The 288,358-nt window shown below is 42.7% G+C and overlaps 2 protein-coding genes across 13 annotated transcripts; both read left to right on the top strand.

The window, feature by feature from the left end:
- Positions 1-46,580: 46,580 nt before the first annotated feature.
- Positions 46,581-256,588, top strand: FNDC3A (fibronectin type III domain containing 3A). Of its 12 annotated transcripts, none has more exons than XM_073343811.1 (27): positions 46,581-46,665; positions 74,853-74,981; positions 99,894-100,025; positions 141,012-141,087; positions 189,050-189,126; positions 193,863-194,100; positions 198,771-199,043; positions 206,280-206,338; positions 210,251-210,408; positions 211,712-211,771; positions 213,299-213,437; positions 215,661-215,714; positions 216,540-216,664; positions 219,512-219,686; positions 221,735-221,821; positions 223,932-224,070; positions 227,819-227,887; positions 231,135-231,253; positions 232,500-232,605; positions 232,983-233,158; positions 234,248-234,361; positions 236,880-237,029; positions 243,175-243,458; positions 245,776-245,985; positions 247,308-247,474; positions 248,732-248,859; positions 254,217-256,588. In XM_073343811.1, exons 2-27 carry the CDS (start codon positions 74,880-74,882, stop codon positions 254,529-254,531), a joined length of 3,732 nt encoding a protein of 1,243 aa, XP_073199912.1. In that variant the 5' UTR covers positions 46,581-46,665; positions 74,853-74,879; the 3' UTR covers positions 254,532-256,588. The 12 variants fall into 12 exon arrangements, with proteins under 12 accessions (XP_073199912.1, XP_073199903.1, XP_073199921.1 ...); XM_073343802.1 differs by lacking the exon at positions 46,581-46,665 and adding an exon at positions 46,691-46,837; XM_073343849.1 differs by lacking the exons at positions 46,581-46,665; positions 74,853-74,981; positions 99,894-100,025 and adding exons at positions 100,059-101,954; positions 183,401-183,562; positions 184,952-185,110.
- Positions 256,589-257,637: 1,049 nt separating this feature from the next.
- On the top strand, positions 257,638-264,009 carry MLNR (motilin receptor). Its single transcript, XM_073343915.1, has 2 exons — positions 257,638-259,171; positions 262,270-264,009. The coding sequence occupies exons 1-2, from the start codon at positions 258,094-258,096 to the stop codon at positions 262,581-262,583; spliced, it is 1,392 nt and encodes a 463-aa protein (XP_073200016.1). The 5' UTR covers positions 257,638-258,093; the 3' UTR covers positions 262,584-264,009.
- Positions 264,010-288,358: the final 24,349 nt, after the last annotated feature.

The raw sequence follows: 288,358 nt of genomic DNA, 5'->3' as shown, positions 1-288,358 counted from the left end.
CCCAGCGGGAGCGGGACAAGACAAATATTTGTCTTATGCATAGAAGAGAATAACTGCTCCTCTTGTGACTCTCAGGCCTAATGAAGTAAGTCAATCTAAGTTATGTTAGTTAAGTTACATAACTTATGTAACTTAAATCGATCTAAGCTATGTCAACTTACAATAGTGTCTACCCCATGGTATGTCAACAGGAAATGCTCTCCCATCGACATAGCTTCCACCTCTCAGGGATGTGGAGTATTGAAGTCGATGGGAGAGCATTCTCCCATTGACTTATCGCATCTTCACCAGACCCACTAAATCAACGTCACTGCATTGATTGCAGCAGCACTGATTTAGCCGATAGTGAAGACAAGCCCTCAGATTCCAATGCCCATCCAAGTGGAACAATAGAATCAGGAACTATATAGTATAACACCAAGCTGGCCCCAATGGTGGCCAATCTGAGTTAAGTGCAGCCTGGAGGGATGAGAAGAACAAAGACGGTGTCTGTCACCTTTGTGCCTCCCAGATTCTGGAGAGAGCCAGGGACCAGAATAGTCTTGATTTAAACAAGTGTAACCCCAGGGCATGCTCTAACTTATGCTGCCTGCAGTGGCTCTTAGTAAATCCATCTAGTACCACAAAGTAGCTTGAGTGCAGTGTGCTCAAGCCATGCGACCTTCATTCCTTGGCCACACCCTCAACGTGCCCCTGTGCCAGAGGCTGTGAGGGAAGGCAACATATGGCTGTTCCACTGGCCATGCACCCCTGAGCAATCCCCCATACAGCAGGCGGTTTTCGCTGGTGAGAAGATCCATAGGCTTGGTGGCCACTATACATCCACAGAGCCAATGTACAAGGGTCACAGTGTGGGGCAGAATCTACTCTGCTACTTTATAAGCCAAGTTTTTGTTCTTTCTGTAACACAGAAATGAATGATATATAGGTTCTCTTTGTTGGAGGTGTTCTTTTATGTTTGAGAAATGAAGCTCCAGTATCACTGCTTCAGAATCTCCTGCCTTACCTGTGACTGTGATCCTAACTCATGTTTCTAAGGGAAGCAAGGTAACGGTTTCCACACAGTCCCCTGTTGAACTCCACATTGTCAATCATTGCACAGAATGTGAGGTAATTTTGGTATGATCAGCAACTTGCCCTAGAGATGCCTAGGGCTGAGCTATCAAGTAGAATGTAACAATATCTCCCTCCATAAGAAAATAATTGGATGACTTTTCTAGGTCATTGCTGCTGGCTGGACACTGCGGAGAATTTGCAGAATGAATATCTGTACCAGAGCTTGCCGATGGACATCTTTAAAACAAAGCGCCTGGCTCTCTGGTGGTGCTAAACCTTTCATGTTCAGTGGTATGAATGTCCAACAAAAATATTGTCAATATAAAATGTTAATCTGCTTTTGTTCCACAATGAAATGTGCATTGAGGAAAATCTCTGTTGAGAAGACGCATCCTATTGAGCAGATACTATATAGTGCAACAATATGGGACAGAAGGAAAGATCATACACTAGGTATGAGGTCCAATTCTCCCTCAAATACCCATGTACAACTCCCATTAAAGTAAATAGGACTTATAAGCACATTTCTGAGGGCAGAATATGGTCCACAGAAATAATGCACAATGTTCTGGGTGAACCTCAAAAATTTGGAGCTCTGCTTTCCTTAAGTACCCAAAAGCTTATTTGTTTTTCCAAATGACAGTACAGGGATCTCTTGCATGTATAAATCCCAGGTCTGAAATCTCACAATAATAAGACTCTCACAAGATTACCTATGTAAGCAGAAAGAAAAGGAGTACTTGTGGCACCTAACCAATTTATTTGAGCATAAGCTTTCATGAGCTACAGCTCACTTCATCGGATGCTGTAGATGTTAAAGAGCTTATTCCTTCACTCTCCCACTTCCCTGGTCCTTCTCGCATGAACAGAGAGCAACAATACCCGAAGTCCGAAGGTGAAAACAATTCGATGTTTATTGGGGTGAACTTCCAGCAAGCTTAAATACAAGTTCCTTTTTCCTTATTTTCAAATCCCAACTTACTTCCTGTTTGCCCCTAATTTATATAGTAATATTCTTAGCTATACCTTAACCAATCATTTTACTGAAATTTAACTAACCAATCCTAACATATTGTAACATGATTAGCTAACCAATTATATCCCACCACCTTAATTAGTTTACACCCAGCAAAATTAATTATACAGCAGACAGAAACAATCACAGAACCAGACAGAGACCATGCCAATAAACAATAGCAAAGTGGGAACTATAATGACAAAACAATACAGAAGTGAGGATTTCACATCCCAGCTATTGATAAGTGAGTTCTTGCCAGACAGGATGATATCAAACTAAGTTTCCTTTTACATTTTCTAGGCACTTCCCTTTCTCTGGTGGTGATAGGAATACAATCCTGTCCTGATAGTGCTTGACAGCCCAATAGCACCTTATTTCAATGTGACTAGTTTGGAATGTGAGGATGTGACTGTTCGCTTCCTAGCTTATGGCTGCCTCTGCTGCTTAGCCAAAGGCCTTAGTCTAAGAACAGGGCCTCAAACTGTCACAGTAAGAGAAGGCCCTTACACCAGCAGACAGTGATTTTGATTCTTTCTTTTATACCTCTAGAACTAGCCAAGTGATAAGAATACCCCTAAATTCTTAAAGTACAGGCCTTTGCAGACAGGCCTGAATATCTATATCCTAACACTCCACCCCCTTTTTTTTTTTCTTTTGGGATCCTCCTGCCTAGGTATCCCTGGAAAAGCATAGGACATATGGCGACACATTTCCTGATAGGGCCAGGCATCAAGGTGGAAGGTGTCGATATTCCATTTGTCCCACTGCCCCTTGTGTAGTCTAGTGCCCTGCACCTTCTCTCGTACGGTCATACTACACCTATTCCAATTAGCGTTCCAGACTTCCCAGTATAGTGGGCCCGACAAGGTTGGGTCCGGGTTGTCTAGTACACTTGGGCGGGGAGGGGGGCTTACTACATTACTTAGAGGTTATAATTAGTGGCTGTTCTCTAGGGGGTTGTGCCCCCCTTGATCATTTCCATATGCAATGTAACACACATAGTTAACAATATACCAGCTGCTATGATAATCCACAGCAACACCAAGAGTCCTGACCACTGCAGTATGGTCCAACATCCTGGCCACCACCAAAAACACTGCTTCTCCTCCTTTGATAAGGTTAAAATTTTGTCAGCGCCATCCTGTAGTGTGTATTGTAAGTGTGTCCAACTGTTGGCGCTTGCAGCAAGTTGCTCTTGTAATCTTTGTGTACTTTTGTCCATATTGTGTGTCCATTGAATATCCACAGTGAAATTTGGTATTGTCCAAACCAATTCAACTACTTGGTACGGTATGGGGTAGTAGGTGCTGGTTTGATTGTTTACAACGATTAAGTCCACTGATCCATTGGTGCACCATAGTCCAGGTGGCAGTGTATAGAAGTTCATAATTTTGTCATACACTGGAAGGATTTTGCCTCCTAGTGTTATATTGCAGGATTGCATACATTCCCAACAGAATACACCGTACCCCATATACATTACCCCTAAATGCCCCCCCTTTGCAATAGGCCATCGATCCTGCTCCTCCATAGTCATAGGAGAGGGGCACATCCATATTCCTCCTCTGGATATACAACTGCTTAATGTGATGACAGTCCAATTTACGCCATTCCATCCCCCGCACCTATTCCCTAGTGGCTCCCAACGTGCTCCCCCTTCCCTACTTACTCCCAGAGGGTTCAAGGGAACCACCTTATTTGCATTTCCTTCCCATGGTATCATAGTAACAATTACACAAGAACTGTCCCCACAGGTTGGAGATGTTATTTTTCAGGTAGATGGGTATGTTTTTGCAATTGTGGATAAATATGGGCTAGCCTCCTGATTTAATACTGAAGGCCATTGTTCTGACCAAGCATCTCTCATAATATCCATTAACATTATTAACTGAGCATTTTGAATACCTACGCACACTTCTTCCCATGTTAGTCTTCTGAAGCCCTCCTCTACCCATGTCACCAGGTCCCCTGCCCAATGAGTTAACTGCAGGTTTACCTCTAATGCTGTCTTCCACCCTGTGGCAACTGCTGATAGATGCTGTGCCATTAATTTGTTGTTGAAATTTCACATTTTGGCTTACTAATTGTTTAGTTACCCACTCGTCCCCCAGATTCCATGTACCCAGCATAGTGTTCCCAGATGCCCACAATCCCCTTTGCCGACGACGATTCCAGGTGTGTCCCCTCACCCATGCATTGAATTGTTGTTTCAATCCTTTTATGTACATACTACAATTAGGATGGATTTGGTCCACTCACCATTCCTTGGGGCATACCACCCATGTAATAGAGTAAAAGGACACGTTAAAAAGTGCTGGCTGCATCTGCTCCCACAATGGCTCCCAGACATTTGCTCGTCAGGGAATATTCTTGGCTCCAGGCTGTGGCCACTTTAAATTTGGATTCTTCCAACTTGGCATCCATATCACCTGTAGGGTTACATTCTGTAAAATGGTTAACTCACCGTACACCCAGCGTCCCAAAGGGGATTTTACGCCTAATGTAATATGTACATAACAATCACACCTTCGGGGATTATCTTCCATGGAAGTACCATTGTGGTTACATATGGTAACATTACACCCTAAATGTGGGGCCCTATTTTCACAAGAGGGTTCATTTGCTCCAGGAGACCAAAGGGTTATATTCTTTGGACCCTCTGTAACAAACCACATAGCTGGGTAACTGTGTTTTCCACTATCGTTAATCATGGCAGCACCCAGGGAGTACCATGCGATATTTCCTGATAAATTTGATATTCTCCACCTGGTTGGGATTCCCCCATCTAATCCATAAACCATATACCGACACTGCCAAATTCCTGTTGGAGTATTAGTGGTACATCTTTCTATGGGGAGATTCTCATAGTCTTCATTAGCTTTATTACCACAGGTTGCATGTGTAGCCGTCCATGTGTTTCCTCCTTTTGACACTTCACATCGTGGGATCTGAATAGAATTTGTAAATGTGACAATTGTGATTAGCACTAGTAATTGTTCCATCCAGGGCCAGGGAATTTTCATCCTTTTCTCCTTTTTGAATTAACCTGTAATACACACATAACAAAATTTACACGTCCCCTTTCCCAATCCCCCGTTTGTACCTTTTTATTTGCGTGCAGTGAACCCACTCCCGTCCTCCATTCTCTGTACCCAGTAATAGCAGACTGGGCCCTAATTGGTCAAGGACAAGATAGGGGCCCTTCCATTTAGGAGCTGGGAATGGATGGTGTTGACCTGGAATCTTGTACATCACTAGATCCACCATGGGTAGATTACGCTCCCCAGGCAGGTCATACCATGCTTTGACTCTTGCTGCTCTTTGCTCGTCTCACCAGGCCACCGCCTGCTGTACTTGTTTTACATGTTCGATTAAAGTTAAAATCCATTCTTGTGTTAAGCCGTGTGTAGTGACTTCCCCAGGTACTGGGGTAAGTAGATTTTCCCACCGTTCCATAGGCCTTCCCATGAGAGCTTCATATGGAGAAAATCCTGTGCCCTTTGATTCTCGGGCCCTTATTCTCATTAAGACAAAGGGCAGTAACTGTGACCAGTTTTTTCCTCCGATTTCCACTCACCTTTCTTAGCTCACTTTTAATGGTGCGGTTCATGCGTTCCCCCTGCCCCGCAGCCTGGGGGTGATCAGCAATAGGGAACAACTGTGTGATTCCAGTGAGGGCTGATATCTCCCCTAACAGATCTGACCGAAAAGCAGCTCCTTGGTCTGAGTCAATCACCTTTGGAACCCCCCAGCGAGTGAATACCTCATTTACCAGTATTGCAGCAGTTACCAGGACAGTTTGATACTTCATGGGGAAAGCTTCCACCCACCGTCTGAAAGCATCCACTACCACCAACATGAATCGGTTTTTCCTGTGATCTGGTGGTAGGGGTCCTGTGTAATCAATCTGTATTCTTTCCCATGGTCCCCTTGGGGCTTGTCTCATTAATTCTCCCCTTAGCACCTTGTGAGGTGGGCTGTGCCTGGCACAGTCCAAACAACATTCCAGATGTGATTTTAAATCAGCTGCCATTCTTGGCCACCAGCACAACCTTTTTAAAGTTCCCAGTGCCTCCTCAAACCCGGGGTGTCCCCCTGCCAAGCTTCCATGCACCCAGCTTAAGAAAGCCGTCCGAATTCCCTGAGGGCACAACATTACCGGTCCCTCAATTGTTAAGACTCACCAAATCCCTTCCATTAGTTCCACCTTTGGCACACTGTAGCTCACGAAAGCTTATGCTCAAATAAATTGGTTAGTCTCTAAGGTGCCACAAGTACTCCTTTTCTTTTTGCGAATACAGACTAACACGGCTGTTACTCTGAAACCTGTCATTATGTAAGCAGAGTCAGAATGAATTCTAACCTGACATCTGGTGGTAAGCTGTGGAAAAGGACTTCAGGAGCTGATCTTGTTTGCATGGGCACACCCACCCTCCCTAACATGATGGACTGCCTGCCCAAATGGTCACTTTGGCTGCTGTGGGATCCCCAGTCTCTTTGTTATTGGGGCAGGAGTAATAAAGGATTGTTATCCTGGTTATGTGAATCAAGGACAGTAGAACTGTCCTTGGCATTTTATGACGGCGGGATTCGCCCTCACCAGGCAAGGGACATGGGTTCCAACTCCCAGTGAATTGAGAGGCTGGGAACAGGTATGTGTACCTAGCAGTGTGAGTCTATTCTGAGGGTCTGAAACACTACTTTGACCACTTCTCTTTCCACTGTGTAATAACAGAGCTAGTTTTGGCTCCATTAGGAGTCTTGTTACATGCTGAAGAGCTGAAATTACTGATATAGGTATAAGTATTAGACCTACTGTGGGCTGGTGGTGCACCAGTACTGAGGCTCCCCTGCTACCAGCTAAAATTACTGAGAGCTGTGTTAAGTTGGGGGGGGGGTTAATTGCAGTATGGACATGCCCGCTTTTGCAGCTGTGAAGGGACATAAGGGTTAAGACACACACCACCATCCACTTCTTCTGCCTGGCCTTCTCAGATCACCACTCAAGTCATGGTGGGGATGAGGAGGTTCTCCATGGCTCCTTGTATTCCCTTCTTCTTGGAGGAAGTGATCACTGTGAGCAGAGCCTTAAGTCTAGCCCTTGAGTCTAATGTACCAGCTGGCAGGGTTAAGCCAGCCTGGGCAGGAAGTGAGCTGCACCTCGTAAGGGGCTCTAGCAGGTTGCTTCCTAGAGTGGAAACTGTGATTCTGAGTTATTACGATTTTTTTTTTACCTCTATGCAATATTTCAGAGTTGTAATGAAAAGTAAACAGAAATCCATACTATATTTTAATTCTGTGATTGCATAACCAATTTGTTGCTTCCGCAATATCTCTTTCATACAAGTGTTGGTAATTTACATTATTGAGAGATAATAGTAACCCATACCAATCAACCTGCGAATTTCCAAATGGGATTTGGTGTGTGACAAAGACCCAGTCTAAGGGACATCAAAAATATTTATTCAGGTAACAAACTGCTGTGAGATTCTTTCCTTGCATTCTTTCTATGAGCTCTATTTCAAGATTCTTTACTTCTGAGGTAAATAAATTTCAACCATATAAGTGAGGGGCACCAAATTTGTGTAGACTGTTGGTAAACTTTAAGCCTAAACTGAGGGACATCCCTTGAGATGAGGGACATCTGAGAAGTAATTATTAATGGAAAATTTGAACAGCACACAATATTATTATCTAAGGGGACAGCAGGAAGACCTTATATGGTCCTGGGACGATGATGACTACCACCACCAGGGAATGTCAAAAAGGAATAGCTGACCTTTCAGATGCCAACATAGTTGGGCTAAGAGAAATGTCCTTTTACAGTGAGAAGCCAGTCAAATGTCATTGTGAATCATGCATTCCAGAATCAGTCAGAACACAATGACAGGTTTCAGAGTAACAGCCGTGTTAGTCTGTATTCGCAAAAAGAAAAAGGAGTACTTGTGGCACCTTAGAGACTAACCAATTTATTTGAGCATGAGCTTTCGTGAGCTGTAGCTCACGAAAGCACATGCTCAAATAAATTGGTTAGTCTCTAAGGTGCCACAAGTACTCCTTTTTCTTTTTTCAGAACACAATGTAGAGCTGCAACATTTTGTCACATCAGGGCTTTGAAATAAGCTATTATCCTTTTCCCTCCCTGACTCAAAGTAGTAGATCTAGCATGATAAGTAGCAAATACTGCTGTAGCTGTTTTATTCAGCTTCCTAGATTTCACATATTGGTATGTTTAAGGTTTCCATAATGTAGAACATGTCTGTAGAAAGCATCTCTCAGCGACCTAGACAGCTGTCCATGCCATATCACGTTATTTCACATGATGATGAACACTGTAATCTAAATTCAGCGTCCTACAGCGGAAATTAACTCTTTCCTTGCAGTGGAGAAATAGTCATTTGTTATGCATACTTCTGTGTTTGACTCTTGCCTATTTTAACTTGGGGGGTATCCAGCTGAAGTGTGTCCTCTGATAATTCAGACAATGAAGCCAGCTGAATAGCTAGTCACAATGCATTCTCCTGCACCAGTGCAACTAATGTCCACTCCTAGACATTCAATATCCCAGGGCACTTTTAACAAATGTGGGGGTGTTAACGTGGGACCTGACCAAATTGCAGTTTGGGTAAGAGAATTTGTATGGACCTGATTCATCAAAGAATTTGCGTATGTGCCACAGTGTACAAGAGCCATAAAATCCCCTTAACTAGGTGAGGGAAAATTCCCTGGGTTCAGGCAATGAGGCCTGCCCCTCAGCTCCTGCAAACCTGGGCATAGGGGGCGGGGGAGAAAGAATTTGTTGGGAGCAGGAGAGGGCAGGGCTGTCATCACAGCACTGTGGCAATTATGGGCAGCTCCAGGTTGAAATGCTGCTCAGAAGCAGCCCATGCAGGACTTAAAGCAGTATTTCCCAAAGTGTGGGATTTGCCTCTTGGGGCTGGGGACAGGGATGCAGACAGATATCCCAATTGTTCTCCAAAGTCCCAGCTCTCATCTTTTGAAAGAAAGAATAAGGCCTTGTCTACGCTACAGAGTTTTGTTGACAAAAGTTATGTCGACACTCAAAAAGCACTATAATAAAAATCGGTATTGCATGTTCACACTCGCTCTCTCTGTCGACAGCGCGCATCCACAGTTGGGGCACTATCATCGACAGTGTGAGCAATGCACGGGGGGTACCTATCCCACAGTCCAGCTCAACACCTTCGGTCGCTAGGTCTTGTGGGAAGGTGGAGCGGATTGCGGCGCATCTTGAAACAAGGTTCAATGTCCCATGATGCATTGTTTTCTGTCCAGCTTCTTATAGAACCGGCTGGTCTTAGGTGCAGCAGCGGAGCGATGGTTCGCCTCCCGCACCCTATGGTATGCCTGCCTCAGCTCCTTTATCTTCGCTCTGCACTGCTGCATGTCCGGATCATAGCCCTTTTTGCACAAACCGCGAGAAATCCACCTATAGATATCCAAATTCCTACAGTTCAAGCGCAGCTGGGATTGCACAGCTTCCTCTCCCCAAATATGGAGCAGCTCCAGCAGCTCCACAGTGGTCCAAGCAGAAGAGTGTTTGCTGTGATAACCCTCCATGGTCACCTGGGAAGATGCAATGAGACCTCTCCATACCAAGCCAACAGGAAATGGAATTTCAAAAATTCCCGGGGCTTCTAAGCAGGAGGGGTGAATGTTTGTTTACCTGGCTGCAGGGCAGTGGAATTCAAACTGCTGACCAGAGTGGTCAGGATGGGCATTTTGGGACACCTCCTGGAGGCCAATTAAAGCAATAAAATCAATTGTGGTGTCTACGCTGGCACTCTGTCGACACAAATTTTGTACTAAAAGCCTTATGTCTCTCATCGGGCTGGTTTTATTTTGTCACCAAACCAGGGCCTTTTTGCCACCAAAAGTTGCAGCGTGGTGTTTACGCATTCACTGTTTTGTCAACAAAAGCTGCCTTTTGTCAACAAAACTCTGTAGTGTAGACAAGGCCTAAGTCTCTAGCAGTTATGGTGGTTGCAGAGAAAACCTTCAAAATATGAAGACAGTGTAACCAATTCAGATACATCTATCAGAGTTTGCAGAGAGCCTGAAAAAACAGTGCTTAGGTGTGAACTTACCCATTAATTTCAATGGGTGCTAACTTGGATACCAGTGATGATGCTTTAGATGTCAACATTGTTAACAATTTCACCACATATAGCATATAAGAAAGGAGACGTAATATTGTGAAGACCAACACCAGCATCCCCAAAATGTGTTTGTATGGGGCAGAGGTAGGAGGCGAGAGACATGAAGAACTAACTTAGTCGTCCCCAACCTCTGGGGTGTGCCCCTTCAAGGGGGCTCAGAGGAATGTTCAGGGGGCGCAGCAGGGCACAGGCCAGCCCCGGGGGGGCAGGGAGGAAGTGCCACTCAGCTCTGCTTTGCTCCTAGCCCTGCCCCCAGCCATGGCCCCAGCTCCTGGCCTGGCCCCAGCCCCAGCCCCGCTTTCAGCCCCAGCCACGGCTCTGCTCCCAGCCCCGACCCCAGCTACAGCCCCCCACTCCAGTTCTGCTTCTGACCCTGACCCCAACTTCGGGCCTTAGCTGCAGCTTCTCTCCCAGCCCTGCCTCCAGCTGATGCCCCAACCTCAACCCCTGTACCTCTATCCGCAATCCTCCACCCCCGAGGTGTGGCCCTACTTATGGCCCTGGCTCCAGGGCGGGGGAGGGCTGTGGACAGAGGTGGGGGGGGGCGTGACGTGAAAAGTTTACAGACCACTGGACTAGCTAGAGAAGATGTAGGAATTAAGCTATATAGGCTTTTAATACAGCATTGTGTATTGAGGGGTGGGGTATGTGATTGATTTAATTTTCTACAAGTGAGGGGCTCAACTTTCAAAATTTATGCTTCAAACTACCTTTACTTGCCACAAAATATCACCTTGAGTCTAAAAGTCTCAGAAGAAATTTTGAACCAACAATGTTAAAAGTGGAATTTGCAATTAGGCAAAATAAGTCTTCCTATCCTTTGAGCAGACACATTGTGCAGGTGCGAGTGAGTACTGTAGGTCCACCACAAGGGAACACAAATAGCCTAACAATTCTCTTTCCAAGAAATAATGACATAATATCCAGTTGTTAACACTGACATGCTGCTCACATTGTCTGTAAACATCATGGTCTAACTGATCCTTTATAAAGCCTTTTAAGAATGAATGAAAAAAGTATATGACTAAAAATAACATCCTTTTTGTTTTTTCATTTACATTTCCTATGGTGTAGATCTAGTTTATCAAGGATGCAGTTCTAAAGTCGGTGCTACTGAAATAGCCAGACCAACTCAATGTTGTCAGAAAATACAGACACCTCCAATTATTTTGCCACAGACTTACCAGCTGAAAATACCTCAATCTTAAAATTTCTTGAGAGAGGCCCTGAGGCTGTTCGCTTTTCATTTCTGTGGTGCTACTTGTTCCCTAAGGGTATGAGCAACAAATGCACAGAGATTTCTCATCAGAAAATAATTACTGTGACCTCGGTAGAATCATATACATACTAAATAAGAATGTTACTGTGAAAATGACCGTGCTAATACATGCATCTGACAAAGTGGGTATCACCCACGAAAGCTTATGCTCCAATACATCTGTTAGTCTATAAGGTGCCATAGGACTCTTTGCTGCTTTTACAGATCCAGACTAACACGGCTACCCCTCTGATACTTGACACCATGCTAATACAGATTCAGATGACAGTAATTATTGTATCCTGTATTTCAGTATTAGAAGACATAACACTGATGAAATGTAAACTCACTTATTTCTGTAACATGGATGTTATGAGATACTATCTTATATACAGGTTTCAGCATAAGCTTTCGTGAGCTACAGCTCACTTCATCGGATGCATTCAGTGGAAAATACAGTGGGGAGATTTATATACATAGAGAACATGAAACAATGGGTGTTACCATACAGACTGTAACCAGAGTGATCACTTAAGGTGAGCTATTACCAGCAGGAAAGCGGGTGTGTGAGGTGGGGGTGGGAAACCTTTTGTAGTAATAATCAAGGTGGGCCATTTCCAGCAGTTGACAAGAACGTCTGAGGAACAGTGGGGGGTGGGAGGGGAGAAATAAACGTGGGGAAATAGTTTTACTTTGTGTAATGACCCATCCACTCCCAGTCTCTATTCAAGCCTAAATTAATTGTATCCAGTTTGCAAATTAATTCCAATTCAGCAGTCTCTCCTTGGAGTCTGTTTTTGAAGTTTTTTTGTTGAAGAATTGCCACTTTTAGGTCTGTAATCAAGTGACCAAAGGGATTGAAGTGTTCTCCAACTGGTTTTTGAATGCTATAATTCTTGACGTCTGATTTGTGTCCATTTATTCTTTTACATAGAGACTGTCCGGTTTGACCAATGTACATGGCATTGCTGGCACATGATGGCATATATCACATTGGTAGATGTGCAGATGAACGAGCCTCTGATAGTCTGGCTGATGTGATTAGGCCCTATGATGGTGTCCCCTGAATAGATATGTGGACACAGCTGGCAACGGCTTTGTTGCAAGGATAGGTTCCTGGGTTAGTGGTTCTGTTGTGTGGTGTGTGGTTGCTGGTGAGTATTTGCTTCAGGTTGCGGGGCTGTCTGTAAGTAAGGACTGGCCTGTCTCCCAAGATCTGTGAGAGTGATGGGTCGTCCTTCAGGATAGGTTGTAGATCCTTGATGATGCGTTGGAGAGGTTTTAGTTGGGGGCTGACGGTGATGGCTACTGGTGTTCTGTTATTTTCTTTGTTGGGCCTGTCCTGTAGTAGGTGACTTCTGGGTACACTTCCGGCTCTGTCAATCTGTTTCTTCACTTCAGCAGGTGGGTATTGTAGTTGTAAGAACGCTTGATAGAGATCTTGTAAGTGTTTGTCTCTGTCTGAGGGGTTGGAGCAAATGCGGTTTTATCATAGAGCTTGGCTGTAGACAATGGATCGTGTGGTGTGGTCTGGATGAAAGCTGGAGGCATGTAGGTAGGCATAGTGGTCAGTAGGTTTCCGGTATAGGGTGGTGTATATGTGACCATCGCTTATTAGCACCGTAGTGTCCAGGAAGTGGATCTCTTGTTTGGACTGGTCCAGGCTGAGGTTGATGGTGGGATGGAAATTATTGAAATCATTGTGGAATTCCTCAAGGGCTTCTTTTCCAGGGTCCAGATGATGAAGATGTCATCAATATAGCTCAAGTAGAGTAGGGGCATTAGGGAACGAGAGCTGAGGAAGCGTTGTTCTAAGTCAGCCATAAAAATGTTGGCATACTGTGGGGCTATGCGCGTACCCATAGCAGTGCTGCTGATTTGAAGGTATATATTGTCCCCAAATGTGAAATAGTTATGGGTGAGGACAAAGTCACAAAGTTCAGCCACCAGGTTTGCCGTGACATTATTGGGGATACTGTTCTTGATGACTTGTAGTCCATCTTTGTGTGGAATGTTGGTGTAGAGGGTTTCTACATCAATAGTGGCTAGAATGGTGTTTTCAGGAAGGTCACCGATGGATTGCAGTTTCCTCAGGAAGTCAGTGGTGTCTCGAAGGTAGCTGGGAGTGCTGGTAGCGTAGGGCCTGAGGAGGGAGTCTACATAGCCAGACAATCCTGCTGTCAGGGTGCCAATGCCTGAGATGATGGGGCGCCCAGGATTTCCAGGTTTATGGATCTTGGGTAGCAGATAGAATACCCCAGGTCGGGGTTCCAGGGGTGTGTCTGTACGGATTTGTTCTTGTGCTTTTTCAGGAAGTTTCTTGAGCAAATGGTGTAGTTTCTTTTGGTAACCCTCCGTGGGATCAGTACTCCTTTTCTTTTTGCGAATACAGACTAACACAGCTGCTACTCTGAAACCTGACTCAAGTTATTGGGTTCAGTACAGGGATAACTGGGTGAAACTGGCCTGTGTTATACAGGGGGCCATACTAGATGATGTAATGGTCCCTTCTGGCCTTAAACTCTGTGAATCTAGCCTCCCTCACCTTAGCGTCTAAGCACCTCACAAGGATTTATGAATTTATCTTCACAAAACCCACCCAGGTAGGGAGGTACTGTTACCAAAGTGGAACAGCATCAACAGGAGTGATTGAGACAAAGACCCACATCAGACTATCCCATAGCCAAGTGGTGAAGGCACTCTCCTGAGAGGTGTGGGAGACCCCTGTCAAACCTTTCTGCTCCTGAGGCAGAAGAGGAAATTGAATCTGAGTAGCCCACATGCCAGGCGAGTGTCCTAATCATTGGGCTGAAAGTTATAAGGGGATAGGCAGTATCTCCTCCTCTGCCTGTTTTGCATGGAATAAGGCAGGTGACTAAACCATTCTGACAAGCAACAGCTAAGGTGCCTAAGCCACCTGACTTGAGAGGGATTTCTGATTGTGGATCACTAGCAGGGATAAATGCCTATCTCCATGAGAGGCTTAGCACACACCCCTCTTGTCAGCATCTCCCACTGGCTACTTTAGGCAGCTCCCCATCTAGCAGGCCGGCTTTCATAAATCCCATTCTTAGGGGCCAATCTCAGCATGGCAATGCCTAAATCCCTGTGTGAATCCATGCCAGAGAGACAAATTGCTCAAGGTCACACAAGAAGCTTGTGGCCAAGCAGGGCACTGAGCCCTGATCACTCAGTTTCAGTTCAGAGCCTTAATCACAAGGCACAGTCATTGCCCAAGTGGTTACATTGTAAATGTAAGATGTGGTAAAACAAATGTGGGTGACAAACAGTAAGCAGGCAATGGAGTACTGTGATACAGTGATTTTAGCTATGCCCACATATTGGCTAGTTTGATTAAGTGTATTTATATTCTTTAGCACCATTATATTATTTTTCTTTTGTGTGCACTCCTCTGTCAATTGATAGACTGCATCCATCACAGTGGTATCTGAACCCTCTACAACTCTTATGTAAAACAAATATCAGTCAATGTTGCACTTCCTCCCCAATAGCAATAATTGTTTTGATTTGATCTTTTAAAAATAATGATACTGTGAGTATTGTAGAAAAGGTGAGTCATTCATTAAATGAGTTCTGTAGTTTGTTCTGGAAGTTGTAAGGTTAGTTGTCCTCTGACCTCTCTCTTTAAACATTTGGCCTCCCGAGGCTTGATGGAAGCCTCTGGACCAAATTTTTTCTCCAATGTATCATACACTGGAAAAGGGCTAATCTTCTGAGCCATATGTTGACTGTGTTTGTTGTGTTTAACAGAGCTGTCCCCCCTCTCCAAAAAAGAGGGATTAGTCTGATCGAAAGGGAGTGGAATCATTAATGTACATTAAACCATATTAAATCATATGGAAAAATTAGATGAGAAAAAATGTATGTGTAAACTAACGCTGATCTTAGCTGGCATACTCTGCAATTTTCAGTATCTGCAACATTGTTCATATTACTTAAAGCGGTGCTCATACGCTTCAGAACAGCACTCTGAAATTTCAAAGGAAGGGAGCCATTATACATTCGCTGAGAGAATTTACAATTAAATTGGCATTATTTTTAACTCCATACTTTTAGAATATTAGAAAATGTCTTGAATTGTGTTACAACACTGTAAGTGAATATGGATACAGAATGGAAATGGATATATTTAGTAGCCTAATAATAGTTTATTTATTGCAATCTTCATACACCTGTACAAACAATTTAGCCTTTACTGTTGGTCTTATGTCTTTTCAAAAGCTAGTGAGAACCACCTGCAAAGGTTGCCAGTTAATGAGCCCTGATCCCTTCCTCCCACCCTAAGACTCCATCTGGCACCACCATCTTCTCAGTCTTGGCTAATCAATTTCCCCTGCCCCCTACTACTATGCTGGCATGTACCCTGTCACTGCCTGATAGATACCATCACATACTTCAACATAGGTTTCAGAGTAACAGCCGTGTTAGTCTGTATTCGCAAAAAGAAAAGGAGTACTTGTGGCACCTTAGAGACTAACCAATTTATTAGAGCATAAGCTTTCGTGAGCTACAGCTCACTTCATCAGATGCATATCGTGGAAACTGCTGCAGACTTTATATATACACAGAGAATATGAACCAATACCTCCTCCCACCCCACTGTCCTGCTGGTAATAGCTATCACCAGCAGGAGAGTGAATTTGTGTGGGGGGGTGGAGGGTGAGAAAACCTGGATTTGTGCTGGAAATGGCCCACCTGATGATCACTTTAGATAAGCTATTACCAGCAGGACAGTGAGGTGGGAGGAGGTATTGGTTCATATTCTCTGTGTATATATAAAGTCTGCAGCAGTTTCCACGATATGCAGCTGATGAAGTGAGCTGTAGCTCACGAAAGCTTATGCTCTAATAAATTGGTTAGTCTCTAAGGTGCCACAAGTCCTCCTTTTCTTTATACTTCAACATAGTTTATTTACAAATAAATTGGCATCAAGCTTTTGATAGAATAGAGTCCATGTCTCCCTTAATTTTGTTTTCTCTTTTCCCCTTTCTTTCTCTCTATACTTTTTATTCCGGTGTATCCTTTCCTTCTCCAACTTCTTTTTCAGTGTCTCTTTTCTGTTTAATATTTTACAAAATGTTCAGTTTATTTGATCTCCAAGAACTTTCTTCTTTAATCCTCTTTTTCTCTTCTGATTCTGCCTCTGTCTTTTTTGCCTCTGTCATTTTCTCCCTACAATCCTTTCTGTATGTGACCTTTACTCTGACTTTCTTCTCTTTTCCCTTAGTCAAAATTCTTCCCTTTCTCTCACAACCCTTTATCTCCTGTCTACATCCCCAATTTTCTAACCTGTGTCCTCTACCTCCCTCTCAATACTTTTTTAGTCTTTCGCTGTGTTCTCCACCTCTACCTCTAGCTCAATTTCGTTTGTCTCACTCTCCTCCCTCTGCTTTCCCCATTACTTCAAATGTCTCCCTCTATTTCCCCCCAACCACCACTTTCCCCATTGTCTAAATCTCTCCTTTCCCCTTTAACTCATTCTCCCTGATGTGCTCCACACCGTGAAATCACTAGTCAGAAGTTTGGAGTGGGTAGCTCTTTCTTCTTTCCTCCACAGTGTAAGGGAGATAGTACAGGTCTTCTCTTTAGCTCTACCCTCTAGAAAGAGTATTGGAGGTCTGACATTATTATTCACCCCACAAAAGATGTCCAGAATGTGTGTACATTGCTACCTTCCCAGGTAGCAATGCTGTCTCCCCCCTGCAACCCTTCCGTCCCTTGAATAAGGCCCACCATATTTTGATCTCGTGACATGACCTCAGAAGGTGGTGTCCCAGTGAGTCTCCATCTCCACAAAAGCTTTAGCAAAGCTTTTGACACGGTCTCTCATAGTATTCTTGTCAGCAAGTTAAGGAAGTATGGGCTGGATGAATGCACTATAAGGTGGGTAGAAAGCTGGCTAAATTGTCGGGCTCAACGGGTAGTGATCAATGGCTCCATGTCTAGTTGGCAGCCGGTATCAAGTGGAGTGCCCCAGGGGTCGGTCCTGGGGCCAGTTTTATTCAATATCTTCATAAATGATCTGGAGGATGGTGTGGATTGCACTCTCAGCAAATTTGCGGATGATACTAAACTGGGAGGAGTGGTAGATACGCTGGAGGGGAGGGATAGGATACAGAAGGACCTAGACCAATTGGAAGATTGGGCCAAAAGGAATCTGATGAGGTTCAATAAGGATAAGTGCAGGGTCCTGCACTTAGGACGGAAGAACCCAATGCACAGCTACAGACTAGGGACCGAATGGCTAGGCAGCAGTTCTGCAGAAAAGGACCTAGGGGTGACAGTGGACGAGAAGCTGGATATGAGTCAGCAGTGTGCCCTTGTTGCCAAGAAGGCCAATGGCATTTTGGGATGTATAAGTAGGGGCATAGCGAGCAGATCGAGGGACGTGATCGTTCCCCTCTATTCGACATTGGTGAGGCCTCATCTGGAGTACTGTGTCCAGTTTTGGGCCCCACACTTCAAGAAGGATGTGGATAAATTGGAGAGAGTCCAGCGAAGGGCAACAAAAATGATTAGGGGACTGGAACACATGAGTTATGAGGAGAGGCTGAGGGAGCTGGGATTGTTTAGCCTGCAGAAGAGAAGAATGAGGGGGGATTTGATAGCTGCTTTCAACTACCTGAAAGGGGGTTCCAAAGAGGATGGCTCTAGACTGTTCTCAATGGTAGCAGATGACAGAACGAGGAGTAATGGTCTCAAGTTGCAGTGGGGGAGGTTTAGATTGGATATTAGGAAAAACTTTTTCACTAAGAGGGTGGTGAAACACTGGAATGCGTTACCTAGGGAGGTGGTAGAATCTCCTTCCTTAGAGGTTTTTAAGGTCAGGCTTGACAAAGCCCTGGCTGGGATGATTTAACTGGGAATTGGTCCTGCTTTGAGCAGGGGGTTGGACTAGATGACCTTCTGGGGTCCCTTCCAACCCTGATATTCTATGATTCTATGATTCTATGATTCCAGGGGCCGTGTGATCCACACACTACAAGCAGCAGGAACTGGTTGCTGCTGCCAATGACTACCCTTAATTAATTTCACCCGTCAGACCCAAGGACCTGCAGTTGAGCCTTGGACAATCTAGCTCCAGCTACAGACAGACTAATGAAGACAGACGAGCAACAGCAGAACTGCCTGATTGGCTGGCCCACCTCGTAGGCTGATGGGAACCAGCAGGCACACTCTTAAGCCAGCAGCAACAGCAGGTTGCTGGCTGCTCACCACTTACATCCACAGCTGTGATCATTTCCGTGCCTGCCTTATTCCCAGCTGTGCTCCTTTGCCTGGCTTCTGACCCTTGGCTCTGATTCCTGGCTCCGGCTCTAATCACTAGGACAGATAGCCCACATCCCCTGCCTACATCACAGGAAGAACTTAGTGGGTGTCCTGTATAATCACTGACTCTGATTTTTGCTCATTGGCCAGTATGGGCCCACAGATGTTCCCAAACAGCCTTCAGTAAATCATGCAGACCAAATCATGCAGTCCAAGCAATGTGGTAATGGTATTCTGAGTTAGGTTTTTCCCAGTGAGAAAGTGGGGAGTATTCACTCATTTTCCCCTCTGGAATGAGGTCAAACAGCATATATTCCTTTGTATGCTTTCCTCTAGAAGATGGTCCTTCTTTTATAAAACTTATGTCAGATACTTCTTATAGTCTGTTAAATAAATCTATTTAAAGAAAGATGCTTAAGAACAAGAATTAATATATACAACAGGGAGGAAAAGGTACAAGAACGCCAAACAGCCATTAACAGTTGTTTTTCGTTTCCTTTTCATAGTTAATTTTTTGCCGTCTGAAAACACAGATGCATGACAGAAAAGACAAAATATTTAGAGAGTTTAATAATTTTACTTAAACCTCACTCACCCACGCAGTCCCTTTCTGCCGGCTCTCCCTGAGTCACACAATGCAACTTCCTGGAAGGAATTACTCTCACAAGTACACAGCAACCAACTGCCTTCACTTGTAAGAAGTATACATTCTCCTCTGATTTTACCCTTCTACACAACCTGAGGGAACAGGTCAAGATACAGACTTAGTATTGGATAAAGAGGTGTTCATCCAACAGCTAAGCACTCTAACTCAGGGCTTTTCGACGTGGCAAGTTACTGCATGGCAGAGCAGGCTGTGAAGCTATAGTGCACCAACTTACAGTGCAGGAACATCCCACGTAGATACTGCTACAGTTCAGTGAAAGGCCCGAAGTGAGGCTTTCGTATACTACTACTACTTCAACTCTGTTTGATGACATGTTATATAGTATACCCTCCTGACTTTCTTCTGTGTAACTTATTGTGCCAGCTATCTTCTCTTTCTTGCTCTGTGGTGACAGGAGTTCTAAGTGAGTGCCATCCCATCAACTGCAAATAGCTTAAGTGGTCAGCTAAATATGTTAAATATCTTCCCTTTTAGTTTCAGCAAAGTATCATATTGACTCAATACCACTGTCTATTGGATCTAATACTTTTTTTTACCCTAACTACTTAACTAGAAGATTTCAGCACAATCAAACCTCTTTGAGCCAAACTGCAAGTTTTCCTCATCCCAATTTTAAATTTCCAGTGAATGTTTTTATATGACCTCTGATTTAATAGATACAAATACAAAAGATTTCCAGGCACTGGTTAATTATATTTATTAAATTATATAGATAATTGTTTAATTATGCTATCTCAAATTCAATGTGAAATAGCATCTATAGAGATGGACTATAATATGAATCAAAGAGCCTTCATACGCTAATTTCTCTTTCTGGTAAGTGCACTGAAGTTTCCTGGATTTCATTAAGAGTCAGATAATTGCTTTCTCCCCTTCTTTCCCTTTTAAAATAAAGTGTAGGTTTCAAGTAAGAGCTGATCGTACTGACAGATACTTTTGTCATTTTCATGTCCAGATTGTTTACAATGTTTACTTCCCAATTATTTCTAGTAACTTGTGAGGCCAGACCATCCCTACCTTCTGCCCCCCTTTATGCTCCCCACCCAAGTTCTAGGGACAATAGCATTTAGGGTGACCAGATGTCCCGATTTTATAAGGACAATCCCGATCTTTGGATCTTTTCCTTATATAGGCTCATATTACACCCCACCCCCACCCCGATTTTTCACACTTGCTGTCTGATCACCCTAATAGCATTATCTGTGCTTGGGTTGGGGGTTAAGGTGGAACTGTGGACTGGAACCCTTCCCTCCTACTGGCTAAGAGCATTGTACGGAAAAGACTACAGCAGCCCAAGGGAAGATTATATGATGAGGTTGCCTATGACAGCAGGGAACTGAATTCAGAGACCCAGGAAGTCTCTTCCAGTTCCGTGCTCCTATGGAAAGGTAAATTTCATGCACTCCCTTCTCCATGGATGAAATCCTGACTCCACTGAATTCAATGGAAGCATTGTCGTGGACTTCAGTGAGGCCAGGATTTCATCCCAAAGCTCCCGCTGAAGCAGTATGGCTCTGGATCACCCCAGTGCTGGTGAGTAGCTGAATGCCACAATCTGGCCTGTAAATATTAAGCACAGTTGCACTATGACAAATATGTCAACTTGTTATTGTTCATCTTTTGTCAATCTGTTTCCCATTTATCAATATGACAAATCTTACACGGCCAAATGCACCGATACCCTGGAAAGTACCCAGCAACTTAAGTTTATTTCACTGCTCCAAGCCTGCAGGACTGTAAAATAATTTTTAAAAGACAACAATCACAATGGTTTATTTGACATAGTAGTTGGGATTTTATTTTCTTACTTAGAACAGGAAAAGCTATAGATACCATGTTAAATTTAATTTCCAACCCAATAATAAATGTTGATTTTTTTTTAAAAATAGGGCCACACGTACAGCATACAAACATTTTACACACACATTAACACACACTTTAAAAAAAAAACATTCCAGCTCACAAATCTTTAAAAACTGTTTTTTATGTCTTTGCTGCATCCCTCCTCGGCTATCTGCAGCATTAGCATGACATCCTTGGTTCGAGCCACAAATTAAAATATCTCCCTTTCTTGTTGATAGTGCCAACTGCAGAAAACTGAAGCGCATTAGCAGAATAGAAGCAGGCAGTCTGTGACTTTGATCGTCCCATTCTGTAGGGGCATTCAAATTTATCCCTCCTGGCTAACTATACAAGTAACAAAGCTGGAAGGGTTTCTGATACAAAAGCATGCCTTATATGGTTCAAAGTTATTTTAAACCAAAAATCACCTACATGAAGAAGAACGTTGTCCAGTAGATACTGACATGAGTAGCTGATCTAAATCAGCCTAATTCCTAGTGAGCAGATGTCCACATCACAACATTAATCATGGCAACACATGTCCTTGGTGCTAGTCCTAACAGGCAGTCCAGGGACTGAATGGACACAGATGGAACTACACTCTCAGCCTTATAGGCCCCTCCCAAACAGGATTGAAGTATCTTTGTGCTGAGGTGTGGAGAAGCCTGTATGGCTGCTGTCTGCATCGTATTGGTTTTTTGGGGAGTGAGGATTTGTCCACACTGCAGTTGGGACGTGTGATTGCAGCACATATAGACATACCGGAGCCAGCTTTAATCTAGCTAGCTCATGTACTGATAGGAGCAAAGCACAGCAATGTGCACGTCAGCGAGGACTCTACAAGCCCACCTGAGACCCTGGGTAATTATATGAGTGACTAACCACCCTGCATTAAAGTCCATGTGAATATACTAGTTTTCCAAAACTAAGATGTCCACACATAGACCCTGCAATGCCTTACAAGCTTCCTTAAATTTATGAACGGTGAGTAGTCTCAGTCACTTCAAAGGCACTGCTCACAGCCTGTACAATTAAGTACGTGAATAAATCTTTATAGGCTTGGGGCTGTAGTCTGGAAATTTCTTAAAGCCCATAGAAAAAAATCCTCAATCTAAAAAGGAAGAGAAAACACAATTTTCATGAACAAGTGGGAACATGAGCATTTGTTTACAATAGTTACAGACAAGTGGCTGTACCTCATGTCACATTACCAGTGAATTAATTCATTGAATAATTCAAATGAAACAACAGGCCTTCCTAACAATGAAATAGCTTTGAATGGAGAGCTTTGAAGAAGAGAAGAATAAGAATAAGTAATGAACGCCTCAGTATAACAAAGGCAGAGGTTTTCAATGCAGACATGTATGTGCTGGTCACTTAAATACACAGCAGAATGAATCTGACAGAAAATTAGTTTGCTGTTGTGCATTATAGAAATTACTCTCAAAACATCTAGACTGTAATAGATGATCCTTAAAGTCTATAAAGAATTATATAATTTCTACAGGATTTTTGAACTATCTTATAGAATTCAACAGGAGGGATACGCAGTAGTTCTCTATTAAACTCTATAGTATAGTCCAAGACACGTGTAAACATTTTTTTTCTGTTACATTCTATGAGACTTTTCTATGATGGTGAGAAATTAGAATCATAGACAGTATTTGTTTCCAACCCTTTTGTGGCAGTTGACATCAATGAGGGGGCTACCATCAATGAGCTGAGTGAATGAAATGTTACATTTGAATGGTTATACAGTATGAATGGATATCAGTTTGCATGGTGACAGTTTCTAGTTGAAAGCCAGAAGCTAGGATGCTGAATTTTGGGCTCTTTTAGACAACACAAAATACCTAATCTATTAACATGGAAGCCTTCTTCTAGCCCACAAAAATATTTGTCCTACAAATATTATCAAATCTAAGCACTGGGCATCTCTGATAGACCAACATCTCAGCACCAAATTTTGAGAAACAAGCAGACAGCATGCGGTATCAAATAGCACCCTAATATTTGGCTGTCGACCAAAATACATTAATTACATCTAAGTTCTCTCATAACTAATGTTGCATAGTAGATCTCAAGTGTTATGCTGGTCCAAAGTAGCGTGACAAAGTTCCTGCTCTACGTTGGTGGGTCTTGCGCTTATTGGTGGATTTGCTCACCTTGGACCTTCACAGCAGCCCTCAGCTTGGACATTTTTCTGAACCCACAGTCCAGGTCAACTCCTCCTGTGTCTAAACAGGAGTTGGGAGGATTTGGGGGGAACCCAGACCCACCCTCTACTCCGGGTTCCAGCCCAGGGCCCTGTGGAATGCAGCTGTCTAGAGTGCCTCCTGGAACAGCTGTGCGACAGCCACAACTCCCTGGGCTACTTCCCCATGGCCTCCTCCCAACACCTTCTTTATCCTCACTACAGGACCTTCCTCCTGGTGTCTGATAATGCTTGTACACCTCAGTCCTCTAACAGTCAGCGTTCTCACTCCTAGCATCTCTTACTCCCAGCTCCTCACACACACCACAAACTGAAGTGAGCTCCTTTTTAAACCCAGGTGCCCTGATTAGCCTGCCTTAATTGATTCTTCCAGCTTCTTGATTAGAACACCTGCAACCAATCAGCCTGTCTGTCTTAATTGTCTCCAGAAGGTTCCTCCATGTTCTAGAGCCTTCCCTGTTGGGAAACGGAACGTCCTTTGCTTGCTCCTCAGCTATTTGCTTTCTATTCTTTCCTAAAGCCCCCTGGCCTGGATTTTTCTTACTTTTTGCACCTGCCTTTAGTCCCCACACCCCCACCCCCACCCCCGACTGGGCCAGACGCTTTTTTGTTTTGTTTTGTTTTGTTTTGTTTTTTTGCCGTTTTTTTTGTTTTGCTGCCGTTGAGTGCTGGTCGGCTGCCAGCTTGCCACCAGCACCCCCCAACACCTGCTCTCGGGCGCAGCTATTTGCCTCAGCTGAACCCCCCCGAGGAGGGGGGGAAGATTGCCAACCCATTACCCGGAGGGGGGAGTGGAAGCCCCCAGACCCAGCCATTTTGCTGGCAGCTCGGAATTTACTTCTTATCTCTGCAACATTCTCGGCATACCAGAAGCCTTGGTACAAAGCCAACAGAGCTGGAGAAGAAGAAGATAGAAAACAGAAGAAATGACCCAGGGAAGCTACAAATCATCATGGAGGGGGCCGTAAGACTGAGTAACTTTTTGAATTATACTCTCGTGGGGGGGAGTCTGACTGTGGCTTAATTACGTTTGTGGCGGCACAGGGGGTGTGGCACGGAGCCACCCCGATCCATCGGTGCCCACCCCCCCACCATTACTACAACTGTCACGGCCCCCCCCCCCGCCACCTGTCCCTGCCGGCAACCTGCCATCTACCTTCGGATCCAGTTGTTCGCTTTGAACTTTGCCTTTCAGACCGGACATAACAGCCGACCAACCGAGACTCTTTGGACAAACGTGCTTGGGTCTGCACCTCCCCCCCCCGGATTGCTTATCCCACAGCTTGCCCCTATTACCGGACCCCAATTTTGTTTCTCCCACCCTCCCAGTCCAACCCCTTCGGCATTCCCCTCCCCCTGCCTGCAGCCCAGCAGGGAGGAACGGTTACTCTGCTTCCCCCTCCCTCCTTCCCCTTCCGGTGTCTCCCCGTCTCTCCCTGCTCACAATGGCAGGGAATAAGAGGGGCGAGGCCCCTCTAACAAAATCAGCTGTTCCTCCCCCACCTCCCCCCCTGCCCGACCCCCAAGGTCCCCCCACCACCACTATTGTCAAAATACTTGCCACCACCCCCCGCTGGGTCACCGGCAGCAGGAGGCACCGGGGGGATTACTGCTGCTGCTGCGCCCACCGCCCCCCCAGATTCTAGGAAACCCCCCCCCAGCTGGCCGGAAAGGCCAGGGTTGGAAGAAAGGAAAGGGCCCCGCTAAAACCACTAGGCCCTCCATGGCAGGGGCTGCCCCCACCGCTGTGGCCTCGTCATCTTCCGTGGAGCCCCTCCCTGCGTTTCCCTCCACCAGCTCTGCGAATGTCCCTCCCCCGGCCCCCAGGACGTATGCCCGAGCGGTGACGGGCTCCCCCCTGCCTGCCACTCGTCATCTCGCCCCCCCTCCCCGCCTCCGCTACCATCACCAGCTGCTGGGGCCCTTTCCCCACCTTGACCAGGAGGCATGGTGTCCGTTGCCTCCTGGTGCCCGCCTTGCCCCGCGTGGAGACATACGTGCAGGCGTTGGTGAAGGTGGTAGGACCCACGGCTATTGTAGCGGCCTCCAAGATATATGGGAAGGTCGTTTTTTTCTTAGCTTCGGAGGATGCCGCCCAGGAGGCGGTGGAGAGGGGCCTGGCGGTGGGGGGGGGTGTTTGTCCCCCTAGAGCCGCTAGAAGACCTGGGCGTTCGCCTTGTCCTCACCTCCGTTCCTCCCTTTTTACGCAATGCTGCCCTGTTACCCACTCTCTCCACCCTGGGGAAACTTGTCTCTGTCATCAGCCCTCTCCCGTTGGGCTGCAAGGACCCCACCCTCCGTCAAGTCCTTTTGTTCCGCTGGCAAGTGCAGCTTCTACCGCTGGCGGGGGCGCGTGAGGGAGAGGTGCTCGAGGGGTCTTGCCTAGTCCCCTACCAGGGAGCCCGCTATCGGGTCTTTTACCCCACCAGAGAGGCACGGTGCTACCTCTGCCGCTCAGCGGGGCATGTCTGCAGAGACTGCCCTTTGGCCCGGGGGGGGAGGGGCACCCGAGACCCCCGAGACCCGGCAGGACATCGGCCCCGTCATTGCCGACGCCCCTGGCTGCCCAGCACCTGAAACCAACCCTCCTCCTACTCGGCCCATCGCTGCTCCCGTCCGGGCCCAAGAGATACCTTCCCTACAATGCCCGGGCGAGCAAGGGAGTTCCACCCTTGCTGTTACCAATCCGGTAGAGCCTATGGAGGAGGGTGTGGCAAGGATATTACCGGGTACAGGAGAGGGCCCGCCCCAAGGAGAACCCCCCACCCCTCATGCTGCCTCACCGCTACCCCCCCGAACTCCTGAACCATCGCCTCCGCCCCCCGACATGACCCCTGCTAACCAATCCCCAGACGACGCTATGGAGGGCTGGACCCTAGTCCAGGGGAAGCGAGGCAGGCGGAAGACTCGAGCTCCACTGCATCCATCTGACGCGGAAGCCCCCCAGAAGACCAGGAAAGGAGGCACTGATATTGAGCCTCCCGCTACGGCCACGAGTGAGATCCATCCGCTGGTGTGGGAAGGGGAAGACAGACTGGCATTGGAGGGTAGAATCCCCCCTCCACGGGAGACCCTCCCCTCCGAGACTCCTGAGGACGCCCCTTCTGCCCGGGTACCACCCGAAGCCCCCGCGGACCCCGAGGCAACCGTTGAGGCGGGCCCTAGAGGAGAGGCCCCCGGGGTAGCAGGAGCTGGCCTCTCCTCCGTGTATGCGGAGATTGAGGCCCTAGATTTGATCCTGGTCACCCAGGGAGAGGATGACCTACTGCCGGCTGGCCTCGAGCTGGGCAACCTTACCCAAGCCCCCCTTTCCCCATGCTCCCTCCCCTAATTGCCTTCCCGGACGACCACCCTGCAGAAGGTGGTCCACCACCTGATGCCATGGCCGCCAAGACCACCACGGAGCCAGCGCCTAGCATTATTGGGAGCCCCCTCCCTTACCCCTTAACCCTTGACTCTGCTCAGGAGGCACTTTCCTTTAGCTGCTCGCCTCCTGAACCCCAGAGCCTTACCCCTGCCCCTGCCCCCACCCCTGTCCCTGCCCAATTCCCCTCCTCCTGCAATGCTAATGCCGCCCCTGGGGTTATTTCCTTCCCGCCTTTCGCAGATTCCCTCCAGGGAGCAGTCTTTGCATTTTCTAGTCGCGACCCATTAGGAGTTGCAATTTTTTCCCTGCCATCCCCCTCCACCCCAAGGCGTGAAATGAATTTAATAACCCCAGCCTGTCAGACGCCCTGTCGGCGGCCCGCACCTTGTCTACTTGCTTTAGCGGACCACGAGGCTGTATTAAGAGCCCCACCAGGGAATACCCCGGAAATTGTAACCCCACCCCCCCATGAGCTGCGGCAGGCACTACGGAAGTTCCTAGAACACACCCGTGGCGCCCGCAATAGGGTACAGCTGGCTCTTCAGCTATGGGGGGACTTTGACCAAATCCTCCAGGCCACAAGGGCCCTTATACAGGAGGGCAGGGGGCAAGGAAGGCGCGGTGCTGCGGCCTACAAGCGAGCCCACGGCTTCCGAAATGATCTACTCATCCATGGGATGGGTCACGGGTTGCTGCGCAACCCACCGGGGGCCCTGAACACCCCCACCAACAAGAAACCCCCACCCCCCCAGCCCTCTGCATGACGCCTCTTACTATTGCAACCCTGAATACCAGGGGCTGTAGGATGGCTCTCCGCAGGTCCCAGGTGCTCTCTTACCTTCGGGAAGGGGGGTACTCTGTAGTTTTCCTGCAGGAGATCCATACGGACCCGACCGCCGAGGACAGGTGGCGGCTGGAGTGGGGGGACGGGGTATACTTTAGCCACTCCACGACTTGGCAAGCTGGAGTGGCGACCCTGTTCTCCCCCAACCTACGGCCCAAGGTGCTAGGGGTCACTGCGGCCATGCCGGGCCACCTGCTGCACCTTCGAGTCCGTATGGAGGGGCTCGTGGTCAATCTTGTTAACATCTATGCCCCGCAAATGAGCTCAAAGCGGCCACAATTCTATCAGCGGGTGTCCGACTTTCTCGGCACCCTAGATTCACACGAGTGCCTGGTCCTGGGAGGGGACTTTAACACCACCCTTGAGGAACGGGACCGTTCAGGGGCCGAGCCGAGCCCGGCCGCCGCGAATATTCTCCGAGGAATAGTTGAGCATCACTCCCTAGTGGACATCTGGCATGACCATCACCCAGATGACACTTCCACGTTCACTTTTGTCCGGGTGGAGGCCCATCGGTCACACCACTCTCGGTTGGACCGTATTTACTTATCCCGTTTCCATCTTTCACAGGCCCACTCCTCCGCCATTCGGCCGGCCCCATTCTCCGACCATCATTTAGTCACCATAACGGTCTCCCTCCATGCAGAGAGACCGGGGCCGGCCTATTGGCACTTTAACAACAGCCTGTTGGAGGACGAGAGCTTCGTGACGTCCTTCCGGGAGTTCTGGCTGGCCTGGCGAGAGCAGTAGCGTGCCTTTCCCTCGGTGCGGCGATAGTGGGATCTCGGGAAGGTGCGCGCCAAGCTCTTCTGCCGTGATTACACTTGGGGCACCAGCCGACGGAGAAATGCGGCGATAGAGCAGTTGGAACGGGAGGTCTTAGAGATGGAGAGGCGTCTGACCGCCAGCCCCGAGGACCCGTCCCTCTGCGGAGCGTGCCGGGAGAAGCGGGAGGAGCTCCGGGCCCTCAAGGACCACCGGGCCCGAGGTGCCTTCGTTCGGTCCCGCATCCGCCTCCTTCGGGAGATGGATCGCGGCTCCCGCTTCTTCTATGCCCTGGAGAAAACGAGGGGGGCCAAGAAACACGTCACCTGCCTTCTAGCGGAAGACGGCACCCCCCTCACAGATCCGGTGGAGATGTGCGGGAGGGCCCAAGCCTTCTACACAAGTCTTTTGTCCCCAGATCCGACTGACCCTGGTGCTTGCAGAGTGCTCTGGGAGGAGCTCCCTACGGTCAGCGTGAGCAACCAAGACCGGCTAGAGTTGCCTCTCACTCTGACTGAGTTCTCGGAAGCCCTCCGTCCTATGTCCACTCATAAGTCTCCAGGCATGGACGGGCTGACCGTGGAGTTCTACCGCATGTTTTGGGACGTCCTTGGCCCAGACCTAGTCACCGTCTGGGCCGAGTCTCTGCAGAGCGGGGTCCTCCCTCTTTCGTGCAGGCGAGTTGTGCTCGCCTTACTGCCGAAGAAGGGGGACTTCCGCGATTTACGAAATTGGCGTCCCGTCTCGTTCCTCAGCACGGACTACAAAATAGTAGCGAAAGCAATCTCACTGCAGCTAGGGTCTGTGCTGGCAGACGTGATCCACCAAGACCAGACCTACACCGTCCCGGACCGCAGTATCTTTGATAACCTATTTCTGGTTCGGGACCTTTTGGAGCTCAGGCGTAGAAACAGTCTGTTGTTCGCCCACCTGTCCCTAGATCAGAAGAAGGCTTTCGATAGGGTGGACCACGGGTACCTCCTGAGCACTCTGCGGGCGTTTGGCTTCGGACCCCAGTTTGTGGGTTTTCTCCGGATGCTGTACGCTTCTGCAGAGTGTCTGGTTAAGCTCAACTGGACCCTGACCGAACCGGTCAACTTCGAGCGAGGAGTACAGCAGGGGTCCCTCCTCTCGGGCCAGCTGTATACTCTGGCGATCGAGCCCTTCCTCTGTCTCCTCCGCAGGAGGTTGACAGGGTTGGTGCTGGGGGAGCCGGAGCTGCGGCTGGTCCTGTCGACGTATGCCGATGACGTGCTCCTCGTGGTCCAGGACCCAGGCGACTTGGCATGGGTGGAGGCTTGCCAGGCCATCTATTCGGCAGCCTCCGCCCGGGTCAACTGGGACAAGAGGTCTGGCTTGGCAGTGGGGGATTGGCAGCAGGCGAGCTTCCTCCCACCCGCGCTTCAGGCCGTCCGGTGGAGCACGGGTCCACTGCTCTACCTCGGCGTTTACCTTTCTGCCACACATCCCTCTCTGCCGGAGAACTGGGAAAACTTAGAGGGCGGGGTGATAGAGCGGCTCTGGAAATGGACGGGACTACTCTGATGTCTCTCCCTCTGAGGGAGAGCGCTGGTGCTTAATCAACTAGTCTTGTCCACGCTCTGCTACCGGCTCAACACCCTGGTCCTGGCCCCGGATTTCCTGACCAACCTCCGGATATCGATTGTGGGGTTCTTTTGGTCAGGAATGCACTGGGCCCCTGTAGGGGTTCTTCATCTACCCCTGAAGGAAGGAGGACAGGGCCTGAAGTGTCTGCACACTCAGGTCCGTGTCTTCCGCCTCCAGGCCCTACAGAGGCTCCTTTATGGTGCAGGCAGTTCGGCGTGGAGCATACTGGCACACGCCATCCAGCGCCACATCCGAGGGCTCCGATATGAACGGCAGCTCTTTTATCTCTGTCCGGAAGGTCTTCCGCGAGACCTCTCTGGGCTGCCGGTTTTCTACCAGGACCTTCTCCGGACTTGGAAACTGTTTTTAATGACCAGGTCCGTGGCGGCCACTGAGGGGGCAGATCTCCTCGCGGAGCCCCTGCTACACAACCCCCAGCTCCGTGTGCAGGTGGCGGAGTCCCGCTCAGTGCACCAGAGCTTGATCCTGGCAGAAGTCACGAGAGTCGGAGACCTCCTGGACTACGACTGGGGAGACTGGCTGGATCCCCTGACGCTTGCTCGGCGCATGGGGCTCTCCAGACCTCGTACCCCCCGGCACGTACTTCAGGAGGTGAAGGCCGCTTTGCCGCCCGCTGCTAGAGCTTACCTCGATCAGGTCCTGCTCGAGGGCACGCCCCGTCCACCCTCTACACCAGGCCCCTTTTAATCAATCCCTCTCACCCCTTTACGGCAAGCCGGCTGCATGAACTGCAGCCGGTATGCATCCAAACTCCGCCAAGGAAACATCTATACATGCTCATGCTTCACACCCTTCACGCCCTCACCCTAGTGTCCCGCCCCAATACAAAGTGGCGAGACCTTCTGCCACCTTTGGAGGGTGAGCAGCCCCTGTGGGCCAGCCTATATTCCACCTTGGTTACGAGGCCCGTCGGGAACAGCAGTTGGCGGCTCCTTCACGGAGCTGTGAGCACAGGCACGTACTTGGCCCGGTTCAACCCCATCCCAGATACTTGTCTCTTTTACAGTGTGAGGGAAACCCTGGCGCATGTATATTTGGAGTGCGCCAGGCTGCAGCCCCTGTTCTGGCTCCTCACAAATCTTTTATTATGTTTTTGGTTGCATTTTTCCCCTCACCTTTTTATTTATGCACTCCCCATCACAAAGTCGCAGGATCTCCTAGTTAACCTCCTCCTGGCCCTGGCTAAAACGGCCATCTATAAAACCAGAGAGAGGAGGTTGGCCGATGGAGTTTCCTGTGACTGTGGGGCTGTTTTCTGATCCTCGGTCCATTCACGTATCCGGGCGGAGTTCCTCTAGGCGGCGTCCACCGACTCCCTTGATGCTTTTGAGGAGCGGTGGGCACTGTCCAAAGCTCTCTGCTTGGTGTCCCCATCCGGCTCCCTTTGTTTTGACCCTTTGATTGGGGGAGAGAGAGTAAGGGACCCCAGCCCCAGCCATTGCTGCTGCAGACACCACCACCTTAGAGGGGTCCTTTCACACGTGGGTGCACGTGCACCCCCCCCCCCGCGTTGTCTACCCCACAGCCTGCCCCTTTTGTTGGGTGGTTTCAGAGGAGAGAATTGTTGTTGACACGCGGGCGTGGCGCTAGGTAACTCGAGGGGGTGGAAGACCTTGAGAGTCAATGAAGCCCCCTTGCTCTGGACCACCAGGTAACTCGGAGGGGTGGAAGACCACGAGAATCGAGGAAGTCCCCCGCTCTGGGATCAGGCAAGCTTGAACACTTCCCTCCCCTGAAGCTAATGAGAAAACAATTGTGATTGGTTGCTATGTTACACGTTGCATATGCTGTTGTTTTGTTTTGTAAGTGTGTTATGCAAATAAAAAAATACGTCTTTTGCTTCAAAAAAGAAAAATTACTCTCCTATAGCCATCTGGCCTGTCCCTGTCACAGTAGATATCCATGATGAAAAGGATGGAAACCCCTGGCCTAGAGGCTTGAAAGAAAGAGAGAACATAGCCCCAGACAGAGAAAGTCAAGCCACAGATAACCATGGAGCTTAAGTTTTCTTAAGACCAGTGGTTAACAAAGAAAAGAAAAGAAAAGAATATGCCCAGTGAGAAGTGAAGGAGAGAGAGGAGAGAAAAGAAATGTGAAATGGATAAAAGATGCTAAGCTCCAAGGCTTTAGTGATGCATATTGATAAAAGGTGTTGCAGTTCAAGAACCCACCACACTTGCACTCTATTACTTGGTCACAAAGAGCTAGATTTGGACTATACAATCTGCTCTGAGTAAGGGGCAGCATCTTCTTGTGCTCCACAGCATCAGCCCCAATTTTCTCCACGGTTCTGGGTCAGGAATACGCTACGTCGGCTCAACATACACTGCCTGATACGCCAGCACAGCTGTGCTTCCAGGTGCATTAGTAGGGTGGAACCAAGTCTCTGTCCACTCCTTATGCCTATTTACCCTAATGGATAGGGGGTACTAGATCATGATCTGGCCCTAAATCACGTCTGGATTAGGGTGGGGAATTACACTGAGGCAGCAGATAAAAGAGGCATTAACTTTGAAAATGAATGAGACATTGAGAACAAAAAACTGGAGGAAGTAATTCCATGTCTGGATGAGGAACAGTGAGACTTTATCCAGCAATTAAGGTGATGGTGTAGCATGTACAGGTAACCACAACAGACTTAGTCAGACAGACACTGTACGAAAGTACCTTGATAATGGAAGAGTCCATCAGCCAGTAGCAGGCAGGTGAAAGAGTGTTCTCAACATTAAGAGAATCATGGACATGTGGTAAATGTTCATATCTATTGCTGTGAACACTCAGAGCATTTATAATTAGGGTTAAGATTTTGTCACAGTTATTGTTAATAAAAGTCACGGGCAAGTCACAGGCTTCCATGAATTTTTGTGTAGTGCCTGTAACCTGTCCCTGACTTTTACTCCCACAACTGACAAAATGGGAGGGGGGGATCCAGCACTCACCACAGGGTCCCCCAGGTGCCCACAACAGCTCAGAAATTCAGTGTCCCCCATGTCGCCCTCAGTGGCTCAGATCTGCAGGTGCCCACCATCACCCGTGGCAACGGGGAGCTCCAGGGCCTGTGGCTGGGAGCTGCAGGGTCCCCCTACATGCCCTCCTCTATTTCCGACAGATGAATGGCCACCTGTACTATCTGGTTGACTGGGAAGGCTATGGCCCCAAAGAGCACACTTAGGAGCCTTCCTCCCATGTCCTTGCCTCTGACTTGGTGGGGGAATTTCACAAGGCTCACCTGCACAAGCCGGGATTGGCACCATCCCAAAGGAGGACCTTAGGGGAGGGAGAAGTGCTGTAAGAACCTGCAGGAATAGAATCTGGGACCACGGGGTTCTGGGCTGCTGTTGCTTCTGCACCACTGGAAGTTTAGGCTGTGTTTCCACTGGAGGGCCTTGTGGAGCTAGGTGCTGCAGGAAATACTGCCTAGCAGGGCCTGAGTGGTGTTGGCCCCTTCACAGCCCACTGCTTAGTGTTTAAACCAGGAAGCCATCATGGGGAGCTGTGTGAGCAACGATACAGACTGCCTGCCTGCCTGCCTCCACTCCAGATCTTGTTTGCAGCAGATGCTATACTCTGACTCCTGACTCTGATTTGTCCTCAATTTTGTTATTTGCTTGCTGTCTATAACCTGGTGCCTGACCCAGACTTCCTGATCTCCTGATCTGGCTCAACCCCAACTCTGCTATTTGCTTGCAACCTGCAACTTGCTGCCTGACCCGGACCACCTTGTATCCTGACCCAGCTTGCTCCCAATCCTGCTATTCGTCTCCTGGCTGCAATTTAGCAGCTGACCAGTGCACACAGGCTGCCCATGGCCTGGCTCTGACACAAAGTCCCAGATAAATGTGAAGCTGTAACAGTAAGCTATTTTTTAGGTATTTGATTACATAAAAAACCATGGGGATATTTTTAAATGAATTTTACTTCTTCCAGTGCCATAATGGTTCAGCAGATATCATTTTAATGTTCCACACGAAAAATAAATTCACCATTACAGTGAGATGTAAGCATGGACAGGTTCGGCTCAGGATGATTTTTTTAAAATAAGTTTACTGTGTAAGGGAGTGTGATATATAGCTCCTGCAACTTAACAGTGGAATCATTGCTACAACCCAATAATTAATCTATCTAATAGAGAGCTAAAATCCCATATTCTTTTATCACTAACAGGTATGGCTATTCTGATCTATCAACGGCTTTTTCTGCATATAAAGCTATCATTATTTTCACAACTTAAACCTCATGATACAGCATAATACAACGTGTATGCCACTGGTAACACTTTGACTGCTAATAAAGACCATCTGGTATGGAAGGATCAAAGTAAGGAGGACACTTTCACTCTGAGCAAGAGTCTTGTTAAGCGACTTAAGGAGTGTGCATAATGCAGCCAACATATCTTTGTCCTTTTCACTAAATCAGAAATGAATGTCTGTTAAAATATATGGACATGTTTCACATTCTATAAAATTAACAAACACAATTCTGAATAATACAGTAACACTCCAATGGATTTTCTCATAGTTAGACAATTAATTGCATTTTTCAGTTTTGTTCACAGATCTCTGTTTGAGACTCTGATACATAGTTATCAGAGATATTTGCATATTTACCACCGCTTGTTGTGCCAATATTATATTCCTATCTTCTCTAGTCAAAGACTACAGTAATTAGTGACTCCCTGAGGAGTGACTGAGTTAAGTATAAAAACAAATGCATATTTTCAAGGAGCTAAAGTTAAATCGCTTAAAGCATTGCTGATAAAAAAGGAGGGAATGACACTTCAACAACAACTAGATCAACTTCTGCTGGTTGAAGTACCAAGCTCTTGCCATGATCACCTGCAACAGGAACCAAATGGCAGTTGCCCGACACCCTAAACATTTCTGAGATTTACATCTTTCCCTGTGCATAACTTTGGAAAACAAGGCCATTCTCTTTGCTCATCCTGGTTTGATGATTTTCAGTTGTTTCATTATTCTGAAGTAATGACAGCATGCTTTGTTTCTACTGTCATACACTGCTTTTAGCACAAACTACTTTTGACAAAATACGAGATGCCTGACTTTTTGTATCCAGGTTTGAAAATTTTTGGTCTAAATTCATTATTTTTTGTTGTAGAATTTGGAATATTTAAGGTCAGCTCTGTTAGAAGCAGAGTCTGCCACCCTTGCTCCTGTTGAGTAATATCTTATCACATGAGTATTCCTATTGAAATCATGGTACTCCTTGGAAAGTAACATAAGTAAGAGGTTTCAGAGTAGCAGCCGTGTTAGTCTGTATCCGCAAAAAGAACAAGAGGGACTCAAATCAAATGCCTATTGCCAACCTGTATGTTTAACAAGTTGCATTGTCCTATAAATAGGGCCCTACCAATTTCATAGCCATGAAAAACATGTAATGAACCCTGAAATCAGCCCTTCCCCATGAAATCTGATTTCCCCTGCTCCTGGGAGCCTGGGGCTCCTAGCTGCTAGTCCCCCCATGCTGAGGAGGGACAGTTGTTGTCCTTCCCCTGCATGGCAGTTCTTGGTGGGGAGATCAGACCCACCTCTATAGGCAACACAGAAATGGGGGTGGTATACCCTCACTTCAGTGCTGCAGCAGCCTGGGAAGTGGGCTCTGGACTTCTGTCTGTCCCCGCCCCCGCAGCTCCTGCCATGGCTCCTGGCGCTGAGCTTGGGGCTTCCTCCCCAGCAGCTCCTGTCAGGGTTGGGGTCTTCTGTTCGTGCCAGCTGCAGCCAGGGTAGCCCGGGCTCAGGGGCTTCTGCTCCTCCTTCCCCTCCCCCGCAGCTGAGGCAACCCAGGCTGTGGGCTTCTGCCCACTGCTGCTCCAGCCATTGCTCAGGGCACCCCACCACCACTCCAGCTGGGTCAGCCTGGGAATAGGGCTTCTCTCTCTCCCACCCTGAAAAAAGGCCCTAATGAAGCTCTGGGCTTCCTCCCCTAGCGGCTCCTGCTGTGGCTGCGGGCTTTCGCTCCTGCTGATTGCAGCCAAGGCAGCCTGGGCTCGGGGGTTCTATTTCCCCCCCTTCCTCACCAATCCAGCTGGAAATAGGGGCAGCCTGGGCTCAGGGCTTCCGCACCCCCCTCCCAGCTGGCGCAGCCTGGGCTTGGGGCTTGCACCCCTACAGTCAGGGCTGGGGGCAGTCTGGGCTTGAGGCTGCCCGGGCTCAGGCTTCAGCCCCGAGGTTTCAGCCGGGGCTCGGGGCACCCGGGCTCGGAACTTCTTCCTCCAGGGCTCCTGCTGGGGCTTGGGTGACCTGGGTGGGGCTTCCATCCTGGGGCTAGGGCACCCAGTTTTCCAGGGGCCCCCAGCAGCATGGGGGAGATCCTACCTACCTCCACCTCCGTGAACCTCCTCTAACTGCCGAAAGCTTGGCAGCACAGAAGTGAGGGTGGCAATCTTGGGACCACCCCTCACAACAAATTTGCAACCCCACCACCCATCCCATTTTGCATCAGGACCTCCACAGTTGCAACACTGTGAAATTTCAGATGTAAACAACTGAAATCGTGAAATTGACCAACATGGACTGTGAACTTGGTAGGGCTCTACCTATAAATTGTTGATACTGTATGAGACTATCTCTATCATCCAAATGTTGAACACTTGAAATTTGTTGTCTCTGAGTGGATTAGTGTCTTTTCCATTTAATCCTTCTATTCACCTTGGCACAATAGTTTTACACTTTCAGCTAGTATAAACTTCTCTGTCAGAGGATGGTTTACTTCATCATCCATGTTATGAATAGCAGGGGAAGAAGCCAGACTTGTGACTTGTTAAGGCCTCTGTTAACATTTTAATAAAAGTATGTAAATTAAATCTTATACAGCATTTACTCTTTTGCAATTCTTGTAAAGCAATTTTAGTACGTTTCACATTGCTTTTTAAGACTTCTGAAAGCATGCTCCACACCTCATCCCTCTCAGATTTTGGAAGGCACTTCAGATTCTTAAACCTTGGGTCAAGTGCTGTAGCTATCTTTAGGACTGTTATAGCATGTCTTCTGAAATGATGGTTGAAGCACAAAGGGACATATGACTCTTTAACGCATCTGACACACAAATATCTTGCGATGCTAGCTACAACAATGCCATGTGAACGAATGCCTGTTCTCACTTTCAGGTGACATTGTAAACAAGACGTGGACAGCAAATTGTAACCAAACTTGTTTGTCTGAGCGATTAGCTGAAGTAGGACTGAATAGACTTGTAGGTTCTAAAGTTTTACATTGTTTTATTTTTGAATGCAGGTTTTTTTGTACATAATTCTACATTTGTAAGTTCAACTTTCATGATAAAGATATTTCACTACAGTACTTGTATTAGGTGAATTGAAAAATACTATGGCAGAATGCAGGTAAAACACAGTCACAAATTTAATTAATGCATTTTTTTTAACGAGCGTCATCTGCATGAAATCACGTCCTCTGGAATGGTGGACGACGCATGAAGGGACATATGAATGTTTAGCATATCTGGCATGTAAATATCTTGCAATGCTGGCTACAAAAGTGCCATGCAAATGCCTGTTCTCACTTTCTGGTGACATTGTAAATGAGAAGAGGGCAGCATTATCTCCTGTAAATGTAAACAAACTTGTTTGTCTTAGTGATTTGAGTGCAGATATGTAACAAAAATAAATCTACATTTGTAAATTGCACTTTCACGACAAAGAGATTGCACTACAGTACTTGTATGAGGTGAACTGAAAAATAGTATTTCTTTTATCATTTTTACAGTGCAAATATTTATAATAAAAATAATATACACTTGGATTTCAATTACAACACAGAATACAAAATATATGAAAATGTAGAAAAACATCCAAAATATTTAATAAATTTTAATTGGTATTGTATTGTTTAACAGTGAGATTAAAAATCTTAATTTTTTAATCCCGATTAATTTTTTTGAGTTAATCATGTGAGTTAACTGCGATTAATCAACAGCCCTAATTATTTCCTATTTTTAAAGTAAATGCTTAGTGGGTATTATACATGAGTGATAAAGAGCATTATATTTGAAACTTACCAGGAGGAAATAATAGATGGGACTTTGAGTAATGAGTTACTGTTATAAGTATGGTATTTCCATTCAAATAGGTTTCAATGGTACTAACACATAATTCCTTACATGTGCAGGGAATCCCTTGTGACAGCAGAAGAGCTGCTACTACCATGACTGGCATCTTTCCCTGCTTATATGCACATGCACTACAGGCATCCTACCTAGCTATGTAAGGTCTGCAGAAGGGCAGGGCTCCTGCTATCAGCTGTTCTGCTGAGCATAGGAATGCCTGCAGAACCCTAAAACTCAAACCCTCTGCTGGGTTATATATTTTTTATTTTACCTTTCGAATTGGAGGTTGTCCCCATTCCCCATGGAGATGAAGAGAACAGGAGGGTAGGACTTGTTCCAGTATTCTATATTTTAAAGTTACCACAGGGAGCCCCAGTCCTGACTGGTGCTACAATATTACACATGTGAAATAACAATAATATTTTTGCATAGCTAAGGTTTCAGAATTCTCTGGAGAAAGTACCCTTTTGTTTACTAAAGGGAGGAGAGCCACAGAAGGGAGGCTTTACTGTAGCGATCAAGAATGCATCTGATGGGGAAAAACAATGAGTCATACCCTATTAATAGTTGATTAAGGTCCTTGTCCTTTTCTGGGCTCACCTATAATATTCAGTTCCCAACTGTTCACCATTAACACTTAGGTGCTCACTGAGAGCCTCCTAGAAACTAAAAACAGATTTCTTCCTCTGAGTTATTGGCTATGATATATAAGAGATTCTGCCTCTCAGGCCCCTTTTGGCAAGTCCCCTAATGGATGAAGGGAAGAACTCTTGGCCAGCCCTCTGACACCTGCTGAGACCTGGATAGGCTGGTTGTCTGGGTAAATGATCTCAACCTTACCTCATCTTTGTCTAATCCGCTGTTTTTGGAAAAATAAATCTATTAGTGTGTGCACAAAAAATAGATGACCATGGCCTTTGCATTGGTCCCTCAGGTTTTCCAGGCACTTACTATTGTCAGTTTGAGTGACTGTTCAGCTGAGTCTCTACTGTAGTTTGCCTTGTAGGAGAGGACAGAATTGTATATAATCCCAAAACACTATGCAAACTGCTTCACTTTACCCACAACTGGGGGACGAGGGAGCGGGGAAGTCAGCAGTTGTTTAATAGCACATAACATTATGCAAGGTAGGACAGTAGGTGAAGACTATATAGTATTCTTATAAAAATATACAATATTCTTCACCTACTGTCAGGGTTCCCTCCCCACTCTGAACTCTTGGGTACAGATGTGGGGACCCGCATGAAAGACCCCCTAAGCTTATTTCTACCAGCTTAGGTTAAAAATTTCCCCAAGGCACAAATCCTTCCTTGTCCTTGGATGGGTACTGCTGCCACCACCAAGTGAGTTAGACAAAGATTCAGGAAAAGGACCACTTGGAGTTCCTGTTTCCCTAAAATATCCCCCCAAGTCCCTTCATCCCCTTCCTTGGGGAGGCTTGAGAATAATCTACCAACCAAATAGGTAAACCAGATACTTAAAAAACAGAACTTTATTGTAAAGAAAAAAAAAGTAAAAGAAGCACCTCTGTAAAATCAGGATGGAAAGTAATTTTACAGGGTAATCAGATTCAAAACACAGAGGATTCCCCTCTTAGAAAAACTTTAAAGTTACAAAAAAAAAACAGGGATAAACCTCCCCTCTTAGCACAGGGAAAATTCACAAGCTAAAAACAAAAGATAATCTAACGCGCCTTGCCTTATTTACTTACTCTTTTTGCAATATTGAGACTCATTTTAGGATTATTTTAGGAGAAGGAGTTTTCTGACCTGATGCTTCTCTGCTTCCCCAGAGAACACACAAAACAAAGAGCACAAACAAAGCCCCCCCACACTCCATTTGAAAGTATCTTCTTTCCCCATTGGTCCTTTTGGTCAGGTGCCAACCAGGTTATTTGTGCTTCTTAACCCCTTACAGGTAAGGAGGAATTCTAGGCTACCCTTAGCTTTATGGTTATGACACCTACTATCTTGACTTGAATGGTGTTCTGTTCTGTTAAACAACTGATGTCCATTGAAACTGCATGGGGAATTTAGGGTGATCCAGGCTCCAAATGGGCTAGGACATGCTCTTAGGGATCTCTCAATAATATTGAGTGCGTGAAGACCTGATTTTTTTTGCCTCATCAAAAGACAGCACTTCCAGCAGTATAGTGTCACTAATATCATGCAAAGACATTTGTTCAGTACTGACTCAGAGGGATGAATACTGTCTAATGAATCACCAGCCGCACTTCCTGCAGTACCTGGGGAGGTGTCTCATCCAAGTACTGATTGGGCGCGACTTTGTTCAGTTTTGAGATCTGACAGATCACAGCCTGAGATACTTTGTCTGCAGGCAGAACATCAGCTAAATCATGAGTTTTAGGTGGCGTGTCCACAGGAAACAATCAGGAATTTACACGTAATATGGAAAAATGCATTCTCTTTCAGTATGCTCTTGTCTTTTGTACCCATACTACAAAGGGAGATATGAACTATGGGGTAATGCAAGCAAAGGGTCACTTTTTTAATTAATTAGATAGATATTGTTAAGACAGCTATCCTAGGCAATTCACTGCTGCAGGAAGTCATTAAGGCCTGGTCTACACTACAGAGTTAGGTTTACGCAAGGCAGCTTACCTCAACCTAACTCGGTAAGTGTCTACACTAAAATGTTACTCCCGCCAGTGTAACTTGCCCTCTATGCTGACTTAATAAATCCACCTGTGTGTCAGGTGTACTGCTTAGGTCAATGCAGTTAGGTTGACGCAGTGTCAGTGTAGACACTGAATTACTTTAGTGGCCTCCAGGAGGTGTCATACAATGCCCCACCGTGACCGCTCTGGTCACTGTTTTGAACTCCACTGCCCAACAACCAGCTACACAGGTATACTCCCCTCTAAAGCCCTGCAAATTTTTGAAATTCCATTTCCTGTTTGCTCGGCATGGAGAGCTCACCTAGGACCATGCTGGCTCCACGCCGCAGACGCGCTCATGCGTGGAGTACACAGGAGGTGGTGGATCTCCAGGGTCTGTCGGGAGAAGAGGCTGTGCAGGCACAACTCTGATCCAGCCATAGAAATGTTGACATCTACAAGCAGATCGCACGGGGCATGAGGGAGAAGGGCTACAAGAAGGACCCGCAGCAGGGCCATATGGAGGCTAAGCAGCTGCGGCAGGTGTACCAGATGGCAAGGCAGGCTAACAGTTGCTCTGGTGCAGAGCCACAGACATGCTGCTTTTACAAAGAGCTGCATGCCATCCTGGGCGGAGACCCCACCCACACCTCCACCCCCAGAAGCCCAGTGGGTACTTTGGAGGAGCCAGAGTCACAAGTCCCCGGAGTGAACAGTGAGGAAGAGGTGTTGGACAAGAGGAGGAGTATGGGGGACAGGCGACCAGGAGATCCAGTGGCTCGGCGAGCCAGGACCTGTTTTTGACTCCAGAGCGGTTAAGCTAGTCCCTACAATCCAGCATGGGTGAGCCTGATGCAGGGAAAGGAACCTCTGATAAGTATGTAGTTTCTTTTGGTATTGTGGGGACACATCTGCTCATTTACTCTTTTTTAATCATGCTAGAAGAGGTAGTGAAATAATCAGTAGAGGTACAGTAGCTATCTGCTTCTCATTCCCCTGTACAGTTAGGCAGGGTGGGCACTGCAGAACAATTTGTTTTGGTGCAATGGGATGTCCCGTTAATCCTCCATAGAGATCTCAAGGAAACTTTCCTGGAGGTAGTCTGCAATCCTTTGCCAAAGGTTTCTGGGGAGAGCTGCCTTATATCTTCTGCCGCAGAAGGAAACTTTCACGTGCCACTCGGCAGTTACTTCAGCAGGCACCTTTGCAGCACACAGGCTAGCAGCAGATGGCCCCAGCCTGTGGCTGGAAACGTACAGGAGTTGTTCCCTTTCAGCCTCTGTTACCCTAAGGAGTAAAGTAACAGCTAAAATCACCACCGTGGAAAACGGTGCCTGTGGAAAACGGTGCCAGTATTCAGTTCAATTGCTCTATCCGCATATACGCATACCAGTGAGCTATTCCCCGCTCTATCCGCATATACTCATACAGTGAGCTATTTGTTACCTGCACAAAATTCTCTGTTACTTGCACACTCTAGGGCACCCACCTCTACCTAGTTCCTAGGAATCAAGTCTTCCACCTCCACCTAGTTCCTAGGGCTGAAGGCATAACCTGGTTAATTTAGGCACCCCCCCACACACACACACATACACACTTTCCCAATTCCTAGGGCTCCAGATGAAAGACACCTAACTCTACCCCTCCGTGGGCTCTGGCTCTATTCCTTCAGGCTCAGGGCTCTACTCCTCCAGGCTCCGGGCAAACACCCATTCCCTGTGGCCTCAGGGCTTAATCTTTTGCGGGTTTATGGGGTCTTTTACCAGTGAAAGAGCCTTACACAGTAATATCCTACTTAACCTCTATTTATTAACAAGCACCAAAAGAGAATGCACACGCTACACATACAATGCTCACCACTCCCAATAAAACAGATGAACTTTTTTTGATGGCCAGTCAGGATTGGGGGACTCCAGTTTCTGCACAGTGTTATTGGCAGAGTGTTGAGGTTTGGCAGCTCTGATCTTGGGGTGTGTCCTGGAGTTGGTTCCCAAAGAACTTCATTTTGGACCCCAGTTTATGTAGTGAAACTTGAGTCCTGCTTAGCTGTAACCTTAACCAATCATTATACTAAAATTTTACTAACCAATCCTAACATATTATAAAAAAATTCTCTAACCTAATCATCTCACCACCTTAATTAATTTACACGTAGCAAAATTAAAAATGTAACAGACAGAAACAATCAAAGAAGCAGACAGAGATCATACAGACAAACAATAGAGAAGTGGGGAACATAAAGATAAAACAATAAAGAAATGAGGATTTCACAAGCACAACTATTGATAAGTGATTTCTTGCCAGACAGAACGCTATCAAATGAAGTTTTCTTTGACCATCTTAAGATGTTTATTTATCTGGTGATAGTGGGTGCTATTAGGACAGAATCTCCTTCTTAGCAGCCTGATATTACATTGTTTTAATGTCATTTAGATGGAATGTGAGGATGTGACTTCCAGCTTCTTAGCTAATGGCTGCTGCTCTCTTAATATGGCTTCACACAAAGGCTTTAGGTCTTACAATATGGCTACAGGAAAAGGCCTTATCCTTACAGCCTCTTTATTGTCCCAACTCATCCCCTCGCACTCCCCTGACCAAACTTACCACAGCTAGGACTGCTGCCGTGCTCTATGAATCCCATGGACAAGTGAGAATGTAGTGCTTGCAACTTGTGAGGATCAAGGAGAGTGAGTTCCGTATACCAAATTTCCATTTATCTTGTGAATACAGTCACAGTAGTACCTCTAAAAAGAAAAGGAGGACTTGTGGCACCTTAGAGACTAACAAATTTATTTGAGCATAAGCTTTCGTGAGCTACAGCTCACTTACTTTTTGCAGCTGGAAATGTGCCTTGAGGGTCTTTCCATTCACACCGGTGGAGCAGCTCAGTCAGCTAAGGAGGAGAAAGAAGGGGACACAGAATGACATGTTCCAAGAGATCCTGCAAGCCTCTGGTGCTTCGGATACTGAGCAGAGGGCTTGAAGGATCACCCTTGTGGACAGAATGGACAGCAATAGAGTGGAGAGGAGAAAACCACAGGAAAAGAAGAGAGATGTGCAGCAGGAGATGCTAGCCCTTCTCAAGCGGCAGACATGCTACAAGAAAAGGAGTACTTGTGGCACCTTAGAGACTAACCAATTTATTTGAGCATGAGCTTTCGTGAGCTACAGCTCACTTCATCGGATGCATCCGATATAAATATATATATTTATATAACCATTGGGATATTTTTTTCATGAGATCTAATCTCATGAGTAGACAGTGCCAGCAGCCTTTCAAATGGCCAAAGGCACATTCAACTGTCATTCTGCACCTGCAGAACCTGTAGCTGAAGTGCTCCCTGCTGCTGCTGAGGTGGCCAGCGTACAGCTTCATAAGTCCTGGGAGTAGGCTAGGTCTCGCATGATCACTATTGGCCTTTCAACATCGCCTATGGTCTGGAAAGAAAGTCCCTGCTTGCAGCTTTCTGAATGGGCTTGTGTTCTTAAAGATGCACACATCATGCACCTTCCCTGACCATCCCACACTGATGTCGGTAAAACATCCCCAGTGATCCACCAGCGCTTGCAATACCATGGAAAAGTAGCCCTTTCTGTTGATGTACTCTGTGAAAGGTGGTCTGATGCCAAAATAGGGATATGTGTGCCAACTATCACCCCACCGCAGTTTGGGAACCCCATTGCTGCAGAACTATCCACAATGTCCTGTACATTGCCCAGTGTCACAGTCCTTCATAGCAGGATGCGATTAATGGCCCTGCACACTTGCATCACAGCAACCCCCACAGTAGATTTTCCAACTCCAAATTGATTCCTGACTGATCAGTAGCAATCTGGCATTGCAAGCTCCCACACAGTGATCGTCACTCGCTTCTCCACCGTCAGTCCAGCTCTCATTTTGGTGTCACTGCACTGGAGGGCTGGGACAAGCTCTGCACACACATCCAGGAATGTAGCCTTGCCCATCCAAAATTTCTGCAGCCACTGCTTATCATCCCATACCTGCATAACAATGTGATCCTACCAGTCAGTGCTTGTTTCTCGGGCCCAGAACCGGCGCTCCACCATCTATAGCTGCTCTGTGAATACCAACAACAACCTTGAATTGTTTCTTTCTATGTCCCACAGTAAGCTAGCCTCCAAGGAATCATCATGCTCCCTGAGGCTCCTCTGGCGGCTCCGCAGATACTGAAAGATCAGGCGCCCCGTGCTCTCAATGCTCATAACAATAGTGCAGAGCTGTGCAGGATCCCTGCTTTTCATGGATGGCGGACGCGCTGGTTTGCAGGGCTTTTGAAAAGAGGCGTGAAAAATTATGGGATGGAGATAAAACTATGGAATGGAGAAAACTGCATCATGGGATGTTGAAATCATGTTCCCAGTCACCCCTGCATGACTCATTTGCCCCCATGAAGCATTGCAAACCTTTTCTCCTTATTTACTCCTTCTCATAACACAAGAACTAGGGGTCACCAAATGAAATTCACAGCAGCAGGTTTAAAACAAACAAAAGGAAGTATTTCTTCACACAATGCATAATCAACCTGTGGAACTCTTTACCAGAGGATGTTGTGAAGGCCAAGACAATAATAGGGTTCAAAAAAGAACGAGATAAGTTCATGGAGGATAGGTCCATCAATGGCTATTAGACATGATGGACACAGATTGTTTCCCTAGCCTCTGTTTGCCAGAAGCTGGGAATGGGTGACAGGAGATGGATCACTTGATGATTACCTGTTCTATTCATTCCTTCTGGGGCACCTGGCATTGGCCACTGATGGAAGACAGGATACTAAGCTAGATGGACCATTGGTTTGACCCAGTATGGCCGTTCTTATGTTCTCAAACCACCCTGCCCTAGATGGTGGCAAGTTGCACAGTGGGATAGCTACCCATGGTGCACTGCTCTCTGCATCAGTGCAAGTGCTGGTAGTGAAGACATGCACCACCCACACAAGGAGCGTAGTTTGGACATGCAAAAGTGATTTAATTACTGTGGTGGCTGTATGTTGACGTAATTTAGGTCGACTTTATTTTGTACTGTAGACTTGCCCTAAGTCAAATACTGTAGCTGGTTAAGTCTGACCCATAATAATGTCTAAAATGATAAACATTAAGCAAGGGACAATCATAGCTCATGATTCAGGCTGCCACTTAAAAACTGTGGGTATTAAGAAAGGATAGCACCTCCTTTCCTCGTGTACGCTACCGAATAACTGGAGATGCATAACTTTTACTCCTTTCCCTGAAGTGTCAGCTGCTAGTTACTGTGGCCAGGGAGAAGGAAGGGTAGCAGTGCTATAGTACTGGTACCTATAATAAGCATGTGCCTGCTGCTTGCTTCTGAGTGCCACAGAGAGCCATCAGTGTGCTCAAAGTAACATGAGCCCCGGCCCTCTCCTGATGTTCCAGGGAGACAGTAAGTGGCGTGAGAAGGCTGAACTAGGCCTCCCAGGACTTTGGCCCTACACCTGCTACCTTTTCCCATGACTACTAAAGAGGCCAGTGAAAGACACGCACCCGGCTATTTGTCCTCCCCTTCCACAGAGGAGCTGAGAGAGGGGCCGCTCGTGCATCCAGCCCTGCCTGGACACCCTGCCGCCCCCACCCGCTGAGCACCAGGGCCAACGAGAAGGGGCGGGGCTTTCTATGCCCAGCCCCGCCCCCTTTCCCACCCTGTGCTTCTCCGCTGGCAACCCCCCCGCTCCGCTCCCGCCGCGCAAGCGCACTGCGTGCTGGAACCGAGGCTCGCCTGGGTGAGCGTCTGCCCCTCCCCTGACCGAGGGCGGCCGCGGGAGGCGGCGATGCGCGGCTGGGGCAGGCCGGGGCGCCGCGCAGGTAGCTGAGGGGGCGGGGGCAGCCTGCCGGGCGCGGGGCGGGGAGAGGTGGGGAAAGCCGCTGGAACCGCCCCGCCCCTGCCTCCCGCTGCGCCATTGGGAGCTCCCTGCCCGCGGCGGCGGCTGCTGCTGCCGGTGCGGGGCGCCGAACCGTTAGCTGCGGAGCCCTGGCGGTGAGTCGCTGCGCTCCGCTCCCCCCCAGCAACGGGGTGGGGGCGGCCGGGCACCACCCTCCCGGCTGGGCGGCTCTGGGGAGCGGGATTTCGGCTGCCGGCTGCCTGGGCTCGTTCCCCGCCCAAACCCCTGGGCGTAAGCCTTGTCCCCCTTGCTCCGCGGCGCCGCCTGAGCCTGGGCTTCTCCGGCCGGGGTGCCCGTGTGCAGGGGCGCTGGGCCGGGCAGAGCGCGGGGCGGCGGCGGCGGCGGCGTAAAGTCCGTTGTCAGTGGACAAGTCTCTTGGTGAAAGTTAGGCAGTGAACGGGGTGCATCGTGCGATGGGAGTGCGGGGGGGAGCATGGCTGAAGCGTTACCAATACAGGTGGTGGGCTCGGCGGTCAAGGGGCAGGGACGTGGCTGGCTGCAGTACCTGTTCCGGAAGATGCTGTCTTCTTCCCCTGCAAACTAGAAAACGTGCTCTCGTAACTCGTCTTCCCCAACCATAAGAATTGATCAGGGTGGCTTGGTTTTCTATTGGAAATCGTATGGAACCTGCCAGTGTAGTTAGGATTTAAAGAGACGTTTCCAGCTAGACTGACCCTCCACATTCTTAAAATAGGTAAATTCAACCGGTAATATGAATGGAATTATTTTCATGGTTCTTTAACTTTTAAAAATCCAAAACCAACAACAACAAAAAAACCCCACGTAGGCATAGGGTGTGGAATGCAAACAAAAATATCTTGTTGCTTCCTGGCAATCAGAAAGTGAAACCAACTTGCAGTAAAAGTGAAACTGATGAGCCTATTTTTATTGTAGGAAATAGGTAACAAGTAAACATACGTGAACAATAAGTTGTTTTCATAACCTAAAAAAACCCCAGCACTTTGTGGACAATTTTTTATGCACATGTTAGTGACTTAATTTTAAATCTTGTTTTTTCAAGGTGGTTTCTGACCACATTGGAAAATTTCATTGTAGACTACCGCTTGGCATACAGTGTCTTAATTCACAAGTTCTTTTGCAAGTTTCAGAAATACCAGCTTTTTTTATTTTTAGAGCTTGCGGGTACTCGGTAGTTGTTTCTTTAATTTAGTACAATGTCTTAAAATGGCTTCTTAAAAATACATAATCTCAAATACTGTCAACTGCTATAATACAAGTCACAGCCCAGCAAAGACCATAGAAGTGCACTCATTGGAGCCAGTGACTTCTCCAAGGTCACCTGCTTATATGAAGTTAATTATCTGCACAAATATTTGCAAGATTTGGTCATTGTGTGTGTGTGTATATATATGTATATTCATATTAAGGGTGTCTGTTGGGAAAAAAAGGTGGCCCTGATTGAAGGTAGAGGCTGTCATAGCTCTGTGTTGAGGTTGGCTGTACATGGTAGGCAGCTGAGCAGGCAGTGTCCAAACTGTTACTCTGAAACTCTGCACTAGGTAATCAGATTGTTCACTGCTTAAGGTGCAAGAGCCAGCTTTTTAAAAGTATTTAGATGCCTAAATATGTAAGGATTCAGTTGGGGAAAGGCTAAAGGGTCTGGTCTGGAGATCTAAGTGGCTAATGTGCTCCTAGTAGTGGAGTAGTAATACCTAGCTCTTCTGCTTCACTTTTCATCAATAGATCCAAAATGATTTACAAAGGAGGTCAGTTTCAGTACCCCTATCTTGCAGGTGGGGAAACTGAGGCACAGAAAAGTGAAGTGACTGACACAAGTTCACCCAGCAGAGCTGGGAATAAAACCCAGGTCCCATGAGTCCCAGAATAGGGGCCAAGTTGTGATGGTTGGGTAGTGGGGTGTTATATACAAATTTGAACAGGATCATGGAACCCCAGAAGCTAATTGGCTACAAATATGCTTGTTGAGAAGACCCAGAAGATCAGGTTCAGTTCAGCAGTCAATTCTGGTCTGATCTTTCACTAAAGCACTCTCTAGAGCAGAATAGGTGAAGGAAGATGCTGAGGGCACCAGGTAAGGGACTAGCGCCTCTGTTTTCCCCAGTAGATGAAAAATGCGTCTGCTTCCTAGAAGAGGATTGGATTCAGTGCTTCAGTCCTCCTGTAGTTGGATCTTTGCAGTCATGAATTTTGTTGTCTGATTTGGTGTTCTGGCGTCTGATCTAAATCCCTGTTTAGTGCTTCTTTATGCTCTGTCTCATAGGTCAGTATGGAGCAGCCAGCTTCCCCCTTTCTTGCTCTGCATTTAGCCAAGACTAGAAACAATATATATATGAAACTAAATTTTAAAAAATATATACCCAGACTAGTGTCTGACAACAAAAAGTTTAAGGGTCTTTACTGATTCGAATTAATTTTTGGTAATACATTTTTACATGATTGTATAAAATCCTGATTAATGAATTTTTTTGGCAAACACTCTATTTGTCCCAACATGCATTTTTCAGTCAAATAACACTGTCAAGGTTCCTCCCCCACTCTGAACTCTAGGGTACAGATGTGGGGACCTGCATGAAAAACCTCCTAAGCTTATCTTTACCAGCTTAGGTCAAAACTTCCCCAAGGTACAAGATATTCCATCCGTTATCCTTGGACTGGCCGCTACCACCACCAAACTAATACTGGTTACTGGGGAAGAGCTGTTTGGACGCGTCCTTCCCCCCAAAATACTTCCCAAAACCTTGCACCCCACTTCCTGGACAAGGTTTGGTAAAAAGCCTCACCAATTTGCCTAGGTGACTACAGACCCAGACCCTTGAATCTTAAGAACAATGAACAATCCTCCCAACACTTGCACCCCCCCTTTCCTGGGAAATGTTGGATAAAAAGCCTCACCAATTTGCATAGGTGACCACAGACCCAAACCCTTGGATCTGAGAACAATGAAAAAGCATTCAGTTTTTTACAAGAAGACTTTTAATAAAAAATAGAAGTAAATAGAAATAAAGAAATCCCCCCTGTAAAATCAGGATGGTAGATATCTTACAGGGTAATTAGATTCAAAAACATAGAGAACCCCTCTAGGCAAAACCTTAAGTTACAAAAAAGATACACAGACAGAAATAGTTATTCTATTCAGCACAATTCTTTTCTCAGCCATTTAAAGAAATCATAATCTAACACATACCTAGCTAGATTACTTACTAAAAGTTCTAAGGCTCCATTCCTGGTCTATCCCTGGCAGAAACCAGTATACAGACAGACACAGACCCTTTGTTTCTCTCCCTCCTCCCAGCTTTTGAAAGTATCTTGTCTCCTCATTGGTCATTTTGGTCAGGTGCCAGCGAGGTTACCTTTAGCTTCTTAACCCTTTACAGGTGAGAGGAGCTTTCCCCTGGCCAGGAGGGATTTCAAAGGGGTTTACCCTTCCCTTTATATTTATGACAAACACTATTCAAGATTTTGGGATAAATTTGGCATATATTTTTGTCTGAATAAAAAAATAATCAAAAGTGTGACTTTCTTATTCTGATATTTTTTGAAAGTGTTCTGACTCTTCATTTTGAATTTTAGCTAGATTTGTTAAAAATTAGGGCTGTCAAGTGATTAAAAAATTGTGATTAATTGCGTGATTAAAAAGATTAATAGAATACCATTTATTTAACTTTTTGGATGTTTTCTACATTTTTGAATATATTGATTTCAATTACAACACAGAATACAAAGTGTACAGGGCTCACTTTATATTTTTGATTACAAAATATTTGCACTGTAAAAAACAAAAGAAATAATATTTTTCAGTTCACCTAATACAAGTACTGTAGTGTAATCTCTTTATCATGAAAGTTGAACTTACAAATGTAGAATTATGTACCGAAAAAAACTGCACTGAAAAATAAAACAATGTGAAACTTTAGAACCTACAAGTCTATTCAGTCCTACTTCAGCCAATCGCTCGGACAAACAAGTTTGGTTACAATTTGCTGTCCGTGCCTTGTTTACAGTGTCACCTGAAAGTGAGAACAGGCATTCGTTCACATGGCACTGTTGTAGCTAGCATTGCAAGATATTTGTGTGTCAGTTGTGTTAAAGATTCATATGTCCCTTCATGCTTCAACCACCATTCCAGTAGACATGCGTCCATGCTGATGATGGGTTCAGCCTGATAATGATCCAAGGCAGAGCGGACTGACACATGTTCATTTTCATCGTCTGAGTCAGATGCCACCAGCAGAAGATTGATTTTCTTTTTTGGTGGTTCGGGTTCTGTAGTTTCCACATTGGGGTGTTGCTCTTTTAAGACTTCTGAAAGTGGAAGGCACTTCAGATTCTTAAAACTTGGGTTGACTGCTATATCTATCCTTAGAAATCTCACATTGGTACTTCCTTTGCGTTTTGTCAAATCTGCCGTGAAAGTGTACTTAAAACGAACATGTGCTGAGTCATCATCAGAGACTGCCATAACATGAAATATATGGCAGAATCCAGGTAAAACAGAACAGGAGATATACAGTTCTCCCCCAAGGAGTTCAGTCACAAATTTAATTAACACATTATTTTTTTAACAAGCATCATCAGCATGGAAGCATGTTCTCTGGAATGGTGGCTGAAGCGTGAAGGGACATACGAATGTTTAGCATATCTGGCACGTAAATACCCTGCAACGCGGGCTACAAACGTGCCATGCGAACGCCTGTTCTCGCTTTCAGGTGACATTGTAAATAAGAAGCAGGCAGCAGTATCTCCCGTAAATGTAAACAAACTTGTTTGTCTCAGAAATAGGCTGAACAAGGAGGACAACTGAGTTGACTTGTAGGCTCTAAAATTTTACATTGTTTTGTTTTTGAGTGCATTAATGTAACAAAAATCTACATTTTAAAATTACACTTTCCCTATAGAGATTGCTCTACTGTACTTGTATGAGGAGAATTGAAAAATACTATTTCTTATGTTTATCATTTTTACAATGCAAATATTGGTAATCAAAAATATAAAGTGAACACTGTACACTTTGTATTTTGTGTTGTAATAGAAATCAATATATTTGAAAATGTAGAAAAACATCCAAAATATTTAATAAATTTCAATTAGTATTCTATTGTTTAACAGTGCGATTAACTAATTTTTTTCATCACAGTTAATTTTTTTTAAAGATTCCCTGAAATGGTTCCGGATACGCATTACATTGAAGTGCACGATGTGCAAGGTGGCAGTAGCCTATTTGTCGACATCTCCCTCCAGAAACCACAAGAAGTGACACAGCAGTAGCATTGTGTTTCTGAACTCTCTTCACCAACTTCATGGTGGGAATAAGGTTTCCAGAGCCATGTTAGCCAGAGACTTCCTCTGGGAATATCCCAGTACCTTCATGAGATGAGGATGGTCTTTAATGGAGCGTCAGTGCTTTTAAACAGGTATTGCAGCCTTGAAGGAGGTTGACTGGCCATGCGAGTGTTTAATGTTTGCACAATATAAGTCCCTCGCAGAAGGTGAAATCAGGTCTCTGAAGGTATAATTTTAGTCCACTAGGCATACTTCTGAGCCATATTTATATAGAGTTAAAAAAAAAAAAAAACCCTCATTCCATCATATCTGAGGCTCTTGTTGCGAAATAGAAGTATTTGGCTTTTTTTTTTTTTTTTTTAAAGTGGTTAGTTTGTTTGAACAACTTTTTTTCTTCGTTGGAGCTGCTTGATGCAGGAAATTAGTTAGGATTATTGGAAGAAAGATTAAAAGTTTTACCAAAAAACATTTAAACTACACTGTGTTTTGATTTATGATTTAAAGGCTTTTTTCTGACATTAGAAATCAAAATACTGTATGTTTAGAAAACTGTCTTTGGAAACTGTGAAGAGGACCCCTGGAATCTTAAATAGATGTAGTCAGTATAATGAACTAAAACAACTTAGTTAGACCTAATGGAGCTCTGCTGATCTGTGTATGTGGTGATGGTGTGTGTTTGTTTTTTTCTGTGGAGTAGGCGGCAAGAGGGTAGCTTTTAGTGCTCTAGAGTCTAGATAATCTTTCTCTTCGAAAGTTTTCACTTGTTCTGAAGTGGTCTAATTTTAGGTAGTGTCTAAAATACTTATATATCTGCTGCTAAATGCTATTTTGCAACTGCCTACAACAATAATCCTTAATATACTGCAACAGATTTTTCTGTTCCCTTCTGTAGCAGCAGTATACTATGAGCAAAAGCACATCTGCATTACCTAAGGCTGTGCAGCTCCAATACTCTTAGGCCATGATTCAGCAAGGTAAACGTGTATCTAACAAAAAGAGGAGTACTTGTGGCACCTTAGAGACTAACACATTTATTTGAGCAATAAGCTTTCATGAGCTACAGCTCACTTCATCGGATGCACAGTAAGTATGTGAGTAGTCCTATTGAAGTTAAAAGCTTCTCATGTGCTGAAAGTTAGGCACATAAGTACATTATTGAATGAGGACCTTAGATGGTGTGTGCACTATGAAAATCTGCTTTGTTGCAGATTCTGGTTACAACACATCAGTGTCCAGTATTATTAAAACTAGAGCTAGCTGAAATCTTTACAGCAAAGTTCTTTTGTCAAGAAATGTCCTTTTAAAAAACAAATTTTTATTAAAAGTTGTGGACGCTGTTAAAACTTGAATGTTCATGAAATTATACCAATTTTCAATATTTTCTCAATTTTTATATTGCAGTTGTAAATGCCTGGTACATTACTCCATTCCTGGAAGGAGAGGGAATGTTACAATAGAACCTCAGAGTTACAAACACCTCAGGAATGGAGGTTGTTCATAACTCTGTAATGTTCGTAAGTCCGAACAAAACGTTGTGGCTGTTCTTTCAAAAGTTTACAACTGAACGTTGACTTAATACAGCTTTGAAACTTCACTGTGCAGAAGAAAAGTTTTGCTTTTCCTTAATTTTTTTAGTCGTTTAACAGAGTACTGTATTTTCCTTTTTACCCCTCTGCTGCTGCCTGAATGTGTATTTCCGGTTCCAAATAAGGTGTGTGGTTGACTGGTCAGTTCGTAATTCTGAGGATCTACTGTAGTTTGACCTGATATGGCTTCAAAAAGGAAGTACCCTGTCAGAGTTATCTAACTCCATAGATTAGGAAGCCCAAACTACATAATGAGTAGGTGCTGGATGTCTAGTATGCAGCCTGATGGATGTTTAAATCCAGCCTTTGTCTATGCTGATTTAATATATAATCTGCCCTGGCACTCTTACTGGGATAATTGCCCCTAAGAACTGTTTCCGCTGGATGAAGTGAACCTAATGGGGAGGTGAGGAACCTGGGGAAAGGGCTTGAGACCAAAGATGCTGGGATGAAGAAGGGAAACTGTGGCTGAGAGTGAAATGCAAGGGAAGTATGAATTGGGTAACACACAAGCTTGAGACCAAATTTAGTTCTCTACCTCCATATCAGCAGGGACTAAAGATGCTGTGGAGACTGCAGACTCATCCTCCTAAGGGAAGAATATACCTGTAAATTGCTTAGCCACTTCTCCAGGAATGTTGCTAAAACACCAATGGGACCTTGGAAGAAGCATACCTCAGGCAGAAGTAGTGTTGCCATGATTTTTGTCCTCTTGGGGAGGGGAAAAATAAAAATGGGGGAAGAAAAATCCTGAACAATAGTTAATGCCTCTTAACTAAAGGTCAGCCCGTTCTCACAGCAGCATGACTGTGACTTTCTTATTGTAATCATTGTAGTAATACAAAATACTATATATGTAAAAGGAGGCAGTTTAAGATGTGGTAAGCAGACCAAACTGTTATAAACTGAGTGTGAGATCGCAGGCATAGTGTACTCTTCAGCTTGACCTTGCAGTTCTTGTGAGTGCTTGAGAGAAACTCTGTACAGTTGAGTTCTTGCTGAGCTGAGGCAGAGTTGTGCCCTGCTCAGATCTTTGCCAGTCAACTGCTTGGAGAAGGGAAGGGTCTTGAGACTCAACTTCCCTGTATTCCTCTCCATGGGGAAAGTGTGCAGCATGGTTGGCAGAGGATCCCTAGCTTTCTCTACTCAGATGAGAGGATAGTCTGCTTTCATTTTCTCTCCCTCCCCCCCTCCCCCCACTCCAAAGCCTGCTTTTGCCTAATGCTAGGGGGACTCCTGGCTTTGTGAGGAATAAGGTTCCTCTACTCCTTGAAAGGCAACTGGAGCTTCTCTGAATATGGTTGCCAGGGAGAAGGCAGAGAGCTCCTTTTACTTCTGAGGGCATTCTGCACCAAAAAAATTGAAAATTCTGTGCAAAATATTTTAAAATTCTGCAAGTTTTCTTTTTTAATAAATAGATTCATAGATATTTAGGTCAGAAGGGACCATTATGATCATCTAGTCTGACCTCCTGCACAATGCAGGCCACAGAATTTCACCCACCACTCCTAAAAAAGACCTCACACCTATATCTGTGCTATTGAAGTCCTCAAATTGTAGTTTGAAGACCTCAAGGAGCAGAGAATCCTCCAGCAAGTGACCCGTGCCCCATGCTACAGAGGAAGGCGAAAAACCTCCAGGGCCTTCCAATCTGCCCTGGAGGAAAATTCCTTCCCGACCCCAAATATGGCGATCAGCTAAACCCTGAGCATATGGGCAAGATTCATCAGCCAGATACTACAGAAAATTCTTTCCCGGGTAACTTGGATCTTACCCCATCTAAAAACCCATCACAGTCCATTGGGCCTATTTACCATGAATATTTAATTACCAAAACCATGTTATCCCATCATACCATCTCCTCCATAAACTTATCGAGTTTAATCTTAAAGCAAGATAGATCTTTTGCCCCCACTACTTCCCTCGGAAGGCTATTCCAAAACTTCACTCCTCTGATGGTTAGAAACCTTCGTCTAATTTCTAATCTAAATTTCCTAGTGGCCAGTTTATATCCATTTGTTCTTGTGTCCACATTGGTACTGAGTTTAAATAATTCCTCTCCCTCTCTGGTATTTATCCCTCTGATATATTTATAAAGAGCAATCATATCTCCCCTCAACCTTCTTTTAGTTAGGCTAAACAAGCCCAGCTCCCTGAGTCTCCTTTCATAAGACAAGTTTTCCATTCCTCGGATCATCCTAGTAGCCCTTCTCTGTACCTGTTCCAGTTTGAATTCATCCTTCTTAAACATGGGAGACCAGAACTGCAAATAAATGCAGAGGCTCCAGCATGGCAGTGGGGAGCACAGGCCACTGGCTGCACAAAGGCGGGAGCTCACCCTGCAGCTCCCCGTCACCCACCCCGGGACATGGACTCAGTGGTGAGGGCTGCACAAGGCCTGGACCTTCCCCAGAAACAGCCTGGGCCCTTGCCCCTCTGCACCAGGCACACCAGGGGTCAGTGGCATGTGAGGACTCAAGGTGGGGCTTGTCAGGATGGGGTTTGAGTGCAGGGAGCTCAGTGGGGGGTGGTCTGGGTGCAGGGGTGGGGGTCCAGAGGCAGGAGATCTGGGTGCAGGGGGACTCCAGATGCAGGGATTGAGGTTCAGTGGGGTGGGGTTCAGGTATGGAGTGCTAGGGGAGTTCTTGGTGTACGGGGTGAGGCTTGGAAGGGGTGTCTGGGTATGGGAGGTCCAGATGCACGGGTCTTAGGCGGATGGGGTGTGCTCCATACAGTGGCCCCTCCCCCCAGCTGAGGAGTGATGGGTGCAGGAAGCAGGGGAGGATGCTGAGCTTCCTGCAGCTGGGGGAGGTTTCTGGGGGTGGGTCTGACATAGCCCCAGCCACTCCTTGTAGGGGAAGAGGAAGTCCTGTTCCCTTCTGCCTCCAGCTCAGCCGGGACTAGCAGCTGATCCTGGCTCAGGTTAGGATTCACTGACTGGGGTGTCTCCAACCCCATGGTGATTTACCTTTCTGCCAGCTGCTAGGGAGTGGTGCGAGACTGCTCTTGCAGCTTCCTTTTGCTTCCCAGTCAGAAAGTCATTTTTCTGCGGGGAAGCAAAGAAATCTGTGGGGAACATTAATTCTGCACATGCACGGTGATGCAGAATTCCACTAGGAGTATCCTTTTCTGGAAACGGAAGAGGCTTATTTGTAGAACTGAATAGCAGCCCCCAACCTGTAACAGAGAACAAATGAGGAAGGGAAACAGACTTATTGCAGGGAGAGAAGTATTGTGAGTTTGAGAAGTGAGGAAGATATGAAATGTAGCAAGGAGGAAACAGGGTGGTTGTACTAAAAACACTGGCACATTGGGGCTGAATAAAACCAGGTCTTGGGAATCTTATTTGTGCATTTAACTTCAATTAAGATGTTTCATTAAGTGCCAATTCAAAGATTCACTTCTGTTCTGTTGGCTTCCTGAATTGTCATAGCTGAAAACTGGTGCGATCCACAATGTACAAAAACTATACCAAAATCTGAGGAAGTGTTGTCCATGAAGATTCCTTGTTTCGAAAGGACTCCTGCCAGGGCACTCTAGAGGCTTCCTTTCACTAGCTCTGCTGAAAAGAAATTTGTGGCCCAAAAACCTGTTTGCCTCTCAAGCTTTTCTCCTTATAAATTTGTTTTGTCTCCATAATATTTTCTGTTATCAATATTACTGCATTCTGTGTTTGGATAAATACTTCTAAATGTATTTAGCTTGATTAAATTCATATTTAGTCCTGCCACTTTCTGTTAATGATTCTCATTCCGTATTGTTATTGAGTATTTTGCAATGAACATTGATTTTTTTTATAGTTTAACAGTAAAGTTCTGGTTCTGTTAGTAGCACACGGTTGAAAATAGTTATGTCAGTCGTCTTGTTGCTTGCACACCAACTTTAATTGATTTAAAGAAAAGGTTCATATTCAAAATCATCCAGCTTTTCTTTTGTAAAGAGCTTAAATCCTGCTCAAAGTACACTATTCGCTGTTGCCAGTAAGCAAAACCAGGAGTCCTGTGTAGCACAGTCTTGTGTGTTAAGCAGGGCTGTTGCCAGGCCTTGTCTCATGTCCCCTCCCTAATCTAGTATACTAACTACTGTATCACTAGTTTGATATTAGATTGATATTAAAGTAAATCTTATGAGTCCCAACTTCAGTTTTTCAATGTGCTTTAAATTTTTGCACTGAAGTTAGCTATTCTCTACAATTTATCAGGAGGTAGCTTCATCTTTTCACAGCAAAGTAGGGAATAACTAGATTAGGTTTGTTTTTTGCTGCCTCGGAGGCAGATGTGGATTAAGTACTGGGGGAGAGAGAGATCTCTTTCAGATTAAGGAGATAAATACAAGTAGGCACATTGACAAAAACTGTAAATGTCTGTATACCACTGTAAGAAGATAATAAATACACTAGAATACCTACTGATGGAAAGAGGACTTTGGCAATAACTCTCCTTCCTCTATCTTTCCATAATGTCTGTCATTAATGCACTGTAATATCTGGCTGTAACTATGTAGACTCAGACTTTAAGGTCAGAAGGGACCATCGTGATTATTTAGTCTGACCTCCTGCACATTGAAAGCCACGGAACCTCACATACCCCGTCCTAAAATAGACCCCTAACCTCTGCCTCAGTTACCAATGTCCTCAAATCATGGTTTAAAGACTTCGTTACAGCGAATATACCATTTACACTACTTTAAACCTAAAAGTGACCTGTGCCCCATGCTGCAGAGGAAGGCAAAAGATGCAAGAGTAATACTGAACCTAAAAGATTCCATAAAATCTAATGAGAATTTCAGTGGTGAGGACTATGCCATGGAATACTATATTTCCATCTTATCCTCATCTTACTCAAGTCTAACACAATGAATAAAAAATGTACCTACAATACTGGCAGGATACCTTCTATTATTCTGAGCTCTTAGAGAGAAAACTTTCTCTTAGTTGCTTGTGAGAGGGATTCCTGAAAAGAAATGGTGAAAGAGGGCCAGGAGAGACAGAATTGAATAGTGTAATCTTTCGTCACTATTTATAGCTAGCAATTTCACTGTGCTACAAAATGAGGTGATCCCATACTTGGGGACTGGACTAGATAACCTCTCAAGGTTCCTCCCAGTCCTGTGATTCTATGACAGTGTGTGGGTGATGAAATCTGTTTCTTTAACTCACAAAACAATTCACACCTGGGTAGGTGTCATTTAAAAGCTGTCCAGTCTTCTTGATCAGCCCTCTCCCTCCTCCCAATCTCAGAGACTAAGGCATGGTCTATGCTACAGATCTGGGTTGATGTAAGTCGCCTTGCATTGACCTATTAGTGTGTGTCTACGCTCAAATCTCTCCCATTGATGTAAGTGCCTCATTATGGCAGTACAGTAAAACTACTTCATTGAATGGTGTAGAGTCATGTTTGGCTTACTGGAATTGATCTAGTGCAAGTGGGGATGCTGTGTGATCTGTGTTGAGCCTAACGGTCCTCCAACAGCTGTCCCACAATGCCACATTCCCCGATTCAATGATTGTTCTGGTCACAATTGTAGACTCCACTTCCCAGAGTTCAGAGACCAAAAGCTGCTCTTCCTCTGTCTTAACCCCTTCCTCCCATGTGTTTTTGAAATGTCTCTTCCTAACAAGCACACTTTGCACACAGCAAGAGAGAGTTGCTATTGCCCAAGTGACAATGCCAGCTCCATGCACTAGATGCATTCCTGCCTAGAGTAGACAGGAGGTGTTGGATCTCCTGGGCTTGTGAGAAGAAGAGGCTGTGCAATGCAGATAGCCATAGAAATTTGGACATCTACAAAAAGATTGCATGGGGGAGGCAGGCAAAGGGGTATGATAGAACAGGAGCAGTGCCATGTGAAAGCAAAGGAAATTCAGCAGGTGTATTGCAAGGCCAGGGAGCCAACAGTTGATCTAGTCTGAGCTGCACAACTGCCGCTTTTACTATAACCTGCATGCCATACTTGGCAGAGACCCCACGCACCCCACAAACCAGCATGGATACTTTGGAGGAGCCTGAGACAGAGATCTCTGCTGGGAACAGCAATGAGAAGGAGGAGATGCCTGGGGGAGAGGCGGAATCCAGCCATGCTGAGAGTCAGAACTTGTTCAGGGCTCCCACACACAGTCCAGCCAGTCCTGCCATCTGAGCACAGATGAGCCAGATGAAGGGGAAAGGACTTTAGGTAAGTGTGTGCATACATTTTTCCTTACAATGGTGAAATTCAAAGTTCCCCCGCACCATCCTCAAGGTATCCTGACACAAGTATTGAATTTTCATCGTTTCTCTTATACGAGAAGATGTAGGTTCAACAAACAAAGGTAGAGTTGGTACCTGCTTTTCATTCCCCTGTTGGATTAGGTGGGGGGAGGGCATGCAAGCTGGGGCCTGGGTCCCCCCAATAATCCTCAGGGACACAGAACTCCAGCCCTGTGACGCAATGGCGGGGAGAGTGAGCTCCTCCTGGCCCTCAGGCTGTGGGTAAAAGAGTGAGCACCTGCTGGAGCTGGGACTAGGGAGGGAGGGAAAAGTGAGCTTGAGCCAGCCAGGGAGAGAGGAAGGGAAAAGCGAGTTTGAGCCGGGATGGGGGGAGGACGAGAAGAGCGAGTTGCTGCCAGAGCCTAGGGGAGCACAGAATGTAAATTTCTGTGCCAATATACAATATCAATAAAACTATTCAATCAGTATTTAATAATTACATAGTAGTTCCATAAAAACAACGTGGAGTCCTTGTGGTACCTTAGAGACTAACAAATTTATTTGGGCATAAGCTTTCGTGGGCTAGAACCTACTTCATCAGATGCATGGAGTGGAAAATACAATAGCAGGTATATTTATACATAGTACCTGAAACGATGGGTGTTGCCTTACCAGGTGTGGGGTCAGTCTAATGAGACAATTCAATTAACAGTGGACTACCAAGGGAGGAAAAATCACTTTTGTAGTGATAATGAGGGTGGCCCATTTCAAAGAGTTAACAAGAAGGTGTGAGTAACAATAGGGGGAAATTAGTATGGTAAAATTAGGTTTTGTAATGACTCAGACTGTCCGGTTTGGCCAGTGTACATGGCAAAGGGGCATTGGTAGCACATGATGGCATATATCACATTGGTAGATGTGCCAAATTGGACAGTCTCTACGCAAAAGAATAAATGGACACACATCTGACATCAGGGATTACAACATTCAAAAACCAGTAGGAGAACACTTCAACCTCCCTGGTTATTCAGTAACAGACTTAAAAGCGGCAATTCTTCAACAAAAAAACTTCAAAAACAGACTCCAACGAGAAACTGCAGAACTGGAATTAATTTGCAAACTGGACACCATCAAATTAGGCCTGAATAAAGACTGGGATTGGACGAGTCATTACAAAAATAACTGCATTCAAAAATAAAACAATGTAAAACTTTAGAACCTACAAGTCCACTTGGTCCTACTTCAGCCACTTGCTTAGACAAACAACTTTGGTTGCAATTTGCAGGAGATAATGCTGCCCGCTTCTCGTTCAGTGTCACCTGAAAGTGAGAACAGGCATTTGCATGGCACAGTTGTAGCCGGCGTCGCAAGATATTTATGTGCCAGACGCGTTAAAGATTCATATGTCCCTTCATACTTCAACCACCCTGATGACGGATTCTACTTGATAACTATCCAAAGCAGAGCAGACCGACACATGTTCATTTTCATCATCTGAGTCAGATGCCACCAGCAGAAGGTTGATTTTCATTTTTGATAGTTCGGGTTCTGTATTTTCCACATCTGAGTGTTGCTCTTTTAAGACTTCTGAAAGCATGCTCCACACCTCATCCCTCTCAGATTTTGGAAGGCAATTTACAGTGCAAATATTTGTAATAAAAAATAAATGTAAAGTGAGCACTGTAGACTTTGTATTCTGTGTTGTAATAGAAATCAATATATTTGAAAATGTTAAAATCCAAAAATATTTAAATAAATGGTAGTCTGTTATTGTTTAACAGTATGATTAATCCTTGCAACAAAGCCCGTTGCCAACTGTGTCCACATATCTATTCAGGGGACACCATCATAGGGCCTAATCACAGCCACACTATCAAAGACTCGTTCGCCTGCACATCTACCAATGTGATATGTGCCAATAATGCCCTTCTGCCATGTACATTGGCCAAACCAGACAGCCTCTACTTAAAAGAATAAATGGACACATCAGATGTCAAGAATTATAACATTCAAAAACCAGTCGGAGAACTCTTTGGTCACTCGATTACAGACCTAAAAGTGGCAATTCTTCAACAAAAAAACTTCAGAAACAGACTCCAACGAGAGACTGCTGAATTGGAACTAATTTGCAAACTGGATACAATTAATTTAGGCTTGAATAAAGACTGGGAGTGGATGGGTCGTTACGCAAAGTAAAACTATTTCCCCATGTTTATTTCTCTCTCCCCCTCCCCCCCCCACTGTTCCTCAGACATTCTTGTCAACTGCTGGAAATGGCCCATCTTGAGTATCCCTACAAAAGGTTTCCCTCCCCGCCCCCCCGCCACGCTCTCCTGCTGGTAATAGCTCACCTTACCTGATCACTCTTGTTACAGTGTGTATGGTAACACCCATTGTTTCATGTTCTCTGTGTATATAAATCTCCCCACTGTATTTTCCGCTGCATGCATCCGATGAAGTGAGCTGTAGCTCACGAAAGCTTATGCTCAGATAAATTTGTTAGTCTCTAAGGTGCCACAAGTCCTCCTTTTCTTTTTAATCGTGCGATTAATCACAATTCTTTTAATCACTTGACAGCCCTAGTGTAAACATGTAAAAAGAATCTCTTTAGCATGCTTAATGATTCTGGTGGCCCATATACAGATCTTGTGGGTCAATGCCTAATTCTATATATTCTGATATCATCCTCATCACTGTAATGTGTGAGCTCCTTCCAGTAGTGCTTTAAGCAGTGAGAGTAACATCTGTCACATGTGATTCATTCTCTGTGAAGGAGGAAAATTATGTGTGGTCATTTTGTTTTGGTAGGATTCTGTTTTAGGGTTTTTGTTTGTTTTTTTTTAAATGTGCATGCTGTTTTCTGTGTGTTAGAGAAGTCACGATTGAAGAAGTGTGCCTCACACTTGAAGTGGAAGATGGCGAGGTTTGTGGTGGTGTATCAGCTCATTCTGCAGTCTTGGACCAGCCCCTGAGAAACCACCTTATCCTCCTGCACAGATGAGCTTTTATCTTTATGGTAGAAATTTCCATTGTGCCTGAGGAGTGGCGTTGCCTTTAGCTCCTGTGGGAGCCTAACCACAAAAGAACCCTACTGAAGAAAGTATGCGCACCAGCACAGCTCTCTGCTGAAGCCCATTGGAAGAATAGGCCTTCTGAGAATTTCTGATTCATGAGAGCTGGTAGCTGTAAGAGGATGCATGTACTGACTGCTCTACTGACCCAAGAAAAATTGGGAGATTCCCCTATCTTCAACATTTCCAATACATCACCATGCTATCTAGGCACAAAATAAAACATTATTTAGCATTGACTTCATTTTGAAGGTTCCTGTTGTTCCTTTTATGCCCTTTTATTTGTTTTTCCCCTCTTTGTAGTTTTATTATTTATCATAGTGGTAGAGCCCCAAGACTCCAATCAAAATCAGGGCCGCATTGTATTGGGAGTTGTGCGCAAACAGCTGTAATTTTTAACGCCTTTTTTAAGAGTGTGTCCGGAAAATGGTTAGGTGATAGCTTTGTCTGATCTTCAGTTCTGAAGTTTGAGGGGGGCAGACAGGGGAGGGGGCCTATCATGAACAGTGTTGTGGTTCCTGTTCTCAAGTCCTTGAATCTAGGCTCTGTCAATGTGAGTTTTGGTTCCCATTCAGTCCTGTTATCTTGAATTGTGGAATTAGAAAGGGTCTGTAAGATAGATAGGTCCTAATTTGTGGAGGGCCTTAAAGGCAAAGGCTAGAAGCAGTTTAGTTGTACAAATAACACTACACAGATTGTGAAGCTCAGTTAAGTGCTATGTTAAGAGTGACCAATGTGTCTTCTGCTTCTGTGATCCAGCTGATTTTATTGTTGGCATATCTCATAGAAGACTGTCATATGGATGTGTTGCTAGCGAGCCAGATATGGAAGTGTAGATTCTGGTATCCATCTGTACAAAGGAGATCCAGAACCCATGTGTTTGACCTTTAATATTTCATGAGGTGGCTGAGTAACTGACAGAGATGTGCATCCCCAGGAGTGCAAGCAGTGCCACAAGAATATGAAGTGACCAAAAAAACTCAGTGTTATAAGACCTGAGAAGACAATTGGTTCATTTAACTGGATTAAATCCTTCGGACTTGCTCCTCCACACAACCTGATGGCTTGATAGCATGCAAATTACTTCTGAGCTGGGTGGAGAAAGAGGAAAACAGAAACTCCATGAACCATAGGAACAAAGAATCAGACTGAGAGAAGTCCTATCCATTGCTAGCATTTCATGATCTCTTGGGGAAGACCTGTGCTGCTGACATGACAGCAAAAATAGTAGGTAAGCTGCTTCAGTGGGAAGAGAAGGTGTTAGACCGTCTAGGTATAGTAGGGCTCTACCATATTCACGGTCTACTTTGGTCAGTTTCATGCTCATAGGATTTCAAAAATTGTAAATGTCACGATTTCAACTAATTTAAATCTGAAATTTTCTGGTGTTGTAATTGGGGCGAGGGGGATTGCAGTACTGCTACCCTTCTGCACTGCTGCTGCTGGCGGCGGCGTTGCCTTCAGCGCTGGGCAGTTGGAGAGCGGTGGTTGCTGGCAGGGAGCGCAGCTCTGAAGGCAGATCCACCACCAGCACAGAAGGATGGCATGGTATGGTATTGCCACCTTTACTTCTGTGCTGCTGCTGGTGGGGCGCTGCCTTGAGAGCTGGGCACCTGGCCAATAGCCATCTCTCTCCAGCTGCCCAGCTCTGAAGGCAGCACAGAAGTAAGGGTGGCAACCCCCCAAAATAACCCCCTGCAACTCTCTCTTTTGGGTCAGGACCCCCAATTTGAGAAACGCTGGTCTCCCCTGTGAAATCTGTATAGTATAGGGAAAAAGCACACAAGACCAGATTTCACAGTCCGTGACATGTTTTTCATGGCCACGAATTTAGTAGGGCCCTAGGTATAGGGCTTGTTTACTTGGGGAGTTTAGTGCGGTGTAAGCTAGGATGTGAATTTAAAATGTACTAGCCACTCTGCATTAACTACTTACAGACCCCCCTATACTTTAATTTGCACTGAATATCATCGTGCACTAGCTACTCCACAGTTGCTGCTCTCAGCTTTTTTTCCCCAGAAGGGTTCTGTATGCTTACAGCTCTGTATTCTAACTTAAACCCAGAACAAATTTATAACAGAGTTTCAGCCCGGGAGGAGTAAATAAATTAAAATGGTCAGTTGTGTTGGTTTTTTTTGGACAACAAATCTATTTTTGAATTGTAGGTTGCATAACGTCTTTTCAGTTGGTCAAATAAGTATCTCCATTATTTAGCTGTAGAGGGTTGAGAGCCATTAAGTTGTCTCTGTCAATTCTCATGTTAAAGTAAGAGCTTTTCCCTTGTTTGATATTAACAAAAACAAACTTGAAGTGAACTGAAAGGAAATTGTATTAAATATGCTGTTAATAATGAAGATCAGTACTGTTGTACCTCACGATACAGAAGACATAGCCTGTGTTGGAAGAAGTTTAAACTAACATTGATAAAACAGGAAGGCTAAGTTAGCTGGATAACCTAGAAGCAGGAAAAAAAACCCAAATGAAACCATTCCTTGTTATGTTTCTCCTCAGATTATTAGAATCTACTGTCAGCACAATGGTAAGGATGATGGTTGCTTGCTTCTGAAAGTCTTTTGAGTCTTTCTGAGGTGCTCTTTGAGTAGATAGATATTGGAGAATAAGCATTGTTTGTCTACTTCCTATATAGCAGAAAGTATGAGTTAGTTGTGATGACCTCAAATATTGACACACTCTAATCAAGGCTTATTAGGAGGGAGGTGTGTGTTTTATTTTTATAAAATAAATCTTGAATAATTTTGTGCATTTCCTGCTCATTTAAAAATATGGTAACGTAGTATGGGTTTTTTAATTCAATTTAATTTTTGTATTGTGATGTTACGTTCCATATTCTTTATGGAAATGTGCTTATGATATGGATATGGCATAACTGAGAAATACTTTATGCAAGATGGCTCATGTGAGATATCATTGGAAAGGTTATAATTTACCAAATGTGATTATCCAATTTGTATGCCTGTATCATTTCTGTATCTGAAGTTAGAAATATTGACCATGTATTTGTATTTCAAATGTGCTACTTTGGGTGACTCCCGCAACTAGCCCTTCAGGTACAACAATGCAAAGCCCGACAGGGCTGATGGCCCATCAGCAAAAGACAATGGGCTGTGAAAGAGCTTAGTCTTCCTGTGGATGCTCCAGTCAGGCTACGAGTAATGGCGGCTATGACCCTGCTGAGACGTGTGACTGAGTCACCTGGTACTGGACCTCTCCCATCCCCCATTGGAATGCCAGTGTTTTTCCATGGGAAGACAAAGGGTTTTCGCCATACACAAATGCTATATAAGGTAGGGGAGTGACATCATCATGGTTCTCCTCTGCCTCCCCACCCAAAGAGACACTGAAAAACATCTAGAAGCAAGAACTGAAACTTGGGGGGGTCAGAGTTGAGCCCAGGCTGGAAGGGCATCTAGCTTTTGAGTAATAATACCCGAAGTTTCAAGCTGCAGACCAGTGCAGCTGACTTTCAAGACACTTTGTAATCTCCCTGTGACGATACTTAGGGTGAGAAATTGCTATTTGTAGCCAATTTCTTTAGTTAATCAAGCTTAGTTTGCGTGGTTTTTTTTGCTTAGTAATCTGCTTTGTTCTGTTTGCTATCCCTTTAACCACTTAAAATCTGCTTTTTATAGTTCATAAATTAGTTTTGTGTTTTATTAAATCCAGTTTATGCAATTTCTAACTGGGGCGGGGAGGGCAAGAAAGTGTGCATATCTCTCTTCACAATGAGGAAGAGGGCGAATTTTTATGAGCTTGTGCTATGCAGATTTTTCTGTACAGCACAAGACAATATCCCTTTGGGCTTATCTCCCAAAAGGGGTGTGCACGTGAGTGCTGGGTGAGTCCTCTGACACAGAGCTGACTTCAGTCTTTGTCTGCAGCTGGGTGTGGCCCTATCTGTGTGTGGTACAAGAGGCCGGAGAGCCTAATTCAGCAAAACAGGGAAAGGGAATCCAGGCTGGTGGAGCAGGAGGGGGTCAGTGAAACCCCAGTACAGTAGGTGGCATCCCGGATTGGGGGGGAGGTCCAACCCATCACATGTATATATTTGATTCCAAAGCTAGGTTAGTGTCGTTCAAAATTTTAAATAATTTTTGAAATACAGCGATACAATCTTAACAACAAGCTACATTAGTTTTAAAAATCAGGCCTAATAACACACAGTTCCAAGATGCAGTAGTCTTAAATTTCTAACTTTTCATTGCTGTAACACCTCTACTGTATAAATGTCAGAGTTTTCATGAAACATCAGATTATTATATACACACCAACATTACATTGATAAAATAAGTCACATATACAGGACTGCCCTGCATTGACATTATTCAGTATAAAACAAACATACAACTGAAGAAGAATTCTACACTCTACTCCACTGGTACTTGACACTCATAAGTTCTAGTTAAAATAATGGACCAAGGACTTTGGTGATAGCATTTTTTCTCCTTAATTAAGCATTCATCATGACTGTCACCTTTTATTTTTTGCCCTATCGTCAGACTTTTTGTGTATCGTTACCATAGCAAGCCACTAGCCTCAATGATATGGTTGATAATGGGTTGTAGGTTTCCTTTGTTGTGCCGGTATACTCTATCAGAGGATGGCTCTAGACTGTTCTCAATGGTAGCAGATGACAGAACGAGGAGTAATGGTCTCAAGTTGCAGTGGGGGAGGTTTAGATTGGATATTCGGAAAAACTTTTTCACTAAGAGGGTGGTGAAACACTGGAATGCGTTACCTAGGGAGGTGGTAGAATCTCCTTCCTTAGAGGTTTTTAAGGTCAGGCTTGACAAAGCCCTGGCTGGGATGATTTAACTGGGAATTGGTCCTGCTTCAAGCAGGGGGTTGGACTAGATGACCTTCTGGGGTCCCTTCCAACCCTGATATTCTATGATTCTATCAGTTGTCGTGGGATTTACGTGCTGTAAAGGAGCCATTAAAGGGTCACGACACCAGGGCTGACCATCTCCAAATTGAAAAGGAGTAGTTGTGGCACCTTAGAGACTAACCAATTTATTTGAGCATAAGCTTTCGTGAGCTACAGCTCACTTCATCGGATGCATACTGTGGAAAGTTTAGAAGCTCTTATTATATACACACAAAGCATGAAAAAATACGTCCTCCCACCCCACTCTCCTGCTGGTAATAGCTTATCTAAAGTGATCACTCTCCTTACATTGTGTATGATAATCAAGTTGGGCCATTTCCAGCACAAATCCAGGTTTTCTCACACACACCCCCCACACACACACACAAACTCACTCTCCTGCTGGTAATAGCTTATCCAAAGTGACCACTCTCCTTACATTGTGTATGATAATCAAGATGGGCCATTTCCAGCACAAATCCAGGGTTTAACAAGAATGTCTGGGGGGGTGTGGGGGGTAGGAAAAAACAAGGGGAAATAGGCTACCTTGCAATTAAGCCTACTCTGCAAATTACTTCCTTGCTTTAAGTATTTGAGACTCTATTTAGAAAATTTACATGCTCATCAATTTCAAGATTGAAACAAAGAAAAAATGTGTTTTTTTTTAGCAAAGAGAACCACCCACAACAATCTTTGGGTGCTTATTTATATTTGTAGGGATGTATGTGATATCCCTCTTGCCTGCCTGCCCTCATTGCAATGGGTAGTGACTTAAATGTATAAGACTATTACAAGAAAAATATCCTTGTGGTATTTCTGACCTAATTGAAACCACAGAGAAATCTTGTTCGAATTCTGCAAAATATAAATTAAGACCCAGCCCAATTTCTGAATAGGAACAGTGGTTTCAAAATTTAAAATAATCATCAATTACATAGAGGGGTGTGTCTCCAACAGAAGGGAAGGGGAGTGTCTTCTATTCTCCCTGGTAATTAGTAGGTGGTCAACACAAAAACATCTGCTCAGACCTGATTCTATCTTTATTATTACATGCATGAGTGATTGTTAGTGTTTAAACAAATACTTGATTCTTGCCCCTATCCTTTTTGTATTATTGTGTTCTTCTGTGAGGTGTTTCTTGTTAGGGGAGTTTATTTTGGGGGTTTTGAGAAGAGAAGGACTACCCTGACAAACTGCAGAAGGACGCTCTGATGTTTAGTGAGCTCTAAGGATTTGGTCAGGCAAGATCGCATGACATCTAAATAGACCATTAGCAGTTGAGCTGTAGGACTGTACCGAGCACCTGTTCTACTCTGTGCAGCTATCCCATCTACAGTACTAGGGAAGAGGCACAATGTATTTTATCATTGTGCTTGTTGTATGGTCACATTTCTAACAAGCATCATGGAAAGGGGCACCATTTTGTGGAAGTTTTTAAAATTTGCACTTAATTGAGGTTTAATTTTAAACATCTTAATTTAATTATTCTCTCTCAATCGTCAAAGTATTAAACTTTTAAACTTTTGCTTTGTTTCTGTGCCAGCTTGTTTTAAAGAATTGTTCTAATTGATTGCAAAAATTTTTACACATTAACTTACAAGTATGTTCAATATGCTCTGCTAATATTAAGAAAAATAAACTCTATAGTTTAAAGGATTACATTAATAATGCAGATTGGTGATCAAAGCTACCAGAGTCACTTCTCAAAAATCTCAAATTCCTTGCCTAACAGCATTTCTTCAGTTCCCCTTTTTTAAAAATTATATTAATCTGCCACTCACTCATGGTTCTCACCACTCCCGTCTTCATTACAGCATCCATTTTCCTCCTCCTTCATCCCCCCCCCCCAATGCCTGCATTTCCCTATCCTTGTTACTCACCCTTGCACAATTCCCACCAGCTGGTCCTTTTCCCTTCTCCAGCCCAGTTTCCCCCCTCCTCCCACCAGCATAAACCCAGTGCCTACATCCACACTCTTTTGTGCCACTATCTCTGCTGACATTTGCCCTAATCCTTGCCCTCCTTCTATCCTCTGCCTCCCACACACGTCCCTGCCATGACTTTCACCCCCTCATGCCACCATTTCTAACCTCAGGCCCATTCCCTTCCTTGCCCACTCTTTTTTCTCCTTCTCCTCCTATCTCTGGAATGCCCACGTCTTCTCTAAAAAGATGACCACTATCCACAACCTCTTCATATCTCAGTTCCTTCAGCTCCTAGTTCTGTGACTTGGATCCCATCATCTGACTGCCCCTGCAGCTGTCCTCTCTTACAGAGGACTCTCCTTCTACCACACTCCCAGCCCTTGAAGCCCAACACCCCAACCATGGTCCGATCTCCTGTCCCATTCCTGAAGCTTCCAACCCCTCATTTCTCCTTTTTCCACTCTTTTTTTCCTTTTTTAAATAAAAGTGACTCTGACTCTTCATCCCTCTCCCCCTCAATGTTGCTGTCATCAACCATCCACCCAGTTCATCCCATCCCTATCAGCCTTTCTCTTTGTTTTTGACCCCCCCCTCTCTCTTTTTCCTCTTCCTCATCCTTGCTGACTTCATTTTCCATGTTCATGATCCAGCTGACCCCTTAGCTGCATGTTTCCTTGTCCTCATCTCGCCATTCAACTTACAGCCTTGGTTCAACTGTCCCACTCGCCACCAAAAGGGCCATTCACTTGACATGGTCTTCACAAAGCACTGCGCTCTCTCTTGTCTCTCAGTTGTTGAGTTCCCCCACTCCAACCATCACCAGGTCGCTTTCAGCATCTCCCCCTGCATCCTCCTTTATGTCCTGTTACTCAGCCTTCCTGTGACTTCCAATCCACCAACATAGATAACTTCTCCTTTGCTCTTTTTTCCTTTCTTAAATTGTTATGGTTGTTGATTCACTCCAAGCTTTGCTCTTCTCCACTCTGATTTTTACCCCTCTCTCCCATCGCAAGGTCTGCCCTGCCAACCCCCAGCCTTGCTCCTGCTTTCACTCTGTGAAGAGTTTCTGGCAAAAATCCCATGACCAGGCTGATTTCCTCCACTACAGATTTGTTCTCTCCTGCTTCTCTTCTGCCATCTTCCTAGATAAACAACTCTACCTCTCCAACTTAACTGAATCACATGCCCTCCTTCCCAGCCACCTTTGACTACCTTCGCAAACCTTTTCCTCCATTTGCTTCTCTCCACATAGGATCTCACTGATTTCAAAAAGAAAACTGACAAAATACGATGCAACTTTCCCCCTCCTTTTCAGCCTGCCTTCCATTCCCCTTCCTACCATTCTTCCCTTCTCCTTGTCACAGACGCAGAAGTTCTGTTCTCCTCTGATCCCTCAACTTATCCCAGTGACCACAACCTGTCCCATCTCTTGATCTCCCTTGCACCCAGTCTCCTTCCTACCTTTCTCTTCTCATTAACCTCTCATTCTCTGCTGTCTTTCTCCTCACGATACAAACACACTTTATTTTCTCCCACTTTAAAAAAGCCCACCCTTGACCCCACTTGCCTCTTTAACTACTGCCTCATCTCCGTTTATCTCTAAGCTCATTGAACATTCTATCAGAAGTTGCTTTCCTTCAGTTTTATAAAGGACCCTCTCTAATCTGGTTTTTGCTCCTTGCTCTCCACTGAAACTGCTCTCATCAGTGACTTCTAATTAATTCTTCCTAGCCAAAGTTCAGAACCAATACTCCGTCTTTATTCTCCTTGACCTGTCAGCCACCTTCGAAGGCACTGAAAATGTTCTTTTCAAAAAAATTTTTCCTTTGGCTTCTGTGATTCTGTCCCTCTCTTGGTTCTTATCCTGCTTTTCAAATCATTCCTTCATCGTGTCCTTCAGAGGGTACTCCTCATCCCACCTCCAACTTTCTGTGGGTGTTCCATAGGGCGCTGTCCTTGGTCCTCTTTTCTTCTCCCTCTAAACTTTATCTCTGGGTAATCTCATCTCCAGACTCGAATTTAACTATCATCAACTGTGTGGACCTTCACTTCAGATAACTCCTGTTATCTTCTGTACAAATTAAAATCTTGGTCCAGCTCTCTGACATCTCCTCATGGATGTCTACCTGTCAACTCAAGATTAAACATGGATAAAATAGAGCTCTTAATGTGCCCCCTAGAACGCTTCCTGTTACCTTCTTTCTTGATTACTGTGGATACCACCACCATGCTGCCTGTCATTCTCTTTGACGTCCTCTCATCCAGGCTACATCTAAATCTTATAGATTCCTTTCTGGATAACGCCTCTAATATATGGCCTTTCCTGTCTATCCACTCATCTAAACCTCTTGTCTAGGCTCTTATCTTGTGTCTCAATTATTGCAACATCCTTTTTTCTGGCCTTGATAAGTGCACTGTTTCCCTACTCCTATATGTTCAGTATGCTGGTATAAAGATGATCTTTCTAGCCCACCAGTTTGACCATGCCACCTCTCTGCATCCCTCCAGTGGCCCCCACTATCCTGTCACATCAAATATAAGCTGTTCGTCTTCACTTTCAAACCCCTGGCCTGTCCCCCACCCTACCTATAATATCTCATTGGCGATCAAGATGTCAACTCTTGCATCCATGATGCCATCCTTTATTGCCCACTTGTTAAATTTTCAAACAAGCACCTTCAAATTTTCTCCTGTGCTGCCCCTCAGGCCTGAAAGGAGTTCCCTGTAAATATCTGCAAAGCTACCTCATTCAAACCCCTCCTTTTCTGTGATACCTAAAAAATATTGGCAACATTTAGGTGATGGGTATGCTGAGACCACTAAACAATGGAATCATGTTGACCAATATTGTCTTGTTTTCCTGCACTCCCCCATCTGACTGTATCCAGCTGTTGTCTTTTATTTTATATTTCGATTGTAAACTTGACCGTGGGCAGGAACCATCTTTTTGTTCTGTATTTATACAGCACCTAGGACAGCAGGGCCATGGTCCATAACTAGGGCACCTAGGTGCTACAGTAATAAAATAAATAATAATAATAATGAATTGACATTAGATCAAATTGTACCAGTGCATTTGTTCATAACAATGCTAGACATTTGTGCACTTTCAAGCCTTTCTAATGTAACACAGTTCCCTTAGATGAGTTGTGAACAGTGAGAATTAAATCTTGGACCTCTGGGTCTAAAACCATTTAGTCTCTACTGACTGACTTAAAAGGCTGACCATCTGTTGGCTCAGAGGCTGCAGTGAACTCATAAACCCCTGTGATTCAGCCACCAGAGGGGGCCAGAGACCTAAAGAGCAGAGACGGGCAAACTATGGCCTGCAGGCCCCATCCAGCCCGCGGGACTGTCCTGCCCGGCCCCTGAGCTCCCAGCCGGGGAGGCTAGCTGCAGTCACTCCCCCACTGTTCCCCCTCCCCTGGAGTTATGCCGCCACGCGGGCAGCGGTCTGGGCGGCGGGGATGCACACTCCTGCAGGGCAGCGTGGCGGTGTGTCTAGCTCTGGCTGGGCGGCGTGGCTGCCAGACATGCTGCTCTGAGTAGCATAGTAAGGGTGTCGGGGCTGGGGGGGGGGGTTGGATAAGAGGCAGGAGGTCCTGGGGGGCAGTCAGGGAGCAGGGGGTGGTTGGATGGGGCAGAGGTGCGGGGGCGGTCATGGGATGGGGAACAGGGGGCAGTTGGATAGGGTAGAGGTTCGGGGGGGGGAAACGGAGGAGGGTTAGATGGGGGGGAGTCTCATAGACTTTAAGGTCAGAAGGTTTCAGAGTAACAGCCGTGTTAGTCTGTATTCGCAAAAAGAAAAGGAGTACTTGTGGCACCTTAGAGACTAACCAATTTATTTGAGCATGAGCTTTCGTGAGCTACAGCTCACTTCATCGGATGCATACTGTGGAAACTGCAGAAGACATTATATACACACAGAGACCATGAAACAATACCTCCTCCCATGCCACTGTCCTGCTGGTAATAGAAGGGACCATTATGATCATCTAGTCTGACCTCCTGCACAACGCAGGCCACAGAATCTCACCCATCCACTCCTTTAACAAACCCCTGACCTATGTCTCAGCTATTGAAGTCCTCAACTCGTGGTTTAAAGACTTCAAGGTGCAGAGAATCCTTCTGCAGGTGACCCGTGCCCCACACTGCAGAGGAAGGCGAAAAACCCCGGGTCCCGGGGGGCGGTTAGGGGTGGGGGTCCCGGGATGTGGCGGTCAGGAGACAAGGAGCAGGCAAGGTGGGTTGGATTGGGGGTGGGGTTCTGAGGGGGGCAGTCGGGTGGGAAGTGGGAGGGGTTGGATAGGGGGCGGGGGCCAGGCTGTTTGGGGACATGTGCACAGCCTTCCCTACCGGCTCTCCATACAGTTTCGCATCCCAATGTGGCCCTCGGGCCAAAAAGTTTGCCCACCCCTACTATAGAGTATAATTGTGGGTTACACTAGCACAACGGTTTTCAACCTTTCCAGACTACTGTATCCCTTTCAGGAGTCTGATTTGTCTTGCCTACCCCAAGTTTCACCTCACATAAAACAGCTTACAAAATCAAACATAGAAACACAAAAGTGTCACAGCACACTATTACTGAAAAATTGCTTACTTCCTCATTTTTATCATATAATTATAAAATAAATGTATTGGAATATAAATGTTGTACTTACGTTTCAGTGTGATCCTTGAGACTGTTTTTTCACTTGTGGGACTTGTCTAAAGCTGAAGCCCTGCTACATGGGGCTGAAGCATGTAACTTAGCTTTGTGTGCCCCCGGTGGTGTGGGACTCTGTGCAATTGCCCTGCTTGCCACCCCCTAATGCCAACACTGCACTTGCAAGCCCCCCAAACCCATCCCATAACCCCTCCTCCCCATGGGCTGCAAGCCCTAGGTTGAGAAACTATTATCTAGATGAGTTGCATACCCCTTGGAAGACCTTTGAGTGCCCCCAGTGGTACATGTACCCCTGCTTGAGAGCCACTGTGCTAGCATTTCAAAATAACCTTAAAGTCATATTTATGGAAAGGTCCTTTGAGATGTGTTATGAAAAATATTTATACTGGTGCATTTAATTATCTTGTTAACTTTACTTTTTAACACTGAAGACTATTTTAAAGGATACTTACTATGAAATCAGTCTTCATGTATTAAAATATATAATATGTACATTATGTAATTTTGGTAGTTTTTCTTTACAGGTGATCCTGTGAATTAATGTACCATCAATGATGGCAGAACACCCGCCACTACTGGATACTACTCAGATTATAAGTAGTGAAATTCCTCTTCTACCTGCCCCTATTGTTAGCGGCGATGGAGCACAACAGGTAAAGAAACTTCAATACCTTTGCTTTCTTTTATGCCATATATACAAAAGAAATGTCATTATGTACCAGCTGAAGAGGTGGGATATTTGAAAAGCTCCAAATCCTGAAAAACGCCAAAATGCTCATTAGCAAAAGTCGTGAAAATAATAGTCACACCATTCTGATATCTCTTGAGAAGTCAGTGTAGATCTAGGCTCATTGTGTTTTGTTCACTTATTAGGCTGTGGAATAGAGAAACTACAGTCTGGGTGCTGCAGGTGCCAGATTTTGATCCTTTTCTTAAGACATTTACATTGCCTATAGAGATGGTAAATATTTCCAAAAACTTTTTGGTATTTAAGATGAGAGCCTGTTAGCTATTATCATAGAGTTTAAGGCCAAAGTGGACAACCAGATCATCTAGTTTGATCTCCTGTATATCACAGGTCACAAACACCACCCAGCACCCACACACTAAACCCAACAACTGAAATTAGACTGAAGTATTACAGCCCAGAAGAGACTAAACTGTTGTGTGCCACAGGTAGAGACTAGGCAGTACCGAGATGCACCAATGCCAGAGTCTCCTGAAATGGCAGGGAATTGATTAAGGGAGATATACCCAGATAATTCCTGCAAATAACCCACATCCCATGCTGCAGAGGAAGGCAAAAACCCTAGGTCACTGCAGGTCTGACCTGGGGGAAAATTCCTTTCCAACCCCACATATGATGATCAGTTATACCCTAAGCATGTGAGCAAGAACCAGCTAGCTAAGCCCATGAGAGAAAGAATCCTCAGTGCTACCTCAGAGTACTGGCCCACCCTGTCTTGTCCCCCATCTCCAGCCATGGCCATCTCTGATCTTTTAGAGGAAGGAGACAAAAAACAAAAAAAAAGAGAATACATTGATGGGTGAGGAGTGTGTGGAAATCCCTTCCTGATCCTTGCAATTGGCCAGTTGAAGCCCTGAAGCTTGAGATTTGAGGGGCATAAGACATAAATCAGAAGGGACCCTCAGAGCTGCCAAGCCCTGCCCCCACCATCACATGCAACCCTATCATATAATCCCATTCATAAATTTATCCATCTCTCTCTCTCTCTCTCTCTCAAAACTAAGGTGTTTGCACCCACAACTCCTATTGGGAGGCTGTTCCAGAATCTCACTCCTCTGAAGGTTTCTAACCTTCTTCTAGTTTCCAGCCTGAATTTGGTCACAAGCAGTTTATACCCATTTTGTTCTTGTGCCAACATTGTCCTTTAGCTTAAATAGCTCTTAATCCTCTGTGGTTCCCTTTTCAGCCTTCTTTTCATTAGGCTAAAACAAGCCAAGCTCTTCCAGTCCCCTCTCATAACACAGACCCTACATTCCCCGAATCATCCTTGTAGCTCTTCTCTGCACCTGTTCTAGAAAGATGAATTCAAACTGGAACATGGGCAACCAGAATTCTATGTCATATTCCAAATTAGTTCTTACCAGTGCCTTGTACAATGGTATTAATATGTCTGTATCTGTACTGAAGATGCCATGATCTATCTTAGGATCACATTTGCCTTTTTTTGCAGCTGCATCACATTGGTGACTCAGTCATTCTGTGATTGACCAACACACTCAGGTCACTTTTCTTATCTGTCACAACTGATGAGCCAACAGCTTTTTATAGAAATTCTTCTTACTAAAGCTTAAATGCATAACTTTGCACTTTGTACTATTGAGTTTCATTCCATTTCTGTGCACAGTCTTCCTCACTGAAACCATTTCTGTTGCCATCTTCCTGGTTTTATACTAGCCCAGGCAACACCTACTGAGCTAAGCGTCATCTTCCAGTCATGGGTTGCTTCTCCAGCCTCATCCTTGCATGTGCAGCATTTCACATTAATTGGCCCTTCTTTCTCAGCTTCCTTATCCCTTTCAGAACTGATGTGTGATAAACATCCCATCACACTGGCACAGTCTATACCCTGGTAAACCCATCTTGCATTACATCTCCTTTTCTGTTTACCTCCATACATTTAATTATTCTTTCCTTTGCAGTTTGTTCTAAAATCTTGCATATTACCGAGATCAGACTAACAGAGCTGTAAATGCCCATAAGCATAGGTATGACATTAGCTATTCTCCAGTCATGCAGTACTACCCCAAATAGATTTATTTAAAATCCTTGCTACTAGAGAATTTGCAATCGCATGTGCCATTTTTTTCAGTATTTTGGGGTGGAAATTGTCTGGTCCCCCCGATTTGAGAGCATTAAACTCTTCAAGTTTTTCTTCCACCTCTGTTGTGGTCATACCTATTTCTATGCACTCATTTCTATCAGCCATCCTGCCTTCGTACTCATGTTCCATATTATCATCCTTGTTGAAAACAGAGACATTGTATTAATTTAGTTTTGGGGCATACTTAGATTACCTTTAATCTTCTCCCTATCCACACTGCACACAGACCTCATCCTTCTTCATTCTATTTTTATGTATATAACGAAAAAACCTCTTACTACTTATATTCATTTCTTTGGCAAGAACTAATTCAGCCTGGCTTTTAGCAATTCTCACTTTATACAATTTCTAACCTCCAAGATATAGCTTTCTTCACTGATCAATCTTTTTCCATTTGCTATGGGCTTTCAGCTTACCCCTAGTAACCTTTTTGAGATAATTATTCATCCAGACAGCTCTGGAGACTTTTCCTACAAGATTTTTTCCCCCTTGCTTGGGATGCAAATTAAAGATAATTAGTGTATAGTTGATTTAAAAGAAATTCTAAGCCTCCTCCACATTGAAGCCCTTGACCTCTTTAGTCCAGGTGACTTCTTTAATTCCCTTAGTTTCCCAAAATCTGCCCTTTTGAAATAAAAAAATGTTCTTGATGACCTGGTTTTGATTATCCTTCCATTTAATTTAAACTGAATCATCTTGTGATCAGTCAATCCAAGGTTATTTCCTATGACCAGCTGTTCTATGATGCCCTCACTACTTAACAAAACCAAATCTAAAATTGCATCCCTTCTTGTTGGTTCAGTGATGATTTGATGAAGGAAACTGACTTATATCACATCCAGGAGTAAGTGGGCCCTACCAGTATTAGTAGTACTTGTTCTCCAATCTATGTCCAGGAAGTTAAAGTCTCACACACACAATGACACAATTCCTGATAGTATTTATCTCAGAATTCACAGATCCACTACTCCCAAAGAAATAGTACGCACCAGTTTACCAGTTTCACCTCAGGATCTTGGTTCCACTCAAATAGCACCATTTAGATTTGTTTATATTGAAAACAAGTACAAGTTTATTTAATAAAGAACAAAGATTTGAGAAGAGTGTCTCTGGATTAAGTTTAGAAGTGTGTGCAACAAGAGTGATGTGGTGGTGGGAGTCTGCTATAGACCACCAGACCAGGGGGATGAGGTAGATGAGGCTTTCTTCCGGCAACTCACGGAAGCTACTAGATCGCATGCCCTGATTCTCATGGGTGACTTTAATTTTCCTGATATCTGCTGGGAGAGCAATACAGCGGTGCATAGACAATCCAGGAAGTTTTTGGAAAGCGTAGGGGACAATTTCCTGGCGCAAGTGCGAGAGGAGCCAACTAGGGGGGGGCGCTTTTCTTGACCTGCTGCTCACAAACCGGGTAGAATTAGTGGGGGAAGCAAAAGTGGATGGGAATCTGGGAGGCAGTGACCATGAGTTGGTTGAGTTCAGGATCCTGACGCAGGGAAGAAAGGTAAGCAGCAGGATACGGACCCTGGACTTCAGGAAAGCAGACTTTGACTCCCTCAGGGAACGGATGGCCAGGATCCCCTGGGGGACTAACTTGAAGGGGAAAGGAGTCCAGGAGAGCTGGCTGTATTTCAAGGAATCCCTGTTGAGGTTACAGGGACAAACCATCCCGATGAGTCGAAAGAATAGTAAATATGGCAGGCGACCAGCTTGGCTTAATAGTGAAATCCTAGCGGATCTTAAACATAAAAAAGAAGCTTACAAGAAGTGTAAGGTTGGACATATGACCAGGGAAGAGTATAAAAATATTGCTCGGGCATGTAGGAATGATATCAGGAGGGCCAAATCGCACCTGGAGCTGCAGCTAGCAAGAGATGTCAAGAGTAACAAGAAGGGTTTCTTCAGGTATGTTGGCAACAAGAAGAAAGCCAAGGAAAGTGTGAGCCCCTTACTGAATGAGGGAGGTAACCTAGTGACAGAGGATGTGGAAAAAGCTAATGTACTCAATGCTTTTTTTGCCTCTGTCTTCACTAACAAGGTCAGCTCCCAGACTGCTGCGCTGGGCATCACAAAATGGGGAAGAGATGGCCAGCCCTCTGTGGAGATAGAGGTGGTTAGGGACTATTTAGAAAAGCTGGATGTGCACAAGTCCATGGGGCCGGATGAGTTGCATCCGAGAGTGCTGAAGGAATTGGCGGCTGTGATTGCAGAGCCATTGGCCATTATCTTTGAAAACTCGTGGCGAACCGGGGAAGTCCCGGATGACTGGAAAAAGACTAATGTAGTGCCAATCTTTAAAAAAGGGAAGAAGGAGGATCCTGGGAACTACAGGCCAGTCAGCCTCACCTCAGTCCCTGGAAAAATCATGGAGCAGGTCCTCAAAGAATCAATCCTGAAGCACTTGTATGAGAGGAAGGTGATCAGGAACAGCCAGCATGGATTCACCAAGGGAAGGTCATGCCTGACTAATCTAATCGCCTTTTATGATGAGATTACTGGTTCTGTGGATGAAGGGAAAGCAGTGGATGTATTGTTTCTTGACTTTAGCAAAGCTTTTGACACGGTCTCCCACAGTATTCTTGTCAGCAAGTTAAGGAAGTATGGGCTGGATGAATGCACTATAAGGTGGATAGAAAGCTGGCTAGATTGTCGGGCTCAACGGGTAGTGATCAATGGCTCCATGTCTAGTTGGCAGCCGGTATCAAGTGGAGTGCCCCAAGGGTCGGTCCTGGGGCCGGTTTTGTTCAATATCTTCATAAATGATCTGGAGGATGGTGTGGATTGCACTCTCAGCAAATTTGCGGATGATACTAAACTGGGAGGAGTGGTAGATACGCTGGAGGGCAGGGATAGGATACAGAAGGACCTAGACAAATTGGAGGATTGGGCCAAAAGAAATCTGATGAGGTTCAATAAGGATAAGTGCAGGGTCCTGCACTTAGGATGGAAGAATCCAATGCACCACTACAGACTAGGGACCGAATGGCTAGGCAGCAGTTCTGCGGAAAAGGACCTAGGGGTGACAGTGGACGAGAAGCTGGATATGAGTCAGCAGTGTGCCCTTGTTGCCAAGAAGGCCAATGGCATTTTGAGATGTATAAGTAGGGGCATAGCGAGCAGATCGAGGGACGTGATCGTTCCCCTCTATTCGACATTGGTGAGGCCTCATCTGGAGTACTGTGTCCAGTTTTGGGCCCCGCACTACAAGAAGGATGTGGATAAATTGGAGAGAGTCCAGCGAAGGGCAACAAAAATGATTAGGGGTCTAGAACACATGAGTTATGAGGAGAGGCTGAGGGAGCTGGGATTGTTTAGCCTGCAGAAGAGAAGAATGAGGGGGGATTTGATAGCTGCTTTCAACTACCTGAAAGGGGGTTCCAAAGAGGATGGCTCTAGACTGTTCTCAATGGTAGCAGATGACAGAACGAGGAGTAATGGTCTCAAGTTGCAGTGGGGGAGGTTTAGATTGGATATTCGGAAAAACTTTTTCACTAAGAGGGTGGTGAAACACTGGAATGCGTTACCTAGGGAGGTGGTAGAATCTCCTTCCTTAGAAGTTTTTAAGGTCAGGCTTGACAAAGCCCTGGCTGGGATGATTTAACTGGGAATTGGTCCTGCTTTGAGCAGGGGGTTGGACTAGATGACCTTCTGGGGTCCCTTCCAACCCTGATATTCTATGATTCTAAGAACCAAGTAGAGTTAATTGTATCAAATGGTTACATGTACAATAAAAGTTAACATGCTTTCTGGAGCCTAAACTTAACAAGACATTTCTTCTGTCTTACAAAGCATAGCCCATCCAAAAGTGTGTCTCCCATTGTTTAAAAGCCAGATGGTCTGTGATCCTGTGTTCATAAGACAAGCCAGCTGGCTACTTGCCCCTTAGCTGAAAGATACCTGGGTGTAATCTGCACCCCCAGATACTGTTCTAACCATCCACTGTCTTCACTTGTAAACAGGGTAACACCTGCTGTTTGTTTTTTTTGTTTGTTTTTTTTTTGCTATATAGAATCTCCCCTGGTGACTTTGCAATTACTGGATTAGCATTTTGTTCAGGCTGTCAATAGACATTCATTGTGAAGTATGCAATGCTCAATTTACATATAGCCAGACAGGTAGATAAGCATCTCCTGCCTCAAAGAAACTTGCTTATCGCTTTCTGGTGACCAGCCCCCCAGCTCACAGACCTTAAGACGGGGTGGGCAAACTTTCTGGCCCGAGGGCCACATCGGAGTTGCAAAACTATATAGAGGGCTGGGTAGGGAAGGCTGTGTCTCCCCAAACAGCCTGGTACCCACCTCCATCCGCCCCCTCCCACTTCCCGCTCAGAATCCCTGACCCATCCAACCCCCCTGCTCCTTGTCCCCTGATCGCCCCCCTCCCAGGATCCCCACCCCTTCCCCCTAACAGGCACCCCGGGACTCCGACGCCTATCCAGCCTCCCTGTTCCCTGACCGCCCCCCCCCACCCAACCTCCACCCCATCCAACCACTCCCTGTCCCCTGACTGCCCCCCGGGACCTCCCGCTCCCCCCCCCATCATGCCAGAGCCAGCCACGCTGCCACACTGTCCGGCAGGACTGGCGGGCCAGAGCACTGGCAGTGCAGCACATTGAGGCTGTGGGAGAGGGGGAATAGCGGGGGGGGGACTAGCCTCCCCAGCCGGGAGCTCAGGCGCCGGGCAGGACGGTCCCACGGGCCAGATGTGGCCAGCGAGCCGTAGTTTGCCCACCTCTGCCTTAAGAGCATAATTTTCAGTGTGTATATATATATAACTCCTTGCATATTATCTATCTATTTTGCAATGATTATTATGATCGGTGTGACACAGGCTTTCAGTAGAGACCTTACATGGCACTCTTTGACAAACTATAGAGACCAGACCCAGGGAATCCCTGTGACCCTATGTACCCCCATGCCCTCTGCCAGTAGATCCCAAGAGGTCCCTGGGTCACATCAAGTAATATTTAAAAAAAACCTGGTACCGATATAGAAGCCAATTTTGTTGCTTCAGGAAAGTACAGTATAAAACCTATTAATGGTTCCTCAAAACTAATAAAGAACATAATTCTTATCAGACCAGCAGAAAATGCGCACTATAGGGAGCAATATTCTGCCACAAGGGAGAGGAACTGCATGACCTATTGACAGTAGATCTTTGCTACAATAGACACTTTATATTCCGTTTTTTCTTCATTCTACATATGTATGTTTTTGCATTAATGAAAAACAAGATCCCTATATGTGTCCAAAACAGGGCCGTTTGGGGAATGCTTGTGACTGCTACTTCTAGGGGATCATGACAGGGACACAAAGGGATGCTGTCATGAGTGACCTGCATATGTTCCAAGAGTAACAAGAGAAATGGGAGTGGAAAGAAATTTTAGAAGAGAAGCCTGGTTGCTTGGTTTTAAGAGGAAATGGAGTGAACTAGCCAAACTGAGATCCAATATGAGGTCAAACTGGGATGAGAGCTGAATGAGACTTAAATGAAGAGGAGGAGGAAGAACTGTTAAGTGTTACGTGGTGGGTGTATGGGGAAGAAAATATGGTATTCCAGTTTGCTTTTTCTGAGAATGTCGTCTTCCTGGTATTAAATACATTTCAGAATTTTTACCTACATTGTTTTAAAGAGATGGCATTTATTATTATATAATACAGATAGAAATTATTCTGAAATTTTAAAACAGAGCTTTCTTTTAATAAAAATAGTTTTAACTACTTTTAACCAAAAGCAGAAGTAACCATCTCTGACTAAACTAAACAGCAACCCATTAAGCAAAAACTTGAATAAAAGATATAGACATATTAAAGCTTACGTTCTTACCTTTCTCTCTAGACATTCAATACTTCTGCTTAACTACTTTCCTCTTCTCATACCCTTTCTTCACCTATTTCTATCTCTCTTTTCTTCCCATTTCTATTCTTACTTTACCTTTAGGTACTCACGAAAATAACTTCTCTTTATCCCCTCCAAAAAATGAGGCTAGTCAATCTGCCCTTTCATACAGCTTGTTCAGTAATGACCTCCGGTGTTTGGAAGAGTTTTTATTTTTGAATGTCCTTTGGGGGAAGTTTTATTTAAAAAAAAATATATTCTGTTATCTTTCTACTAAGCAAGATTCAGACTAAAAGAAAATAATTTGAAGCAAGAATCACGCTAGAGACTAAATTATGCCTCTCATTAATTTTTTTAGGAGTAAAAAGTTTGTAGTTTATACAGTATCTATCCTTAGAGAGCAGCCATGCATACAAACTGGATATAACCCTCAGAGAACAGTTAACAGATTTATTTAAAATAATTCTACAAAATGTTAGCTAGGTTTTCAGATAACAGTTAAGGACAGCTAATACCACTTTTTTCATTTCATTATAGTTCCAAATTATATAACAGATCTGGCTACAATTTAGAATCTCACAAAAATTAGTAAAACTTTTATTATCAATTGATTTGACTTTGTTTTTCTTTTGTGTGTGTGATACATGAGCCTTAAATAATTTGAAAATGTATTTATTCAGTGTCAGAAACCTTTACTGGAAACATTTATTACTTTTCTTGTAGTGTTTAAGAAACCAGCATTAACTAAATACTTTTATGTTTGGAGCTTACAAAAGCCAGGACATTCAGAATTGTAGTTACAACTCTGTCATTAGCTCAGCCAATTAAGACCCATGGTACAAGAAATTCAGAGCAATGGGTGATTCTGCACATTTTGGAATACATCCTCATATTAGGTCACAAGAATTTATAAGCATCTCTTGTTTACATCAGTATAAGAATATACCTCTATATACAGTGTAGTCTTTTGCTGAGTTATGTATGAAGCATCACAGATTTAACTCTGAACTCCATTGCTGTTATGTGAAGGTATCTGTTTCAACCTAAATGTTGTTTCACTGTACTTTTAATCAGTTTCAGTGTTTGTTTTTTGAAGTTGTGGTATAACTTGCATTAATATTGGGTTTTGGTATTGTGAAAGATTTTCCTAGCTTTACCCTTGTAATGTGTTTTAGAGACTGCAGTGAGAATTTTTGCCATCATTATGCTGATAAACATGGAGCTATATACAATATCCTGAAAACTAGCTATTTCACATGCTTAGCTACTATTCAAACATTTTTCCCATTTCAAAAACACTTTTACTAAAATACTACAGAACTGCTCACCCACTCTACAACACAGTTATAACAGAATCAGGGGATCAAGTGATAACAATTGTAATTTCTAATTGGAACAGAATTTTACTGTGTCACTGCAACCAAGCTAAAGCCTTGGATTGCCCATATCGTAACTGGGTCCCCAGGCTCCATTATAGTGTGTGTGTATATATATATATTAAAAACTTTTTATGTTAGAAATTGACTATACAATGTTTACCAGTTCTTCATAGCAAATTGCCATGATTTGAAACATCTGAGATCCTAAACCCAGAAAACTAACATTACACAGGATACAATCTGAAAATGTATTAACAAAATCCATTTATTTAGTTACTGTTTTAATGAAATACTTTTTTTGTGATTTCAAGTTATATGTAGTTTATGCTCTTTCTAGTGAAATACAAAGTTGAGGTGCTGGATGGATCGAAATCATACAGTCATTTCCTGAAACTTTACAAATATTCCTTTCAAATCAATTAATTTCAAATATTTCAACAGAATATAAAATATTTTTCTCTAACTCTTAACTTTAGCTACACAAATATTCACAAGTAAATCTCAAAAGATGAAGGGAAAGGTGATTCAGACATTGAATGGCCTGAGCAAGCTAAGGTTGTGAGATCTTCTTCTGGGTAGGATGGTGGTTATTTTTTATTTATTTATTTATTTTTAAAGCAAAAATCCTGGGAAGGATACACAACTTGAACAATTCAAGTTTTTTACAGTCTTGTATTTACACTTACAGATTTACATTCTGGCCCATCGAAACTAAATTAGTAGTGTTTGCTACACATTGGGAGTCTTGTGTCCATTCATATGTTACTCTGATAGATATAAACTTGCATTGGACTGCTTTACCTGAATTTGTCCATAATACCCCTGTCCTCTCTTCAAATCCCTCTTCAGGACCCACTTTGACTGTGATGTCTATAGTCATTGCCAGCAAATAAAAATTGGAGAGGACCAGCTGGGTATAATTGACATTGTTTATAGGGGAAAAAAATCAAGTATAATATGTTTTTATCCCTTTCCTTCACCTGTAATACATTGCTTGTTTTCTTATTCTTAGACTGTGAACTCTTTAGAGCAAAGACTGTGTGACCAGCATATACTTTGACAGCAAATACAGAGTCTCTCATAGTATGTACGTGAGAGAGGAGGGTATCTCTTGTCATGTTATTTAGACCTCTATTGGGCACGTGAGTCAGAATTTTCTTCTGACCACTGACGCAAAGCTTGAGCCTATGCTCATCGAAGTCAGTGGTAAAGCTCCCATTGACTTTAATGGTGCAGGATCAGAGCCTCATTCTTTTGAGGCTTATTTACTTAGAATGCAAGACAATAATGAACTGTGAACCGGGATGAGGATCTGGACAGAACAACCCCATAATTGAAATTCATTTATTTTATCTTCTAGGAGGAATTTTTTTCTGTTTCTTAAATAAATAAATAAATAGTGAAGATTAATTTTCTAAAAAGATTAATAGCTTACCATTTTTATGTATTTTATTCCTGTGATTACTAATCTGTGGAATAAGACATGCATTTTTCCTAAGGATAGAATTAATACTTTGAGAGAGAGTCTTTCAAAATGTAAGATTTTTCACGTGGAAGTCAAGATTAAGATGCCTTTGTTTACTGAAAACGAAGAGTCTAAAGAACTTTGAAGAGTATCCGAAAAGTGAATAAACTTTCAAATGTAAAATGAAATCCAAGATGTTTAAGACTATTTGTTGAATTAACATGAAGCAGCTTTAATGCATTATAAATATGAAAATATAACTTTGTGGTCTAGCAAATTAATAAAAAATTACTCACATAGCATATTCAAATGAACAGTAGTAGTGTACTTACTTCAGTGTGGAATCATTTGATTGTCAAACCATACAGTGAAATGAGACCACTCATTAAAAATAGCCAAATAATTTAAATTTCCTAATTTCAGGCATTATATTAGGAGCCAGATTGTGATGCCTTGACACATGCTGAATTGTGCCGTATATGACAGATAGACCAATGAAAGTCAGTGGGACTACTTGTGCAGGAATATATTATTCAAAAGTGAGTAAGGGTATTACTGTCTGGCCATAAGTGATTTGTTTTTAAACAGGGCTTTACAGAACCTAACAGGAACAGAAATGCTGTTATGAAATTATTTTATATTTAAAATAAAATTGTTTTAAAAATGGAATAAAAAAGGCCTTGCAGAACAGCTGTATAATTTACCAGCTCAGCCACAAAATCTGTTTGCCTGTACTGTACAAATATGATTATAAAAAAACTGATACTTTACTTGGCCTGAGTTAGTGGGATAGTAGATATTTGTGATGCTGTTTATAAATATTCCTCTGCCGCCTCTTTGAACACAACAACCAAAAGGTAAACATTCATTTCCCATGTTAAACTGCACAAAATAGTAAACTAGGGTTAAGATTTTTGAAAATACAGTTTCTGTGAGGAGCTCTGGAAATTAGGCAGTAGCTGATTACATTGTTGCCGGTATGTGCATTGTGATCGCCTGCTCTTTCTCTCTGTTATCTGTTACCTCACGGTCAGACATGACAGGATTTTTGTCACGCATAAGATGCTGAAGTCATCAAAGGGTCAGCCAGTCCATTCTTCAGTGAGCCGCTCCTGCCTCGGTTGCTCTGTGGGATAGTCACACTTTCCCAAGAGGGATAGGAGCAGGGGTTAAAAAGTAACTTAATGGACTTACCGGTACGCAGGGTGGCTGGGGTCCTGGGCAAGGCGGGGGCGGCTCTGGGCCCCCGGAAGGGGCAGGGCCTCGGGCAGAAGGGGCAGGGCTGGGGCCAGATTCCCCCAGCCAGCCCTTCAGCGCTGCCCGGCCCGCACTGTCTGGGCCCCGTCGGCAATTTAAAGGGCCTGGGGCTCCGCCTGCTGATGCGGCAGCAGCGACTGGGAGCCTCAGGCCCTTTAAATCGGTGCCAGAGCCCTGCTTTAAATCGGGGTAGTGGCAGCGGCCAGCAGCCCTGGAGCTGTGGTGGTGATTTAATGGGCTTGGGGCTCCGGCTGCTGCTGGGAGCCCCGGACCCTTTTAAATCATCGTGCCCCAGGGCAGCTGCCCCTTTTGGCTCCTCCCCCTTCAGCAGCCCTGCTGGTGCGGTCGCCATACCTTCTTACCGGTACGCCATACTTTACCGTACTGGCTTACTTACGCCTCTGGATATGGGACCCCCAAAAGATGTAATCTCAGCATAAATAGACATTGGGTAGGCTATCCCGTTCCTTCTGCGATGTGCAAAGGCACACACCGGGAACAGAATAGTTAGATGGTAGAGACACAGTGCTCCCACTTTTTTCCCAACTAATCCCAGCTCTGATGGAATTCCTTAATGCTGTGTGTGAGGAATCTACATTGGTGAGGTTACCAGGCCTTCTCATCCCCCAATTCCAAGCTCTATCAAGATTCAACTCAGACTAGTGGAGCAGGGCTGGCAGCCTCTGGCTTTTCGTTGCCACACAGTTCTAGAAAGTTCTGAGAAGGATGAGTGCTGTTCAGAGAGTGGTGTTCTTCCCTTGCCTCAAGAGGAAGCAGAGGTCTTGGCTAAAAAGAACTTTAACACACTTGAAGCAATGCCCAAAGTAATGGATTTTGTCCTTTGCACAACAGTATTGCAGTGCACTCTTCATGGGTGCAAAGGTTCACCTTTACAGAGCTCAGTGAAGGAGTAGGATGTAAATTGTTAATTCTTTGTCTCCAAACTCTGGATAGGGATTTTTTAGCAGAGACCCAGATGCTCCAGTGGTAGATCTTCCACTGATCAGTTGTGCTTCACAGGGCCAGCCCACAACATTTTGGCACCTGAGTCGGGGAGCTCAAATGATGTCCCTTTCCCCCCTCGCTTGGCCCAAAACTTTGAAAGGTCTCAATTCTGCCGCCTTCTTGTTCTACTCCTCTCATGGTACTGCTCTGCTACCTACCCCAATAAAGAAGAACTAACAACTTAAAATGCCTTGTTCAAACATTTTAAGTAACACTTAACTTTCAAACACCTGAACAGCAAATGTAACTTTTCTTGTCTGCCTAGTAAGCACTGGCATTTTTATCTGTTTGAATAATTAAAGTGGTGCTTTCTGTGCCTTCTTGGTTGCAAAGATTTGAACTGCTTCCTGAAGGTCCACAGTCTGGGCCAGCTCATGCTCTATTGAGATGGTTGCAAGGCCGACCACCCTCTCCTGTGTCATTGTGGAGCATAGATGTGATTTTATTAACTTCAGCTTGGAGAAGCTGCGTTCTCCACTGGCAGCTGTTACAGGAAGTGTTAGAAGTATGTGCAAAGCAACAAAAGCATTTGGAAAGAGGGTGGTCATCTTATCTGTGCACATATATTCCAGAACAACCTTTGGAGTTGATCCTGCTGAAATGTATCTTGAAAGGGATTTCAGTTCATCACCTAATTCACTCGCATCTATATCACACAGTCATCACGTGTCAACACTGTCTCTAGTCCCTGCATTGCTGATGCAGGTCATCTTCAGGTATAGTGAGGAGTCTTGGAATATCATACAAGATCCCAAATATACTGCTGTGTTCCTTGAGCTGCATGAAACGTTCTTCAACTGATTGTATTGTACAATCTAGCACCTGGTTAAAGAATTCAACTTTGAATTGTTGTTTGGGGTCTCTTGTGGGATTATCCTGTGCCTCGTAATCAAAATGTCGTCTTCTTTGGTGACTCTTTTTTATTCTTGAATGGGTGGGAAAATAGCTTCAGTGTGAAGTTCCTCTGCCAACTTCTGTGCACACTTCAGAATGTTTTGAAATCCCTCATCTGACCTGTAAGACTGTAGGTATGACTTTGCTTTGTCCAATTGTTCCATTGCTCCAGATATATCAAGGTCAACACCTTGGAGTCTCTTGCTTACAACATTTATTTCAAACAGTATGTCACACCACAACACTAAGCCACACAGAAATTTGAAGTTATGTATGTTTCTGGTGATTTCATTTCCCTCTGCCACTGTTCTCCCACAAACAGTTTCCGTCATAGCATTATCCTCCATAATGGCAACTACGGCATCATCTATTTTCCCAATTTGGTGTTTGATAGGCTTTATCGCCTCCATTCGACTTTCCCATTGTGTGGCACTCAGTGGTTTCAGTGTCAGAGGGGATGTTCCTAGATGTTGCTTCAAAATTTGCCATCGATGAGTTAATGCAGAGAAGAATATATAGATGCTTTGAATTGCATTAAAAAATTCAGCAGCCTCACTAGAAGCTGATGCTGCATCACTGACCACTAAGTTCAATGAATGAGAACTGCATGGGACAAAAAAAGCTCGAGGGTTTAACTCTTGGATCCGTGTCTGCACTCCTCTGTTCTTTCTTCTCATGTTGGCACCATTATCATAGCCCTGACTTCTCATGTCAGATATCATGACTCCCTTAGGGAACTGATGAGCAAGATCCCCTGGGAGAATAACATGAGGGGGAAAGGAGTCCAGGAGAGCTGGTTGTATTTTAAAGAATCCTTATTGAAGTTACAGGGACAAACCATCCCGATGTGTAGAAAGAATAGTAAATATAGCAGGCAACAAGCTTGGCTTAACAGTGAAATCCTTGCTGATCTTAAATACAAAAAAGAAGCTTACAAGAAGTGGAAGATTGGACAAATGACCAGGGATGAGTATAAAAATATTGCTCGGGCATGCAGGAGTGAAATCAGGAAGGCCAAATCACACCTGGAGTTGCAGCTAGCAAGAGATGTTAAGAGTAACAAGAAAGGTTTCTTCAGGTATGTTAGCAACAAGAAGAAAGTCAAGGAAAGTGTGGGCCCCTTATTGAATGAGGGAGGCAACCTAGTGACAGAGGATGTGGAAAAAGCTAATGTACTCAATGCTTTTTTTGCCTCTGTCTTCATGAACAAGGTCAGCTCCCAGACTACTGCACTGGGCAGCACAGCATGAGGAGGAGATGACCAGCCCTCTGTGGAGAAAGAAGTGGTTCGGGACTATTTAGAAAAGCTGGAGGTGCACAAGTACATGGGGCCGGATACGTTGCATCTGAGAGTGTTAAAGGAGTTGGCGGATGTGATTGCAGAGCATTGGCCATTATCTTTGAAAACTCAGGGTGATCGGGGGAAGTCCCGGACGACTGGAAAAAGGCTAATGTAGTGCCCATCTTTTAAAAAGGGAAGAAGGAGGATCCTGGGAACTACAGGCCAGTCAGCCTCACCTCAGTCCCTGGAAAAATAATGGAGCAGGTCCTCAAGGAATCCATTCTGAAGCACTTGCATGAGAGGAAGGTGATCAGGAACAGCCAGCATGGATTCACCAAGGGCAAGTCATGCCTGACTAATCTAATTGCCTTCTATGATGAGATAACTGGTTCTGTGGATGAAGGGGAAGCAGTGGACGTGTTGTTCCTTGACTTTAGCAAAGCTTTTGACACTGTCTCCCACAGTATTCTTGCCAGCAAGTTAAAGAAGTATGGGCTGAATGAACGGACTATAAGGTGGATAGAAAGCTGGCTAGATTGTCAGGCCCATCGGGTAGTGATCAATGGCTCCATGTCTAGTTGGCAGCTGGTATCAAATGGAGTGCCCCAAGGGTCGGTCCTGGGGCCGGTTTTGTTCAATATCTTCATAAATTATCTGGAGGATGGTGTGGATTGCACTCTCAGCAAATTTGCAGATGACACTAAACTGGGAGGAGTGGTAGATACGCTGTAGGGTAGGGATAGGATGCAGAGGGACCTAGACAAATTGGAGGATTGGGCCAAAAGAAATTTGATGAGGTTCAACAAGGACAAGTGCAGAGCCCTGCACTTAGGACGGAAGAATCCCATGCACCACTGCAGACCAGGGACCGAGTGGCTTGGCAGCAGTTCTGCAGAAAAGGACCTAGGGGTTACAGTGTACGAGAAGCTGGATATGAGTCAACAGTGTGCCCTTGTTGCCAAGAAGGCCAATGGCATTTTGGGATGTATAAGTAGGGGCATTGCCAGCAGATCAAGGGTCGTGATCGTTCCCCTCTATTCGACATTGGTGAGGCCTCATCTGGAGTACTGTGTCCAGTTTTGGGCCCCACACTACAAGAAGGATGTGGAAAAATTGGAAAGAGTCCAGCGGAGGGCAACAAAAATGATTAGGGGACTGGAACATGTGACTTATGAGGAGAGGCTGAAGGAACTGGGGATGTTTAGTCTACGGAAGAGAAAAATGAGCTGATAGCTGCTTTCAACTACCTGAAAGGGGGTTCCAAAGAGGATGTCTCTAGACTGTTCTCAGTGGTAGCAGATGACAGAACAAGGAGCAATGGTGTCAAGTTGCAGTGGGGGAGATTTAGGTTGGATATTAGGAAAAACTTTTTCACTAGGAGGTTGGTGAAACACTGGAATGCGTTACCTAGGGAGGTGGTAGAATCTCCTTCCTTAGAAGTTTTTAAGGTCAGGCTTGACAAAGCCCTGGCTGGGGTGATTTAATTGGGGATCGGTCCTGCTTTGAGCAGGGGGTTGGACTAGATGACCTTCTGAGGTCCCTTCCAACCCTGATATTCTATGATTCTATGATCACAATTCCCATATCTTCCAGCTTTTTAAGAAACACATTTGTCATACCAGCTCCTGTAGTACCATCAATGTCAATAAATTCTAGAAAATGCTCTCTGACAGTCACCATTGCGGGGACATTTTCACGAGGTTCTGTTTTCGTTACAAAACGGACCATGAAAGTCATTTGTTCCATATGGCTGATGTCAGGTGTGCAGTCCAGAATAGCATAGTAATATCTTGCTGACTTCAGATCTGCCACAATCTTCTGTTTGACTTTTGTTGCCAGTAACTGTGTGATCTCATTTTGAATTGTTATTCCAAGGTAGTGGTGTGGGTACATTTCTTGGGTGGTGAGTCTTCTTAGATGTTCCTGGAGTACAGCATCAAACTCAGCCATCAGCTCCACAATTTTAAGGAAGTTTCCAGTTTGGCACATACAGCTGATCTGAAGTGCCGCGCAATGCTAGGTTTTGGGTAGCAAGCATTCTCACAATGGCAATGAGCCTTTTCAGAACATTTTACCAGTAAAGAGACTCTGATGCAATCTTCTCTTGATGCTGATCATCTATGATGGCCTTTAACCTTAGTCTCATCTCAAGCTCTTTCCACCGATGGAATGCTCTCTGGTGATTTGCTGCCTTCTCTTGGCATGACAGATTTTCCCAGTCCTTTGTTCCTGTAGAACCCAATGTGGCTGGAACATTAGACTGGAAGAGTTTGCAGCAAAAACAGTATGCAGCATTCCGAGTTTTTGAGTACATAAGCCATGGCCTCTCCACTTTGTCACCATTGGGGATTTCACGCCTGTAATGTGTTGGATGGAAACTTCTATTTTCATTGTCTTTGGGGAACATGGAGTTTTTCACTTTCTGCAGCCCATGCAGTACAAGGAAGTCCTTCAGGGTACTGCTCAAGTGGGTCCACAATCCTTGATCATCTAGACTTAAGGAACTAAACTCGGCAGCAGCTGTTTCTTGCGCTTCCATCACACTCTTCTCTGATCTATGCTTTTCTTCAGGAATGTGCGTGGTTACATCCATTTGAGATGGAGATATGGATGCTGCAGTAGCTGCCACGTCACCTGCACTCTAACTGGAATATCAGGCATCTCCTCACCACTCACGTCCTCACTGGGGCCAGAAGGCTCACCATGAACATTTGTGTCTATTTATCTCAGGAGAGCTCCTTCCTGCTTAGATAGAAAAGCTTCCTTTAGCTTTCTTTCTTTTTCTGAATGCTGCCCCAGAGGGGCGTTTCCTTCTTTCACTCATGACTGCTGTTCTGTGCCAACTATAGTGGCTCTCAACACTGAATTGAAGGGGACAAATAAGCAGGCTGGTAGCAGGGCCTGAGTGAGGGAAGATATCAGTGTCTTAAAGGGACTAACTGGCTCCTACTACTTCAGTTGACTGCCTATTCTCCTCAAGTGGGTTCAGGGAAGCAGCAGGAAACAGGAAGCTCCCTGAGAAGCTGGTGTTAATCAGTCCAGGCTAGAGAGGTACATAAAAGCAGGGCTTTGGAGCGGAGCCCGGAGCTGGAGCGTGGAGCAGTGGAGCTGCAGGTTTTTGCCTGGCAGCCGGAGCACAGAATATTTTGACTGCTCTACTGATCCAGTTTTTTTTTTCCATTTTCAATCCAAAACGAATGATATCTAGCAAGAAAGTCCTAAAGGTGCCAAAACTTTCAGATTATATAACAATTGATATTAATATCTACTTTACCACTTTACATAATATGTCAGTTATTCTCACTTTGGCTGAAATCAAGATTTAATGTACAGATACAAAATTACAAAGTTTTTTTGAGATATGTTTTATTAAAGAATCAGATAATTATCAGACATCCAGCAACACTGCAGACTGCTCCCACCCTTGTGCCAAGGTTAGGCAAGTATGTACTCGCGTAGATTAGTATATGTTGATACTTCTTTTGTAAGGGTTGATCAACGAGACGCGCGGAGTGCTGCGATTATGGAAAAGTGTGCCGCAAGACACAAGATTTAAGATATCACAAACAGGTATATTGCAAAAAAAAATGTTTTTGTTTATTGATATATTAAGATATCGCAAGAGATATTAACCACTTAAGCTCATTTCTCACACGGGCTCCCGTTACCGGTTCATTTGTACGTGCTCCCGTATCACTCTGGCGGACTTATTTTATAGGTCATCTGTTCAACGGTCTTTTGGTAGCATTGTTTGTAATTTTAAATTTAGTGAAAAAGTCACATGCAGCAGGCATATAAATATACAGTAAACATTTTTGCATAAATTAGGAGTGATTTTTGTGATATATCCAGAGTGATTGCAAAATGTCCAACACCTTTGGGGGTGAATCCTTCGATCATTTTAGGAAAAAACGTTTCTGTGAACACGTGTCCTAAAATTCTCCTAAGGGAGCTACAGTCCCTTCAAGGAGGTGATGAAAATTTAATTTCTGATTAATATCTCAAAAATGCTTTAATATAAAGTAATGAAATTTATGTCTGTGTCTTAGCGTTAGTATGTGATACAGTATTACATTTTCCAAAATTATTTAAATCATAGGGGTCCCGAACTGGCGGATGGTCATTTTTATTTCATATTTCAAGTAAGGCTTGTCGTCGACTGTCCCTGGCTACAATGGTAATATTATGTTCCATAATAAGTTAATAATTTTTGGTTATTATTTATTATTGCGTTTAAAATTTATGGTTCCAAAGTTGAAAAATAGGTAATAAGTAATAAGTAAAATTGTGTCATTCTAAGCATCTAAGCAGATTAAAATTTTTAAACTGTTTTCTCAGAAATGATTAATTATACAAAATAAATTAAGAGTACCATTTTAATGCATGTTTTAGCATTAAATCATATTCCAGGGTCGTATCTGTTAAATAGTCAAAGATTTTAAAAATATTAAATAAAATTGGCCTAGTCCCCCCAGTTCACGACACCTGTAGTTTTAAATAATTTTATTTGTATGATGTTGTATGATAGAACATTGGAAATAAACTTTAACAGGAAAGCGGATTCAAATTGCAAGCACAGTTCTTTTAGTAAAGAGAGCAAATTTTCGGAAATATGTTTTTCCTTTGTCAGGCTGGAAACATTATACAAAAGAGAACCTGTTATTTGCTCTATCTTATATAATCTATTCAGGCTGGTGAAGCAAAAACATATTTCCGAAAATTTGCTCTCTTTACTAAAAGGACTGTGCTTGCAATTTGAATCGGCTTTCCTGTTAAAGTTTATTTTCAACCTTGTAACATGTAGCCTTGTTACTTCCCAACAATTAATGTTGTAGAACAGCGATAGCACGTACTAACGCTATGACACATACCAAATTTCACTGATATATCTATATTAAATTGTTTTTGAGATATTAATTAAAAACTTGGAAAATATTTCGAATATTTTTACTGCAAAATTTCATAAGAAAAACTAACTTGCAATTTATAAACAAGTTGATATTAATTATGTATATTCAAATACTTCATTAAAACTGCAAGAAACATGTTAAAATGTTAAAATATTAAAATATACTTTAATAATTTTGTGTAAAAAGAAAATGCTATCATTTTTGTCCAGAAAATACAAAATAAATTCGAAGTACATTAAGTGGTTAAGATATCACAAGCAGATACATTATAAAAAAATGTAATGCTTTTGTTCATTGCTTTTCGACAAGAAACATTTGGATGCGATATCAGCACAAGAAGATTTGGCCATGGCTTCAACAAAAAAATCAGATCTGCCCCCCATGATTGATAGCCAATTTACGGAAAAGGATCTCAATGACGCCTTTACTTTTGAATTTGAAAAGCCCAAATTTGGGCTTTTGGGAAAAGCAAAGAAGAAATCGGCAACGTGCAAGGTGGAAAAGGAAGTGAATGGTGAGCTCAAACCATGTAGCTTCAAGACAAGTGAAGCAGGTGCTGTGAAAAGTTTCAACCTTTGGCGGCATGTAAAACGTAACCATCCTGAAAACTATGCAGTTCTGGTTACAAAAAAGGACCAGGAAGATGAGGCAAAACAGAAAGGTGACGTGGCTAAGCGACATTCATCTGGCTCTTTGAAAACTCCTGGAGAAAAGATTTTTTTGTAGAGCTTCATCTGAAAAGAAACCCAAAATTGAGCAAACAAAACTTGACTCATATTTGAAGTCCACAAAGGTTACAGTCCCCATGGATGCCAATACTTTCCGTGAAGGGCTGATGGAAATGGTTTGCTTGAGTTCAACACCCCTCACTCCCTTCAGGCTAAAGAACAAAGGATTCCAAAAAATTGCAGGTGAAATGGGTTGGCAGCTTGGCGTTTCAATGGGGCACAATGCGGTTCGTCATTTAGTTGTCAGCACAGCTGAGTCTGGTCACGAAGAGCTCAAGAAAGCTTTGGAGCAAAAATTGTGCTACCTGAAAATGGATGCGGTAACCCGTGGAAACAGAAATTTCCTTGCAATCAATGCTCAGTACTACGAAGAAGGAAAAAAGAAGGCTTTGGTAAAAACCTTGGACATAATCGACACTGAAGGGTGTCACAATTCTTCATATGTGAAAAGTCAAGTAAAAGCTATTTTAGAAAAATTTGGGATCAGTGAAATGCAAGTGCTGAGCATCTGCATTGACAATGCAGCAAACATGACGTGTGCCATCAAAAATTTCAGCGAGGACAATGAAACCATTTCTACCTCTGAGAACAGGAATGTGGACAGAACTGAAGCTATTTTGCCTGATGAAGGAACTAAAGGAATGGATGAAATCAAACTCAATGTGGGTGCTGCTGCGCAATGGGTTAATGACCCTAGCCTCATACTTCCAACATGGCTTCATGAGGACGACTCAAAAGTCCAACTGATGAGGTGTGGTATTCACACTCTTCAGTTGGCAATCTGGGATGAACTGAACAAAGAACATGCGAAGAAATTTCTGGCAAAAATTTGACAAGTCGTCGTCAAACTATGAACCCCAAGTATTCAAAGTGCTCTGTTTGATCTACATGGGGTAACTCAGTCATTGGATACTGTGACTTGCTGGGGTTCAACATTTGCGATGATTGATTGGCTTCTCATTTTTCAATCTTACTGTGAACAAATGGCTGCTGCTGGAACAAGAGAACTCAAGTTGTTAAAAGCTGAATGGGACGAAGTGAAGAACCTGCGGCAGGCTATGAAAGACTACTTGATTGCTGCAATAATTTTTTACAGAATGAATTATGAATGATTCTAGTTAGTATCATCATTGATATTTAAATTGTTTTAAAAGTCTGAATAAAAATGTTTTTTCAGAATTACAGTATGCACTTTTTTATTTAGTTAAAAAATTAATTTGAGGCAGAGCGGAGTCAGAGCGGAGCTGGAGCAGTCACTATTGGTGCCGGAGCGGAGCTGGAGCGAAGCAATTCAAAAATTTGATTGCTCCAAATCCCTGAGTAAGAGGCTCCTCCTCTTCCTCTCTCTCCCTGCAGCTCGTGCTGCTTTCAGTTATTCCCTCTCACCTTTTCTCCTGCCTGCCTGTTATGTCTCTTGAGCCCTCCTTCCTCCAGCACAGCACTCCACCACCTCTGTGCATCTAGAGCAGAGAGAATACATATGCACCATCAGAAGACACAATTTTCTACACTCTGGGTCCTAGTGCTGCCCCCCCACAGTCTGGCAATTGAGGCGGCCGCCTCAGTTCACCTCATGGTAATGCCAGCCCTGATGCATCATTAATATATCTTACACTAAATACACTATTGCTATTTAATATGGTTAAATATTTAGCATCTGGAAACATTCATGTTTGTTTGTTTATATAAATCATGCATCTGTCCAATTAGAAATACAGGGCCAGATTTTCAGCTGGTGTAAATCAACATACATTTATTGGCTTCAACAGCTAAGGATCTGGCTCATAGTATATTAATAACTTTCAAATCCGTACCAAACAAGGATAAATTCTGTACGCCAATTTGTAACTGAAATTACTTGTACATTAAATTAAAAACAGTTTAACAATGTTATTAAAAATGCATCCAGTACTTAAAGAAAATGGTAATTATTTTGCCTAATTAAGGATGTCAGATGAAAATCACAAATAGCTACATTTAAACCTAAAAGACATAACAAGATTAATACTGTTAATACAAACCTTCAATGAAGAAACAGCTTGTGAGATATTATAATAATAAATTACTATTCCAGGATTATTTGCCTAATTAAATATGTTGTACATTAATGCTTCTAAAATGTTAAAATTCATATCTGACAACTTGTATAAAAGATCTGTTGATTAAAATGTAATTATTCCATTGTCATAATCAGTAGATAGAATCGTGTAATTGTTTTCATTCCTGTTTATTTCTACCCATGGATCTAAGATTGTAGTAGAAAAAATGCACAGTATGCTGCTACTTAAATAATACAATGTACTGGGTTTTTTTCCTCCTCTGATCCTGCAACTGTCTCCATGTAAGGAAACCACTGAAGTCAGTGGTGTGCCACAAGGGCATAGGGCCTTTTCTCTGTGCAGGATCCAGTCTTTATTTTGCAAGTGGTCTCAGCTAATTTTAATATAGCATCAGTCATGTTATCAGTGTAATACAGAAACTTATTAATGCTAGAAAAATCATGTATTTAAGTGAAGAATGATCCTGTTAAATGATTCTGCTGTGGTTGAGATTTGCTTTTAAAACCATGTTGACTGGAAAACTTTTTTTCTCTCTCTCTCTTTCAAGTATGAGTTGAGGTGAAAACATTTGAATTGAAAGGGAGCCGTTAGTATTTCTGCAAGCAAATTGCTCTTTTAAGATTCATAAGTTTTAATATTAAAAGCTGTACCTGGGTGGTATTGGCCTGCACAAGTAGGAAAAATAATCTTTCTAATCAACAGAGCAACACAAGATAGATATAAAAATGACTGTAGTACTTCAAAGGATATCCACTTTATTACTCAGGCCTTTTGATTATTAAATGTAGTATTTTTAGTTATAAAGTATGAAATTCTTTGTTTCAACATGTAGAGTTAAGCAGAGATGCTAGTGAATATTTAAACTAGTTTACATCTCATTTGTGATGTAAATTCTAATTTTGACATTTTTCTTGCTGAAAAACATATGATAGATGAATGATACTCAGACCTTAGTGATCAGCATTACCCAAAAGAACCACAGTAGTCTGAATTCATTGTTTCATTTTCTGTTTTTATATATAATTCCCCCAGCGAAATGACTGACCAAGTATTCTACAATTGGTTAATAACATAATAAAAGCATCCTGATTAGTTAATAATAACTTTTAGTTTTGGTTAATAATTAAATCACACAGTGTCTTAATATCATGTGCTGCAAAGAGCCACTTGCAGCTCCCAAGCCTCAATCTGAGTATCACTGTGATAGATCATCATGCCGTAGTTTGGTTTGTCCTTTTCTTGCTGCTTAAAATCAAACGCAGTACTACATATGTTATTAGTCTCTCTTTTTTTCTTTTTTTTCTTTAAGAGAACAAAATCTGTATTTTTAAAAGTCAAATCTAGCAACCGGGGAAAATATATAATTTTAGCACAATAGAGACAGCATCTCCCCCGGTGGTGTTCTCCTCTCCACGTTTTGTGTTCTGCCTTCATGAAGGACAACTGCAGCTGTTTCCTTGTCTTTTATTTCATCACTGCTTCTATTATACATGATACTTTGTGTTTACCTTTATTTTCTGGGATTTGCTGGGGTAGATTTTAGTTGACAGAGGGGAAGGAGAAACTGTCTTCGTAATGTGGAAAAGATCTGGAATTATGGTGAATGGGACCTTTCACCATAATACCCTCCTAATACTGCCAATCATGTACTATAAAGAATACCCTGTTAGGGTACTGTGTATGGTGGGGAAATGCTCTCCTGGTAGAGGAGATTGTTATAGATGATATTTACACCACTGCTTTCCAATTGAACTCATATACTGGAGAAACTCTTGAAATATATTAAACTAAAAAAATCTAAGTGCGTGTACTTCACAGATTTTTTTCTGTATTTTAAGACCTTTTTCAAATCCACAAATGACTTGTTTCTTTACATGAGGATTTTTCTCTTTCAGCCAATTCTGTCCTCCTATATCAGTGGTCCACAAACTTTTCACATCACACCCCCGCAACCCCTGTCTGCGTCCCTCTCCCACTGGGAGCTGCGGCTGGGAGCGAGGCCATGGATCCGGGGGAAGGGGACAGAGGTAAAGGGGCTGGGGCCAGGGGAGGGGCTGGGGCCAGGAGTGGAGCCTCAGCCAGGCCGGGAGTCGGGCTGATGCTGTGGCCACAGTCGGAGCAGTGCTGGGGGCAGAGTGGGGCTGGGTGGCTGGTGCTCCCTCCCTGCCCCTGCAGTGCCTGGCTCCGGCCCTGTCGTTCCCCCCGAAACGTTCTTCCACTCTGCTGGGGGAAGGGGGGCACAGTTTGGGGACACTATCCTATATGATCCTGAGCAGATATCATAGTGAGCTCATATTGTCACAGTCAAGTCCATGGCCACAACAGTGTCACGAATCCACAATTTTGGCTTCCTTGCAGGATGTAAAAGCTGGACTGAGAAGGGAAAGATTTTACATATACCTGTGTTTGTGAATCCACATGTATAACCTTTTAGGCTTCCTTTTCCCATACAGTCAAATGTGCCGTTAGAAGGAGGGGTAGAGAATACAGGTCCCTCTGAATGGATCTTGCATGACTAATTCTGATACTGCGATGGTGTATACTGAACATAGTATAGGCAGCACAGGTAGCAATGCTTACACTTAATGGTGTCCACCATTTCCCATTGTAAGATCCTGGTTTCAGTTGCTTATAACTTTGCCAAATTTAAACTATTTGGGCTGAAATTTTCCAAGCTGGATGTTTGCCTCATGCTTATTATTTAAAAGCTTTAGCTAAAATGATTTGCCATTTCCAGAAATACATTAGGAAAAATATGTTGTTTTCCCCCATTAAAAAAAAAAATCTTAACTCTTTTATTAAGAAGCTCTAGTGCTACTTCCTTTGGAGCAGGAGCTTGAAATTTGGCAAGAACTGAGGAGCTTGGGGATGGGGCAGAAGGGTCTGTAACCACTAGAGAACACTCCCCTGTAGAACCTGGCATTGAGCCCATTATTCCTGAGTCTCAGCATTCCTTTGCTGTCAGCAAATAGCTGTGAAGCCCACAGACAGAGTGTCTCCATTCTCCTATCGTGGCAGGTTCACACAGAAGATAACAGCTTCTACTGTCATCATTTCCTCTGTTAGCTCTAGTAGAAGACTGCGATGGAAATAAAGATTCCAGCCCTCCTGGTGACACAAGAGGGGAGGTCAATATAATTCTACATAATGGAAGTTTTGTTTTCTAAATTTTTCAAAAAAAGAGAAGGAGGACTTGTGGCACCTTAGAGACTAACAAATTTATTTGAGCATAAGCTTTTGTGAGCTACAGCTCACTTCATCGGATGCATGAAGTGGAAAATACAGTAAGGGGGTTTTATATACACAGAGAACATGAAACAATGGGCGTTACCATACACACTGTAACGAGAGTGATCAGTTAAGGTGAGCTATTACCAGCAGGAGAGGAAAAAAAACCTTTTGTAGTGATAATCAAGGTGGGCCATTTCCAGCAGTTGACAAGAACGTGTGAGGAACAGTAGGGGGAAAAAATAAACATGGGGAAATAGTTTTACTTTGTGTGATGACACATCCACTCCCAGTCTTTATTCAAGCCTAATGTAATGGTGTCCAGTTTGCAAATTAATTCCAATTCAGCAGTATCTCGTTGAAGTCTGTTTTTGAAGTTTTTTTGTTGTAATATTGCCACTTTTAGGTCTGTAAAGGAGTGACCAGAGAGATTGAAGTGTTCTTCGACTGGTTTATGAATATTATAATTCTTGATGTCTGATTTGTGTCCATTTATTCTTTTACATAGAGACTGTCCAGTTTGACCAATGTACATGGCAGAGGGGCATTGCTGGCACATGATGGCATATATCACATTGGTAGATGTGCAGGTGAATGAGGCTCTGATACCGTGGCTGATGTGATTAGGCCCTATGATGGTGTCCCCTGAATAGATATGTGGACACAGTTGACAACAGGCTTTTTTGCAAGGATAGGTTCCTGTTTGTGTTTTTGTTGTGTGGTTGCTGGTGAGTATTTGCTTCAGGTTGGGGGGCTGTCTGTAAAGCGAGGAAAAAACTTAGGAAATTACATCCAAAATAACTATGTTAAAAGACTGTTAAGTTGCAAAGTCAAGCATTCCAAAATTAGAAAATGTCAGAATTAAGGTTGCCTGTGCAGCCTCAATTACATGATCGCATACTATTTTTTCCACAAGACAGCTGCCAGCTGACTCAGGCTATGGGGCTGTATAATTGTGGTATAGACATTCTGGCTCAGGCTGCAGCATCATCTTTGGGACTCTTCCACCTCACAGGGTCCTAGATGACATGAAAAACATCTTTATTCACATAAAATCACATTAAAAACTATGAATGTTATAAAATTACAATATGTGCACAAAAAGGTGAATAAAATGAAGCAAAACATGTCTTAAGTGAACATTAAAAATGAATCCCTAAAACATCATCAAGTTCACTCAAAATACTGGAGGTGGGGAGGGATAGCTCAGTGATTTGAGCATTGGCCTGCTAAACCCACAGTTGTGAGTTCAGTCCTTGAGGGGGCCATTTAGGGATCTGGGGCAAAAATTGGGGATTGGTCCTGCTTTGAACAGGGGGTTGCACTGGATGACCTCCTGAGGTCCCTTCCAACCCTGATATTCTATTGTTAACACACCAAGTCAACCAAAAAGTGTCTAGGTTGCAAGTCAATTTATAAAAAAGTGTTATCAGTCAACAGCCAGGCCACAATCAGTGTGCAGAATCTACCTCAGCCATTCTGTTCTGTTGAGATTTCAAAATGGCTAGTTTTGCCTGACCCAGCAAAAAGTTAGCAGGTAGGAAAGCAGCTGAATGTGAGCGCTGTATCTCACTCAGAGAAAAAATTAGGGGCTTGGGGAAAGTCAGTCCCAAACTGCTTGAAAAAAAACCCCGAAAGAGGGATTGGTTGGTATAAAAAAGGCCATTATAGAATGGAGGCAAATCTAGACTTGATAATCAGTCAGATGCCAACAAAAATAGGTGAGAGTCATGCCCATCCTGCGAGCACAACAGAAAGAAAGAAGGCCAGGGACTTCCAGGCCAGTGGGAAGTCAGAGTATAGCAACTGCTGAACAGACCAGAGGCGAAAGAAAGGCTGCCACCCTGCTGACTAAATCAGTGAACTGCTGGCCCCTTTCCTCTAATGTCAGGAACCGTTAACCAGGTTCAACAAGACCAATGGTGACCATTTTAAAAAATGGTTAATGTGCCTCTGAATCCAGTTCAAAAGGGAAGGATCCAGACCAGGGGTCTCAAACTCAGTTTACCTTAGGGCCAGGGCCAGTCCTCAAATCCTCCCAGCGGGCCAATAATGTCATTCATGCCACCCAGAACCCACCCCCCAAAACTCCACCCTCCACCTGTCTAAGGCTCTGGGAGGGAGTTTGGGTGCAGAAGGGGTGAGAGGTTGGGTTCTGGGAGGGAGTTTGGTTGGGGAGGGGGTCTGGGTTGCAGCCTCTGGAATGGAGTTTGGGTGCTGGGTGCAGACTCTGGGCTGGGGCAGGGGGTGGGAGTGCAGGCTCGGGGTGGGAGGAGGGGAAGGGGTGCAGGCTCTGGGAGGCAGTTTGGGGGCAGGAGGGGTTGTGTGGGAAAGGGGTGGGGTGCTGGCTCTGGGAGGGAGTTTGGGGGCAGGAGGAGGGGTGTGGGAACGGGAAGGGTGCAGGCTTGGGGAGGGAGTTTGCGGGCTGGAGTGTGTGAGGAGGGGGGTGCAAGCTCTGGGAGGGGGTCGGAGGGTGCGGTGCTTACCTGGGACTCCAAGGTGGGGCGGGCCGTGGGGCACTGCCCCCGCAGCTTCCCATTGGCCGCAGGGACACTTGGGGAGGGGGCAGTGTGTGGAGGCACAGCACCACCCCGGGGTCATAGGGAGGGGCCAGCAGACACGTGGAGCAAGCAGGCAGACACCGCTCAGCTCCGCTGCACTGCCGGAGCCCCAGGCCATTGTAAATCGCCTATGGTGGGAGCTCCTGGGGGCGGAAGGTGGGGTCAAGGGAGAGACCAGGCTCCAAAACTGCTGGAGCCCCACAGCCCACATTGGGGAGGTTTGTTGGCTGCACATGGCCCCATGGGCCGCAAGTGTGAGACCCACTGATCTGGACACACTAGCTGGTGCCACAACATTGAGGCCACAAGATAGTTGGCAATCAAAACCTGTCCATGAAAAGAAAGTCTAGGAAGGAGCCATGATCATTTCTGCAGGTGGTCTTGCATCTTCTTCTCAGCCCCTTCCCATTTCCTTAATGTATATTATACATTTGAAAAAGATTCCCAACACTTTAATCCCAGAGGTGCCCCATTACTGTTGTTGGGTCAATGAAGGGGAACCACTACACTGCCAAGAGCCCAGTAAGATCAAATTGCTCTTAGCCCGGTTAACGTTCAGACCCTTGTAAAAAAGCACAAAATGCTTAAATGTCACTGTCAGACGTGATAAAAACTGAGGTATCATCAGCATAGGCCAACAGATGAACAGGGAAAGCATCTGGCAACCTTGGCACAGAAAAGCCAGTCAGATGGCTTTGAGGGAAGTGCAGGAATGGCTCCAAACTAAGAGCATACAGAATCCCAGACAGACCCTGTTGCTTTCGACAAAAATGTTGGATGTGGCCCTAGGGCGACTTTGTCCTTGAAGAACTTCATATATGAGGGCTCTGTATTACAGCCTGCAGGAGACAGCAGGCACATACCGAACCCCATGCTTGTGGGTCATACAGCTAAATCCAGAGGAAGTTGACCTCATGGAGGAAAACAAAATACCCAAACCACCCACGGGGAAGGGGAGAGGAACCAACAACACCCCTAAAACAAAGAAAGAGCAAGTAACAAAATGAAAACAAAGACAGACTAACAGAAACCCAGCTAGTGCACACAGCACATAACAAACAGAGCCTCAGTCTCAGAAGCTCTCACAATTGAGGTGGTGGTGGGGGGGGGATAGAATTGCAGGGCTTATAACAATGCACTTTTAAAATACCATGTTGAAAGGAGGAGGAAGCCACTCCCAGCCCTCTGTACCTGCATTTGTTGGATATTTCTGTTTTACTGAACAGTGACAAAATAGTTAATATTGCCATGTAAACTGTAATGTAGCTTCAGCGTTAGTAGCCCTTTGGGATGAATGGGTAGCTCACACTATTTTGGTGGTGGTGTTTCAAGCTATCTGCGAGGTAGCCGATACTGCTTTCTTCTTCAAGTGGTTGCAGATGTGTAGCCAGCACACTGAAACTGGAGAATTTTGCCTTCCAGTACCCATAAGCTCTGGCCTCTCCTCTGGCTATTTAAGGGCAGTGCTGCCTCAGTTCCTTCTCACCACCCATGGATAGATTTGGAGCATTCTCTGTGGTGATTTATCTGGAACGTCCACAGGCACGGAGCCCCACAGCTTCCACTGGCCGCGGTTCACCATTCCCAGCCAATGGGAGCTGCAGGAAACGGCGCAGGTCGAGGGACGTGCTAGCCACTGCTTCCCGCAGCTCCCATTGCCTGGGAATGGTGAACTGCCGCCAGTGGGAGCTACAGGGCTCCGTGCCTGCAGACACTCCAGATAAACAAACTGTCTCAGCCTCCCAGCGGCTTTACATTGATGGGCCAGGTGCCAAAGATTGCCAACCCCTGATCTAGAAGATTATAAGGTAAAAAGGTAACAGGCAGCATGGATTTGTCAAGAACAAATCATGTCAAACCAACCTGATAGCTTTCTTTGACAAGGTAACAAGCTTTGTGGATGGGGGGTGGGAAGCAGTAGACGTGGTATATCTTAACTTTACTAAAGTTTTTGATACTATCTTGTATGACCTTCTTATAAACAAACTAGGGAAATACAACCTAGATGGAGCTACTATAAGGTGGGTGCACAAATGGTTGGAAAAACATTCCCAGAGAGTAGTTATCAGTGGTTTACAGTCATGCTATAAGGGCATAATGAGTGGGGGATCAGGGATGAGGTCTGGGTCTGGGTCTGTTCAGTATCTTCATCAGTGATTTAGATAATGGCATAGAGAGTGCATTTACAAAATGTGTGGATGAGACCAAGATGGGAGGGGTTGCAAGTGCTTTGGAGGATAGGATTATAATTCAAAATGATCTGGACAAACTGGAGAAATAGTCTGAAGTAAATAGGATGAAATTCAATAAGGACAAATGCAAAGTACTCCACTTAGGAAGGAACAATCAGTTACACACATACAAAATGGGAATGACTGCTTAGGAAGGAGTACTGCGGAAAGGGATCTGAGGGTCATAGTGGACCACAAGCTAAATATGAGTCAACAGTATAACGCTCTTGCAAAAAAGGTGAACATCATTCTGGGATGTATTAGCAGGAGTGTTGTAAGCAAGACATGAGAAGTAATTCTTCCATTCTACTTTGCACTGGTTAGGCTTCAATTGGAGTATTGCATCCAGTTCTGGGCGCCACATTTTGAGAAAGATGTGGACAAATTGGAGAAAGTCCAGAGAAGAGCAACAAAAATTATTAAAGGTCTAGAAAACATGCCTTATGAGGGAAGATTGAAAAAATGGGTTTGTTTAGTCTGGAAAAGAGAAGACTGAGAGGGGACGTGATAACAGTTTTCAAGTACATAAAAGGCCGTTACAAGGAGAAGGGAGAAAAATTGTTCTTCTTAACCTGAGGATAGGACAAGAAGCAATGGGCTTAAATTGCAGCCAGGGAGGTTTAGGTTGGACATTAGGAAAAAATTCCTGGGTTAAGCACTCGAATAAATTGCCTAGGGAGGTTGTGGAATCTCCATCATTGAAGATTTTTAAGGGCAGGTTAGCCAAACACCTGTCCGGGATGGTCTAGATAATACTTAGTCCTGCCATGAGTGCAGGGGACTGGACTAGATGACCTCTCGAGGTCCCTTCCAGTTCTATGATTAGCAGATTTTGTTGCATCAGACCTGCCAAGACAGGCCTTTCTGTTCCTGATTCCCCTATAGTTCAGAGGTTGGCAGCTGCTATGGCTTCTATATCATTGTCTTGTGCCATTGGCACTGTATGGTTGGGTTGCCGATATGTGTCGTTTGTCAGCACCACATCATTCATGGTTCACACTGCAGAGTCACAGCCAGTGTCCTTTGCTGTACTGAGGGTTTCACTGGCGCAGAGGCTGAATGAATATCCTTACTACAAACCCCTTCATCACAGTCGATAAGGACCATCATTTGCTCCAGTGTCAATTACAAGGGCAATGCCTCTTCTGGTACCCATGACATTGATTACTCATTCCTCCTCAGCACTGGTGCCTTCTTTGTATTGGATTTGCATGAGCCTGACCGATTCCTAGAGGTGGCTCCTTCGTTCCCACCGGATGACTTCCAAGGCTCCTTGAGATCTGGTTTGGGATCTTCTTCCTCTTCCCCCTCATCTTTGACGCACTGTTCTTGATCCTCAGATCACCATCGGTATTGGAATAAGAACCATTCCCGCAATAGGAGTCCCTGATCTAATACCTACTGGCCACCAATGCCTTACCTCTGTTCCCAGTGGCTTCCTGGGAATCTTTGTGTTGTGTTTCGGTCTGGAGATACTACTCTTGGACGCAGTCCAGGGAAAGATTGCTGATTCCAGGTGCAGTCTCTGTTCCTGAGCTTCCTCTATTACAGATGCTGTCTGAGGTCATTCTTCCTGAGCTGGTACAGAATGACCCTTTTCTGCAGGAACCTGCCCCCTGCAACAATCTCCATTCGCTCCACACACTTCTTCCTCTCTGCATGGCTGCAATACCAGACTCTTTCTCACCAGTGCCTGAGGACTTTAAGTCATACCAGGAATTTCTCAAGCTTATGGCTTCCACCTTGGGGAACCAAGCTGAGTTAATGCAGGAAAACATACATAAGTTGTTGGATATCCACCACTCCTAAGCTCCAGGAAGAGAGACTCTGTTGATAAATGGGGTGCTTAAATGAAGTCTTTTCCAAGAGCCTGTGGACTACCCCAGCTTCATAACCACCTGCAGCAAAGTGTTCTGAAAAGTGGTATTATGTCCATATGCAGGGGTTTAAATGTTTTTAATCCCATCCAGCTCCTAACTCTCTTGTGGTGACAGCAGTAAATGACAGGTCATGAAAGGGGAGATATAAGTACACTCCTAAGAATAAATAGTCCAAGAGACTGGACTTGATGGGGAGAAAAATTTATATGACTTCATCATTGCAGATGCACATTGCTAATCTGCAGGCACTATTATCTAAATATGACTTTGTTAATTGGGATGCTATGTCCAAGTTCACAGAGAAGTTGCCAGAAGCCTCCAGGGAGGAGTCTTAAGGCTTTCCTTGCAAGAATGTTGTCTGGTGGTCAGTACTTCATTGCAGTTGGCTCTGGATGTGGTGGACACTTTGTCCAGAATTATGGCATCAGCAATGACTATGGGGAGGGCCTCACTGTTGCAGGAATTCCAGCATAGCTCTTGATGTTTAGTGGAACATAAAGGACTATTTTGTGCTCCTTGCATGTTTATACCTCAGCCACAAAGAGGTGTCACTATGGGGAATCGACAGCAATACCGCTCATGGTGGTTTTTCCATCAGTCATCCTTTACTTTGAGATAGCAAGATTTTTAGATGAAGAGTCATAAATCACAGAGGAGGAGGTCTGATGGGTCCAATTTCAACCAGCCAGCTCACCTTCCTCCCAGTGTCCAGCTACCAGCCATTTGGACTTGAATGTCCAGGGCAGCATTCCAGTTGCGACCACCCCATCTGTGGGTCCTCAGTTCAGGGACAGGCTGTCTCACTTTTGCAGTGCTTGGTATACAGTCACTACAGACAAATGAGTCCTAAGCACCATGAGGTTTGATTATACCATACAATTTTTGTGCAGCCCCCTTCCAATCCCCCTACCCTGTCCCTCTTCCGAGACCCCTCTCACAAGACACTCCTCCTTCAGCAGGTCCAGACTCTGCTTGCACAGAGAGCTATAGAAGAGGTTCCCTTGCAATATCAGGGAAAGGGGTTCTGTTCTCAGTATTTCCTGGTCCACAAATCCAAAGGAGGGGTGGGACCTATCCTCAATCTCTGTGACCTCAACAGATACATCAGATATGTGAGGTTCTGTATGGTCATCCTAGCAACTATCCTTCCTGCGTTGAACCAGAATGACTGACTTGCTGCTCTGGACCTTCAAGATGCTTATTTCTACATGGTGATCCTCCCAAACCACAGGAAGCTTCTGAGATTTGTTGTGGTGGGTCCACGTTATCAGTACAGTGTGCTTCCTTTCAGTCTGACCTCAGCATCTTTGTACAACATGCATGGTGGTTGTTGCAGCTTACCTCAGAAAAAGAGCTAGTAATGTTTTCCTCTACCTAGACAATTCGTGAGCAAGAGTCAAGTCATCTCCCATGTTCAATTCACACTACATCTCTTTGATCATCTTGGTCTCATATTGAACAGAGAAAAGTTGACGTTAACTCCAACTCCAAAAACCCAAGTTCATTGGGGCCTCGCTAGATTCTACATGCTCAAGAGTGTTTCTTCCACCAGATGAATAATTTCAAGCACTTCAGAACCTATATCGGGCACTACAGTCTCAACCTTCAACTACACTCCATGCATGCCTAAAGTTCCTAGGCCACATCGTGTCATGTGGTTACGTTGTCCAGCATGCAAGACTATACCTTTGTCCTCTTCAAGCCTGGCTGAAGTTGGTCTAGTGCCTCAGTTGTCATTTGTTGTCTAAGTGCCTCTGGAGATCCTGGATTTCTTACAGTGGTGGGCATTTCAGAGCAACATATGCCAGGGTGTTTCTTTTGTGCATCCTCACCAGCCAGGACTGTAGTCACTTACACCATAGGCTGGGTACCATATCTAAGGGCATTGAAAATTCAGAGCTTGTGGTCAAAACAGGAAACTTCCCTCCATCTCAACCTCTTGGAGTATGAGCCATTTACTATTGCTGATGAACTTTTTAGGATCACACTGGGGTACAGCAGTTCATATACTCACTGACAATACCACCTTAGTGTATTACGTGAACAAGCAGGGAGGAGCCCATTCTAACCAGCTGCATCAGGAGGCAATAAAGTTATGGCAGTTCTGCATCAAGGAAAGAGCATCATTCCCACAGCTGCTCACTTACCTAGGCCAGAATCACTTGCCAGATCATCTCAGCAGGAATTTCTCCCAAAATTTATCTGTTTACAATGAGACAAACAAGAAGTGCCATCAATTTTTCTCTTAAGCGGGTGTCAGTGCAGGCTCATTAACTGATACCTTCCACCTCAATTGGGAATTGGTTCTAATGTGTGCCCAATCACCCCACAGGTCATCCTCAAGCTGAAGTTGGATCATGCCAAACTGATTCTCATTACTCCAGCTTGGCTGAGGAATTATTCCAGCCTACTCAGTCTCTCCATTAGGTCTTATCTGTCTCTTCCTCTTCATTATAACCTACTGACTCAGTACCACAATCAAGTTTGCATCCAGCACTCAGCACAATGCATTTCATGGTGTGGATACTGTATGGCTAGCTGAGGAGGAGGAACACTGTTTGGAAGCTGTGTGACAGGTGTTGTTTAAAAGCAGGAAGCCCTCCACTAAGGTGACTTATTTGGCCAAGTGGAAGCAATTTTCAGTTTGGTCACTTTCTCAGGGAATTCAGCCAATGCTAGCCTGTATTCAGGACATTATGGAGTACCTATTGCACTTTCAGTCTTCTGGTCTTGTGCTGAGCTCGTTGACGGATCACTTGGCAGTGATCTGGGCATTTCATCTGTCCATCCAAGGGAAGTCAAAGTTTTCTCAAACACCATGGTGATGAGGATTCTAAGGGAAATCATTCTTCTCCACCCGCATGTGAAAGTCCCGGTTCCCTTGAAGGACCTTAATACCATCCTGGCTGCTCTTATGGCTCCTCCATTTGAGTCCCTGTCAACTTGTTTTCTGTCCTTCCCGTGCCGGAAGACAGCCTTCCTTGTAAGTGTAAAATCTGAAAGGAGAGTATGCAAGCTGCAGATGACAGAGCCCTCATACATGAAGTTCTTCAAGGACAAAGTTGCCCTATGGCCACATCCAAAAGTTGTGTCGAAAACGGTTTAAGAGTTTCACTTTAACCAAATAAATTATTTACTATACTACTACTGTTTATTTACTTTCCTTAACCACACTTCAGTGCAGATAAACAGCAACACATTGGATAAGAGATGATGCTTGGTCTTCTACCTGGACAGAACTAAGCCTTTTCAAGCATCACCTTGTCTCCTGTGCGGCTTGGATGAGGGGTCAGGTGATCTCTGTGCAAACAATTTCCAGGTGGTAATCTTCTTGCATTACATCAGCATATGAAAGTAACTCAGACCATGCCTACACAGAGATTGCAGGCTCATTTGACAAGGGCTCAAGTGACATCAGTAACATTCCTCAGTGATGTTTCGGAATTAGACATTTGCAGGTCTGCTACATGGTCTTCTATGCATACTTTTACCAGGCACAATGCGATTACTGTGGCATCTAGGTCAGATAGAAACTTTGGGAAGGCAGTCCTGCCATCATTCTTTAAGTAGACTACAAGCCCCACCTGATACACAAGTACTACTTGTGAGTTACTCAAGTGGAATGGACGTCTGCAACCACTCAAAGAAGGAAAGAACTGTTACTTACCTGTATTGTAACTGTTGTTCTTTGAGATGTGGGTGCAGATGTATTCCAAGACCCACTTCCTATTCCCTCTGCAAAAGTCTCTACTATGAACATTCGGTGTGAAGGAACGTAGGGGGCTCAGGGTGGCACTGCTCTTAAATAGCCAGGTGAGGGGCTAAAGTCACAGAATGTGAGCACTGCCCTTACAGGTACTGCTAGGCAAAACTCTCTGGGTTCAGTGTGCTGGGTGCACACAAACCTGGAGAGGAGTACATGTCTGCCCCCACATCTTGAAGAACAATGGTTATAATACAGGTAAGTAACTGTCTTTTGGTTCACATTTGGAAAAATTCCTTCATAACAATAGAATTAGATATACGCATTTTGCTGATATTCTAAATTAAGATGTATATTCTGCATAATATCACAAAGATCACCTGCTCAGCATCCATATAGTAAAGTTGGATTAATTAGGAAACAGAAAAAATACAAAACCTTAGACTCCTGAGCCTTATATATTCTACAGCAGGGGTGGGCAGACTATGCCCGGGGGCCACATTTGGCCCGCCAGACATTTTAATTCAGCCCTCAGGCTCCCATCGGGGATCGGGGTCCAGGGCTTGCCCCACTCCTGCCAGGGATCAGGGAGTGGGGTCAGGGGCTTCCCCCACTCCGTGCGGCTCCCAGAAGCAGCAGCATGTCTCCGCTCCTGCTCCTATGCAAAGGGTCAGCCAGGGGGCTCCGCATGCTTCCTAACCTCAAGCGCTGCCCCCACAGCTCCCATTGGCCAGGAACCACAGCCAATGGGAGCTGCAGGGGTGGCGCCTGTGGATGCATCAGAGTGCAGAGCCACCTGGCTGTGCCTCCACGTAGGAGCCGGATGGGGGACATGCCGCTGCTTCTGGGAGCTGCTTGAGATAAGTGCCCCCCAGAGCCTGCACCCATGACCCCCTCCCATGCCCTGACCCCCTGCATCATCCCTGATCCCCCCTCCCACCCTCTGAACCCCTCGGTCCCAGCCTGGAGCACCCTCCTGCACCCCGAACCTCTCATCCTCAGCCCCACCCCAGAGCCTGCACCCCAGCTGGAGCCCTCTCCCCCCCCCCGCACCCAAGCCCAGAGCCCCCTCCCACATCCTGAACTCCTAATTTCTGGCCCCACCCCAGAGCCCTCACCCCCTCGCACACCCCAACTCCCAATTTCGTGAGCATTCATGGCCCACCATACAATTTCCATACCCAGATGTGGCCCTCAGGCCAAAAAGTTTGCCCACCCCTGCTCTACAGGTACAGCTATGTCAAAGGGTCTAGTTACAGCACTGATGAAGCAGTCAAATTGTCCTAAGTCTTAGCATATTTCAGGTATACACTTCCATCTACACTACAAAACAGAACAATGCTTCAGTGTAAGCACATCCCCCAATGTGGTTGTGCTTGCAGTACAGATGGGGCCTTAGGTGTCCAAAGAATAAAAGCTGGTGATGTGGTTCTTTTTTGTGTGTTACATGCTGATTAATAAAACTTGGATGCTTACCTAAATGAAGACTGCTTTGCCTAAATTGTGTCTGGCATCTCCTCTTAAAAAATATTTCATATATTTGGGAGGCATATTTGTTCACTGTGAGATATTTCTGGATAAGAATGAAGAGTTGCAAGGAAGAAGGGAATTTTGGAGCTAAAAGGATATGAAGTTCACAGAAAGGTACTTTGCTTTACAGCAGGAGAGTTTAATTTTAGCTAAGCAAAAGTTTGACAGCTGAGGTAAGAATTTTCTATTGTATATTGAATAAGGTGCAAATATATTGTTGATCTGTTTAAACTGATTGATAAAGGATTTGCCATTATTTCCAGTAAAGAGGGAGACTTGCTACTGTTTGGCTTCAGGAAAATTGAGAGGAGACTGAAGTTGTCTCCTAGCTACTGCAGTGATGGGGGCATATTAAACATGATGGGTAGACAGAAATTATTGCAACTTTTTTTTAAAGATTTTGATTTAGTGCATTTAAACTTTATTTTAATTCTGATGTAAAATGTGTGTGTCTTTACTGCATATCATCTGCAATACTTTTTTAAAAATTAATTAGAGTTACTTGTGCACTCTCAGTTTTGGAAAGACACAAGTTCTGTAAAACTAGCTTTACATATTGAAGTTTTGGTGATGGTAGTTCATATAAAAGGGAAAGCGGGAGCTATATTACCTTGGTCATAAAGTAATGAATTAATTGGTGGTAGTGAAGGCAAAGTAAAATACATAATTGGACATTAGGACCCTCTTTCTTTTCCCTTTAATCTGTCTGAAAGATACTGTATAGCAAATCTAAACAACCTCTAGTATATTATGAAACTTTTGTGTAGATGGAGGAAACATTTTGTGTATGCTCATAAATATATCCATAACTTACCTTGCTTTCATATTCATCTTTATTCTACATTAGGCTTCATATTCTCCTTCTTATTTGTAGAAACAAAGACCAGAGCGTTCAGATCTTCTGGGGCTTAGCACTGTCCCTGGAAACCCCATACCCCTAATTCTCTGTTTCCAAAGGGCCTCTCTCAAGCAAAATGAAGCATCCTTTAGTCCAAACCTTAATATTCCTCTTTCTGACTCAGTTTGGAACAAAAAGTCTTAAAACTTAGATCCTAAATTTTAGTGTTTTTACAGTATGTGTAAATTACTGGAATACTTGGCTGTACTTATTCTGTGTACAACACTAAATTTGCTGAGCAAATGCTGGCCCTGCCTGCAAATAGGAAGTATTGGGCTTGCATAATAAGTACAATTCAGGTAAAATTTTAAAAATGTGGTTTAGCCAATGGCCAGTTTAAATAATTTTAGGGGCTATTGGATTTTATGAGTGTTGCGGGAAAGGAAGATAGGGTAAAAACACTATATTGATAGTTTAGAGAGAACAGTTTAAATCAAGGTGATAGTTGATTTAAATCACTTGATTATTTTTAAGATTTAAATGAGGTTAAAACTTTGTCAAACTAATTTTAAAGTTTGTTTTAATTTTAGATTAAAATGTATAATGAACTCAGTTATAAATTATGACTTTTTAAGATGTCACTATTGGTAGGTAGGGTGTTTTACTTAAATTTTGCAAAACTGCTAGAGGAACAAATCAAAATATTGAAAATTAAGCCTTTGATCCTGAAAACATTTAAACACATGAACTGCTCATATGCTTAAATTCAAGCATGTGAATAAATGGTTGCCGCATATGGGACTAAAATTGTATTTTTATTAAAAACTCCTCTATTATCTAATATTTGTGACTTCAACGCAAACTGTTTCAATATTAATAATGAGAGATAATTCTACAGTGGTCCCTGTATGTATCTCACTCTGTGTGTGCGTGTGCTCCATGCACTCAGAGTCGGCGAATTCTTGCATCCTTGCTCTCCTCATGCCTCAAACTGAGGGTATAAAGGATAGAGCAAACAGGCTATCTCTCAAGTTCCTTCTTCCCACCGTATGGCCTGGGTCAGAACCTCCAGTGTCCAGAGCTGCTGCTTCATTGTTGTTCTTCGATCTGTAAATATTTCAGTTCTCTGTTAGTGCATTTTGTATATAGCTCTTAATAGTTTTAACAATTTTGGTAGGCTTGTAGTTTAACAAAGTTTTTCTAATTAAGTAGATTGCCCACCTTGGGGGCCACCCCTCCTGCCCCATGTTCTGTTATGGGTATCGGACTAAGCCCAGAATGCTGAGCTTCAAAAACTGTTTCCTGCCCTCCTGCCTTTACTGTTTCGGGGAGGCACACATTTTGGGTAGGTGCAATATCTGCTGCTCTTTCCCTCGCTGTACCACTGGGGCATGGGAACTGTGGCTTAGAAACTCCTCATAAAGAAGGCCACAAGGCTGTGGTTGGACCCAGACTGAGGGACTCTCCCTTCCCTCCCTCCCCCATACATCTGTCTGAATCAATATGGAGGACACCTTCTGTCGCGAGGTCTGACTTTGATGTGAGGGAATCCATACCCACAGACCCTCAATCAGGGTCTCATCAGGAGAGCAGGGAATGCTCTTACAAGCTTAAGAGCAGGTCTCCCTCTAAGTCTGCCTTGAAGGTGACTGAGGAGACCCTGCCTAAACCAAGCAAGCCTGTTTCCTCAGCCCCTAAGTACTTAGAATGTCCTAAGTCCCAGGGCCATGACACAGAAGCCCATGAAACCAGGAGTCTATTGGATCCCATATCGACTGCATCCCATATCGACAACATCAATTCCACTGATATGGTCCAAGCTGAAACACTGGGATCCTTTGGTTCCAACAAGGAACACCCAACAATAGTCTCAATCGCCGATGGTACTGTCGCTGTCTCAACTTAACATCAACACGGAACTTCCTTCCTCTGACCCCGTCAGCACAGGTGGATCAGACCTTTAATACTCTAGGGAGGACAGAGACACATACAGCACCAGAGGACCTTTTTGCTGTTCCTGAGCCTCAATTTCCCCCATCATCAGGACCTTCTCTCACTAGAAAGATCTTAGCTCCACTGGGAGATGTTGGCCATGACACAACTCTATCCCATCTTCCATTTAACAGCCTAGCTTTTCCTCCATCTGCACCATCAGTACCAACAATGGACCCAGGCCCAATTTTTTCTTCCTTGGGAGAATCCCACCACCAGAGGAACCATCATCTCTCCTCCAAGAAATTCTAGCCCAAACAAGTGATTCAGAGTCTCCCAGTACCAACCTGCACCTTGGCATTTACCTTGGGATCTAGAATGATTTACACACACACCCTCATGGTCCCTGCCTTGGGGACCTCCACAGCGCTCTCCTGACCCAGCTTACTGACCAGCTGGGGATCTTGGGACCCATATGCAAGAGAAGCAGATCATATACATTCTGCTAGGGAATCACTCCACTTTTCTCCTCTGAGGATACAGCCAGAGCTGGTTCTCAAACTTCTTTGATGGCACCCCCCTTATTTGTCGGTAGTAGTTTACGCCCCCCTCCCTCCTACCACACTAGTACATATACCAATATAAGCAGTGGCGGTGGAGCTTCACTTGAATTAGTTTCGGCTTCTTTGTTTTTCACTTGAGTAGGGTTTTTTTCTGTTTCATGAATGAGCCAACAATCCATTGTAATAAGAGGAAATGCAAAACTGTGATTGTGTTCCATGCTTACAATTAAATGTGCATACTGCATCATAGAAAATGGATTAACATATAGATGGCAACATAAGAATGGCCATACTGGGTCAGACCAATGGTCCATCTAGCCCAGTATGCTGTCTTCCAACAGCGTCCAATGCCAGGTGCTTCAGAGGGAATGAACAGAAAGGTAGGGTGACTAGACAGGAAATGTGAAAAATCGGGACGGGGTGGGGGATAATAGGAGCCTATATAAGAAAAAGACCCAAAAATCAGGACTGTCCCTATAAAATCGGGACATATGGTCACCCTACAGAAAGGTAATCATCAAGTGATCCATTCTTTTTCGCCCATTCCCAGGTTCTAGCAAACAGAGGTTAGGGACACTTCAGAGCATAGTTTGCATCCCTACCCATCCTGGCTTATAGCCACTGATGGACCTATCCTCCCTGAACTGATCTAGTTCTTTTCTGAAACCTGTTATAGTCTTGGGCTTCACAACATTCTCTGGCAAAGAGTTCCAGAAGTTGTCTGTTCATTGTGTGAAGAAACACTTCCTTTTGTTTGTTTCAAACTTCCTGCCTACTAATTTCATTTGGTGACCCCTAGTTCTTGTGTTATGAGAAGAAGTAAATAACACTTCATTATTTACTTTCTCCACACCAGTCAGGATTTTATAGACCTCTATCATATCCCCCCTTAGTCATCTCTTTTCCATGCTGAACGTCCAGTAGACTTCAATTCAGAATAGCAAACTATCAAGTGCTTTTGACTAAGTATGACTATCTGAACTATTCCAAGTTCACAGACTTTGTAGACAAGGTGCCACAGCAAGACAGAACTTAATTCCAAGCTTTATTCAAGAAGGTAAGCTGGTGGCCAGAACCTCACTTGAATCAGCTGTTGATGCAGCAGACACATCATCAAGGTCAGTGGTGACCGCCACTGTAACGTACCATGAGTCAGTGGCTACATGCTTTGGGATTTCCCAGGGAGGTCCAAAACACCATAGAGAACTTGCCGTTTGATGAAGCCCACCTTTTCAGTGAGAAGACAGATGAGTCCTTACATACTGTGAAGGACTTCAGGGCCATCCTCTGCTCCCTGGGGATATCACAGGCAGTCCTACAGACCATGATCAGTGACTCAACAGTTTTGTCATCTTATGATCCTCCTCCTAAGACACAAAGGGTGCAGGAGTCTCATTTTCCTGTGCTCCCATGTCTTCAGCACCATCTCAAGTCCATCTCCTGGCTGAAAGATATTTTTTGATGGGAGTTTGAGAGCTACAAACCATAAACGATGCCACCACTACCCAATCCCCATATATCCTTCAGAAATTGTTTAGGACTCTCTTTCCACAACTGGAGTGCTCTAACAACAGACAAATGGATATTAAACATCCCATCTATCTATGTGATAGTTTACTTCCCTGTCTCCTCCAAATGTCTCTCCTCGTCCCTCTTCAGGAACAATTCTCATGGTGGGATTCTCAGGCAGGAAGTGGATTCCCTCCTCTAGTGAGGAGCAATAGAATGGGTACCTCACCAATACTAGGGGGAAAAGGTTTTTACTTGACGTACATCCTAATACCCAAAAATAAGGGCAGTTGTAGACCCATTCTTGATCTCCACAATCTCAACTACTTTATTCACAAGTTGAAATTTCACATGGTCGCATTGTTATCCATAATCCCATTTCTGCAAAAGGACATTCAGTTTACAGTTCTCGATATGAAGGACACATACTTCCATGTGGACATTCACCAGTCCCAAAGGTGTTTCTCAGATTCATGGTGGGACTCGACCACTTCCAATACAGGGTGCTCCAGTTGGCCTTGCCACCCTCCTATCCCCCTGGGTCTTTACCAATGTTTTTCTGGTAGTAGCAGCTCATTTCAGACAAAACAGCCTCTCTGTCTTCCCTCATCTTAATGACTGTCTTCTCATTGCCAGGACATGTCAGAGGCATGCAAATAGTAACTTTATTAATGCTCCAGCTACTATCCTCTCTAGAGTCAGTGTAAACTTGGAAAAGTCTACCATCATTTTGACACAGACCATAGACTTCATAGGTCTGACCATGGACTCAGTCACAGCAAGAGCTTATTTACTAAGGGACATGTTTCAAGCCATGGACAACCTGATAAACCAGGTTATGTGCAACCCTCGAGCACCAGTCAGAGCTTGTCTTTCCCTTCTGTGACACATGGTTTCATGCACTTATGTTACCCCATCTGTCAGACTCCACTTACATTGCCTACAGGCATGACTCTAAATAGTGTATTCATCAACAAACAGAGCATGAATATCCTAGTGACAATTGGTTCCAAAGTAACATCCACTTTAATATAGTGGAAGGATCCCCATCAAATATGCATGGATATTCCAATCCTCACTGGAAAGAATGATCATTACAGATGCATCCCTCTTGGGCTGGGGGCCCACATGGGCAGCCATATGGGATGGCACTTGGACCCACCCAAGAAGCCTGAATGCACATCAATCTTCTGGAACTTCAAGAAATCCGAGAATCTTGCAAGGCCTTTCTGCATTTGTCTGGTTCCACTATATCCTCATAATGTCAGATAATATGACAACCATCTTTTACACTGACAGCCAAGAAGGACCAAGATCCATTCCCCTGTGCATAGAAGCAGTCAGGCTATGAAATTGTTGTATCACGAATAGAATCACCCTTTTGGCAGCTTACCTTCCAGGAACTTAGAAAGCATTGGCAGATACCGTCAGCAGGCATTTCACCATCAACCACCGGTGGCAGTTGCACAGTTCAGTAGTATCTTCACTCTGTGGGGATCTGGGATCTGTTTGCCTCCCAAATGAACAGGAAATGTAACATCTGCAGTTCAAGGGGAGCTCTAGCTCTGCACTCTCAGAGCAATGTTCTCCTTCTCTCCTGGACAGGACATCTGAGTTATGCCTTTCTTCCCTTATTGCTCCTACCTCAAGTCCTACAGAAAAATTGACAGGATAGGGCAAGGCAAGAGTCATCCTCATTATCCCCACTTGGCCCAAGCAGTTTTGGTTCCCAAATCTCCTTCTAGTGTCATATCTTGCTCACATCAGCATCTAATCCTTTCCCAATTCCTTGACCCTGGAGAAAGCCAAGATCAAGCATCCCAACCCCAAAGCACTTCAACTCATTGCTTGGTTTTGGATGGACATCAACCCTAGAATGTTCCTGCTCTGAAGCTATACAAACCATCCAGCATAAAAGAGCCCACTGTTCAGCCAATGGGAAGGGTTTTTCATCTGGATGCAGCTGAAACGTATCTCCTGAGTCAGCAAATATTCCCCATATTTTGGACTATCTTGTTTCCCTCAAAATAACTGTGCTGTCCCTCAGTTCTTGAGTCCACCTGGCAGCAGTCAGTGCCTGCCATCCACCAGCACACAGTTACTCAGTTTTCACTCACTCATTGACATACAAATTCTTGAAAGATCTAATAAGAACCTTCCTGCCAGTAAAGAAGCCTACCCTTCACTGGGGTGAACCTTGTATTTTGCCACTCACTAAAGCCTCCCTTTGAACTACAAACCATTAACCTAGTTTCTCAGACAGGCACATACAGCTACTCCTCGGGCCACTTCTATTTTTAGCATGCTAACTCAATGAGAGCTAATGTGAGTATCTCTGCCCAGCTTGAAGTGTAGATGTACCCCAAAACAATTTCTCATTCATTATTAAAAAAACACCTCACCCTCAACAAATTTACAAACATAGTGGGTAAACGATAACAATAAAACAATTGAACCACTGCAACATTGGTAGTAATTTAAAAACACCTCCAAAACTGGGAAGAAGTGAAATGAGCCAAATTTCAGGAAGTAACAAATTCCACACTTTCAGAGCTGGCACAGCAAAGGCTCAGTCATTTACTGACTCCAGATCTGATGGTGGAATCCATAAACACTGGGTGGTGTGCAAGCACAAAAACCATGAGGTGGAGGCTGATGGGGGAGGTCCACAATGGGGCTGTGAACTTGACTTTTCAAGCATAGATGAGCATTATAAGTGTGAAACTTCTTTGGAAAAAATCCTCCATGTAAAATCTGGGACTCTACTAACAATTAGGAAACTAATTAAAGAAACTAATGCAAAACATCCTCTCTAGCGATTTAAGACTGTAAAATGGGAAGAAAGTAAAGAGCTTGTAACATGGAAAGAAAGTAAAATGCTAGCTAGGGAAATATAACCTAGATGGACCTACTATAAGGTGGGTGCATAACTGGTTGGAAAACTGTTCCCAGAGAATCGTTAATAGTGGTTCACAGTCAAGCTGGAAGGAGGACATATCAGTTGGGTCTCGCATGGATCAGTTCTGGGTCTGGTTCTGTTCAATATCTTCATCAATGATTTAGATCATTGGTTCCCAGACTTGTTCCGCCGCTTGTACAGGGAAAGCCCCTGGCGGGCCACGCCGGTTTGTTTACCTGCTGCATCCGCAGGTTTGGCTGATCATGGCTCCCAGTGGCCGCGGTTCACTGCTCCAGGCCAATGGGAGCTGCTGGAAGCAGCGTGGGCTGAGGGACACACTGGCCGCCACTTCCAGCAGATCCATTTGGCCTGGAGCAGCGAACCGTGGCCACTGGGAGCCGTGATCAGCCGAACCTGTGGACGCAGCAGGTAAACAAACCGGCGCAGCCCGCCAGGGGCTTTCCCTGCACAAGCAGCAGAACAAGTTAGGGAACCACTGATTTAGATAATGGCATAGAGAGTACACTTATAAAGTTCACGGACGATACCAAGCTGGGAGGGGTTACAAATGCTTTGGAGGATAGGATTAAAATTCAAAATGATCTGGACAAACTGGAGAAATGGTCTGAAATAAATAGGATGAAATTCAATAAGGACAAATGCAAAATACTCCACTTAGGAAGGAACAATTAGTTGCACATATATAAAATGGGAAATGACTGCCTAGGAAAGAGTACTGCAAAAAAAGGGATCTGAGGGTTATAGAGGATCACAAGCTAAATATGAGTCAACAGTGAAACACTGTTGCGAAAAAAAGCAAACATCATTCTGGGATGTATTAGCGGGAGTGTTGTAAGCAAGACACGAGAAGAAATTCTTCCGCTCTACTCTGTGTTGATAAGGCTTCAGCTGGAGTAGTGTGTCCAGTTCTGCATGCTACGTTTCAGGAAAGATGTGGAACGTCCAGAGAACAGCAACAAAAATTATTAAAGGTCTAGAAAACATGACCTATCAAGGAAGATTGAAAAAATTGAGTTTGTTTAGTCTGGAGAAGAGCAGACTGAGAGGGGACATAACAGTTTTCAAGTACATAAAAGGTTGTTACAAGAAGGAGGGTGAAAAAATGTCTGAGGATAGAACGAGAAGCAATGGGCTTAAATTGCAGCCAGGGAGGTTTAGGTTAGACATTAGAAAAAACTTCCTAACTGTCAGGATAGTTAAGCATTGGAATAAATTGCCTAATAAATTGTGGAATCTGTGTCACTGGAGGTTTTTAAGAACAGTTTAGACAAACACCTGTCAGGAATGGTCTAGTTATTATCATTTCCTGCCTTGAGTACAGGGGACTGGGCTAGGTGACCTCTCAAGGTCCATTCCAGACCTACACTTCCATGATTCTATGTAAATACAAAAAAATCTGGTTTAAATTTTAAAAACTGCACCTTTTAAAAATATTGCTTCCACCACATTGATGATTTTTGTATGTATAAAAATAATGAGTAAATTGTGTTGGTAAAGTGTCATTTCAGCGATATGAAATAGAGCTCTTGAATTACCAGCAGTTTTAAAAATAACATTGCTTGGGTATTTTTCTTCCCCTAACTTGTCTTTCAAAGAAGTTAGAAATGGAAAAAAATCTACTAGGTCTCCTAAACCATTCTCCTGTCAGTGTAGGATTATGCCATAGTCTCCAGCTGGTAGGTGTGCAAGCATCCAAAGCAGGGACTGTTGCACTGGGGTGGAGGGGAAATTGGGCCCAGCTGGCGCACACTTCTTCCCAGCACCCACTGGACTCAGAACTGTGCAAGGAGGCACCCACACACACATGCACACATTCTGGGGGCCCTTGGACTCAAGCAGTGTCTCCCCGCAACCATGTGCATTAAAAAGAGGCAGGCAGAGTCTGCAGCCAATATGGGCAGGAACAGCCACAAGCATACCATTGGTTTGGAGAACATTCTGTCGTTTTGACTGGACTTTCTCTACGCTGTGCTAATTGGCTGTTTGATCCAACCCTACCTCACCGTCCTTTTATCTCATCTTCCACACCTGCCCACCTTACCCTCTTCTCACCTGCCCTGTCCCCCTCACCTTTTTCCCTTCCATTTTCTTTCCATTTAGCTGATCCCCTCCTAACTAAACTTTCTCCTTTATAAAAAAAAAAAAAAAGCCAGGGAACTAACATGACATTTGCCACCATCACATTGTTCACTTTGTGTGTTCTAAACATTTCCCCACCCTGTGTCTGCCTTGTCTGTTTAGATTGCAAGCTCTCTGGGGCAGGGAGTGTTTTTTTGTTCTGTTAGTACAGCACCTAGCACAATGGGGTCCTGGTCCATGACGAGGGCTCCTAGGCATTACAATAATACAAATAATTTGGCAAGGAAGGATGAGATTTTTATCAGCAAATGTCAGTTACCATTGATTTTGCCATACATAGACAAACCAATAAAAATATTTCCATTGATGATAATTGAAATTCACAATTGCATAATTTCACTGTAGCAACTACAAGTAAGGCTGCGAGTCTGTCATGGATGTCATGGAAGTCAAGGATTCCGTGACTTTCCGGGACCTCCAGGACTTCTGTGCTGGGGCGGTAATGGGCCACCATGCCCCTCCTGCCCCCCCCGCCCAGCAGCAGCAGGAGTTTGGGTGTCGGAGAGGGCTCAAGGCTGAAGCAAAGGGTTGGGCTTGGGGGTGAGGGCTCTGGGCAGCGCTTACCTCGGGGGGGGCTCCCTGGAAGCAGCAACATGCCCCTCCCTCGGCTTCTAGATGGAGGCGTGGCCAGGTAGCTCTGCGCACTGCCTCCGCCTGCAGGCACCGTCTCCCGCAGCTCCCATTGGCTGCAGTTCCTGGCCAATGGGAGCTATGGCACAGGTGCTCGGTGAAGGGGCAGAGTGCAGAGCCCCTCTGGCCGCACCTCCGAGTCTGCGTAGGGGACGTACCAGCCACTTCCGGGAGCCGCACAGAGCTGGGTAGGGAGCCTGCTTACCTGCCAGCCTCCCTCTCCCCCTCACCAGCAGCAGCAAGGGTCCCAGGCTGCGCGTCCCCGCCCCAGCACCCACAGTGCCCCTGCCCCAGAGCACCCAAGTTTTAGTCAGGGTATATAATACAAGTCATGGACAGGTCACGGGTCGTGAATTTTTGTTTACTGCCCGTGACCTGTCCATAACTTTTACTAAAAATACCCCTGACTAAAGTGTAGCCTAATACATCGAAAAGTAATGTTAGGAAAGTTTTTAGTTCATTTTAGCTTCTTAAAGTCTTATCGTTTTATGTAGTTTAACCTCCGATTGAAGTAATAGGCTGGCTCACCCTCATTTTCAGCTCCTTTTACAGATATTCCAGTTCCTATTTATTTATTTATTTGTTTGTTTGTTTTTCTGGAGTCTGTCCACAACTCTTAGATTTTTGAATTTTTAATATATTTATAATTTATCTGTATGAATTTTTCATTTAAATTTCTCTTTACACAAATTCCAAGTAGAGAATTTTTTTCACAAAAGTAAAATCCAAGACCCTCTATCCAACCATATCACAGGACCCCACAGAATCATCCTTTAGTCTCAACCCCTCCATCTGTGGAGCTTGTAACCTCAGAAAATGCTTGCAAGAAAAGATGGGCTGGGCAGTATACCCAGAAGGTTAACAAATCTGGGCTTTGGAGGGCCAAGATGGAATGTGTATTCTAGAGTCAAGGAACCGTCATGTGGAAAGCTCTGCTAGTCGCTCCTCTTGTTCAAATAGAGGGAACTCCAACTTGAGGAACTCAGCTGATTTAGACTGTGACATTATAGCCCTCAGAGAGATGACCCTTCCAGTGATCAGGTCCTGAACGGGGGACGAAGTTGAACTGTGTGGTATCCTGCAGGAGAGAGTTACTGAGGTGGCAGAACAATTGCTCAGAACCACTCTTCTGGAAAAGAATGAAGGGAACCTCCCAAGCGACCCCATACATTCCCACTAGTGACAGCAAGTATCCCAGTAATTTCCTTGCCATTGGTATCAAGGGCAGCTGACAGATCTAATAAAGTCAGTAAATGTTTTCTCTTCAACCACTGCGAGATCATCAGTCAGCACAAATGAATACAGTGAAAGGGATGGACACGTGTAGAAGCAGCTGGAAACAAGAGGTTGCAAATACAGTATGACTAGTCAGTTCAGTGGTTCCATTTGGGAACTGCTGCCGTATAATAAATTTTCAACTGCTTTTGTGTTAAGATTCGCTGTAAAGGTCTGAAGGATCTACCACTTCCTGGAAGAGACTATTCCACGATGTGATAAATCTTATTCCCTAATTTTTTACTAATATTGTTACTACGTTTTCCTTTTCCCTTTACCATACATCCTGAGTTTTAAAATACAGGATAATGCTTTTGGGGGAGAAAGATGGAGGAAAAGTTGAGGGCAAATGGAAGGAATAGAAGGTTTGAAGAATAGGAACTTAATTTTCTAAAAATAGAAAACGTTTTAAAGAGAATCTGACGCAGATAAGAATGTCAAAGTCGTTAATTAAAATCATTATTAGGATTTCTTAAGGGTTCTGTTCTACTATCAGTGTCCACGTGCAACTCCTACTTACATTAAAAGACAAGTTAAATGCATTTTTAATAAATCCATTCCTTCATTTCTTACAAACCTTAAATGATCAAAAGTGAACATTTAAAAAATTAATTTACTTTTTATTATTTTTGCTTTTTCTTTTTGCATTAATGTCTCAGTGCTTTGACTGTAGATACTGCAAAGGGAGAGTTACTTATTTAAAATATTTCTATTAGAATATTTTTTTAGATCATGGAAACACTTCTATTGGTCTTATGTTTATATTTTTTTCTGTTTTAAAAAAACTATGTTTTGGAACAGAAATAAGCCTCATGCTTCAAGGTGTAAGTCAGTCCCCTAACCATTTGGGGTTCATACACAGCTTTATTTAAGGGAGATTATCCTGTAACTGTGTTCTGCAGGATTTTTTGGAACTTCCTTTGAAATGTCCTGGCCTCTGGTCTTGCTGGATAATATGGACCACTAACATGATCTAGTATGGCAATTCCTGTGTTCCAAATAGATAATACTTAGGTTATATGTTGTGAGTTTATCAGTAGACTTCAGAAGACCAGAAATGCAAATATAATTATTTCAGTTTTATAGATAGGAAAATTGTGGCACAGACAGGTGAAGTGATATGCACAAAATCACACAGCATGTCAGTGGTAGAGATGGCAATAGAATTTTGGTCTCTTGACTCTCAGTCCAGGTTTGTAGTCATTGGACCACACAATAGTCCTTGTGTTTTTATTTTTTAAACCAAGATCTTTGGGCCAAATTTGACCTGATAATTTCCTTTTAAATAGAGGTCTGTGCACATGGATGGAAGGCCAGACCCTTTAAATCCTAAAACTGAACATTTAAAAAAAAAAAAAGTAGTCATAATGTACTGAAGCTTTTGGCTTGGACAACTTTTGCTTAAAAATAAATTGTGTGTGGTTCATACCATATTTCTAACTCTTGACATTATACAACTGCTAAGCTGTTTGTTTTGTTTTAGTTGATTGTAGGCTTGGTCTTCTCATACATAAATATGCATTACATATTTATCAGCTTTGAGGGTATTCATGATTAAAATAGTGCCTGAAATATAGAAAACTTAGAAATTATCAGAATGTCTGAATCTAATATTATCATGTCCCGGATATCTGGTGGTTATGACATCTTGTTGAAGACATTTTGTCCCCCGCAGTACTTACAGTCCTGGAGTTAAAAATCTTAAATCCAGCTTCATGTATATGTGCTATTAGGGTCAGTTTGTTCAAATATACTGCATCAGGATATCATCACAACCAAATGTCCATAAATAGATCAGAGAGACAGTGGACCCAAATTACCATAGAGATCAAAGGTGACAGAGACAGGATCTTGTTAGCAACCAGTAGTGGCCAATTTGAATTTAGCAGATCAAGACTTGAGTGGGAAGAAATACAGGGAGAGCTGCAGGAGGAAGAGGGACACAATCTTTTTCCTCCTGATTATATTTCTTAAATATGCAACTCTGTTTCTGTACATGATAGCATTTAAAATAAACATCTATAAATAGTAAACATTTTCAAGCAAAATTAGGAGATGGAGGAATAAAAAATGACAAAATATTTTATATGCATAATGTTAGGTATTTAATATTTTATAGAGTATATGAGAATAATGTGAGGAGCTCAGCAGCTGGATAGTGAATTATTTTCTGCTATGAAGCTCATCCTCTAATAAACTGCTTTATTTCTGTTCATTTGTTTGCAAACTGAAGCCACCCACTGAATCATATATCCAGATACAGAGCCAGAAGTTGGTGCATTCCCAGCTAGCAGAGTCTATCTTGGAATCAGAAGGCTAAATTAAAAATATGACTCTAAAATGGAATATATTTGGAAGGTTTGCTCCTTAAATCCTAACCTTCTGTTGACTGACGTTATATGATCCAGAAGCAGATGCTGCAGCAGCTATTTGTTGATTTAGTTGCTATGGTGACATGATACATTCGTGTACAGCAGGAAGCTCACTGTACATTGGCTAATTTGATAGGAAGCAAGGCTTGAGGTAGGTATTGCTGACTATACTGATAATTGGTCATACCTTTAACATCCTGCCTCTACATGTGTTATGGATGCACAGCTATAGAGAAAGATAAAGAGAGATACTGTAAGGAATGGAGTTTAGGCTAGGTTGCTCTGTTAAATAGAGGGAGGCCAGTGTCTGGCACGTCAATGAAGATAACCTCAGTTTTTAGTGAATGGAACAGAGTGGAACATCCGGAGTGGTGACTGTTGAATCTTCCTTCACCCTTTGTCAGTGTGGTAGCACCAGTTGAATGAGAGAAATAAAAGGATGCGAGCCACAGTAAGTGAAAGTGCTAAGGCTTTTGAATGGTTTACTAGATTAAGCATGTCAGTAACTAACATCTTGATTGGAGCTGTTAGCTGGTTTTCACAGTGGGAAAAAATTATTTGTTATGTGTACGTGCCCTGATAACAATGAGTGTAAACCATGGCTCTGCAAGGAGGTATGTTTGTATTATGTTTTTTCCCAAGATCAAACAAAGAAGCCAAATCTGAATGTATTTCATCTTATCATGGACAAGACTGCTAGAGATGCACTATGTGCATTTTATAGAGGACTTGGCTGTATCACCCGTTAAGCAAGATAAGTGGAGCATTTTAAAAATCTTTACAGTTGGAATCACTAAGCACATTAGCTGTAGCTTTGTTCTAATTTGTAAACTGTTTTAAAATTAATTTACATTTTCACTGTCTGCCTGAAATACTTCTGATTAATATTGCTGGGCTAATTACATTTGCAGCATTTTTAGACAAAGCTCTATAGAGTACCATTTTTATATTGCTGCAGTTTTACTAGTGTATTTAAAGATGATGCAATTTGAATACAAAATGTTTTCCATCATCTGTTCATTTCTGTTGACAACTGTTTGCCAGTTACTCAGCAGCTGTATTTATGAAATACTTAATGTAGAGGCTTTCATGTTAAAAAAATAATGTAGCCCTTATCTCTACTTTTGCAGTAAAACACCTAGGAGAGGAATGTTATTTCTGCTTTTGCAGACCTTGGTCATGACTGGTCTTTTTAAATTGTGGTTTCAGAGTGCTAGAGAAATATACTTTATCCATATTACCTTTAGCAGTTACAGCTAGTTAGCCTGTTTAAAAAAAAAAACGAGAGAGAGAGCTCTGCTTTTCAACAGCACGATGATTTTTTCCCATTTGTAATCAGTCCTATTAACAGTAGCTGTACCTCTTACCTTACTGTATCTTTTATTTGAATATCTCATACCACAGAGCTGGGTTACATCAGAATATATTTCTTCACAATATTGTCTGTGACTTCAGTCATAAGCAAAGTTAATGTAATAAAACGGAATATTTTCTGGTTTCTTCCCTTTAGTAAGAAATATTGTAATTTGTTATTGCCCTATACCTATTCCACCACATATTCCAATAATTTTAATAGTGATGCCAAAATTTGAGTTTACACATTCCTATTAAAGACCACATTGTTTTGTCTGTGCCATTTATGTTTCTAGTGATAGATGTATCAACTTTTCCATTACAGATTAATAACTTGCCTGTAAAAATTCATCCCAGGGTGTAACTTGATCCTAAAAACAAAAATTTAAAAATTTCTAAGAACGAATTTAGCCAGTTTTATAAGGGTATGTCATGTCTGAACATCCCAAAACTAGCTCATTCCCTCCCTCTCCCATATATAAATAATTTCTACTTCGAAAATACCTCTTCCACCAAAACTAAAGTACAACTCTTCATGATTTGCTGTTCTCATGATGACATAGGGTGCTAGTTTGTGGAGAGAACGGAGATTGCGCCAGCTATTCACATGTACAATTGTGTCATGAGCAAGACTGTAGGACATGAAATAAGGAGTAGTGATGTGTTTAATTTGCTCAGGCTTAGAGCCTGTATCCACAAACTATTAGTTTTCTCTTCAAAGGACTGATGATCCTTTGATTTTGGAGAGCTGTGTTAGATCAGGAATCTGACAAGCATGGTGATGTCCCCTTTCATTGATACAAGTTCAAAAATATTTCCTGTCTTTTGGGTTTTCATTTTGTCTTGTGCCTCAGTAAATATAAAGACATTATTTTTGAAAGTGAAATGTTGCTGGTTGGAAGTCAACAGTATAGACTAGCTTCAGAAGCCCAAGCTACTTTTAAAAATTGTTACTCTGTTCCACACTAACTACTTTATTACAGTTTTAACTGCAGATACTTGTGTCTATATATTCTTATCGTATAATCACTTTCCATCTGAGAGTTGTTGTATTTTAAATACATAGCCCATTGTACATTGTAAAAGATTTTGAAGATGTTGCTACGAGTACCAAACCTGTAAACAAAATTTGGCTAAATCATAATTGGGTACCTTGATATTTAAGTTTATGTTGGCTTAAGTTATTAGCCCTTAGTATGATCATCATATTTCAACTCTGCCAGTTTTAAAATAAACCTCTCACAAAATAAGAGTTACCTAATAAAAACAAAATTCAAATAATATTAAGACTCCAATTTAACCTCCCACTGTGCAAGGAACTCTCTCTTCAGTGCACCTTGTTGAGCCCATGAATTGCAGAGATCTCCTTAAATCAGGTGGATCTTCATACCACATGTGCTGTTCTGCTTTTGCACAATAGAAAGGGAGAAGGTTAGAGGTGTAGCCTTAACTGTGGGTCTGATTGCTTTTGACCATTTGAACATATATGAGTTTGTTGTGATACTTTTCCTGAGATAGTTGAATTCAAAGTGCTCAGAGCTAAACTCTCAGCAGAAAAGAGATCTGTTAATACACCACATTATGGCAGTAGTATTTCACTTTATGTAGATTCTTTTTCAAATATCTCTGCAACTGCAAAGGTGGTGGATATATATCTTCCTGCATGCTGATGGAGGGAAAAAATTGAGACATCACTTCCCCTTTAAAAAAAAGTGGGTGGCTTAATTGTTTTTCCAGAGTCCATCAGTTGTCTTCAGTTCCTTTGGCTGGCTAGACTCTTGTTTTGACCCTTTGGGCCTGATTCAGAGAACTCCCTCTGCACAGGATACTCTGGGGAGCAAAAGAGAGAAAATGTATATATTTTACTATGAAGTGTCCTATGCTAAATAGTTAATCCTGACAAAGGATTGGGGAGATATTTTACTGAAGTAAAAAGGATTGATTCACTATTGTCACTTTGGTTTTATCTCACTGGTAGATAGGGTCAGCATTTTTTTAAAATAACCCCAGAAAGAGGTTTAATCCCTGTTTTCAGTGCAGTCTGAACTATGGAATGATGCTGCCATAAAACTGGAGTGACATGGTGAATCAATCTGTTTTCCTCTTCTTCCCCTTCTCCTTCTCACTCACCAAAGCCTGGATTAGCAACTTTGGGTATTGCATGCTTCATAGTAAAGTCTATACATGTTATTCTTTTTTGCTCACTGAAGTGCCCTGTGAGTAGCAGGGGTTTTCACCTCTTTAACTGACAGACAGTACTTTGTACAAAGAAGACCTGTGATTGTGGTTTATCCTATATTTTCCTTAAATGGCCAGGAGGCCAAGAGCGTCTGAGAAAAAGTTGCCCCAGCTACTGAAGTGTACGTACTCCTCCTGTGGTTTCACCAATCTTATGTTGCTTTTAGGGCTGTTGAGCTATTTAAAAAATTAATTACAATTAATTTTTTAATCATGTGCTTAATCATGATTAATCACACAATAAAAAAATTAATTGTGATTAATCGCACTGTTAAACAATAATAGAATACCGTTTATTTAAATTTTTTAGGATTTCTACATTTTCAAATATATTGATTTCAATTACAACACAGAATACAAAGTGTATAGTGCTCACTTTATATTTATTTTTCATTACAAGTATTTGCACTGTAAAAAGCAACAGAAATAATATTTTTCAATTCACCTAATACAAGTACTGTAGTGCAAACTCTTTATCATGAAAGTTGAACTTACAAAATGTAGAAGTGTGTACAAAAATACTGCATTCAAAAATAAGACAATGTATAATTTTAGAGCCTGCAAGTCCACTCAGTCCTACTTCTTGTGAAACCAATCGCTTAGACAAACAAGTTTGTTTACATTTTCAGGAGATAATACTGCCCAGTTCTTGTTTATAATGTCACCTGACAGTGAGAACAGGCATTCGCATGACACTGGTGTAGGAATCGCAAGATATTTACGTGCCAGATGCACTAAAGATTCATATGACCCTTCATGCTTCAACCACCATTCCAGCGGACATACATCCATGCTGATGATGGGTTCTGCTCAATAACAATCCAAAGCAGTGCAGACTGACACATGTTCATTTTCATCATCTGAGTCAGATGCCACCAGCACAAGGGTGATTTTCTTTTTTGGTGGTTTGGGCTCTGTAGTTTCTGCATTGAAGTGTTGCTCTTTTAAGACTTCTGAAAGCATGCTCCACACCTCGTCCCACTCAGATTTTGGAAGGCACTTCAGATTCTTAAACCTTGGTTCGAGTGCTGTAGCTATCTTTAGAAATCTCACAATGGTACCTTCATTGCATTTTGTCAACTCTGCAGTGAAAGTGTTCTTAAAATGAATAACATGTGCTGGATCACCATCCAAGACTGCTATAACATGAAATATATGGCAGAATGTGGGTAAAACAGAGCTGGGGACATACAATTTTTCCCCGAGGAGTTCAGTCACAAATTTAATTAACGCATTATTTTTTTAACGAACATCATCAGCATGGAAGCATGTCCTCTGGAATGATGGCTGAAGCATGAAGGGGCATACGAATGTTTAGCATATCTGGCACGTAAATACTTTGCAATGCTGGCTACAAAAGTGCCTTGCAAATGCCTGTTCTCCATTTCTGGAGACATTGTAAATAAGAAGAGGGCAGCATTGTCTCCTGTAAATGTAAACAAACTTGTTTGTCTTAATGATTTGCTGAACAAGAAGGAGGACTGAGTGGACTTGTAGGCTCTGAAGTTTTACATTGTTTTATTTTTGAGTGCAGTTATGTAACAAAAAAAACCTACATCTGTAAGTTGCACTTTCATGACAAAGAGCTTGCACTACAGTACTTGTATGAGGTGAATTGAAAAATACTATTTCTTTTGTTTATCATTTTTACAATGCAAATATTTGTAATAAAAATAATATACACTTTCATTTCAATTACAATACAGAATACAATATATATGAAAATGTAGAAAAACATCCAAAATATTTAATAAATTTCAGTTGGTATTCTATTGTTTAACAGTGCAATTAAAACTGCGATTAATTGCGATTCATTTTTTAATCATGATTAATTTCTTTGAGTTAATCGCATGAGTTAACTGTGATTAATCAACAGCCCTAGTTGCTTTCTTTCCTTTTAAGTAGCTGATGGTGTTCTGAGCCTAGCAGCCTGTTAATGCATGTGTCCTGTTGTAGGTATGGTGGATACTGAGGTAAAATTAAAAAACAACAACAAAAAGAATAGAGTGAGTATGTTCTATGATTCCTTATTTGGACAGAACCTTTGTCTTGATCAATCTAGTTCAGACATTTGGGTCTGTCCAGATCCTGCTTTAAAACCCAAACAAAAAAACTCAGGGGGAACACAACAAAAAACACGACAGCACCACCACAGATCAAGGACATCTCAAAAGTCCCCATAGCATCCAATTCCTCCTTGTCCTGGTTGACTTTTTCTCCCAGGTGCCTTTTTTGTAATGGAGATCCTGTACTTAAACTCACTAAGCAATGTAGGAGAATTTTTAATGCTCTCTTAATCTGAAACGTGTCTTCCTGCGTATCTCCAATTGTCTGACTCATCCAAAATTTATCTGCCTTGTTTTGAATCAACTCTGGCTATTCAAGTCCCTTTCTGTATTTTAACTAAGTAAAACTCCCCAAATGGATGGAGTCTCTCTCCATTTGAACTATGATGGTAGGTTGATGTCAGTAAAATCAGAACTGAAAGTGAACTTGGCAGCATATTCTTGGAAATCTCATGGCTGAGAGATAAATTGAATCAAACTCTTTCCACATCTTAGGCATTAATCCATATTTGGGCACATCTTAGGCATTAATCCATATTTGGGCTAGTTTGATACACAGTATGAGTTAGTGATACTGTACATATCTTCTATCTAAGTATGCAATATGAATTGAGTAGCAAAGTGTCACTTTGTTCGTTTGATATACAGAGCTAAGCAGAGAATCTACTGAGGGGTGAGAGGAGGGAGTTGAGAAATGGGGCCAAACTGAGGGTACATTTACACCACAAATTAAGGTGTAATTGTAGCATGGTAGGCATATCTGGTATAGGCTACCAACCCGAGTATATTCCCTGGATCCCCAGTGGGCTTGTCCTGGAGGCAGATAGTCAGTGAAAGAAATCTTTCCTTCCACATCTTCACAGCTTTTGTTACCCATACTAGCTAAATTAAAAGTAGTGCAGTTATGCCTACACATGCTGCAAATACACCTTAATTTGAAGTGTAGAGGCACCCTTAGGAAGAGAAGACCAAGTTAAGAGGTTGCAAAGAATTCCTGACTAAAAGCATAGTCAGCTAAGATTGCATGTTATCAAATTACTAGATAAGTAATTTGCCATTATTTTGACTTCAAAATTATAGCTGAGGCACATTAACACAGTAGAGGGACAGACTTGTTGCATTGCTCTTCAACCTATGATCAGAGGTCTGACACAGAAGATCCAACTAAACCATGCATTTACACATACATTATAATTACTATGTAATTTACTGTGGTGAATGGTGATAGATAAAGAATTTGAATATTTGAATTTATAATTTTTAAAATCGATGTATTATGTGTGGGACACTGCTTAATATCAGATGGAGAGCAGTGAACCCCTGTTCATAGAACCTTGACATGGACGCTATTAAAGGGGCTGAGAGAGCCCTTCCCAACCAGGAGAGCACATGTATGTCCACTATCATCAATTTATTTGTGACAATATTGTGGTGAAATGTTGGTAGAGGACAAAAAATTAAAGACTAGTAAATTCAATAAATGCACTTTGTAGGCCTGAAATACTGCTTTATCTAGGATGGAACCCAGTATTTAACTTCAATACAGCATTCAGCTCACTGTTAGTTTAAAACTTCCTTTCACTTCAGGTCTCAATGTTCAATCCCATGTGTGTGGCTGGATCCCACTCTGATTAGATATCCTAACATGTGAGTCACCACAACCATGCAGCCCCTGTTGGAGCATAGAACTGATCTACTGAGGGTCAGGCAAGGAAGAAAGAGATGATCTTGAAGTTTAGATACATCAGGAGTCAGGAGGCCTGAGTTTCTATTCTAAATTCTGCTGTAAACTTCCTGTGTTACGTTGAGCACTGTATTCTCTTTGAGCACAAGTACAGTACTACCTTAATTTCCTTGTATGCAAAATAATACTTACCTATCTCATAGGAGTGTCATGAGTCTAAGTTGAGATCTTTTGTGGGAAGAGTAGGGGAGGGGGCGAGAATCTTAGATATCTATGTTGTCCTTGGGTCTTAATGTTAAGTACTATTTTACTTGCTTTGAACAGCTGCATGAGTCTGAACAGTGATTCTTCTTTGAGTGCTTGCTCATATCCATTCCCATGTAGTTGCACGTGCTGCGTGCATAGTCACCGTATGGTTTTTCCCTCAGCAGCATCTGTCAGGTCAGCTCTGGTGCTCCCTGGAGTTGTGTCCTCGTGCCGCAGTATATAAGGGCCTGCTGCCCCGCTGCCCCCTGATTTCCTTCTTTCCACCTCTAATGGTCGCTGGAACTGCTCGTCCTTGCTTTGCAAGTACTCTCACCAGTGGACTTTGGACTTTTGTCTTTTTCTCCTGTAAATAGTTAAAATTTTAGCTGTTAGTTGTTACAGACTAGTTAGTAGTAGTAGTAGAGTAGGACCCCACTTAATGAGGTTCTTCCCTGACACCGGGACATGCCTCGGTCTTTGGGGTATAAGCCGTGTGAGGCTTGTCACAAGCCTATGCCCATTAGCAACCCCCACTCGGCTTGCCTCAAGTGTTTGGGTGAATCCCATCTGCATGACTCTGCAGGATTTGTAAAAGTTTCGAACCCCAGACCCAGAAAGAAGGGGACCAGAGACTTAAGTTCTTTCTGATGGTGGCTCTTTGCCCTCCCTTGGAGCCAAGTCATGCCGACTCAGCATCAAGCACCTATGCCTCTGTAAGAAGCGCACCAGCTTCTTTAAGAGAGAGCCACCACAGCCTGGCCTCTCCGGCACCAAGGAGGGACTCCTCATCTGCGTCCTGGGACTCCCGGCTCCACCAAAGTTCGCCCATGCAGAGGAGGTCTGCTCACGTGGCACTGATCCCATTCACTGATGCCGCAAAAGAAACAACGCAAAACAGACAGGGTAAGCTCCCCTACTCCAAAGCCCGCCAGTCACAAGGAAACTGGCAAAGTGACATCCATGCAGGGCCACTCGGGTTCAACAGCTGCCAAATTTGGTACCGTCGACAACGGCCCCAGTGAGGGGGCCGTTGAATACAGTGCCATTGAACTCTCCTCCGAGGGAGAGCCACAGGAGTGCAGAACTGGAGCTTCCATCAATGCCATGAGGCGTTCTAGGCAGCGTTCTAGTTCAGGACTTAATATCCCTATCAGTACTGCCATCACCAACCAGGTGCTATCCAGCACTGGAGGCGAGAGCGGCTATGGCACCAAGACCACAGATGCCGTCGAAAGGTAAGCCAGCAATGATGCAACAATTACAAACTACATGACAACAATGTTCTGTATAAACAGACAGGGTGGAGCATGTTCCTCTCACCTATGTCAGGAAGCCTTCCACCTTTGGGAGTTCTGCATAACCCACTCGATCCATCTTAAGGCCTCTTACCTTCCCGAGGCCCAGAACATGTTAGCAGATCATCTCAGCTGTTTCTTCTCCATTCACAAGTGGTCCATTTGACCGGAGGTTGTGAGGCACATATTCTAGAGATGGAGAGCTCCCCAGATAGACCTGTTTGCGACAAAGTACAACAGGACATGTCTGCAGTACTGCTCCTTTCAGAGTCACATTCCAGGCTCGCTCACAGACACGTTCCTTCTCCCCTGGAAGGACCATCTTTTCTATGCATTCCTACCCATTCCGCTCATACACAAGGTCCTGCTGAAGGTCAAAAGGCACATAGTGAGCCCGATGCTGATATCGCTGGCCTGGCCATGTCAGCACTGGTTCACCACTCTCCTGGACCTCTTGGTGGAAATAGCAATCACGCTACCTGTGTTTCCAGATCTAATCTCTCAGGATTATGGATTTCTACATCATCCAAACCTCAGATCTCTCTATCTCACAGCTTGGAAGCTCCATGGCTGAATCTCTTTGGAGTTAATGTGGTTGGGGACGGTTCAAGAGGTTCTGTTAGGGAGCAGAAAGCCATCCACAAGGGCCACTTACATGGCAAAATGGAAAAGGGTCTCAATCTGGTCAGTACAGAAAGGGGTCTCACCCATCTGAGCACCAATACCATGTATTCTGGAATATTTACTACATCTGAAACAGTAAGGGATGTGGGTGTCTCCAATTAAAGTACACCTGATGGCTATCTTGCCTTTTCACCCAGGGTGAGCAGCAGGTCCATTTTCATTAATGCGCTCTGTAGCCATTTTCTTAAGGAACTGGACAGGCTGTACCCACGGCTGAGGCAGCTGATCCCACCTTGGTACCTTAACTTAGTACTATCAAGACTCATGGGAGCCCTGGTCAAGTACTTGGCAACATGCTCTTTGCTTTACTTGTCATGGAAGGTGGCCTTCCTCGTGGCCATCACCTTGGCCAGGAGTGTCTCGGCAATCAGGTCCCTTACTTTGGAACCACAATACATAGTTTCAGAGTGGTAGCAGTGTTAGTCTGTATCACCAAAAATAATGAGGAGTAATTGTGGCACCTTAGAGACTAACAAATTTATTTGGGACTTCATCAGATGCATGAAGTGGAAAATACAGTAGGCAGGTATATATACACAGTACATGAAAAGATGGGAGTTGCCTTACCAAGTTGGGGGTCAGTGCTAACAAGACAATTCAATTAAAGTGGAAGTGGGCTATTCTCAACAGTAGAATACCAAGGGAGGAAAAATCACTTTTGTAGCGGTAATCAGGCCAAAGTGATCAGGGTGGCCATTTCAAACAGTTGACAAGAAGGTGTGAGTAACAGTAGGGGGAAATTAGTTTTTGTAGTGACCAATCCACTCCCAGTCTTTATTCAGGCCTAATTTGATGGTGTCCCATTTGCAAATTAATTCCAGTTCTGCAGTTTCTTGTTGGAGTCTGGTTTTGAAGTTTTTTTGTTGAAGAATTGCCACTTTTATGTCTGTTATTGATGACCAGGGAGATTGAAGTGTTCTTCGACTGGTTTTTGAATGTTATAATTCTTGACGTTTGATTTGTGTCCATTTATTCTTTTGCGTAGAGACTGTCCAGTTTGGCCAATGTACATGGCAGAGGGGCATTGCTGGCACATGATGGCATATATCACATTGGTAGATGTGCAGGTGCCTATCCCTGCAACAAACCCCGTTGGCAACTCTGTCCGCATATCTATTCAAGGGACACCATCATAGGACCTAACCACATCAGCCACACCATCTGGGGCTCGTTCACCTCCCTCACTCAGAGCATATGGACACACAAAGGGGCAGAATTAAGGTTGCAGAGTCAACTGTAAATATGGCTTTTCCAAGCTTTTGAGTTCTTGACTTTGCAACCTCAATAACTTTCTTTTAACTTAGTTTTTGGTTTGTGCTTTTTATTGTAATCTGTATAGAGATGTAGTTAAATCCAAATGAGCAGATATTGTTATCTAATGATAAAGTGTAGAAGGAAAAAAGTATCCCAAGAACATAGTGCTTTGGTAATCCCTGTACACTGGAAGAGTGAGACAGAAAAGCAGTCATTGAAAGAGTGGTCACAGGGTTAGCAGGAGATTGGAGAACGAGGCAAAGATAGTATTATCACAAAAGCTAAGGGTGAATGGACTATACAAAGAATGAAAAGTAGGGTCAGAGGCAGCTGGAAAGGTTAAGGGGTGGGGGTGAGAATGGAGTAGAGACACTAAGACTTCACTAGGATGAAATAAAATAAACCATGGAATTCAAATGCTTTATAAACATATGTCTAGGTAGTTTTTTAAAAAAATCCCTGAAATTACAGTTTTAAAATCTATAAACTAACAATGCAAAAAACTTAGTGGAGAGTATAATTATTTACCCTGATTGTGTACGTCAGCGGTTTATAGATAACCATGAGCCCTTTAGTGGATTTCCTTCTACTTGTCACTTTTTTTTTCTTACAAGCGTAGCAACATACACAAGGTGTTCTATGCAATCGGCACTTAAATGCCTGACCTGTACACTCCAGGCCAAATTCTGCTCTGTTGAATATATATAAATTTGGAGTAATTCCATAAACTTAACTGAGAGCAGAATTTGGCCCTCCATCTCAAATATAAAATATGTCAGAGACATTCATGAAAAAAGTTCTAGAATATGGTGTGCTGTTTTCATTTGTATATTTTGTATAAAACATTCATAGATTTAATGTATCATACATTGATAAAAAGTGGCATTCACTTTTAAAAACAAACAAACATATAGCCATTTAGTTCCAGCAGTCTTGGAGTTTTTCAAAGGCAAGTAACACCGGTAACAAATGGAGAGTTGTAGAGTGTGTGAAAATATGAACTTGAATTTTTTTAAAAACAGATGTTTAAAGTTAAGCCAAATCTGTATTTAGGCACTGAAATAAGTGGCCGGATGTTGAGTGCTGAGTATCTAGTAACTCGCATTAAGTCACTATTAAATCAAGATTAAAAACTGTGATTTATATTTTTATTTTACTTTATTTTGTTTAATTTGTAAAGGTAATCAGCAAAACGGGGGAAAGGAAATGCTTTTGTCCCTCCCCACCCTCTTTCTTCTCAATGAGGTATTAAAAAGGTGGCCTGAATGGTTGTGTTTTCTTTTGGAGTTTTTGGGGAGAGGAGGATTATTAATTGTTTTTAAATACTTTTTTCTTACTTTAAGTTAGAAAGTCAGACTTTGTTTATTTTATTTGGAATACTCTGCACTGCTTCAGAACTGGCAGGATTATGACATTGTAAGTACCAAGAATGTGAGCATTTAGCAATTGTGCAGGGAAGGGTTTCAGTTTAATCACCTCTTAATTTAAATGCCCAGAAAACAGTAGTGAGGTAAGATCTTTGTGCAAGTTTCAGTACCATTGCCTCTTCAATGGAAAGCTGATAAAGTTCTTTCTTCAGTTTCTAGTCCTCCAAGGTGTCCTCCAGCAAAACAGGAAATTGTGGTTTATTATTCCTAAGGTGAATAAACAGGCAGGGGGGAAAAAAACACTTTAAATTTTTGTCCAGCCTTTATTTAATATACCATAAAAAATAAATAAAAAAGCACAAACCCAATTTATTTTCCTTAGCATGTTAATTTTTAATGTCCAGGACACTAGTCGATAGTATGTATTAAAATATATTGCATTGTGGTTTATGTGAGACAAAGGACAAATGCCATGTTTGGACAGACCCAAATGTTTGACTAGACTGAACAAGACAAACATTCTGTCCAAATAGGGAATCATGAAGTACACTCACTCTGTTCTTTTTTTGTTTGTTTTTAATTTTAATTAGGTTCTTTTAGTAATTATAAAGCCTTTCCCATAGAGAAAAGGCATTCTAATAATTAAAACGCAAAAGGCTGAAGAGGTTGCCGATTTCTGGTTTTGGTACAGATCAGTCTTCCTCTGTTTATTTCAGTTATCAAGTAATGTACAATTGATAGAAAAGCAAGATGGTTCTGCAACATTCGAATGGGTAAACAGATTTCCATGATTAAAAATATACATACAATGTTTGATGCTGCACATCTGAAGCTCTTACTCTGTCATTATTTATGTAATGCTTTATCTATTAACGAAAGTACAAACATACTAGCACTGTGAACGGAAAGAAATTGCACAATACTTTCCTCATGCTGAAAGCTGTTTGCCAAGCAGTTCATAGAATCATAGAATATCAGGGTTGGAAGGGACCTCAGGAGGTCATCTAGTCCAACCCCCTGTTCAAAGCAGGACAAATCCCCAGTTTTTGCCCCAGAACCCTAAATGGCCCCCTCAAGGATTGAACTCACAACTGTGGGTTTAGCAGGCCAGTGCTCAAACCATTGAGCTATAAGCCTTCTTTATGAAGCTATCAATAATGTTTTGATTAATGTCCGAGTTAATAGGTCATATTTATAGTTGGAATAATATAACATGAAATACCTCTTTAAATTTCACCAGCAATCCAGAAAGTAAATTATGTAAAGTTACTGCATCAACCATTTGTTGGTTTAATCTTTGAACTTTCAAAATGTTTTACATAAAGATTTATATTTAAGTCATGTGTGTACCTTTATGTTAACTTAATTCATTTCTTTCTGGGAAGAAGGTAGCAAGCAAGCAGCGTGCTATGGAAAGGAATGTATACATTAAATGGAAGAAAGATGGCCTGTTGGGTGCACTGGTTATGTGATGCATTCCTATGTAACAGTTTCAAACACCTTTTTATTTTTAAGGTTATTCTGGTGCAAGTTAATCCAGGGGAGGCTTTTACAATAAGAAGAGAAGATGGACAGTTTCAGTGCATTACAGGTAAAGATAATAATGTATTTCCTTGATATTCTCATTTTATTTTAGTATAAACAGAAGGTATTGCAAGAAATTCTTCCATTGTGTAAATGTGTGGTTTTTGAAGTTGTAGGAAGGGGGTTGATGAGGATATGATTTAAAAATAGTTTTAAGGAAGATTCCAGTTAATGCTAGTGTATAGCTTTTTTTTCTTTTTCACTATCATAACCATAACCAGTGCATTTTTACATGTATCATGAAATTAAATTCTGCAAAGGAAATTACTGTAAAGTCTACAGTGCAGATGAAGACGTACCATAGCAACAATTATGGTTTTGCTTATTTATTACATGCAAATCTCAGTTTTAGAATTTAAAGCTGTAATTTGGTTTTTGAAAGTTACTTACTGACTCTGGAAACCGTTTGTTTGGCAGTCATTTGAAGGTAACTGTAAAATTAATTCTGGGGATTTTTAAGGTAGAGAAGAAAATGTAGCAATGAACTGTTTTAAAAAAATGAAATCTTCATTCCGCTTGTGGAGAGTATTAAACGGTTCCTACTATAATAACAGCAGGACCAGGAAGCAGTGACTATCACAGCAGTCCATGAATGTACAGGGACCAGTTGTGAGAGTAGCAGTGCTTCTGGCATTAGACTGGCCTCTGTGCACCTGGTCTCCCTGTGCTCACCAATGCAGGTGTGGTATGGTACCATACTACTTAAAAAGTTGGCACTAACAGGACATTAATCTGTAAACTTCATGCATTCTTAGAGGCACTTACTCTTTACTTTCAGAGAACAACTGCTATCATGGTAGAAACATAGGCCTGGATGAACAAAAGTATTTAGGTGCCTAAGTCCCTGTTTTAGGCACATAAGTCCCAGTTTCAGGACCACTGTGAAGCACAAAACTCCCACTAAACCTTGTAGGCGCCTACGTTTTTGCAGTAAAAATTTCCCAGGCACCTATATTTCTGCCTCTGTGCATGCACACTGCTGCCTCCCTTAAGTCTCCTCCAGATGCCTATCTCCTGCCTAATCCCCAGAGTGATTTGCAACCCAGAGGAAGATAGGCATTCGGTTGCCTAAGAGCTTGTCTTCACTTAAAGCACTACAGTGGCGTTGCTGTAGCGCATCAGTGAAGACACTACCTACGCTGAAGGGAAGGGATCTCCCATCAATTTAGGTACTCCGCCTCCCTGAGAAGCGGTAGCTAGATTGATGGGAGAATTCTCCCATTGACCTTCTGCTGTCTCCGGGAGGGGGGGCAGATAGGTCGGTTTAACTGCGTCACTCAAGGATGTGGACTTTTCACGCCCCCTGAGCGACACAAGTATACCAACCTAGTTTCCTAGTGTAGACCAGGCCAGAGTTGCATGCAAATTCTGATCCAGTAGACAACCTCTGCCATGCCTACCAGATCACGTCCCACAGGTGAGTTCACACAAAATAGTTTGGGGGATGGCAGAGGAGGACTACCCTCAGAACTTTTACCCCAATGGTTAGGGTATACAAATGCCCCTCCTCCTGGAGGTGAGAAGAGATATGAGCAGGGATTTCTACCGTTGAGCTATGGGATACTCTAATGTGGGGCTCCCTCCGTCTCTCCTGTTGAAGCTTTTGCACTTCAGATAAATAATTAAAGAATAATTTGGGACAGAAAGAGAGCAAGCACAAGCATGAGAATGATTCTGTAGCTTTGTGGTTAGAGCACTCATCCAAGGTGTGGAAGACTCCAGATCCAGTGTTGCTACGCAGTGACTATCCAGAGTGCAACAGCTTCATCAGCATAGGCACATAACTCCAGAAACGTAGTCACAGTTGAGAATCGCAAGCAGAGATCGGCACTGTCCTTCACTAGATTTAGGTACCTATCTCCATGAGAGAGTAGAGTTCAGCAAATACCCCTCTCATCAGCATCTTCCATTGGCTAGAGTAGGTGGCTCCCTGTCCAGCATGCTGGTTTTTGTGAATCACGGTCTAAGACTACGTCTACACACAATTAGACACCCACACCTGGCCCATGCCAATTGATTCAGAATCGTGGGCCACAGGCTGAGGAGCTGTTTAATTGAAGTAGACTTCTGGGCTTAGGCTGGAGCCTGGGCTTTGGGATCCCGAGGTGGGAGGGTCCCAGAGCTTGGGTTCTAGCAATTAAACTGCCTGAGCCCCAGGAGCCTGAGTCAGCTGGCATGGGACAGCCCTAGGTTTTTATTTGCAGTGTAGACATACATTTAGGAATCTCTGTGTCCCTATTTATTATATTGGGGGCCTAAGTGCCTAACTCAGGCTTTGTGAATTGCAGTAATTTTTCTAGGTGCTTGAAAGTTGTGAGGCTGAATGTCACAACCCCTAACCCTTTCTGTGCATACAGGCCCATATTCTTTTCTTTACAAAAAAAAAATGTAGTCTCAAGCCCTACTATTAGCATGCTCTAACTTGTAGAATGTCACATTGGAGAAATGAAATCTTACTCACATTATAAAAACATAAGAATGGCCATAATGGGTCAGGCGACTGGTCCATCTAGCCAAGTATTCTGTCTTGCAACAGTGGCCAGTCCTAGATGCTTCAGAGGGAGTGAACAGAAAAGGGCAATTATTAAGCAATCCATACCCTGTTGACCAGTCCCAGCATCTGGCACCCAGAGGTTTAGGAGCACCCAGAGCATAGGGTTGCATCCCTGATCATCTTGGCTAACAGCCATTGCTGGATCTATCCTCTATGAACTTACCTAATCCTTTTTGAACGCAGTTATACTTTTGGCGTTCACCACATCTCCAGACAATGAGTTTGACAGATTGACTGTGCATTGTGTACTTCCTTATGTTTGTTGTAAACCTGCTACCTATTAATTTGATTTGGTGACCCCTAGATTTTGTGTTATGAAATGGGTAAATAACACTTCCTTATTCACTTTTTCTTCACACCATTCACAATGTTTAGACCTCTATCATATCCCCCCTTAGTTTTTTCTTTTCTAAGCTGAACAGTCCCCTTTGAAATCTCTCCTCCTATGGAAAATGTTCCATACCGCTAATCATTTTTGTTCCCCTTCTCTGCACCTTTTCCATTTCTAATCTATCTTCTTTGAGATGGAGTAACCAGCACTGTACATAGTATTCAAGGTGTGGACATACCATGGATTTGTTGGTATCATAGCATGATGATACTTTCTGTCTTATTATCAATCCCTTTTCTACTGGTTCCTAACATTCTGTTAGCTTTTTTGACTGATAACCACATTGAGCAGATGTTTTCAGATAACTATCCATGATGACGCCAAGATTTCTTTCTTTAGTGGTAACAGCTAATTTAGAACCCATCATTTTGTATATATAATTGGGATTATTTTTTTCAATGTGCATTACTTTGCATTTATCAACATTGAATTTCAGCTGCCATTTTGTTGTCGTCACCTAGTTTTATGAGATCCCTTTGTGACTTTTTGCAGCCTCAACTATCTTGAGAATTTTTGTATCATCTGCAAACTTTGCATCTCGCTGTTTACCACCTTTCCCAGATAGTTTATGAATATGTTGAAAAGCAAAGGTCCCAGTACCAATCCCTGGGGGACCCTGCTATTTACCTCTGACCATTTAAATAAACTGACCATTTATTTCTCTCCTTAATTTCTCATCTTTTAGCCAGTTACTGATCCATGAAAGAACCTTCCCTCTTATCCCATGACTATTTATTTTGCTTGAAAATGTTTGGTGTGGGACGTTGCTAAAGGCTTTCTGAAAGTCCAAGTACACTATATCAACTGGATCACCCTTGTCCATATGCTTGTTGACCCCCCTCAAACAATTCTAATAGATTGGTGATGCATGATTTCCCTTTACAAAAGCCATGTTGACTCTTCCCCAACATATCACGTTAATCTATATGTCTGATCATTTTGTTCTTTTCTATAGTTTTGACTTGTTTACCTGGTACTGAAGTCAGGCTTACCAGCCTATAATTGCCTGAATTCCCTCTGGAGCCTTTTTTAAAAATTGGTGTTACATTCGCTATCCTCCACTCATCTGGTACCGAGGTTGATTTATGCGATAGATTACATACCACACTTAGTAGTTCTGCAATTTCATATCTTAGTTCCTTCAGAATTTTTGGGTGAATGCCATCTAGTCCTGATGATTTATTACTGTTAATTTATTAATTTGTTCCAAAACCTCCTCTATTGACACCACAATCTGGGGCAGTTCCTCAGATTTGTCATCTAAAAAGAATGGCTGAGGTGTGGGAATCTCCCTGATATCCTCTGCAGTGAAGATGGATGCAAAGAACTCATTTAGTTTTTCTGAAATGGCCTTGTCTTCTTTGAGTGCTCCTTTAGCATCTTGATTGTTCAGTGGCCCCACTGATTGTTTGGCAGGCTTTCTACTTCTGATGTACTTTAAAAAAAAATGATGTTAATTTTTGTGTCTTTTTCTAGTTGCTCTTCTGATTCCTTTTTGGCCTGACTAATTTTACTTTTCCACTTGACTTCCAGAGTTTATGCTCCCTTCTATTTGCCTCAGAAGTATTTGACTTCCCGTTTTTAAAGGATGTCTTTTTTTCTCTAACTGCCTCTTTTACTCTGCTATTTAGCCATAATGGCACTTTTTGGTCCTCTTGCTGTTTTGTTTTGTTTTGAACTTGGGGTATAGATTTAGTTTGAGCCTCTATTATAGTTTCCATAGTACGGTTTAAATTAGGGGTGAACAAACTTTTTGGCCCAAGGGCCACATCTGGGAATAGAAATTGTATGGTGGGCCATGAATGCTCACAAAATTTGGGTTGGGGGAGAAGGGAGGAGGGGCTCTGGTTGGGGGGGTGGGCTCCAAGGTGGGGCCAGAAATGAGGAGTTCATGGTGCAGGAGGGGGCTATGGGCTGGGACCGAGAGGTTTGGAGGGCTGGAGGGGGATCAGGGCTGGGGTAGGGGGTTGGGGTACAGGAAGGGGTGCAGGCACCAGCAGAGGGTGCGGGCTCTGGGGTGGGGCTAGGGATGAGGCGTTTGGGGTGCAGAAGGGTGCTCCAGGCTGGGATCGCGGGGTTCGGAGGGTGAGAGGGTGATCAGGGCTGGAGCAGGGGGTTGGGACATGGTGGGAGGCTCAGGGGTGGAGGCTCCAGGCGACGCTTACCTTAAGCGACTCCTGAAAGCAGTGGCATGTCCCTTCTCTGGCTCCTATGTGGAGGCACAGCCAGGTGGCTCTGCACACTGACCCGTCCTCAGGCGCCACCCCTGAAGCTCCCGTTAGCTGTGGTTCCCAGCCAATGTGAGTTACAAGGGCGACACTTGAGGTGGGGGCAGAGTGCAGAGTGGAGCCCCCTGGCTGCCCCTACGAATAGGAGCCGTAGAGGGGACATGCCGCTGCTTCCGGGAGCTGCGTGGAGCGACCCCCTGACCCTGCTCCCTGGCTGGAGCGCCGGAGCTGCTGCTTCCGGGAGCCATGTGCAGCGTCCCCTGACCCTGCTCCTCAGCTGGAGCGCTGGAGCGGGGCAAGCCTCAGATCCTGCTCCCCAGTGGGTGCTCGATGGCCCGATTAAAATGGCTGACAGGCTGGATGCGGCCCAGGCCATAGTTTGGCCACCCCTTATTTAAATAGTTTCCACGCAGCTTACAGGTATTTCACTCTTGTGGTTGTTCCTTTTAATTTCCATTTAACTAGCTTCCTTATTTTTGTGTAGTTCCTCCTCTTGAGGTTAAATGCTATTGTGGTGGGTTTCCTTGCTATTTTCCCCTCTATAAGGATGTTAAAAAATTAATTTCATTATGGTTACTATTACCAAGAGGTTCAGCTTCATTCAGCCCTTGGACCAGATCCTGTACTTCACTTAGGACTAAATCTCCCCTTGAAGGTTTCAGGACTAGTACGCCAAGAAGCAGTCATTAATGGTGCCTAGAAATTTTATCTCTGCGTCCTGTCCTGAAGTGACATATAAATCCCCCATTATTATTGGGGTTTTTTATTTTTGTAGCTTCTCTGATCTTCTGGAACATTTCACAGTCACCATCAGCCACCTGGTCAGCTAGTCGGTATTATATTCCTACTGCTATACTATTATTGTTCAAGCATGGAATTTCTATCCATAGACATTCAATGGTACACTTTGATTCATTTATGATTTTTACTATATTTAACTATGCTTTCTTTCATATATAGTGCAGCTCCCCCATGAGCACAAACTGCTCTGTCATTCCTAATATCCTGTTATTACTGTGTCTCATTGCTTATCGTCGTTTCACCATGTTTCTCTGATCCCTATATCAATATCCTCATTTAATACCAGGCAGTCATTTCCACCCATCTTAATGTTTAGCCTTCTAGTATTTTGATGCAAACACTTAAAGAATTTGTCAATATTTAGTTATATAATTGAGTGGGACTCTTTTTCGTTTGACTGTTTCTCTTCAGCTCCAACCTGTACTTTATCAATTTCTGTCCTCTTCCCTTTACTAGAATACAGGGACTAAGGGATGTCTCTGTCCGAACTGTGTGGTCCTTGCACCTGTCAGCTTTCCGCCAGCCCTTAGTTTAAAAACTCATTACTGCCTTTTTAATTTTACATACCAGCAGTCGGGTTCCATTTTGGTTTAAGTGGAGCCCATTCTTCCCATATAGGCTCCTCTGTGGCTTCACAGTGATTGAAATATATTTCTGTCAGTTTCTGACTTCATATATCAAACATGATGTCCTCTCCATATCCCCTTTATTCCAGTTCTTCCTCTTACATAACAAGACCATGTTATGTTGTTATGGGGTCATAAGATGTACACCGTTCTGTAGGCAAATATTTGCCATAATTCTTTTTAATTACATGAAAACTTTTTTCTTTATTATTTTTATTTATTTTACACGCATAAATAAGTCTACAAATATTTGAAGTGTTTATACATGAAGAAGGGAGAAAATATTTGTCATAATAAATGGGGATGTAATTAGGACAGGAGTAGGAGTAATAGAATAACTAGAGTAAAAGTAATGGGATGAAATTTAAAAGGGAACATTTAGGCTCAGTGTCAGGGGGGAAACTTTCAGACAGTGTGATTTATGAGCCTATGGAATGATTTCCTAAGGGAAGTGGTGAAAACACCTTCACGTGACATGTTTAAAACGAGACTGGAGTAACACTACTAGATGTTCTATTGGGAACAATGTTGTGTTATTGGGGAATTCGACAAAATTACCTCACAGATCTTTTTTCTTTCTGACGTCTTGTAATGCCCCACATGCTTTGAGCCTGGGTTTTCCCAACCAACAAATGAATACAGAACAACTAAATATTTTAAAGACATCTTCCTTTGTATAAGGAAATTGCTGGCTCCCAGAATTTGGAGGTTTCTTTCTCCAGCAGGTAAGGGTACCCTTGCCAATTGAGAGAAGCCTGAAGAAAAGAGAATAGAGTAGGCTATGGGCTCTCAGCCTCAGTGAGCCACCTCTCATCAGAGTACAGCATGATTAAATCCTAGAAGAGCTCCAAGGCTGGGAAGTGCCCATGTTGCCAGGCTCTCTCAACCATATATGGCAAGTGCCTTCTGGATGAACAGAGGAAGAGCAGATTCTGAAGAAAGGAAGTGTTATGGGAATGCAGGAAGGATTACTATTCCCAGACCTCTTCCATCCTCAAGAAGGGAGACTGCCTCTGAGAAAAGCTCTTTTCTCTCCAAGGGTTTTTACATTTTCATTAATAGACCCATCAGGCACGCAGCCCAAATCCAACCTGCTCCAGCCAAATGGTAACAGCACTCACAACATGGCATGCAGATGTAAGCACAGCTCCATCCATGCCATCTCCCAAGTAAGACCCATCCTGTTCAGACCACAGCAGAAGCAAAAAGCTACCAGTACTCCTCCAGCTATCTCCCTGCTCCCCAGTAAAGCACCACAGGAAGCTCACCATACAGCATCATTGTGGCAGTCACATGCATGGTTCTCAGGTCACTCTAGCCTTCTCAGCAATACAGGGCAGTGTAGGTTGTCAAAAGGATTATTTTCTTCAGCATTTTCATTTGTTAGTCCAGTTTAGTCACCACGAGAGATACTTGTTATAGAACAGGTTTCAGAGCAGCAGCCGTGTTAGTCTGTATTCGCAAAAAGAAAAGGAGTACTTGTGGCACCTTAGAGACTAACAAATTTATTTGAGCATAAGCTTTTGTGAGCTACAGCTCACTTCATCAGATGCATTCAGTGGAAAATATAGTGGGGAGATTTATATACATAGAGAACATGAAACAATGGGTGTTACCATACACACTGTAACCAGAGTGATCACTTAAGATGAGCTATTACCAGCAGGAGAGCTGGGGGAACGCCTTTTGTAGTGATAATCAAGGTGGGCCATTTCCAGCAGTTGACAAGAACGTCTGAGGAACAGAGGGTGGTGGTGGTGGGGAAATAAACATGGGGAAATAGTTTTACTTTGTGTAATGACCCATCCACTCCCAGTCTCTATTCAAGCCTAAGTTAATTGTATCCAGTTTGCAAATTAATTCCAATTCAGCAGTCTCTCATTGGAATCTGTTTTTGAATTTTTTTTGTTGAAGAATTGCCACTTTTAGGTCTGTAATCGAGTGACCAAAGAGATTGAAGTGTTCTCCGACTGGTTTTTGAATGTTATAATTCTTGATGTCTGATTTGTGTCCATTTATTCTTTTACGTAGAGACTGTCCAGTTTGCCCAATGTACATGGCAGAGGGGCATTGCTGGCCCATGATGGTATATATCACTTTGGTAGATGCGCAGGTGAACTAGCCTCTGATAGTGTGGCTGATGTGATTAGGCCCTATGATGGTGTCCCCTGAATAGATATGTGGACACAGTTGGCAACGGGCTTTGTTGCAAGGATAGGTTCCTGGGTTAGTGGTTCTGTTGTGTGGTGTGTGGTTGCTGGTGAGTATTTGCTTCAGGTTGCGGGGCTGTCTGTAAGCAAGGACTGGTCTATCTCCCAAGATCTGTGAGAGTGATGGGTCGTCCTTCAGGATAGGTTGTAGATCCTTGATAATGCATTGGAGAGGTTTTAGTTGGGGGCTGAAGGTGTTGGCTAGTGGCGTTCTGTTATTTTCTTTGTTGGGCCTGTCCTGTAGTAGGTGACTTCTGGGTACTCTTCTGGCTCTGTCAATCTGTTTCTTCACTTCAGCAAGTGGGTATTGTAGTTGTAAGAATGCTTGATAGAGATCTTGTAGGTGTTTGTCTGTCTGAGGGGTTGGAGCAAATGCGGTTGTATCGTAGAGCTTGGCTGTAGACAATGGATCGTGTGGTGTGGTCTGGATGAAAGCTGGAGGCATGTAGGTAGGCATAGCGGTCAGTAGGTTTCCAGTATAGGGTGGTATATATGTGACCATCGCTTATTAGCACCGTAGTGTCCAGGAAATGGATCTCTTGTGTGGACTGGTCCAGGCTGAGGTTGATGGTGGGATGGAAATTGTTGAAATCATTGTGGAATTCCTCAAGGGCTTCTTTTCCATGGGTCCAGATGATGAAGATGTCATCAGTGTAGCACAAGTAGAGTAGGGACATTAGGGAACGAGAGCTGAGGAAGCGTTGTTCTAAGTCAGCCATAAAAACATTGACATAATGTGGGGCCATGCGGGAACCCATAGCAGTGCCGCTGATTTGAAGGTATACATTGTCACCAAATGTGAAATAGTTATGGGTGAGGACAAGTCACAAAGTTCAGCCACCGGGTATGCCGTGACATTATCGGGGATACTGTTCCTGACGGCTTGTAGTCCACCTTTGTGTGGAATGTTGGTGTAGAGGGCTTCTACATCCATAGTGGCCAGGATGGTGTTTTCAGGAAGATCACCGATGGATTGTAGTTTCCTCAGGAAGTCAGTGGTGTCTCAAAGATAGCTGGGAGTGCTGGTAGCATAGGGCCTGAGGAGGGAGTCTACATAGCAAGACAATCCTGCTGTCAGGGTGCCAATGCCTGAGATGATGGGGCGTCCAGGATTTCCAGGTTTATGGATCTTGGGTAGCAGATAGAATACCCCAGGTCAGGGTTCCAGGGGTGTGTCTGTGCGGATTTGTTCTTGTGCTTTTTCAGGGAGTTTCTTGAGCAAATGGTGTAGTTTCTTTTGGTAACCCTCAGTGCGATCAGAGGGTAATGGCTTGTAGAAAGTGGTGTTGGAGAGCTGCCTAGCAGCCTCTTGTTCATATTCCGACTTATTCACTAGTGTCCTAGAGAAGGGGAGTGGAGAGGGAGGGACCTGGGCCCTCCCTTTACTCCAGGTCCCAGCCCAGGGGCCCTAGAGATAGCGGTAAACCACTTGAACTAGCGGTTCCTTCCCCGGGGCTACTTCCCTCTTCTGCCCTTCAGCTTTTGGGGCTTCCTGCCCTACCTCTGCACAAACCAGGTGTCCCTTTACCTAGGGTCTTGGTCTTCTTAGCCCACCACAGCACTTCTCCAAACTCTCCTCTGCTTCCCTGCAAACTGCTGTCTGCTCTAACACCAATCCACTCTGCTTCAACTCCTCGTGTCTGATTGAAGCAGGGGGGTTTTATCATGTGACTGTCTTCGGGTGCTTCAATTGGCTTCAGGTGCTTTAATTAATCTCTAGCGAACTTTCTTCCCTCTACAGGGAATAAGGCTCCCTTCTAACACTCTCCTGCTGCCCTCTAGCCATGCTGTATCACATATTTCCACCTCCCCCCGCTCAACACCATGGGGTTGGGCTACTTGGGAAGAGAGGCAGTGCTGTCATTATAGGCCATCAGTGTTGCAGTGTTGGCTTCCGGCTCTACCCGGAAATGGAAGGGTGCAGGGATAGGAACCACCTAGTCACTCTTGCGTTCTTCTCCTTGTTTCTGTGCATCCACTGGAGTGGGGCATGGTCTGTCATGAGGGTAAACTGCCACCCCAGTAGGTAGTAGCAGACAGTGTCCATAGCCCATTTTACCACCAGACATTCCTTTTCAATGGTGGCGTACTTTTGTTCCCTGGGGAGGAGTTTCCAGCTGAGGTACAAGATCGGGTGTTTCTCCTCCCCTACCATCTGCGAAAGGACGGCTCCTAGCCCTACCTATGAGGCATCTGTTTGTAGGATGAATTTATTGAAGTCTGGGGCTATGAGTACTGGATGGCAGCAAAGGGCTGTCCTTAAATCTGCAAATGCTCCTTCTGCCGCATCAGTCCACTTTACTATCTCAGCCTTTATCAAATCCATCAGTACCCTTGCTCTTGTGGCAAAATGAGGGATGAATCTCCGATAGTATCCTCCTATCCCTAGGAATGCTCTTATCTGCTTTTTGCGGACTGGTCGAGGCCAACCTTGTATTGCCTCCACTTTGTTCCATTGGGGTTTCACCAAACCTCTCCCTAGTACATACCTGAGGTATCTGGCCTCAGCTATTCCTATCAAGCACTTGAGAGGGTTGGCAGTGAGGCTGGCCTTCCGCAGGGTGTCTAGCACCGCTTCTACTTTTCCTAGGTGTGTTTCCCAGTCAGGGCTATGGATGACTATATCGTCTAGTTTCAGAGTAACAGCCGTGTTAGTCTGTATTCGCAAAAAGAAAAGGAGTACTTGTGGCACCTTAGAGACTAACCAATTTATTTGAGCATGAGCTTTCGTGAGCTACAGCTCACTTCATCGTCTAGATAGGCATCATACTTGGCATGGGGTCGCAGCAATTTGTCCATAAGTCGTTGGAATGTTGCAGGGGCCCTATGGAGTCCGAAAGGGAGGACAGTGTATTGGAACAGGCCATCGGGTGTAGAGAAGGCAGTCTTTTCCTTGGCATTCTCGGCCAGGGAAATTTACCAATATCCTTTGGGCAGGTCCAGAATGGTTAGGTATTGGGCCTTGCCTAACTGATCAACTAGCTCGTCAATGCGTGGTATTGATAGGCATCGAATTGGGATACTTCATTCAACTTCCGGAAGTCGTTGCAAAACCTCAGGGTGCCATCAGGCTTGGGGACTAGGATGATAGGGCTGGACCACTAGCTGTGGGATTCTTCAATAACCCCGAGTTCCAGCATCTTCTTCACTTCTGTCCTAATTTCTTCCCTTTTAGCTTCCGGTATTCGGTACAGTCTTATCGTCACTCTTACTCCGGGACGGGTGACAATATGATGTTGGACCAGTGTCGTATAGCCCGGCTGTCTACAGAACACGTCCTGGTTCTGTTGGATCATATCAATGACCCCTGTTCGTTGTTCTGGAGTTAACTCGGGAGATATCTTCACCTGCCTCTGTGGGTCGTCTGTCTGGGGTGGAGCTCCCCGAATGACCAGGCACGTCTCTCTGTCACGCCAGGGCTTCAGTAAGTTGATGTGATAGATTTGCGCTGGCCTTCGGCGGTCTGGTTGTCTGACCTTCTAGTCCACCTCCCCAATGGCTTCCACTATCTCATATGGTCCATGCCATCTGGCTAGGAGTTTGCTTTCTGCTGTTGGCACTAACACCATCACCCGTTCCCCCGGCTGAAATCTCTGTACTTTCGCCCGACAGTTGTAATATGTCTGCTGAGCCTCTTGTGCTTTTTCCAAATGTTCTCGTACTATAGGGGTTACTTGAGTTATTCGCTCTCTCATCTGTGTCACGTGCTCATTGACATTCTTTCTTGGGTTGGGTGGTTGTTCCCAATCTTCCTCGGCAATATCTAATATTCCGCGTGGGTGGCGTCCGTATAGTAGTTCAAAGGGAGAAACCAGTGGACACCTAAGGGACTTCCCATATAGCAAATTTTAGATACGGTAGATGGGTATCCCAGTCTTTTCCGTCCTTTGCTACCACCTTCTGGATCATACTTTTAAGGGTACTGTTAAACCGCTCGACCAGTCCATCTGTTTGTGGTTGGTAGACTAAGGTCCATATGACCTGGATGCGGAGTATGGTACATAAGTCTTTCATTAATTTTGACATGAAAGGGGTTCCTTGGTCTGTCAGGATCTCCTTAGGGATGCCCACTCTGTCAGAAACCTGGAGTAGTTCTTTTTCTATTGCCTTGGATGTGGGGTTTCTTAAAGGAATGGCTTCTGGATACCGTGTGGTGTAGTCAAGGATGACTAGTACATTTCGGTGGCCCCGTGCCGATCTTTGCAGTGGGCCCACTATGTCCATGGCTATCCTCTCGAAAGGGACTTCAATAATAGGCAAAGGTACTAATGGGGCCCGCAAGTGAGGTCGGGGGCTATGCAACTGGCATTCAGGGCAGGAGGCACAATAGCGCTGGACCGCTGCACATATTCCTGGCCAATAAAACCTTCTTAGGACTCCATCCAGTGTCTTGTCTACTCCTAGATGTCCCCCAAATAGATGTGTGAGCTAACTCTAGTACTGCCCTTGTGTGTTTCCATGGGACTAAGAGTTGCTTTACTTCTTCCCCTCACATTTGCGCTATCCTGTACAACAGATCGTGTTTGAGCACATAGTATGGCCTTGGGCCTTTGGTCTTTCCTTCCATGGGTACACCATTTACTTCCATTACCTCCTCCTTCACATTCGCGTATAGTGGGTCATTGGCTTGATCCTGCCCGAAATTCTCATGTGTGGTACCAATCTGATCTAATTCCAGGGGGCCTGTTTCTACTCCGCCCCCTGGGTTGCCCCTACTTGGGCTAGGAACCGCCTCCAAGTCCTCACTGGCCTGAATTATCTCCTGACCGAGTTCGCCTACCAACAAGGGAGGTTTTCTGGTTCTCTGCTAGAATTCTGGTTTGCCGTGTCTCACCCCCTGGGGTCTGGAACAGTTTGTGGGCTGCCAGCTGTCTTTCCATGAGGGAGATCAACTCATCATAGGTGGAGGGGTCATTCTGGCCAACCTAAGTTCAGAGGCCTGGTGGTAGCCCCTTCATATACCGGTCCAGTACCAGGACCTCTATCATCTGCTCAGAGCTGAGGGCCTCAGGGCGCAGCCATTTCCGGATCAGGTGGATCAGGTCAAACAATTGTGATTGGGGTGTCTTGTCCTCTGAATACTGCCACTCATGGAACCTCTGGGCTCACAACACCATCGTTACTCCATATCTGGCCAGGATCTCTGCCTTCAGCTGGGGGTAATCTGCTGCAGTCTCCACGGCCATATTGTAGTAGACCTTCTGGGCCTCCCCACACAGGAACTGGGCGAGGATACCAGACCACTGATCTCGGGGCCAGGCTTCCCACAGGGCTGCTCTTTCAAAAGCCAGGAGATATGCCTCCACATCATCCTCCCATGTCATTTTCTGTAGGCAGTGGCTGGCCCATATGGTCCGGGTCCCGTCGCAGTTGCGGTTCAGCTCCATAAGGGCCTTTATCTGGTTCACCAGCTCTTGCAGCAGGGCTCGGTCCTGGGCAGCCTGACTCATCAACAGAGGATTAGTCTCCTGCTGCATCCGAGTCGCCTCCTGTTGGGCAGTTGCTTGGACCCAGGTAGCCTCCTGCTTGGCTGCAGTGGCTTGTATTAGGGCCTTGACCACGTCATCCATCTTAGGGACGGGAGGGATTTGGCTAACCCTGGTTTAAGTCCCCAGCTTGTAGATCCCACTTTTGACACCACGTATGGCAAATTGCCGGCACTACTATGATGGGTCTTACGCTTTCTCTTCTTGGGGGGGGGTTTCAGGGCACTGTTTCTTGCCCCTGAACTAGGGTATTAACTGCCCCACTAGTGTCCTAGAGGAGAGAGGGGAGGGAGGGAGGGACCCGGGCCCTCCCTCTACTCCGGGTCCCAGCCCAGAGGCCCTAGGGATAGCAGTAAACCACTTGAACTAACAGTTCCTTCCCTTGGGCTACTTCCCTCTCCTGCCCTTCAGCTTGTGGGGCTTCCTGCCCTCCCTCTGCACAAACCAGGTGTCTCTTTACCTAGGGTCTTGGTCGCCTTAGCCCACCACAGCACTTCTCCAAACTGCTCTCTGCTCCAACACCAATGCACTCTGCTTCAACTCCTCCTAACTGCTCTCTACTCCAACATCAATCCACTCTGCTTCAACTCCTCCTCCTGTCTGATTGAAGCAGGGGTTTTTTATCATGCTGTATCACAATAGGCAATTGTGTGTCTCACAGTGGATGCCTGTTTGTATACTGAGCCAAATGCTAATGAAGAGAGGACATTTACAGGAAGAAATAAACAGCAGGAAAGGATCCTGTTTACGAGTTAAGACAAATTATTGGGCTACATCTAGGGGTGCAGAGGCACACCTTGATCCTTCACAGAGGATGCAAGCTGCCAGCATTTGTCTTATGAACAGAGGCTCACAGCCAAGCCTGATGTAAAAGGCTGGAAGGACTTTGGGTGAGCATTGCTCTGTAAGACATGAGAGTATCTCGTGAACTAAGTCTAGGTTCTAGAATGCGTAATGATTTTATTCTATATGTATCCATTTGTTTCCAGTATTTCTAATTGCTATCACTTGCATCTCTATACTTTGTTCAATGAACTTTTACTTGTTTTCATTATAAACATATCTATGTGCTGTGTGTTAAGTGGGATGATGATCTGATGAGTAACTGGTAAACTGGGGTGTACTGCTTCTTTGGAAGCAGCAAATTTGTGAGTACTGAGAGTGTCCATTGGACAGTCCAGGGAGATGTTTGTGGGTTGCTATGTGCCTGTTGCTAACCTGGAGAGAGAAAGTGGGGCTTGCATAGGTCTAGTGGGGATTGTTTGTCTTACCTGTGGGGGCAGATAAGACTTCCACACGCTAAGGGCAGATGTCAGCAAGGTGCCTCACAACCTGAGGTACCTCTGGGAAGCGTCGCAGAGGCAATCCAGGGAATGGGCAGGATTTCAGATCCTCAATTGCATAAAAAGGATGGAGAAGGTTTTTCTGCTTTCCATATACTAAGAGTGGAGGGGTTAAAACCAGCAGAACTAGTTTTCTGAGATCTGTTACTTTCTATTTCTTACAAGGCTCTCTAAGCTCTTTCCATGCACCTATTACTCCTGAGGACATTCTGTGCCAACAAAAAAAAAATTCTGTGCACAATATTTTAACATTCTGCAAAATTCTGCAGATTTTTATTTGTCAAATAAATGGAGGCTCTAGCATGGCAGTGGGGAGCACAGGTCACTGGCTGCACAGAGGTAAAAGATCAATGTACAGCTCCCCCCACCCCGGGGACACAGACTCAGTGGTGAGGCCGCACCCAACCCTTGCACAGCGCAAGGACTGGGCCTGCCCCAAAAACACCCCAAGGCCCTTCCCCTCTGTGCCAGGTGCACCAGGTATCGGCAGGCAGGCTCAGCAAAGCAGGATGTAAGTGTGGAGGGGCTTAGTGTAGGGGGATCCAGATGTGGGTTGAGAGGGTTTTGTGTGGGGCAGTCTGGGTGCATGCGGCTCAGTGGGGAATCTGGATGCACAGTGGCTTGTTGGGGGGTTCTGGGTGCAATGGTAATGGGATTCTGCAGGGGAGTCCAGGTGAAGGTGGTTGGGGCTCAGTGGGAGCAGGTCTTGATGTTGGAGGGATAGATCTCAACAGGTGAGTCTGGGTTTGGCGTGCTCAGTGGGGGGTCCAGGTGCTGGGGGAGTGGGGCTTATCAAGGGGGGGTTCTGAGTGCAGGGGAATGAGGTTTGGCGGGAGGGTCTGGGTATGAAGGGGTCTGGATGCATGGGTGTTGGGTGGATGCAGGGAGCAGCTCCCTGTATATGGATAACTCCCCCTGCAGCTGAGAAGCGATGAGTGCAGGAAGCAGGGAGGGAGGGAGTTTGCAGAGCTTCCTGCAGTTGGGGGAGAAATCTGGAGGTGGGTCTGACCTGACCCCGGATGCCATGCAGGGGAAGAGGAAATCCCATCCTCCCCAGCCCACCTGGGACTAGTAGCTGGAAGCCACCAGCTGGGTCTTCCCCAGTCCTGCCCACTGCCCCATAGTGATTTACCTCTCGGCCAGCTGCCCTGGGCTCCCAAAACATACTGCTGGGGAGGGTTGCCTGACTGCTTTGTTGGCTTCCCCATCAGAAAATCATTTTTCTGCAGAGACGCAAAGAAATCTGCGGGAGACATAAATTCTGCACATGCGCAGTGGCACAGAATTCCCCCAGAAGTAACCAACCTGTGACTGATATAGTTGTTGGACAGTAATCTCTCTCTGAAAGAAAATTAGCACTACACATATTGCTAAAGTTGTTATATCTGCACCGGGGAGAAAATGCAGACATTTTCGTGGAGAATCCAAGAGGGGATACATCTTTCTGCAAAGTGGATAAGGGAACTAGCAGCTCCTTGAAACCTGAAGCACTATTCAAGGTCCTCTTACACAGGAAAATGCAAGCTTCTCTAAAGAGGATGTTCAGGTCTTCTCCACAGGCCATGGAGTCTAAGATCTATTAGATGACTGCAAGAATTGAGCAAATCTCTGGCTGCCAGAAATAAGGAGTCATATGTTGCCAAGACCTCATCCTATCTTAGTCTCTTTCTTTAGTGATGGCACATTCTATATTATCAGGATGTCTTTTTGCTCTATTGTCTCTTCTGTCTGAGCTCTAAAGCTTTGGGGGTATTAATTAGGTACCCCCTATTTAGATACTACTGTTCATCACTATATAAATTCTTGGATAGCTAGAAAGTTCTTTGGGCTTGAATCACCTTCTCTAAAAAAGGTTACTCTAAAGTCAGACTGGCAGCTGTCTCCCTTCAATGAAAATTCTTGTCTTGAAGGAATTAAAAAAGTTTAAGCAGTCACTAACTAATAAAAAAGACTCAGGGGCTTCTTGGGGAGGAGAGTAGATGCCTCTTGCTTTCCCCCTCCTTTCCAAATGCCATTCGTACAGTATATCTCTCAAACCTTCAGGAAGAGCCTGCAATACCTGAGCTTATTGCCCAGATGAGAGACCACTACTATTTGTTCATGTATACCTTGGCCAAGAACTAGATTTCTTGCTATCTGCAAACATAATTGGATGTAGCTTTTGTGGGTCATGCAGGCAACTGTAAAATACTAATCCATCCTGAATGTTGGATTTCTTGTACTACTATGGGAGGTCAAAAACATACAGACCGGTATAGAAGATTTAAGAGAGAAACGGAAAATTATCCTTAGCCGTTATTTTCCTTTCTTCAAGATGTATACAAGTCTAGAACTTGTCCCTGAAATAATTTGTTTAATGCTCTTGGTTTGTTTTGTAATTATTCCTAGATTTATGTTTTGCTAGTATGGCTTTTAAAGTTTCAACTGAGTTCTGTGGGCTGACAAATCCCTTACATAAGGGGAGGATGGTGTTGTCAAAAGTTAGTTATGTCTCCATCTGCTGGCTGGGGAAATTGTATCTTAGCTGTCTGGAGTGTTAAAAAATCTCAGAGGAAGTAAATTAACAGGCAGTGAAAACTATTTTCCCTTTCATTATTAGTTTCCCTGTTTCTGCAGAATGTTTGGAAACTAAACTATTTCAGAATAGTGTAATAATCAGATTTGTACTGAAGATTCTAACATGACCCTAAAGAGGATTCGAACATTTTCAGAAATGTGTTTGTTACAGTGTATTCATTTCCTCTTTTTGAACCGCAAATCAGTCAATCTTGCAACTAATGGTTTTGTGAGATCTATTTGAAACATGTCAGTGTAGTAATTACTTCATAATTTCTGTGGGGAACATAGTACTTTTATACCTTGACATTCAGGCAAAAGTGAATAAAACATAGTGAACATAAGACTAAATGTTCATTCTTTTTATTCAAGGTATTGAACTCATCAGTATAACAACTCAGTCTTTTTATTGTAATCGTAAATTAACAACAGACTAGATAGGAGATTGAATCAAAGATGAACAGATATTTCATTTTCATGCACAATAACCTTAAAAGTGTTACAGTTGTATGGTAAATTGTCATCTATCAAGCTTACATGCAAAAATATTACTATTGTCTCTGTATAAATACTACGGCAATCTGTGACAACAGTAGTTGTCAAATGAATTATTTAATCCTTGCCAATTTTCACAAGCTCCCCATCCCAATCTCTGGATGGATGCCAGTCTATTGTGATTGGATCCAACTGCTGATTCCCATGTGCTTCTAAACCCCCAAGTCTGGATAGTGACTGATCACTGTTCCTAGCTCTAGGCCTCATAGGTGCACTCCCAGATAAAGTTTTAAACCTATACTTTCAACAGTTAGGTGACATTAAAGTTAAAGGTATGACAGTACCACGCATGTTTGATTTGGGGAAACATGGATTCGCAGTGTAGATTATTGAAACAAGAATTTGGAATAAAGAAAGAAAAGAAAATCTAAACAACTGATCTGAACTTTTAATGCTGAGATGTCAGTAACATACCAATTTATTCTATCCATCATTCAAACTTTGAAAGAGTTGGCAGAAAGTTTCAAAAGTCAGATCTGGAATTTTTTCTTTGTCCCTCACTCAGGGCTTGTCTACATGGGGGAAAAGCCCACAGTAGCTAGTGCACACTAGCCACTCTGCACTAATTCCATGTGTGAACGCTCTTACTTAAGAATCTTTGTGCTTATTAGCTTAATGCACTTCGGAAGTGCATTCAGCTAAACCACCCAAGCACCCTCTTCATGCATGATAACATCCATATGGAGAGTGACTGCAGAGTCATTAATGTGCTTGCTACACGCTGACTTCCCCATGTAGACAAGCCCTTAAGAGCTACTGAGTCACTTCCTTTCTTTAGTCAATGGTTTATAGTAAACTCCACTCACCTTCCCTTTTCCTCATTAGTGCACCTTTTCTATCCTCTCCTCACTATCTAGTTCACCAGAATGCGTGCTATAACCTTTTCTGTTTACTAGTGTCAGTTTTCTTTTGTATTCTACTTCATTTTATGTACTCTTCTTTTTCTGCCTGCAATGAAAGCTGCTGAGTCAGCTCTGTAAAGTTTTCAGTTATCCTTTTGCTGTGAAGTTCTTTGTATAAAGGATGGAATGCTATCTATATTAATAAAAAGTGTGCATGCATGCAAGCACGCGCACGCATGCACATACAAACACATGCATCATATATTTGGAAGTAATAGCCACATGATAAATTGTGCGAGCATGTAATAAATATATTATATGCCCACGTAGTTTATCAAATGCTTATAACAGCAGCATCTGCACCAAATCTATCTCCTTGAGATTTATTCAGACATTCTAAATCCAACTGGAGGGAATTATGTGCTGACTGAGTACTTTCTTCCCTGCACTCAAGATGACCTTCCTAACAATATGCAGCAAGCTCTCCCCTTGTCCTTGTTAAAATTCCCCTCAAAACATGCTTTTGTGCAGCCTGTGTCTTCATTCATCACCCTATTTACTTAATTATGATAAATTCATCTGCCGATCACCCAGGGCTCTGTGTCTGTGTTGTCCTCTATCGTTTGTCTTAGATCAGAAGCTCATGAGTCAAGGAGATTTGTTGCTTCATCTTTTGTAGTGCTTTCAGCACACTACAAATAATATACCTAATTGCAAGGCCTGAGAAATAAAAGTAAATTTAAACATACAAAGGGGTTGCTTTAAGAAAAGGTTTAAGAACGCTTGAGCACTTTTAGTATTCCAAGCATACACACCAGATTTATACTTATCAGTGTGGTGGTTTGCTAGTATTTGTCATCACTGCTACTTGTCTTCCAGTAGTAAAGTCCTGTAAATGGAAAGGGTCGCCTAACATAAAGGAGAAAATTGTTGAGAGCTAAACAAAAAATTGCAAATCTTTGACAATGCATATGCAAGGGTAGAAAGATTCAATTGGACTTTGGTGCCAGCCAGGCTATTTTCATAAGACGTATAATTAAATTGAAATTGGGTAAAGCCAATTAAAAACGTAACTGTGAAAATTTATGGCTGCTGAACTACTGTTAGTCTAATAATTTGTAAAATATACACAATCAAACTTTAAACTTTTACTTATCGCAGTTCATAATTCTTTCTCATCAACAGTGTGGTCCAGCTAGACTAAGGGCCAGTCCACACTAGAAATGATACAGCAGTGCAGCTGCACCATTGTAGCACATCTGGTGAAAACACTCCCGTTGGCATAATAAAACCACCTCAAGCTCCATTTAAATACGAAGTCTTTAAGGAAAAAAGGGGACAAGTTCCATTCCAGTACACCACTTGGAGTTACGACTCAGTTCAGTGAGACTTTATTAGCATGACAAGCTATATAGTTGTTGCCAAAGTGTGTGCTAAGAAAAAAAAGACAAACCCCTCATCTTGTAGAGGAGGGTGTGACCATCTAGGAGAGTCGTTACATAGTATTTGGCCATTTATCATTACAAACCATTCCTGATCCAGTGGCAGGTTTCTACATAGCATGGTGCCAGTTTTCTCCTTTCTGTGTGTTAGGCAGGAGTTTTTTGTTGTCATGTTTTATGGAACATATTTTATGATTTCTGAGTTTGCGGAAATAGTCATAATATCAGGGTAACTGTCCCTTCAGCTCCCCTCTGTGGTCTGCTCAAGAAATGCGGTCTCAGGTCTCTCCGCTTCACCTGCCTGAGCAGAGACCTGCAGCCCTTTCCCTTCTGACTGAGGTTTTAGGCTGCAGCCTCCTTTTTTTTAGTGTGCTTATCCCAAGCAGGTCTGCAGTTCATGCTCCTTAGTTTCTCTCCAAGACAATGATACTGTCTTTACCAGTTGCCAGACAGCCTTCTTAAGCAGAATACATTTATTTAAGGACATAAGAATACAGAAAATAATACAAGAAAACAATGAACAGATCTACACACACATTAAACATACCAACAGTCGCCCATCAGTGCTGTGGGGCCTTCGCAAATCAAAGTCCTTCCAACTGTTCAGCAAGGGTGGGGGCCCGGCCCTCCCTTGGACAAAAGTCCATGTACATTTGCTGGATCAGAAGGAATGTCATGAGTCTATTTAAATTCAGCTTTTTATACCAAAAGCTCTTTCTCTGTTTCCTTGGGCCTCTGATACCTGCTTGAAACAGTATACGCTAACCACTGTAAGGGTGGTACTTTCTGAATCTATTTACAATCTTAGACTGCTATAATGAGCCGCCATCTTTTTTCTAGTTCCTGGAGGAGCTGAGCTTATGGAGTAGAAATAGAGATATTGTAGTATTGCATGGGGGATTTAGCAAATCACCACGTGTCAGTTGCTTGGGTTTCTTAATGCCTTGTCGATATTCCAGAGACCAGACTCTGGACTTCAAGGCACAAGTTTATCATCTGTACCACCCAGTGAAGTCACCATATGTTATATGTATATGTAATAATTAGAATATTAATTGCATTTTCTTGTGGTGTATCTAGAGACCATGGCAAGTTAAGAGATGGGGCACTTCATAAATCTTAGCTGTTGATTTTTATTTCAAATGAGTGCTTTCATGACTTGGGATGCTGTACTAGATGAGGGTAAAAAAAAATGTTAAACACTCTAATTAAATTTGAAAACAAATTTGAGTGAATCTCCTACCAGACGAAAGGGTGCGTCAAGGGAGATGTTTTTAGGAATATTCTTGAATTTACCCTGAAGCACTAGCTGATGAAAAATGTGCTGCCCATTTTCTGTGAGGGTAAGCTATTGCAAGTACATTTGTACTCAAATCTCTGTACTGACTTCCAGGTTATTTCCAAATGTAATTTAGGATGGTGATCTGGAAAGCCCTGAAAGATTGGATGAAAGGTCCTTGTGATCATTTCCTGGGTTTGAAATCTCCAGGGATGGCAGCAGAACAGTCTTAATTGAAGGGCCCTACCTTGGCAATTCAATCCCTTTGATGGTCCATCAGAGTACTAATGAGCTTCAAGACCAAATAAAATCTATTTATGTTAGATTTTCTGAAGGGTTTTTTATCTTCGTCTTTTTATTCCTAAAAAAGACAGCATGGCTGTTAACATTTCTGCAGATAACAGCCATGGGTTCTTAGTTGCAACCCGTTTTAGATAGTTTTATTTAAGAACACATATTTTAAAATGAGCACGTAGATACATTAGTGATCAGCTCTCTATACATTTATTAAAAAAAATTATTCACTTTGGCTACCAAACAGTCATCAGATAGTAATGGTCTCTGGTCACCACTGATCTGAGCTCAGTTTAAACCAGCAAACTATTGGGGAAACACCAACAATACCATCCCCTGAACATCTGCTTTCCAGAGACAACTTATTTTTTGTTTGTTTGTTAGGTAACAGTACTTCTATCTTAGTCTGTCAGTTTGCTATACTGAAATGTATATTTTTTTTAAAGGAAAGAGTTCTTGTAAATCTATATAGCCATTGTTGATAGTAGTAGTGTTTATGGGCTTATGTGAAACCTTCCTTAAGCCAAAATTTTCTTATTCTAAAGTGCAATTATCAGCTACATTAGATTGATTCATAAAACTGGGTTTAAAATGCATGAATGGGTTCTCTTTGTAGAAGTGAATTACAGCAGATCGTCCATTCATGAATTCTTTCCACTACAGAATATTTGAATGAAGATGACTCATCCTGAGCACATTTTGTAACAGTCACAAGTTGCAGCTAAGGGCTATTAAATGTTACTTGACATAATAAGAGAGACCATGTTATATATGGCTCTGCAAAAGGAAAATTGCCGTATTCATAAAATGAGAATGTGTACAAATTAGAACGGATCATAAATACTTCATGTTTTGAAATGAATAAAATATCAGTGTAAGGCAAGTCTCTGGAAAGAAAAATAATAAGCAACCTTGCTTTGGTTTAATTTAGTTTAAGGAATAAAATATGCATTAAAATGAGTTTTTAAGAGTTGAAAGGGAGAGGAAGTTTACATCCATTATGAAGCAGGGGTAATGTGATGCTATAGTTAGCAGTGTAACTTTCTTTCCATTGTTAGCTTAATTTTGAGTCCCCAGCCACAGCCCTGTCCAGTATCCAAAGAGTTAAATCAATAAAACAAACCTCTTTTCTGACTCCCATTTCACGAGTAGGCTCCTGCCAGTGGAGAATTTTGTAAAAAAAAGTTGTAAATTAATTAAACAAGGTATTTCTGAATTCTGAATGGTTTCAGAGTAGCAGCCATGTTAGTCTGTATTCGCAAAAAGAAAAGGAGTACTAGTGGCACCTTAAAGACTAACCAATTTATTTGAGTATAAGCTTTCATGAGCTACAGCTCACTTCATCGGATGTGATGAAGTGACCTGTAGCTCACGAAAGCTTACGCTCAAATAAATTGGTTAGTCTCTAAGGTGCCACTAGTACTCCTTTTCTTTTTGTGAATTCTGAATGTAACTGGTCAGAACTTCTGCATTTTTTTTTGAAAATCTTATGTCTTTTTCGAGTAGTGTCCCTATGGGTGCTCCGCTTCAGGTGCACATGTGCCTCTAAAGCCCTTGATCAGCAATTTGTAGATAGTCGTGTTTGTTTGGCCCATGCATGCATCCTATGCCTCCTCATGGCAGACACCAAGGCTATATAGGGGTCCTTGGGCAAACTGCCCTCAGTTCCTTCTCTACTGCCTTGCCCCGAGATGGAACATTAGCATATCTATCTAGAGCATACTCAACCTTTTCTCTTTTCTTTAATGTTAGTTTATGGTAGTAGGTTGTTGAGTGGTGTTTAGTATGGTTGATTAGTTTTGGGTGAGAGGACTGTTTTTCCACTCTCTTTTCCCCTAGGAGACTTGTCTTTTCCTGGCAAGGTATGCTTGGTTCGCCAGGCTTTAAATGCTGCCTCTCTTGCCAGGATGCTACACCAATAAGCGACAGGCATCCACATGTGTATATATAGCCTCGATGTCTGCCAAGAGGAGGCATAGGGTGCATGCATGGACTGAAGGGACATTGCTAGCTAGAAATTGCTGATCAAGAGGAGCATATGCATCTGAAGTGGAGCACCCATAGAGACTCATATCTTGAAAAACTACAGTTACTGCCAGAGGCAGATTATGGGTTTGTGGGGCTATGGGGCCCTGGGCCAGAGCATGTGGGGGGCCCTCCCCACCCCTTCTGCCTGAAGTTTCCCCTCTTTCCCCCCCCCCCCATGTTCCTACGGATGAAATGGGGTCAGGGTGTGGGACCTCCTGCCAGGGAGCTGGGTTGGGGCCCTGGGACTTCCCCTGCCCGCCTTGTGCTCCTGCCGGGGATCCGGGTTGGGGCACGGGGTCTTGCCCCACTTCACCCGGCACTCCTGCTGAGGAGCAGGGTTGGGGCGTGTGGGCTTCCCCCACTCCCCAGCAGGAGGGCCAGGCAAAGCAGGGCAAGCGCCCACACCCTGACCCCACTTCACAGCAGGAGCACCGGGCAGAGTGGGTAGGGGCACAGGGGTGCCCATTTTTATGGGGGCCCCCAATTGGCTGGGGCCCCTGGCACTAATCCGCCACTGCTACTGCACAGGGTAAACAATTCCTTCTTATGCCATTCCAGCGCCTTAAGAGTGAGAGTGTGTGCGTGTGTATATACAGACACACTACAAGTTTCCCTGTTGCATTCTAAATAGAAACTAAACAATTAAACTTTGGATAAAGGTTTTATAAAATACCTGTTTTATCCTTCTTTCCAGTAACAGCTTAAAATCAGATGGCTAAAAGAGGAAATGAAATATGTATTCCATCAAACCACTTTCTCACTAAAGGAATAATAAGTTGGCTATAGATTAATGTTGGTAGGAGAGATGAATGATTTTCCAATCACAGATTTCTGTTTAAAGCATGTGCTTAATTAACAGTATTACAGCATAAATGGACAGATCTAAAAGCTAAGAAATTAAACAGAATTCAGATTTCTTCATCTGAGCTGTAAAAATATTGTGGTGATTGGTGTTTTAGGAATCTGTGAAATAAAATAAAAATTAATATGAGATTATGATTCTCTGCATTTACTCAGTATAATATGAAGCAATCACCTCATGTTTTCTTTTTAGGTGTCTACAATGTACTCAGTTTTCATTAGCGTCTGTGGGTATGTCTACATAGCAAAGAAAAACCCGTGGCAGGCCCGTGCCAGCCACCTTGGGCTCACGGGCCTTGGGCTGCAGAGCTGTTTCATTGCTGGGTAGAATTCTGGGCACACCACAGTGTCCTATAGACCGGTTCCAGCCCAAGCCCAGAAGTCTATACAGCAGTGAAACAGCCCTGCAGCCTAAGCCCCGTGAGCCCAAGTCAACTCGCATGGGCCAGCCGCGAGTATTTCTTCACTGTTGTAGACATACCCTGTGTGTCTAGCTTTCCTCCCTCTACCTTCATCCAATCCTTTTCTGCCTTACTGTCCCATCCCATTCCCCCACTATACCATGAACTTTAGGGGCATTTGACTGAAATACCAGCATTGGGTCACATACATTTCATTAGTGTGTGCGTACTGTGCATGTGCACACTTTCGTGATCATGTCCATGACACGTGTCTTACAGTACTGATGCTTTTGATTGTGTGTCCAGCCATTTCATTCCTTGTTACGACCCCATTGCTGGAAAGGAAGTAGCCCAACACATTTCTCATTGCGGAGCTAAAGAGGCAAAAGTGAAACAGAAATTAAGAAATGAAATTGATACAAATAGGAGTGTGATTGGGATTTTTTATTAAATACCACACCAGTGGACTTGCACTTAACTGATTTAAATGTGCACACATGAAAAAAAAGTTGCAAGCAGATTTTTTTTTAATTCTTATTTGGTGTTTTCACTTAAGGTATGTTACACTGAGAACACTTTACTCTCATAGTATTTCCTATGGCATCCTATAATGAAATCTCATTGATACGAGATTCTTTTTAAACAAAGATAACATATTTTCCTGTTTACTGAACAGAAAAATACTTTTTTCCTCAGTTTAATCATCTGATGAGAATCCCTCCTGAGGGATTGTCTGAATAGGAGCTTTAGTCTGTATTAATTTGAGTTGGTCCAGTCTGAAAATCCTTGCATACACATGATGCAATTCCTTAGAATTTATTGCAAACTCTGTAGTCCTTTTTCAAAATGTACTAATTTCAGTATGAATTGACTTAGTGCAGTCTATTGTTCATTCACACACAATGCTGCTATGCACTACTTTGTACTCCAACTGCCATGCCACACTGCTTTGTGGATGTCTATTACTGACCTGTCTGTTTATTTGGGTGCCCGCCACTGCTCTGGGGTCAAGTTCACTGCATGTCCCCTTGTCTATTTGAAGACTGGCACGGTGCCAGGATCGGCACACTTGGTCCTGGGTTCCAATATATTGGCATTACAGCAATATGCCTTGAGCAGCCGCTTGGAGCCATGCTGAAACCCTGGATTTCATTCCCATCTGGGGAGAAGCATGAGTGCAGCATGCCCACAGGCCCAGCCACTGCTATAAAGATAAGGAGTACTTGTGGCACCTTAGAGACTAACCAATTTATTTGAGCATGAGCTTTCGTGAGCTACAGCTCACTTCATCGGATGCATACCGTGGAAACTGCAGCAGATATTATATACACACAGAGATCATGAAACAATACCTCCTCCCACCCCACTGTCCTGCTGGTAATAGCTTATCTAAAGTGATCATCAAGTTGGGCCATTTCCAGCACAAATCCAGGTTTTCTCACCCTCCACCCCCCTACACACAAACTCACTCTCCTGCTGGTAATAGCCCATCCAAAGTGACAACTCTCTTCACAATGTGCATGATAATCAAGGTGGGCCATTTCCTGCACAAATCCAGGTTCCCTCACCCCCCTCCAAAAACCACACACACAAACTCACTCTCCAGCTGGTAATGCACATTGTGAAGAGAGTTGTCACTTTGGATGGGCTATTACCAGCAGGAGAGTGAGTTTGTGTGTAGGGGGGTGGAGGATGAGAAAACCTGGATTTGTGCTGGAAATGGCCCAACTTGATGATCACTTTAGATAAGCTATTACCAGCAGGACAGTGGGGTGGGAGGAGGTTTCCACGGTATGCATCCGATGAAGTGAGCTGTAGCTCACGAAAGCTCATGCTCAAATAAATTGGTTAGTCTCTAAGGTGCCACAAGTACTCCTTTTCTTTTTGCGAATACAGACTAACACGTCTGTTACTCTGAAACCTGCTATAAAGATGTGGTTTTGGATATTGCTAGTCAGATATCCACGAGGGGTCATAACTGGGATGCTGACAAGTGCCAGATAAAGCGCAAACAGCTCAGGAGAACTTACATTAAAACCAGGGAGCCAGGAAACAGTCCAGCCATGGAAATGTAATCTGTCCAATTCTTGAGGAGCTGGGTCAAAATTTGAGCAATTACACCACTGCCAAATCCAAGGACATTGTGGACTCTGTGCCCCTCTTCCCAACCCCGGAGGACATGCAGCAAGGGTCAATGAAGGAGGAACATGAGGAGGGCAGTGAAGAGCTCTTCCCAGAAAGCCAAAATTTCCCCTGGACTCAGAACCTTGAGGGTGATCGTGTAGGAAGCAAGTCCTATTTCCACCCAGAAACCCAGCCCCAGATTCTGGAGGTATATCCTCCTTGACATGTAAGTATCTGTCTTCACAATTTATTGTTATACAGTAACTCCTCACTTAACGTTGTAGTTATGCTCCTGAAAAATGCTACTTTAAGCAAAACAATGTTAAGTGAAACCAATTTCCCCATAAGAATTAATTTAAATAGGGGGGTCAGGTTCCAGGGAAATTTTTTTCACCCGAAAAAAGATATATACATATACAGTATAAGTTTTAAATAATTTTAAATAAACAATTTAATACTGTACTCACCAATGATGATTGTGAAGCCTGGTTGAGGCAGGGGCATAGTGGGCTCGGGACATGGCGGCTTGCACCGCTTGCACCGCTCCGCCTGCCTAGCACTCCTGCCGGGGAGTAGGATTGGGGCGCAGGGGCTTGCCCCTTTCCACCCGCCTGGTACTCCTGATGGGGAGTGGGGTCAGGGAGCACTGCAGGGAGTCGGGAAGTACTGCAGGGGTTGGGGAGCATGGCAGGAACACTGGGTGGAGCAGGGCAAGTCATATAACGGAACATTTCACGACTTTAAACGAGTATGTTCTCTAATAGGTCAGCGACCTAATAACAAAACAATATTAACTAGGACAACTTTAAGTGAAGAGTTACTGTATTCACTTCCACTGTTTCTAATAAGCAGACAGACATACGGTGGAGGAGAGATAAGATAGAAAAGGTGGAGCAAATACAACATTTGTTGATATCTTTGGAACACTGGGTGGCTGGTCAATCACAAATGGATGCTTTGGCTGGCAGATCAACTATGGCACCTGCTGCTTGGATGCTGGTTTATATTCCAGTCAGGGACATCATCTGGTTGGGTTTGTTTTCCTTAGACAGAGCAGGTTTGGGTGGATGCAGTTTAGTTGATTTCAGAGTTCAACGGAAACCTGAGATAGAAGATAGTAGGAAAGAATTAGTGGGGAAGAAAGTAACAACAAGAAAGAGAGGCCAAACAGGATTTTACATGACTGCGATGCTGGCAATTGGGTATTCCCACTAATGACTGGGTATCATCATGATTTTCAGTACTCTCACATGAAAATAAAAGTTCCTTAAACAAGGTTAAGGCCGGTTGGCCGCCTTCCTAGAAAAAAATATTTTAGTCTGGTCTGCTTCTTTTATCTTGAGGTCAGAGAAGATGAGATGAGACTAAACAGGACAAGCTGGCATGCAAAGTGGGGTGGAGCAATGAATTTTTTATTTGGTTTCTTTTTAAAAAATTCAAAATGGGGAGATAGGGTGGTATTATAGTTCATCCCCCTCATTATTTTGTCTACCAATTAGGCCTAATATCCATCACACCAATTTTGGTCCATTAACTTCTGGTTTCACATCTTCTGTTTTTACCAAGCATGATTTCAACAGTTCTTGAATCTTCTCAGCAGGTCCTTTTTGTTGTTTTGACTAATTTAGTCTCTCTTTCTGGTTTTCTTACACTTGTTGTCAAGATTCCTTCCCCACTCTGAACTCTGGGGTACAGATGTGGGGACCTGCATGAAAAACCCCCTAAGCTTATTTTTACCAGCTTAGGTTAAAACTTCCCCAAGGTACAAACTATTTTACCTTTTGTCCTTGGACTTTATTGCTGCCACCATCAAGCGTCTAACAAATATATAACAGGGAAACAGCCCACTTAGAAATGTCTTTCCCCCCAAAATCCCACCAAGCACTACAGCCCCTTTCCTGGGGAAGGCTTGATAAAAATCCTCACCAGTTTGCATAGGTGAACACAGACCCAAACCCTTGGATCTTAAGAACAATGAAAAACCAATCAGGTTCTTAAAAGAAGAATTTTAATTGAAGAAAAAGTAAAAGAATCACCTCTGTAAAATCAGGATTGTAAATACCTTACAGGGTAGTCAGATTCAAAACATAGAGAATCCCTCTAGGCAAAACCTTAAGCTACAAAAAGACACAAAAACAGGAATATACATTCCATTCAGCAAAACTTATTTTATCAGCCATTAAAACAAAACGGAATTTAACGCATATCTAACTAGATTGCTTACTGACTCTTTACAGGAGTTCTGACCTGCATTCCTGCTCTGGTCCCAGCAAAAACAACACACACACAGAGAGAACCTTTGTTTCTCCCCCCCTTGACATGGTGGTAGCAGTGGGATTTAAAGGTGTTTACCCTTCCCTTTATATTTATGACATTTGTTTATAGCATTTATTATTATAAACAACTTTACCTACTTTCATTAATATTTGTTATAATGTGTTGTAACAGTTTATGAACTATCATACTTTTTATAGTCAATCTTACAATTACAGTAAATTCGTAGACCTTATTATTACTACAACAGTCTCCTCCCTTCCCCTCCCATGGTGTATTTGAATAGTGAAGACATTCAGCTGTGCTAAATTCAACAGTTTGAGACAATCATTACAGGAAAAAAAGTTTGGTCAGTATTCTCAGTTTACATGAAGTAGACATGGGCATTGCATGCCCCTAAAGGTACTAAGACTACTGCTTCCTGCTGAGTTCTGTATGCCCTGTAACAGTTATTTGTACAAGGAAAGAAGTTTACCTTAGTGATAGCATAGTTGTACAACTCCAAATGACTTTTCACAGGCTTATACAGAAAAGGACTAGGAGCAGTTAAGGCTTCAAACAATCAGTGCAGAACCCAGTCTGTTTTTCTCTGCACTTTCAGCGTGGCTGCAGGGGAGATAAAGCAGAAATTAAATTGAGACATTGCTCACTTTTGGTTTGGACATTATGGGGAATCACTCTATGGTTATTGCTCCCAGCATATCGCACAACTCCCTTCCACTCCTTCACTACTTCTGGAGGGACCATCTTAGTGAATAACTTTACAGTGTATCTTGCTGATCTGCCCTTTGCTTTTCTGAATAAGGCTGTTCTCTGCCTTCTACTCACCCACTTCAGTGTAACATCACTGAGAGTCAGGACAGCCTAAAAGGGATGTAGAGGGGTTTACTATCTAGCTTGCCCCCTGCTAATCCCTCCAACACCTGATAAGCACTTCCAAGGCACAACCTAAACTGCAAAGCCAAACCCCAAACATAATTCCCAACAGCCGCAGAGGCACAACTGCAAACTAAAACAGCATCTACGGCACACCCAAAAATCCTAATCTAGCCCTATGCACCCACCGTTTACCATCTGGAGTTCCCCCAGAGTGGGAAGAATCTCAGGAAGGGGAAATAAGAAATACATATTAGAAAAATACTATCATAGCCTCTCTGGAATATGAACCAGCACCACTTGGGTGTTTTCCCCTACTCCCACAGCCAGAGCACCTGCACTGGCCAGACTCTCAAGGACAGGGCCTTTATCAATGAATGAGCAGTTGGATAACTCTACGGGGAAGACACAGAGAACTTGGGATAAACTGTTTGTAGACCTCATTTCAGACTCCCCTACCCCCACTTCCCAAAAATGAAAATAATGGAGAGCCTGAGATTGTATTTGAGGGAGGGGGGACCAGGGAACTATCCAAAGAGCTTAGGGAGAGAGCATTGAAGTGGCCAGAGACAGCATTGCCATGGCAGAAGACACTGAGTGTGGCCTGCTGTAGCTTGCCTCAGTTTCCACCCTCAATGAGGTCAGAAACAGCCCAGTCGAGAAGAAGCCACTCTGCTTTACAGTAGTTTATCTCCCTTTAATAAAACCTTCTGAAATGAGCACTTATACAGTGATTTAAAGGCTCTTATCTAAGAGTCTAGATAAAACTTAAGTTCCAAAACAAAAGTCTCTAGGTGCCAGCAGCAGCTACTTCAGCTGTAAGGCATCAGGCATCTCCACTGCCTAGAGAGCGCTGAAGTCTTTCCCCTGCTTGTTCAGGAACTCTCCCAGGCCTTGCTGCCTAATTTGGGCTCCCTGGCAGTTCCTCTCCTCAAGAGCTTCCTTCCCTTTCTCCTTGTCTAACTGAAATCCTTAACCATGTTCAGATGCTTTCCTGTCTAATTAACTGTCTCCCAGTTACTCAGTGAATTAATTACTCCCATTCCCTTTAGGATTGCCACCTGTCTAATCACACAAACCCAAACACCCTTGTCCCGCCCCTTCCCCAAGCTTCTCTTATCTTGCTTCTTCCCCTACTGCCTCTTTTCTCCCAGAGACTCTAGCAGCTTTCCTTAGGAATCATAGAATCATAGAATATCAGGGTTGGAAGGGACCTCAGGAGGTCATCTAGTCCAACCCCATGCTCAAAGCAGGACCAATCCCCAATTAAATCATCCCAGCCAGGGCTTTGTCAAGCCTGACCTTAAAAACTTCTAAGGAAGGAGATTTTACCACCTCCCTAGGTAACGCATTCCAGTGTTTCACCACCCTCCTAGTGAAAAAGTTTTTCCTAATATCCAACCTAAACCTCCCCCACTGCAACTTGAGACCATTACTCCTTGTCCTGTCCTCTTCTACCACTGAGAATAGTCTAGAACCATCCTCTCTGGAACCACCTCTCAGGTAGTTGAAACCAGCTATCAAATCCCCCCTCATTCTTCTCTTCTGCAGACTAAACAATCCCAGTTCTCTCAGCCCCTCCTCATAAGTCATGTGTTCCAGACCCCTAATCATTTTTGTTGCCCTTCGCTGGACTCTCTCCAATTTATCCACATACTTCTTGTAGTGTGGGGCCCAAAACTGGACACAGTACTCCAGATGAGGCCTCACCAATGTCAAATAGAGGGGGACGATCACGTCCCTCGATCTGCTCGCTATGCCCCTATTTATACATCCCAAAATGCCATTGGCCTTCTTGGCAACAAGGGCACACTGCTGACTCATATCCAGCTTCTCGTCCACTGTCACCCCTAGGTCCTTTTCCGCAGAACTGCTGCCTAGCCATTCGGTCCCTAGTCTGCAGCTGTGCATTGGGTTCTTCCGCCCTAAGTGCAGGACCCTGCACTTATCCTTATTGAACCTCATCAGATTTCTTTTGGCCCAATCCTCCAATTTGTCTAGGTCCCTCTGTATCCTATCCCTGCCCTCCAGCATATCTACCACTCCTCCCAGTTTAGTATCATCCGCAAATTTGCTGAGAGTGCAATCCACACCATCCTCCAGATCATTTATGAAGATATTGAAAAAACCAGCCCCAGGACCGATCCCTGGGGCACTCCACTTGACACCGGCTGCCAACTAGACATGGAGCCATTGATCACTACCTGTTGAGCCCGACAATCTAGCCAACTTTCTACCCACCTTATAGTGCATTCATCCAGCCCATACTTCTTTAACTTGCTGACAAGAATACTGTGGGAGACCGAGTCAAAAGCTTTGCTAAAGTCAAGAAACAATACATCCACTGCTTTCCCTTCAGCCACAGAACCAGTAATCTCATCGATAATCTAATCGATAGAAGGCGATTAGATTAGTCAGGCATGACCTTCCCTTGGTGAATCCATGCTGACTGTTCCTGATCACTTTCCTCTCATGTAAGTGCTTCAGGATTGATTCTTTGAGGACCTGCTCCATGATTTTTCCAGGGACTGAGGTGAGGCTGACTGGCCTGTAGTTCCCAGGATCCTCCTCCTTCCCTTTTTTAAAAATTGGCACTACATTAGCCTTTTTGCAGTCATCCGGGACTTTCCCCGTTCGCCACGAGTTTTCAAAGATAATGGCCAATGGCTCTGCAATCACAGCCGCCAATTCCTTTAGCACTCTCGGATGCAACTCGTCCGGCCCCATGGACTTGTGCACGTCCAGCTTTTCTAAATAGTCCCTAACCACCTCTTTCTCCACAGAGGGCTGGCCATCTCTTCCCCATTTTGTGATGCCCAGCGCAGCAGTCTGGAAGCTGACCTTGTTCGTGAAGACAGAGGCAAAAAAAGCATTGAGTACATTAGCTTTTTCCACATCCTCTGTCACTATGTTGCCTCCCTCATTCATTAAGGGGCCCACACTTTCCTTGGCTTTCTTCTTGTTGCCAACATACCTGAAGAAACCCTTCTTGTTACTCTTGACATCTCTCGCTAGCTGCAGCTCCAGGTGCGATTTGGCCCTCCTGATTTCATTCCTACATGCCCGAGCAATATTTTTATACTCTTCCCTGGTCATATGTCCAACCTTCCACTTCTTGTAAGCTTCTTTTTTATGTTTAAGATCCGCTAGGGTTTCACTGTTAAGCCAAGCTGGTCGCCTGCCATATTTACTATTCTTTCGACACATCGGGATGGTTTGTCCCTGTAACCTCAACAGGGATTCCTTGAAATATAGCTAGCTCTCCTGGACTCCTTTCCCCTTCATGTTAGTCCCCCAGGGGATCCTACCCATCCGTTCCCTGAGGGAGTCAAAGTCTGCTTTCCTGAAGTCCAGGGTCCATATCCTGCTGCTTACCTTTCTTCCATGTGTCAGGATCCTGAACTCAACCAACTCATGGTCACTGCCTCCCAGATTCCCATCCACTTTTGCTTCCCCCGCTAATTCTTCCCAGTTTGTGAGCAGCAGGTCAAGAAAAGCTCCCCCCCTAGTTGGCTCCTCTAGCACTTGCACCAGGAAATTGTCCCCTACGCTTTCCAAAAACTTCCTGGATTGTCTATGCACCGCTGTATTGCTCTCCCAGCAGATATCAGGAAAATTAAAGTCACCCATGAGAACCAGGGTGTGCGAACTAGTAGCTTCTGCGAATCTCCCTGATCTTTGTAGGCCCTGTATTGGGGCTCCTCCACAGGACCCTACTCTGCCTTATGTGGGTTCTCCTACCTGACTTCCAACCCGTACAGGTACGTTTATGCTGAATAAAAGGTCGGCAGTAAAGCCGTAGCTGGCCCAGGTCAGCTGAGTCAGGCTTGTGGGTCTAAATATCGCTGTGTAGACATTCCGGCTCTGGGATCCTCACCCCTTGTGGGACCCCAATGCTCAGGCTCCAGCCTGAGCTCAAATGTCTACACTGCAGTTGTACAGCCCCACAGCCCAAGCCCGAGTCAGCGACCCAGGGCAGCCATGGGTGTTTAATTTCTGTGTGGACACACCCTATGAGCCCTGTCTCGGTGCTTTCCCCACCTTCATCCCCCAGGAGCCTATCCTGTGGGTTCTTCCTGCAGGAGAGTCCTATCTTCTCTAGAATCTTTTCCCCATAGACTGTTCCCAGCTCTATTTAAGTAGTCCTCTGATCCTGGAGTCAGTCACTACACCATTATGCCCAGCTGGCATCACTAATTGCCCCGAGTAGCTATCACGGGCAAGTCTGAGCCCACCTGCCTTAAAGGGCCAGCCTTTGGCAGCATCCTTGACAGTATTGTTCTGTCTGTTTCCATTTTCTCATGGGTTCCTTGCTGGCTGCTTAAACTGCTGAGGAAGTCTCTGCACCTCAGCCTCCCGGTCCTTGTTAAGACTTTCTCCCTTACTTTCACAAATATTATGCAAAATACAACATGCAGCTATAATTTTAAGCAAAAAACTCTGCAGCCTCCAACCTAGCCCATAAATAGTGCCACCTTCCTTTAAGGTAGCCAGCGCACACGCCACTGTCATTCTGCAGCTACTATAGTTATAGTTAAACAGCTCCTACGTTCTCTCCAAGTAGCCTGTGAATGGCTTCCTTAGCCAGGGAAGCAGAGGATAAGCCAGGTCTTTCAGGATAACTGGAGCAATTTCTCTACCATTAATGTCCATGGTGATCCTGGGGGTAAAGTCTCCTTTATTCATTAGGGCAAATAGAGGTGAGTTCCAAAAGATTGTGGACCTTTCCAGATCACTCTGCATTTATGTTTGTGAACCAGCTCTGGTGGTCAGCCAGCTCTTGGAGAACCATGGAGAAATATCCCTTTCTGTTGATATACTTAGAGGCCTGATATGGGAGATAAATGATAGGCACGTGGTCCCATCTACTACCCCAGTACAGTTTGGGAACCTCATGCATGCAAAGCCATCAAAAATCTGAACGTTAACAAGTTTTGTAACCTGATGCAACAGTACCTTATGCATGGTATCACATACCTGCATGACAGTGGTTCCAACGGTTGATCTTACGGCAAATTGGTTGTTTACAGACTGGCAACGTTCAGGGATGGCCAGATTCCAGAGAACAATGGTGACCCACTTCTCAGTGAGTATGGGGCACCACACATTGGTATGCTTTGCTGCAGCTCCACGGCCACTTCAGCACAGATCTCAAAAAAGGTTGCCTTTACCATATTGAAATTCTTTTGTCACTGATAATTACCCCAGGTCTGCAAAACAATCCTTTCCCACAAATTAACACTAGTTTCCCAAGCCCAGAAAGAGTGCTGCATTGTTTGAAGTGGCTCCAGGAAGAGCTCATGTAGTAGCAATTTCTCAGTGGGCTTCTGAGCTTCCTCATCCTTTCTCCGCTGTTGCAGGACTCACTGCTGAAAGTTGAAAATGGTGGTAGCCTGCCCAGAAAGAGAAGACTCATTGGACAAAGGGAGCAGAATCATGGGATTATTTTGATTTGACCCCAAGTCCAGAATTCGCCACTGGCTTCGGTTTACATTATGCATCTCTCAGTGCGCAGTGAGAAAAATCCCAGCATGCGCACAGCTCACCAGCAAAGCTAAGGACCATGGGATATCCTCCCACAATGCCACCTGCTTAGTTCACACAAAGTCCCTGCTGTATATTCACAATGATGCAAATTGAAAGAGGGCACAGCCATCCTGTGTGCACGTTATCACTATGGCTTATGTATTACGCACCAACTAGTGTGAGTCAACTCAGTGAGAACTAAACTCCCTGTGTAAACATGGTAAGAGTTACACTGCTTACATCTGCTGATTAAAAAGAATCTGTTGTAGAAAGGAAGAAAAGGAAATGTAATTGAGGGGGAAATTACTTAGTAATACTTTTGGTGGTAGTAATTAGGGCTGCAAAGTGTTTAAAAAAATTAATCAGAACTAAAAAAATTAATCGCACTGTTAAACGATAATAGAATACCACGTATTTAAATATTTTTGGATGTTTTCTACATTTTCAAATAAATTAATTTCAATTACAACACAGAATACAAAGTGTACAGTGCTCACTTTGTATTTATTTTTTATTACAAGCATTTGCACTGTAAAAAAACAGAAATAGTATTTTTCAGTTCACCTAATACAAGTACTGTAGTGCAAACTCTTTATCATGAAGGTTGAACTTACAAAATGTAGAATTATGTACAAAAAAACAGCATTCAAAAATAAAACAGTGTAAAATTTTAGAGCCTGCAAGTCCACTCAGTCCTACTTCTTGTTCAGCCAATTGCTAAGACAAACAAGCTTATTTACATTTCCGCCTGGTTCTTGTTTACAGTGTCACCTGACAGTGAAAACAGATGTTCTCATGGCACTGTTATAGCCAGAATTGCAAGATATTTATGTGCCAGATGCACTAAAGATTCATATGTCCCTTCATGCTTCAATCACCATTCCAGGGGACATGCATCCATGCTGATGACGGATGATGTTATCTGCTCGATAACAATCCAAAGCAGTGCGGACCTACGCATGTTCATTTTCATTATCTGAGTCAGGTGCCACCAGCACAAGGTTGATTTTCTTTTTTGGTGGCTCGGGTTCTGTAGTTTTTGCATTGGAGTGTTGCTCTTTTAAAGGCTTCTGAAAACATGCTGTACACCTCATCCCTCTCAGATTTTGGACAGCACTTCAGATTCTTAAACCTTGGTTCAAGTGCTGTAGCTATCTTTAGAAATCTCACATTGGTACCTTCATTGCGTTTTGTCAAATCTTCAGTGAAAGTGTTCTTAAAATGAACAACATGTGCTGGGTTATCATCCAAGACTGCTATAACATGAAATATATGGCAGAATGCAGGTAAAACACAGAGCAGGGCATATATAATTCTCCCCCAAGGAGTTCAGTCACAAATTTAATTAATGCATTATTTTTTTAACGAGCATCAGCATGAAAGCATGTCCTCTGGAATGGTGGCCAAAGCATGAAGGGGTATACTAATGTTTAGCATATCTGGCACCTAAATACCTTGCAACACTGGCTACAACCGTGCCAGGTGAATGCTTGTTCTCACTTTCAGGTGACATTGTGAACAAGAAGCAGGCAGCATTATCTCCTGCAATTGTAAACAAACTTCTTTGTCTTAGCGATTGGCTGAACAAGAAGTAGGACTGATTGGACTTGTAGGCTCTGAAGTTTTACATTGTTTTGGTTTTGAGTGCAGTTATGTTACAAAAAAATCTACATTTGTAAATTGCACTTTCACAACAAAGAGATTGCACTTCAGTACTTGTATCAGGTGAACTGAAAAATACTATTTCTTTTAAAAAAAAAAGGAGTACTTGTGGCACCTTAGAGACTAACAAATTTATTTGAGCATAAGCTTTCGTGAGCTACAGCTCACTTCATTGGATGCATTCAGTGGAAAATACAGTGGGGAGATTTATATACACAGAGAACATGAAACAATGTGTATTACCATACACACTGTAACGAGAGTAATCAGGTAAGGTGAGCTATTACCAGTGGGGGGGCGGAGAAAAACCTTTTGTAGTGATAATCAAGGTGGGCCATTTCCAGCAGTTGACATGAACGTCTGAGGAACGGGGAGGGGAGGGGAATAAACATGGGGAAATAGTTTTACTTTGTGTAATGACCCATCCAATCCCAGTCTTTATTCAAGCCTAAGTTAATTGTATCCAGTTTGCAAATTAATTCCAATTCAGCAGTCTCTCATTGGAATCTGTTTCTGAAGTTTTTTTGTTGAAGAATTGCCACTTTTATGTCTGTAATCGAGTGACCAAAGAGATTGAAGTGTTCTCTGACTGGTTTTTGAATGTTATAATTCTTGACGTCTGATTTGTGTCCGTTTATTCTTTTACGTAGAGACTGTCCGGTTTGGCCAATGTACATGGCAGAGGGGCATTGCTGGCCCATGATGGCATAGATCACATTGGTAGATGTGCACGTGAACGAGCCTCTGATAGTATGGCTGATGTGATTAGGCCCTATGATGGTGTCCCCTGAATAGATATGTGGACACAGTTGGCAACGGGCTTTGTTGCAAGGTTAGGTTCCTGGGTTAGCGGTTCTGTTGTGTGGTGCGTGGTTCCTGGTGAGTTTTTGCTTCAGGTTGTGGGGCTGTCTGTAAGTAAGGACTGGCCTGTCTCCCAAGATCTGTGAGAGTGATGGGTCGTCCTTCAGGATAGGCTGTAGATCCTTGATGATGCGTTGGAGAGGTTTTAGTTGGGGGCTGAAGGTGATGGCTAGTGGCGTTCTGTTATTTTCTTTGTTCCTGTCCTGTAGTAGGTGACTTCTGGGTACTCTTCTGGCTCTGTCAATCTGTTTCTTCACTTCAGCAGGTGGGTATTGTAGTTGTAAGAATGCTTGATAGAGATCTTGTAGGTGTTTGTCTGTCTGAGGGGTTGGAGCAAATGCGGTTGTATCGTAGAGCTTGGCTGTAGACAATGGATCGTGTGGTGTGGTCTGGATGAAAGCTAGAGGCATGTAGGTAGGAATAGCAGTCAGTAGGTTTCCGGTATAGGGTGGTGTTTATGTGGCCATCGCTTATTAGCACCGTAGTGTCCAGGAAGTGGATCTCTTGTGTGGACTGGTCCAGGCTGAGGTTGATGGTGGGATGGAAATTGTTGAAATCGTGGTGGAATTCCTCAAGGACTTCTTTTCCATGGGTCCAGATGATGAAGATGTCATCAATGTAGCGCAAGTAGAGTAGGGGCATTAGGGGACGAGAGCTGAGGAAGTGTTGTTCTAAGTCAGCCATAAAAATGTTGGCATACTGTGGGGCCAGATCAGCAGCACTGCTATGGGTACCTGCATGGCCCCACAGTATGCCTACAGTGAATGATGTCTATACATTCAATGAAATAGATTTTACAGGGACGTTGAGCTATTTGTTTAAAAAAATAGGGACAGCTGTCATTAAACCTTTTAGTTTTTAATGGGAACTACATAGTAGCCATTTTTTGCACCAGCTATCCTGGTCCCGGATCTTCATCAGTGGAGGTCACCTTAATTTTCAAGACTCATGATATCAGTTACCTAGTTGTCACTGTTTTTCTCATAGATCACTTAGTAAACCAGCTACTCTGTCCTACAAATTTTTCTCCACTCTGTCTTGATGAATAACAGATCCTTAGCCTGTCACCTCCTGCTATTTAAGTTTTGTCTCTGTTCCAACTTACCTAAGAAAATGGTCTTCCCAGTTTCTGCCCTAGTCTGTTTACTAGGAAGGGGAAGTACTGGTGGTACTTTATTGTCATTAAAATGGAGATAGGACAAAAAAATCTACCATTAGATTGTCTTTTATGTCTCTGAAACCTACACAATTCAACAGATCCCAATTCAAAGTGCATTCAGTTAAATGTATAGCATTTTTATGAACAGGAAGAGAAGAGAACATCTCCTTTGAAGAAAAGAAAATTTGGCTTTTCCTGCAGTTATTCACCAAAGTATCATAAGTTGGATACCTTCTACTTTCTGGACATACCCTATGGGTGTTGCTTTCTTGGAGCAGTGGTGACTTCCTGACTTTCTCCTATCCTCCTAGCCAGATATGTGGTTTAATATTCAAATACCATCAGTCATTAAAATACAGAAAATAGAAGTTCATTACCTTCCCTTTAATTTCAGTCAAAACTCTGGAATGCCCTACCCTGAAAATAAGTATTTTGGATAAAAGCAATAATGTGTATAGTTGATTTGCTTAGTCATGACCTACCTGTATGCAGATTTTATTCCATTTTTTGAGTATTAAGAAAATCACAACTGGAGAAAGAAGATTCCTTCGATCAGGGTTCGTTAATTGTGGACTGCAGGCCAAATCTGGCCTACCAGATGCTTTTGAACAGACCCCGAAATCTTTTTATGTAATTGTTGTTGTTGTTATTTTTCTGTTATTTTTTCTGGAGTTTGGACCTTGATAAAAAATAATTGATTACCCTTGCCTTAGATCCTTATTTCCTGAGAAAGCAGGAGATGCAAAAAAATTCTGCACTCTAGTTAGGTATTGGTGCAGCCTGCTAAGCTGTGACAGAAGGAAATAACCCTTTAGTGCAGAGAGTTGGATATAAAGATACAGAAAATACCTTTTCAGGTAATAAAACTTTTTTCTTTTGAAGGACTGAAAGGGGCAGCATGGAAAAAAATGCTGAACTGTGTCGGTAAAATCTTTTAGATGGTGTATATATATTCCCTAGCAAGAGCTGTTTTAAGTCCCGTCAGGTGGCCAGGTTGGTTGCTTAATTAATTCTGAATCACCTCAGTCTTATTGTACATGCACTGAGTGAGTATTATGTTCAAATAGTGAAAGTCCTATTATGTAAGCACTACACAAAGTCACTCTTGGGAAACTGAGAGTCTCTCGCTTTTCCCTCAGTTTTTTGTGTGAGAACAAACTGTAAGACAAACACTGCTGTTTAATCACATTAAAGAGCCAGTGGAGATAGTTGGATTTTTACAACTGAGGATAAGAACATTAAAATGGAAAAATTCCTTGTGTTCAGTCTAATATGCTGTATTTGTTTCCTTGTGATACATGGTGACTTATGGATAGTCAGGGATTTGGATCAGGACAAGATATAAGAGGACTGGAGACATTTAACATTAATTTATTGGTACTATTGCTATAGGCACATGATAATTACTCAAGACAATCTGATACTATCCATAAAAGAAAGGACCCAAACTTAATATTTTGAGAGTCTGGAACAGAGACTGTATAATAATTCCATTTAATTGAATACCTCCTCATTCAGTTGTACTGTTTGATGGGGTAGGGTGGTAGTCTCTGATGTGCAACAGATCTGTCTAAGCGCTTCTGTAGCCCTTGCCACTATGGGGTTGGAGCACCTTGGATGGCATAGATGTCCCCAGTTAGTAGAGGCTGATCATCTGCTGCAGAGTCCAAGATTTTATTTTATATTTTGAAGACTACATTGATTAAAGAGTAGGCCTGTAACTGGCAAAAAAGATTGCATTATGGTTACAGAAATAATTGAAATAAACGTATATTTGATATTTTGGGCAAGGAAGCCTGTATCTTCTGTTTTCTCAAAGGTTTGGGCCAATATAGGACAGAGTTGATTGGTTTATTGACTGTAAAACCCTACCGGGAATCTGTCCTCTCCAGGCAATTTGCCTCTGTGAGGGGATTTGATGGCCTCCTTTTATTTTCTCAGTTTGAATGGGTGTGCACTCCCCCATGGAAAAGCCTGGGATGTTTTTGGAAGGGACTCTTCAGGAGTGGTTGGAGATGATCACGCTTCACAGCTCTCTGTCCTTTGATCCATTAATCCTCAGTCTTTTTGGATGAAGCTGATGGGGTTTTTCCAATTCTGAAGGTATCTGCTTTGTTTGAGCGTTTTCCCCTTTCATTCTTTCTACTATCCTTTTATAAGGTAAGCTTCCCTGTTCACTGCAATCTACTCATGGGTAGATATAACAGTCAATTTAACAGTATATATTTAAATTGGCCATCCCAGTTTGTGAGCAGCTACTACATAGCCTTGATGCCAAAGCTAGACAGTTGGGAGGTGGGCAGTGGTTCGTCAGTGTGAATTTAGGGCTAATGAAAAGTGTTAGATTGACAGCACTGTTTATCCACATCCTTGTAGTGCTCACAGCTCCGACTGGTGCCTCTTTCTCAGCTCAAGTCCCAAACTTAGATTATATTATCTGCTTATTATAAGTAAAATTCTCAGTTCTTTCTTTGTAGCACTTTCTAGTGTCTGTCACTTAGAGTTGATACTTCATGGTATCTTACAGAGAGAATTTAAAGAGATATAGACTTCTTGGTTTTTGTTGCTGCTGCTGCTGCTGTCTCTTGTAATTACTGTAGCTGCTGGAAGCCTAAAATAAAACTTCCAAGTCTTAGCTATTATATAAAGAAAGAGTGGTGCAACTATTCCTGGCATCGGGGACTATTGATTTACTGCAGTTTGTCAATGTTATATGGGCATGCTGCTACGTCAGTGGTGCACTCTATTGTTTCAACTGCTGTGGCCTTTTATTTGATCCTGGCAGTGCTTGCGTCAGTGATGCATATCATTGCCTGTGTGATGTCAAAGTGTGGGTGTTCAGTTACAGAGACATAGTTAAACTAATGTGCTGCAGTAAATCCTGAACACTATTTCCTCCTGGGAATAACAAAGAGAGAGTGATTCATCCTTGTTCACATTAGACTAATGCTAAGTATAGCAGTGTTCATGACCTGCAGCATCCACACAGATTAGTATCACAACTACCACAGCTTGCTAAACATGGTGTCAAAATAGTGTTTGTTTAAAAAGAGGTATTTATATGTACCTGCTTCCCCAAGGGTTCACTGATTATCAGCTAAAGGTAAACCCTCCTAATCAGAAAATATATGGTTAAAGTAATTCCTTAAAACTTAATTCTGTTAATTAAAATGTAAAAAGCTTTCAATTATAAGAACTTCTGTAAATAATCACATCAGATTATGTAGAATTTAATAGATTGAAAAAAAATCAGAGTATACATCATGTAAAACAGTAAATGAAGTGTTTCTCTGTGGGGTATTCCACCTAGAACAGTTGTCATTTTCTCCTTTAAAATGAGCTACTTCTACCACTTGTTTTGACAAGCTTTTGCATCCACTTGTAGTACATATTTTAAAAGACAAAAATCTTATCACAGAAAAAGAAGTTCAGTGTTTACAAGAACAAATCACTGTGCTGCATACCTGAAGCTTCCCTTTTTTCCTTTCTCAGTAAGTCATGTGGTGATGATCATGTGACTCGGTCAAAGGAGCTTTTCCTCAACCAGCAAAAAACGAAAGCATTCTCCCAATTAAAGCTGCTAACGTGTCCAACCTTGGATCACTGGATCTTGTTTACTCTTCTGCTATTGCAGTAAAAACAAAATGAGTGGTAAGATTTGCTGACTGTATTTTGAAAGAAAGTTCTGCTTTTATGTTAAAACATGAAAAGCATTACATAAATCTAAACTCAGCCTGTGTTTTCAGCAGATGCCAGATATATAATAGCTAAAAAAGGTAGAAAAGGGTTGGTTCATTTAAACATAGATCTGGATGGTGGTATGTAAAATTGTGAATTGTCTTTATGGGTTCAGTAGATTAATGTGGGTTCAGTAGATTAATGTGTACCACTGCATATCCTGTTTTAAGGATCTCCCTGTCTGTCAGAACATAAAATTAGAAGCAGTTATTGTATTTGGAGGACTTTATGAATACTAGTTTTATAAGAGTACTATTATATACAGTTACTTCCCAGAAAGAATCTTTGTTTATAGACTGGATAAAATGTTTGTTTTTTATGTTGAAAACTCAGTCCATATAAGCTTACAATCTCTTTACTGAGTTCAAAATTGAATGAGAAAGTGAGACTTAAAAGCTAAGAGAACTAATTGCATATCTGATTAAATAAGGGGTTTTTTTCCAATATTTTGAAGTTTACAGGTTTGAAATGTATTTTCATAAGATTAAATTATGTCTGGGACAGTAGAAAGCATACATCACATTGATTTTGTTTCTCTCTTTATAGTGTTTATAAGAGGCATGATACATTTTGTTTTACATTCTGTTCAAATAGACAAGCTCAAGATTTTAAGCAGCCTGCTACAGTTGATATGACCTGAGCTGTTATGTTTAGGTTTCACTGCTTCTTGCAAGTGTTCTGAATTTTCATGAACTCTGTTAGAAATGTCTCAGGAGACTTGCTTCCTATCACCGTCTCTTTATTTTCCCTTAGGACAAAATACTTATCACTGCCAAAAAAAAAAAAAATTACAAGCTAGGTCAGCCATAATAATTTAAGGGAAATGTAGACATTCTGATACAATGGCACTATTGAAAGTATGGGAAAACGTTGTCTTCTGTTCTAATGTGATATTTTTAGTGTGTGATGAGGCATTTTTTAGGCAATTATATTTTAAACCAGGGGTATACAACCTACGGCCTGCAGCTGTCCACAGCTCACCAGAGCATTTCATAACGCCTGCAGCCTGCTTCCACACAATATACTAACATGCAATTCATTAGCACTTCGTCGTCATGTTTACATAATTTTAGTTTACACAAGTGTGTAAATAGACAATACTCTACATAGGTTGTTTCTATCTAAATACATACAAAACAAGCTGAATTTAAAATATAAATCAATACAGGTGACTTTAAATCATATTAAAATATGTAGAATCTGTTTGGGCCACACAAGGTTGTGCGTAGGTTTCTGTGGCCCTCCTATGTAATAAGGTTGGGCACCACTGTTTTAAACTATAAAATATTTCTATCAGATTTTTTTCTGAGTCCTTCAGTTTTACTTTCATAATGAGATTCAGCATGACTCAATATATAGAACATTCCAGACTATCAATTTAGAGCATGGAAACCTTTGACATTAATAATCAAATATCATATAAAGGAAACACTTTCTAAAGCAGAATTTCATTTGTGTACACTATAAAAAATTAGAGAGTTAACACGTCGTAATAATGTCATTATTGGCTGATGATGTGACACCATTACTGTATTTCATGGCTAGGTACAGTAAATTTGTCATGTATACTTATCAACAGTCAACAAGTAACTTGAAGCAATAGCAAATAGAAACATAAGAGTTCCTTTTACAATGTATTATGCGTAAATAAAACCAGGATCTTCATATTAGTTGTAAAAACAAAAAAAACAAACCCAATTTTATATTTTTAAAAATCTGGCATTCGCATTTTATCCTACGCTTTCACAAAAAAACTTTTTTTTCCAAGTCATGCCAGCAGTACCATGATTTCTGGCAAAATCATCACAGCATGGAACTCTGCCCAGCTTTTTTTTTTAAGTTTATCTACCATTTATTACATTTTACAATGATTTAAAAACCTAATCAGAAGTATAATGGAGTTCACCGTTACAGCCTGAGTGAGAAGAAACCATCTTCTCTCTATTTTTAAAACTTCAGAATTTTAAAGTCAGGATATAAATATTTCGAAGTTAGCACCTTGACTTAATGCTAACACCACAAGCGGGACTCATTCAAGTTCATAAATTGCCTTGAGTCTCTTATTTTCTGACTGCCGGGGGAGTAGGTGGTTTGTGAACGTGGCTGTGTTGGGAGCAGTGTGTTAATGCCACCATATGGCAACTTTTGTATTGGCTTTGGAGAAAACTGCTGCTTATATTAGTCAAGACAGAAAGACACTAAATACACGAAATTGGTGGTCTTCAGAAGGAAGGTATAGTTTGCTGTTCAGAACACTCTACTTAATTTGACCAGATGCAGAAAAAGTAAACATCCATTGATGTGCTAACCATCTATATGCATACTATCTACCTTTCTTCACAGATGTGCATCATCAGAGTTTCTGGAGCAACTAGGATGAAGGGTTTTAATTAGATGTGAGCAGCATGAAGAACTGTGGGCTCGATTCTCAACTGACTTGTAACTTGTGTAGTCATTTATACTTGTTTAAAGTGAGTGGTTTAAAGCAGAGTGGTATCATTTTGTATCTACTTTGAAAATATTCTTCTTGGGTATAAATGGCTACAAGATACAAGCCTCAGAGAACAGAGCCTTTATTTTTATTTTAAAATGTAAAGTATTTTCTGTTTTAGCCGGTGATACATTTAATATGTCTGCAGCTAGTGCTGTTGACTTTATTTTTTTAAGTAGTTCCATCCTTGTTTTTCTTCTTAAATATTCTGTTTAAGAGAGACTGTTTTAGGGTTAGGGATAGTAGCAACCTATTTTAGGCTTATATATTTGTTATATTGTGTACGATCCTCTTCAATGCTCCTTACTCCAGCAGAACTCCCACTGCTTCAGTTGCTGAAGAAGATTTGTAATTGCAAGTTAAACAAAATATTGAAAAGGTTATATTAAAGTTTACTTTTAACCCATCTTTTCCCATCTGGAACTAAAGACCTTGCTCTTAAAATTAGATAGAGAATTTTTCTTTGTTGTCAAAGTCATGGACTACCAATTGCACAGAAAATAAAACTTAGCGTCTTTGCAGATTAAAACATTTATAGAATTGCATGTTTTATGTTGAGGATCTTGTATAAAGTTTTCGAATTTGATCAGATACTACGTTCAGAAATATTTTTGTTGCTCTAGCCCAGTTTTTCGCATTCAGACAGAATTACCTATATTTTTCTTCACGCATCTTTGCTTATCAAGCATAGGATAGATTAATCTGCTTATACAACTAATACTTGGCGTTTACTTAGCACCTTGCATTTGCTGATCTGAACACAGTTTGCAAGCATTAATGTCTTAAGTCTAAGAATAAGAACACTCTTTTGGGGTGGAAAAGTATTATCCTGGTTTTACAGATAAAGAATCAAATTCATGCCTTTTGTAACTCCATTGAAATAGTTGGGAACTCTGGGTGCTCAGCACCTCTGAAAATCAGCCTACACATTTTACTTTCCCTAAAATTACCCAGGAAGTCTGTTGCAAAGCTGAGAATAGAACACAGTCCTCCACACTCCCATTCCTGTGCTTCTGCCACAAAACCATCCTTCTCAAATATTTTCCTACGAAGAATACACATGGATTTCTTTTCCTTTTAATAATTACCTTTGGTGATTATAGCTTTGTGTGTTTAAAAAAAGAAGCCTTATTTCCAGAAAGAGGGAAATATTTGCAGGGAAATAATTTTTCTATGCGCCGTATCTGTTGTTCACATGAACTGAGTACCCTTCACTATCATTTTATCTTTATAGCTCATGTGCTCTGTTTATCCATGTTATCTTGTATTTCCTTGCAGAGATATTGCAATTCAGAATGGACTTAGAACTTTTAAAGCTTGTTAAACCATGTTATACTGAAATACTTCTGTAACCCATTTAGGTCCTGCTCAGGTTCCAATGATGTCCCCAAATGGTTCAGTGCCTCCTATTTATGTGCCTCCTGGATATGCCCCACAGGTATGTCCAAACATCTGATTCATATGACTTCATATGTTCACATTACATTTGCAGTTAAATAAAACATACATAAAATCCTGGGACTAACATAGCAATAAGCTGACATGTCTAACCTGGTAACATGACATGGTAAGTTTCAGAATTACAGTGATTTGCACAAGTAAATATGGTGGTGTACCATGAAGTCTCTTCAGTAGGAGTCTCCTTGTTTGCTTTTATGAGCCTCCTTTTTGATGTATGTGTATAATATTGGTCTTTAGGCACTACTGCAAAACAAATCTTTGATAATTGTCAGTGTATTGTCTTAATTAAAATTTGCCACAAACCATACAATTTTTTCACTTGCCTCTGTACTGGTTCTGCAGCCAAGTTACCCTACCTTTGCTGACCCAATGTTCACAGCCTGTGGTATAGAAAAAGAAACAAACAAACAACACAAAATGCCACCCAAAACACCAAAGCCAGTCAGATGATGCATACGTTAATGAAAGAGTATAAAATTCTGTCCGTCATCAGAGTGCTTGCATACAGGGCAGGAGGCCCACCTACTTTCTCTTACTCTCTGCTGGGGAAAGTTTGTGTATAAAGGCTTGTCTGCATGGTCATTTAATGTGCAGCAAGCCAGGGTTGAATGTACAATGCTCTAGGTTGTCACACACTAATTGGCTGTGTGGATTCTGCTACTGCACACTAAATATACCATAGTTAGAACTTTTAATGTGCAGTAGCATGATCCGCATGGCAGGCTCGCATGCTGTATATTCATACCCTGTCTTGCCACGTGCTAACTGACAGTGAAGACAAGCGCTTGGTTGGTTCTTAAATCTTTAATATTAGAATACCGAATCTGGCAGCAAAATGGATTGTGTGGTTTTTAATTGTTTCATTTTGTTTTAGGTCATAACAGAAAGGCACGTTTCCTGTCAAAATTCATGTTTTATCATTAGGAAAAATAAAAATCCTTACATCTTTGCTATGAGCTAGTTTCTTCTGTATTTTTTTTTATTTCAAGTGGGTTACTTAATGCTAAAATATTATAAAAGACATGAAAGGCTAAATAATTTTAGTGAAATTAATATGTACTGTTTGCTTCCATCGAGGGCACAGAGCCTCTCCCAGCTGCCACCCAGAGCTATCAAAGCTTGGTAAAACCTTTATGTTGTAGGAGTTCTGAAATGCTTATTGCTAACAAAACATACCAATGTGTAGTGATTTATACAAAAAGACTGTAACAAATAAAAAAAATTGACAACAAATAGATAACTTGCTACCAGGTGAAGCAACCAGTACCAAGCTCATAGTTCTCCCAAAACAAATACAGTCCCAACAAGAGATTTTAATTTAGAATTATAGAAGTGTAGGACTGGAAGGGACCTCAGTGGTTAATCTAGTCCAGTTCCCAGCACTCAGGGCAGGTCTGTTAAATAATTAGATCATTCCTGACAGGTGTTTGTCTAACCTGTTCTTAAAAACCTCCAGTGACACAGATTCCACACCCTCCCTAGGCAGTTTGTTCCAGTGCTTAACCACCCTGACAGAAAGTGTTTTCCAGTGTCCAACCTGAACCGCCCTTGCTGCAATTTAAGCACATTGTTTCTTGTCCTATCCTCAGAGGTTAAAGAGAACAATTTTTCACTCTCCTCCTTTTAATAATCTTTTATGTACTTGAAAATTGTTATCATGTCCCCCTCAGTCTTCTCTTCTCCAGACTAAAAAAAAACCCAGTTTTTTCAGTCTTTCCTCATAGGTCATGTTTTCTAGACCTTTAATCATTGTTGTTGATCTTCTCTGGACTTTCTCCAATTTGTCCACATCTTTCCTGAAATGTGGCACCCAGAACTGGACACAGTACTCCAGTTGAGGCCGAATCAGCACAAAGTAAAGCAGAAGAATTATTTCTCGTTTCTTGCTTACAACAGTCCTGCTAATACATCCCAGGATGATGTTTTCTTTTTGTGCAACAATGTTACACTGTTGACTCATATGTAGCTTGTGATCCACTATGACTCCCAGATCCCCTTCTGCAGTACTCCTTCCTAGGCAGTCATTTCCCATTTTGTATGTATGTAATTGTCTCCTTATACTTAACATTAAAAAGAAGAAAAAAACCTGAAGGTGCCCTGCAAATGTGTATATATATATTAAGAGAAGTTGAACACCTGCAGAAATATATGCTAAATGATCAAAACCACCAAAAACTAGGAAGGCTATTCAACATATCTATCATTTATGTATCATTTTAGTTTAGGTCTCTATTGCCTGGATTTGCCCCAGCTCCTGAATTTGGTGATTTCACACCATACTTACCACTGCTGGGGATTAGAGCCAACATATAGGATAAGACATGTCTTGGTTTTCACACATTGTATAAAACTAATAAGTGTTTCAGAAAACGTGATATATTGTTTAAAAAAAACAGGGCTTGCTCTACCCCCAATATCGTGGGAGTGAAATTCATTCTGTGAAGAGAGTGAAATTATATTTTAGTTACTGTGTGTGGGCCAGCCTGTTCTACAGAGTTAAGTCTATCTACATCCATTGATCTATAGTGGGTCTCCTGATGATGATGCTGATAGCTTTGCACAAAGATACAGAGTATGGGCCTCATGCCAGAATTAAATGTTTAGCTTATAAGGTTATTGTTGCATTCAGCATCCCTCAGTGCTGGGGGGGAAATCATACTTGGGTGTGTTTTGTGTGTGTGTGTACGTGTGCAGTTATCCGATTTGCACACTCAATTGCAGTTAATGTTTAAATGAGACACACAGTTGTGCATGTAAATTATGTGAAACTCTAATGTTTAATTATTGGACTTTCAGAACCTAATGATCATGAATGGGGCAGTTACCCAGGAGGACAGCATTATATTGGTTTGCACTTTGTTTACCTTCAGATCACATTTGGCGTTTTTTAAAGCCATAAGGGCAAGAAACATTATTTTAATGAAATCTTGCTTGCTACAGAATTTGAATCTGTTATGGGGCTGGATAAATACCTTAAACGGGCTAGATCCAACACTTCCATCTAGGTTGTCTCCATTTTCCAGCAGATTATATGTTAAGTATGATTTGCTGCAGAAACTGTGCTGGGGCATCATGGAGAATAGGAGCTGGCACAGGTCCAGGTGTGGCAGAACCTGAAAAGCGAGATTTTAATAAATTATGTTGTGCTGAATACCTTTCATAGCCTTGTGATTTGCTGCATTTTGCAGTTTAGCTTTTAAATAAATATGTGTGTGTGTGTGTGTGTGTGTATACACACTTGAAGTTCACCATTCTTCACTTACTCTGACATGCTGAGATACCACAGGAGTCTGTGAACTAGGCATAATCTTACACACTGTATGTGCCTCAATAGCTAAGCGCAGCAGGGAAGAATAAGGACAAAGTGATATCTTTAATTCTTTTTTTTTCAGTGTGTCAGACTCCAAATGTTAGTGTAATATGTAGGATAACGTTTGTATGTTAGAAAGCATAATTCGTATGACTATCCTTGCTACAAACATAAGGAACTTTAAAAAATAATTAAAATTACATCTTTATGTTTGGGGAATTAAACTGGCCAAATCTAATTATAGTTGCCTATAGTGTTGTTGTTATATCCAAATTGCAAGGACAGGACGACTTCAGTTTTGGTAGCTTTGAGGAATGTTGTTTTAGTTTAAAATATTCTTCTTTTCCAGCAAGGGACAGTTTTAAAGTACCAAATCCTTTGGAAAGTCACGTGGTATTTATTTTAAAGCTATATTCATGGCTAAAAAATTAATCTTAAATTTAAGATAAGTATTTCTGTAATTGATCAATCTGACATTAAATAGATTTTTAACATCTTCTTTATCTTGATTGATGTGTGTTCCTCTTCCCACACCTACATCACAGTAGAAGGTCATCTCACCAAACATCATTGCAACTAACAATATATTCCAAGTGGTCTGTCCCCTATTTTAGGAAGCTATTTAGGATATTACAGTGGACACATAGGTTTTCCTTTTTTCTGAATGGCTATTTCCCCCCCACTATTTTATATCTATCATGCCCTATTATATATCAACTACAACTTCGTCAGCATGCAAACCTGCCATCTGAGAGGCCTGGCAATTTCCTCTGAGGTATTCTGTAACACTTGTTATTGGGATCTTGAGGTCAAAGTGTAATTTTTTTTTTCTTTTTGGCACTCCGGAGGCTGAGGTTACTGCCCCCACAATACTTCCAGCTATGGTAACTCCAAGCCAGATACCCTTTTAGGTAGCATGTTGTACTACCAATGGAGTCATATTTAGTTTTCCACTTTTTTTAAAAATGGATTAACTACACTGGTGAAGCTCAAAATGGCCTATAAGGATTAAAATCTGTTTATAAAATTTTGTTACCCGCAGTTTTCATTCTAAGTAGTAGAAGTAGAAGGGGGTAGAAGTAGTTTCTCCCGATTATTTTCCCATCCAGAAACCAATTGCACTTTCCTACAAAAACCCACTGAAACACACTACTAACTATCCCTCATTTTCCTCTCCCACATTCTTTTTTTTTCTTATCGTCTCCATTTTGTTCTACTTATACCACTGAGGATTATATTCAACATGAAAAATTCTCTTTTTAAAAGATTTATTGATTTGTTATCTTTCAGACTGCATAGTTCCAGACTCCATTTTCTCTTTGTGGCATATATTTGAAATGAGCTGTTTGCTATCTAAGAAGCAGTCCTTTACCTGATCAATGTTTTGTTCTCTTGGCTTACAGGTTATTGAAGACAATGGTGTTCGAAGGGTTGTGGTGGTTCCCCAGGCTCCAGAATTTCACCCTGGCAGTCATGCAGTAATACATCGGCCTCCACATCATCCATTGCCTGGTTTCATTCCTCTTCAAGCCATGATGCCCCCTCCACCACGACATATATACTCAACAGTGACTGGAGCAGGTGATATGGCTGCACAGTATATACCACAGTATCACACATCACAGGTATATGGAGATCTGGGTAAGTAAATTACCGAAGAGTTACAGATCCTATCAAAGCAACGTATTCATGTTCTACTGGCGTCTCCAGTCCATTCAGTATTCCTCTGTTGTATAACTGTTGCTTTAAGCAGTACTATAGCCTAAATTAAAGCTATTAGCTAGGCATCCTGCAGTACAAATAAAGACAGTATCAGGGAACCATATACGTTTTTTATTCAAGTACATTAAGTATATTGTTTCAGAAAATTGTCTGGTATCACAATCTAAGCAGACTTAGGCCTGGTCAGTTATAGAAGGGAGCCTTACCACACTGTAAAAGGCAAGGCAATATATGATGTGATTTTAGTGATTCAGTGAGTGTCACTCTTTCCTCTGACTCAATATTTAAATCATTGCCTCAGCATTATAGCTAGGCCCTTCGTTCTCTTTGGGACACTGGATCCAAATTCCGTGAATTTCTACCACGTAAGCAGTGTAGAAATCTGTGACATGTTGAAATTTCCACAGTTACTTCAAGTAAATTCAAAACCAGAGCATCTTTATTGAATTAAATATGTGAAAAATAAAACAGTACAGTATTCATTGTTTATTTTTATACCAATTTCAATATATACCTGAGTTTTTGAATGTTTTTAAATTTTGCACTGGTTCTTAGCAAAGTTGCACATTTTTGTATTAACAGCAGCAAACTGAATTGGAGATGTCAGGAGTGGTATTTACAGGTTTCGACTGCTGGGTGTAGGGTGGTTGAAGTTTTGCTACCTGGGCTCCGGTGTGGAATGTGGCTTGTGTTTTTGGCAGCCAGGAGCTAGCAGAGGCTTAGGCACTGAGAAGATGGGGGTAGGAAATGGGAAAGGAAGAGTATTAATCTTCTCTTTCCTTCCCCTTCTGTGTAAAAACAAAGGTGACTTGGAATTTGGGGGAGAGCTTGAACTCCTAGGTTGCCACCTGATCACCCAATTGGTCACTTCTAAAATATCCACCAATACATCAACAACCATAAATAAGCACATTATCAGGATTTTTCTACTAAAATGATTGGTAATAAACTGGTTAATAAAGTTGAGATTCAAAATGTCATCAGTACACTTCAAAGTCAACTCTCAGTTGCAATGAATGAGTTTGCACCCTTCGGGTCTGCTCTTTCAAGCTGTTTTCAGGCTCTGGAGGATAGTATTTCATTGCCCAATAATGGCTCAAAATGTATTTTTTAAAACAAAATATTAAGCCTTGACTAAACTAAAAAGTTGTACTGATTAAACTAAATCAGTTTCTAAAGCAGTTTAGTTAAATTAGTACAACTCTCCCCCCAACCCTCCGTGGACACAATCTTATTTCGATTTAAAAGTGTCTTATGTTGGATTTATCTTCAGTTGATTCCCTACCAACTTATACTAAATCCAATATAAGACTCTTTTTAAAATAAGACAAGTTTCAGAGTAGCAGCGGTGTTAGTCTGTATTCGCAAAAAGAAAAGGAGTACTTGTGGCACCTTAGAGACTAACAAATTTATTTGAGCATAAGCTTTCGTGAGCTACAGCTCACTTCATCGGATGCATTCAGTGGAAAATACAGTGGGGAGATTTATATACACAGAGAACATGAAACAATGGGTGTTACCATACACACTGTAAGGAGAGTGATCACTTAAAATGAGCTAATACCAGCAGAGGGTTGGGGGGGGAGAGAAAACCTTTTGTAGTGATAATCAAGGTGGATCATTTCAAGAACGTCTAAGGAACGGGGAGGGGGGAAATAAACATGGGGAAATAGTTTTACTTTGTGTAATGACCCATCCACTCCCAGTCTCTATTCAAGCCTAAATTAATTGTATCCAGTTTGCAAATTAATTCCAATTCAGCAGTCTCTCATTGGATTCTGTTTTTGAAGTATTTTTGTTGAAGAATTGTCACTTTTAGGTCTCTAATCGAGTGACCAGAGAGATGAAGTGCTCTCCAACTGGTTTTTGAATGTTATAATTCTTGATGTCTGATTTGTGTCCATTTTATTCTTTTACGTAGAGATTGTCCAGTTTGACCAATGTACATGGCAGAGGGGCATTGCTGGCACACGATGGCATATATCACATTGGTAGATGTGCAGGTGAACGAGCCTCTGATAGTGTGGCTGATGTGATTAGGCCCTATGATGGTGTTCCCTGAATAGATATGTGGACATAGTTGGCAACGAGAGACTGCTGAATTGGAATTAATTTGCGAACTGGATTTGCAAAACTATTTCCCCATGTTTATTTCCCACCCCCCACTGTTCCTCAGACGTTCTTGTCAACTGCTGGAAATGGCCCACCTTGATTATCACTACAAAAGATTTTCTTCCGCCCCCCACTCTCCTGCTGGTATTAGCTCATCTTAAGTGAACACTCTCCTTACAGTGTGTATAACACCCATTGTTTCATGTTCTCTGTGTATATAAATCTCCCCCCTGTATTTTCCACTGAATGCATCCGATGAAGTGAGCTCACAAAAGCTTATGCTCAAATAAATTTTAGTCTCTAAGGTGCCACAAGTATTCCTTTTTTTTTTTTTTTAAATAAGAGTGTCTACACAAGTGGTTTGTACCCATTTATCTAAGACTATTTAGAAACCAATTTAAACAACTAAAACTTTCTGATATATTTAAGGCCTTTAATTCTGCTGCACAGTTCTATGGTAAGGAATTGATTCTGCAGCCAGTTCCATGACTGCAGAATTGTAGAACATATGTGACTCTGATCATAATTGGTTTACTTATTATATGTAGATTATTTCACAGAGTAGAAAGATATGGTTAATGGCAATCATTTTTATATTTTTAACTAAGCTAGCATTCCACCCACAGATTGTTCTGAATAAAGTGATAAATATTTTTTTAAAAACCTCTCAATTTTAACATTTGCAGACTAGAACAGGAGCTAGCTCTTCTTTTTTCTTCATATTTCAGAATTGAATTAATATTTATATTTGTAAATCCACTTCACAGTTATCTTTTCAGATTATGTGCAACGATATGGTACATCTACACAAGCTAAGATGGTGTGTTACTTCTGCCCATTTAAAACGTTAGTGATAAATCAAAATATCCAGAAGGTTTATTCCCTCATAGTTAGATTGTTTATATATATTGTAATGAGTATTGTTATAAGTATTATTATAAGTATTGTGTGTGTGTGTATATATATATATATATGTCATGTATATAATGCAAAGAATACATTTTAAAAAACTTTTTCATTTTAAGTAATCTGTCTTAATAAAATGTCTTTGTTACCAAAAGTTGATAAGTCAACCATCTCGTCCACCTGATACCTGTTTTCCCATTGCTAAACTTTTCTTCTAAATGCAACCAGTGCATAAATTGAGGAAGTAAAGTGACAGGTTGCTCACCCTGAGAGGAATCTCATTTTCCCATAGGTATAACAAACACCAGCTGTTTCCTTTACTAATGATAGACAGGATTACACTGAGAAAACAGAGCCGGTGCTGTGGTGTGTACCTTTTAAAAGGCTTCACTGTGTAATTAAAGCACTCCTGTATGTGATGTTAAAATGAATGAAAATGTTAGTGCTGGGAAAGGAAGTAGAATCTTTAGTACAAAATTTGACAAGAATGAATAGTTCTTTCTTGTTATTAATCATTATTTGTCCAAAGACATGTTCTGTTTGGGTGATTGGGCTTTTTTGGTGAAGTCACAGCTGTACACCAGATCACTGCTGTTCGCTGTTTTGACTGCCTCATCAAACAGATTAGGAGAATAGCTTTGCCCATGATACTATAAATATATAGAAATCTACTATTAATTTTTAAACAGAAATGAATAGTGTGCTGAGCATGCCTGGCTGTACTAGCTTCATTCCATTAGTATCCTTCAGCTGCTGGGATTTTTTTCTACTGGTCTCTGTTGGTTTCTGCTGAAAGACCATTCATTATTCTGTTCCAAAACTTAGCTGCCAGTTGCAGCCAGTAGGACATAGGAGAAATTTTTTGACTGGAACCTCCATTAGGATACAGTATCCATTACCTGTTGTGGCTTATTACTGTAGTAAAATGCTCTCTAGTCCCAATTCAACAAAGCCTATTCTTCAGTTTGCTTTGCTGAATGAGTGCGGTCTGCTTAATCAGGGCTTAAGTGCTGATTCATTTTGTTTGCTCAATATGTGGTGTTTCAGCTGCCTTGAAATGAGATCTTCAAACACTGTGGTAAGTGAATTTATAAGAGTTATATGGTTTCACTGTGGTTTCTCCATTTTCTGTTTTAATATTTCTTTACAGCACTCTATTAATAAATCAGAATAGGTATTACTATGTCTATTGCACCAACAGGACCTTATAGAGACTACTTAGCCTCTAATTCATTGGTAGAGGAAGACCGATGTCATATTGGCAAGCACTAATTTTTCCACACAGGTGCAGGATTTAATAGTATTAAACAGTGCAAAGCAGAATTTGGAATATTTAAGATCTATTGTTTTAACTAAAACGAGGAAGAAGGGTTACATTTTTCTCCTTAAAAAATTATATGCAACAATTAACGTTTGATTGAAATGCCAAGGTAAACTTTTCATTAGGTTCACAATGAGAAAAGAACAGATGTAATTTCAAGATATATATGGAGTCTCTTCAAATGAATTTGTAAATATATTTTATACATTATGACATTTTCTGAGCATTTCATGTTTTTGCTTTAATTTAGATGCTCTCTCTAACCATGGAAGGTCCAACTTTAGAGATGAAAGGTCTAGTAAAACATATGAACGTTTACAGAAAAAATTAAAAGATCGGCATGGAACACAGAAAGACAAATTGAACAGTCCGCCACCATCCCCTCAGAAATGTCCTTCTCCCACAAACGAACATAATGGACTTGTGAAAGGACAAGACGCAAGTAGTGTCAGCATAGGATCTACAAAGAGCAAGTCTTTGGGGAAAGGAAAAAGTAATTCTCAAGTGGATGCAGAAATAGAAGGTAAGTGTTAGCAAAATGCTACTTCTTGTTCTGTATATTATCTGCAGAGGTGGAGCAATCACACTGTGACCAGACTGAAGCTGGACAGCAGCCTGTTGATTTCACCACCCTTGTTATTAAAGCAGGAACAGCTCTAAGAGACTGCAGCTGCTAGCGTGCAAGGCTGCATCTTGATCTGAGCAAGTTTTGTGGGTCACATCATATAATTCCATTTAGATAAAGGTCTGCACTTTGTCCACCATTTGGTTTCTCTCTTTGATATTCATGGTACTGCTTGTTGATGTGTCTGTAGAATGCAAACAGTCTGCTTGACACTGTAAAGGACACAGAGGGAAACAGTCCCTGACAGAGGTTACTCGTAACTCTTGTTGGTTGGAGGGCACAATTTAAAGGTTGGGGGGGGCATGTGACTGATCCACACATTACCTCTGGCCCCTTTTCCACTCCCCCTGCACCTCCTATACCTTCTCCAATCCGGCACCACCTTGCTCCCACCCTCCTCACAGCTCCTTCCCCACTTACTTCTCCTGTCATCTCCCTGCTGCAGGCACAGCACAGGCCAGAGTGGGCTCCAGACACCTCCTGCTGAGCAGATAACTGTGGCTGTGGGCAAGGAAGGGACGGGACTCAGAGGGCTTCCCCGCACCACCTCTGGTGGAGCTGCACTGCCAGCCCCATCTCTGTTCCCTGCTATGGGCACGTCCTAGCAGGGTTCTGTTATACTTATAAGAAGCACACAGGGATCTTTATGGGGAGAAGGCAGCATGCCGCATTTATTGAGAATACAGCAGTTAGCGTATGCTTTTCAATCAGACACACAGTCCTCCCAGTTGATGTTTATAGTTACCAGTTCAGAGTCTGGATCAATCTAGTGGCCAGCCAGATTGGTCGCAGAGGGGAGCAGGGCTCTGTCGGTTGCGATCTGATGCTCCTGGAGTGTGGCAAGACGAACCCAAAGTCCCATGGCCAAGCACCCTGTTCTTATAGTCTTTTTTCTCTGTTGAAGTCTATGGATTTTGCTGTGTCAGTTTGGGACCAGTTACTTCTTAATTGGTGTATCTTTTGATGTTAACATTCCAGTACTACTCCGAGAGGGTCATCCTGTCCTGGTTTCAATTTAATCAATTGTCCTGTCTTTAGGGGTGCCAGCCTTCACCTCAGGGTCATCAGTCTGCCCTTCCTTAATTATGGATGTGCATTGATAGTTCTTTGGTGTAGTTAAGTCTCTTCACTCCATGTTCCTTGACCATCTGGCTATAAAAATGGCCTTCACACCTTATCTTTTCCTGATGTATGCATTCCTCATTCACACAAACAGTCTTTTACAGAGATCTTTGAGAATACAAACAGTGTCACTTTATATTGAGCAAAAGACATCGTAAATTAAGCCTTCCTAAATCTTATAATCAAAACAATTCACACTGGGGCCCAGGCCTTCAACTTCCTCTAATCTCCTTAACATAGACACAATACAAGATCCTGTCTCTTACTTACTAGACCTTAAAACAAAGAAATGTATATTTAACTAGAGTGCCTAATTTGTAATACATATAGGAAACCATAGTAGACATTCTAACTTATCCTAAAACAAAAGGGTGACCACAATCAGTCATAAGGATTGTTCTGGTCTGTCCCTGCCTTAACATCAGTACAGACACTGCCAGTCTGTCAGATGCGTTTCTACCAGTGTCCCAGAGGATCATTCCTTTCTGCTATTCAAAAAGGGTGGTTGGCAGGATGATCAAATCATACATTAATTCTTATAGTACAAATATAAAATCCTGCTCCTACAGTTCAGCGGGAGCACTAGTTGCCAATGCCTTTCCCAGACACATCCCCCTCAGCTGCGCTCAGCCCAGCTCCCTCCGTGACAAATTGAGGGGGGGGGGGCGCGCAGGCACATGGCACCACATGACCCACCTCTCCCTCCCAATGCATTGTCTCTGGACCCTGCTCCATGATGTTTACATACCAGTTACTAAGCAGGTGGAATGTCCTATCTTTGTTCTGTGGGCTTTTGTTTTTAGATTTAATTTGTAAATTCTTTCCACACCAAATCATTGCAGAAAGACCTTTATAGAAAAAATAAGTTCTAAGAAGGGCTCAGAATGTGCAAATAAGGATGGAGAAGAGATCCTGGAATATGAGCACCATGGCAGAAGTCATGAAGTTAAGAGTGGTAAAGGAATCAAAAGGGACATTCATGAAGTGCATGCACCTGATGAGAAAGGATTAGGAGATGAAGAAATATAGGGTGTCCAAGCTTTGAGCATGGGAATAGGAAGCATGAATATGATGTCTGCTAACACTGATGGCTAGAAGACACCAGATTCTTCATTGTTAAAGCAATTTATTAGGTGGGACACTTAGTGTGAATTGTTGAAGTTTGTTCCTTTACTGTATGGGAGGAGGGAGTCCGTACATGTGATGTTATAGGCTCAGCTGTTCAAACACAGAGCACCATCTATACACAGAAGTCCTATCCTTGATGCTTGCTAAAGCTCTGAAGTAGAGTGAGTTAATTTCCTATTTCTGCTCTTGCTCTGGAAAAGGTGTGGGACTAGGCTGTCCACAAAAGTTTTGCATAGCAGCAGGAGTAAATTGGAACCAACAGGTCATCTCAGAAGCGAGGAATGAATATCGCTAAGTCAGGGGAGGCCTTCAGAAAGTCTGCATCCCTGCTGCTTTACATTTCCTCCACAACCGCTAACCATTCATCAAAATCCTTCTAGAACACTCCGACGCCAGCATCAAATGCCTGGACATCACAATCAGCTTCAACAATGGAACCCTACAAACACCTATATAAAAAATCCCTGCAGATCACCACACTTACTTCTACAGATCCAGCAACCACCCCAGACATATCAAAAAATCTATTACCTGCACCGAGGCACAGTATTTGCTCTAAAGAGAAAGTCCAGGATACACATCTAAACACTTAAAACTGCCATCACTAAACATGGACAATCTACTAGAGAAATAGATGACATCATGGAATGGGCCAATCAAATATGCTAGAAGAACCTGCTTCAGTATAGGGGAAAAACAACCATTGATCACACAACCCTACTTGTCACCTACCACCCCACACTAATACCTCTAAGGGGTATCAAACAGATACAACCCATACTTGATAGGGACCACATCCTGAATGAAATCTTTCCCAAGCCCCTGCTTCTGGCCTTCAAACAACCGTCACCTGTTAGCCGACGGCCAAGGATGTTTGGTGAGGTGCCAGCTATGCCCGTTTATACCATCCGTGACTTTAACCGCTAGGACGCACTGTCCCTTCGCGGCGGGCAGCCCGGGCTAGGCTGACGGATGCCCCAAGGTCCTAACCACCCGTGACTTTAACTGCTAGAGCTCAGAGCTCCTTCGCAGCGGGCAGCCAGGATTGACTGACAGGTGCCCCAAGAGTTTGCCCCGTGGAGGCGGCACAACTCAACGCTAGGCTCTTAGTACTCTCACCTAATGGCCAGGCTTTAGAGCCAAAACGGCTGAGGTTCTTTAATTGTGTTGGCTGCTTTACAGTAAACCAGAGAAAACAAGTCAGGCTTATGCATAAATGGTTACCAAAATTTATTAAGCTAGATTCTAATCATGTGGTTACAAAATTGCTAGTGCCTACTTATTTAAATGTAGAGATGTTACACACACAAACAAGTTACAAAACTGAAGCCACAATCCCAAAGAAAGAAAACAAAAGTATAGAGCTCTATTTCAAAATATGTGTACACTAAAGATAGGAGATCAGGTGTGGGTGCTTCTTACCCTCCTTGCATCTCTCGATTCCAGCGGTGCCAAGCCAGGATCGGTCACTCAATTCCGCGGAAAGACGAATAAGGGACAAGGCGTAGAGACCCTCTTAGCTGCAGAAGCCTTGGGAGGCTGTCACTTATCTGACCAGCAGATAGATAGTGAAAAGCACTCAAAAATCATGGTGCTGTAGGTCCCCTACTTATACCTCTGTACTCCTTTATTCTCTTTCTCCTTTCTTATGCCAAATTGAGGCTGGTCTGTCTGGGTGACGCCAGCTTTCGCAAGAGTAGTTTACACTTGCAAAGGAGCGAAACAATAAGTTTCGACTACTGGACATTTCTTTTATCAGGGTAAATATTTTCCCACCTAGGATGTTGGTGTGTGTGCATCACGCTATTTAGTAGGGGCTAAGAGCCATGTCTGTCACAGGGCCTCTGCCTGCTGTGAGCTTAATCGTTGTATCTGTTCCCAGAGGCACATTGTAGCAGCACACCTGTGCTTTCACAGCTTCAAAGGCTGTGCTGGAATATATGTTAAGTGCCCTGTTCCGGCTTCCTCCTGTGTTTCCAGCAATGCTGGTCTGAGGGAGGGAGGCTGGCTGTCTGGCTACAACCCCCCAACCTCATCATCAGAAGCAAGCTCCCCATAAACCAGGACACACCAACTCAAAGCAGCACCATACCATGCCAGAACAGATGCAAAACCTGCAGACATATCACCACTGCTACAATGATCAATACCCACACAGCACACCTTTCAAGATCCGTGGGGTCTATGCATGCCTGTCACAACATGTTAGAGAGACAAGGTGAGTGTGGTAATATCTTTTATTGGACTAACTTCTGTTGGTGAGCGAGACAAGCTTTTCAGAAGTTGGTCCAAGAAAACATATTACTTCACCCACCTTGTCTCTCTAATGTCCTGGGACTGACACAGCTACAACTACAATGCATTTCACATGTGATATATCTCATCCAATGTATCAAATGCCCCAACAACAACTATGAGGGTGAAACCAGACAATCACTGCTCTTTCAAATGAACTCACACAGAAAAATTATAAAAGGCAAAAACACCCTGTCACCATAAGCAAACACTTTGGACAAAATTTTCACTGCACATCTGATCACTCAGTCCTCTTCCTCAAAGAAAACCTGCACAACGCCTTCAAAAGACAAGCCTGGGAACTTAAATTCATACCTCTGCTGGACCCTAAAAACTGTGGGTTTAACAGAGACTCTGGTTTTATGGCTCATTACAATGTTGCACCCATATCTAGTTAGGATGTCCTCAGTATTTGCTAGTGCAGCACTGAGCCAGTGAAGAAGGAAAGCGGTCATGCTGCTGCACAGAAGAGGGCATCCCCTCATCATCACTTGTCAGGGGCCAGACCAGTTGCTAACCTGCTCCTTGACTAACTTTGCTGCCAGGCAGCCAATGAGCCTAGCTACACTGCCTTGGAACTGACAGAGTAGCCACAGCACCTGACTGGCTGATGGTTTAGCAGCCATCTTTTAAGCTTAGCACCCACAACAGATCAGAAGCTGCTCAACACATACCACGCTGACAGCTGCGCTTGCCCTGCTCCTGTTTCCAGTCCTTGCTCCAGCCATTCATTCCAGTCCCTGCTCCTGTCTGGTTCCCATCCTGCTCAGCCTTGTTTTCGAACCTGCTCCTGATCTACTGAACCTGCTCCTGATCCCCTGTCGAACCAGTCCCTGTTCTGCTCCAGCCTTCAGCTTCAGGCCTCAGCTCAGCCTCTGGCTTACGATTCTGGTTTACCCTCTGGCTCTGGCATTCTGCTTCTGTCCCTCTAGTAGTTACCCTCGGCTAGTTCCTGAACTCTGTCCCTCCCCCAAACCAGCTCTAATCAGTAGGCTGAACTGTTGTCTTAACCTCTAGGGCTGACAACCCACGGCTTGGCTGGCTACATCACTTCTGTGTTCTCCCTACTGGAAGTTGTTGCTGGGGTTGTTCTGTGGCTGGGGTTGTTGCTGGGGTTGTTATGTGGCTACATGACTGTTGCTCGATTGCCTATGTTCACTGTGTATGAATAGTATTGTCCTTTATGTACACTATGTTGCAGCTTTTTAGTAAACTTAAAAACAAAATAGCATATCAGTAAGGATAGACTTCTTAGCTATCATTATTCTATGTGGAATACTAAGAAAAATGAAATTCTCACCCTTTCACTGAGAGATGTCGAGCAGTTTTATTTGGAAGGTTACAAAATAAATCAGTGCATTTTACAGTACAGTTATAAATCTTAAATGTGTGCTGTATATTTAAAGTAGCCAAACATTTTAGAGTAAGAAAACAGAGACTGTTCACATTTTGGCTTGATTTTACCTTTGTTGTTTTAATTTGCACATAATCTCATTTCATCATACACACTTTTAATAGACATCATACCTCTGTGGTACATGTATATAAAATAAATGTTTCTCTTTGAGGCGGCATCCAAAATTTTATTGTCTAACAATTGAGAATCTTAACAGTAAAGGTATTTCTGTGTAATCACTTATAAACTGTAATTGCTGTTTTTCTCTTAACAGCATTGCAGCTCTGTGTACCAAAATTTTTTCTTTCTACTTTCATCTTCCCATCTTTCCTTCTCTTTTCGGTTTTAGTGTTCACAGTTGCACTCGTTTGTGATTGATTCAAATGCAATTATTATAAAGTTCAGTGTTACTCTGTTATGACTAAAAATCGTAAATAAATAAATACACACAGCAGGCCTTCTTTGCAAGTCTGCTTTATTTCAGTGGATTTTATGTCAAATTTAAAGTTGATTTAAAAAGAGAAAACACTTTATAATGTCACGTAGAATTGCAGTAACAAAGGCATAACAGGTCACAGATATTTTTTAATCAACTTTAACCAGAAAAATCTTATTAACATAAAACAGTGAATTGACTTGATCTCACTTTCTGGTGGGAGATTTAGCAAGTGGGGGGAGTGGGTCACTTGAAATTTGCTCATTTTTTAAAAAAAGAAATGAGGGGAAAATACCCTACAACTCCCATCTAACCAATAGTCTACCTAAGCCAGGTTAGATCCGTTCACTTGCTAATTTTATCATTTTATTATCTCAGTAGTACATGTGAGAAAACGTATGAAGCATCTTAAATAAATGTTCAGTTAGTGTAAACACTTTTTTTAAAAATGTATTAATAAAAAAATAGGGTAGGTAACTGAGATATCTAAGATATCTCCTAAGCCCTCCAAAGCAGTGAGTTATTTAAATTCAAATAAATATATTTTTAGGAGATGGTCATGCCTCTGTAATCTATTAAGTGTGTACAGCCCCCTTGTTTAGGTACTCTTATTTCAGTTTTAGGGTAGCTTAAGTTAATAAGGAAGTTCCACTTGCACACATCTAAATGTGTGTGTATTGTCTGGATTTAAGAAGATGCTTTATTGTAAAAATGTTAAACAGTTATTCATGGACTTTTGTTTGTTTTGTTTTTTAAGAAAAGGATGAAGAAACAAAAGCACTCGAAGCACTTATTTCTAGTATTACCAAGCCAGTGGTAAGTAAATGCAACTTTCCACAGAATCAGAATTGAGGTATTCATGTTTTACCCTGTAGTGACACTTGGTTTTCTATTGCCCAGGTGTGGACGACCTTTAGATAGCAACGATAATGAAAAATCACCAGACTGAGGGATCTTTGATCACTGAAGTTCAAATTACTTAAAGTGGCCATTTCATAAATTTTAGAGAAACTAACTTTTTAAGACTTATTAAGCTGAATTCTTTTCTTGCTCGCCCTGATACAGTCCCAGTGTAATTAAGAAAAGAATTTCGCCCACTGTATACTTGTCAAGGTTAAAATAATTCAGACACACACATATAGAATCCCATTATTTTGTTGTTTCTGTTCTGTGTATGTGGCATTAATGCAGCTGGCATAATAACTGTACTGGTAAAACTCTCTCTTATAATAGGCAGTTTATCATTAAAGAAAGCAGGGAAATGTTTGTTAACATTCAAAATTAGTTTCAGAAGTAAAAATTTTCAGTAACTTTTCAAATAATTATTCAATATATTACAAGCAGAAATTTGCTAATTCAGTACTTATGTAGGTGTATGTGGATCGCTGAGAGAAATAGTCTTCGTAGCTTGAAGTGCTATCAGTATGCTGGTTGAGCTGCAGCTTTACTATATCTTCTTTTAATTGAAGTTGAATGGCATGATGTCCATTTTCTCAATTCCTGGGTGAAAATAGGGCCTTGGACGGAGAAAATCGACTAATTGAAAAAAGTGAGACTCACCCTGAATAACGTACTGTCAAATGCACAAAGTAAACAAATGGGGAAAATATTTTTTTTTAGTCTGTAACTGTATGTTCACCTCCAGACCTGTATTTGCTGAGTTCCATAAGGATCAGTTCTCTCTCAGTTCCTATTCAACATCAATGTGAAGCCATTAGCAGAACTACTGAGACCTAATGAGCTCATATGCCAACAATATGCAGATAAGAGATCTTTGTATCCTTCAAAACGTATGGCAAAACTACTTCCATCATCCTAGCCCAATGCTTGACGAAGATCAGCTCAAACATGAAGAAAAGCTGTGTTAAGTTAAACCTGTTTGACACAGAGATGCTGCTGGTTGGCAGAGTGTAATGGTCCTCACTCAAGGATTGGTCAGGAAGCAAGGCCTAGTAGTCAGGGACATGACCCATGAACAGCAGGGGCGTTGTTGTTAGGGGAGCCCAGACCCTCCCACTCCACCAGGCTCCGACCGAGAGTCCTTTGGGGCTACCAGTGGTCTGGCAACTGAGGCTGCTTAAGGCTGCACTCCCTGGGCCACTTCCTATCTCCCCCACCCAGGCCAGCTCAGTCCAAGACTTTCCCCTGCTGGGATAGTCCAAACTAGGGATGTAAATAATGTGTAAAAACAGTAACCGTGTAACCGATTAAAATTCTATCGGTTACATGGTTAAACATTTACCCAGGGAACTAGGGTTGCAGGGGGTGCTGCAGGACCCCCACGTTTTACGTGGGGCTCTGCTGCCTCCCCACGCCCAGGAATCCCCGTGCTGCCCCCGCGCCCAGGGCTCTGCTGCTGCCCATGCCCAGCATCCGGGGTCCCGGCCCCACACCTGGGGTACCGGCTGCCAGCCCTGCTCCTGCGGTATCCCTGCTGCCGCTGCATCCGTGGCTCTGCTGCTGCCCCGTGCCTGGCATCTCAGCTGCTGCCATGCTTGGGGCTCGGTTGCCACCCAGCACGCCCACGCTCTGCACCCAGAGTCTCGCTGCCAGAAGGCTTTTCCCCTAGCAGCACCCATCAGGTCAGCTGTGGGGCCCCATGAGTCGCACCTTCATGGATCCACATATAGGGCCCCGCCAACCTGCCGCCTCTCCAGTTCTTTGTTGCCGGATCACTCAGACAGAGGGGAAGGTGGGTGGGTTTGGAATGGATATGAGCAACACATCTGGGAGAACAACAGATACGAGAAGGTAGGTAACCGTTTTTTGTTCTTTGAGTGCTTGCTCATATCAATTCCAATTAGGTGACTCCCAAGCCTCACCTAGAAGGTGGGGTCAGAGTTCATGAAATCGCTGACTGAAGCGCTTCTCTGCCGAACACTGGATCGTCCCTGGTGTGCTGGGTGATAGCATAATGGGAAGCGAAGGTGTGTACCGAGGACCACATTGCCCCCCTGCATATTTCCTGGGTCAGGATCTGGGCCAGGAAGGCTGCCGTGGACGCCTGAGCTCTGGTGGAGTGTGCCGTCAGAGCAGGGGCAGGGACCTTTGCCAGGTTGTAACATTCACAGATACAGGATGTCATCCACGATGGTATCCTTTGTGTGGACACCGGGAGGCCCTTCATCCTGTCCACCACCACAGTAAACAGCAGGTTCGACTTGCGGAACAGCTTAGTTTGTTCAATATAAAAGGCCAGTGCACGCCATATGTCCAGGGAGTGGAGCCGCTGCCCACAGGGATGCCAGGCAGCAGCAGAGCCTCAGGGTGGGGCCGGAAGCTGAGACCCTGGGCACGGAGCACAGACTCGGCAGCAAGGCTACACCCAACCCTGACATAGCACAAAGGCTGGGCCTGCCCCAGAAACACCCCAGGGACCTGTTCATCTTCACTGTGTGCCCAATGCAAGGGACAGAGTCTCGCACGCACATACAGCCCTGTCCCCCCAAGGTGGTGATTTAAGTCTCCCCCAAACTGACATGCCTGCTTGGGACCGCTGCCCGGGACAGCAAGCAAGGAGGGGTGCAGGTCCCCTTTTGCAGCTTCCCTTCACCTCACCATCAGAATCACAGATTCTATGGGGAAAAGTATAATTCTGCAGGAAACATTCTGCACAAATTCTGCATTGCGCAGTGTTGCAGAATTCCCTTATGAGTACATAGTACAAATACAGTAGCATGCCTCTTGCACAACAAGGATTACCATGAGCTCATCAGAGATGTCTTTTACTTGCTACTCTGGTTCCCCCTAGAATGTCACATCAAATTCAAACTCTTGGTCTCTATCTCGGAGGCTTTTAATGGTCTGGGACTGGGATACCTGAAAGACCACCTAGAGCTCTGGGACAAGAACTGGATTGCAGTCAACAACTCTGTTCCTGTGGCACAACATAGCTGTGTACTGCAAGGGTGAAGCTTGTTTATACAGAAGACCGAACTTTCTCAGAGGACTGATCCAAGGTTGCAGAAGAAATTCCTGTAGGATCAAAGAACAACTGCAAACCTCACCACTTTCCATTCTAAAGTTCAAATGCACTTTAAACTTAACCTTAATTAATAATAACACAGCCGTACATATGTTTAAAAAATAAAATGAAAATAAATCCATGCACAAATTTCCCCTTAGGGAGAGGAAGGAAGAAAGAGCACCACACTCGATAAATGTTAGTCATGTCACTTAATGTGCTTTTGGAAGGCACTCAGGTACTATGGTGATAGACATAATATAAGATCTTGAATATAATAGAAGCTTTTTCAGTTTTAGTAATCTTAAATGTTACATGTAACAACAGGTAATAAATGTTCAGACAGAGGTGTGACTTTTTTATTGTTGATGGTGTCTCTTTAACTTCATGTTTTGAAAAGTGTAATAAAAAACTTTAGAGCCTTGTTAAATAAATAAAAAATTATTCCCAGAATTTATATACAAGAATGACAAACAAATATACTGTTCACTTGTATTTTGCCACTAGATGGCTCTCGTTACTTATTTATGTTCTTTGGTTGCAAACAGCTTTGTGTCTGAATATGGAAGCGATCATGCCATTTCCTGTATTTCCAAATACATAGTTTGGTCCCACTTGTAGCCTAACCAGCGAGTTATTGTAATTGAACAAATATTCTGAAAAAGTCCCATTTTCTGTTCTGTTTTATTCATACTATTTAGTTATCGGTATTTGCACACAATTGAAGTTATATAACAGAGTTCTTAAATGTTATGTTTCTGCAGATATCAGACATTCAGGCACGGACAGTAGTACTTGCATGGTCCCCTCCATCCAGTGCCATCAATGGGGACACTGACAAGAATAATGTGCCAGAGGTGTATGTTTATGAAGTTCTCATTTCAAACACCGGAAAAGATGGAAAATACAAAACTGTATATACGTAGGTATTTGTTATCTTGATTAGATTATTGATGCCTTGAACTTTGTACATAAAAGCCTATTTTAAAAACTGCCTTTTATCTACAGAGTGAGATAATGAGACGTCTCACACAACTTCACTTTTGAGGCAAATTGTTTTAATCAGTAAGATGAAACTGCTTTATTTCCCAAATCTTTACCAATAATTTACTATGTAAAGGCTTGACCCTTTAAGGAACAGAATGCCTTCATCTTCCACTGACTGTCCTTCAGTTGACTACAGTGGAAGTTGAGGTTTCTGAAATGATACAGGATCAGATCTATATCTTTTTTATTTACTTACTTCAATTACTTACCACCAAAACAAAGCTACCTTTCCAAGGTTCTGGAACCCCATGACAGTCTTTTATTAAGTTTTATTACTTCCAGAACACAATACCCTGGCAACATCAGAATGTAAGCAAAACTTAAGTCTCACCAGCAGAATCCTAGACCCTTGCCACTCTTTCCCTAAAAAAAAGGGAGAAGAGATGAGCCTTCACAACATAATCTGAAAGCTAGCCAAACCAGGCTAATGGACACCTTCCTGAGGGCTGCACTTCTTGCTTGCCTCTTGCAAGTAGGAATATGCAGAGGATAAAGAATAAAAAAATTATTTACCATAGTAATTGTGGTTATTCAAGTGTGTTGCCTGTGAGTATGCATACTACCTGCTACCGTCCCCTCTTCCTCCAAGTTCTGTGCTCATAGGACTTTTCGGTTTAATGGAAGGAATGTGGCTAGGGCTACACAGCCCTTTTAAAGCCTCAGTTCTGAATGTACGGTGGTGTGAGAACTAGTTATATAAATTGAAATAATTGGCACTCCATAATAAGAACTACTCTAGGTGTGGTGGTGTTCCCATCTCTGGTGTTCCCACAAATGTGAATATGCAGCAGCAGCTCTCTTGAAGAATCAGTTACTGTTTTGAGTAATGATTTTATTTACGTCAGAGAGGTGTGAAAATCAGTGTTTATAACTGGTTTGTGTATTAGTATTTTACGGTATTATTTTCATATAGTGTCCACCTAGGGATGGGACTCAAATGATATCTCACACACTGGGTGACCGAGAAAAGTGGAGGACAATCTTTTTTATATAAAAGAACTGGAACCCAAAAAATAGAGACACCTTTAATAAAGCACCACTATATATATTAGAACAACAAAGCCCTGGGCAATAGTGGGGAGCAACCGGCACTGCAAGGTGGATTGATTAGATTATTTCCATCTTTAATTTCTATTATTCTGAGACAATATTTTAAACAAAATTGTACTTCTTTCCAGTGGAGAAAAAACTAGTGTTACCATAAATGATCTCAGGCCAGCAACTGATTACCATGCAAGGTAAGTCCCCTTCTTTTTGTCTGTTAAATGCAATGGAAATTTTTAAAGTAACTTTCCAAATTTGAAACTATTCATTATAATTAGAATGTATAACAATATGAATACAGTAACTAACTTTGATATCTCCAGTATTTCCCACCAGACATGCTGCTCTTCCCCTGATGATCACTGTAGTTTATGAACTAGCCACAGCTGAAATGTTGATACTCTCAAATGAAGAGTAGTGAACTCTTTCTCCCTGAGGTCCAAGACTGGCAGACTCTAGAAGCCAGTTGTGGCTCCCACTACACCATGCTCCCTCCTTCTCACTTAATGCTACCAGAACACCCCCGACACTCTCCCATCCTTCCTCTTGTGGCAGGGTTGGCACAGGAGGTGATGGAGCCATTTCTGCCAGGCTTCCACCAATGGAAAGCTCACCTACAAAAAGAGAATTCTCCACTAGCTATCTCTGGACATTTTAAGGCCACTTTGTGCAATTTACACAGTGTGGTAGTAGACAAGAGAATCTGATCGATTATGCACTGTTGTGAGGGTCCCTAGTTCACTATAATTCTGCAGCTCCAGCAAGAACTGCTGCACAATTCATGGCCCATGGAAGAAATGGCAGATGGTGGGGAGAAGATGCCATGCTTGGTTCCTTTTCCTCTCTCTCTATCTCTCTCTCTTGTTTCTAATTTAGATGCTAGTTAATGAGACTTCAGACTAACAAAAGAAGGTGGAGAATACACATTTAACTGGATAAATATGTATTTAAGTGCCTAACATTAGGTATCCAGGCATGAACATTTTGGCCTAAGTATGAAACATGAAGTCCTTAAACCACAATGGTTTTTAGGTTTTTCTCTAATTAATGCAGGTAGGTGGTCAATAATGAAGGCCAAACTTGAAGTTATGATGATATGTTTTTCTTTCTGGTGTTGCACAAATTGTGAAAATTGTTGGAAGTTCCTTATTCATTCATGTATCTGATATTCTGAGCATCAATACATCTCATAATGTCGCCTTTTAAAATAATTGGCTTTTAGTGTTTTTGTAGTTTACTGCATATTTATGGAATGTGCATAATATTAGTCTGCTAGTATCTAAAAACAAAACATGGAGGTTGACTGATAAATTTCAGTGTTTTCGTACACTTTTACCTTTGGATAATTTTATTATTTTTGTATACATTGGTCACCATTAAAAGTCTACCTTTACCTGTGGTTATCACATAGTGGTATCCAGTATACTGCAAGAGGGTAACTCTGGTTTCTCATATATAACTATAGGGAGGGTAATTGTTGACTGATGGGAGCCACTGTGTATGTATATCCAAAGCAGCATATTGCACTTCTCCTTTGCATAAATTGTATTGAGCAGGAATTTTCCACCTTTTTTAATTGTTTACTTTTAACTATAACATTTGGAAGAGATGGGAATATGCTGTTTTTGAACGTTGTAAACTCAAAATATTATTCCGGTTCTACAGAAATTGTGTATTTACATTCTGAAACAGAATGTTAATGATCTCTTTTACTACTCTAGAGTCCAAGCAGAATGCAACTGCATAAAGGGAAGCCCTTCAGAAGCTGAGAGTTTTACAACAATGAGCTGTGAACCTGATACTCCAAATCCTCCAAGGATAACTAACCGGACCAAAAATTCTCTTACTCTACAATGGAAGGTAAGACTTGTTTTAAATGACCCCAGGATGAGATTTAATACCTGCTTTAAGTGCAAATCTCAGTATAACCTTAAGTGTGGAATTACAGTATTCAGGAGTAATGCAGTATTGAATCAACCCTAAAGGATGTTTTCAAACTTTATTACTGCGTTCATTTTTTATGTGTTTTTTTTCTGTCTGTTTCACAGTGACCATCAGCAACTATTTACATTGTAAAATATTTGTTATCGAATAAATGCTTCAGTATCTAAGCTTTTGTGTTTAAAAAAGAAATTTGTAAATTTTAGTGTTGTTAAGAGAATCCTAAAAACATGAACCCAAGTATAAACTAAGTGTTATCTTTGTGAGACTGCAGACATTCTGAACCAATAGCCTAAAGAAACATAAACTGCTCTGTTAATCTCAGTTGAACTGTTCACACTCTGAAACTTAAAAATGGGCAATTTAAGTGTCAACATAGGTAACTAAATCACCACTGATCATTTTAGTGGTAACATCTAGCTAAAGTAAAAAGTGGAGTTGAGGACAAATAGATATGTCACATAAAGTTTCAGCTTTTAAAATTTAAATAAGAACTTGTCTCATCATTTGCAGAGTATTTCAAAATCTAAAACAGGGACTGCTTTTAAAATGACTTATTTATGTGCAGTATTTTTGTTTGTTAAAATTTAGTCATAACCATTTCTGTTTGCATTTCAGTGTCTGTACGTATATTTTTGTCAAATTAATTTGTTACAACATGTATTTTACAAAGACTATTGTGCATTTAACTGAGTTTATGTTGATTCTCTGTTTTCAGCAGAAAATGGGTTGTATAACTAATTTTTGTAGGCAGTAAATCACTTATGGAAAAGAGTTCCTATCCTATGGACTTTCGTAGGTCTGGAGGAGTATTTTGGCCATTTTTCAGAATTCAAAGATAAATGCACAAAAATCAGAAAAAGAACAAGTTAAGACTGTCATAATCGGTAGGGGTTTTTTTTAATGTAGTAAAGAAAATGTAATAGGCAAGATCATCAGCCATCACACTAAGAAAATCTCTGTGGCTGTAGTTTGGCTCTTGCTGGAATTATTTTATTAATACGTAGTATTGCCACATCACCAATTCAACCATAAATTCCTTTATTAAATCTAACGGCCAAATGGTGTTTGTACTGTTGCTCTGAACATGTCTAAAATGCCTACATAATAAGCAATTACCACATCCACACAGTAACAAACATTCATAAGCATTTGATGAGAATATTCACAAAAGGATCAGTCCCAGGAATAATGACAGGTTTCAGAGTAGCAGCCATGTTAGTCTGTATCTGCAAAAAGAAAAGGAGGACTTGTGGCACCTTAGAGACTAACAAATTTATTTGAGCATAAGCTTTCGTGAGCTACAGCTCACTTCATCGGATGCACTCACGAAAGCTTATGCTCAAATAAATTTGTTAGTCTCTCAGGTGCCACAAGTCCTCCTTTTCTTTTTCCCAGCAATAATGCTCTCATCCTGATTTACTTCAGCATCATTAGGTAGGATCTGATAAATACTCCTAGGAAGCCTGATTCTTTTATACAATGTAAGAAACTAGTGATGTCATGTTGACTATTATCTTAAAAAACAGTTTTTTGGCTAGTTTGGGATTGACCCTTTTCTTAACCCTGTAGACAAGAGTTTATGGGTGGGCCTCTTTCTTCAAGATAACATTGCTGTATTTGGCATCACTATAAGTTAATCATATCACGAAACAACTTTTCTTTGTCTGTTATGACCAGTTCTGATAATTAGATGCTTCTCTTCTCTTATTAACCACATTTTGAGCTCAGCATTTTTACAGCTTACCTTGTAACTTGCCAGTTATATTTTTTTCCTCAAGACCTTCCCATAGCTGCTAAAAACCCATGGCTTAAACTACAAAATACATATATTTTCCTTCATTAAGATAAGCTAATGTAACCCTTTATATACCTATCTAACCCTACAGCTCCTCAGAAAATTGCTATAGGGTGATATTTGACACTGTTGCCAGAATATTTTTCAGAGGTGTGTGTTGCCAAAAAAAGGAGAGTTGAGAGAAACCTCAAACAGCCAGCATCAGGGAACAGTTGGTCACCTCTGACCTTAACTTGATTGGAACAGGTGACCTACAAATGAATGTCTCTAGTCCATTACCATTTTCCTAAAGTGATCTTGTCCTCCTGCTATTGTGTCCTAATTTTATTCTTTTCTTGTTGCAGACATCTTGTGACAATGGTTCTAAAATCCACAATTATCTTTTAGAATGGGATGAGGTAAGCAGGTTTGCTATATGATTTTTATTAAAATGTATGGGCAGGGTGCAGGCAATAAACCATAAATCAGGGAATCTAGAGCCCAGCAGCATGGGGCTGAACACGAAGCCCCGCACAGGGGGCAGGGATACGCTGACAGCTGGAACTGTGTCAGCCACGGGGGGGGCTGACAGCTGGAGCCCCATTGGCCGCTGTCACAGGTGGAGGTCTGTTAAAGTCACAGAATCCATGACCTCCGTGATCAAATTGTTAATCTTAATTGTGACCTATATCTTTGAGGCAAGTGTTGGTAATATACAATTCATTCCTAGGGAGGTATATAAAAATACAACTATATTTCCTCAAATTTTGCTTGCTGAATAGAAAATGCCAGTATTATCAGGAGGCTCTTAAAACTTACGTTATTGGGTCACTGTTTAGGGTGGCTTTTTCCTTTCTGGTGGCTCAGTTCTTCCTCCCAAGATCTGTGAGCTGAGAGTTATTTTCGTGTGAAGATCTCTTTCTTTGTGTAAGGATGGCTCAGCTGTCTCCCAACCCATTCCCTAGACACTTAAGGGCTTATCAGGAAAGGAGTTAGGTGGACTGTGGGGCAGAACATGCACAGCCTCCTTCATCAGCCCTGTGGAGCGAAGGACTGTAAGAACAGCATTTTGAGTTCAGTATTCAGAAAAATGTGATATAACACTTACCTTCTTATGGCATCCTTGGCTTGTTTTGAGTTTAATTGGATGAACATTCTTCAAGATTTAGCAAACTGTTTTAATCAGTAGATGTGCTTGTTTAATGAACAGTGTAAATAATATGAGTTTTAATTATTCCTTTTAGGGAAAAGGAAATGGAGAGTTTTGTCAGTGTTACTATGGCCAACAGAAGCAGTACAGAATTACTAAACTATCACCAGCAATGGGGTACACCTTTAGACTGGCAGCCAAAAATGACATGGGCATGAGGTGAGTATTCCCATGTTATATACATAAACAATGCAATGTCTCTACGTCCACATTCATGTGTATGTAGGAACAATATATAACAGAATGCTGCTGTAATTAAATAACATTATATGCCCACCTGATATACGTGATAAGGCACAAGACATATCATTGAATGCTCTTAAACGTCTTAGAGCTTCTTACCACTACATACGATATATTGCTCCTGTTATTAAACCATTTTGATTTTAAAAGATTTAAAACAGAGAAGTCTTTATTTTGAAGCAATTTTAATAGGTAACATTACACCTAAACAGTTACGATAAAATCTTGAAGATTAAAATAAAAACAGGCAAAACACCTCTTAGTCCATCTGTGAATATCTGGACATATAGTTCACATTTCCTGTATTGTAAGCTAGTGGAGGGCATTATGCTGTATGGACATATATCCTTTTAAAACTAATCACTGTCTAAATATTTTTAAACACATGTTTTACAGACATAAAAATACACTACTGGCTTTATAGTTCTGTTTAAGTAATAAACAATGTTTAAGGAGAGCTCTTACAAGAGGAGGGGCCAAATTTTGCCCTAGGTATGATTGAGGATGTCTTTTATTAATATTGTTGGGAACTTTAGGCATTTGAGAGCAGAATTTCATCTAGATGATGTTACTGACCAAAGATAAATGTTCTGTTTTTATAAGTCCTATATGTGTTTAAGTTATTAACCATTCTTAATTTCAGCTGCATATAAAACACAGCACAAAACCGTTTGCTAAATAGGAAAAGTACAAAAATGAAGCAGAGAGAAATAACTAAAAGAAAGTTTCTGAGCGAATTGTCTGGGGCCTGATCCATTGCCCACTGGAGTCAGTGGGACTCTTTCCATTGATTTCAGTGTGCTTTGGTTTGCGCCCACAGAGAGTAAAAATAATAAATGAAGAACATTTTTTTAAAATTAACACTTTATTTTGTTTTAACATACCCATTCGTTAGATCTACTCATTGGGTGACTGCTTAGGTATTTGGCATTAGTGGTGGGTAGACAGGTCTGTTATCTGCTCTTTTGTTGGGGCCGGAATGTAGCTGGCTGGGTAATCTGTGTGGAGCAGGAGTTGAGGTTGGGGGTCAAGCAAAGGGTCAAGAGTCACAGAGAGTCAAGCCAAGGATCGGAGCCAGAGTTGGAGACAAGAGGCAAGAATCAGTAGCAAGGCAGGAACCTGGAGTCCAGGCAGAGAAGCAGGAACCAGGAATCAAGCAAGAAGCCAGGGTCTGATGTAGCAGCCAGGTAGAGCACAGTTGTGTGGACAACTTCTTGTGCCTCTCTTTAGGTTTAAATAGGAAGCCCATACCAATCAGAGATCCTGGTGTTCCTCCAATCAAGACCCATGGAGGCCTCCCTGTTGTAGCTTTTGTTTTCATGGTTTCTCTGCTTGGTTGGTTAGTAGCAATATGTTGGGTGGGAGTAGGGAGTCGACTGTCAACGGGCAATCCTGTGGACCCCAGCCTCAAGATCTGCGGGGTCATGACGCCTTTCCATTCACTCCATGCATTTAGCATATCTAGATGTAGATTTGGGTTTGTTTGTTTGTTTTGAAGTAACTAACATAATTATCTACACATCTCAGTTCCTGGGACTTTCTTACTAGTGATTTAGTGCAAGTACAAAAATTAATACTGTCCCCAAAATTAGAAAAGTTCCATCTTGTTTTGTGTTCATTATATAGTAATTCTCAAGATCTGGTTTGCATGCTGCCTTTGTAGAAGCTTTTATGACATGTTGTCTTTTAGTTTTTAATTGTTAAAAAAAAACCTTAGTGAAATTATGGCCCATCTGTTATACCAAAAGATCACAACTTTTTGTTTTGTAGTAGTCACATCATTATAATGTGTCTGAGAACATAAAAAACAAAAGTAAATAGACATGTGCAGGGAAATTGAATGGTATCATGATGGATTCCACTTTAAAAAGACCCAGATAGTCCAGGCAATGTAGAAGAAATCCAAGTTTTGAAATCAAAGTTGTTAGGTTGCTACCTCTGTTGCATAAGCCACACAGAGAACTATATTTTCTAGGCTTCCTAATATTCACTCTTGCATCCCTCCCTAATGATTCTATTTCCTAATGTCTCTTGTTCTTTCCTGTACCCTTTACTTGCCTTTTGTCTCCAAATAAGGCTACCCAAAGATATATCAGATAAGGCTGACAAATCAGGCTTTGCCAGATTAGTAGGTGGTCTACACTGTATTTTCATTTATTACAAAATACAAATTTTATATTGCCAATTCCACAGGAAACTTAGCTTTCAGAGAGACTTTACTGGTCCCATTTTTCTGGACTCCTGGAAAACTAATGCTTGATAAGTAGTAGGCTCACTTAGAAGTGTACAAATGTTTGCACAGGTAGCTGGTTAGGGAGCAAAATGAATTTGTTTGGTTTTTTTTATTAAATCTTGGACAAAGGAAAACAGTGCAGGCCAGAGGTGGAAAGAACAAGCTTTGGCATTAGTTGGATAAAATACATAAATGTACAAGTGTTTTAGAGACTTAACTGCTGTGCAAATAATGACTGTTCAAAGTGGATTTTAAAAAACAAATTGTGTTCTTGGTCTGTTTTGTTAACAAATATGTATATTAATTCCAGGCCAAACATTCAAATATGGGCATGTATAACCTGTATTAACATGAGTTACACACACAGGCACAATTTGTTCGTACAGGATGGTCAACTGCATGTTCCAACATGCAATTACCAGTGATGTGCATGTCTGACAAATTGGCCTGAAACTGTTGTATAGCAGTTCCGTATTATTCTTGTTCCTACTTCATCCTATTTAGTTTACATACTGTTTGTTTCAAAACAGTGGTTTTAGTGAAGAAGTCCAGTATCATACCTCAGGCACTGCCCCGTCAATGCCAGCCAGTCCTATGCTGATTAAAGCTGGAGTTACCTGGTTATCCTTACAGTGGACTAAACCCTCAGGAACACCAACAGATGAAGGAATCTCTTATATTTTAGAGATGGAGGATGAGACCTCAGTAAGTGTGAAATAAATATTCTAAATAAGAGAAGAGACCATAAATGAATGTTTCAGCACACTTAATAGTATCTCAGTGTAATAACAACACTTGCCATTGACAGGATCTTCTGTTGGGGATGTGATGTTGTTCTAATGAGACTTATGGGTGCTTTTATTATATTTATAGTACATGCAGAGGGAGAAGGTAAATTTCATATAATAAAATCGAAATTGGGGAAATATCTGCAAAAAACATTCACTACAGAAATTAGTGTGCAGTTGTGATTTTTGTAGTCAGCAAGGTTTTTTAGTAATGGTTAGGTGATATCAGTAAATAAAATTGAAATGTTTAATAATGTCCTTCCATTTTAATGAAATTATATTCTAATGTTAAACATTCATGTATCTCTTGCCTTATGGACGCTGCAAATTAGGCTTTGGCCTTGGCAAGAATATACCTCATCCTCAATGCTGCAAAGGGATGAGTCTTGCTAACAAGTAAGAGGGCATTGTTGGAAGGATGTTCTCACTTTCTTTGTGTCCCTGCTTGTTAAAGGGATGTATTTGTAAGTAATGAGCAAGTAATTGGTGTCAGTTTTGAGTACATCCTTTCTGTGGAAAACCATGTCAGAGATGGTATGAAAGTGTCTTAGTTTGTGCAACTTATACAGGCTGTATCTTATTTATACCATGATGACTGCAACAGCTAATCATACAGTCTTGACCATGAGGCGATTGGTTATTTTCTTTTGGCATGCCTCTCAGCAGTGCTTTTCATGAACAAATTCAGCACATTTGATCACTGTCTTACACTTCAGCATCCCTTGCATTGGCTATAGATAAAAGTAGCAGATTAAGTTGACCCTTCTGGTTTTAAGTCCCTTAATGGTTGTTGTTCCTGGCTAAGGCCCAAGCCCTGGAAAGAGAACCACACAGGCACAGAGATCTTCCCATGCAGTTCTATTTGTCTATGGTTGCAGTCTTCAGTTTTAGCCTCATCTATATGACTTCCATGATAATTGTTATACAAATCATGAACCTGATTTTCATTTACAGTAAGGCCATTCTGGCAGCGTAAAGTGGCCATAAAGGAAATTACATTAATGCTCACTACAAGGCCCCTTTACACAGCCAAAGCAGTGGTAAGGAACCTTACATAAAAGAATCTTGGGCTTGTGGTCTTTCAAGAGACTATTATATAAAAAAGTTATGGCATTTGCCACTCCCATCAGTCCCCTTCTGAATAAGACACCTCCATTAATTTTTACAAATTTGGCTCTATGCAGTAGAGTATAGGCTTTTAAATAATTTTAAACAATCATTTTAAAATTAAACCATTTTTATTGTAAATTAAGGTTATTTACTTGATTTTGCATAATTTCCAAGGAAAAACTGTTAATACTGAAACATCATTTGTCATGACTTTTCCTTCCTCTTAAATGAAAATTATGACTTGCTTTTACTGTGACAAAACCATTTTGTTTTCCTTTCTTTTGTTATGTCAAACAACCATCCTTATCAAGTATGCTTTTGCTGTTAAGCCCTGATCCTGTAAAGACATACACATTTTTTAGCTTTGTACACATGAGCAGTATCATTGAATAGAAAGTCAAGTACATGCGTAAATCCTTGAAGGATCCTGGCAAAAGTCCCTATGGTGTGGAACTTGTTCCCCTTGACAATCATTTCAGCTTATCTGCCTTCATTTTTCAATGAATCCTGCTATGATTTCCCCTCCTCCCCTCAAAAGATATGTTAGTGTGACCAATATTGGCTACATATTATTTTCTCCTTTTCCCTTTTGTTGCATTAGAACTTCTGTTTTATAGTCAGAAGATGATGGGGTTTATTTTGATTTTATTATAATGTTTTGATCATAATTCTCTTATTTCCATTGTACACCTGCATCCCAAGTGGTGAAGGGTGACTCAAAAATATTTGTTTACAGAATAAAAACTTTACTCCAAGCAGCCTAACAAATTACTATGTTCAGATTATACAAGTTTTGCTATATATAGTCTGGTTTATAAATATATTTCAAGTATTAATATTTTATTCCTTCTATAGGGATATGGTTTCAAACCAAAATACGATGGAGATGATCTCACCTGCACAGTGAAGAATCTTAGACGTAGCACAAAGTATAAATTTAGGGTAAGATTCTTCGGATTATTTTGGTTTTATTCATTGCAAAATTGCTCAATGTTAGCAGCTGTTTTTTACAGTTGGTTTCTGTGATGAAACAAACTGGTAACACACTTACTGATACTTTTCTAAAGTACTGTTTGGATAAATTTAAAATATCACTTCATACATTTATTGGTAATAAACGAGTGCTGCCCAAGGAGAGCATCCCTTCTCTGTAATATGAGGGGGAAAGCTATTTGATCTTTTGGCAGAAGTAATACTTTTTCAATACATTTTGAAATCTCCAGTTTTTAATTTACATAGGGTATTCTCTTGATTACAATAAGAGCTGCTTGTTGCTTGAGACTGCTGAAAATCAGGCCCCTTATTTAGGAACCTGAAAAGATTTTACGACGCAAACTTCAGGGTACTCACTGTAGAATATGTTGGCCTAATCATTTTAACAAGTGATTCTACAACAGTTAAAAAAAATTATGAAGGGCCAGGTGTGGGAATGCATTAGTCATGCATTGTTTTGAGCAGGATATCCCCAAAATAGTATAAAGTTGGTTCCCCAGCAGTTGCATATCTATTTAAGATGGCAACACTTAAAACACTTCATGGAGATAGATCTGTGGGAATTTGATAGCACAATATTGCTCCAAGAACATACTATATGACACAAATTTCATACCCTATTTTGTTTAACTGAACCATTTTTAAATAGAAGAGGCTCTTGTTCCCCCACACAGTACAAATGATAAATGCTGTGTTAATCAAGTCTCTCGTTTTCATTATAGATGGGAGAGGTTTAGGAGGAGTAGTAATAGCATTCCTTAAGCTCGTGGAAAGATGGTGTGACAGATTTATTTAATAACTTCCTTGCTTTTGTTGGCACCAGTTATTAGTGCAGTCACTTTTTAAATTTCCTACTTTTTATTCCTGTAGCTACTTTCTTAAAAGAAAAAAGTGTAAAAAGACAAAGACTATGTTGTCTCAAGTACTCTATTTTATAATGTTTTGCTTTTATTAAAATGTCACATTTTTTCAATATTTTATTAAACTAATCATACAAAATTATTTTTACTACAGTGGGGAACATATTGTGATCCAAATTTTAGTACTTCAGTTTCCTTCAGTAGAATAAGTAAAATTTTGTATAATGTCCAAACTTCTGTATCGGTTGCTATTGTATGGATGCTTCCAAAGTAGTTTTATTTTTGAGGCTATATAATATATATGTAAGTGTTTGTGGTGACCTGAAAGTCATGGGGGAAGAATGAGAAGGGTGGGCTTGAAGGCTATTTTCAAACTAATGGGTTGAAAAAGGTGAAGTTAGTAGTTTAATATAGTTTTGTGTAGCTCTAATTTTGATTTTTTTTTCAGATATAAAATTTTACCAGCAACCATAATGTGATCTAACTGCTTTTTACGTTTACTGTAGTTGAATATTAACTGCCTGATGTAGCTGCAGTTTAAGAAATTACCTCTGTACATATGCAGTTTATATTTATATTTAAGGATCATTTATTTAAAAAATACTGCTAAGTATCTAAGACTACCGAAAATACTATGGCCAAATTTTCAACCCTTTGTACCTATAATTAGATTCCTAAATTCATACTTGGGCACATAAATAAAAGTAGCGAGCCTTTCAAAAGTACTAAGTACCCACGAATTCCATTAAAATCACTGGAAGCTGCAGCTTCCTGAGTGCCTCTTATCATCAGGCTACTTTTAGATGCCTTGAATATAGATTTAGGAGCCTAACTTTAGTCATGTGCATTTGAAAATGGTGGGGTTTTTGTTCATTTGTTTTTTGTTTTCTTTACAACTGTTGTAAAATGCTAATTTTTTAATTTTTATTTTTTAAAATATTAAAATTTCCCTGCTGTCAATTCTTGTCATTTTTCATTTCAGTAAAGTGATTGACTACTAAAATCCCTCAAGAATGTGAGAATGGTATAATATACAAAAATGTGTGATAATATTCTTTCCTTTGCTGATTTATAACCTATAAATTAAACATATATAAATGATTTAGACACACTTAGCATTAGCAGCTTGTAGAGTACCAAAAATGTACATATGCTGTTTATAGAATACTTTTATAGAGATATATTTATATTTTTTACAGGTCATTGCCTATAACTTGGAAGGCAAAAGCAGTCCAAGTGAGGTAGTCGACTTTACTACTTGCCCAGACAAGCCTGGAGTACCTTCAAAACCATCAGTTAAAGGAAAAATTCATGCACAAAGTTTTAAAATAATTTGGGGTAAAGTTTTTGTTCAGTTCTACTTTGATACTTTCTTCTGTATTTATGTACATTGGTATGTGGAGAATGAGAAATTCTGCTCTCAGTACTACTGCAGTCAGCAGTTTTTCTGGATTAACACTAATGTAACCGAGAGCAGAATATTGACCCAGTGACTTCAGCGTACTTAGGAGGATGCCACAGTAGTCTAACTATCAGGTGTGAAACAGAGCTATGGGAAATTTAGCCTTTTTGGTTCACAAGGGTTCGTGGGAATTTTTTTTTGGTTTCAGTTTGCCTGGGCTCACTCTACTACTGTCCCTGGGTTTAACTTGGAGTTCCTATATTTGAACTGACTTAAAGGGAAACTTTACCAAAACTACAGTTTTACCTGGTTTCTGTTGAAAATGTATGAGTGAATGTGTTTCATTGCAGAACTATAAATTGGCCTAGATTTCATTGCAGAACTATAAATTGGCTTAAAGCTGGACCTAGGTTCACAAACCTTCAGATGAACCTGGGCTGAGCTTTGAGTTTATAATAAAACCAGCACAGTGAAGAATACTTTCAGGTTTTCTAATGAGAGCTTCACACAGCTCTAGGTTGAAATATATTTGCTTCCTGAAGTGAAGGTACAAATTCCCACGCAATCTGTCAACCTATGAGTAAGGTTAAGATTTTGTCTTGGATATTTTTAATAAAAGTCATGGGCAATAAAGAAAAATTTACGGCAGCCATGACCTGTCTATGACTTTTACTAAAAGTATCTCTGACTAAATGGGGATCTGCAAGTACCTACACTGCCTGCAGCAGGGCAGCTGCCTGGGGGCTAGGAGCTCTGGGGACCCCCACTATGGGTTGGGTGTCAGAGCTCCAGGGGCCCGCGCTGTCTGCAGCTCCAGGGGCCCATAGCAGCCAGGAGCTCAGGGTTTCCACGGTGGCCGGGAGCTGTGGGGTACCCCGACCGCTTGCGGCAGCTTGGAGCTCTGGGGGCCACCAGAGGCCAGTCCCCGCAGGCAACAGGGGACCCTGCAGCTCCCAACCGCTGCAGGCTGAAGTCACGAAGGTTGCAGAAGTCACACGGATTCTGTGACCTCCATGACTAAATCGTAGCCTTACCTTTGAGGCATATAAGTTGAGGTTCATGTAGCTTAGTAAGGGGATGTTTTCCAAATGAGACCTTCAAATAAAAGTATTTTAAAAACGGACACTTCTGCTCTATGTGGTTCTTACAAAAAGCACTATGGAATCTGTCAGATTTGCTCTGGTGCCCTGCCAAAGTTTCCTCTTCCCTGCCTATTGCACAATGTGCTGAATGCTGGTTGTCTGCTTGACCCCCTGTCCTCCACCTTAGCGGTAGCTGCATTTTAGTGGTAGGCCACTATAGTCCTATATTTGATCATAAGAATCTATTGGATCATTCAGGATGAAAGGCATTATGTTGTATTAAATGCAAGATGCTAAATACTATTTTGAACACATCCTCTTTTTTTTTTTTACTGCAATGACTTTATTGTATTGTCTCTTACATTCTCAGGACACTTATTAAAATTAAATAGCATATTCACGCAGTGAAACAGGATAGGATATGGTGGTATTATCATACAGTATTTTAACAAACAGCTGTTAAATTATCACATTTAAGTAGGGCTGTCAAACTATTAAAAAATTAATCGTGATTAATCACATGATTAAAAAAATTATTTGTGATTAATCGTGTGATTAATTACGCTGTTACTTAAATGGTATTCTATTATTGTTTATCTTGGATGTTTTCTACATTTTCAACTATATTGATTTCAATTACAACACAGAATACAAAGTGTACAGTGCTCACTTTATATTTATTTTTATTACAAATATTTGCACTGTAAAAAACAAAAGAAATAGTATTTTTCAGTTCACCCAATACAAGTACTGTAGTGCAGTCTCTCTTTATCATCAAAGTTGAACTTACAAATGTAAAATTACTTACAAATAAAACCTGCATTCAAAAACAAAACAATGTAAAACTTTACAGCCTACAAGTCCACTCAGTCCTACTTCCTGTTCAGCCAATCATTCAGACAAACAAGTTTGTTTACATTTGCAGGAGATAATGCTGCCCTCTTCTTGTTTACAAATGTCACCTGAAAGTCAGAACAGGCGTTCGCATGGCACTGTTGTAGCCGGTGTTGCAAGATATTTATGTGCCAGATGTGCTAAAGATTCGTATGTCCTTTCATGCTTTAGCTCCCATTCCAGAGGACATCATGCATGTGTGCATGATGGGTTCTGCTTGATAAAGATCCAAATCAGTGTGGACTGACACATGTTCATTTTCATCATCTGAGTCAGATGCCATCTGCAGAATGTTGATTTTCTTTTTTGGTGGTTCAGGTTCTGTAGTTTCTGCATCAGAGTGTTGCGCTCTTAAGACTTTTGTAAGCATGCTCCATACTTCAACCCTCTCAGATTTTGGAAGGCACTTAAGATTCTTAAACCTTGGGTCCAGTGCTGTAGCTATCTTTAGAAATCTCACATTATTAACTTCTTTGCTTTTTGTCAAATCTGCAGTGAAAGTGTACTTAAAACGAACAACATGTGCTGGCTCATCATCCAAGACTGCTATAACATGAAATATATGGCAGAATGCGGGTAAAACAGAACAGGAGACATACAGTTCTCCAAGGAGTTGAGTCACTAGTTTAATTAACGCATTTTTTTTAACAAGCATCATCAGCATGGAAGCATGTCCTCTGGAATGGTGCCAAAGCATGAAGGGGCATATGCATGTTTAGCATATCTGGCACGTAAATACCTTGCAATGCCAGCTACAAAAGTTCCAAGCGAATGCCTGTTCTCACTTTCAGGTGACATTGTAAATAAGAAGCGGGCAGCATTATCTCCTATAAATGTAAACAAACTTGTTTCTCTTCGCGTGGCTGAACAAGAAGTAGGACTGAGTGGACTTGTAGGCTCTAAAGTATTACATTGTTTTATTTTTGAGTGCAACAAAAAAAATTAACATTTGTGAGTTGCACTTTCACGATAAAGAGATCACACTACAGTACTTGTCTGAGGTGAATTGAAAAATACTATTTCTTTTGTTTGTAATTTTTACAATAAAAATATTTGTAATAAAAAATAATATAAAGTGAGCACTGTACACTTTGTATTCTGTGTTGTAATTTAAATCAATATATTTTACAATGTAGAAAATCAACTAAAATATTTAATAAATTTCAGTTGGTATTGCAATTAATTTTTTAAATCACGATTAATTTTTTTGAGTTAATCGCATGAATTAACTGTGATTAATTGACAGCCCTACAGCTAAGTAATTAAATCTCTGACCTACTCATTAAAATAAATCTGCTTAACATCTGGTTTTTCCATTTTAAAAAAAAGCAACGTCTTCTGGAACCCGACAAGGCCCCAATTCAGCAAAGTACTTAAGTATGTGCTTAAGTCCCTCCCTACGCAGAAAAGCACTTAGGCCCAGACTTTTAAAAGTATTGCTTCACTCAGCATTGTAAAACCAAATGATTTAGGAGCCCAAATCTTATTTTTAAAAGTGACATAGGTGCTTAAGAGCCTATGTCCTGCTTCTAAGTCATTTAGGCCTTGCAATGCCAACCAGAGCAATGCCTAAATACCTTTAAAAATCTGGGCCTTAGGCACTAGCTTAACTTCCTTAAATATTCCACAGAAAGTTTATCTATGTTATGTAAATACAATAGTGTCCAGAACAGTGTGTTTTGCCTGACTTTTTGTTCATATTTGGTAGATCCACCAAAAGACAATGGAGGGACAGCAATAACTAAATATGTCGTGGAGATTTCTGAAGGCTTAAATGGTAAGAGTTAATGTAGGAATTTTTCAAATGCAGCACGATGTTCACTGATTTTGGCATTTCGTTATATCTCTGATGGTCCTTTTAAATGCCGTAGATTGTAAATTCTATGGGGCAGGAACTGTTTTTGTATGCTTAGATGATTGGCACCTCTGGGAACTGCTATAATAGAAAAATGAAAGGCACTAAAAGGCACTCTGTTTTTCTTAATGTATGTACTCTTTTCTGAATGTATGAACTCTTGCAAGTTGTAATTACTAGGCTGTATGTTGTATCGTATTCTGTCTAAAGAGATGGCCCAAATTTAATCCTCGTATTACAGGCATTCTATGTGGATGGCCAAATTACAGATAAAACCACATAGTACCCTTGGTTCATGGCAGAGATCAACCAGAGTTGACACTTTTCTTTTTACTGAGCTTTTTGTTAATAATATTACTGTTGCGTTTACCATCATTAAATGGGGAAAATGATGCAGAGCACTTTTGGAATAACAACTGTTTTTGCCCTTAGTTTATAGCTAGGTGTGTGTAGTGTGGTTCAGGCTAAGACAGCACTATGATCCCAGTTCAGGAAAGCATCCCTGTTCTGGAAGGGCACTGAAGCATGGCTTTTAAGTTCCATTGTAGACAACTGGAGTAGACTTAAACACATGTTCTTCTTCGAGTGCTTGCTTATCTCCATTCCACATTAGGTGTGTGTGTGGCTTGCCACATGCACCAGTGCTGGAAGTTTTTCCCTCAGTGATATCTGTAGAGGACCAGCTCTGGTGCCCCCTGGAGTAGCATGCACATACCACGGTATAAGGGGTGCTGCCGGCTCCCCCCCACCCTCAGTTTCTTCTTGCTGCCAGTGACGGTTCTGGAACATCTGCTGCTTCAGCTAGCATTGCATTTCGTTCAGTGTTTCTTCTGAACGTTTCCTATAAAATAGTTGTATAAAAGTTAATAGTTCCCTTAGGCTTAGTTCTAGTTTAGTCGGTCTCGGACGGGACTCAGCCTAGGGACAGGGCATCAAAAATTATTAATGTCCTGTGACAAACTCCCTCCTCTCTGCCCCCCATTGCAAAAAGGGCTGAACGTAAATACTTTGTGCCAGCCAAAGACCACGAGTATCTGTACACCCACTCGGCCCCAAACTCTCTCGTAGTTGAGGCTGTTAATCAAAGGGAGAGGCAGGGGCAACCCAGGCTCAAGCCCAAAAATAAAGACTCAAAGAGATTGGATCTGTTCGGGCGAAAAATGAATTAGTCTTCCAGCCTTCAATTGAGAGTGACCAACCACTAAGCCCTCCTTGGCTGTGACAATTACAACATTTGGCAGGCCATGGCCAAGTTTGACGTTTCCCTTCCCGAAGGGTCCAGGAAGGAATTGTGGGCGATCCTCAAGGAGGTCATGGCTGCGGCCAGAGCGGCCCTCCAAGCAGCCTCAGATGCAGCGGACTCGACGGCTTGCACCATGGCCTCAGCCATCTCCATGTGGCAGGCATCCTGGCTGCTCCTCTCTGGCCTGTCGACTGAGGCTCAGCAGTCGATGCGGGACCGCACCTTCGATGGCCAGGCCCTGTTTGCAGAGCACACGGACAGCAAGCTGCCTGGATTAAAAGACTCCTGCACTACCTTGAAGACTCTAGGACTGTATGTCCCTGGTCCAGTCCGTAAGTGGTTCAAACTGCAGCCATCTCAGGGCCAAGGGAGCCAACCCCGGCAGGAGCCATCCCACAAAAAGAGCAGGGGCTAAAAACGCCACCCGCCTCTGCCCAAGCGGGCTCGACAAGTACTAAGCATGGGAGCAAGCGGGCATATTGAGGGTGCACCCAAGGGCTACCTACCAGACTATACCCTTGATCTATCTTTCCCACCTTTCTCCAACCGCCTTTCTTTTTTCCTCCCGGCATGGACCACCAGAACTTTGGACCGCTGGGTCCTCAATACAGTGGCACAGGATTATACCCTCCTTTCTACCCTCTTTCTACCCCTCTCTCACCCTCCTTCCCCATCCCTCTTCAGGGACCACTCTCACAAAAGTCTCCTCATGCAGGAGGTAAAAGGGTTGCTGCAGCTGGGTGGGGTGGAAGAGGTTCCTCACACATACAGGAACAAGGGGTTCTGTTCCCGGTACTTCTTAATCCCAAAGGCCAAGAGCAGTCTACGGCCCCTCCTGGACCTGTGAGGCCTCAACAAATACCTAAAGAAATTGAAGTTCCCCATGGTCTCCCTGGCCTCCATCATCCCCTCCCTGGATCCAGGAGACTAGTATGCCATCCTCAACTCGAAGGACGTGTACTTTCATATAGCGATCTTCCAAGGACACAGGCACTTCCTACGCTTCACGGTGGGATCGGACCGCTACCAGTTTGCGGTCCTCCCTTTCAGACTAGCGACAGCACTGAGGGTGTTTACCAAGTGCATGTTGGTAGTAGCGGCTTACCTCAGATGTCGGGGTATACAGATCTACCCGTACCTTGATGACTGGCTGGTCAAAGGTCGATCCAGGTCCCAAGTCCAAAGAGATGTCATGGTGTTGCAGGCCACGTGACGATCCCTGGGCCTGCTGGTAAACAGGCCTTAACTATTTTTTCTTTCAAAATTTGTTCCAAGACGTTGCATACAATTGAGGTTAAACTAACAGGCCTGTAGTTTCCCAGATCACATTTTTTCCCTTCCTTAAAAATAGGAACTATGTTAGCAATTTTCCAGTCATAGAGTATGATCCCCGAGTTTACAGATTCATAAAACATTTCAAAAAACTCCAGTTACAAAGGGTAGGTAACTTCTTTTTATCTCAGGTGCTGCAAGCCCTTTCCTACTGCTCAGGCATCAGGCTGGCTTTATCAGGCTTTAATTTTAGGAAGTATAGACTTGCTGTATAAAATGAATACATATGATTTAATTAAAGTATCTTTTCCATGGGCTCGTCTATTATTTTTCTTCCATCTATTTAGTTATAATGTTATTACTAGACCAGTAAGCACATTTAAACTGCTTTATTAAATACAAATTGTACATCTTAGTTAATGGGTATGCCAGATAAAGGAGATATTTCACTTCAGCAAATGTACACAAATTTGTCTAGGAAACTATCGTCATGAGATAATTAGATCATTTCCAGGAAATTCGAAGCAAGCTTTGAATTTGTCTGACAAACGACACACACGTTTGCTTAGTGAAGTTAGGATACCTGTTATGTCTGATACTGAAATGCTGAAAATTGCACCTTGGTTCATTGCACACTAATTCTTAACTTTTCAGGAAACAACTGGGACGTAATATACAGTGGAGCTGCTAGGGAACATTTGTGTGATCGACTACATCCAGGCTGCTCTTATCGCTTACGTGTATACTGTACTGGGGAAGGAGGGCAGAGTGCGGTAATATTATCTGATATTTTATATATAAATGTGACACTTGTGGAAAATCTCTTTAGCTTTAAGGAAGTCTGATGGTCAAGCTAGGAACATTGAATGTTGTAGAATAATCAATCAACCAATATGTAATAAAGTATCTATAACTGGGGACTCAAGAAATTTTCAGAAAATTTTGCCCAAAGTTTAGAGTTTCTGCTCCCATTTCTTAGAGAAATGAAATATGAATATTTCTCTGTCAACAAATGTTTTACTTATTCCAGCTGCTATTCAACTTTACAGAAAACATGACAATATAATTGCCCTGCTTTTCTGATGTGATTTATTGGAAACAATAAAACTTTCTTAAAGAAATATCTGTTTAACTCAGCACAGCAATGTGAATATTCATTTCTCCAAGAGCCAGATCATCATTCTAGCACCCAGTCTAAATAGCAGGGCTACATACATGTGATGGTGGGGCAGGGAATGAATGTTCCCTCAGGCTTCAGAATAGTGTGCTGCAGCCACCTCTGATCCCTGTGCAATAGTGTGCATTGGCAGATCGGTACAACCGCTGATCCTCTAGCCTGCCCTTGCCTGAGCATATGCAGGGAACTCGTGTGGAATGGGACTCCGTGCTGCACAAGGGGTATGCTGTGCATTCCTGTACACACCCCCAAATTGGAGGTGGATGTTTACTGCATATTTAATTATACAAAGCAGTGCAAAAGTGGACAATTCAACTTTGCTATCAAAAAAAGCGTTGCTACTTTTTGGTAACAATTTTTACATAATTCTCTCTCAGGCCTTGTTCACAGCAAAACCTATACTGGGATAGTTAAAGTGGTACAACCTCTAGTATGGACACAGTTATACCCATATAAAAATGTTCATACTGATACAGCTTATTCCTCTATGGGATGGGGCATAAACTATACTTGTGCAAGGCACCTTTATACTGGCATACCTGTATTTACACTAGGTTTGTACCAGTATAACTATATGAATAATAAAAAAGTCACATCCCTAATTGACATAATTACAGCAGTGCAAAAATTGTATGTATTTCCTACTGTCCCCTGGTTTTTGATCTCTTTTTATAGATCTCCTAAACCTGGATCTGCATGGAAATATTAATCAATATTTTACCTCACTGATTTTTATGACATTTATGATATTTATTTGTAGTTTAAAGTATTCTCATTTTCTTTGAGGTAAGGTCAAAATGCCCCCAATTATATTAAGGCTTTTGTCAATTTTTCCTTTACAGGTATCTGATTCTTTACTGGTGCAGACACCAGCAGTGCTTCCTGGTCCAGGCCAACCTCCCAGACTACAGGGTAGACCAAGAGCAAAAGAAATTCAGCTGAGATGGGGTAATTGTTATTGTGACTATAAGGCCAAGTCTATGCTAGGTGTGCTTTACCAAGGTTGGTATATCAGTATAGTATGCCAGCAAAGTTCTCCAAGTGTGGATGCAGCTATATCAACAAAGCTGTGCTTTGTACTAGTATAGTAACACCCCTGCCTGAATAAAACAAGCTGTAGAGGTAAAAGTACAGCTTTGCCAGTATAGCTGCATCTACGTTAAGGACTTCTGTCAGCACAGCTGTGTCAGTCAGAGATCACACCTCTTCACACCCCTAACTGACATAGCAAAGCTGGCAGAAGTCTATAGTGTAGATATAGCCTGAGAAATCAAAATGTGCTGATATATTTTTAAAACCATATAAACCTTTTCCCTATTTTTTAGGACCACCTCAAGCAGATGGTGGATCACCTATTACCTGTTATGGTATGGAAATGTCTTCTGTGGAAACGGATGAACACAGAGAGGTTTACCAAGGTTCTGATGTTGAATGCACCATAAGCAACCTTCTTCCTGGAAAGACGTACAGCTTTAGGCTGCGAGCAGCTAACAAAGCTGGGGTAAGGAGGCAGTCTGAAATCAAACGAGTTACACAGAGTGCAATCATTTTGATGCATGTTTCTGTTTTCAAAATTTTTATATGTTAAGAAGTTTTGTCATGCAAATTCTTAATGTAGATTTAATTGGTTCAGATGATTTACTGGAGCACTGTAGTACCCAACAGTTAAAGACCAATTTGAATAAGCCTGGGTTGTTTGGATGACGGAAAGAGAAAACATCTAATTACTACTTAAATCTAAATGATAATGTTGATAATGTAACCTTTATTCAAAGCACTGTACAAACTTTAATAAATTATCATGACACCCTTGTGAAGTAAGTAGGTAAATGATTTTATATACTGTAGTTTTGCACATTCTGGAGCATAGCAACTAGCATTTTATTACATTTTTTTCCTGTGTTTTTTATCTATTAGTGTGTACTTTATGAAGTGTAAGAAAATGTTCTCTGGTTCCTTATATTTTGAACATTAACCTTGCATTAACTGTTTTAAAATCAACCACTGCTTTAAAATATTTGATTTTATTAAATAGCCAATGCCTTAATTTAAAAGTAAAATGAGTGGGCATCTCAGTTCAGTTAATGTACAGGAGTCCACCTCACAGAAACCTTTATCACGATTGTCACTAGTTGTCAATGTTGGCAGAGAAGCAAAGGGTTTGACAGGTCATGAACACTTAACTACTTTTTAACATCCAGAGGAAGAATTATAGTTATAGCTTATTTGGAGTCTTCTGTTTCATTTCAATTTAAATAAATACACAATTGTACAATATTCTCTGTTATAGGTTAGCTGTCATATAAAACCTGGCAACTGTGACTTACAGAGTAATGTGCTCTTCTAAGTTACAGAGTGTAAATTGTCATGTTTATTCTCACTACATCTCCAGTAGAGGACGAATAGTATAGTGGTTCTGAAGAATGCTCAAACTTTGAAATGAACCCCAAAGTCATGACAAGTCATCTTACAAATTACAGTCACACAATATTTGATGCTGAATGTTAAACACTAATAGTATATACCGCTACTGTGGACAAAACTTCAATTTAAAAACATGGTAGTAATTATGTCAACCTATTTTTAATAGTTTGGACCCTATTCAGAAAAATGTGAAATTACTACAGCCCCTGGACCACCGGATCAGTGCAAACCCCCTCAAGTAACGTGTAGATCAGCAACATGTGCACAGGTGTATTGGGAGGTAGGAATATTTTGTTGTGCTGTGTATTTTAGGCTTATTTTATGTTTTACGATTGTTACCTTTTACGTTCTTCTTTCCATTTTAAAAAGCCTAAACTGTAGCTAAGACAAGATTTAAAAAAAACAGAACAGAAACAAGCTGCCTGATTATGGGTTATCTTTACATTGAAACTTAAACATAGCATATAAACATCCTCGAAGCATAATTTGCCATTTCCTTCATACACTATTTGTAGCTAAATGACCTACGCATATTCAAACTTCGAAACACAATGTCCTCTTGTTCCTTTGTTTTTATTATGGGTTTTTCTATTAGTGCTACACTGTGAGTATGAATTTGATGCAGATTCTTTTTAATTTTTTTAAGACCATTTGTTTATCTTCCTTTGCAGAAAACCCGGATAGCCACACAATACAAATGATTGTTTTATACGCACCACTTTTCTAAGCTGATTTATACTTTATATAGTGTAGCAAAGGGTCTATCTGTTAACCTCCCAGTTTTCAGGTGTGTGATTTTTAGCAAGCAAAATAAATCTCATCAAGACTAAATTTGAAAAAGATTGTCACTGCAGGGTGGGGGAGGACTCTTAACTTTTAAAAAAATTGCTTACTATTGGATGGGGAGTTAGCATTGTAGAGGAATGCAAAAAGGCCGAAGGTTTTTCAGACGCATTTTTGCATCTATAAAATGTTCACTTTAAAAAGCAAAAAAAAAAAAAAAATTACAATACTTTTGCACAAGCTGACATGGAAAGTTCATATTATATAACTTGGTCTCAGTGAGAATAAATAACAAACAAATTAAGTGTTGGATGGAATCCCACATTACAGGAGAAAGCTGGTAGAAACCTTTATATTTAGGCTGCCTAACACTTTTCATGAAAGTCTTGAAACTTTTTTTTAAAAGAATCTCTAACACTTTCATTGTTTACAACAGGACTTTAAAATTCAGCAGGGCAAAAGTCTTGGGGCCAGAGAAGTATCTTTTATTTGTCTCATGAAATTTGGTTCAGGTTTGGCTGAGATTGGTGATTTTCAAAAATTTATCTTTCTCTTCTGTCATTTGCATTGTCAGCAAAATTTTGGCAGCAAATCAAAATAATAACTGCATAAGAACCTTGTACTCTAAGATGCCCACACTGCACTGGTAACAATGCAGCAGCAGCAGCACGTTGCCCTCAGGAGATTTTAATTGTGTGTTCCTCATTTACTGGGTGCCCAGCTTAAGATACCTGCAAACTGAGATGCAGAAGTGCTGAGCATTCACAAATGCAACCGATGATATTGGGAGCTGTGGATGCTCAGCCCCTCTGGCAGCAAGGCAGTTTGGTCTGCAGGAATGTGCATAGCACTGGGACTCAGGAGGTCCTGAGTTTTAATCCTGACCCTTCCACTGAATCAGTGTATGGTCTCAGCCAAGCCTCTTTGCCTCAATTTCCCCATCTATAAAATGGGAAAAGTAATTCTGTCATCTTGTAATTGAGATAAATTAATGTATGTCTGTGCAACACAGATACAATTATAAGTACCATGATCAAAAATACCATGAGAAAAATAATTCTGTGTTGTTCATAGGCTTTGAACACTGGACAGTAAGTAAGGCATGGAGCCACTAATTGAAAAATGAGAATAAAAATATTTGCACGGCTGCCTCATTCCTGGATTGTCCATTCTGTGTCCTGAATGAGGCAGGGGTCCTCTGGAAACAGTAGTATATAATCATATATTTGAATACTGTATCATGATGCATACACACAAAGGAGCAGAATTAAAGTTTACATGGCCAACCTAGCTTCTGGTGCATCCTAACTTTCTAGTGTTTGACTTTGCAACCTAAGTGTGTTTTAACAATTTTAATATACTCTATAAATAGTCCAGAATATGCCACAATTTATTGTAAATTATAGAAGAGAAGGATTTCTGCCAATCATAGCTATTGGACATCAAACACTATTCTCAAAAAAGTTATTTGTGTTCAATCACATTCGTTTTGCATATAGTCCACTTCTTAAACTAATGATTCTTTTAAAAAAAAAAACTGCCCTGGAGCAATGATTCATTATAGCATATACTCAGTGAGAAGCAATATCTTAGATTGGTAAGTCCTCCATAAAAGAAGAGAATAACTTTTATTTCATTATTTGTAATCTAGTCCTTCAAGAGAAATCATGTTGAAGTATATCCGCATTTAATAGATTTTATGATTATCACTTAGTGTCACTTCAGTATTTAAGCAACTGAAAAAGCAATTACTGCTCCACATATAATACTCTGCCACCATGAACATTATCCATTAGTATTTTAATGTGCTCAAGATCAATAAAATAATGCAGTGTTTTGCTTGAACTGGAGATTGCTGAAGCTACCATAGGGTAACTTTCCTGTGGAAATGCTGTTTCTACAGCTTTCTGGCCTACTTCTTACTGTTTTATAGAGAAAGTAGTCAAGATTTGGTGAGTTTGGTCTGATTTTTAGACAATGAATTCAAGTATTAATTATTTCTGTTAACTTTAAAGGTCCCAGTAAATAATGGAGCCGATGTCACAGAATACCATTTGGAGTGGGGCAGTGTGGAAGGATGCATGCAGATCTGTTACTGTGGGACTGGACTCAGTTATGAAATGAAAGGACTTTTGCCTGCAACTATATATTACTGCAGGGTTCAGGTAAAGAGGAAGACTTACTGTTGGTATCCTGCTATTCACAGATCTCAGTGGTACAATGAATATTTATTTTACTTTCTCAGGGAAGGAGAACATCAAAGTGGAGCGGAGAGAAACGGTCCCATAATTGAGACATTCTCTCCAGATGATGTCACTCTCTCACACTGAGGATACCTCTCTGGGGAAGGGAATCCCAGTTATTAGGAAGAGACAAGTAATTGTAATGGGGGATTCGATCATGAGAAATATATATATGGGTTTGTGATGGTGAATTGCCTGACGGGTGTGAATGTTGCAGATCTCTCAAGACATCTAGACAGGCTTATGTGCAGTGCTGAGAAAAGCCAGTGGTCGTGGTACATGTAGGTACCAATGACATAGGGAAAGGTAGCAAAGAGGTCCTGGAGGCCAAATGAGGCTGCTAGGTAAGAGATTGAAGTCCAGGACCTCCATGGTGGCATTCGCTGAAATGCTTCCAGTTCCACACAAAGAGTCAGTAAGACAGGCAGACCTGCAGGTGCTTCTTTGATTCCAGTTAGGTGAGTGCCTGCCGTGTGCACAGTCATCTGAAGGTTTTTCCACTAGCAGCACCCGTCAGGTTGGCTGTGGAGCCCCCTGGAGTGGCGCCTCCATGGCAGTGAGTATAGGACCCTGCCAACCTGGCGCCTCCTCAGTTCCCTCTTACTGCCAGTGACAGTTGTTGGAACTGTGGTTGCTTGCTCTCGCAAGCGCTCCCCTCTTTCTAGTCTCAGCTAGTTTAGTGTGTAAATAGTTTTTTTAAAGTTCTTAGACAGTTAGTGTTAGTTGTTGTAGGAGTGGGGGTCTCCCCGACCCCAATTTTCCTGTTCCCCTTTGGGGTTGGGGCATGCCTCAATCCCAAGGATTTAAGGCTTGTGGAACTTGCCATAAACCCATGCCAACGGGCGACCCCCATGGCTCTTGCCTCAAGTATCTGGGGGAGACACCCCAAACAGACTGGTGCAAAATCTGCAAAGGTTTCCATCCCAGGACGAAGGAAGAGTGGGACTTCAGGCTCAAACAACTCCTGATAGAGACAGCCCTTCATCCGCAACCGGCACAGGACTGGTGGGATCTGGCACCGAGCTCCTCCATGTGGAGTGCCCCGGCCTCCGTGCATGAGACGGTGCCGAGGAAGGACTCTGGTCATAGAGACCCTCGGCACCTGGCACTCCCCGGCACCAAAGCCAGTGGAGGCAGCGCAGCACCACTCTCGTTCCTCGGTGCCACATAAACAGCACAGGAAAATGGACAGGGGATGTCTGTCCGCGCCAGGAACCACTGCATTGGATAGTGCTGCCGGAGTGCATCCAACGGAGGAGCACCCGGTGCCGTCAGCACAGGAGATGACAGCACAGGAGATGACACCATCGACTTTGGCCCCACAGGGGAGGGGCGTTAAGTCCAGTACTGCTGGGTTCTCCTGATCAAGAGTGCCGCGTCGAGGACATAGAACTCCCATCCAACCCGGACACCTTTGAGGCCGCTTGGAACTTAACTGCCATGATGGCTCCTTGGTCCCCAGCCAGTCAAGTTAAGGCCCCCGGTGCCGCAATGCGGGGCATCTTCTAGAGCAGGGGTAGGCAACCTATGGCACGCATGCCAAAGGCAGCACACGAGTTGATTTTCAGTGGAACTCACACTGCCCGGGTCCTGGCCACCGGTCCGGGGGCTCTGCATTTTAATTTAATTTTAAATGAAGCTTCTTAAACATTTTAAAAACCTTATTTACTTTACATACAACAATAGTTTAGTCATATTTTATAGACTTATAGAAAGAGACCTTCTAAAAACATTAAAAAGTATTACTGGCACGCGAAACCGTGAATTAGAGTGAATAAATGAAGACTCGGCACACCACTTCTGAAAGGTTGCCAACCCCTGTTCTAGAGGCAAGCCGGCGATGATGAGGAGGAGATCACCATCCCCCAGGCTTCGCTCTCTGAGCCACTGCTCCCCACAACGGTCCCTGACTCAGTCTTCAAGGCACCGGTCATTGCAGACAACACAGCACCTGTCCCCTGCACTGGACAGACGGCACCATTCTCAGGCGCAGTGCTGCTCTACATCCCGGCACCACTTTCCATCCTGGCACCGCTCAATGCGGCACCGTTCCCCGGCACTGTACTCACCGCACCAATCCCTGGCACCGCTCTGCTCATCACCACCGTGGCCTTAACGCTCCATGTCCATATCGTCGGAGGCAGAGTCCCACCATTCGCAGCACAGCTGGCGCCCGTCAGGCTGCCACAAGTAGGACATGGGTGCAGTGCCATAGCAGGTGCAGTGGCAGGAGCCAGCTTGGTGGCCCTTTCGGACTCTGTGGGCCTACCACCAGACCCAGGGCACTCACTCCAGAGGCTCCCACTCAATGGTATCGGAACCACAAATGCCCCTGGCAGCTGCGAGTTGTCCCACCCCTCAAGGCTCCGAGACTACATCGGTACGGGCCACACAGCCGCCTCCCCATCCCGTGCCCACCACCAGCACAGAACCTGCAGTCGTCGCAGAGGAGCCTGGCACCAAGCAGGACATCTCTAGGGCTCCAGGTGGCCAGGAGGGCCCTGTGTCCCCCCCGGCATCGTCTTCGTCCTCCCTGGACAAAGCAGTAGCGGGGTCTTCCTCCTCCAGGCCACCCCCTATCAACAGTTGGGTACACCAAGACCTGCTATGCAGGGTGGCTCACAACATGGGGCTGCAGGCCAAGGAGGTTGTCGAGCCGGAGGACCCGATGGTGGACATCCTGGCTCCAGGAGCCATCGAGGGTGGCTTTGCCCCTCATTAAAACGATTCAGGCTAACACCAAAAACCCTGCCTCCATTCCCCCGACTGCAAAGAAAGTACTTCATCCCCTCTAAGGGGTACAAGTACTTGTATATGCACCCGCAGCTCTGTTCATTGATGGTGGCCACGATAAACAAGCATGAAAGCCTGGGGGCAGCAGGGTCCAAACCCAAAGTCTAAGGACTCTAAAAAGCTGGACCTATTCGGCTGGAAGGTCTACTGGACCAGGGGGCTCCAGCTCAGGCTTGCCAACCAGCAGGCAATCCTGAGTAGGTACAACTTTAACTCCTGGTGCTCCATGTTAAAGTTCAAGGAGTTACTACCCAGAGAGTCCAGGGAAGAGTTTGGGGCCATAATGGACAAGGGCACAGACCTCTTTGCAGGCCTCATGGGACAGTGCAGACATGAGGAGAAGCTCATGGTGTCTGGGCTTCCCCTGGAAGTGCAGCAAACTTCACAGGACCTGCCGTTCGATGGCATGGGCCTGTTTGTGGACCAAACAGATTCCAGGCTTCATAGCCTAAAAAATTCTCAGGCAATGATGAAGTCGCTGGGCATACATACACCGACCACCCAGTGCAAACATTTTAAGCCACAACCCCAGCAGCATTTCTACCATCCCTAGCCTAGACAGGACTTCTTGAGGAAGCGTGGCAAGAAAGGCAGGCACAGGCCTTCCCAGTCCCTGCCTAGCCTAGGCCAATGCATGGATGAGACAATAGCATAGGGAGAGGGGTTTAGATTTATTAAGAACTGGGGAACCTTTTGGGAAAGGAGGAGCCTGTACAGGAAGGATGGGCTCCACCTAAACCAAAACAGAATCAGATTCCTAGCATGCAAAATTTAAGGTTGTAGAAGAGTTTTTAAACTAAGGTCTGGGGAGAAGGCTGTCAGGTGTGGAGGAGCACATGGTTTGGACAGAGACATCCCTTAGGGGAAGATCTATTAATGGGGATTCTCTATATCCTAGTGTGGAAGAGAGGATAGAAGTTGATAAAGTACAGGTAGGAGCTGACGAGAAACAGTCAAATGAAAGTCCCATTCAATTACATCACATAATGGCAGACAGCTAAAAAGTGACAAATTTTGTAAGTGCTTGTATACAGATGTTAGAAGTCTAAATACTAAGATGGGTGAACTTTATGCCTCATATTAAATGAGGATATTCATATAATAGGCATCACAGAAACTTGGTAGAACGATGATAAGCAATGGGACACGGTAATATTGGGGGACAAAACATATAGGAATGACAGAGTAGGTCATGCTAGTGGGAGAGTGGCACTGTAGGTGAAAGAAAGAATAGAGTCAAATATAGTAAAAACCTTAAATGACTCAAACTACCATAGAATCTCTATGGATAGAAATTCCATGCTTGAATAATAAGAATATAGCTGTAGGGATCTACCACCAACCACCCAACTAGGAAATGCTCCAGGAGTTAGGGAAGCAATACAAATAGAAAACTAAATAATAATGGGGGATTTTAGCTATCCCTATATTGACTGGGTACATGTCATCTCAGGATGGGATGCACAGAAAAAGTTTCTTGATACCATAAATGACTGCTAGTAGTCCTGGAACCCACAAGAGGAGAGGCAATTCTTGATTTAGTCCTAAATGGAGCACAGGATCTGGTCAAACAGAAAAATATATAGCTGAACTGCTTGATAATAGCGACCATAATATAATTAAATTTAACGTCCTTGGACACCAAAGCAGCCCACCACAGTAGCATTTAACTTCACAAAAATGAAGAAGCTAGTTAAATGGAAATTAAAAGGTGCAGTCACAAAACTGAAATGCCTGCAAGCTGCATGGAAACTTTTTAAAAACACCATAATAGAGGCTCAGATTAAATGTATACCCCAAATTAAAAAACACAGTAAGAGGACCAAAAAGTGCCACAACAAACAATAAAGAAAAAGAAAGCGGTTAAAGACTAAAAGGCATCCTTCAAAAATTGAAAGTTAAATCCTACTGAGGAAAATAGAAAGGAGCATGAACTCTGGCAACTCAAGTGTAAAAGTATAATTAGGCCTAAAAGAATTTGAAGAGCAACTAGCCAACAACTCAGAAACTAACAGCAAAGAGTTTTTTTAAGTACATCAGAAGCAGGAAGCCTGCCAAACAAGCAGTGGGGCCACTGGACAATTGATGTGCTAAAGGAGCACTCAAGGAAGAAAAGGTCATTGCGGAGAAGTGAAATGAATTTTTGCATTGGTCTTCGCTGCAGAGGATGTGAGGGAGATTCCCACACTTGAGCCATTATTTTTAGGTGAAAGATCTGAGGAACTATTCCAGATTGAGTGTCAATAGAGGAGATGTTGGAACAAATTGATAAATTAAACAGAAATATGCCACCAGGACCAGATGAGATTCCCCCAAAAGTTCTGAAAGAACTCGGATGTGAAATTTCAGAACTACTGACTGTGGTATGAAACCTATCATTTAAATAATCCTCTAGAAGATAGCTAATATGACACCAATTTTTCAAAAAGGCTCGAGAGGCAATCCTGGCAATTATAGACTGGTAAGCCTAACTTGGGTACCAGGCATATTGGTTGAAACTATAGTGAAGAACGGAGTTATCACATGCATAGATGAACACCATTTGTTGGAGAAAAGTCAACATGGCTTTTGTAAAGGGAAATCATGCGTCACCAATCTAGTAGAATTCTATGAGGGGATCAACAAACATGTGGACAAGGGTAATCTAGTGGATATAGTGTACGTGGACTTTCAGAAAGCCTTTGACAAGATCCCTCACAGAGGGCTCTTAAGCAAAGTAAGCAGGAATGGGATAAAAGAGACCTCCACTCATGGATAAGTTTCAGAGTAGCAGCCGTGATAGTCTGTATCCGCAAAAAGAAAAGGAATACTTGTGGCACCTTAGAGACTAACAAATTTATTTGAGCATAAGCTTTCGTGAGCTACAGCTCACTTCATCGGATGCATTCAGTGGAAAATACAGTGGGGAGATTTATATACACAGAGAACATGAAACAATGGGTGTTACCATACACACTGTAATGAGAGTGATCAGGTAAGGTGAGCTATTACCAGCAGGAGAGCGGGGGGAGAAAACTTTTTGTAGTGATAATCAAGGTGGGCCATTTCCAGCAGTTGACAAGAACGTCTGAGGAACAGTGGGGGGAGGAGATAAACATGGGTCATTACACAAAGTAAAACTATTTCCCCATGTTTATTCCCCCCGCCCCCTCAGACGTTCCTCAGACGTTCTTGTTTATTCCCTCTAAAGCACCTGTGGGAAGACGGGATACTGAGTTGATGTACCGTTGGTCTGACCCAGTATCGCCATTCTTATGTTACTTTGCATTTTCAGGCAGTGAATGTTGCAGGCGCAGGACCTTTCAGTGAAGTAGTTGTATGCATGACACCAGCCTCTGTACCTGCAGTTGTGACTTGTCTTCAGGGAAGAAGTGAAGATGAAGTGGAGAGTCCACACTATTCACCTTCCACATGCCTTGCCATAAGCTGGGAAAAGCCCTGTGACCATGGTTCTGAAATCCTTGGCTACAGCATAGACTATGGAGAAAAACAGCCTGTAACTGTTGGGAAGGTTTCAAGCTATTTCATAGACAATTTGCAGCCAGACACAACATACAGGTATGCTGTGCAAAGTGGTGTGGCTTCCTTAGCATTTTACATAGAAGGAAAATAATCTATTGTCTTTGTTCCCACATTGCTTCTAATCACTACCGCCCTATCAAAGTATTAGTATGTAGCTATGGTCAGAAAAGAGAGTATGTAATGAACTCAACAGATTTGGTCACTATGGGCATTCAGTTGTGTCTACCAAATTTTTGCTCCTGTTAGGATGGCAGAACCAATGTAGTTCTGGAAAAAGACAACCTAATTCCATTCATGCATCAACTTCATATTGGTTAACAAAGTTCTGGTTGCAAATTCAAATTCAGTGAGACTTTGTTGTCATGGAACAAGCTATACAAGTATAGTTTGCCAAAGTATTGAAAAAAGACAGACCTCTAAGGTATCTGTCAAATTAAGTAAGATCTGTCCATGGTAAGACTGTATGTCATTTGATCTGCTGCGTCCATTTGTCATTATTTTCCATTTCTGATCCAGTGCTGGGTTGTTACAGAGTGTGATGCAATTTCTGCAAAACCTTTATTGCTGGGGGTGATACATTTAGGCACAGAGAGCATAACTTTGAGATCCCAGGTGGCGTCTGCAAAAGTGATGGTTACAGAAAACATCCTTTTCCTTGTAAATCGGTTACATTTAATATGGCAGTTATTAATAGATGATGAACACAGAATTCCACTGTGCCACGTTAGTCACTTTTACAGTAGAATAGCATTCTATGCTCATGTTACAATCACAGATCCTCTTCATTAAAATATATTTGGTGAAATCTTGACACCATTGAAGTCAATGGCAAAGTTCACATTGACTTCATTGGGGCCAGGGTTTCATCCCATGTGTATGATGTTCATTATAGACTGTCGGGGTAACCCTTAATATTTTTTTAAAATAAAATACTTTTGTGTTGTTATTACTTTTAAAACTGTTATATTAGTAATTGAAAAAACTACTGCCTGCCACATTGAGAAATTGTAAAAAAAAATTTACCAAAGAACTAAAAATTTACACTGCAAAGATATTTTTGCACTTAGACACACAAGTACTTTTATATCACAGATTTGATAAACTCTGCCAGCTTCTTGTGAAAATAAACAAAACTCAAATATGTGGTCGCCAGTGCTACAGTATGCTAATAAATTAACATACTCAAAATTAAACAGTTCTATAGTGATAGATATATAAGGAATTAAATATGTGCACACAAAGGGACCCCAGCATTTTGCAATTGTGACCCTTGAATGCTCAGAGCTTGGATTTTTTTTTTTTTTGCAGTTGCTCAAACATTGATTTTTTTCAAAACACACAGACATGAATGTATGATATTTTAATGGAAAATGAGGTGGCTTAGAGTCATGGAGTGTTGATCTAATCAAGGCTACCTCTGAAATCCGTAAAGCCTGCAGCTGTGTCCCCCTGATTTCTATGCTCTTTAAATCTCTGGGCTATTTTCTATTTTTGTTTTGTAAAAATAAGTTTCTAATCTTCTTCGTTGAGTCACAGACGTTCAAGCTGTAAACCTGTTCCTGAGATTGAAAGTTTGCAACATTGACTTCCTGAAAAATCACAGATTATTCCTCGTCCGTACCACAATCACGATGGTCTGCAAAGTTCACAGCTGTTAGTCCGCTGACTTATTGTTTTCTTTCCCTCTTTTCTTGTGGCCCCCTTGATAATTCATTGTTGGGAGTGACCAACTGTGCCACTACCAGTGATACCAGCACCACTGCAAGCTCCCTGCAAGAGAAAAAACTGGTGGCAGCCCAAATATTCCCTGCCGTTTTTAATGAATTCGTTCAGTTCTAGGAGGCTCTCAGAATTTCTCTCTGGCCACCCCAACTCTCTTAAGGCTGGTCCTAATGTGGATGTTTATTATCAGAGAAAGCTGAATGTTTATCTGTTGCTTATTACTTCATTTATCAGGTATAATGAAAATATGCAGTAATTGGGAGGGACTCAGAAGATCATGGCTTTCTATAAATATAAGTTCTTGTGCTGAACTAGGATCACTTGATGTCCCAGGACCGAAACATTAGAACTTTTATTGCCTGTCATTATATGATGACCCTTACGTTAATATTCTTTATTTTTTAATAGAATACATTGTTTAAAGTACTGCAAGATGAATGCACATTCACTAATATTTATGACTAAATCCAACCACTCTTCGTGGTAAGGGACATGTATATCATAAAAAGTAGTATCTATTCAATGACCTTATTATTCTCTACTGTAAGACTCTTGAAGATGAGTCCTGGAATTAATCAATTACCCTTTTAAATCTGTTTACGTGGATAATTTTTTTCTTTTTAATTATTAGAATACGAATTCAAGCCCTAAATAGTCTTGGAGCAGGTCCTTTCAGCCACACAATAAAACTGAAAACAAAACCACTCCCTCCTGATCCACCTCGCCTGGAATGTGCTGTGTACAGTTCTCAGACTCTCAAGCTAAAATGGGGAGAGGGAACTTCAAAAGCATTAACTGACTCCATTCAGTACCACCTTCAAATGGAAGATAAGAATGGAAGGTTAGCACTAATATCACTTCCTTTTGTATGTGCTCTGCGTTATACATGGTGTTGTTTAATGGATAAGGAAGTACCAGAAAGGCATCATGGAAGAAGACATCATACCTTTGGTTTAATTTAAAATGAATTTAAGAAGTTGTCTACCTTGGGAAGAAAAGGGGAGACTCTGATGTACAGCATTAGAAGGTGCAAGACATTAAAACTGAAAGGTTTTCATAGTGAAGGTTTAACATGAAGAGCTTGATGTGAAGATGAGATGGCTTGTGCCACCAGGCTCTTCTGTTTTCTATGGTTTTGTTAAGTATTTATGTTGACTAAGTCTGAGCTAATTCTTTTAACTTGATGTGCCTCTTGGGTGATGGGGGGTGAGTTCTCACCTTGTTGCTGCTTTCTTTACAGGGTGAGGAGTTTAAGGATTTAAATTCATTAATTTTTTGCTTGCACCACCTTTCCCTAGATAGCAAAACACACAATACCACCGCACCACATACACTACCATAGTATGAGCATACGATAGCTTGAGACCTGGAGAAAAGTAGGGATCTACCAAGTGGAACCTGCCCTGACATAGGAATAAACAGAAATGGAGATCCACATAGCAGGGAATTCACCATCGCTACCAAAAAGTAATTCATGCTTGCACCCCAACTCAGAAATGAACAGGAGTAGAACATGGTAACAAAACCTCTCCACTCCCTCTGAGACAAAACCAGTATTAGAACCCCCAAGACTGAAAATCAAACAGACGGGCCAGTGAAACTGACCTGCTCCAGCATCACTACACAAGAGAGTGTGACCAATCTAGAAAAACCCATCAGACTGGGACAACAACGTATGTTGCAACTGTGACAGATCTCTCCCACACAGATGTGAGATTTGGGCCATAGCACACCTTCCCCACAAAAATGTGGAAGAGCAATGGGAATCGCAGAGACTTGACCCATTCTTAGAGCTAGTGAGGAATACTGCTGAGGTGCAGGTAGCTAAAATCCAGACCAACTCACTTTTGAAAAGCAGGAATATGATAGGGGAGCAGTGAAAATAGAAAGCACCACATACTAAACTAATCCAGAGCTCTCCCCCTTTTCCACTCCGAGAAGAAATAAGACCAGCAATAGTCACAGCTTATTGAAAAGTGAGCTCATTGTTCTGTATTACTGAAAGACCATACATTAACTTGGACATCAGTATTTATGAGCTGGTCATTCAATTCCAGGCATTTAAAAAAAGATAAGAGTGAATTTAAAACAAAAATAGAAATCATGCAGACTACTTTGGAATCTATTTAATCTGTTTTACATAATCACTATTTCTACTTTCAGGTTTATATCCTTATATAGAGGACCATGTCATACATACAAAGTACAAAGACTCATTGAGTCAACATCCTACAAATTTTGTATTCAGGCTTGTAATGAAGCTGGCGAAGGTCCACTTTCTCAAGAGTACATTTTCACGACTACCAAATCTGTTCCAGCTGCCTTGAAAGGTAAGCATTGTATTTGCACTTGTCATTTAACTGTAATGTCATTTTTCTCACTACTTAATAAATCAGTACTACTAGTCCTATTCAGTATAAACAAGCTTGCAGTTAAGGGGCAGTGCTGAGTAGTTTACGTCCCAAATCCAAGTTAAGGGCTTTTTTAAAAAAAAATTAAAACTCAGCTGAATAGAAAGGACTTTGTGATCATATTTATTCAGTTAATTATTTTTGATGAGGTTTAAACAATTCCTCTTTAATGTGCACTTAACAAACACGATTCATTGTGGCATCCAGAGACTCCATAATGGGTGCATTAAAATACATAGATTATGAAGGTAGCAGCAGCAGCTCCATACTTAATGGGACAGTTAAAGCAGGGTTGACAGCCTTTTGTCAGACTTGAACACAAATCACCAAAACTACACATCTCCTTCCGTACACTTAGGGTACAGATTTAACTTTCTGTGACGTCAGAAGTTTGGCTAGGCATTTGTAGTAGTATTCGTTCCTTCTGGACACATTTCTTGGAATCTAGCATTTTTGGTGTCCTGGTAGCAGGGCTGGGTCAGATCCATCCAGAACACCTATAGACCAACTCATTTGAGGCCCCTTTGTATGTCATCACTTGCTCCTTCCTTCCCTTGTATTGTTGAGGAATTTCTAAAATGACTACTACACACAACCCAGCACCCAGTCTCTTCCATAGTCTCTCACATAGTCTCAGGCTCACCCAGCCTCCCAGCTCTCACTCACTGTTCAGATTCTTCTTTCTGTATTTGGTGGGGGGAGGTATCAGATTATCCTGTCTCTGCCTGCTGAGGGTTCCTATGCTATCCTCTGAAGCATCTGGTTCTTGCCACTGTCTGATGGTTGAGTACGGCAGTTCCTGTGTTCAGACTGGGTCAGTTGATCTTAAACTGCAATTCTTTATCTACATCTATTACTTAACACTTCTCTGCAATAAAAGTTTTTTCAGACTACTTTCTTCATAGCAACTAACCTTTCTTATGCTATTCATTCATGAGAATCATAATTGTCCTTGATCCTTGTGGAGGAAACAAAACATGTAAGCAGTGTGCTAGCATCCTTATTTATGTAGTGTTAGTCAACATGAGAAGTGGATAAGAAAAATATTTTTGCACTTAAAACTTTTGTTTCTGTTTCAGAAACAAAATACCATAGAGGCTACAGTTTACAAATTAGTGGAAACCACTAACTTGAGACAATACACAGTTAACTAATGTATTTGCTTTTTTCCAACAGCGCCAAGAATAGAGAGAGTAAATGATCACACTTGTGAAATCACATGGGAGGTTTTGCAACCAATGAAAGGTGATCCAGTTATTTACAGTCTTCAGGTCATGGCAGGAAAAGACTCAGAATTCAAACAGGTATAGTTCATTAAAAAAGTATAATATGTTTATGTGAAGAGTATTGGTAAAGGTTAATTGCGATTAAAGAATGTTCAGGTCAAATGTTATACGGTAACTCCTCACTTAATGTTGTACTTATGTTCCTGAAAAATTGAACTTTAAGTTAAACAATGTTAAACAAATCCAATTTTCCCATTAAATGCAGGAGGTTAGGTTCCAAGGAAATTTTTTGGGGGCAGACAAAAGGCATTACATACTGTAAAGTACTGTATTGTACTGTGGCTGGGAAGTGCCCCTGGCTTACCCCACACAGGCACAGCCCGCTGCAAGCAAGGACACTAGGGAGCACCTTTGCAGCAGCAGTGGCAGCTTACCCAGAGAAGAACAGGCGCCAACTTTGCTGGGGGATGCTCCAGGCCCGCCTCTTCCCATCCCATCCCCGCTCCACTCCCACCTTTTCCCACCCCCACTCCACCTCCTCTCCAGAGCACGCCACATCCCTGCTCCTTCCCCGCCCCCAGAAAGTCCTAAGCGCCGCCAAACAGCTGTTTGGCGGGCTTGGGACTTTCTGGGAGGGAGGGGGAGGACTGGAGACGCAGCGCTTCCCCGCTCCTCCCCCTCCCTCCCAGAAAGTCCTAAGCACCGCCAAACAGCTGTTTGGCGGTGGGGGAAGCGCTGGGAGGAGGCAGAGAAGAGGAACTTGTGCAATGCTCCCTTGTAAAGTCACTGCTCTTCACAAAATCTTACATGCAGTGTACAGAGCAGGCAGCCAAACAACGTTATAAGGGAGCATTGCACAACTTTAAATGAGCATGTTCCCTAATTGAGCAGCGACATAACTTTGAAACAACATTAAGCGGGAGGACATTAAGTGAGGAGTTACTGTAGTTATCACCCATGCTGGTTTTGTGTTAAAAGCTAATTACTCCAGGTTTCTTCTTTTGAAATGTTTACAGAGGAAAAAGACTTCAGTAAAAGGATGTTATAGTTTCAGACTGGAAATGGGGTGTACATTTTTAACAGTGAGGGTAATTAACCATTGGAACAGTTTACCAACAGTCGTCGTAGATTCTCCATCATTGACCATTTTTAAACCAAGATTGGATGTTTTTCTAAAAAATATGCTCTGGGAATTATTTTGGGGAAGTTCTATGGTCTCTGTTATACAGGAGGTCAGACTAGATGATCACCATGGTCCCTTCGGGCCTTTGAATCTATGAATCTACATTGTATTGATTGATGAGTCATCTTGAATACTATGTACAGTTCTTTGCACCTGAGGGTCAGGAAAATGTCCACGAATGGGAGGAACTGAGAAAAGGGAAACAAACTAATTAAAGGAATGGAAGCAAGATTTATGAAGAAAGAGTAAACAAACTAGATGATCACTGCACATCATGGACTGTTCAAGGAAAGCTATTAATATTCTAGACAGTTTCACTGTAGTGTCTGTGGTGTATGGAAAGCACAGTAGAGCAGACAGGCCCTACCCAACAAGAAGAATTCCATAGGCAGTGTAGACACGATGGAATGTTGGCTTGCAGGAAGCTGCTGTAACCCATTCCAGTCATTAGTTTCTTGCCGTTCATTCCCTTCCTAGTGATAGGGGATGCTGCAACCACCAGTGCCAAGCTGTTAAGATTTTTTTTTCAGTTAATTTCAGGTTTTTACCATGTAGATATGCAGTTTGAGATGCCAAATAACAAAATAGGCTCGTTTTAACAGAGGATGTACAATACCACCTTAGTTTCTGATGTCTTTCTGTATAAACTTTCAGAAAATTGACATATAATTAGACTTGTGAGCTGTTTCACACTATTAAGCAAGCAGATTTCCTTCCAAAGAGGAAGCACAATTAATTTTGAGATACTGTAATTTTATTATGGGCGCAAATTAAATAAGTGTAGCCCTGTGTTTTGATAGGTTATGCACATTACTAGTCTCATAAATCAGTACCTACTGTCGAGTGTTACGTATTTTACTTCCATTTATTATACTTTCAGTACAAGTGGAACTGTAGTTAGTCCAAGGCATTTATCTTGCAGTGTAAATATTCTGTTTATTGATTTTGTAACTTTAAAGTTGCAAATGCAGCATTCAGTATGTCAGTAGAGTTCATTAAATGCTGTGTAATTGCCTCTAGAGACAGAGTTGGACTGTTTTTTGATAAGTGATGCACGTTGCCAAAATACTGTAAAAGAAAATGAAGATTACTCTTAAAGCCTGACACTGACAAAAACCATCTGTGTGACCACATGTGCCTCACTGTAATTATTCAGCACAGTAAATTGAGGTAGATTTAAAAAGATAACATTAAGTTTGTAAAAACTATCACTGGAAGTTAAAGCAGGGTACTGGATGGAAACAGGATATTAAAGATGTGTGGATACTATGGTGAGAAGCCCTTTTGAAATAGCCAAGATAGAAACTGTGCTTAACTGCTCATTACAAAATGTATAGTGCTAGATCATCAGGTGGTGCACATTAGCAGAGCTTCAGTGGAGCTACGCCGATTTACATCAGCTGGGGAACTGGCCTGTAACATGTAAATGAGCACATGCATTAGGTTAAACCACTAAGGGCTGGTCTACACTACCGCAGTAAATCAATCTAAGTTATGCTACTTCAGTTATGTGAATAATGTAACTGAAATCGACGTAGCTATATCCACTTACCATGGTGTCTACGCTGTGCTAGGTCGATGGGAAACACGCTCCTGCCAACTTTCTGGGGAGGTGGAGCATACAATCGTTGTGAGAGCGCTCTCCCATCGATTTAGCGTGTCTTCACCAGACCCGCTAAATCGACACCCGTTGCATCGATTGCAGCAGTGCTGATCTACGGGGTAAGTGTAGACATGGCCTTAGAACCAGATTCTCTTGTCCATTAAGGCTTCTTTTTGCTACTCCAGCAATACAAAAAAGCAATCTGGTCTACCCTTAAATTTTAAGTCAATACAGCTGAGTGCAAAAATCCACACCCCTGACACCATAATTATGCAGACCTAATCTGCAGCATAGATGCAACTAGGTTGGCAGTCGACTGCTTCCATCGACCTAGCTACTAACACTCAGGGAGGTGACAGTGACAGGAAAACCTCTTCCGTTTCCATCGGCCGTGCGTACACTCGGGGGTTATGCCAGCAGAGCTACAGCACTGTAGCTCTGCTACTATAGCCCCTGTAGTCTAGATATGGCCAGCCTTAAGACCTACTAGTGGAGGGTGCCCCCTGTGTAGGGGAATCCTCTTGTGGCATAGGTCTGCTGTAGGGTTTCCTATACTACCTGTCCCCCATCCCTTCGTGTGGGAACTGTGTCTAGGAAGAAGGGGAGTCTCCCGGGTGTCTATATATTCTAGAAGTCCCTGGCTGTCAGAATGGTCCCTTGGGTCCATGGGCAGCCAGGTGTAAAATAGGGCAGCTGTCAGTATAGCTGGACCAGACCAGAAGATCTGCCCTTAATGTGATGTGAAATTTTGGTTATTGTAAAACTTTATGTAGCAAGTAGTAGAAAGAGCTCTCATGTACGATTTCTACAATCTTCAAGCAAATTCAGTTTGAGAAGTACTGTATTTCCTCTGAAAATATATTATAGCTATATGAAATCTGACTGTGCATCTGATTAATTATATTAGTTCATAAAACATCTTTAAATCAAATTTTGGATCAAGACAAGCAAAACAGGGTCACATAGAGTTATTTAGATTTATTAACCTCTGAAAGAAAGCATTTATTTATGTAAATAAATTAACCCTGTAAGTACAAATGAGCAACAGCATCCAGACCTAAATCTAGAAAACAATTTTTGATTATTTCTTCCACCACTAAACACAGTAGTAGTTGCATGCATTTATTTGCTAGACGATGTTCAATACTATGAAATCAACTATAGGAAAAGGTTTTGGATAATTTGATGTTTGTTTACTGCTACCAGTACTCCACTTAAATAAGAGATTGAATAATGGGAGAGAAAAAGATAAAAGCATTTAAAGAGAGAAATTAACCAATGCTGCACTAGTGATGGGCATCCACACAGCATATGAATCCACCCACCCAGACCATTATGCCTACATGGAGTCTCATTGGCTTCAATGAGACTTCCACAGACATAAATGGATCTACAAACATGGATTCTTAGGAGACCAGGCCTCAGCGTTTAGTGAGGCAGGCATTCAGAATGTTGACGAAGCAGTGAGTTCAGTGAAAGACAGGGCTTCGTCACCCAATAGATAGATTAAGGAACAATGTGAATGAACACTAACAGAGTGCTGGGACCACTGAATTGGTGAGGTAAGAAGAATCACAAAGAGGGCTTTTCCAGGCAGGGCCAGCCCTTGACCAAATGGAGCCCTGGGGTAGGAGCATCTTTGGTGCCCCCCCTTCTCCATTTGTTAAACTTCTGAATACCTTATTTTTTTATTGCATTTGGAGCCCATTTTACGACTTTGATGAATGATTTATCCCTGTCATATAAGATGATAAATATGCATGCTATGATCCATAAACCTGTATTCATTCATGATAACAGCAAAAATGGCACCCCGGGCGGTTGCCTGCCCTTAAATCCGGCCCTATGCAAGGCTCTTTACTGGATCCAAAGTTTGCTGGGAGAATTTATGGTGACCTTTTTAAGAGAGTGTAGCTTAAGTTTAGCAAAATGCATGGGGATTTGGTTAGAATTGATGAATATGGTAATCTGACATCTAGAGACAAGGCAGGTGAGGTAATGTCTTTTATTGAACCAACTTCTCTTGGTGGCTATTGGAGAGACAAGCTTTTGAGCTACTCGGAGCTCTTCCCCAGGGCTCAGGGAGGAAGAGCTCTGAGTAGCTCAAAAGCTTGTCTCTCTAATAGCCACCAGCAGAAGTTGGTCCAATAAGAGAGATTACCTCACCCACCTCTTCTCTCTAATATTCTGGGACTGACGCAGCTACACGAACGCTGCATACAAACTGCCATCTAATTAATCCACTTAGAAACCCATGGTGAGACAACGAGGGTTACATCATATCTGACACTTAAAATGTTTACTGAAAGTGAAGGCTTCTTACAGGAGCTATATTTGGTGCTTTGCAAGTTATAATCTAATGGAGTTTGTAACGCTACATATTTTACCAAAAGACTGAAAATAAATTTAATTGGGCATTAGAGTTTTTTTCCATTAATCTTTGTTAATTTTTTCTGCCTATATGGCTAGAAAAATGTCATTGAAAACACAGGTGATTAAGAAGCACTTGCTGTTTTCACAGTCACTTCAACAGTAAACATAGAGACCTATTAAACTATAGGTATGGCATTTTTAGTTTAAATTTTCACAGTAAACACAATATGCCTGTTTGTTAGAAATGTTTTTGTTTGTTTTTTTTTTCTTTGACAGATTTATAAGGGGCCTGACTGGTCATTCCGGCATTCAGGCCTCCAGCTGAACTGTGAATATCGTTTTCGTGTGTGTGCCATTCGACAGTGCCAAGAAACAGGAGGTCATCAGGACCTGATAGGCCCCTACAGTACCACAGTACAGTTCATCTCTCAGAGAACTGAACCACCAACCAGCACCAACAAAGACACTGTGGAAATCTCAAGGACACAACAGACACTAAGTGATGAACAGTGTGCTGCTGTCATCCTTCTGCTCTTTGCTATCTTTTCCATTCTGATTGCCTTTATCATTCAGTACTTTGTAATAAAGTGAGAAAAACAATTTTCTTTTAGAATGCTGCCCATTGCATTTTAAATTCTCATATTCTAAAAATATTTCTGTTCTCTTGCTTTTACAGAAACAGGCATTTAGCATCAGCATTGGGACTGTAGCACATCTTTTCAGCCATTTAAAATGCTTATTAAGTAGACGTTGGCACAGATTATAGAATGCAAGCCACAGAAATATTTCCTTTAACATGCCTTCTTGCAGTACAAACTTTATATAAGGCAAGCAATGTATCATTATAAGGTTCTGACCAATAAGCAGGAGTGTAATAATGGTAACCTGGTCCACATTTTTAAGGATTAGTACCATAAGAGAGGGAGGAAATGAGTAAAATGCATTTAAAAGTTACACTAACAAACTTGTGCTGTATAAAATGTTAGTCTGATGCTGTGAAAGCAATCTAGCGCTGTATTTCTACCTCCTCATTTCTCTTAATTATTTGGGAAGCAGGATTATGATGAAAACTAGAAGGGGCTCTTCTCAGGCAGTAAACTGGATGGAAGTGAATGCATGAAAGAAGATTCTTATCTGATAAATGTAGTTTTCCACTGCAAGTATACATTTTGTAAGACTAAAAAGATATGGCACAAGTGGTTTATCTTGGCCCCGATATGATGTTTACGCATAAAAATGCCTCTTTAGCTTCCTACAAACATGGAAGAGAGAGAGCTTTTTTGATCTAACACTAAAGAAGTAAGTTAAAAATCATTTTTGAAATCAGATCTTTATTTGATTGGGTGCTGTTTATATAGATATATGTACCCTCTATTGATAATGTGTATAAATTTTCTCGGATAACCATAATTTTTGCTGTTACCCCTACATTCACTTGCCATGACCACGGGAATGAAGCACGGCCTTTTTCCTTTGGGGCACCAAATCGGGAAGGGGGGAGTGTAATAATTTGCACCAGAAAACTTCAACCTTCTTTTTCCTGAGAACCGAACGTTTAATGTAATGTCTCTTTGGATACTGTACCAAATTGTTGATTGCATGTAGTTAATGTTGCATTAGAGCACTTTGCAATTGCATAATTCATCAATGTTTTGTGAGCTTGCATTTGTGAGTTCTTGAATGACCAGACTTAACTTTATTAAGTAGCCCGGTGAACATCTTGCCAGATGTCAATGACGGCCAATTACATAAAGTTTGTAGTGAAACTATCACACTTACATTATCTCTTATCCATTTTGTCATTAGCTTTAATTTATTTCAGTTACAAGATAGTGGATCACTAATGACTTCTACTTGTGTTGGATTTAGCATTTTTAATGGCATTAAGCACTTCTGTCAGTCTTAAAATAATAATAAAAAGAACCTCTGTCTTGTGTTTTGAAGATCTCTGAAGAATTTCTCTTATATTAGAACGGGCATGTATTGTAATTGTTTCTACGTCCAATGATCTGTGCTGTAGAATAATGTTGTTGAGTTTTGTTTTAAAAAAGAAAGGGATAAGAACTTGGCCCTCAAGCGGTAAGAATGATCTGTCTTTAAAATGTACTGTATGTTTACATTTTATTTTAAATTTGTCACTTTTATGTAGAGGCTGATATCTTCCCACAAAATACAGTGACAGCAGATGTTTTCTAGAACCTTCTTAAAAGTGCCATGTTCGGCAGTACAAATGAGATTGAGTGTATTAGCCCAGAGATTTCTATACGGTTGAATGTCTAAAATGGTAAGATTTGTCACTACAGTTAAACTGCAGTGGCTTATGTTTTTCATAGTAAAATTCAAATGAACTCCTATTTTTGATAGTAAATGTCATTTAATAGTGTATTTGCCATTTGAACCTCAGTGCAGATTACTGCAGTGAAGACGGTTTTTAATGTAATCTTAATTTTACCTCATATACTGTACATTCCAAAAAAACTCTAAACTTTTTAAAACGTTATAGATACAGTACCAAACATATCACTTTAAACTTGTATAACGTTGGACTTCATACAGACGAAAAATGTATAATCTCATAGAAATATACACAAACTATGTAGCAAAAGTATCTTTACAATGTGTGGAAAATAAAAGTATCATTCTTTTTCCATGTTTGTTAATTGATCTTTGGATATAACTGAACTTTTCCTGGACTTCTCCACTTTTCTGGCAGACTGACATAGTTTTTAATAAGACAACAATTCATGTAAAATAGTATTCTCCCCTTTTAAGCATTCTGTCCATTTTATGACAAAATGAGTGTGACCAGACACTGTCTTGAACATCAGTCTGATAGGGAGATTAGGAAAATTGCTACACTAAGTGTCTTTCTTAAAACTTCATAGAATCATAGAATAGCAGGGTTGGAAGGGACCTCGGGAGGTCATCTACTCCAACCCCCTGCTCAAGGCAGGACCAATCCCCAGTTTTTGCCCCAGATCCCTAAATGGCCCCCTCAAGAACTTAGCTTTGCTCTCCTGTAAATTATTTTTCCTTATTGCATTCATAACCATATTGTTTTGTTAGTGAAGAAAGGAATGGGTATTAAATGTAAATGCTGATTTAAAAGTCACAGTTTCATTGAACAAAGTGGATCACAATATTCTATAGTTCCTAAATGCTGCATATAACCTACTTTATGCAGTACAAGTTAGTGCAAGAAGACTAAGAAGCAGTGATTTAAAATAGCAGTTACAGTACAAAAAGCTAATTCTTGCCCAGAAGAAAATTATCTATTTTTCCACATGATCCATTCATACAAGTTCTTTTAAATCTATTTTTGTCATACGTACCTGCAGCCCCTGTTTAGGGAAAACTTCCGCAAGGAATTGTGAGTAAGATCAAAGCAGGGACTGCAACTTTTAACCAGCTATTTCAGATTCTAAAATGAAGTTGTGTGTACCAGCACAACATTGTCTTGTAAACTGTGCACGTTTTCTACTGGACAAACTATATTTTAACTAAAAGAAAAGGAGGACTAGTGGCACCTTAGAGACTAACCAATTTATTTGAGCATAAATAAATTGGTTAGTCTCTGAGGTGCCACTAGTCCTCCTTTTCTTTTTGCAAATACAGACTACCACGGCTGCTACTCTGAAACCTATATTTTCACTGTAGCATGGCTGGGAAAATAGCTCTGTGTGAAGTAGTCCCAACAGAACCAGAAGCTGCATGGTAACTCTCAAGCTATAGTTTTGAGTTTCATTCCACATTGGAAGGGTGAGCTCGGTGGTGAGAACTTTCAGGCAAACAGGAACGCATTTTACGGTTGTTCGGTGGGTGAGAGCATCGCAAATTCAAGGGTTCGGCTGAAAGCGGGAGAAAATTCAATGGTTTCCGCTTGGTTTGTTTGGGGATTTGTTGGAAGGCGGTGTTCAATTCATGCGGAGCTGAACAGACCGAACGAAAAACTCTACCTTAAAAGCCCCGGTTCAGTTCGGTTTTTAAAGCCCAGCTGCCCCGTTCCGACTCGTGCTTTTCCTTTTGAGCCTCGGAGGGGCGCTGATTCCTCACTGGGAACATCGACGGAGCTCTTTTAAGCAAAAACTGCCGGCGGCAGGTGCACGCTTGGGGCTGGCCCTGGCTTTCGTTGTCACTTACCCAGCAGTGAAAAATGGGCTTCCGATGCGCTGGGGCCAGTCATTCGATTAGAAGCCGGAGCGATATAAGCTCCACGGGGAGAGGAGGGGACAGTGGAGCCCAGCTGGGCCCGGCCCCTCGCGCGGCAGCTCCTCGCTCTGCCCCCGGCCGCCGAAGAAGAGTCCGAGCGGCGGCTCCTGCTGCCCCCGCCTCGCCGGAGCGGGGCCCCGGCCCTGGCAGCGCGGCGCTCGCCGCCCACCATGGGCTGCGGCCCGGGCGCCTCTCTCCCAGCTCCTGCCCCCGAGCCCCAGCCCCTGGCCTAGCCGCAGCCGCCGGCGCCATGGGGGGCGGCTGCGAGAACAGCAGCGCCCCGAGAGCGGAGGGCGAGGCGTGGGCGGGGTCCCCGTGCGACGAGCGGCTCTGCAGCTCCCTGCCGCTGCCCGCGCTCATCCCGGTCACCGCCCTGTGCCTCGGGCTCTTCCTGGTGGGGGTGGCGGGGAACGTGCTGACCCTGCTGGTGCTGCGGCGCTGCCGGGAGCTGAAGAGCACCACCAACCTGTACCTGGGCAGCATGGCCCTGTCCGACCTGCTCATCCTGCTGGGGCTGCCCTTCGACCTCTACCGCCTCTGGCGCTCCCGGCCCTGGATCTTCGGCCAGCTGCTCTGCCGCCTCTCCTACTACCTGGCCGAGGCCTGCACCTACTGCACCATCCTGCACATCACCGCGCTCACCGTGGAGCGCTACCTGGCCATCTGCTTCCCGCTCAAGGCCAAGGTGGTGATCACCAAGCGCCGGGTCAAGGCCGTGATCGGGGCCCTGTGGGCCTTCGCCCTGCTCTCGGCCGGGCCCTTCTTCTTCCTGGTGGGCGTGGAGCAGCGGGACAACCAGACCGACTTCAGCCGCGAGTGCCGGCTCACGCCGCTGGCCACCGAGTCCGGCCTGCTGGGCATCATGTTGTGGGTCACCACCAGCTACTTCATCCTGCCCGTCCTCTGCCTCAACGTGCTCTACGGCCTCATCGGCAGGGCGCTCTGGAGGAGCAAAGTCCGGCCCCAGGGCCCCAGCGCGGCCCTCAGGGAGAAGGGGCACAGACAGACCATCAGGATCCTGGGTGAGTCCCAGGGAATCAGCCCCTTCCCTCACTCCCTACCCAGGTACCGCCCAGCTCCCCCCAGGCTGGGCTCGATCAGCCCTGTACAGACCATGGCAACCCTGCACCCTCCCCGCAGCCCACCTCTGCGGGGTGGCTCCAGGGTGAACTGCAGGGTGAAAAGGCCTGAGAACTTCATAGGGCACGATTCGGCCAGTGTCTGCACCCTACCGATTTCAGCAGGGATGTGTCTGAGAGCGGGGACATCAGAGGTGGAAAAATCCCTTAGGTCAAACTGCTCAGTGGGGCCTGGTGACCTCTGACCGCAGCAAGCCACCACTGGTCCCTATAGATGTACTCAGCCAATTTCTAGCTGTAGGTGAGGTTCATGCTCTCTCCAAACCCTTGCCCAGTTTAAAATTACTCTAATAATGAGGCTTCTGCCTCTTCCCTGGGGAGATTTTTTTCCCCTTGCCTAATAGGTTTCTCTGTTAGCAGATTTTCTGGGGTACTTGCTAAATCTTGCTTTCATACATTTGTGTGCACCATAGACGTCAGCACCCCCCAAATGCACTTGGTTATAATATTTTATTTTAAATAATATTTGGGATATCTACTACCTAAAATACTTCCTGACAGCTAACTAACTTCACTAACTTTATCTGTGTAGCACAACTGAAATTCAGCCGTCTCAGAGGTGGATAACCAGGCTGGCAGCAAGGGAATGGAGAATTTGGGGTCAGGTACATGTTTACGAAAAGGGCTAACAAATCATTATGGGCCCATGCAGCAAAGAAGACTTGTGATGAAACCCTGGCTCCATCGAAGTCAGTGGTGATACTCCCATTGACTTCAATGGCACTGATTTTCATTCCTTTATTTCTAAGGCTTCATCTGACACACCTATTTTCTATCAGACAGCTACAGGAGAAATGCAAAGGGTTGAACAGACCCTGCCGGTATTTGAACATGTGGCTCCCAGCCGTCTATGTATTTAGAAAATATTGATTAGACCACAAAGCCATGCTTGCAGGAATGCATAACATTCATCTGCAAGCAGAGGAGATACTAAAATACTCTGTAAAAAGAACAGGAGGACTTGTGGCACCTCAGAGACTAACAAATTTATTTGAGCATAAGCTTTCGTGAGCTACAGCTCACTTCATCGGATGCATCCGATGAAGTGAGCTGTAGCCAGTGGTGAAAGTAAAATGCAGATCTTACCGGTATGGGGCTGCTCTGTCCCTCCCGGAAGGGGCATGGCCTTGGGTGGAAGGGGCTGGGCTGGGGGTCAGCGTGCCACAGCCAGTCCAGCTGCGCTCCCTGGCCCGCGCCACCCAGGGCTCCAGTGGCAATTTAAAGGGCCCGGGGCTCTGGCTGCTGAGGCTGCAGCAGCAGCAGCAGCCGGAGCCCCGGGCCCTTTTAAATCGCAGCCCCGGGGAAGCTACCTCTTTTGCCCGCCCCCTGGTTGGCGGCCGGGGGGGCAAAAGGGGCAGCGATATTAAAGCTGATGCCCTCCATCAGTGACCCCACCAGGTCGTCGCTACCCCGTTTGCGCCCCGCCATTGGCGGCCCTGATGGTCGAGACCCAGCAGGGCCGCCGGTCGGGGGCGCAAAGGGGCAGCGATGTTCAAGCAGAGTTCTTAAAGTGCTGCCACAGCAGCTCTGTAATGTCAGCCGTGCCGGCCGGTCCTGGCAGCCGCCTTTTACCGGTGCGCCGAACTGGCCCGGGGCCCCTTCTTTTCAGCCCTGGCTGAAGCTCACGAAAGCTCCTGCTCAAATAAATGGGTTAGTCTCTAAGGTGCCACAAGTCCTCCTTTTCTTTTTGCGGCTACAGACTAGCACGGCTGCTACTCTGAAACCACTCATTGAAATACTCTGTGCTAACTGTGATATAAGTGCTTAGAGAAAAACGTATACAATCGATTTTAGACCTTCGGTGGTTGTTCAACAATTCAGTTATTTACGTGCACTGACACAGTTAGTTTTAGGCTCTTAACACTTACAGAGTTGAATTAACATTGCCAGCGTTCATTTTTGTAATATATTGGCTAATTTTAAAAGATTCCAGTTGTTGACTGAGCATCATTTCTACATTATGGCCCGATGTGGCCGAAGGTTTTTCTGCCTCTGTTGCCATACGTAAAGCTCTTTTAACAAGAGAGAAACTGACTGCATACAGAGCCCTGTCAGTTGCACAAAGCAAAGAAACTAAAACCACTAGAGAAAAATACGTGTTTGCGAACTTCTTTCAGATGTAGTAAACTTAGATACTTCTTTTAACTAGAGTAGGACCAAGTTTTCTGACAGAAATGTGAATTTCAAGGTGACAGTGTCTTTTGACATATGGGTCAAACGGATCCTTGGTTATTCCTTTGAAGCTAGTGGATTACACAAGGGATGAATTTGGACCATTACCTTTTTTCTATAATTGACTGGCCATATGTTCTCTTTTGAAAAGTCACAAGTAATACAAAGGAATTGTACGTGTTTCGTGAACTTGTAAATAGAAATAATTAAAAATAATGCACACGGTAGATTATAGTAAGAGCCCAGTAGAGAGAACACATTAACTGTGCAGCGTGTTAGAACAGGCATAACGGTACAGACCTTTTCAACGTATCCGTGTTTAAAAATAAATCGATGACAAGAATACGTTTGCTGTGCACTTTTACAAAAACACTCCTCATTCTGGTTTTCCTCTTAATTTTCATATTACATAAATGAAGTTGAAAATGTTACATAAATTCATTTTTACTGTGTTTGCTATTATAGGGAAGATACAATAGTTTACAATTTTATATTCACTAAAGTATGTACTCTTTCCCATTTAAATAATCTCTAGGAATGTTGCTGGAGAGATTCCCAATTACCTTAGTATGTTCTGAAAAGTAGTTAATGGATGTGATGCTGTTCCCATTTTCTTACACCAATATAACTTCATTACTTCACTGGTATTACTCCTGATCTACTCTAGTGTAAGAAGAGGAAGTCATGAGAACAGAATCAGATTTACAATATATTATATGTTTTGGTACCTACACATTCAGAATGTTAGTGGTTTAATGAGTCTGAATCCTGACCATTAACTATTTTGTGTGTGTTGTTTTGTCTTACAGCTGTGGTGGTTCTGGCATTTATAATTTGCTGGTTGCCATTCCATGTGGGCAGGATCATATTTATAAACACTCAGGATACCAGCACGATGCTTTTCTCCCAGTACTTTAATATATTCGCTTTGCAGCTTTTCTATCTGAGCGCATGCATCAACCCAATCCTCTACAACCTCATTTCAAAGAAATACAGGGCAGCCGTCTACAAACTACTGCTTCCACGCAGATCTGGGAAAAGGGCTTTCAGTGCTACCCGGGATACTGGCGGCTACACTGAGACCAGCGCTAGCATAAAAAAAGAGTACATAACCCCCTTCTGAGACTGCTTCACAGATGGACTTTTAGAGAGATAATCTATAAAGGAAGGGCAGTTAATTCTAGCATTATAGTCATAAAAGACTAGATTTTTGTTTTGCTATTTGTGGAGTTTTATAATTCTTTGTATTTTTTCTTAATACTTGTATTGAATAGGCAACTTAGAATCGTGAGACTGGGATACAACTAGTGAAAGGCAACAAAATAGCAAAGGGCGAGGTGGCGTCAATTACCCAGAAACCCCATTGTTAATTTATTACATGTCAATCAGTAAAAATTGCTTTGTACAATTTTTAGGACTGTCTGTGAGAAACAGTGCCAAATATTGAGGTTGTTCTGTTTGGGTTTGATAGCCACGGAACCTCCAAGAGCGCCTTTGCCCTTTTGAAATTGATTTCTCATTAACAAGATCTTACAAACTATAAGGCCCAACTGCAAGGAGGTCCGTGCAGGTGCAGGGGTCCATCCATATGAGTGTCCTGCAAGATTGGAGTTTAAGATTTTAGGATCTAATTGTGCAAACATGAGTAACTTTACTCACATGAATAGCGTCACCAAACTCCCCCAAGTAAAGTTGCTCATGTGCATACTTGTTTCCAGGATCAGTCCCTTAGGTATGACCTGTACAATTTAAGGGGTCTCTAATTTATATAATATGGACCAATCCTCTGTAATAATTTTAATAGTAGTGTTGTTCCTTATTAAATATATGCAATAATTAGCTCACATTAGGTTAACTTTCTAGTTGTGACTGAGACTACAAATTTTAAACCCAGAATATAAAACTAGATGATCTAGTGAGGAATGTGGTGGTGTCAGGCAGAGCTATAGGAAGACAAGGTATGGTTATCTATGGAGAGTCAAAGCATATTGCTTATACATGAAGAGTCAAATTCTTCTTTCAGCTACATTGATGTAACTCTGGAACAACTCCACTGAAACCAATGGAGTTAAGCTGCATTCACATCAGCATAATTGATCATATGGCTATACTTTAATTTTAGTTGCGTTTTAACACATTAGTTAACCCGTGTTAACTACTGTGGTTGTGTATCCTTAGTGTAGTAACCCAGGTGTTCTGTCTACACTAATGTTTACAATGGTATGACTGGACATGTTAAAACATGACTAAAAATTCCAGCATAGACTCCCCAAGAAAGCAGCGTTTGACCCAAACCTTTCCCAGGCATTAAAATTCTCAGACAAAACCCTTAGTTTAACGAAAGGGAGCACTGGCTGGCTAGAGTAAAGGCCCTGGGGCAGAGGAGCCAGTTAGCTCATGGCATGCCATACACATACAGCCTTTGCTTTGCAGCAACGTCTCACCACTGCGAGGCTGGGTTTTTTTTTCCCCTTTCAAAATGTTAAATTAACAAAAGAACAAAGAATATTTGCTAGTTTGTGGATTTGGTAGAACACCGTCATTTTCTCCTGTGAACTTTGTAAATAAATAGATGTATTTAAAACAAAGCCTGGTGGCATTGATTTGTGAGCTTCACTAGCCTGATACTAATCTGTCTAATCTAGATCAGATAATCCCACAGTGTGGTCTGCTGAGAGCTGGTGGGTTACATGGTGCTGGCCCCTCCTCTTCATTTCCACTTGCTAAATGTTATTGAAAGACCTGCTAAAAGCACTTTAAATACTTCCTCCGTGTTACTTTTCATTGTGAGCAATTCCTGTAGCTTCCATGGGGATGTTATGTGATCATACGTAGGAGGGGGAGTGGCTCCCCTGAACACAAACAAGAGGGGAGGTGCCCCCTGTGATTGTGACTAGAATGGAAAACCATCCACCAGACACACCCTATATAAAATGTGCTCCTTACTTTGAAGAAGTGTCAGCAGCTCTGTTCTGTCTGATCTGTAGCATTTATGGCACACCAGCCACTGTAATGTCAGTTTTCAGAGTAACATCCGTGTTAGTCTGTATTCGGAAAAAGAAAAGGAGTACTTGTGGCACCTTAGAGACTAACCAATTTATTTGAGCATAAGCTTTTCGCTGTAGCTCACGAAAGCTTATGCTCAAATAAATTGGTTAGTCTCTAAGGTGCCACAAGTACTCCTCTTCTTTTTGTAATGTCAGTATAACCCTTTAATGTTGGAGCCCTGCATTCCTGCTCCATATCAGCTTCCGGCAAGCTATTTAGAAGTTGCCTTGTTTCTTACTCGTGGTACGCCTGGGGTGGATATTATGATTGGGAGATAATGCATTGCTGCTGATCAGCGCAAAATGCCAGAAGCAAACTGGTTTCCGGTTACCGTGATGGCATGAAATCTGCCCTGTTTGGTAGGAAGATCATTTGTGTCCCCATTGTAAATACCCCCTTTCCAAGCATCACAGAATACAGTAACTCCTCACTTAAAGTCGTCCCGGTTAACATTGTTTCATTGTTATGTTGTGATCAATTAGGGAACATGCTCGTTTAAAGTTGCGCAATGCTCCCTTATAAGGTCGTTTGGCAGCCACCTGCTCTGTCCACTGCTTGCAGGAAGAGCAGCCCGGTGGAGCTAGCTGGTGGGGGCTTGGAACCAGGGTGGACCGACAGCCCCCCTATCAGCTCCCCGCTCCACTAAATTCCCTGTGCAGCAGCTGCCCAGCAGGCTATCAACTGCCGGCAGTTCAGCTGTCCCTCCCACCACTGCCATGTGCTGCTCCTACCCTCTGCCTTGGAGCTGCTCCCCCGAGCCTCCTGCTTGCTGGGGGGTGGAGGTGGGGGGGGAAAGGGGGGCTAATGTCAGGGTGTCCCCCTCCCCCCTGCTCCTGCACCCCACTTACCTCATCTCCATAGAGCAAGGGGGACACACGTTAGGGCTCAGGACTGAGGGAGCTTCCTGGCAGAGCTGTGGTCTCAGCTTGCTGATTAACTTAACAGGGCAGTGTACTTAAGAGTGGGGCAGCATACTTAAAGGGGAAATGCGCCTCTCTCTCACACACACACACACACACACACACAAAATGTGTCTCTGTCTGCCATGATGTCTTCCCTCCCTCTATTCCTGCTGCCTTGTAGCGTGTGAGGCTACGTTAACAACGGGATGGAGAATAATATTAGAAATATTGTAATGCTGAGCTATAAATCACTGCTTCATCCTCACCGTTGTCAGCTCTGGCCATCCCACTGTAAAAACAAGATAGAGCAGAAATAGATTTCAACTACATTCCAAGATGGGGAACGAAACTAATCAGCAGCATGGAAAGCCTTCCATATGAAACAATTGGGATTTTTTAAAGAGGAGACAGATAAGGAGGGACATAGCAGGGGGTGCACAAATGATGAATAGTATGTCAGGGCACTCCAATTTACCCTCTTGAAATACAGGAATAAGGGGACATTTGATTAAAAACTGAAAGGCACCAAATCAAAAATGTGACAGAGGGAAACTATTTTGCACAACTTATGATTAGTCTGTGAAATTCATTGTCACAAGAGATCAGTGTGATGATTTGCTTAGCTAGAGTTATAAACTGGCTATTTCTCTGTCTAACAAAGCAGCCCACAGTCACATACCCTGATGTTTTTCGGTTGATTGTTTGGTTTTTTAAAGCACCTAACATTTGAAAAGGCTAAAAACACTTCATGCTCCTAGGTATAAACCAGTGTAATCAAGGGGACTGGGAAGAAACTCCCCCACTGGGAGTAAGTTATTCCAAAACTGTCCACTCTGGTGTTTCCCACCTTATTCAGGCATTGGGTAGAGGCCTCTGCCAGAGACAGAAAGTGGATTTGGGGCCTGCTCCCACTGCCATTGAAGTCAATGGCAAAACTCCCATTGGCTTCAATGATGCAGGATTGAGCCCTAGATGAACTACTGCTCTTACCTAATATGGCAGTTCCCATGTTCCTTTTAGGTTTCAACAAAATATTAGGCTTTAGGCATTTCTTTAAATAAATGTATTTTGTGCCTCTCCCCCAACAGACCTGCCTGAGGTATGGCTTGGCAGGTTATTGTGGCCCCGTGCAACCTGATCTGCACATTCTGCAAAACACAGAGGCTCTGGCCTCTGATTTTTACTGACTACTCACCAGTTTAGATATGCACCAGTAAGGTGAATAATGGGGAAAGTATCAGGGCTTGAGCCAAAGGCCACTGAAGGCAGCCAAAAGACAGGTGGTTTTGGGTAAGGCTCATATTCCCACAGAAAAAGGCGGGTTAGTCAATGGTACAGAAGGGTGAACAGTTACCCTCCAAAATTCCATGCAGCCCTTCTTTTTTCCGGAGCAAGGTAACATCTGTGAGCTCGCTGTGGCAGTTGGGTCCAGAGAGCTGTTTGGTTTTTGTATTATTTATATTACGGTAGTATCGATGCCCCAGCTGACATCCAGGACCCCATTGTGCTAGGTACATAGTAAGAGACAATCCCTGCCAGAAAGGCTTACAGGCTCAGTACAGATAAGACAGATAAACAGTGCACAGTCAACCTGTGGAAATCTTTGCCAGAGGATGTTGTGAAGGCCAAGACACTAACAGGGTTTAAAAAAGATTTAGATAAATTAATGGAGGATAGGTCCACCAATGGCTCTTAGCCAGAATGGACAGGGATGGTGTCCCAAGCCTCTGTTTGCCAGAAGCTGGGAATGGGCGACAGAGGATGGATCACCTAGTGATTACCTGTTCTATTCTTTCCATCTAGGGCACCTGGCATTAGCTACTGTTAGCAGACAGGATGTCTAGGTGGACCATTGGTCTGACCCAGTATGGCCATTCTTATGACAAAAGAAGAACTATGGGCCCCATTTTACAGCTGCTCTTACACAGACAGCGCTTTTCATTAGTAGATCTCAGCATGCTTCAATGGCGGTGAATATCATTCACCCCATTTTACAGATGGGGAAACTGAGGTACTGATAAGTGACATGACGTGCCCAAGATTACACAGGATGTCTATGGCAGAGATGGGAACTGAGCCCAAATCTGTGTGCCCATGCAGTGCCTTATCCACAAAGCCATCTTTCTTCCAGGCTGGGAAGCAACTGTGTTTTTCTCTGGTCCTTATGAAATTCCCACTTGGTTTTGGTTTTGTTATAATACACTAAACCCAACTCCTGCTTGCCTTCTTCATGTGAGTAGCCCTTTGGAAGTCATATGAGAAAGGCAAGTGGGATTTGTTCCTAAGGCATTTTCTGTGAGGACTGGAACTTTTAAAATATCCTTTCAGAAACATTACAATTATGATAACTCTAGTAAATGTGAAAATCCAGGCTGAGCAGCATTTAATGGATTGTTCTGATCAGAAAAAAATAGTGTTTGTAATGGTCTGTAAAGGGGTTCATTGGAGAAGTGATTAGATTGGCTGGCTGGCTAACCTTTACTTTCTATGGAGACCTGTGAATGTTCCATTATTTCTCCACCAATCTCTATGGGGACACAGCTATGAGCAAAAGAATTATGCTGAAAAGTAAATTAGCCCAGGTACATTCACTCTTTTGAGAGCAAAAATTCTCCTCCAGAGTTGTATAGTCTAGTATGGTGGATGGGGTTTACATCTTTTTTAAAAGCCTTCACTAACGTAAGCTCTGGTGATACTTGTCCGCTCCTCCTGGAGCCCAGTCCTGGCTGATATTCGCCATCTGCTTTTTCTGGATATTGTACGCGTGTCTCAGGGCAGCAGGCGATTGTGTCTTTGTTGTAGTGGAGCCTAGCAAGAGGAACTCATTCCCCATTGACATCTGTCTCAGCCAATCCCTGTTCACTTATCAAAGGCATCTTCAAACCATTTTCTGAAGGTATTTTGGCCCTGCCGGCAGCCCCTCATTGATAGATGTTTTATATGCTGTTTTTCTGCAGTTGGGGAAAGACACTTTTGAAACTAAGTTCCCAGCTCAGGACTGCACTTCAACTTCAAGTTAAACACATGGTTCAAGTGTTGTGTGAATAAGGGCCTAAATTATTATAATTCTATCTAGTCATAGCAGATAGAATCTCTTCATAGCTACCAATCCTAGGCACTTATATGGCCTCTGCCATAGGTGGCTGGCCCCAGTAAATGAAGTAGCTCCAGAGCCCCAGTGTCAGAGCAGATGCTCCCATTTGGCCAATTAAGAGGGCAGGGCAGCATCTTTGGGCTATAAAGAATCAGGGAGGCCCAGTGAGCTAAAGTAGCCTGTTTCAGTCTGGAAGGGTAGGTATGAGCTGCTGGAGACCAGGGGATTGTGGTAGGGCCAAGAAGGAAGTTGAAGGTAAAGGAGCACTAAAAGAGGTTTGCTGATATCCCTGAGCCAGGGCCAGAGGGCTGAAGGTAAGAGGAAAAGCAGTGGAGGGAGCTGCCTGCTGACTCTAAGCTGGAAAGCCTTCAGCCCTTGGCTTTGGAAATGGGACAGTAGGGCTATTTACCTGCTGACATCTCTAGGGTGGGAGAGCTAGACCAAGAGGAACTGAGGGTGGGGCGTAAGGGATACTCCCTCGGCAAGGATGCACCTAGCAGAAAGATTATAGGATGACTGGCTGGAGGGGCTAGCATGGCTGCCCTAGTACAGGGAGAAGAGAGGGCTAATGAGGAACGTGTGTGTGGTCAAAGGTGCTGGTGTGTGGTACATGGGTACTGAGGAATGAGAAGACTTGAGAGATGAGAGGACTACCTGTACTGGGGTGACAACTGGCCTATGTGTTTGGATTTGTATTATGGATCATTGGCACACTGTTTGGGTAATAAACTGCCCCCAAGAAAGATTGAAGTGAAGTTTTTTGGGTCACCTGAAGGGGGAAACTGAGGCAGTATGTCTCTCGTGCCGTGGCCTGCTGCAGGATGGCACTTCAGGCAGGACCAGCCCCCATTCCTGTAATATCTGAGCAGCTCTCACTCTTTAATGTATTTACCCCCACAACAACAGTGTGAGGTCAGAAAATGTTCTTATCTCTAATCTTACAGAAGGGGAATGAGGCCCAGAGGGACAAATGGCTTCCCCTAAGTAGCCCACAAAGTCTTTGGCAGATCAGGGAATTTTTAATAGCCTGACCACTAGACTAGACCATTCTGGAAGAAGATTTACAGTTCTGAGATCAGTTGCTGGGGGTGGGGGGGGGAGTTAGAGAGTAGGTTGTGCTGGTGGGTGAGTGGCACAAAATGTGAAAGAGTCAAATATAGTAAAAATCTCATGAATCAAACTATACCATAGAATCTCTATGGCTAGAAATTCCATGCTTGAATAATAAGAATATAGCGGTAGGAATATACTACCCACAACCTGACCAGGATGGTGATTGTGAAATGCTCTTGGAGATTATTATTGCATTTTCCATTTTTATAGCATCTCTAATGGGGGATTTCAACTACCCGCATATTGACTGGGTACTTGTCTCCTCAGGACAGGATTCAAAGAACGTTTTTAGACACCATTAATGACTGCTTATTGGAGCATAGTCCCAGAACCCCCGAGGGGGAGAGGCAATTCTTGACTTAGTCCTAAGTGGAGCACAGGTTCTGGTCCAAGAGGTGACTATAGCTGAACTGCTTGGTAACCGTGACCATAATGTAATTGAATTTAACATCTTTGGGGTGTGGGAAGATCCATCACATTTAACGTAAGGAAGGGGAACCTCACAAAAATGAGGAAGCTAGTTAATGGAAATTAAAAGGTGCAGTCACACAAGTGAAATGCCTGCAAGATGCGTGGAAACTTTTAAAAAGACCATAACACCGGCTCAAACTCATAAGCCAAATTAGAACACAAATATAGTGTTATAGGTCTATAGCAGAGGACCAAAAACTGCCACTGTGGCTAAATAAGAAAGTAAAAGAAGCAGAGACAAAAAGACACACTTTAAAAATTGGCAGTCCAATCCCACTGAGGTTAATAAAAAGGAGCATAAACTCTGGCAAGTGCAAAAGTATAATTAGACAGGCTAAAAAATAATTTGAAGAGCAACTAGCCAAAGACTAACAGAAAATAGTTTTAAGTACATCAGAATCAGGAAGTCTGCCAAACAATCAGTGGGGCCACTGGACAATTGAGGTGCTAAAGGAGCACTCAAGGAACATAAGACTATAGCAGAGAAGCTAAATTAGGGTTACTATATGTCTGGGGTTTTCCCAGACATTGCGTCTTTTTTGATCCTCTGCCTTCTGTCTGGGTGGATTTTTTCAAATAACAGGCAATGTCTGGAATTTTTGCAGAGCAGTCATTGCAGCTCAGAAAGATCCCCAATTGGTCTGCTTCCTGATTGGTCCATTCCCCTGCAGCCCCAGCTGCCAGACCCTGGCTTCCAGCCCTCAGGAGGGAGATCCTACAGGGAGATGCTGGTGCTGCATCCTGGGCTTTCTCTAGCCTCCCTGCCAGGGAGCGACACTAACCCCCTCCAGGACCCCCCAGGTATCCCTTCCAGTGTACCCACCCCTCCAACACCAACTGAACTCCCTCTCCAGCTTCTCCATCCCCATCCCCACTGGAAGTGTCCTCTTTTGGGGAACTTAAAATGAATTCTTCACATCAGTCTTCACTGCAGAGGATGTGAGGGAGATTCGAGCCATTCTTTTTAGGTGATAAATCTGAGGAACTGTCCTAGATTGAGATGTCAGTAGAGGAGGTTTTGGAACAAATTGATAAATTAAACAGTAATATGCCACCAGGACCAGATGCAATTCACTCAATAGTTCTGAAGGAACTCAAATATGAAATTGCAGAACTATTAACTGTGGTATGTATCTATCGCTTAAATCAACTTCCATACCAGATGACTAGAGGATAGCTAATGTGACACCAATTTTAAATGTCTCCAGAGGTGATTCTGGCAATTACAGGCTGGTAAGCCTAACCTGAGTATGAGGCAAATTGGTTGAAACTATAGTAAAGAACAGAATTATTAAACACACAGATGAATGCCATTTGTTGGGGAAGAGTCAACATGGTTTTTGTAAAGGGAAATCATGCCTCACCAATCTATTAGAATTCTCTGAGAGGGTCAACTAGTGTGGACAAGGGTGATTGATTGGATATAGTGTACTTGGACTTTCAGAAAGCCTTTGACAAGGACTCTCACAAAAGGCTCTTAAAGTAAGTAGTCAGGGGATAAGAGAGAAGGTCCTCTCATGGACCAGTAGCTGGTTAAAAGACAGGAAACAAAGGGTAGGAATAAACTGTCAGCTCTCAGAATGAGAGTGAAATAGCAGCATCCTTCAGGGGTCTGTACTGGGACTAGTGGTGTTCAATGTATTCATAAATTATCTTGGAAAAGGGGGTAAATAGGTAGCAGAACTTGCTGCTGAGTAATTTTGTATCAAAATAGTTAAGCACAAATCTGATTGCAAAGAATTACAAAAGGATCTCCCAACATGGGAACTAGATGACAAAATGACAGATGAAGTTAATTGTTAAATGCAAAGTAATGCACATTGGAAAACCTAATCCCAACTATACATTCAAAAAGATAAGGTCTAAATTAGCTGTTACCACTCAAAGATCTTGCGGTCATGTTGGATAGTTCTCCAAAAACATTCATCCCATGTGCAACAGCAGTCCAAAAATACCCAAACAGAATAATATGAAAGGAATAAATACTAAGAAAATATCAAATGCCACTGTATAATCATGGTACACCCACATCTTGAATATTGTTTGCTGTTCTGGTCTCCCCATCTCAAAAAAGATCTACTAGAATTGGAAAAGGTACAGAAAAGGCAACAAACATTATTTAGGGTAGGGAACAGCTTCAGTGGAGAGATTAAAAGAGGCTGGGACTGTTCATCTTGGAAAAGAGATTAAGGGGAGATATGATAGAGCACTGGAAGATCATGACTGCTGTGGAGAAAGTGAATAAGGAAGTGTTTACTCCATAACACAAGAACTGGGGATCACCCCATGAAACCTGGGCAGCAGGTTCAAAACAAACATAAGGAAGTATTTCTGTATACAATACAGTCAACCTGCGGAACTCATTGTCAGGGGATGTTGTCAAGGCCGAAAGTATAACTGTATTCAAAAAAGAACTAAAGTTCATGGAGGATAGGTCCATCAACGGCTATAAGCTAAGATGGCTGGGGATGCAGACCCATGTTCCAGGTGTCCCTAGCCTCTGACTGGCAAAGGCTGGGAGTGGATGACGGGATGGATCACTGGTGATTGCCTGTTCCATTCATTCCTTCTGGGAAACCTGGCATTGGCCACTGTCAGAAGACAGGATACTGGGCTAAGCGGACCATTGGTCTGACCCAGTATGGCCATTCTTGTGCAGTGAAAAGTATTTTTAAAATTTATAAATTAGTGTAAGAGGAGACTTGTATAAACATAATATCACTTTGTACAAATGTTTGATGTACACTTCTATGGAAATAGTGCGTTTAAATATAAGCAAAAGTCTAATCCTCCAAACTCAAACATGCTATTCACATGAATAAGTGCTTCTCACATAAGGCTGGTTGTTCTTCTTGCTGTTGATATGTCTTATTTCTAAATGGCCATTTCTCAAGTCATTTTGCCGTTGGTGCTAAGAAAGTTGAGATGTAGAGGGACATCTAGTTCTCCCCGCCCCCCCATTCATGGCTCCTCTTACTAAAAATGGGAGCGCACATTGCCTAGACTAGTTAAAAGGAAATAAGTTAAGATTGAAGAATTTACCTCCCTCTCAAAATAAGGAGTTGTGAAACTAAACTTCTATAAACTGTGTTTAATCTGATGTGCCCACACGCAACATTGCACATATTTAACTAAACTAATTTAATATTACACCTGTAGGGGTGTGTGTTTAAACAAGCCCCTAGAGCATTGCATTATGTGGAACAAAAGGTGATTGAATGAGGTGGAGAAGTGTGAAAACTACAAGAGAGACTTATCACCAGACAGGAGTAGAGGGGACTGAGATAGAGGTATGATCTACACAATCAAATTAAGATACGAATTAAGAAGTGAATTTAAACCAATATAGATAAACTGGTGCAAAGTCCTGTGTGGACATTTACTGTTAAACCAAAAAATGGCTTATTTTAGAGTAACAGGTTTCACTAAAACAAAAAGTCCTCTCAGCCTTTTGCACCAATTTAACTCTGTCAGTGAGTGCGGGGTTGGACCCAGAGTCTGTCATTGCATGACCCAGGGACCTCTTTTTGCCAACTTTCAGAGGGATCAGAGGTATGTAAGAGCTGCAGGGATCCCTGGGTCTAGGATCTACATACTAGTTTGCCAAAGAATGTCATGTAAGGTTACCAATGAAAGCGTATGCCCTGTGAAAAGGGTCTGGGAGCTGGAGGGGACGCTCAGAGGCCTTGGATGTTGGAGAAGGCTTCTTGCTACCCAGCTTGAGAAACAGCGAAGCCCACAGGGGCTGAGCGGGGAGTACTTTGTTGTCTGCCTGCTGGGAGCCAGTTCCCTAACTCTCCCAACGACAGGCAAGGTTCCCTCCACTAAGGGCAGGTTGTAGCAAGGTGCCCCACAACCCTGGGTGCCCCTGGGAAGCATGTCCCTGTGCAAGCTGAGAAAACACACCCAATTGTTGCTGAGAGGCCTGTATTTCAGTCCAGGAGTGCACAGGTCTGAGCTGGGCTGCTTGCTCTTTCATGGCTCTGTTCAAAGCTATATTCCAAAGAAATTGCACATATTGTAAATAAAGTAGATTAGGATAATCTGTCTTGTTACTATCCATTCTTCTCTCTCCAAAAGCAAATAGCCTGTTCTTTCTTGAAAACCAGACTTCCCTGATCACTGACTCATACCTACCATGCGGAAATGAACATAGGCAGTCTTAATAGGCTAGAAAATGGAGGCTTTTGTTTCATATGCCTCTTCTATCAAACCCATGTGCTCGGTGCCTACTGAGGCTGCAATAAGAAAACATGATTTGGTAAATATTAAATTTGATAGCTTTATGGCCAGGCATGTGTTTCCAGCTGTGAAATCCTGTATACAAATATTCCCTGTCGACAATATCATGTAGCATGGCTTTAATATCCAGCTGGTGATGTGAAAAGCACCTAAAATAAGATTAACTGTTGCAATGGAGTTAGCACTATTTTTAAAGTCTGTGGGCCAGACATTGCCTTTAGCTACACTCCTGTAACTCTATTGACATGAATGGGATTTCCTGTGTCAAACTGAGGGTGGAACTTGGTCCTTGACATCTTCCTTCCCTCATGTCAAGCCTTTCATTAATGGTCTGATCCTGTGTGACCAGTGCAGTCAATGGGAACTGTTGGTGCTGAGCAGCTTGCACCACTGGTCCTTGGCTGCCTTAAAACAAACTGGCTAGAGACCTCACAAGGACTGAATATGGCCGCCTTAGTGCTCTCTCTAATTGATGGACTGTCATTCTCCCACAGACCTCTGCAAGTCACCATTAGTTTATCCCAAAAGCACTTCAGGTCATCTTTAACTGCATGTCTTAAAGATGATTCACTTAGCTAAGACAGTGGTTCTCAGTCGGGGTACAAGTACCCCTAGAAGTATGTAGAAGTCTTCCAGGGGGTATATCAACTCATCTAGATATTTGCCTTGTTTTACAACAGGCTACATAAAAAGCACTAGCGAAGTCAGTACCAACTAAAATTTCATACAGACAATGACTTGTTTATTTTGCGCTATATACTATACACTGAAAGGTAAGTACAATATTCCAGTTGATTTATAATTCTATGGTAAAAGAGAAAGTAAACAATTTTTCAGTAATAGTGTGCTGGGACCCTTTTTTTGTATTTTTATGTCTGATTTTGTAAGCAAGTAACTTTTAAGTTAGGTGAAACTTGGCTTACACAAGACAAATTGGATTCCTGAAAGGGGTACAGTAGTCTAGAAAGGTTGAGAGCCACTGAGCTAAGCCATTCATTGCTATAATGTACTGTTTATCATAGAAATGTAAGACTGGAAGAGACCTCAAGGCTAAAATGAATAGCAAAGCACAGATTCCATGGAACTATTTAAGGACCCAAGGACAGAGAAATACCCGGACTAATACTACCAGGAGACTAACAAAGAATTTTATGAGGCTGCTGAAAAAGATACAGGTGGGATCAAACACAGAGGCCTGAAAATAAAATAGCAGGAAATGAAGACAAGTATGTGACAGGCCTGTATTGCTGTTAGTTACACAGTGCAATTAGCCTCCATTGCACTTAACAAACATGTAAGAAACCAAGCTTTTCCTGTGTCGTGGTTATAGCCCCAGGACCTTGAGTAAATCAGTCTTTGTGCCTCAGCTCCCCATCTGTAAAATGGGGATACGCCATGGAGTAAATAGCCCTTCAATGGGAATAAGGGCTTGCCTTGCCCTTGACTCTCTGAATTTCACCTATGCAATTGCTCCAAGGCAGTGGCTTATTGGCCAGTTAAGGACAGAGCACCTGATCCATATAAGAAAGTTATCTGAGCAATCTAAAGAGTTCCTCAGCCAGGATGGGCATCTAAAGCAAGAAGAGACCTGTAATGAAATAATAGGAGTGAGCAGGAAATTAGAAAGATACTGTGAGTGAGAGTATGTTCCCAGGGCAGGGATAGCCAGTTGGGAGATTGGCAGCCCCATCGCTGTGAGGAGGGGAGAAGAACAGCTGGGCCCAGAAGGGAAGGCACCTGTGACGACTCCTGAATTCTTGCCCATTTCTCCTTGAAAGAACTGACTAGAGTCTAAGTCTGGTTCTCAAAACAAGATTTACTGGTGTTTGTTTCCATTAGTAATGAAGGCCTTGGGTTGATGCCCTTTGTAAAGGGCAAAGTGTTGGGACAGCATCATGAGCAAGGTAATATTTCCTTTCTCTCCTCTACTTAGACTGTAGGCTCTTCAGGGCAGGGACTGTCTCTCACCATGTACGTACAGAACCTAGTACAATATGAATGTGGCCTTGTTGGGGCCTCTAGGCACTAATATAAATACTGGTGCTATGAATAGTAATAAGCTTCCTGCCCAGAAGAGCTACAGTATAAATAGGGTCCCATGACAGCCAGGTGCTTAGTTCCTAGATGCACTGTGTCTCTCCTTGTTTTAACAGATTTCCCATCTTCCTCCTTTCTGCTTTCTTAGATTGACAGCTAAATTGGGCCCAAATGTCACAGAAGGATTTTGTCTTATTGACGGATCCTACGATCACACATTGGATACAGCACCACAACTTCATGGATTTGTCACACTGTGAATGATGCTCTAACAGTGTTGCTGTCAGTACTGTATATGCTGCTCCTCACATCATCACACAACTGCCTGGTGTAATGGTAGCTTTCTTGACTTTGCTGGAATGGATTCTTATACATGTCCCCTCTTCCACACGTGATTGCCCAAGGCATTGCTGAATTCTGCCCAAATTTCTCTAATGAGGAATGAGGCCAAGAAAACTGGCTGGAATTCAAGAACACCTGGGAAATCCACAGTGGAACACTAGGATGTGTCTAAGCTACAGCTAGGGAAGATACATTCAGACAGAAGGAGAGAAACTTGGAAAGGTGCATAAACCAACAGAGAAATAAGAGCAGTGAAGGAATAAAAACAAAGCACAAACTTTAAAAATCTCCAGTAACAATTAGGACTCTTCAATTAAATGCACAGTGGCCAAAAGATAAAAAACCAATAGTGAATAACAGAGTTAGGAAATAAGTTAGGACCAGAACTTCAGCTCGTGTAAACTGGTCTGACTCCACTGAAGTCAAGGCAGGGCATAAAATAGATTCAGAAAAGTTGGTTTTACAGTTTCTCAAATGTGGCCACCAGGGGCTTTTCTTGCGGCCACTGCCTCCTGGGCTGTGATTGGAAGAGGTGGGGAGGGCAAAGTAGGGCCTTCTGCTCCACCACCACCCCGTTGCTCCTGGATGCACTGCCTTGATGTTGGCTGCTGGGGCCATCGTCAAGGCTTGGGCCCTGCCACCCTATGGAGTCACCTGGGGCACAAGGCTGTAGGAGCAGGCAGCCAGTGAGTTTCCCCACCTTCTCGGGGCAGTGGGGCTCAGGCTTTGGGCTTTAGCTCTGGGGTGGCAGGGCAGCAGGATCTTGTGATACTTGTATGTTTCTTAATATCACTTTTCACAACAGACTTACTAGCTAGCAATACATAAATTACAATGATTTGGACGTGTGTATATGCATATTTATTTGATTTTCCTAAAGCTAATTAAGTGTTTTAGGAAAAAGTGAGAGGAGCCACCAGCCAGAGTTGGTGGCCACACTCTGAGGCCACCAAAAAATTTGTCCTGAGAACCCCTGGCTTAGAACCTGAAGATCTAGCTGCATATTCACCACACCTGACAGAGATGGAACCAGGTATCGTGCAGTAAAAATAAACAGAAGCCCCAACACCAGTGTAACAAATTGACACGTTTTCTAGATGGTTTATTCATGTACTAGAATCCCAAGGGCAGTGAAATGGCAAACAAGCTCCACTACTGAAAATAAAATCAAGACAAACCGAAAACTCTAGAGCTGTAGTTTTAACAGTTGTACAGGAACTATTGGAAAGCATCCGAACGCATGTGGTGGGAGAAGCCCTCTTTGGCAGTGGATAGCAGTATGCATTAAGTCAGGGGAGGTCATCCTTAACCATCCTGCTAGAGTACTCTGGAGCTTACTACTAAAATAGATGAGTGATACTTAACGACCTCTTGGATTTTCTAAAAGCATTTGATGAGGTTCCCCATTGAATATGGGGCCAAATTCAGCTCTCCTCGCTCATCAAGTCATTGGAGAAGGATTTGGCCCATCATGGTTAACGCAAAGGACCACAGAAAAGGTTAGTCATGGGTATCTTACAAATTGGAGAGAAGTTAGGAGTTAGTTCAGGACCTCCTACACACAGTGCTAAGCACTGTGCATTAGGTAGTCAGTAAATGATGTGTGTGGATGTACTGCAAAGAGATCTCCAGACTTGCAGATGATACTAAAATTGTAGGTAGAACAAATAGTGAGAAACTGTACAACCAGATACAAATGCTTGGGCATTGATTAGGAGATCAGATGGCAAATGCAGGTATGGGGCTTTTTTGCAGGGAGGGCGGGGTGCCACAAGTGCTCAGGGATGCTGAATGTATGAATAGTCAGACCAGAATTCTTTGCAGTCTGCAGGGATTTGAAGGTTGTATATATTTGGAAAGGTGACTTTGTAGATGTGCAGTACATTCTTGAAGTGCACTAGGACCTTAAGATCACAGTAACTTTGGTTGTTAATATAGCATTTCTTCAGCAAGATAATTCCTGTCTGTTGTGTAAAACAGTTTGAGAGAAAGGAACAAATCTAGAGAACACCTCTCTGAACAATCAACCAGAAAACTGATCAGGAGAAGTTATTGGGTATTTATCATATTAAAACTTGTATGCATGGGAGATCTGAAGATATCAATGAAATTTTTAATGAATTAAGCCTCACCCCTAGTGCATGTGCAAAGCAGGTAGACTGTATTATCCCCATTTTACAGCTGAGGAACCTGAGATATACAAACTAAAGACTCAGTGCTAAAATTTTCAAAACAGACTTGGATTTTTGAGTGTTCTGTTTCAGACCCCAGCTGTCTGAACACCTACCACTCCAGTTAAGTCAATGCTCAACCCTTTTGAATTCACCGCAGACCTTTTTGTGTCTAAAATAGAGGCCACTTCTTAAAATTTGGCCTAATCACTCAAGAAGTAAGGCCAAGAATAGAGCCTAGATCTCCTGGATCCCAGACTCAGGTCTCCACCAGAACATCTTGTAGCTGACAATGAAGACCTTGAATTTGACGTAGTAAAAGAGGCCAGGGAGTCATTGAAACCATCAGCCTAGTACAGAGCAGCACAAAAAGACAAACAAGATAACAGGTGTGCTTATCGGGAGATAAAATGAAAAACAAAACATTGTTCTTACATATGCGTACAGCCAACTTAGCACTTAGAGCCAACTGGCGTACTGTGCAGTCACCGTATCACAGACTATCGTTGCCTTGGTGAGGGGGCAATGTAAAGCAACAAAGATGTAAAGAATGATTATTTTTAATTTAGAAGGTTCTACAAGATAGGAAACAATGTGCCAAAATACAAGGAGTATGGCTGGATTAGAGCTCACTATATAGCCAAAGTTTGTCATCCAGGCTTTCTATTTCCTCTGCTTCCATGAGCCTCAGACAAGCTCCTTCACGGAGATCCCTGTGTTGGAGGTGGAAGGAGGTACAAAAGGAAAGCACGATGTTCTCTGCCAGATACTTTCCCAAAAGGGAAACTGAATCTGCAGTATGGCGTTCCCTGTCTCACTCTGGAAGCTCTTCTGCACCATTAAGGGCAGTTTCAGGTGCAGCCACCATTAGAGGCATCCCTGGCATCATAGCTCCTGCAGGCATCTTGTTTGGTAAAGCCAAAGCAGTGCTGAAAGAGGCTGTCCTTCTGGTGTAGATTTGGTCAGCTGAGTACAAACACCCAGTGTAGGTAAGCACACTAGATCATCAGGTCTGATACTTGCTTATATTATGTCCTCTTTGAGCCATTCTGTCAGTGTGATGGGACCTTAAAATAGGTACCTGCATGTATGCCCATAAACACAGATCTCTGGAATCCCAGACCAGTGCCTTAACCACAAGACCACTGCTGGTCATCCGAGAGGGAACTACTTTAGCCTCAGTATGTCATGGCGCTATAAAAGTCAGTTTCTTCTAAGTTAGTCTCATGATGTCTAGCATAATTTCACAAGACTTCCCTGCAAGTTGTGGTACTCCAATGCTTAACATCTGTGAAAAGCTTCTACAAACAGCTTTACAAAGTCAAACAATCCCAGGGGAAAAATAGGCCCAGTTCTCTGGGGTGAATCAGGAATAACTCCATTGAGACGTGGAATTAAGTGGTTTATAACCTCTGAGTGGAAGAATTAGGCCCAGTATATGCAGACTCCCTGGGTCAAATTCTGCCCAAGCTTGCTTACAGCTAACCCTATTGGTTCCCTCATTTCAAATGAGGGCAGAACAGGCCTTTTGTCTGAGGTGCATGTAGTACATTCATAACAGAATACATGTGTAAACCTAGAGTGTGTCTGAGACTGAGAAATCAAAATGGCTGATGAGAATTCCAAACACCATCAAGAAACAAAGGAATTCTAAGTGAGGCTGAAACCTGCCATCAACCCTCCATTACTTAAGCATACTGTAGGGAACACTTTCAAAATCTAAGAGTCCTGATGGCCTCTTTGTTTGATTACACCTGTTCTCAGTGTCCATCGGATTTAGCCAATGTAATAATCAACACTTAATTACCCAGGTACTGTCATCTGAGTGGGTCACATGAGATCCTGAATAGCAGAAAACTTTTCCTTTCATTTAAGCTGGGATAATTGCTTCAGTTTCCACTTGTGTAATTGTCTAATGAATAGGAGAAGAAATAAATTGGAGTGACTCAGTATATTTCAGAAAGCCTTTTCAAGGAACTAAAAGTTGATCTGTGTGTACAGCATCAATTTTGTCATATTTCTTCAAGGTAACCAAATCCCCAAGCAGTTGGACACTTAAAAAAAAACTAGAGCAAAAAGATTCAGAATCATGTAAAACTGGTATGCTGTCAGGTATTGTAGTATATAGGAGGAACTGGATAGTATCCCCTTAAATAGCTTGAGCTCTCCCCGCCTTCCATTGCGGAAGCCAGCAGAACCTAACAGTGTACATGTGTAGCTAGGCCTTGTATGTTTCTATATCATAAGTAAACATAGTTATCTGAAACATATGTCCCTGTGGTTTCCTCATTCTTAATGTTGTATGGGGAGCACAGGCACAATGGGTATTGACAACCTCCATGCTATTTGGCCCCGTATTGTGTTTGTATAACAGACGTTACACAAAACGTTCTACTGTACAAAGACAAGCTCTGTGGATACTCCTTGCTGAAAAAAGCAGGTAAGGAATTAGTGCATAGAAGAGATGTCAGGAACTGACATGCTAATTCCAGGATCCAGTTCAAAATCACTTTTCTTGGGTGTTTTCTTTCAGGTGGTGTTTAAGACTCACCTTGGTCCAGGAAGAGTTTTTATCTTGCAGATCTCCTCTTTGGGTGAAATTCACTCCCATGCAGAGGCAGCATGAGGTCTAAATACCTTGCTTAAGTCCCAGGTAAGCAGTACTCTGTGGAGCTTGCATAGCCCTTGCACTAGCCCTCTGCCCGGGGGGTGAATTTCACCCTCTATTCTTTATTTACTAGGCTAACGCTAACTTTCCCTCTCTCCTTCCAGAGTTTATTTTGCCATGGCTGGTGGGAAAGCCATCTCTCTGCAGCACATACCTTAGGAATATAAGAATGGCCATACTGGGTCAGACCAATGGTCCAGCCAGCCCAGTATCCTGTCTTCTGACAGTGGCCAATGCCGGATGCTTCAAAGGGAATGAACAGAACAGGGCAATCAAGTGATCCATCCCCTGTAGTCCAGTCCTAGCATCTGGCAGTCAGAGGCTTAGGGACACCTAGAGCAAGGGTAGTCAATAGGAAAACCACATGCTAAATCCAGACCAACATCCACTTTTGAATGGACCACACATTCTTTTTATCATTATTGCTGTGGCAGCATGAAAAATGTTTCTCTGGAGTCAGGACCTGGGCTATACCTTAATGAAGAAATTTTGGACCTTGACAAAAAATAATTGACTATCCCTGACCTAGAAAATGGGGTTGCGTCCGTGATCATCTTGGCTAATAGCCACTAAGTGACCTATCTGAAGTTAAATCATTCCTCTCTCTTCTACATTATCACTCTACCTTGTTTCCCTCTCCCTCTGCCATTATTTCTTAGTAATTATTATATAAACCTGATTTCTCTATGAAGCATTTGGGGGCAAATTGATTGTTTGAACAGGTATGGCCTTGCATGAAAGTAGCTGGGGTAGTCCCAAAATAGGCAGCTGCCCAACAGTTATGCAATTACCAGGTACTCTCATCTGAGTGGGTCACATGAGATCCAGAATAGCAGAAAACTTTTCCTTTCATTTAGACTTTGAAAATTGCTTTGGTTTCCACTTGTGTAATTGTCTCATGAATATGAGAAGAAATAAGATGAAAGGTGTCATAAATATAAAGGGAAGGGCAAACCCCTTTAAAATCCCTCCTGGCCAGAGGAAAAATCCTCTCACCTGTAAAGGGTTAAGAAGCTAAAGGTAACCTCGCTGGCACCTGACCAAAATGACCAATGAGGAGACAAGATACTTTCAAAAGCTGGGAGGAGGGAGAGAAACAAAGGGTCTGTGTCTGTCTGTATGCTGCTTTTGCCATGGATAGAACAGGAATGGAGTCTTAGAACTTTTAGTAAGTAATCTAGCTAGGTATGTGTTAGATTATGATTTCTTTAAATGGCTGAGAAAAGAACTGTGCTGAATAGAATGACTATTTCTGTCTGTGTGTCTTTTTTGTAACTTAAGATTCTCCCTAGAGGGATTCTCTATGTTTTGAATCTAATTAGCCTGTAAGGTATCTACCATCCTGATTTTACAGAGGTGATTCCTTTACTTCTATTTACTTCTATTTCTATTAAAAGTCTTCTTGTAAGAAAACTGAATTCTTTTTCATTGTTCTCAGATCCAAGGGTTTGGGTCTGTGGTCACCTATGCAAATTGGTGAGGATTTTTACCAAACCTTTCCCAAGAAGTGGGGTGCAAGGGTTGGGAGGATTTGGGGGGGAAAGACGTGTCCAAACTATGTTTCCCAGTAAACCCAGTTAGAGTTTGGTGGTGGCAGTGGATATTCCAAGGACAAAGGATAAAATTAATTTGTACCTTGGGGAAGTTTTAACCTAAGCTGATAAAAGTAAGCTTAGGAGGTTTTCATGCAGGTCCCCACATCTGTACCCTAGAGTTCAGAGTGGGGGAGGAACCTTGACAAAAGGCATAACATGTATTGTGTGCTTTGTGCAGGACTCTGGATGTACTTACTGCATTACTTTCAATAAACTGAGATTAAACTAAATTATCCCCTCCTAGCCACTAGAAATTCAGGCTAGAAAAATGAAGGAATTAAACGTCAGACATGACTGTGTTTTGGTTTGGTTTTAAAAGTTACAGATCTTTGTGAAAAGGGAAAAAAGCCAAGTGATAATACTTCACGGCACGTTAGTAAAACTGCTGTTGTTAGAACTGATGTGGTCTAAAAATCACAAGACCTACCCTTGGAACAAATTTCCTTCTATTGACTTCTAGACGTTAAAGGCAAACATGGGTATTAATTGGAATGTACAATCTTTGAATGATCTCTGCTGCCCAATTATGCATTTCAACCCATTCCTTACTGAGTTCAGCAGAGTTAGACTGGGGCTGAACTGAGCCCACTAACATTTCAAACACTCAGAGTAGGGCATGCATGATGCTGAGTACCTTCAACTCAAAGTGATGTCAGTGGGCAAGTGCTGACAATAGTGAGCACCAGTGACTCCCATTATGGAAACCATTCACTTGCGGCTGCTCAGCACCTTTCAAAAGATGCCCTAACAGGACTAGTGAGTGTTCAGCACCATGCACAATGTAATCCAAATCAAAGGGAGTCCGGCAGGCCTCTAGGGCTGAGCTGTGTAATCTGCTAATGAGTGTAATCAGGCAGAAAGGTGGAGATCAGCAGTTAATTATGGAATCTGTCACCCCTAAGTCAATGGTATGAATCTGACCAGTGTCAGTAGGAATGAAAGGTCATCGCCATCAATATTTGGTGGCCAGTGTGAAAAAATCTTCATCCAATTCCCAGGGGAGTGGTGTCCATGTCACAAGTGATTTTCCATGGGACACTTGCATACCTGTTGGGCAGCTGCCTGTTTTGTGACCACAACAGCTGCTCCAGCTCTAGGGCGTCAGACTGACTTGTTTCCAGCACTAATCTCACTTTTTCTTTTTTTCATGGCCCTGAAAAAGTAAAATAAGTGCTGATGACAAATAGAGCTCCTGATTTAAAAGGGCTCTAAAGTCTAACCCAAAGGTTTGGTGAGAAATAAGTTTTCTGTGGCTCAGCTCTGCAGCTTTAAATCTCCTACTCAAGTACCTGCCTAGAGTTAAACAGGCCAAACAACAGCAGCGTCTCACCTTTTTCTGGTATTTAATAAACTCCGGGGGCCAGGTGGTGCCCCCAAGTTTCATGCACAGAGGGGACCCCCAATACTTGGTTCTCCCATACTGGAAAGGGGTGGGTGTCAGCCAGCTCAGCTTCACCAGCCCCTTCCTCCCCTCCCCCAACAAGTCCACAGGCTCTGGAGGTCTCTCCGCAGAGTTAGACTATACCTTGGGAGAGGAGCCCCAGACTGGGTGACCTGTGCTATGTGGGGATGAGGCAGACAATGAGGTTGACAGAGGATGCACACCCTCCCTGCTTTGTCCCAATGGAGATTTCCCCAGAAAAGATAATGCCATCTAACCTACGTTACCTTTCCCACGGGGCCTTCTCCAAACGGTCTTGGGCTAACTGCTTTCCTGCAGTCAGACTTTCTAAATATTTTCATTTCCACGGTGTGTATTTTGACATGCTGCTTAATAAAACAAATAGTCTACTGTATATTCAAAGTTTGGTTACGTCGTTCTTATTGGCTTGACATCCTGCCCATGATCTCTATAAATGCTATGTAAATAATTTCTTAAAATACTTTAAACACATTGTGACAGAAGTATGGGCTAGATGACAAACGTTTCTCTGGCCATATTGTATGTGACCTGTATTCTGGTGGTCTCCTTCTGAGCATTGCTATATTTGAGTGTATAGGATCACGCTTCTTAAGACTTGTCCACACTTGAAAGTTAACTTGGATTCAGAAAGTGAGAGAATTGAAAGCCCAGTAGCTATTCTGGAATAACACAATGTGTAGCTTATTACGAAGAAGCCCTAAAGTAGTTCATTTCCAACGAAAACAGAAGTGCATACTCACATTGGGCCAGAGGCTCAGCTAGTGTAAATCAGCATTGTTTTTTTAAACCAAAAGAGCTATGCTGCCCTATGCCTCTGGCCCATAGTAGCTTCTCTACTGAATGTCCTTTATTTAGTAATAGTCTCATTATGTGCTTAATAACCTTGTGAGTAATGTGTATATCTGAGGGAAATGTATGTATGGCACAATAGCTCAAATGCATAATTTGGGAATGAAAAATGTATTTGGTTAGTTGGCATGTCATTGCTAAATAGAGGATTATTACTCTACTGCTGGGAAATGCTAAGAATGTAGCCTAGGCACTGCTGTTCTAGTTGGCCTCCTTGTACCTTCCTGTCCTGCACAGTCACTTGAGACCCAAGCAGACTCTTCCCTCAAAATGTTTAAAATTCAGTTAGAGGGACAAGATGGGTGAGGTAACATCTGTTATTGGACCAACTTCTGTTGGTGGAGGGGACAAACTTTTGAGCAAGAGAGAGCTCTTCCTCAGGTCTGCTGAAGGTAACCAGAGTGTCAAAACTGAAAACAATCTGTCCCACCTTGTAAGGCATAAAGGTTTCACAGTGCTGACGTGTGCAGGTGGTATCAGGTGGTAAGCTGTGTTACAAATTGTGGGTTTTATGGCTCATTACAAATGTCTTTTAATGTATTTCCTCTGCTCAGAGTTAAATAATGTTGTTTTTCTGTTTATAAATGCAAGTATAATAAGCAAACTATACATAAGCTGATTGCTGCAGCCACCTCTGAGGCAAAACACAGCAGTTGCATTTTCAACACCACACAGTTTAGGGTAGGAAGTGAAGAAAAATGTAATAATGCGTTTAGTCCTTTAAGTTTGGAGTGTGTGAGTTCATGTTAATGTAATGTGCTGTAGCTGACCTGATTTGTACCAGCTGCCTCTCTCCATGAGCAAATTCTGTCCTCTGATATGTGCGTGCAACTTCCATTTAAGTAGGTGCACATTCAAAGCAGAAGGAAGAAGTTGCCTCCATGTTAATAAAGTAATTTACAGTATCCTCAATTATCCTATTTGCTTATTTGATGTTTTACTTATTACAATGTATTAATTTGTCTCTAATGAAGACAAATGATAAAAGGGCAGCGGGGTTTCTATTTGTTTTTCTTAGCTGGTGATGCAAAAGCTTTCTTTCCATAAGCTGCCAGTGATGCATCATCAGGGAAGGATTCAGACAGAATTCTTAAGGACAACTATTTACACAATTAAAAGGGAGACTTGGCACTTTTGCACTACAGAAGGGAACAGCCTGCCTATGTATCTCCTGCATCAATGGATAAGCTCACTCTCATCAGTACTACTCATTCACTTTGATAACTTTCCCAGCACAATCAAATGCAGGAGGCCAACAAATGCTAAGGATGAGGCTACTCGAAATTAACAATGCACATCACACAAGGAAATGAAAATCAAGGGCTTATTTATGAGAGATTCCCTTCATCTAAGGCAGTTTTTAAACATTCTGTCCATGGAGGCGTGAGATACCTTAATAAATGATAATATTGCTGCCAAGACACTGCAGCAGGAGATACGTCGTGTGGCAAGTATGGAAATCCTGAGAGGTCGTGCGAAAGTATTTGTATGTAGGTACGTTTCAGAGACTGAAAACTGTAGTGCATAAGGAGGGACAGGAAGAGATTGTAAAGCAAGTGTGAAATGCAGGTGTAACCCATGTTCCTAATAGGGAGATATCTCTTTAAGAGACCCATTGTGGGGAGACAGGAGTGAGTTGTGCCCAGGTCATTGTTGCTAGGCAGATTTAGCACTCCACATCCAGAAGCTTCTGGAATTGGGTGTGGTAGTTTTGGGAATGCTCCAGTAGGTTCCCTGGTGCTGGGGTCAGGGCAGCTGCTTTGTGGGGGGCCATGTGTCCTGTGTGAGTTGGGAGAAGCTGAGCCCAGGAGCTTAAAGCAGGCTGTTGCCCCTAACTCTGAAGCATTTTGTAGCAGGGTTTTCTTTAAATCTGTACACTTAACTGACTGACTAGCAGTGATTTCAGCAGAGGAAGAGTCTGCATGGATTCCAACTTAAGATCCCTACAAGCTAGCGTTGGGAAGATGTTTTAGAATCAGCAGACAGTATAGATTTGGTGATCAAAAACTCTGAGACTTAGGTGAACTAAACCTAAGCTTTTGGGAACTCTGAGTTTCTTCTCACTGAGTTTCTGTGGGGACTGAACTGTTCAGATTTTAATGTTTGTTTTATTTATGTTTATATATAATTGTGAAGGTAATGTCTGTGGATTATAAAGTAGCCATGTTATGCTGTAAAAATTTGATTATTTTTTTATCATAAGATTTTATAAAGTTATTTAATTAAATGAATTTCTTTAGTTCCTTTTGGGACTTGAATGTGGGGAGGCTGACTCTGTGCAATCCTTGCTGAAAATCCTTAGAGACTGAACTCTGGGTCTCTAGCTACTTTCTATGGGAGTTGGGTGTTTTTTGTTTTTTTTTAGGGCACTGGAGACGGGAAATGAAGTGAACTCTAGCCCACCCAAAGGTTACAAATTGATGTCCAAACAGACAGGGACTTGAGGATTGCTCAGAGCTCACCTCTGAATTCCTTTGAGGAATATTGCAGCTAGTTATAAAAGAACATGATGTTGTTGAATATTTGTGCACTGTATTGAATGATAATGGAAACTTGTACACAGTTAGGGTTAGATCCTTACAGGACCATTTTGGTCAGTGATGTGTCCCCTGTTGATACTACAGCAGAAATTAAGATGGCTATTAGAATCTTTGGTCATGTGTCTAATATGAGGACGGTGAAGGGAGAACAAAAATATGATTCTCTGTGAATTTGAAGACCCTGTTTCTGTGATACACCTAGGAAGGAAATGTGTGTTACAGAAGCTAGGGCAGAAAAGGGATGTGACTCCAATTCATTTTGCAGTTTTGCCATTTATATCCACTGGTTCTGTGCCCAGAATACTTCAGTGCAGGGATCGGGGATATTCTGTGTATTCTGACAGAGGATTCAAGACTGAGACATGAGCTGTGGTTACACCTGTGGGTGACAGACAGACTAGGT

This window comes from Lepidochelys kempii, chromosome 1, assembly GCF_965140265.1.
Source record: "Lepidochelys kempii isolate rLepKem1 chromosome 1, rLepKem1.hap2, whole genome shotgun sequence".
In the NCBI taxonomy this organism is placed as follows: domain Eukaryota; kingdom Metazoa; phylum Chordata; order Testudines; family Cheloniidae; genus Lepidochelys; species Lepidochelys kempii.
The sequence above is the reverse complement of the archived record's forward strand: the minus strand, read 5'-3'. Positions and strand labels throughout refer to the sequence as shown.

Excerpts from the sequence above, each read along its gene's own strand:
- FNDC3A (XM_073343811.1), top strand. The coding sequence starts at position 74,880 with ATGATGGCAGAACACCCGCCACTACTGGATACTACTCAGATTATAAGT. Across the intron at positions 194,101-198,770 it reads ACAGGTATATGGAGATCTGG|ATGCTCTCTCTAACCATGGA; the intron begins GTAAGTAAATTA and ends GCTTTAATTTAG. Across the intron at positions 234,362-236,879 it reads GTGCACAGGTGTATTGGGAG|GTCCCAGTAAATAATGGAGC; the intron begins GTAGGAATATTT and ends TTAACTTTAAAG.
- MLNR (XM_073343915.1), top strand. The coding sequence starts at position 258,094 with ATGGGCTTCCGATGCGCTGGGGCCAGTCATTCGATTAGAAGCCGGAGC. Across the intron at positions 259,172-262,269 it reads ACAGACCATCAGGATCCTGG|CTGTGGTGGTTCTGGCATTT; the intron begins GTGAGTCCCAGG and ends TTTGTCTTACAG.